Source organism: Agelaius phoeniceus, chromosome 1, assembly GCF_051311805.1.
Source record: "Agelaius phoeniceus isolate bAgePho1 chromosome 1, bAgePho1.hap1, whole genome shotgun sequence".
Classification (NCBI taxonomy): domain Eukaryota; kingdom Metazoa; phylum Chordata; class Aves; order Passeriformes; family Icteridae; genus Agelaius; species Agelaius phoeniceus.
In genome coordinates this window covers 79,116,925-79,335,018 of record NC_135265.1, presented here as the reverse complement: position 1 = coordinate 79,335,018, position 218,094 = coordinate 79,116,925, and the positions used below count along the sequence as shown (strand labels likewise).

The 218,094-nt window shown below is 41.1% G+C and overlaps 1 protein-coding gene across 1 annotated transcript; it reads right to left on the bottom strand.

The window, feature by feature from the left end:
- Nucleotides 1–13,255: 13,255 nt before the first annotated feature.
- Nucleotides 13,256–176,660, bottom strand: MYO10 (myosin X). The gene is made up of 41 exons (XM_054629809.2): nucleotides 176,324–176,660; nucleotides 141,021–141,119; nucleotides 103,123–103,281; nucleotides 86,474–86,661; nucleotides 79,005–79,139; nucleotides 77,877–78,001; nucleotides 76,980–76,993; nucleotides 76,772–76,856; nucleotides 76,002–76,105; nucleotides 73,803–73,932; nucleotides 72,759–72,877; nucleotides 71,894–72,040; nucleotides 71,605–71,705; nucleotides 71,310–71,376; nucleotides 70,103–70,195; nucleotides 69,305–69,373; nucleotides 69,043–69,125; nucleotides 67,366–67,474; nucleotides 64,494–64,574; nucleotides 43,178–43,302; nucleotides 42,930–43,044; nucleotides 39,704–39,810; nucleotides 38,538–38,747; nucleotides 38,197–38,236; nucleotides 36,862–37,764; nucleotides 35,505–35,628; nucleotides 33,977–34,220; nucleotides 31,629–31,724; nucleotides 28,174–28,267; nucleotides 27,347–27,402; nucleotides 25,681–25,823; nucleotides 25,044–25,238; nucleotides 23,799–23,956; nucleotides 22,344–22,467; nucleotides 21,016–21,313; nucleotides 20,106–20,313; nucleotides 19,354–19,490; nucleotides 18,434–18,554; nucleotides 15,539–15,991; nucleotides 14,982–15,173; nucleotides 13,256–14,706 (listed from the first exon to the last, which is right to left on the bottom strand). The coding sequence occupies exons 1-41, from the start codon at nucleotides 176,342–176,344 to the stop codon at nucleotides 14,596–14,598; spliced, it is 6,183 nt and encodes a 2,060-aa protein (XP_054485784.2). The 5' UTR covers nucleotides 176,345–176,660; the 3' UTR covers nucleotides 13,256–14,595.
- Nucleotides 176,661–218,094: the final 41,434 nt, after the last annotated feature.

The window sequence follows — 218,094 nt, the reverse complement described above, 5'->3', positions numbered from 1 at the left end:
AGATAGAAGAAGACAAAATAAAATTACATCATTAAGTTGTAACATTGGCTGTGGATTGCAAGTCTACTGTGTGTTTTCACCAAATAGCCTTTGAAAGGAGTTCCTTTAATTTTCTTATTCCACATGCTCTCTCTAGCATCTAAGAGGAAATGTACAGAATCTTATTCTAAATAGGCAATAAACATTTTTCTAAAGGGCATTTTCGTTTTATGCTAATTAGTTATACTTTTATGCTCTTATGTCTAAAAACCCAAAGCCAGACAGACCTACCTGAATAATAAGCCCAGCTAAAATGTGATTAAGTGTTGTCTCTGAAAGTCTGAAAGAGCAAAAGGAAAGAGACAGACTCCTCTAGTAACCTGAAACACACATGAAAAATAAAGGGAAGTAGTTGCAGCGAGGTTGGAGAAATACTTCGTTCTCTTGCTTCAGTTTTGTGCTGATGAATAAAAATTTGTCCTAAAAAGTCTTGGTCAAAACAGGGTGTTCTCTGTGTGCTGGAAAGCAGGCAGCTGCCTCCTATGTGTGCAAGCAGCTGCTCACAGTTACTGAGCACTCCTCCTGCTGTCACTTGGGCATCTCATGCTTTCCTAGGCTGAGCAGTAGTTGTTTGCTTCCCTGGCTTTGGGAGAGGGAGCAGAGGGAATCCTAACAGGAAATCTTAACAGTCCACAGGAGAAAAGACAGCCTTTTTGCAAGGAAAAGGAGGTAGAGAGATGGGCACAAATGAGAGAGTTTCTCCTATATTCACCCTTTTTTCAGGTCACTGCAGGATGCCAAACTGCTGCTCTAGTGAACACTGCCCATAACTTGCAAAAACCATCCCCAGCTTAGCCAGAGGCAATTTGCTTTCCCTTGCTAGCATTCAGTTATTTCAGTAATGTGGGCGGTTCTATCCAGCACCCAAATGTAGCTAACTCCAAACAGTTAATAGGTAAGCCTGGGAAGGAGTCAGATGTTCCTCATGCACTTTTAAAGTGACCATGGGATAATTAGACTCAGAAAGCACACTGGGGTTAAAATGTTAAAATTTGAGTTTAACCAGCTGTAGGATAATAGCAATGTAATACCACTGCCCTAAGGATTATAACCATAGCAGGTTTGAGGCAATCCTCCCTTACCAATATTCCACTTCTTTTTTTAAACATTTGAGGATGATTGTATGTTCCCCCTGCCCCAAATTTTTACTCTCTGTGATACTCCCTTCAGTCACTGGTGTTCAAAAATTCCCCCTCTCCTCAGAAAACGGGGGATGGAATCTGGGTGAGGGAGAATGCGGTGAGGTGGAAAGAGTATACTACAAATAAGGGAACTCTTCTGGATTTTGATTAAAGTTGCATCCATTCTAGATTACTGGCCTCTGCTTTCCTGACATATACCATGAAGGATATGAACAGAAATTAGTGAAAAGCTCTTCCAGAATAGGTTTTGTAATTTAGCTAATGGGAAAAAAGAATGCTTGATGGATGCCAGTTCTCCTTTTTTCACTGTTGATTTTTCTTGGGCTTGGTTTATATGAATGATTTTACTGAAAGCACTCTGGTATAAACATTAGTGTGAGAGAAGAAATGGTTGCTTCATTCTCAGCCATTGAAAGTTTAGATTTCTTTTTCAGGAAAAAAAAAAAAGTAAATAGGTTGTCCGTCTTTGATCTTCCTGTACTTTGATGTTTTGCCTGCCAGGGTTTAAAAGGTTTGTGTGCAGTTTGAGTTCACGATGGGAAAAACCAGGACTAGCAACCAGCGAGCAGTTGCATGGGTGAGCTGTAATGCACAGAATTAGGTTAGGGCCTGTGGGTCTGGTGCTAGGCAGTACAGTGTAAACAAGGGATGAAAACCAAGGAGAAAGCTTTGCAAGTGGTTGTTTCAAAGGAGTTCACAAATATAAAAGTGTTCTAATGCTTCTGAAATATGTTTGACAATGCTGATGTCATCATAGAGTAAGTATTGAATTCAGTTGAGGATTCAAACTCAAATGGAATGAATTTCCTTCCTTTTTTCTTTTTGTTTAAGCTTGTTTTCTATTAGCTTCATTTCCTGACAGGATCACAGACTAGGTTAGTTTGGAAGGAGTGCCTGTAAGACATTTGATCTGACCTTTCTCTCCCCACATACACACTCAGCACCCCTGTTACTTGGCTGTGACATGCCCAGATTAGCTCTGATCATCTCTGAGGGCTCGAGATTCTGCAATGCACTCTGGGCAACCTGTTTGAATATTTGGCCACATTCATTGTGAAGAATATTTTCTTATTATCTCTTCAAAATTTCTTATTTCACCCATTTCCTCTAATTTGGTTCTGCACCTTGCAAGGAAGGGCTCTATCCACATCCATTCTGTAACCACACATCAGGTACAGTAGATCCCTGTTAACCCCTGTCCTCCAGAGTGAGTGAATCCAGCTCTCCCAGCCTTTCCTTCTATGTCATCAGCTGTGTTCCACTGACATTCCAGGGACCCCCCGGACTTCTTCCAGTATGTCAGCATCTGTCTTGTCTTGGGTTGGCCCAAACTGGACAAAGTATTCCATATGTGGTCTCACAAATGGTAGAAGGAGGGGAAGAATGGCTTCCCTTGTCCTACTAGTGACCTATAAGTAGTACAGGATTATTGACTCTTTGCCCAGTCATACCCATGGCACTTTCTTACTTGTCTCTGCTTTGAGGCTGAGGAATTGTGTCTTAGTCACTCTTACTATTGCAGCACTCTTGTGTCTTAGTCACTCTTAACAAGGTATGACTTTGAATATCCATCTTCCCTTTTCCTGAATTTTTTTTCAGTTCCATAACTGAAGTAAGATTTCTCAACAAGAAATAACTTTCTTGTGTGGTTCTAGTCACGTCATCTCTGCATTTGTTAGAAGTAGGGACAGATCAAAGATTTTAATAGTTTCATAACTGTGTGCCATTGTTTGCTTTTGTAATAATTTCTAAGGAGCATTTTCTTTTTTTTTTTTTTTTTCTTTAACTAATGAAACATCACCATTTTCTCCCTAAGTGCTAATGTTCACTTCAGAGCCTGCTGTACAGCTCATTCTGGTATTGGGCTTCCCCCTCACCTCACCCGCCTCACTTTATCTACTTGGAATTTATTTGCCATTTCATTGGACAACTATTCAGTTTTGTAAAGTCATGCAGGTTTTTTCAGTCTGCCCTTATCCTGGCTTTCCTGAATAACTTGATGTCATCACTAAACTATAAGCTTGCTCTTCATCATTTTCCAGTTCACTGTTCAATAGGTTGAAGATCTTAGAGCCTCTCCTGAACCTCAGGAATGATCTCCTTCCTTTGTTTGGAATGGATTGTTTTCTCTTACTGTCTGTTCCCTATCTTCTAGCCAATTATTTACCTACATCAGGACTTCTCATTTGAACACATAGCTCCCTTTAAGCCTTAGGTGATGAATTTTGCCAAAACTGGTTTTGAAATCCAGGTAAACCAGACTGCCCTCATTCAGAGATCTGTCAGAGAACTTCAGCAGACTTCTAGAGCAGAGTTTTATTAACCAGAACCCATGCTTTCTCTTCTCAATAGATCATATTTCTTCAGGTGTCCACTCATTATATCCTTTATTATACTATTGAGTAGTTAACATTAAAAGTCTTTAGTTGCCTTGATTCCTCAAAACTCTTTAAAGTCTGGTGTCATAGGTGACATACATACCATGCACTTTTAGTTAATCCTATTTTGTCCTGAAGCTTCATGCATGCTTTTGTGGAATTTTTCCTGCATCTTTTCACTAAACTCTGATATCTTTCCCAGTTACCATTTAACTCTAGAATAACATATATAACAGTAGAATAATATTTAAGTGTAGAATAACTTTCCAAGTAATAATTGGCAAACAGTTTTCTCCTTTGATGTACACCCTCTTAGCCTTTGCAGCATCCCTAAGGTCTCTATTGAGGAATATGTTTGAAATTACATCTTCTTTGTTCTTTTATTTAACTGTAATATAATATTTAACTATGGAACAGGAGTGCATTAAATGTTGTCCTGCGATATGCAAAATGCAATTAGGACTGTGACATGTCTTTAAAGTATTTTATGTACAAGTCTGTGCATTTCAAAATAGTCTTGTTTTCACTGAAATATTTATCTGTTGGGCAGTTGGGATACATGGGACCTGACTGACCTTGTAAACTAAAACTATGTGGTAGCTTGACTGTGGCTTTGTGCCAGATGCCCACACAGCCACTCCATGACTCCCCTCCTCAACTGGGCATGGAGAGAAGATACTTTGAAAGGCTCAGCAGTCAAGGACAGGGAGAGATCACTCACCAGTTACTGTCATAGGCAAAACAGACTCAGTGCTGGGAAATTAGTTTATTTACCAATCAAATAATGAGAAATAAAACCAGATCTTAAAACCACTTTCCAAACACCTTCCCCTCCGTGCCTCCCTTCTTCCCAGGCTTAACTTTACTGCTGATTTCTCATCCTCCTCTTCCTCCCCACAGTGGTGCAGGGGAACAGGGTGTGGGGGGTGTAGTGAGTTCTTCACGTTGTCTCTGCTGTTCCTTCCTCGTCAGGGGGAGGAATCCTCACATTCTTCCCCTTTTCCAGCGTAGGGTCCCTTCCATGTGGTGCAGTCCTTCAGGAACAGGCTGCTCCAGTGAGGGTCCCCTGTGGGGTCACAAATCCTGCCACTAAAGCTGGTCCAGTATGGGTTTCCCACAAGGTCACAGCCTCATTTGGGCATCCACCTACCCAAATGTGGATGGTCCCCAAGAGTCCTCAGTTGGCTGCAGATGTATCTCTGCTCCACCATGGACCTTCATGGGCTGCAGAGGGACAGCTGCCCCACCCCGGGCTGCACCATGGGCTGCACGGGAATCTCTGCTCCAGTGACTGGAGCACCTCCTCCCTTCCTTCTTCACTGAGCTTGGTGTCAGCAGTGTTGTTTCCCCCACATGTTCTCATTCCTGTCTCCCACCTGTTGTTGCACAGCAGTTTTTTCTCCTTCTCACATATGTTATCCCAGAGGGACTATCACCATCACTGATGTGCTCAGCCTTGACCTGCTGGCATTGCCTCTGCAGACACAGGGAAACCTTCTGGCAGCTTTTCACAGAAGCTGCCCCTGTAGTTCCCCCTCCTTCTTCCCCTTGCCACTACCAGACCCTTGCCATGCAAACCCAATACAAGGTGCATAATAACAGGTGGAATAAGATGAAAAATTCAACACAAGTGACAAAAATATATGAGTGTTGATGCTGCTTCTTATTTAAAAATGCTAGTGTTTGGGATTTTTTCCCCTCACTTCTAGAGGTTATGCTCCTTAATGCCTATGAACTCAAAGCTTTAAGAGTAGAACTCAACAATGAATTAATGGAAGAATAATGCTTCAATTTTATATTTTCTGTAATAGAGATCATGATCAGGAAGCTCTAATATCTCCCACATCAGATATTCCTTTTTGATTGGTAAAAGTGTGCGAGGACAGTAGTAAATATTGCATGCTCAATTGCAGTGTTGTTCTTTTCTGAATCCAGGTTTTATAGAATTGAGCTAATGTAGCAATTATATATATTTATTTTAACCATTATAAATATTTATATGTCTTGAGTTATTAGAAAATTAATATTTCTGATGTAACTGTTTAGGAGTTGGGACAAGGGAGTTTACAGGAAAAAATGTATGGCCCAACATCTATGGTCAAAGCCAGTTAAGCCACTTAAAACAAGTGTTTTTACCCCAGACATAGTACTGTACAGCAATCCCATAAAATATTTATGCAACAATTTATACGTGTTTAATACCAAACTCTGCTGATGTTCCTGCCTGTGTAATCATGCCATGTAGAAGATCAGTAAGAATAATTGATTTTCATGGATCTAATTTTGGAGCTAATTACTGTAATCTCTTAGATGGCATTACCTGTTTGATGATGCATGGTGGAGAGTCGATAATGACTTTATAGGTTTATAAGTTGACTTTATAGGTCAACGTCGTGCGAGAGCAGGCCAAGCAGGCCAGCAACCTTTTTGAATCTAGCATTTGTTTGGAGTTTATGGAACAGGCAAGGTCATACTGGAGTTGTCATGGTCGAGGAAGAATCAAAATTACTGTGAATCAGCAAGTTTGGACATTTTGGCTTTATTTGTAGAAAGAGTGATCTAAGTAAAAACATTAGGTGCGACATTAGGTATAGTAAACTGAGAAGTTCCTAGTGAGAGAAATGCCTAAGTAGAGAAATTTCTAGGTAGAGAAAACTGGGTACTGGCACTGTACCTAGATATCTGAATGTGGTAACATGGATGGGGAAATACTCTCTCAGAAGGCAGGGTGTAAGAAAGAAGGGAAATGTCTTTCAGAATCCTTTATATGGAATTGTGCAGAGTGCATGCAAGAGCCTTCCTTATGATTGAGAAAACAGGACTTGAAGATGGAATTTCATCAGAACCTACTGGTGTTTAATTCTAATGCATTCAAATGAGAGGATGTTTCACAGAGTGACAGAATGGATCAGGATGGAAGAGACCACAGTGGGTCATCTGGTCCAACCTCCCTGCTCAAGCAGGGTCATCCCTGTTCCCTCGAGCATGTGGGACAGGATTGTGACCCGACAATTCTTGAATACCTACAGTAAGACTCCACAACCTCTTTGGGCAATCTGCCCCGATTCTCAGGCCCCTGTACCATAAAGTCCTTCCTCATGTTCAGGTGGAACTTCCTCTGCATTAGTTTCTGCCTCTTGTCCTACTTGGCACTTACAAGAGCCTGACTACATCCTCTTGACACTCTCCTTTGAGATGCTTATCAACATTGATAAGACTCCATCTCAGTTATCCTCTCAAGGCTGATCAGGCCCAGTTGCCTCAGCCTTTCCTCATAACAACGCTCCAGTCCTGTAATCATCTTTTTCACCCTCTGCTGGACCTGCTCCAGGAGTCCATGTCTTTCTTGTACTGAGGAGCCCAGAACTGGACACAGCACTCCAGATGTGGCCTCACCAGGACTGAGCAGAGGGGCAGGATCACCTCCCTCAACCTGCTTGCAGTGCTATTTTTAATGCACCCCATGGACAGTTTCTTATCCATGAGGACTCTCAGGTCCTTCTCCACAGAGCTGCTTTCCAGCAGTGGAGCTCCAGCCTGTCCTGGTGCATAAGGTTATTCTTCTCCAGAGGCAGGACCCTGCATTGTTGGGGGATAGAATATAGGAAAATAAAGATAGTGTAGAAAGTGATCTTACCCCTAAGGAGTTGCAGCTGGGCCAATTATCAATGATTAGGAACAGGCCTGACTTTAACAGGCCACAGCTGTAACCAATGAGAAGCAGAGTGCTATAAAAGAGTGGGGTTGCTGGTTGATTGAGAGGGGAACTGGAGTCAGTTTGTTGCTTTGTGAAGAAGGAAGAGTTAGTGCTCTGAGGAGATGCCCATGAGAAACACCAAGAAGGTATGAAACTTTTGTGATAAGGAGACAACAGTATGGAACCCCTGCAATAAGGTGACAACACTGCACTTGCCCTTGTTGAATTTCAGGCAGTTCTTTGTCCATCTCTGCAGCCTGTCAAGGTCCTTCTTAAAAGCTGCACAGTGTTCTGGGCTATTGGTCACTTCTCCCAGCTTTGTTTTGTTGCTTCAGAATTAGGCACGCCATCACTTTTCCAGGCTGACAGGCTGGTCATTCCCTGAGTCCTCCTTCTTACCCTTTTTTAAGACTGGGGTGACGTTTGCTTTCTTTCAGCCCTCAGGCACCTCTTCTGATCTCCATGACCTTTCAAAGGTGACTATTAGCAGCCTTGCTATGGTGTCTGCCTGCTCTCTCAGGATTCATGGATGCATCTTGTCAGGGCCTATGGACCTGTGGATGTCAAGTTTGCCTAGGTGTTCTCTGAACAAATCCTTCCTGACTAAGGGAAGGTCTTCCTCCTGATGTTCATTTGCCCTTGTCTCCAGGGTCAGAGGTCCCTGAGGGCAGATCTTGTCAGTGAAGATTGATGCAAAGAAGGTATTCAGCAAGGTATCCCCCTCAATTTAGTAACAGTCCCACATCATCCTTTGGTTTCCTTTTGTTATTGATGTATTTGAAAAAGCCCTTCCTTTCCTTGACATCCTTGGCCAGAATTCATTCCAGATGGGCATTGACTTTACTTGCCTCATTTCTGTTTACTCTGACATCCTCTCTGTACTCAAAGTGGCCTGACCTTGCTCCCATCTCGTGTATAGCTCCCATGTATGCATAAGTAATGACAGCAGTTCTTTTTTTCATCCAACAGGTGTGTTACTCCCTTTGCCTGATTTCTTGCTTCTCAGGACGCATTGCTCTTGAGCCTGGAGGCAGTGATCCTTGAATATTGACCAGCTCTCTTGGACCTCTCTTCCCTGCAAGGCCTGTTCCTATGGGATTCTTCCAAGAAGGTCCCTGAAGTGGCTAAAGTTAGCTCTTCTTCCATGGTCATAATCTTACTTGTTGCCCTGCTTCCTCCTCACCTGTTACTGAACCCCACGATCTCATGGCCACTACAGCCAAGGCTGCACCCACCTTCACATCTCCAGCAAGGCTTTCCCTGTTTGTTTATGAATCGAGCAGCACACTGTTCCTTGTGGGATCCTCCACTACTTGTTGTCATCAGTGCTTTCCAGTATGCCCCTGGCCTGTTTGTGCTTTGCTGTGTAGCTTTCCAGCAGGTGTCAGGGTGGTTGAAGTCCCCCACATGAACAATGGCCTGTGACTTTGAGGCTGCTGTAATTGCCTGTAGAAGGGTAACCTACTTTGTCCTTCCGGGGTCAGGCAGCCTGAAGCAAACACCCAGAGTGTCAGCCTTACTCATCTGCCCTTTTGTCCTGACCCATAAGCTCCTGACTGGCTCATTATCCACCCTGAGACAGAGCCCAATACATTCCAAGTGCTGCCTCACCAAGAGGGCAATTCTGCCACGAGAGTGCCTTCCTGGTCTGTCTCTCCTAAACAGTGTGTAGCCCTTTTTGGCAACATTCCACTGTGGGAACTACCCCACCACATCTCTGGGACTGCAGTGAGGTCAAAGCCTTGTGACTGTGCACAGAGCTCTCGCTCCTCCTGCTTGTTTCCCCCACTGTGTGCTGGGGTACAGGCATTAACAGAGGTATTTAATATCCCAGTGGGGGTGCAGAGGGATACCTCATAGTCCTGTCTAGTGGCTGTCCTTTCTTTCTGCTTGTGCTTAATTGAAGTATCCCCTCTTAAGCCTCCTTTTGATACTAGATTGGTTACTATAGTTCTCCTCTTTCCTAAACCTCTGGTAAGTCTGGGCCTGTCCCTGTTCCTGTCCCCTTATTGTTGGTCAGCTGGTAAATATCAGATTCCTGTCTGCCCAGGGAGATGTGTGTGGGTGTCAGGGACCAAAGGAAAAATGAACTTTTATGCAAGAAAAAGGAAGTAACACCTGGGCTAAGCTCTGTTACTTTTGTGTTGAGATTGACACAGGAACAGGCAAGAGGCAGGATTGTAGAGCAGACAAAGAAGGTTTTATTCAAAGGAATTGTGCGGTTTTTATAGAGTGATACGATAGGTTTTATTTGATTGGTTAACTAACAAAAACCATCTTTTTCACACTCTGAGAAGAACAGAAAGACAAAGTAGAAAAACACTACCTGCGAATTGTTTATACTTGAAAAGTTATCACATTTTTCTAACTCTTTAAAATTTCTCATAAGCCACTGTGAGAAACGCTTGCTGTTTCTCTCTCTCTGTTCCATAGCATCTACAAAACTCCTCTTGAGCTCATCAGAAACACTGTTCCTAGGAACTTAGGCTGTCTGATGAGCTCCTGTCTTTAACAAACACCCTTAGAAAATGATTTTTCTTGCCTGAATAACAACCCAAGGGGAACAGTGATTTTGTTATCAAATTTTCAAAGAAATGACTGACCTGAATTGCTTCCAGGATGGAAAATTACTATGACTTAAGCAAGCTCTCTTGCAATCCTATAAACCTCAGTCCTAATTGAGACCCTTTGAACTCTCCAGGACCACAGCAAGCTGCAATCAGCAGCCCCCTTCTGATTGGGGTCTCTCAGGGCCAGTGAACTCTCAAATTTGCTGTACTTGGAGCCACTGACAGACCTTGGGTGATACCCCCACTGCTCAAGGTTCAACCCTTTGCCCCTTGAAAATGTGCAATGGCATCCAACATGAGCTGAACTCAAGGAGAATTTTTCACAGGTCCATACTCCTTAGGTCTATGTGCATGCAAGTCTGAATATGCCATAGAAAATTTGAATAATGAATATTGGTCTCTTAGATTCTTAAATATATTAGACTAGCAAGTAAGTTAGGCCTGTGAGTTACTGTCATGCTTGTAGTAGAATTCTGTAGAATCTTTTGTTAAATTGTTTGAATTAGGCTATCAATTAAGTGCTGTTAAGTTTAAGTGTGGTTTAAACTTTTAGTCCTAAACCATTGGTCACTTCTGGGACTAAGTTTGGCAAAGGGGTCCACTCTAAACCTTGTGACTCAATAGGTGGGTCTCCCTCATTCCTTTTTATCCTTATCCTTTCCCATTCTTACCCTTTTTCCATCCCCAGCCTCCATGTAAACCACTTTTAGTAGATTTTAGACTTAGATTGATTTTAGATTTTATTTCAATTTTTCTCTGTGTGCTTTAACCATCTAGCAAGCAGTAGGGCAAACCTTTAAACAAATTTTGTCAGACTTTTCCTTTAGTATTAAACCTGCTTTTGCTGGTACCTTTTAGCTGGTGATTCTTTGAGCTGCCTGAGACAGTTGTTTGTGACAGGCGGAGAGCAAGAATAATGGGAAGACTCATTGTCCTCCCTGTTCCCTCTCGTACCCCAACTTCCTGATAAAGACCAGGTAAATTCGCACTACGGGCGGAACCATTCGGTGTACAGTTCCCTTCCTTGGATCGCTGCTGCCCTCTTCTGCCGGCTTCCCAAGGCTGTTGTGGCACCGGGAGTTTTTGTATTGCACCGAAGGCCTGTGTCCGTTGTGATCTTAGGGGAGGTTGTGGAATGAAATGCAGTGACTTTATAGGGCTGGGCTCCATAAAAAGGATTAGTTTTATTCAGGACAGTGCTGTCATATGTAGCTGGTACCCTTTTTTACTTACTTCACAGAGTTGTACATGATGTGGAGTGCTTGTGCTGTGAGAGTCTGTCAGCATTGAAAAAGCAGACACTGTTCCAGCCATGTTTCTACAACATGGACTTGGGCCAGCATGACTGGCAGTGCTGTAGCATGCCTGTGTTGAGCATTTGAGCTGGTGCAAACCTGTGAGTCCGTGTAATGCCTCAGAAATGTGGGGCTTGAAACTTGGCTTTCTGATGCAACTCTTCTGGGGTAAAGCAATTTCCACTGCTTAGTCTCTGTAATTAAGTTTATTGAGAATTCTGGCACCCTGACAAATGGTTGTATTGTATTTTGAGGCAAAGGGAAAGTGCTAGACAGAATCCTGAAGATGCAGGAGGAATTGAAGCATGTCCAGATAAGTCCAGAGGAGAGCCACAAACATGATTAGAGACATGGAACACCTCTTTTATGAAGACAGACTGGGAGAATTGGGATCATTCTACCTGGTAAGGGTTCCAGGGAGGCTGTAGAGCAGCCTTCCAGTACCTAAAGGGGACTACAGGAGAGCTGGAGCAGGAGTTTTTATAAAGGCATGTAGTGATAGAGCAAGGGGGGATAGCTTCAAACTGAGAGAAGGCAGGTTTAGATTAGATATTAGAAATTCTTTACTGTGAGGGTGGTGGGGCACTGGCACAGGCTGCCCAGAGAAGCTGTGGATGCCCCATATCTGGAAGTGTTCAAGGCCAGACTGGATGGAGCCCTGAGCAACCTGCTCTAGTGAAAGGTGTCCCTCCCACAGCAAGGGAATTAGAACTAAATGATCTTTAAGGTCCCTTCCTACCTAAACCATTCTGCAGTTTTATGATTTAAGGGCAAACTAAGATGAAGCTATACAATTTTATCTCCATTGCAGCTGACACTATTCCTAAACCAGGCCTGTCTGCATGGTTTCTGCCCAGGCCTGTGCTCTTGAGGGTGCCTGGCTGGTGGGCTCCTAGGCTCTCCTCGGTGTGGCTGTATTCCATCAGGCTGTGGGAACCCAGTGTGTGCTCCCAGAGGGTTTTTGATAGAGCTGGGGTAACCACCATCTTCCAGAGGGGGAATGAGTGGCAGTTCCACAGCTGGGGTCAGTTCCAAGCACATGGACGGGCATTCCACTTCCAAACTTAGGTGTGTCTATTATGCTGTATTTATTTTGATAATCTGTGCATTCGTTCTGTTGAGTATTGACAATTATGGATTTTTTTTCTCTTTGCCTCAGTAAGAGTTATTGGACTAAGATTTACATGGCAGGTTGATAGGCTTGGCATGAATGAAGAGAAACTCTCAATTACAGTGATGTAGTGACAGGCACTTCTGTGCACTGACCAATAGCAAACATCCCTCCCAATGGCTGAGAGCATCCAGAAGTCAGTCAGGAGGCAAATTAATCAGGTAATGGTGTCTGCTTCTCAAGACTGTGGTCCTGTACAAGACTGTCATCTTGTGTACTCCTGGGTTGTTAACTAATTACTGATTATGATGATGTGCAGGGACTTTTCTGAGAGTGTTTACACACAGGTAAAATTGAACTTTTTTGCTGTGCTGGCTGAAATGTATCAATTGTGCCATTCCAAGGATGCCTTTCTAGGACCAGCTAAATTCTTTCTAATCAACTTGCATATGGGAAAAATTAAAAAAAAAGTCAGTCTCAGATAATCTGTGTGTGTGTAACTATACGTATTGAAGTTATAGTTTCTTACATTCTTAAGTTCACCTTTTCTGGGAGGGTGGGGATATGAAATTAGCAGTGTGATTTAGCAAGCCTTTAGGGACTGAGGGGTGGTGTCAGATGAAGTGGCTAGAAGCATCTGGCAGTGGGAGGAGGGTGGAGGATTTCTCAGAGCAAGCCCTGTTGCCCACAAAGGCTATGTACACTATGAGGGCAGTGCATGCTGCCCTGCCATGATGTGCCTGGCAAATGAAACAAACCATCTTTCATCATGGCTACATAAATAGCAGAAGAATCACTTGCACATTCACTGTGGCATGGAATTGCTCAGCAGCACTTCCCTCTGTGTGTCCATTGCATGGACAAGGACACCTGCCCCAGAACAACACACAGCACATGCACCTTTCCAAGCAAAAGTGCACACACACACACACACAGCCTGTGCAGTAGGCTTGCCTCCTGAGAAGACAGGAAATTAAAGTTTTGTTGCAAGTCTGACTCAGTAGAAAATAGAAACAGAGCACATTACATATATTTTCTTTATTGCTGGACTTTTTTTTCCCAGTAAGTAGGCATGATTCCTTAAAGGCTGAGGTTTTTAACAACAGTAAGGTTTTTCAGGTCTCTTTTTTTCTTTTTTTTTTTTTTTTTTAATCTGTGGACAAAAAGATACCTTTGAACAAAGTTTTGCCTTATATTACAGTATTTCTGTACAAAAATAAAGGTCCAAAATCAAATTATTATTAGCTGATATTCCCCAATTTATTTACAGGGTACTGTCAAGAACCTTCATCAGGCAACCAGGTAAAATATTAAAATATTAAAGCAGTTGCATTGTATAACGTTGCCTTCTCTAGTCAACTCTGAAGGGCTCTGGCCTTTGGCAGTCAGTCTGGGTTAAGGAGTCCAGCCAGCAGTATAAAACATGATGTCTTTCAAAGAAAAAAATTATTATTAAAAACTTAAGCTGACATTATGGAGAATTGAACTGATAACTGTATTTCCATATTAGGGTATTCTATAAATATTCTCAGCTACATCTCTCTTTATCATACAGCAGATACAGAATGCAGACTTCTGCTACTTATATGGTAATACATATTTGCAAAAGTAAAATCAGTGTATGAAAATTTTGGAATTTACTTGTTAATAAAACTGCTTCAAAAGTAACCATACAATTGTAACAACTATAACTCTGAACTATTAAAATGTACAGAAAGACTGTTTACACCATTGCACATACTTATTCCCTTTGCTTCAAAAGACTTGTGAAACACAGAATAAAATTTGTCAAATTTTACTGACAGCTCTAATATGCATGCACAGTGTGCACATCCATGGAAGCAATGGGAAACAAAGTGTTGGCGTCCATCAGGAAAGCTGCCAGCAGCGCTCCAAAAAAATATACCTTGCTCTTCTTCCCTCCCCCTTCCCACCTGTATACAGGCCAGTAGATTAGTGCAGAATGGATGAATATAACTTTGTTTTCAGTGTTCTGAAAGGACAAAGGAAATCCTCTTGACTTTTATCAGCAATTTTAGGTCAATACAAATTAGGCTTAATAGTGTAAGGCACTTATTACTGCTTGCATTGCAGTGGATCGAGTCTTAAGGCATATGTTACATCAACTGAAGGTAATAATGCTTTGGAAAGTTTTGAATGAGCCAGCAGTTCTAGGTATGTGACTATTTCAGCTGATTTTCCCCTGCCCCCCTGTGGTCTTTCTAAAACCTTGTTTGAAGATATTTTCCGTTGAAACTCTGGTTCTCGGTTAGCTTGTCAACAACGGTGATCAATGACCCCAGGTCATTCTGAGGCCAAGGAGTGATGTTTTCTATTTAGGGTGCAGTAGAACTGGTTTTGTTTCACCTGGAGCTGCCCTGACTTCCATGACTACTCACAGATCGAGAGGTGCTGTAGCGTTTCTTCACGATCATACTGATGTAAGCTTTCATCAGCTTTGCAATGTCAACCACCTGCCAAGAGCACGAAGAGCACAGTTCTTAGTGAGGTAACAGTATATGAATGAATTTCTTTGGACACTAACAATATAAAACTGTCAAGCTTTCAACAAAACCCTTTTGCAGCTAAACAAAAACATTCAGCACTTCTCTTTGTGTCATTCTGTCTTCCCTTTAGCTTTACAGGGATCTTGAACAAATCTCTGACATTTGCAGCCATTACTTGAATTACTAAGTGGCCTGGCTGTCAGGACAGGAAGACCCCAATAACAAAACTGCCTTGCTCTTACCTCACTAGTTTCAAAAAGAAGTTCTCTTTCATCCACCACGATCTTGTAGGTGTTGGCAAGCGGAGCACCAAATGACAAGATATGTTCATACTGGAACACCTCCAGAGGCCTTCCTTCCCCACGCTTGTAGACAGAAACTGCATCAGCACTGACTCCAAGCCACAATTCCTGTGGGAATCCCCCTTCTTTACACTAGAGGAAAAAAAAGTAAATTAACAGCAAGGGGAACAGTGGGAGCACACACCACTTACTGTTGATGTTTTTGTCTGTAACCATTTGTTAAAAGTGCATATTGCTTCTTCCTCTTTAAATGTAGCCTTTTATACTTAGACTTGTTTGCAACCTGTCAGAATAGCATTTTGTCTCTCTATTTTACAGTTAACTGGTGGATTTAAATAGCTACAGTGCCTGCTAATGGGAGTAGGCTTTTAATAGCTCAAAGTTTATTACATCAGCTGTCTGAGCATTGTGATACTGTATTTATGGTTTCACTGCTTAGGAACGAAATCATCACCTATACAGTGTAAGCTGCAGTTTGAATGTTCATATGGTCTTACCTCTACGTCAAAGAGTGTTGAACCATAGCCAGGCCATTCCTTAATCAAAGCCATGTACTTTGCCATGGCCTGCTCCTGATTCATCCTCTGGAGTTTTTTCCATTTGTCAATAATACTAGTCCTGGAAGCTGAGATTTCCTCTTTGACCCACATGTCTAACATCTGATCCTCCTCAACTTTCTGTTTGCTGACAGAGCCACTTCGGAAACTCCTCCGCAGTGTTCCTTCAAGAAAGCTGGCCCGTTTCTTCTCGGCCTTCTCTGGTGCAGTAAATGTTTTGGTCGACTGTGTAATCCTAGACTTCAGCTTCTGCAAGGGATACACTTCCTCCAGCTCTGGTATGGTGGTGTGCACAGTGTAATCTCCCTGAAGGTACTGAAGACGCAAAGCTGCCAGGACCTGGAGGGTTTCCTCAGGAGCAGGGTAATGTCCTTTAATCACTGCTTCGTGAGCCTATCAAGGGGAAAAAAAGGTAGCTTTTTTATAGAGCAGCCTTTGAAAGAAATATGAGAAACAAGTGGAGCAGATTTACCCCCAGGGCAACCCAGGATGTGAAATAAATGATCCATTAAATAAATCAAATGGGGTAAATCTCTTGGCAAATTTAAGCTGAATAAGATTGGGTTTACCAGAAGAACTGCAAGGCAACTGAGGAACCTGCTAAATGGGAATTGCTTTTACTAGGACAGCTTTTAGTGAACTCCCATATCTAAGAGTTACTGAACTATGAAAAAGGAAAATAAAATGTAAAGGGGAGAAAACAGGATCTAAACATCTGATTGAGGAGAAGCCATCTATGTTCAAGGGCATTAGGAAGAAATGGGTCTCCAGGTTTGTTTACTGCTATCAATAATTTGGCTGTGAAAACTGATGTTTCCAGCCAAGGAAGCCAAGCTCTAGGACAGCTTCATAATTTTACTGAGGGGAAACAATACATCTTCAATGGATCCCAAATCAAGTTAGTACAACATCTACATACTACAGTGCTCTGTAGCATTGGGGATGAGATTCTGAACCAAGAGGATTCTTTCAAAATTCCAGTTCTCTGCACACTCATTCAAACTTGTGAAAATGTTCAGCAGGTAGGTATTTTCTTTCATATGACAGTAGTAGAGGAAACAAACACCCATCGTGTCTGGAGATCCAGGAATTGCAAGCTGAGTAAACACACAACTAATTCACAGTTAAGTAACAGCTAGTTTGTTTAGGTGCACAAAATGTGCCTTTAAACGTGCAAAATGGTTTACCTGAGATAGTACACATGCAGAAGAAAGAGCAGTCTTTTAGAAATGGAAGGACAGTATTTTAATGAGAAAGAACTAAAAGATTTTCTTCAGTGCCTCATGATCATTAAAGGATTCAGACTTTAAAATAATGGAGACTGCAGAGTTAAAACTGATGACAAAAGGGAATTTTCGTAATTGTCTGAAAAAAGTTGATGACTGACATCAAAAGCAGATAATTAGAAAAAATAGAACAGAATTGATGTTAGAATGTAATGTTACCTCTGCAAGGTATTGCTGTAATATTGCTGGTAGGGACTGAATGTCATGCTTTATAACAAATACTACTGGTTTTGGCACGACATAAAGTATTTGGCTAAACACTAGTCAGCACAGAATGCCACATGAAAACAATCTGCTTCAGCAAATGTGCTTGTTTTAGCTGTTCATGCTGAAAACTGCCTGAATCTGCCTCTTAAGCCAATAATGTAACATAGAAGATTGGATGCAGAGTTCTCAGAGATTTTCTTCTTGCTGTTTGAACTTCATCCCAAACAGAGGCACTGGATGACTCCTCTAGAGGTAACGACAGACAGACAGAATGGACGTGTTTCTAAGCCCAACCAGGGCAACCTATTGCCCAGATCCTTCAGCCAACAATAAACAGTTCTGGACTGAGCTACAGCAGCAGGCTGTGGAAGGAGACTTTTGGTAGACTTGTGGTGTCATATGGTGTCTTAAAACTTAAACTGAACAAAGAAGAAATACTCTATTACAGGGAAGATGTAGAAGGGGAGAACCCTTCATATGTATGAAAATTGAGGTACGTCAGTTCTTGATCACATCACTCTTGCTCACCAACAGAATGTCAGTGTCTTGGTGTTGCAAAGAGCCAGAAATCTTAACCCTATACAGAAATCTTTATCTGTGTCTAGTGTCCACTGAAAGAAGATGACTACTGGAAAAAATTTTAATCATTTGCAATATAGTAGAACAGGAGAAGATCAATCAACAATAATAAAAGCCATCAGTGAGTTTCTGAGTAACTACAGGAATTGATATAGTAGAAATCCAGCTGCTGATGCATTTAATTTTCATTAGAAATCAATTTAATTTATATTTTGCAGTGTAGCCTCATTCTGGGCTCAGCATGTTCACTGAGTGGGTTTCTGTTCATCATAGCTGTCTTACTGCTGAGACTGAACTATTATACTGTGGTACCTATGAAATGATCCATTTTTGACAAGATAAAAGGCTATTGCTCAATTAGTTCTGTACAGTTGCCAGCAGGAATCTCTTATTAATTAATTTGTTGCCAGTCACACTTTTTTTCACTTCATTTCTTAAAATTTCTTCAGAAAACAGTTTAAGAAGAGGAAAATTAAAAGCAAGTATTATTCTATTTTACGCAGCTTAGATCTGGTTATTCATTTTTCTACCACTATACAGAAAGCAATTGACAAGTAATGCAAAATTAAGGCACATAACCCTTCGCTTCACTTATGTCAGGATAGACCTATTTTGACTACTGAACTGCTTCCTTTGCTCTTGATGTTTGAGTTAGTAGTGCATTCAGTTGGAGAGAAGCAAAATAATAACACTCTCTTTGCTGCCTAGAACCCTTTATTCCCTCCTTTTTAAAGTGCCTCAAAACAGAATCTTTGTTCTTTACCTGCTCAAACATAAAGGCAAATTCCACGCTATCTTTTGGGACGTTTTCTGTGTCCAGGAAGCAGTAGAGCTTGAAGTAGAACTTCCAGTGCATCTCCCCAGCTTCAGCAGTGGCAGCAAGCCTGCATCATTGTGTTAAGAGGGAGAGAGATCAGATCTGTGACATCAAACTCTTCTAAATTGCCACCTGTGGAATCTAAGCAAGGCATCAGCTGAACTTTGCTTTACGTGTGTCTGTGTATTTAGAGCCTACAGCAAAATCAAGGACAAATGTTGGCTCAGTTCTCAAGTCAAAGGCTTCTAACCCATATTAATAAATGTTGATTTTTAGATAAGTCAGCTGTTAATAAAAGCAACATTATCAAGTCCTGTTATAGAACTGCATAACACTTAAAACACTCCTTTTCCCCCATTTTTATGTGGATAACAGGGGCTGATTGCCATGCATAAAAAGTTAGGATGACAAACAGGTATTTAGACTTGTATTACATTTTCTTACTACAGTTCTATAGGTGGTTTCAATTTTACTGGTAAGAGAAATGTTGAGAGCTGTACTGTGGTGACTTCCATGTGAAGTTAGCTAACAGTCAGAATGGCAGTGACTGCCTGGAGCTCAGTTCTCACAGTCACAGTGCCAGTAACAGTGGAAAATTTTGTAATAGTGGAGAAGAAAATGTGGAAATAGTGATGAGAAATATTACTCTACAGGTGTCAGGACAGAGGAAAACCAATACAAGTGGCTATTAAGTTTTTTAAGGAAACTAAAAAAAGAGATCCTTTTGTTCCAGAAATGGCCACATGTGTAATTCAGCTGTATCATCACAAACAAGCAAGTTAAAGAGAAAATTCAGCATTACTGACATTGGAAATTTATTTAATTGTAACTTATTAGAGTGAAGAGAGAAGGAGAGGTACACTCACTTTTCAAACTTGGCCAAGACATCAGCTACAATGGTTCTGCTTTCAATTGCTTTGTCAGTAGTTCCATTGTATTCAAACAAAGCAAACATATTTCTGCTATCCTCCATGGCCAAGCCACGAATTAACTTTTCAACCACCTAATGGAAAAACAGCACATGAAAAAACCATAGCATGGAAAAACAGTACCACAGAGTAAGACAGATACTTCGAAACCAATTAGAGCTAGGTTTTACATTATGCTAAAAATGTTATTCACTTGTCCTCATCAGCATTATTAATTGTTGTCAAATTCCACTGTCATTTTTACTCTTTCAGAATATGTATGGGCTATCTCCTGGCCAGATACAACCCCTGCTATTTCACCAACTCAGAAAGAGTCTTCCAGTTTTAGGAAGCAGCTTGGCTCTCATACACATCAATGTCTACTAAAGTTTCTCCAATAATTAGGCTTTCTCCCTAATTGCTTAGTGTTTCCTGCAATTCTTCCTGTAAGAAGGAACTACAGTTGGGTAAGCCTCTGCAGCACACTGCAGAAAAAAGACAGTTTTTATAGCAGGGATTTCTCCAGAACATACTGTGGGGAGGGACAGCTGTCCTGGAGGGACAGCACTGTAAGCCTTTCCTTCCCAGAACGGAGAGATTGGGAGAGAAATCCGCAGAGCTTCCAAAGTGCAGCATTACGGCTGCCTGGGAGTGGCATGGGAAGGGACACGCTGATTTTGTTACAAATACATTCTGTCACCAATCCTCACCTCTCCAGCTGTAGTGTGTGAGTTGATTGTAATCTTACAGGAGCCCCCACCATGGCAATAAACTGTGGATGTCATCTCCTGCCTGCCAATCAGTGCTTCTATTTCATCTCGTGATGGCACAAACTCTCTGCACTTGGTTTTCTTCAGAGATTCGTACGTGAAAAGTGCGTATTTCTCCATTTCGGTTCCTGGAAACTGGTCACGAACCCTGTGAGACAAAGCTTATTACTTTAAGCTGCCAGCTGCTAAGTTTGCTTATTTGAGAATTTTTCCCCCTGAGATTATTTCTGTATCCAGTACACTGTTTAATTGACATGTTCCAAGTACAGACAAAGCTTTTAAATTATTGAGTTTGTTGGTGGACTAACTTTCCTAACGGCACACTCTGCATTCTTCCATTGCATCACAGCAAGAGGAACTCCACATTCTGGTTAATGCTGAACTGACAACAATGGTTTATTATTATTTAATGTTTTCACTAATATTTAAAATCGTATTTGCAATCATGTACCTCAAGTACATCTTTAAATATGATACTGTTCTTTTATGTGCACGATGCATATCTCATAAAATTAAGGTAAGTGGGATGAAGAATTTTTAACAGGTTGGTTTGGACAGGTGAGAATGGGAACCTGGGGTGAAAGTCATTTAAGCTTATACCGTTACAGGAAGCGCCCCTTTTGCTAACATTAACAAAATGTGCATTTGACTTTGTGGCATCTTGCTTGATTCTTCAAATGTGTGTAATTCCATCCAGACCAACTCACACACACATTTCCTGTAACATTTTGTTTTTAGATTCACTGTTTGGCATAGCCAGTTTGCTAAGTGAATACATCTTCAAGTCTCACTTCTAGATATCTAGACAGTGTTAAAAGTTGTGGTGCTTTAGTAGACCAAAGGTTCTCACCTTTTGAGATGAAACTTGAGATATTTGAGGATGCTGCGACTGGGCAGAAATGTGCAACTCATGCAGGTGAGAATTTGCCAGCTATAGAGGTTCCCCACGCTCCCAGGGTTAGGCACTTTATTGGTTTGCTTGATGAGCTGACAGTAGAGCTCATCTCGGAGAGGTCGTAAATCATGTCCTGTTTGCAGGATACCTTGGATTATAGGGATGGGATCAGACATAGACTCCAGCTGCTGTAAAGAATTAAATATCTTGATGGCTTCATCCTGCAGAGTTGTGTAGCCTTTGTCTTTCAGCACTACAAAAGAAATATTGGGAGAAATGTGCTTAGATGAGATATGAAAGGAAAAGGACCCAGGCTTAACGTGGAAATCACTTAATGCTGCTCTGTGACCTTGTTATGCAGGATATTAGAATCTGTATTTTCCATTTCAAATGTATGATGCAAACTCATTTTATGAGCTTATTTGCTATTGAGATTTGTTCCAAATTTAATAGCTGAAAAGGTGTATCTTGATTGATTGGTTTTTTGTGATGGAGAGTTTTTCTTTCACAGCGAGTCACACTGCTGAAATACCATATCACACTCCATATTAACCTCCCAGCCTCCTCCCAAGGATGAAACTTCTGGGCTGAGTAATATCTTGTTTAATATGCAGTTGCAAACTAAGATAACCAAATCCAAGTCAGTAAAAGGAAGTGTGTTTCATCTTTCACTAGTGAAAGCCTCTTTGAAGTGCCAGTGACCCCAATGAGATAATACAGACAGCCAGTTCACAGTCATCAATAGCTCTGAACCCTTCATTCAAAAGAGACTTCTAAATTAGTATTTGAATTAAGAATATTAACAGATGATTACACTCATTTCAGTACTAAACTTTTTAAAACACTCCTAAATGTTATTTCCCATAAATAAGGCTTCCTATCCCATCTTATAAAATGTACACCTGTTAATTGGAAGCTGTGGCTGCTGCAACTTCCTGCAGGGAGTAGGAAGCAACAATAGTTTTAGGAGGATAATATGATTCAAGGGACTGAGTGAATCAGGTATAGTTGCTTATTTCAGTGCTAGACTTTTCAAATTTGGTCTTCTTAGCTGTATTGCTGTAAGCAATAGCAACCTTCCCTTCTGTAACACTCTTGGAGGAACACCACAAGCCCATGGCTCTATGCTAGCAAACTGCTATTCTCAAAAGAGAACAGGGAAACCTGTCTATTTGTATCATAAACATGTGTTTTGCCACCATTACTTCACTGTAGACTTAAAAATTCCACCCTCTGGTTTAGTCTTTCATAACAAAAAGTGGTTCTATTATTGGAAAACTTACAGTTGAGATTGATGTCCCCATATGGCAGTGGCAGTAATGGTGAGTGCAATGGATGATGAGTGTAACGGAGAATGGGATTCCTCTTATAAATCTGTTCAACCACATCAGCATTCAGGCAGTTTTCCTATTGGGGTAAGAAAAAAAAAAAGGTTTTGGGGTCCAGCTTTAAGAATAATGCAATGCTTTGTGCCCTTAGGTTGGTTATAATAAACTGAGCAATCAGTGTTACCAACACCATTTGATGCACAATCCAGTTGTGGGTGCTGTGGCTGCCATGGCATGCTGTGGGCTATGAATGCTCAGTCCCTGCCAACCTCAGGCCTTGGATAGGCTTGCTTTATCTCTGCAGTAAAAAAACCAACTACAGCAGAGCTGCAGGACACCAAAATGAAGTATCATAACTATTTTTGAAGTGTGTTTCCATTTTATATTAATTTTTATTCCAGTAATTCATAATGGGAAATATGATACCTGTATTAAAATTTTATTTAAAAGCATTTCTCCAGCATAACTAATTGGCCTTTCAGTTAGAAACTGCACAAGCTACCAAACAAAACAGTCCAAAGTAAATTGCTGTAAACCTGGTGCACCCACTCTACACATCCAAATACTACTCTTACTGTTCTTCTTAGGCAAGGTTTGACAGATATGTGTGTCTTCTATCTGTCAAACCTTCTGTCTTCTATCAGTACTGAATTCCATACATTTATCCTGCTCTGAAGAATAGCATTCATATTCTTGGAACTGAGAACTTAATACCTCTTTTTCATGAGAGAAGAGGTGGCACTCTCTAAGGGAAAAGGTCAGTAGCAGTTCTCCCCTCCTGCCTTTTTCTTTGGTCTCTTGTGAGAATCCTCATCCTCTCATAAATGCACATTAGCAAAAAGCTCCAGAAGGACATTCTCTGGCTGAGCATGCACTGTTTTACAATCAGTAAAACAATAAAATCACTGTTTTACTGATTGTAAAACAGTAAGCATTACATGAATGTTTTTCTCATCATACAGAGATATGAGATGCTTAGCCCATGCTATCATAACAAAAGAAAAGGACCATAATGTCAAAAAAAGTCAGAAGAGTTGTTTAGTTCACATCTTGGTGTGCTGCTCACTGTGGACAGAGTCAAACACATCTGCTAACTCATGAACCTGAACAATGTGCTCTACTGCCAGGTGTAGCCTGTTAAGTTACACAAACAAGTAAAACTTGTTATTATTTTAATGGAAAAAAGTTATCCCCCTTGCCCTCCAAGCTGCACTTCAAAGTTTGCTCTTCTCCTGTTTAGACAGAAATTCCTTTATCAGGTCAGAGAAGACATTCAGGTTTCACAATTTTAGTTCATGCCGCTGCGTAATTAAAACGTAATTTTCTGCTTTATTACCCAATATGGCAAAGCCAAAACAAAGATTTAAGGAACCATTCTTTCTCACCCCACGCCATCCTGCTTGTGCCTACCTTAATATCCTGAATGAGCTGCTGAGTTGGAGTATCAATGGGTGCCTTTGTGTCAATCACGTTCTGGATGGCACTTGACCAGCGGGTCGCCTCATTAAGCAATTTCGTATGGAGACGGTAACAGTGCTTGCGTCCGTACACGGTCACATTCCAGTAACCTGGCACAACAGCAAAATTGCTCATCATACAAGCTGCAGCCCAGCAGATACCCCGTGCTGCAGCCCAGATCATGCTGGAAGTCTTTCAGGAACTAAAAGTGTGTGAATTATTAAGTATCATAATACAAATACTGTGGTATTAAAGGAGATTTTCTCCTTCAAAGAAGACTAGGAGTAGCCTCAGACTACAACTATGCATCATGCAGCTCTGTCTTTTACCCAGTAATCTTAGTAAAAATCACTGTAAGAAAACACTGTTAATCCTGTGGAATACTCTTAGGTCCTTGTAGCTTGCAGGCCCTACTTCTCCAGTCCTGTCAGTAACAGGAAAATCCGAGACAGACTTGCTTTGTAGCGAGAGTCTTTCATAGTCTGTGGCACATGTACAAACAGCCATAAAGCACAAACTACCTCTTCTGCCTTTAATTTTACACCAGTGAAGTGGAAACTATGACAGGAAGAGCATTTCAGTTCAAATTCTCTCTCTGCATCCCTGTAAAGGCTTTTTATGAAACAGATTCAGTAAAAGGAAATGTGTTTCATCTTTCACTAGTGAAAGCTTCTTTGAAGTGCCAGTGACCCCAATGAGATAATACAGGACTGTCAACAGTCACTTCTCATTTGCAAACAGACGCTTCTGAGTTGAAAACCAGTTCTGAAAGTGCACAGTGGAGCTGACTCAGATGTAGTATGTAGGTTACCACAAACTGGGCTCTTACTCTGCATCTCCCTATACCTGCTGGCCCTATCCAATGCTGGCCCTCATGGTTCCTCAGCACATAAAATAATGTATGAGGAGAGTGCTACCCATGTCTTTCCCCAGGTGTTTGATGTGTAAGCATAGGTGTTCAGACTAACTCGGCTGCAGTGCCAGTCTGATAATTTGAATGTTGGTGAGAACAAATTTTACTCCTCTATGCATTACCTTTGTTCTTCACCCAGTAATTCCCTGTAGAATACCTCTGGGAACTGGATTTGCTCATGGAACTGCACCCATAATAATCCATTTAAAATATTCTGATGCATTGTTTCTTGCATTACTAGGTAGAAGGACAGAAAGCATACCTGAACAAGAGCAAATAATTACCTGTCTCTTTGAAGATTTTTTCATCAGGTGGGACCACTGAGCAGAGGCTGTTCAGGACCAGTGTACCCAATTTCAAAGCATTTTTCTCAGAACTCTTGTAGTAGTCCAAAGAATTGTGTGTCAAAACAAACCAACGCTTCTTTAGTTTTAACGAGGACATTTTTGGGTTGTTCTTTACTTCCTTGTGTAGCCACCCTGTTAAGGACACAATTTGAATCACACTTTGTTTTCTTGAACAGAGTTGGACAAAAGTAGGTTGCTAAAACTAAGTTGTATACTTTCAACAACAACAAAAAACATTGTCTGAACTGATAAGCTCACATATGAAACAACATTGAGTAAAATTCTCAAACAATGAAAAAATAAAGATAAAATTAATATGAAAACCTTTCCCTTTTGATGTTTCACTGGAAGAATTATCTTGTCAACTCACAAAAACACCTTTGTCATCATTACCGTGTTTTCTTACATGGCACAGCAAGAATATAATTTCAGCTGTATTAATTTGTGAGTAAAGTCCACCAGAGGAAGATGAGGCTGCAATGCTAATCATGTTGGCATATTGCCCACATTGTGTTGTGGGGACAATCTCTTCAAAGCATAACAGATGTTATTTACTGCCCCACTCAGTTCTTACCCCTCACAATGAATTCTTGTCCCTCCACTCTAGTGTCCCCCTTTGACCTCTGGAGCAGGGTTATCCAGTGATGCATCTCTTCAGGAGTGTCAGCATTACAGTGAAGAACACGATTAGCAGTGATGATCACAAATGAATTGGGTCTATGAAAATAAATGAGAATTGAAACAGCCTTTATAATCGGCATACATACTGTTTATCTCACCCCCCATAACCATAAAAACTGTTCATCTTTTGCATTTTCTATCCAGAAAAATACTGTCCACCTCTAATGAATCATCTAGTTATCAGCTAAAGAAAAATATTAAGTGTTTCAAAAGACTCAGTTATGTTACATTCACACCAAAATGCAAGGGCTATGAATGGTGGGAAAGCTTACATTAAATTGCAACTTGTCATATCTCAAATCAAATCTGTGGTGAAAAAAACTTCCAAACTTTAATCAGTTTGCACGAGAATCAGAACTGTTTCAGGGTCAGATCTATTTAGAGTGTTTGCTTCAGTAGCTACATTAGCTAAAACAAACTACAGTATACAAAGGTCTATAGTAAAGCAGCATGTGAACATCTATTCTTTTATTTTAATGCAGTGCAACCCAATTTACAGAGAATACAATCTATTTTTAATGAGAGTCTGGCTTTTACCCAATCCTACACCAGGATTCACTGAAGCATGAAGAACTAGTCCAAGAGAAGTGTGCTGATGGCTCTCTGGATCAGACAGGCAGGTTCTTTGGTCTACAATGCTTGCTTTAACCCTTTACCATTAATTTTTTCATCTGGAGCAAACCCTCAAAATGGACATAAACAACAAGACTAAAAAATCCATGTGAAAAATGCTTACAAGATAAATACTTAACTTACTGCATTAACATAATGCAGGAGAAATGGTAATTTAAAATTGTGAAAGCTCTGGACATTTGTGTTGTATAGTTTAGGAAACCTGAGCTTGTAAATTCACTGTTACTTCTGGTATCAGTGTTTTGGCAGGCCAAGGACAAAGCACTAACTTAAAACCAGCTGTTTTACACATGTACATAATGAGGAGAAACTGGAGTGAGCTCCTGCAGTTCAAATAACACCTCACATCCAGTAACCTTATAAACCAGTTTTAGTCTGAACCCAGATTATGTTTTATTTCCCTTAACATCATTAATAGCTCAAGAACTAAAAATAACCCAACATTTTTGTTGGTTTTTTATGCTGCATTAACTTCTTTGTTATAAGACATTTTTATTCTGGGGAAATAGTTTTCATCCCTGAAGAATACAACACTCATGAAGGAGAAGCTGAACAGAAAAAAAACCCATTAAAATTAAATTTGCTGCCTACTACATTACAAAGGAACTCAAAAATCAGCTGGTTTTTCTCAGGAGCATTACTTGTATAAATGAAAGAAATATGTGATCTTCCAGTTTTGGATCACTTTAGCACCTGAAGAGTTCAGGTATGGAGCAGTGTCTTGGAAATTATTGAAGCCCCCCCAAAATGCACCATCACTCCTACTCCACGTTTTAACATGTGGTGTTTAGTGCTATGAAAAGGGAGGCAATAATGAATCATTTTAATACATGGTTGGCCAGTACAATATAGACTAAAGCATAAAGTGTCTGATTTTAGCTAGAGACAGGAGAAAAAGAAAGTCACCAGGCATGGTTCTGACTTACCTATCTGGATTGTCAGCAGCACAGACAGAATCAATTAGTCCTACATCGAGTGTACCCTATAAACAAATATCCAACCAGAAAATGAGGAAGACATTCACTGTTATATTACTCACAGTACTCTTCTGAGAGACAGGAGAAAGAAGCAGCAGCTTTGAAGCAAAATGAACTGCAGGTTTGGGCAGCAGTTTCTCTTAACCATTGAAACTGCTGAGGGGAAAACTTAGAGACTTGGATGAATAGATCCAGTAAAAGACTATTTGTAGTTAGGATGGAGGCAGCTCAAAACCTGCTCTTTTTTGTGCTTCCAAACATGCTTGAATTTTTCACTGAAAACTGCCATCCCAATAGAAATGGCATCCTCTCAAAACAAACTTCTAAAGCCATTAAGCAGAAGTTTTTGTTTTCCTTTGCTTGATATTAGGTTCCAGATGTATTCTATTAATTACTAATATATATTGTACAGAATGATAAATGCAGGATCAGAGAAATCTCAAATTTTTAACTCTTAGGTTTTTAATTTACTCACTAAAAATATCTTTGCAAAATTTCAAAATCAAGCATACACTGTGATGTGATAAGGAAGTGGACCAGAAAAACCACTCCCAAAACCAACAGTCATTTTTCATCAAGGTGAATGATGGGAGAGGAATCAGAAGTCACATTCCCTCCTTGTACAGCTACAGGACCAAAGACATGGGAGCTCTAGCCAGTGTCACAGCTACCACATTTAAACTAAGTAGGTTGTGACTCTCAGAGGCTGTGGCCACCACAATGGCCCTGTGTTCTAAAAATATTTGGTTAGAAAAGTTCTTCAGATTTAGACTTACCACAGCATTCTGTGGATTTGCCTGCTCATCATGCATCTCCCGGATCTCCTGCTCTGTGGACGCATGGACTTGACTCAGTACACTGAACCACTGGCTGGGGAGAGAAAGGCAGCAGTGTAAGTAAAATTTTGGCTCTGCACAAGCCTTCTGTCACCTTTGTTCTGCAGAGATGTAGCAGGTTCTGCAGGTTTTTGAAATTGCTTAAGATTCCTTTTGTCAACAGGCATAAAAGCTTTATGTCAGTTCAAGCAACAATGGGTGCAAGCAAGCTGCTCCAGATCTCCCATCCAAGCTTGTGTCATACCCTTCTTCCTGACAAAAAGTACCTTGTACACTAAGTGGCATCTCTGAAAAACTGCTGTAAGCACACTGAAACACCTGAGGGCTTGGAGAGTCTTTGTTACACATTCCACGTTTCATCTGGAATAAAATACATTCCTAGCTACACACAAAGCTTTTAATTGGAATCCCAGCCTTCAGATTATTAACTGTGCTGCACTGATAGTGTAACTGGTAGTAATTCCTTACAGTGATACTTCTTCAAAGACCACCAAAATCCATTGAGCTCTCAGTAGAAGCGCAACTGAGAGGGAAAAAAGAATAAAACCCCCAAGCAAATATCTCTACAGTTTTTGTTCTCTATGGAGCACTGAAAAATCCAGCTGCTGGAAGGATGAGCAAATTTGTGCCACTCCAGTGGCACTGTACAGATCCACAACAGGAAAAGTGGCAGGAAGGTTTCCAGTGCTTCAACCCCTAGTCCTGAGCAGCAATTGCAGATGGATTTAATTCCAACCACACCTTCTGCTTCTGGGAAACCTCTATCCTTCTGGCATTTGTATATGATAAAGCTCAACTGCTCTAAGGAATCCCACTGAAATCTAAGGGCAGAGCTTGGCCTGTTCAACAGGTTCCTGAATGCCATTCTTTGAGATATGAATTTGCCATTCTAATGAAAACCACCTGGGGCCAAGTTTTCAAAGGGATCAAAAGCCCAGCCTTTAAAGCAGACTCCTCATTTTGCTGCAGAGGCTCCTCCACCACCACGGGGTTGAGGAAAAACTCAGCTTACTGCAAAACTACTGGACTTAAATACGAAGTTATCTTTGCAATTGCTTTTAGTCACAGAATTTTTGCCTAGGACACTGAAGAGCTGTCTCGCTAACTCCAGCATTCAGAAGCCAACTGTTCTCCCAAAATGTAGATTTCTGGAAACTGAACTGCTAAAATAGCTTGAGAAAAACTGTGTAGGCTGTCAAACAGTACCATCACTGCCATATCCTAAATTATTTTTATCAGTTCACGCTTTTATTAGAAACAGTGCAAGCAATGAAGAAAAATGAAGATTGAGAGTGCCAGACCATAAAGCAGATGAGAACATATTTAGTTCTGATTCTTTTTTTAAGACTCAGAGACGCCCACAGAGAGTTTGTACTTAACACTTTGCTGTATGTAAGGCAATGCCACAAAAAAAGGCGAGAAGCTGTCATCTAGAGAGGAGGAACCACCAGCTGAAGTAAAGCTGAAACTGAAGTAAAGAAACTGAAGGAAACTAAGCCTCACCAACCAAAAGATTCCCACAAATTAAATTCATCTTTCCTTTCTGGGCTCAGGAATTGCAAATGTATTTAAAGTGAACCTTCTATTTCAATAAAAAAAAAAAAAAAAAAAAAAGACTTCCTAGCACCATACTAGCACTGTATGCACATCTAGTGATAATTTATGGATGGATTTTAAAGAACAATACAGAGTTTTCCTGATTTCATTTAATCTTTGTGTAACCAATGAAAATGAAATGAATCATGGCACTTCGCAAAAAACAAAGGCAGACTTTATTTTTGCTTTTTTCCCCTCTCAGGACCTCCTTTGTTTTTCAGCTGAGTCCCAGAACACAGAAATACAGAAAAAGGCTAGGGATTTGAAAGGAACAAACCCTCAGCAATGGCTGCCCTTTGAAGCATTACTTCTTCAATAATAGTAACTCCTCTTTTGGGAGGAACAGGATGTTTTTCTTGGTTTTTCCCTTAATTTGAACAAAAATCAACCTCAGATCCTGATCTAGCCCAGGTACAAAATATTTTTTCAATAGCAGATGTGGACCAAACACAGACCAATGATTCATACTTTGCTTTTCACAATGCTTTGTTAACAAGGCTTTGACTTAAGCCTGTCTGCAAATCCTCACACATTTTCCTCATTAAGTCTTCTGGGATGAGCGAGAAAAAAGAAACCGGAAATACACTGGCAAAAGGTAATTTAATCTGGATGGTTTGTTACTCTTACTACACACAACAAGGGTGTATAGTGTCTCCTCCTCCATCTTTAAGAAATAAATGAAGCAGATGCGTGGCAACAGACAAGTCTGTGTGCTGATAATTGTTTATTGGTCCCTAGGGCACCTACACAAGTCTGGTAGAAGAGACTTTAGCTAAGCCTTCATTTTAAAATATGCTTACATCCCACAAGAATCTTAACAGTAACTGCTAGAAAGCTCCTAAGTTATATCAAGGATAACTTTAAGGATACCTAAAGAAATGAGGATGGATTTTGTGTTGCTACATCTACACTTGTACTCAGAGTCCTGTGATAGAGGAAGGCATTCCACCTTTGCAAAGAACAGAATACAAAAGAACTTTTGAGGCTTCTGAGCAAAGTAGCTCAAGAGATGTTGACAAAGGCACGCTGTATTCTGGCCTTGGGGCAGCAAGGCAATGGGTAATAAGCTCTGATTACTAAGTTAAATTTATTTAAATGCTTGATTTTTTTAGGCAAGCATATGATTATCTTGCATGAACTGTAGCATGGGGATTTTTTTTAAAGATGCTCTACAACTGATCGGACAAGTCAGACTTGCTCCTCACCCACCTGCCTCCCCCATGGTTAGATATGGATCCTTTAGCAACAAAAGCAAGACCCTTTTTAAATATGCAGAAAGGGAAGCACTCTCTTACACACTCCTCTTACATGAATATGCTTTTGCTCTAAAATACAGTGACTGCATTACAACTTCTATCTGAAAAAAATTTAGGTTCTGTTTAAACAAACAGACCTCACCCCTAAGAACAAAATGCTTCATTTCAGACAGACCACAGGGTCTCAAATATTGATTTGATCAATGCAGCTAAACACAGCAGGGTAATCCACAAGGAAAGCAACAGTGGCTAATGACTGCCTCTCTACAGACAAATTATATTTCAGAAAGTTGCTAGTAACTCATGGGTAACAGCCAAATTCTAGGCAAATTTTCATTGTCAGTCTGAGTCTTCCCAGTAATTGTCTGCCACAAGGTTTTCTCCTCAGCAAGCCTTTCAAAAAGTGTGTTAAATGCAACGTGTTTAACACAACCTGAATATTTTGTGACAGTGGTCAAATTAGTGACAAGCCAAAGTCAGAATAACATAGAGGTTAAAAAGGAAAAGAAAAGGAGAAGAAGATAGGCCTGATGATTTTCATACCTTGCATCCTCAGGAGATTCAGCAATTAAGTGGTAGGTCCTATCACTCATTATTAGATCAATACCATTTTCTTTGCCTGTATTATCAACAATCTCTCTGAAAAAAAGGAAAACACCAATATTGAGCATTACAGATTATCAAAATTTTGAAAATTATGCTCTGTTGAGAAGCTCACAAACTATTGACACTTAACAGCAGTCTTCATCAGGTTCATTTGCAAGATTCACAGTGTGATTTATCAGTATTAGTTTGCCAAACTACAGCTGTATTTTCTGCCCACACAGTACAAATATTCAAACTACTATGAATGTCACTACACCTATGTGACCATCCTGTTACCATTTTACCAAGAACTAAAGAAAACGCAAAGCAATATCAAACCCCAAGAGAGGCAAAGATAACTGAGGGAAGAAATGGATATATTTCTGAACTGAGTGCATAAGCAAGTGATTTTTGGAATTCTAAAAAAAAGCTGCTGAAGATTGAAAATTGAAAGCAAACAAAACCTGTATTAGTGATTCTGTGTGTTTGTGAGTCAGCACAAGGACAATTCCAAACATGACTTCCAGGAAAATCTGAGCACTCATCTGCTGAAAAATTACATATTTCTAATTTTTAGTTTGGACATCTAAGTATTGATATAAAAACAACTGTGAAGGTTTTAGCAATAATTAAAGTATGACATTAGATTTCCCTGTAGCTTAAGAAATAAACTTAATTTGCTTTTTGTTGTTTGGCTGTACTTGCCTGAAGCTTACTATTTCCTTCACTGGCTATATTTTCTTACCTGCTCATTTATTCTCATAAATCTCTGTCCTACAAACAATATATGCAAGGTCTGCATATCAGACTCATGAGGATGATCTATTTGCTATCAATACAAAAAGCTGTAATTTTGTACTGGTTGATTCCTTCCCTCTCAGTAACAGTGTCCAATAGAATATCTCCCTGTTCTGTGTTCTAAGTGAATCAGCCTGAGATTTTAAAAATTGAACAAGGTCCCTAATAGAGAGTGGTGGACTATAGGACTTGCACTATAGGTTAGGAATGCACTCAGTAAATATTAACACTATCTAGAAAAGCTATTGTTTATTTCTTATGAAACACAGTTCTTTAAATACCCTTTCTTTTATCTAATTTATAAACAAATAGTCATTGATTGAACCTACAGTTCAAACTAGGTTCAGTAACCTTTGTCTGATAATTTTAAATGTACGTGCAGCAAAGACTGTCTATAGGGCACAACCAGTGAAGCAATGAGGTAACAACAAAAAAAAAAGAATGATTGATTGACCATATTAGAAAAATATGCTAAATAAATGCTATGGTACATGAGACAGAGTCAAATTGAGTTTTAACAAAAAAAAAACAAAAGGTAGGATCTTCAGCTTCTATTCAGAGATTTACTTGACTGCCAACAGCTCACTGGATTCCAGTAGCAAGTCAGGATTCTCACTGAAACTCTTTTCTGTCCTCAGAAACTCTTTTCAATCAGGCTCAAGCCAGGATTGCCGAAGAAAAGATTAATCAAATATTTAAATTTAGTTTAAACTCTCTGTTAAAGTAACAGACAAATGGGATAGCTGCAGATTACAAATCACAGAGTGGAAGTGAGTGTTACTAACCATTTCTGTTTCTCTCCACTTTGGATGAAAGCTTAGGTACACTTTATAGAGAAAAGAGACAACTAATGTTAGCACACTCTAATTTTTTAAATTAGGTAGATAATCCTAAATTGTTTAGAAAGAAAAAAAACATCCAGTAGAAAATTCTTTTTTCTGTGTGCTTCAGGAAGCATAAAATTCTTAGGCTTAAGGAACTTCAGCTAACAAGGCATAAGTTATTAGGTTTAGTAATCTTGTTTTTTAATGAATATATGCATTTTAAAGACTTTTCTACACTACCACAATTATTTAAAGCATGAAAAAAAATCTAAATACATACAGAAGATTCAGCTTTGACCCATGCGAACTTCAATATACTCAGGGCCTTTTAATTCCACCCTCTTCATTCTGGGTTTGCCTGCAGCTACAGACTTGGCAACATGCCCCAAACTGCCTTGGGAATCATTACAGACTAAGTAGGGCCTCTAGTCTGGGAGAAAGCATAGATGGGTTCATTACAGCAGCATTTTTCTGAAGTATTTGGCACTGGCTTAGCTCTGGAGCACTCTCTAGACTTAAGAGAGAGCCAACTAAGGACAACACTTGCTTTCACTAACTTCACCACACACACTCTCCTGCTTGCATTCACACAATTTGTAGGCAGGGCACTCAGTGCCTTCCCAGACTGAGCCCCAAGTACTACTTAGAAAGAACCATGGCTAACATAAAACTGTGTAAACCTACTTGGCAGTTCGGACATCCATGGCACCCTTTAGCTTTTCTTCACTGTCATTTTCAAAGTACATCAACTTGGACTGTCTGAGAACAAACCATCTTTTCTTCCAGTTCCTTCTGGAAAGTGTAGATGATCCACCCCCCTTTTTGTGAAGCCAGCCTTGCTTAAGTGCTTCCTGCTTAGAACGAAACCACAGGAAGGTCTCATCTTTCAGGACACACCAGCGTCGCTTCCATGTGTTGATTAAGCCACCTGGCAAGAGACACAAATGTGGCTTTATATGCAGTGAAAACAAACAGCTGTATCATAAAACAGAGGCTGTGAACAGCACCAAAGCTGGAGGGTGCTGACCAACAACACTGCAGTTAAACTGAGTGTCTGCTGTAAGCCACAAAACCTCATTTCTGCATTTCCTCACGGCCACCAATATTGTTGTCAATCTAAACACCCTCAAATTATAAATTGTAGTAAGTCTCTGTATTACAAAAATATATGAAACATACATATAATTACATGTACATATACATATCTATAATAATAAATTACTGAAAAGTCTTGCTGCACATGAGACTCTCATCTTTAAGACTGTTTTCAATGTATTTCAGTGATAATCTAAAAACAATCTAGTGTTGAGCTCTTTCCTCTCTCCAGGTTATTAGGAGGTAACAATGTTTAACTCAAAACCACAAAACCTGACAAAGCTATGTTTAGAGCAGGAAATACACCAGTGTGAGCTCAGTCATACCAAAGTGTGGCCATACTGTAGGCAATGCACCTTTTGCACTGGAGTTACAGTGCAGTCATAAAAACCTTAACCCAACCAATATGCTCCTGTTACCCCACAAAAACTGACTGCTAGCTATGTCAGAAAGTAAGAGCTGTGCTGCTGCCAACTGCATTATTTTTCACACAAACACTGTGGTGTGTACACTCATCACTGCTCGAATACCTAAATAAGGTATTCTACAGTGATGAAATCATACAAGGATTCAGCTAGATTACAATTTGCTATCAAAAATCAGAAGATAAACCCAAGAATTTTAAGCAGAGAACTCCTGTGTATATTCTTTCACAGTCTCTCACACCGCTTTGCATGTAACCTTATCCATGTCTTCCAGATCCAAAATGGAATTTGACTAAGTTCAGTAAAATTGGTCTGCAATGTAGAATGCTGTCTGTGTTACAAGGTTTTGACAGCAGGAATCAGCTTTCCTGAAAATTTGATACAATTGGATTTGTGAGTTATTTTTCTCTATGTATACTGAATATTTCATTGTTTGTGAGACAGCAAAGATGTAAGATGAAACAGAGGCAGCCCAAAATATTGATCTTTTTTTGCAGAGGGGAAAAACATTGCTAGATATAAGCCACTGCAAGTAACTTAACTTGAGAACAGCTCAAATTAAATAAAGTCACTTTTCCATCACCCTTTGGAAAATGAAGAAATAGCTTAACTCTACAGGAATTGGGAGTGTAATACACAATAAATATTTCTGTTTACTTCGTCTATTTAGCAAATTCTGATTCATCCAGTACCTTTCATGTACAGAAAACTGTGAAAGTAGGGCAGGCTGACACAGCTGTAGACTGAATCCCTCCGGTAGGAAAGTTCATCATCTGTATCAAATCTGGAGTCAAAATCTTCTTCACTGTCTTCAAACTAGACAAGAAAGGAAAGAAAGATCATAATCTCTCAGGAAAGAATTTAGATCAAGTTAGTTTAGAAAACTCTAGCTAAAACATTTTATTATGTATTGGAAGGTTCCTCATTGGTTTTCACCCAGTTAACACAGGAAGGAGTACACTGTAGTAAGTTTCAGCTTGAACTGTTTGATTACACAACAAATCTGTGTAAAACCTTTGTAGAGGCTCAGGAAAGTTATCCCTTTGCAAGAATATGGTCAGGGTAAGCTATCCTGTGCTACTTGCCCCTGTCACTGGAGTGCTGTGGGGAACAGCTTAAAAATGTATTGAAAAGGAAACCTTGCACAAGCTGTGGTACTAGCTTTCCCTCACCCCAGAAAGTCAGAATTTCTGTTCTGTATCTGACACACATCCAGAGTCATGCAGCAGGAAGGCATCTTCAACAAAGACACTGAAAGTGTTTTCTCCTCAGGCAAGAACTGTCAACTTATCCCAACACCCACAATGGCTCTTGGACTGCTTATCGCTGCCTCAAATGTAGTAGATATTATATCATTAAAGTTTTACTTCTAAACAAGTCAGTGTTCCTGAAATACCTTTTCGCTTTCCCAATCAGACAGTCTCACAGAAACACTGGCTGAGTGGTAAAGGAAATCATATTCTTTCAAAAATATTTGTAGAAGGAAACCACACCGTATACTCAGTAAACAGCACTGAAAAATTTCTCTGCAGAATGTGTGTCTGCCTCAGTAATTTAAACATTTTCCATTGTGTGAACTATACTCTCCAAATAATCTCAAAATATACTTGGCACATCAGGGACTTCTGCAAGCATCTTACTCTTCAATACTCTTGCAACTTACACACATAACTAAATTTAGTTTTCCTGAAATTAATTTCCCAACATGCTCACTGGTACCCCAAATCCAAACACATGCACAGAGAAGAACTTCGTTGTGCACTGATCTGCTCACCAAGTAACACAGTGTTGCATTAAAGCAGTTAAAACCGTATCTGTGCAAAAGCCCAGGACTGCAAACTGCATCTGAGCAGCCTCTGACGCTAATGCACTCACCCCAGTGGCATCTAGATGGCAACAGACCACTATTTCCATAGGTGCTCCGAGCAAATCAAGCTACGCAATGTTTTCTAGGAACAGCTACAGTGAATCTACAGCTGCACAGCAGGGGAAAAGAAATAATCAGAAAGCACCTATCAATTATTAGATAACATAACCATTGCTACTTACAGAAGACTGAGCTCCCTCAGAGCTGAACCGGTATGCTCCAGAGCTATTGTACGTCCCCACGGAACACCGGTAGTCCGGTGACCACTGGCTACTGTGTGAGTTAGAGAAGGTCACACTGCTGCCAGAAGTGATAGCACCATCTTCGTAGTCATCCTGGTCATAATCATAGTCTCCATCAGGAGAAATAAGTTCCACAGAATTTGGGGGTCTGCAAGATACATTTTCTGGCATGCAGTACGTGGATTCGCCGCTGGAAGAGTTGTGGAGACTCACTGTGTCGTGGGCAGGAGGTATGACCATGGCGTCGCTGGCAGCAGGAATTGTTGGCACCACGGTATCATTCATGTAAGGATCCTCTTCTGAGGAATCATCGCTTGTTCTGATGCCACTGGTCCTTTGATCAGAATGGCCATGCTCACTCGGGTTGGGCGAATCCTTAAATGCATCATCATCGGCTTCAAAGCCCTCATCTACCTCCTCCTCAGGATATGGCTGGCTGAAGTTAAAATTGGGCTTTTCACTGCAGGCATTTCCAGTCTGTTCAGCCAGCTCAGCAGGATACCCACTGCCCACAGAGAGAGACCTCTCAATGTTTCGGACACATTCGTCAATCTCATCGAAGTTCAGAGATTCCAGGAACTCCTGGGCTGCTCGACATGCTTCATCCTCCAGCCGCCGGAGCTCCTCATCTCGACGCTGCTGCAGCCTCTGTAATGAAGCCTCTGTCAAGGACAGCTCCTGCTGCTTCTTCACGCGCTGCAGGTCTTCGATTTCTTTTTCCAGACGCAGGATTTCTTCCACCTGCCTGCTTTCTTTCTGCTTCTCCACCTCCTGCTTCAGTTCTGCCTCCTTCTGAGCTTTCTGAATGGCAGCCAGTTCCTGCTTCTTTCTCTCTTCTTCAGCCTGCATAAAAATAAAATGAAACAAAATAAAATCAAGTTAGGCCCCTAAATGCAAGTTTGTTTTTTAAAATTTATTTCTAAAGCTCTGTACTCCACCATGCTCATTCATTTAAAAGGAGCCCTGTCTTCACATCAGCAAGAAATGAAAAGGAAAGAAAAAGAAGCAAACTAAAGTGTGATTGCATTTTCTCAGAGATAGCTGAGCAGAGGAAGTCCAAGTATGTGCAGAAAATTCAATCTTTGCCGGAAATTAAATGAAGCCATCAGGTGAAAGAAATTTCCATGTAAAATATATTGAGTTTCCTTTGGTTTTATCTGCCAGCTCCTGTAATTAGTTTAGTTTTAATGCTACAGGTACCTTTTATTTTTTTAATTGCTGGGTTGAGATACTCAAATAAACAGGGTGGCTGAAAGCATTAAGAATGTAATTTACCTGCTGGGCAAGACGCTCTGCTTCTTGCCTTTGTCTTTCCCTAAAAGCGAGTGAAGAAAAAAAGTCAGTCAATCAAGCTCAACATAAGCTCATGGCATTCCTTTGCTATGGCAATAGCTCAGCTTACAGAGATCATCTGCTACCTGGAAAAGACAGCCAAAAATAAGACCACAACGAATATGTTTGCAACTATGAAATCACCATGATAGCTATATATGTCTTTCAGCAAAAGCAGCAAAGGCTTCCAAAACCATTTGTTCAAGAATAGCCTGAAATAAAGGCTTTCAGACCAACACCTAACAAGGCACAGGCAGGAGAGTGATGTAAGCCAGAGACTGCACCTTTCTTCCTCCTCTCTTCTTCTTTCCTCCTCTTGTCTCCGCTTCTCCTCCAGTCGCTCCCGGTAAAGACGCCGAGCAAGCTGGCCTCGCCGCTGCTTCTGAAGGACTGTGGCTGCTTTCTTCAGGCACAGGAACTTCTTCCTGCCACTGAATGCTCTGTAGTTCTTCTGTATCACAACCACATAGTAGAGAACCTTTCTGTACCGCTTTCTGGGGGGGAAAAAAGAAGCAAATTTGTACTGAAACAGTTGTGAGGGACCTTGCCTTAGTGACCTGCAATAGTGAGCCTGTGATAGTTCTAGCTCTGTGATAGCTCCCCCACCGTTCACAGTCTTGTCCCTTTGAGAAGCAAGATTCTCTCATTTCTTGACAGCACCCTGTGTGTCTTCATTAAGGAAATGCACATGTCTTACATGTTCTTGTGCCCCTGCCAAGGAGCTGCTAAAAGACGGTTCTGTGTGTGTGCACACATGCAGAGAAGGAATATATATAGCCATCCCACATCTCTGAAAAGAAAGACCATGCCTAGCAAAACAGCTGGCATTAAAAAAGTATAATTGTTTTTAAGTAACATACTGGTCAGAATATAAGAACAGGACTAATAAGCACATGAAAAGAAATTACCTCATTATGCAAACAAGCTTCCTTAAACTATCCTCAACTGACTTATAGAAAAAGCAGAGAAATAAATAGATGGGATGAACAACTCTACCTAACACATAATGCATGAAGCCAGGTAATCAAGTCAAACATTAATCAAAACCACAGATTCTTCATCTCCAAGAACCTAATGGATTAGTTTTATTTTCCTTTGTTTTCTTCCATGAAGAAGCAAAGATAAATCAGGATCTCAGCTGGTGACTTGGGGCAGCCCCACCAGGTGCCATCCACCTAGAGTTCCTACCATGGCTCTAATGCCATAGTACAATCAGATAGATACTGGCTGACTTCCAAATTTCTGCATTGTCCTATTCATTATATTAAAACAATTCAAACTTTGCATTATTCATGAGTATTTTTAGCTGCTGTTTTCAAAAGCCACTTACAGGATTTGAATGGCTGGCCCCCATGAAAAGTTGAGAATTGTGTCAGAAGGATTTAACTTCTTGACAACTCATCTATTTATTTCCAATCCTTACTATTAATATTCTCATGTTGTCACTCACCGGGCTGCATAACCTAAGATGTGTGCTCGGATGATCATCGCTGCCTTGGTGACTTCTGCTTCCCGCTGCTTCTCCAACTTGTGCTCTAAGGACTCCCGCAGAAACACCTACAGAAGAAAAATTCTGACTTAACAAATTTTGGTCAGCATCATATTTAAGGGAGGGCCAGATCAGTCTAAGCAGCAAGCCTCAGCTTTGAATTCAGAGAAAAATGTACTATTTCCTCAGCAGAAAAAAGAAAAACAAAATGTAGTCCTCTTAAAAGAAAACACCTGCAGATGTTCCTTTAACTTTGGATTTCAATGGGAAGGGTCAGATAACTCTAATGTAACTTTTAATTAGGAGCAGGGTTTTTCCAAATGTAACGCAATTACTGGATTCGTTAAACAGCCTTTCCCACCAGAGTAACACAGGCCAAAAAAGCTGCAGGGCTTAGCATGAACTTTCTAATCGGAGGGGCAGAAATACCACCCTGATAATTTACATTTTTCACAGGGACATCAGGCTCCACAACCCTTTACCAGGCTTGCAGCTTCCAAAGACATTGCTACAGGACTGCAGAAGTAGGCAGAAGTGAGAGTGCCTTCATGCTCATGTGGGCTCAACTGTGTTTTCCTGATATTACATGGAGAGAGCAGATGGGGCCAGACCCCTCCACCAGAGCTGGCCACCCTCCCACAGAAAGAATGCTTCCCAGGCTCTCTTCCAAGCACTAACCTGGACCGTTCACCTGCACTGTCTAGTGCCTCTCAGAGGAGCTTTAGCACATGCATTGACATAAACTGAGCTAACACAGCCTATTTTGCCTTAAATGAGTAAAACTACTTCTCCAGTCAAGCAGGGGCATGGGGGAGGTGGCTTCCCTCTTCCACCTGCCTTGACATCTGCTCTTTACCACACACTCACATAGTGGTGAGCTATCTGCTGTCAGCGCTTTTTCCAGCTCTTCTCAACTCTTCTTTTTTAAAGGCCAAGTATGCTGGTGTCAGCTCTGGGTGACAACAGCCTGGCATGCTGCTGCCTCACACATGGGCAGCTGGAAATAGCCAGTTCCGTGACACTTTGATAATGTGGGATGAGAGCCAGGCTGCACACCACAGTGTGGGGATGAGGAAAGCTCATGGACAGAGTGGGCTCTGCTAAGGGAGGAGGGCTGCAAAGACACATAAAAGCAGGAACGCATCTTCGAAGTGCTGGCTGTTTTTTCTTGATGTGAAAAAAACCCCAAAACACAACCAAAAAATCTCACATTCTCCCCCCTGCCCACTTCCCCAAGAAAAACACCAAAACCAAACCCTTTTGGGGGTGTTCACATGCAAAAGAAGCTGGTTTTTCCTCTGTGTTTATGTGGAAAAAAAGCCCATTATCAAAGCCAAAGCAGCACTTTCGAGGACAGGCACAGTTGTGAGTTTTGAACAAAGTTAGAAAGGGACTTTCTAGTACAAGTTACCCAAGAAACAGGAACAGAAAAAGTCCCACACAAAGTCTCAAAGTCCCAATGTCAGAGCTGCACTGGCAGCTCTTTCTAGATCAAGTTTTCCCTCAGGGAAAAAGCCTTTTCTTTCACTCAGTGGGCAATCTTTCTTTGCTTTACACACAGGTTTTCAAAAACACAACAAATTCTTCAGAAAAGCATTTAGCTACTTCTGGAACAAAAAATGGTTGGTAAGCAGATGTTAAGCTCAGACTTATGCCTTTTCCTGACCAGGTGCATAGCAGCTTGAGATGTAAAAGACAAGGAAAAAAATCACATTGAAGCCAAATCATTGCAATGCCATTATTATCCCTCTAAAATAATATAGGGGCAGGATAGTGCCTCATCCCATGTTCAGTCTGAAAGCAGTGTCCTCTTGTGCTCTTCTCCTGTTTATGCAGTCTCACCAGTGTGCAAGGCAGCTCCTGGGGGAGGATGAGCCCAGGCCACAGTAAGGGAAGTTACAAAAGAGCTCTGACTCCTGCCGAGGTCCTGAGGAGCAGTTGATAAAAAACTATTTCTGATAAACATGTGTCCCTAAGATCCCAAAGCACTCTCCAGGGTCCATGCATAAACACTGTTCATATGCTACATCTGAAATAGACTGGGATGCACAGCCCAGTCTGCAGCCCAATGCTACCACTGTGCTGTTTGTGAGCCACTGGCTACAAAAATGGGATGGGAGATGACATCAATTGCCATCAGAATATTTCAGATTCCTTCTTCTTTCTTACAGCAACTGTAAGATGATTAAAACAACTTTCCCAATGCAAGTCTAAGAGTCCTTAAGCATACAGAGCAAGAGAAGAAACTCTTCCAAACCATCCAGTTGTGGGGAGAAGAGGAAGAGCATTTCCTACAGAAGTCAGATTTTACAAAATATATTTGCTACCTTATGGTACTAAAAAGTGTTTTAAAAAAGTTTTTAATATTTAGGAGAACTCAAATCCTGAAATGGGGAATCTTCTCCCAAGTCTGCAATGCTTTCGTATGATTTGCTGAAATCTAAGAGCACAAATCACAAGCTGTTGTCTACAATCAAACTTGCAAAATGAGCATGTAAAAACACCTGGATTGTTTTATTTCTCAAATTAAAATTTAATTCTTTAATTTACTCTAAAATAATTTGATTTTTTTTCTTTAAAGAAAAATAATGTGGGTGAAGGTCAAGTTCTCTGGTAGAACACACATCAAGGTCTAATGTACCTCTGGAAAAGACTCTTGGACTAGGATGGCAAACACACTTGGAGCTCAGACTAGGATGGCAAACACATTCAGAGCTCAATTCTGCCATGTGAACACTGGCTAAAATTCTTCCCCCTGATTTCTGCCACTGAAGACGTATTGGTTAAGCAGTTTACTAGTATGAGTGGAGCTCCCTGCAGAACAAAAGTGTTTCCCCACATGTTCCATACTTCTAAAAAATAAAAAAAAACTCCAAACACCACATTTTAAGTTCTGATCCTCACCAGTGCTACCACTTGTGAGCAGTGACAGAAAATTCAGGTGGACTCTTTCTCTGTGACTGAAATCACCAGTCAGTTTCTAAGTGCCTTAGACAGCAAATTCCTCAGCACAACCATTAATTGTTGCTTTAAGAGTTTCAAGAGCACCAACAGGCATGTGCAGCTTCTTTAAAGGCCAGAAGTAATTACCATTAGAACTACATCTCTGCAGCTGTGCAGTCTAAATCCTGCCCCTCATCTTTGTATATGCACCAGCACCACAGTATGCACAGTCAGGTCATTTTACCTTATTTTTTCCAAGCTGCCATTCAGTGCTTGTGTTGTCATACAGACGAAGTAAGACGGCACATTTCTCATTTAAATCTTCAGGGAGAGTTAAGTTTCTCATCAGGACTTTATACCTGGCAACCAAAAAGTATTTATTGCTTCATTTGAGAGATTAACTTCTATTTCTGCCATATGATTATTTTTACTTTTATTCCTCAACATGGGAATATTGACTTACACTTGAAGTCCACGAGTCAGCATGTTTACCTTTTATAAAAGTCTTGGAAGGGCCTCCGGACTGGGAAACCAGCCCTCCGGATCCTGACCGTCTCCAACATCCCAGAATAGCGCAGCTGGTTAAGCACCACTGTCTGATCAAACTGGTCTGGCATCTGCAATGAGCAGGTTCAAAACAACAATTTTAATAGCAATGCTTAGAGATGTCAGGGGAAATAAAGAAGGGCAAATTGTATGAATCTGAAATGCACAAAGCCTAATAACTGGCTACACAATGTCTTAAAGGATATTAGCAGTCCTGAGCATATAAAAATATCTACAGAATGGAAATCATGGGGTAATTACAAAATACAATTTCCACAGACAGGACATTTACAGCCATTTAACTCATCAACTCTTTCCATTTCATGTGTATTTGTAGGCTATTGCTGTGCAGGCAGAAACAACAGAAAGAAGCACAGGCAGTTAACAGGTCAACAGCTATAAGCTTGATTATTTTGCATCTTCAGCAATTGAATTTAAAGTCCCTGTACAGGATTCCAAATGTTGAAGATACACAAATAGAAGCCATATGGATGTAATAAAAAACAAAACCAGAAGGACAGAAAATATTCAATTTTTAGTGTATTGACAATTATCTACTATGGATAGGGAGGAAAGTTTGTCAGTGGTGCCTCAAATCTTAAATGAGCTCTATTTAAAAGAGTTTCTCTTTATTGCTATTCTGAACAGTAGAAATATTCTCTTGTGTAAATAGGTCCCCCCTGCTCATCTGAAGTAAGTTTCCCTTAGTTTGCCTGCAGTTCTTTCAGCATTGTTTTCCATTCAGAAAACAGATAACCCCACAGTTATGCAATCCTGTGAATACTGATCAACATGGTTCTGCCATTGGGAGCCTCAGGAATGCCCTCAGCCCATCTGAGAACCCCCAAGTCACCTGTATTTTCACCATGGTTTGAGGTAACCCAGACAGAGCAATGCAAAGCTGCTCAAGACAGCAGTAATTGCTGCCTGGCAAAACAGGGGCAACCCCCACACGGAAACACCACCACACATAAACACACCATTTAATTCATCAGCATGAATTATCATCATCCACTTTAACCCATCAGCTGACCCTCCTCTGCAGCCATTTGCAGAGCTGGAGCACAGTGTTCAGTATTTTGCAAGTTCAGGAGGTGGGATTTCACAGATACAGCCAACAGTTCACATAAAGATATGGAGTTCTTCAGCTGACAAAAGCGACAGCAAGATCAAGCCCTGGGAAACTGTCAGACGTACTCAAAAGCTCATTTTAACTATCCAGTATAACATTTTCCATCATCAGTGAAACAAAACACTGTGTGCTAGTGGTGGCACCAGTGGGAGAAAACTTCTCTGTGAAAGATGCGAACAAACCCATCTCCCTCAACAACGTGTTTCATGTGGATTTTTGCCACAGTGAGTGAAATCTCTGTATTTCAGTGAACACTCAGCATGAATGCTCTCAGTGAGGGTATCGACACTGTCGTGGCTGGTGCTGCCAGCAGGGATTCCTGGATGTGCCCACTGTATGGCATCCAAGTGGCAGGGAACCAGCCTGGTGAAGCTGCCCTTTGCATGCCCATGCCTGCCTCTTTCAGTGCAGGTGGCTGATGATGCCCAATGGGAAAGGCAGGGAATGGATACAGATGTACACACAGAAATCACAAGGAAAAGCTTTCACTTCTCACCTTGTGTAACTAACTCAAGGCTGATGCTTGCCACAAGCAGACACAGCTCTTTTTTTTTTTTTCTTTAACACTGAAACTACTTTTAGTCCTTTTACCCCACCCAAACTTGCTGGCACGAAAGGTGATGTTTTTCTCAAGACTTGCAAATACAACAGTATTTCGGTGTGCTGAGGTGGGGAGGAAGATACATGGGTGGGAGTGGGGATACACCACAGCCAGCAAAATGCTGGTGACATGACAGATGTCCCTCTCACTAGGCAGCCTCTCCCTCTGCAAGGGAGCAGCTCCTGCTTCGAGAGACAGATGGCTGACGTATCACCTAACCCTTTTATTGCCACCTCCAGGCACTTAAGAAGCCAAAAGTCAGCACCACACCTGGCTTGAAAGCTCATGTAACTGTTTAAAAAAAAAAGACTTGAGTCACAGAGGAAGAAGAAACATTTTGGTAACATTTTCCCTACAACTACAGAAATTTGAAACAGCTCTGCCCGGTCACCAGAAGGTGGAAATGTCACACAGATTTCTAACTTCAAACACCTGCAGTTTTTAAAAAAAGCATTAAACATTGCAAGAGATGTTAGCATGCTGTCAACACAAGGCAACATGGAGACCATTGCAACTTGAATCAACCACTTTAAATGCCTACTCCATCACTTTACATTACTCACTATTTTTAATTACTCACAGACACATGAGACATTAAATTGAAGGGTCAAATCCTCCTGGCATATCATTGGAATTACATCTGCAACAAGTATGGCTGCTTTGAGAAAACAGAGGCTTGGTAATAAGAGATGTGCTGGACTTATCTCTTATGCTTTTCAATATGAAATACTAAAAGATTCTCCCCCGCCCCCCCTCCAATAGCAGGGATAACCTCAAGCACAACTTCTAGCAGGACTCCTCACAATTAAAGCAATCAATTGCATGTGCCTTTATTGAACTAGAGTGCAAAACTGCACATATCCCACTACTGAACTGCAGACACTTCTCAGAGTGACAACCATCTCCACTTGAACACTGCTTGGTGCAGCAATGAGTTAAACCTGCAATAGTATCAAATCTCCATGCAAAAGGTTACCTGTGCAGCTGATGATCACCTTTCCCTCTTTCCTGGTGCTCCTTCAGACCTCCCGTGGTAAGCAAGCTAACTTTCCAATTGACACCAAAGTAATACAGGACAGGACCTAGCTCTGGGGTCTGCTGAATTTCTACCAGTACTGCTGTTAAAGCTTGACTTGGTTCACAAATGAACACTTGGGAAGCAATTGTATTCTCTAGGAAAACTTCAGATAGACAGCTTCCACAGTAAAAATTTGAAGTCATTCCTAAAACTAAGACTCCTGCAAAGTAAGATCAAATTTACAAAAGAGAAGGCAACAGAAAAGAAAGTCACCAGATAGCTTTCAAAATTTTCTCTGAGATACAATCAACTAAATTTTCAATAGAAAATTTATCCACTTTTATCATGGAATGGCAGTGCTGAACCACTCCAGCACACAAAATCACTGAATAACAGCTACAATCACATCAGTCAAGCCATGTTAAGCCACTGAGCAATATCAATGTGAAATTAATAACTACAAGCCACGTCTGTTCCACATGATAAGGGTGCTTTTTTATTGTGTTGCAGACACAACTTGTAATTCATTATTTCCTGGATCCAAAAGTCTCCACTGCATTTGCACCAGACAGCACCAAAGCCAAGACTTGAGCATGACCTGGAGTCTCAACTGGCGAGACTTTGGTTCCTTAAGCTGCTAAATGCTTGCTCTGATCTACAGTGAGTCTCCAAAAGGGCAGAGCTTCTGCCTGAAATCACAATTAGAAGCAGCCATTAGGACAGACATTTAACACCCATGCATAATTTTAATAATAAAATAGTTCTTCAGATTACAGCTTGACTGAGCTTTAAGAAATAACTTTTTCTTCCTCTTTCTTTGGATAGTACCTTTAGTGAAGAGCCCAAGGTCTGAATAACACAGAGAACACAACACTTTTTCATTCTGTGCATCATTTGCACAGAAATCAATCATCTGCTGAAACACAGAGCATACCTGACTTCACCCTGTGTAAATCCTTCTTCCTCCCTGAACTCCTGGCTGCCTCACCAGAGAACAGGCACAAAAATGACAAATTACAGCACCCTCACAGGCTTTAGGCAGGCAGGAGGGAGTTCACAGTGAGATTGGCAAGAGGGATAGGGGTGAGAGGAGAGAAGGAAAAAATCCCACCCCCTTGTTTCTGGATTTCCCTGTAAGAACTTGAGCAGAACTATGTCAGCTTTGCTACTTAAAATTAAAGTACTTTGCTACTTTGCCTTAAAATTATTGATTTCTCTGGCTTAGAAAAGTCTTTCATGGAAGATACATGCAGAGAAAGAAAAGATGGAACAGATGTAAAAAAGTAATTTTTAAAGTTTAAACACTAGTAACTTTTTTCAATGTCTTAGTTTCTTTAAATCTCCTCTTTCACTCCTAAAATGAAATCCTGGCAGTTTTACTCTGGAGAAAACCACCAGAAATTAAGAAGAGGCCAGTCTTTCTCTGCTTTAGAGGGGGTTTGGAGCTAGTTTTCACATACAAATGTGTATATTTTGTCAGAAATAGCAAGACTTACTAAGCAAGATGTTTCTGAAATGGTCCCCAGGGTCTTCTGATTTCAGTCAACAGCTCCATGAGTCAAAAGAAAAGCGCCAGGCTTTCCTCACAGACAAGTTTGAAAAACATGACTAATTTAATTTCTAATATTTATAATCTAGCTGAACTAATATGAAGAATTCTGCATGCCCATTGCTTGCCTTTTTTAACCAAATTATGCTCAGTGATTCTCATCCAAATGTACTGCTTGGCAGCCTTTCCTCGTGTCAAGGATTCTTGCCAGTAACCTGAAAGAAGTGAAAGGGAAATGCCCTTGCCTGCAATAGGGAAATGCTCCATGACACCAGAGCAGGCAGGGATAAGGCCTGTCAAACCTGGAGACTGCAGCTGCACAGCTGTGTGCAGGTCATCCCCCTACCTCCAACAAACCATTTCACCCCCTGCTCTTCGAGCCATCATTTCTTTAGTCATTTGCACCATCAGCTTTGGTGACAACAGTTCATTCAACAGATTTTCAACCTCAGAATTATGTGCTTCCATCACATAAAGCAAGGAGCATTAAAACCTGTGCATATGCTGCCCGAGGAGGATCAAGCCCCACTCACCTAAAAGCCTATTTCAAAGGAAGAAACCCTCTACATTTTTCTCTAGCATGTAGCCAGCATGGAAAAACTGGAGCAGGTTTGGGTTGAAACACACACAACTTTGATGCCTGCTTTGTTTTGGAAGGCATTCCCTTCCTGTCCCAGAGTACTGGTGTCCAGATAAACACCATAAAAATACAGGACAATAAAAACAAAGAACTTGCCACAGCTATTATTTATTTGAGATTTCTATTGTATGGCACTGGCAAGTCAAGGAATATTTCAATAAACCTGAAACAACAGTAAGTGTTTCACATGTCTCCTGGCCTTTTTCTGTACACCCACCCCAAAAATCCATGAATAGCCTTTAAAAATTATTAACACTGCTGGTGGTAACTTGCTAGAAAAAGAACATGGGTATATTGCAACAATCCTGGTGCCTCAAAAAAGTTCCGCTGGAAACTCCATGCCAGATTTCACTGCAAGCTCAGTAATGACATGCTGGCTCTTTTTACAGTCTCTGCAGGTCTGAACCTGAAAGCACTGCATTTACCAGCAGCAATCATTTACACCATTAGCTGATCACTTCAACTCCTACTACTGCATCTGACCTGCATCACTCATCTTGCAGCCCTGAGTATTTCAGATAAGAGACAGACTGCAAAATTAGCCACTCTCATGCCACAGGTTAGAGTTTCCTGTGCTAAAAATAGTACTGCATAGAAGGAACACCGTAATTTTAGAGGTCTTCTACTCTACCAAAACAGTCAAAGCAGCAGCCTCAATAAATGAATGTGAAAATGCTTTTGTATTTATATTCAGCCTGTCACCCAGCTTACTTTACAATCAAGGGCATCCCAAGGACATTTTTAAGACTGCAGTCCATTTAAGAGCTGCGAGGCAGTACATTACTACACTGACTACTTGCACTAGTGTTTAAAAATCTCAGCTTGTCAAGACACTGTTGAATTAGATCCATCCACAAAGATGCTGTGGTCATTTTTCAGGTCCTGCTTAACCATATTCAGCAAAGAGAAGAGCTGGAAGTAGCTTCTTTGTTGGGGAAAACATGGTCAAATGATTCTGACTGGCTTGCTGAGATTTCAATGCTTTCATCAACAACAATAAAATCACAATTGCAGGGCTATTTAATATACCTTTTATTAGTTATTGTCCCTGTACTCTTGCATTTCAATCTTCCTGTTTGGTTTGTATGGACTAAAAGCTGTCCCTGAGTAAATATACTCAGCCTCTTTGTGAACCTTCCTTTTTAAAGGTATCCATAAATTCTTCTGAAGGAAGTCAGGATTTGTTACCTCTCTCATATGGGCCCAGAGGAATGCTAGCTACTCAGAATGACTTATTTCTTACACACTGGTTACAATTTCATGGAATAGAAATGGATTGTTAAAGGCACAGGCTTAAATGCTGGAGATACCAAAGTTTTCTAAGGGCATATTTAGAGCTCTGTAAGTGATTGCCTAAACTTTCAGCTGAAGTGAACCCTTGTTGTTTGAATACATTATTCAGGGCCTCCATTGAAATTCACAGCAAGTCCCATGGGCTGTTTGTCCCAGAACTACAGGACCATCCATGTGAGACAGGCAATTAAAAGCATTTGGGAAACAGGGATTTAAGGTTTGAAGCCTTGCTGGCAGGGTCTCAGCACACTGACAGAAGGTGTGACTCACAGCACAGACCCCAGCTGGAACTTTTCAAGGACCCTCCTTTCCACCTGTGTGTAATCTGCTGCCATTTCATCTGAGGTCGTCCTTACTAAAGCCTCCAGTCCCTGCAGACTAAACCCCAATCTGGCCTCATTCTCCCCACATTGTGAGTAAGCAGCAGGCTTCTGAAGAAAATCAATCAGGCTGCCTGAGCCACAGACCTACCATGAAGAAACATGCTGTGAGGGACTAATTGCAGGGACAGCTATCCTTCCTTACCACCCCCATGTCAAGACAACCAACACCAACATCTCCATTGTTCTTTATGGGTTAAGAAGATTTGTGCACACACCACTCCACATCTGCTGAGGCTGCACACAGAGCAGCTGCAGGGAGAAACCCTGACCCTCCATGTCATCTAATAACTTACATAGACTGAGACCTCGCCCTTCTTTTTCTTTTGGGTGTTTTTTTTTGGTTTTAATTTTTCCACTGTAATGTCACTCCTCCATGACAGACCTTTTATCAATAGCTTACAAGATTTTTTTTTGTTATTTGACAATTTACTGGCAGGCTAGGCATATAAATGCATTACTAAATGCTTAAAAACATGTTTTACCATGGTCCCTCTAACATGATTTCTTCAGACAGTGGTGCTTGGTATCAAGCATTTATTCCCAAAAGATCCAAAGTTTCATCAGGGACTAGGAAATGAAGATGGAAATACCTGAGAGAACATGTTTAATTTCCTCTTGCACAGCCAAAGCCTGACACGGCTGTAAAATCTTGTAGCAATCTGTGTAAGAACCTAATCCTGTGTGTTTCTAGTACCTGGTGCACTGTTACTACAAGTAATCTTACCCTTGAAAGCCTCCAAGAAGCCAGATCTCACTGATATGCTAACACAGGATCCCTTCAGCAGTACATCCTCAAATGGTATTGCAGATAACTTTGATCCATGTTATCACAATTTTCTTTGCTCTCCCTGGTGACACAAAACTGAGCAACCTCTTCTCAGACTACAGCTGCACACAAGGGAAGAGAGGATAGAGGGTTTTTGCCTCCTCTTCTTTAGTGCAGGTTAAGTGAAAAGGACAAGGTAGAAGAACCTCACTTCCAGCTCATGAGTGGGGGGCACTAACATTGCATTCCACAGAGGGACAAGGGACATCAACTTGTAGAGCACAAGGAGAGCAGAAGAGGATTCTGAATCCAAATCTGAATTTATTCCCAGCTTCAGATTTGGGCACCCATCTGCTGCTTCTCTAGATCTCATCACATACTGTCTCTTTAGGATCCCATGTCCAAATGCCATTTACATCTTGATATTCTTCTATTTTGAGGCATTGCTTTAAAGAGAATACTTAAAATTCCCTGCTATCTCAGAAGTCAGTTCAGTGATTTGTGAGCAAAACTGTGCTGCTCAGCTGTGTGACACAACAATCATGAATCACACCTCTGCAAACTACAAGATTTAGAATAATAAAAATATTGGTTGGCTTTAGTTGATTTAAATACGGAGTGCTCCTGCTTGTTGTAAAGCCCCAAGGGCCTGCAACTTCATAGCTAAAGAAACTAAAATAAAATTCAAGAAACATTAAAAAGTCAGCACTTGATCACGCCCCCTTTGCAATACTGAGGCCACCAGCAGTTTCTCCCAATGCATTTTGCCCCTGCATGCACTTCATTCTCTCCATATAAGATGCCTACAAAGCACAAGGCTGACGTAATGCTCACACTTGCTGCTCCGTGCCTTCTCAAGCAAGGAAATGTTTCAGAGCCATTCCTCTGCCGAAGAAAAGCTGTGTGGTTTTATAAAATTTTCTCCTGAGTAGCCCTTTCTCCTCTCCTTCCTGTACTGAGCCCGTTGTTCGAAAGCCATAATGGGAAATCAGCCAGGCTTAAATCACAGCCAATATCTGATATGTGCAAATGAGGAACGACGTGAAATATTCAGCCGAGCAGCTTTGTGTTGCTAGGACACCCGAGGTCGGGCAGCACTGAAAGGGCAGATTATTCCCAGCCCAGCACAGGGCTCCATTCACAGCTGCCTCTGGGCTCTGCTAGCCAGCCCTCCTGGAGCATCCCTGCCTCCCAACTCCCGGAGCTGGCCCTTGCCACAGTGCCCAGCACACAAGCCCCTCTGCACCTAAAATGCCCCAGTGGGCTGCACATGGCTCTGGCTGAATGGGGCCATTTCCAAAGGCTCACTTCAGCCTGAGGGAGCCCAGGGTACCGGGGGGCTGCTCCAGAGCTGGGACCCAGCAGACTTGCAGTGTGTGGTCTGGAGATCTCCTTTAAGTATCAGGAACCCTGTAAGACTGCATTTAAGACCATTCTTAAGTCTAGAGAGGGGAAATTAAAGTTTACAGAGGTGATGGAGATTCCTGTGACCAGCACAGATGTCTACCTGTCTGACAGCAAGAATTGTGTCATGGTCCACATGAACGGCCCAGCTCAATCCCATGTAACTGGTGTGTTAATTACTACTGCATCTTATATCTCAGTACATCTCACAAAGTGTTAGTCTAATTTTGGCATTTTTCTTCCAATTTCATCCTCTGAGCTGCTGTTCTTGTATTCCTATAAATTTTTACATTATATACTCAGGACTTGCTTTGCAGATCTGCAGCTGACTAGACAAGAGACAAGACTAGTGAAATGTGTGTATCTGTGTGTTTGCAGGGCAGGGCCAGAAAAAGAAGGCAGCTGTTCATTCTTGTGCACGTTAATTTCACAGAAAAAGGCAATAAATATGCTCTCCTTGGACAGCTTTGTTATAACACAACAGTCTTATCCCATCCTCCCACTGAGAGCTGGAGAGTCTCCTCCTTCAATTCTTTGATGTTTCTGAGAACTATGTCAAAATAAAAATAGGTATTTCTGATAATTCTGAAATTTCCAGTGTAAGTCAAACAAAAGGCCCCTTGACTGATTTCTTTGTATTTTATATAAACATGAGATGGAAGAGCTATGTGGATCACAGCTCTCCGTGCTGCCAGAGGGGCCACACACAGGTGAGTCAACATCACCTTGGGCCAGAACAGCAGGAAGCTCCTGTGTCTTCTGCATTGATACTAATTGCATTCAGTAGAAAGAAAAAACCCCACCACTGTCACATCATTGCAACAGTTTTGCACTGACAACCATTAATATGACTTTTTTGTTCCAATCCCTATGCAACTGTGAAGTAAGAGTTAACTACAGAGTAAATTCACTTTGTTTTATTAGCATGGTGTAGGGTTATCCAAAATGAATGGCAATAAACCTCCTTAATATCAATATGGTCATCAATATGGTAACTATAAACTGATTTAGCTACACATACATATCTAAGGAGCAAGAGAAAGAATTAATTATAATAAATGGTAACACTACATCAGGATCTAACTAATTTAACATTTAACTGCCTTCTGAGTGACTTAATTGTGATGTTACTGTTCATCTCCTCCAAGCCTGCAGAATTCCAGCCATGGATGCTGGTGAACAGCCCTTTGTTTCAGTAAGGTTTAGTTCCATCTTCACTTAGTTATGTGAACCACACTTCTGGTTGACTCTATCCATTTTTAAGATGATTTTGTGGAGAAAACTCCTGCTCTTACTTATGGCCTTACAATCTGTTGTGTCATATTCAAATAAGATATTGCCTCTTCTTGTCCTAGAAGTAGATTTTTCTCTATCCCTCTTCCATACTTTCTGATCATGGTGAAAACAGACCCTTGAGACTCCATGAGTGGTTAAGAGCATTTTCACTGCTGCCTTATCAGCATTCTTTCTCTGGGACCTGGCCAGCTGCATGGAACACGACTGGAAGCAATGGATGTAACAAGTCTTGTCTTCTCTGTGCAGATGATTTGTGACTTTAGGCTGGGCATGCACTGCAAGGAAGCCGCACAAATGTCTCTCCCCTTCACAGCTGTGTGACAAGAGCTATTGTGGCCCTGTTACATGCTGGCCAAAGCAGCATCAAACCAGTAATAACTTAAGCAAAGCATTCACATGTGTGCTTAGAGCTCATTAAGGCCAATGAGATGTGCATGTCCTGGAAGAACCAGGCTGATTTGAGATGTGCTGTGTTGTGCATGCCAGGGGTCATAGGGAAATGCAATTTTAGATGGCTGAACAGCCACTTCTTCCCTGAGAAATTCCAAGGCTGGCTAGTACATAACCCAACATAACCCTTAATGTTTGACTCAGAAGGGAGCACTTAAGATAAAATCAGCTTTCCTAATAGCAATTTTGTTTGACATGTGAATTGTGTGCCTACATTAAAAACTTCCTTGATGCTAATTTAAGCGCTGCACCACTTCTAATAAAAATCATCATTTCTCCCTTTGAAATACTACTTTTAACTGATGAGGCTGGTCACTGTTTCTTTTTGGCTAAGTATGAAGTATGCACAAATGGTATGCTTGGCAAGCTGCAGATGGATACTCATCTTCATCATGCTGAATTTGGGCCAGCCATTCCTTTGAGAAAGCCAGTATCACAGATGATCTGGCATTTACCTGGCTTTCTGAAAGTGGATGTCCTCTCTCAACCCATCTACATTATCTGCTTCACTAAAAAAGGTTTGGAGACCCCTCCAAAGCATCTACTCACCACGTACTTAGGAGATTCCTAGAGTGAATTTCAAAAATGCCATGATTGATTACATCATGTGAACAGTGGAGACAGAACATAGCACTATGAGTTTGGTGACAAACTTGCCTTCTCTACACTATGGGTGTATGCCACAATCCAAAGTGGCTGCCAAAACAAAAAACTTGCCGTGTCCCAGATAATTTACATGGTGCAATGGGCTTCTTGGCAACCAGCAACTTCACAGACCTGAACTATGTGCACTTGCCTGGTGCTTGAGACCAAGCAACAAAACAAATACTGCCCACAAAGCCTGAGGAACTGTGCTGCTATCACCTCCCCAGCAAAGCTCCTGCAAGCAGCACCAGCTGCCCAGCTCCCTGTTGCCTGAATAGGGAATACACATCAGGAATGTGGAGAGAAGACAAACCAATAAGAGCAACCTCAAAAACCTCATAATGTGTCAGCCAAAAACTTCCTGTAGGTTAGACTGACCACCCTTCCAGCTCTGATGATGTCCTCAAACACAGACTTTCCAGCTACTACATTCCACTTCATACAACTGAAACCACCATCTGACTGCTGTGGACTGTGATGGACCAGGTCCAGGAAATGGACCTGCCTTGCTATTGAGGTTTATAAACTGCCTAAACCCACCAGAAACGGTAAATTCCGAGTGTAAGACAACAAAGATAAAACACTTTGATGTTCTTTGAGTAAGCATCTTGTGATTAATGTTTCATCTGATGAGGTGGCACCAGATGTTCTGAAGTGTACTTAGTCCTTACAAATGGATCATAGTGAGATTCCCCCCACGAAGCCTTTTCTGCATCCTGTTAAGAATAAATTAAGAAAACTCACATATATGTATGTATGTAAACAGACAGATACAGTCAAAGAAAAAAAGGTTTAGTAACTGATGCAAGTTCAACTCTTAAACAACATTAACTTCTGCTCTTCACACATATTTTGTGTTCTGAGGGTAGCTTTGACAAAGACCTATGAATAGCTGGGACAGCTCTCTAACTTTCAGTAATCTGTTTTTTATGTTATAACCACTGTTGTTAAGCTTTCATTTATGCTACAGGTTGTAAATATATTTTTTTGAAAAAGCCAACAAATGAGAAACAAAATAAATCTTATCTTTTCTGAAACTAAGAAGATTTAGCAGAAGAAATACTGAATACATATCATGAATGTGCATACAACAAAACCAGCTACATTTTGACCTATCACCACTGCTACCACTTGGAGTTTAAAAGGACATATTTTAACATCAGTGAGAGAAGAACAACTACAAGTTATGGCAACACTGTTTCCTGGTCCCATAGGCACTTTATCAGATCATGTACCCTCCATCTAGATTTGCAAGGCAAATCTAGGGCTGCACTTCTTGAGACCAGAATAAAACTCCCATAGACTTCAATGATGCAGGATCAAACCCATTCCCTTCATAACAGGTTCTCTCAAGCAATTTTATCCTAATTTTCTACCCTGTGGCTGAATTCTAGTGTTTGCAGAGACAAGCACTTTAAGTGGGAAAGCAAGGCACAAGTGCAGATCCCAGAAGCAAAGGCAACCAGCACTATTTTAGCTGCTGTATTAGAGGGCTATTTCACTGGGGGCAGAAAGGAGAGTTGACACAGCAAAGAAGATCAATATATACCAACTGCTATGCTGTCCTTTCCATTACTACTGCAGTAAGTTTTTTTCCCCAGGCATACTCCATTTCCTGTATTTCTATGGCAAAAAATTACTGTTTCAAGTGTGCCCCATGAAAGCTTTGCCAGTAAAATTACATAATTAACTGAGACTTCTGGGTTCTGAAGATACCTTGCTTGACTCCCCCCCCCCCACCCCAAATACACTTGTCCCCAGTATTACTTTCTTATCATGCAATCAATGCAAAAAAATACATGCCTTATGCCTTAATAAATGGCAGGAATACTGTAATCCTTAACTTCACATAGCTGGTTTTACTGAATATACACTAAGGACTGATCAACAGAAAAGATCTTCCTCCAGAAAGCAGCCCATCACTACAACAGAGGTCTTCCCCCATCTGCACGCACAGCTCTACTTCTGTCGACTTTTTCCCAGCTCTGCAAACAATCATCCCTTTAACTTTCAAACAAAGTGTGATTTATTAAAGCAGACTGCTTGGCAGCAAAGCTCTCCTGGAGTTTGAAAATATGATTAGACCAGTAAATTCAGTGTTTTTCTCATAAACTTGATTCTGCATGCATTTACCCTCTTTAAAAGAAAATACAAGCTCAGAAACATTTCCAGTACAGCTTGCTCAGGAAAACTCCAGGTACTTTCTATACTTTTTCTACAAGTCCACTGCAGCTTCAAGTATGCAAGATTAAAATAAATTTAAAAACCTGCATGAATTAAACCCCTTACCTTTTAAGACGTTTTCCCCCTTCAGCGTTCGTCCATTGTGGAAAAACTGAACCTTTAGCAGGTTTTTTTTGCAGCTATGCACATACACACACACACACACACACACACACAGACACACACAGAACAGAGCTTTCTTCAGCTCTGGTATTTCAAGTCTTTCATGTGATATCTTTGGCTGTACTTGCTTAATTCATTCCTGCTGCTACTCAAAGGAAGTCAAGCCTAGCGAGGGCTGGCTCTACAGCAATCACTGAAGATATTCCTGACTAACAGGACATGAGGGCTAATCTCACCTTATAGGCAGCAAGAATGTAAATATATTTCACAGCCAACAAATTCCTAAACCTTAAGAGATAAAATGCACAATATGCCCTATGACACAGCTTAGCAAGGAAGAGACTTGCGAACTTTAAAGTTTTTCCTAAAGAACAATGCTCTGTACCCCAGCGATGCTTTTGGAGCTCTAGAGATGTCTATTTATCATGGACTGTGCATGTTCCCTCGGAGTAGTTACCATGAGAACACAGCAAACAGGATTTGAATGTAAATTGCCATTTAGAGATGGGGGGACTTTTTTTTTTTTGTGGTAGTTAAAGAAGAAAACTTCCAGAGCTTGATGAAGTACACAGTTTTTCAACGCACACATTTGCATGACAATGTTTGCAATTCAAATGCTTGGTAGAGCGCACAAGAAGGAAGAAAAGCCAAGTTCTTTGCTGGTATTTATAAAAAGCAAATACTTCAGACTTGGGATCAGTAGCTGCAGTTCCACGATTACCCATCTATGCCACATAGCCACATTATGAAGGAATTCATAAGCCACAAAAAAAAATCCATCAGGTGGCACAACATGCAAGAATTATTGTAGTGCCTGAAGTCAGCTGTAGGCAGTAAGATCCTCTGGTGCTGGCAGATCATTTGCTGAAGCAGTCAAAATCTTTCTCACTTCTAGATATTACACTGAACTACACAGCAAACGTTGCACATTACAAATATCCCATCCCTGGGCATTTGATTTTTCCACAGAATTGATACTTATGCCATCTGGGCCAACCCCCCCCCCCTCCCCCCCCCCCCCAAGTCCCTCCCGAAGCAGCAATTGCTCCCCATGTGTCCCTCCACCCTGCTTACATACTGCCACAGTTACTATCCAAGATCCAGAAATTGCTCCTACCACTTGTGGACAGTCCTACCAAATGGTACATGCTGCAAAACAAGTAAAACTCTTGTCTGCCTGCTCTGCCTGGAGCTGGGTGCAACCTTTACAGCAGTGTCTGCTGCCTCGCCTGCAGCATCCCATATCAGCTCTCTGTCCCTAGCCTTAAACAGCTCAATTTTAAACCCCTTAACCACGGTCACTGAAAGACAAATCCTAATACACTTAGCAAAGGAATGCCTTGTCAGCCCTGCTTAGCAAACAACAAACCTTGATGAAGAAGAAGAACATGCCTTGCCTGGGTGACTGTCCAGAGAGTGGAATGACCTACTTCAGCCCAGCAAGCCGGGATACTCGGGGATGGGGACAAAGGGACAACCCAGTGGCTCTCAGACAGCATTAACAAGAGGCTGCACCACAGCAGTGATGGGAGTGATCTTTCAGAGAGGACACTGAAGTGAGGCATGGCTTACACATAGCACGAAACACCTTGCTCTTTCAGACAGGGATTCAGACTCACATGTTACATTACTGCCAGCACTCCGCAGGCAGGAGCGATTGCTTTCCTCACACCCACTCTCCTTACCACTTTTACCTAAGGAATGAGTCCTCTAGCGCCTGACCTAATTACTCAAGTGATGTGTCACAAAATGATGCAGCTGGGACATACTCCACAAGCCTTGATTTGAAGCTATGTAATTCTGCAAAACCCAAGGCAACAAGATCCAGGTAGCTGAATTAAGTGGCGTTGGCCAGGCACGACACCACACCTTCCGACTGCGCCTTCCTGGTTATGAATAATAAAGCCTTATGAGCTAGTTAAAGGGTAAGGAGGATAAATAGTTAGCAATTGTTGACCTGTGAGATCAGGCCAACATGTTATGTTTTTGGGAAACAGTTGCTCTTCTCCCAAATTATGAGCCTGAGCAGCAGCCTGACCCAAGCTGCCTAACCAAGAGCAATCTGTGCTCACAGCCTGTGGCTCTGCTGCCTCCAGAAGCAATGACAGCAGTAATTGGCAGCCAGAAAGCTTTCTTAAACCAAGTATTTATTGAGAACAACTGAGATTAAAGACAGATTTTTTAAAAGGGCAATAAGGATCTCTAATATATGAGCTGCTTATACAGCTGTAAATGAATACTGCTAGACCTTAACTTTCTACAGACAGCCCACACACACCCAGCAGCTCCACCTGGGCTACATTATCTATTTCCTCTACTTTCAAAGTATGACAGAGTAACTATTAATGTGACCAGGCTATCTATTACCTTTTCCTTAAGGACAGCAAATCAAATTTACTCCATGATCTGCTAGCTCCCAGTACCAGACACCACTGCAGCTATGCTGCAGCAGAGCTACCTCAGGGCTGAGCAACTGACTAAGCCATAGAGACACCTCCATTTAGGGCCTAACACATTTTAGCTTTTAACTGCTGGGCTCAGCATCTTTAAAAACCCACAAAGGCATCTGCTCCCCTGTAAGGAGACCCAGAGTCTGCTGATTGTTACTGTATAAAGCAAATGCTTAGTGTACAACTCCATGGGCATAGAAGTCTGCAACTAGAACACCTTATTAAGGATAATTTTTTAAAATAAAGACTTCTGAAAGTAAAGTTACCCAGATGCTTAGCAATCTTCTGTTTCAGGTACAGTAGAATACCCCTGAAGGTCAGACTTTCTCTGCCTGAATCTTTCAAGGTTATATGTCAGTACCCTTCCCAAAGCAGTACCATTAGACTTGTACTCTTATCCATATTTCTGCAAAAAAAAAAAAAAACAAAAAAAACTCCCTAGAAGGCAAACTCAGTAATTCATACAGTCATGTCTCAATACAACAATACTGCAATTCCAGCTTGACAACCAGCTCACCGACTGCTTGTACCTGCTCCACACCCTGCACACAATCACCCTTGCAGATGGGGTCAAGCTCTGCTATCACTGCTCCTTTGCACTGCATTCCTGAGCTGTACTTCTACCTGGTGTTTAGGCTGGTATCATGCTAAACTTACATTTGTAATGATTCAGAGCTATTTTAAGAACACAGCTTTAATTCAGGCGCCAAGCAAAATAGGTTTGTATCTTATTTCATATTAGAGAACAAACTGCTTGCTATTCCAGGGTGTCTCATGGTCATTATTAATGACCTATGCCTCAAAGTACACTGCGGGTGCCAATAGCCATACCTTGATCCCCTCCAATGGCTCTGCCCCCAGAAGCAATGTTAACAATCTTATTGCCTTGATACTAATTTTCCCAGAATGAATATGGAGTATGATAGGACTCTAAGAATTTATTACAGACTTTTTTTCTACCAGTCTTCCTTTGAACTACTAAGGTATTACCAGTTTCATTTTTCCTGTTGCTCCCTGTAGCCCCTACCCTGCAGTAGCTTTACAATACAGGTTTAATTTTGTCTCACTTATTTACCTAACCTAACTAAATTTTAAGATTAAACAGAAGTTAATGTAAAAACCTGAAGAGAAACAGAATTGTCCCTTTAGAGATCACAAGGTCTAAAAAAGGGCAGCTTTTATCTTGACAGTGACAAGACCATCACTTCAACAGAGGAATGACACAGACAATAAATGAGCAGACAGACATGAGTAGGCACCCTGCAATCCTCTTGCCTTGTGGCACACATCAACACAAGTTTCCTATAAAAACAATTTAAAAAGTGAATTTTTTGCCTACATTAAATACTTCATGTGAACTATAACTAAGCCAGGATTTTGTCTATCAGGACTGAACTGGTCTTAGATCTGCAACCAAAGAAAAGTGCATGTACCTATTTATGGGCAGGAAAGAACAGCCACATCTGAACCTGTTGAAGTCTCAAGAAGAGGGGATTATAAAAACAAGCTATAATAACTGAGGTTTTGAGAGACCAGCACAGCTGAGGCCCTACAGATGCTGGAGGTGGGGGTCACTCGCTATGATTATACCAGTATCGTGCCACTGGAGATTATGCCAATGTAATTTCAAGAAATAGCCTAAATGGAAACCTGAGAAGGCACTTGAGCCAACCTGCACAAGGCTGGCTGCTTCTGGGCAACAGGAAAACTGCTTCTGAAACAGCTTGAATAGGAAGTTTGGATCTTAAATTTACTCTGATCTGTCTCTTGAAGAGCACCAAGGCTTAGCAACTTTATTAATAGCAGCAAGCTGGAAGAACATTCAGCTGATGATTTTAGCAATGGCTGCATCTTCTTTTAAATACAGTCTTTTTTTTTTTTTTTTTTGTTGGTTTGGTTTTGTTGTTGGGATTTTTTTTGTGGTGGTGGTTTTTTTTTTAATTTAAGGTACACAACGAAAAGGAGACAGAAATCAGAAAAGGCAAGATTGGAGGGGGGAATCATTATCAAATAAAACAGGAGACAGAAAAAGAAACATGAAACCAAGAAAGAGAGAAAGATGTGCTAAAGTTTAAAGGGATGAAATGATACATAGTTCTGCCAGCTGCATGAAGATAAGGGGAGCTGAGGAGAAAGACACTTCATTAGCAGAAAACACTCATTAAGCATACCAAGTGGAAAAGTTTCCATGTTATGGATAGTTCAGAACAGATTGGAAATTGTGAAAACAGATACCCTGATTGTTCTGGGGTCTCCCAAAGATTAATGGGTCCTCTGTCCTTCTGTCTGAGGCCTGCCTGCCGAATGTCTTGTGACAAAAGGTCACGTACTCCATGCGCTCCCTTTAGGAAATTGCACTAATGACTGTAGAACCTGCTTTCATATGTAAATGTTCAGTGGTTTACTGCTTAAGCTGAATTGTTTTTGCTTGCCACTGCAACATATTTAAAAATTGAACTTTAGAAAAATTAAAACAATGAAATAATTACTGTAAATTATCACATCTGCTACCAACATGAATACGCTTCAGTATCTAGAACAACAGAGAAAGTGGCTTGCTATACATTCTGCTTTTCAAAGGCTTGAATTTGACTTCTATTTAACTTCATTCACTTACAGAATTCAAATACACTTCTTGAGTTCCCCCAGCTCCTCCCCTCCAGTTACAAAGGATGTTCACCAATAGGTGTATCCCCTATTTGTATCCAATCCAGAGAGGAACAAGTAGATGGAGAGGCTTTGCTCCCAGTAACACAATTTCAGCTCTCTCCTTGACAAATCTCTCCAGTCCAGCTCTCCTTTAATGCTGTGTATTTCAAAAAAGCAGTAAAACACTCCTTTCCTCCACATACTTAGGTATTTGGCAAGCACTGCTTAAGTACCTTCTGAGTGACATTTATCATTCCATATCACCACGACTGCAGATGGAAAGCACAGAGGAAAATGCTCAGTGAAGACCTTTTACTTTCTTTTGATCCAAGTTTACGCCACTTCAGTAGCTCATTCGAATATTTCAAGCAGGTTTTTTTCCTAACCAGCCCTGCACAGTGAGTCAGGTGATCCCTGGTAGTCCATGCACGGCTCCTGTGTCTCTGAGCCATGCTGGTTCACACCAAACTGAGTCACCTTATTTTCCTTTGTCTAGCTGAAAAGAAGTGACATGTTGTATAAGAGAATAAACTGCAAACTGCTCAATGGGATGTGCACCTACAAATCCAGCAAAGGTACACAGCAGCCAAATGCTGGTTTTGTGCCTGCTCCCGTACCTGCACTGCTGCAGAAGGAGGGACACCACCAATGTCACAAGGTCAGCACTAAAGATTACTGTGTCTGTTCAATGTGGAGTGGGGGACAGAGGGCAGCATTCAGCAGGCAAAACTTCCAACAGTGAATCCCAAAGGTGCATTTTGGTAACACTTCCCTGAATGAAGAACGCCACTGACAAGCATTATATACGGCTTTCCTTCTCATTTTCAGTCAAGTCTTCTACTGAATCAGCTACAAAAGAGAAGCTCTGTGACACTTGACTCTTGTTCTTCAAACAATATTTCTTATTTAGAAAAGCCATTATTTCAAGTTAAATCTTCAATCAAAGGCAAATGGAAAACAAGTACATCCATTTTTGCATAAGATTTCAGTGAGATTTTACATGTACATTGAAATGGATTGTCTACGGAAATTTCCCAAACTGTTCCTGCATGCACTCCTGCAATAGAGGTGGTCCCCAGAGACTGTCTCAAACTTCTTCTCCTTGCACAGCTGCTAATTCTGTGAGAACTGTGTTTTAGTGGTAGTAAAATATATGCACAGATACAGCAACATGCCAAATTTGTCAGGGATGAAGCATTTTAGTGGGAAAAGACTGGAAGAATAAGGAACATAGGAGTAGGAACTCGGTGTTTTCCTTGCTATGGAAATGCAACAAATGCCTGGTTCTTGCATCAATCACAGCAAATCCTTGTACCTTTGCTATTGTGCAGATGAGCCTTATTTATCAGGTATTAAAAGACAGGTAAGGAAAACCTGAGAGTTTGTTACCAAAATCCTTCTATTTAAGGGTCATGGGGGTTCCAGACAGAACCAGGAGCAGGGAAGCAGACAAGCTTTTCTAAACTGCCTTCCTTCTGTGATCAGGGACTTCGCTAAACATGCAAGCTCACGAATCCCAGCCAGGGCTCTGTCATCCACGTGGGTTCAGCTGCCTTGGGTGACTTCACACCTCAGAGCACCAAACACCTCAAGACACAGAAAGTTTTTATTTGCTTCCAGGCTGCTTCTTCTTGCTAAGGTGCCCAAAATCTGTATGCTATTTGGCACATCACAAATAGCAGAACAGTCAGCAAATGAAAACATGTAAAGTCAAGGATGTCCACTGTCCAGGTGGCACTAAAATCTACAAAGAAACCCACACATTTGTTTTGTTGGCATCCTGATTAACTAGGCAGCCCAGAAAAATAGAACATCTAAATATGGATTTATAGTAAAGTCACCAATCTCTGAGTTGCCATGTGAAAACCATAAATCAGATTTACTAGCACCTCTCGCTGTTGTATTTTTGACAAAAGCAGACCATATAATGAATAACAGTCTATTATGTCCAAAACAGATGTGAAAAATCCCAGGATACTAGAATCAGGCTAGCAATATTAATTTCAATGACTACCAAACCATTACCACTTCATTTCTAGAGAGCCCTCCAACATATTTAGGCAAATCTTGACACTGCCTTTCATCATTTGTAACACAAAAGAAAAATTGATATTGTAAGCCTTAGTCTCCAAGCCTGTTTTAAAAACAAAAATCTGAAATTGAACAAAACATCCAGCATGTACAATTCTAGGTATTTTCATAAATTTAAAGACCAAGAGTCTGACAAGAGAGTAATTCACACCAGTTTTTCTATACACTGAATTCATTCTATATCTGAATCACTGCCTATAGTGTCTCTTAAAATAAACTTTGTGATTTTGATATTTTCTCCCTAAAAAGGTTCTCACAGAGTTGTCACACAAGAAGTGCAGCCTTCTACCTTCTGTTTATAACCTTCCTTAGAGCCAGTCATTTATCAGAGTTGTGGGCAATGACTATTAAAGAGGTGCATAATCCATGTGCAAAACAAAAAATAAAAAAAAATCAAAAGCCCTTCCTAGTGCCTTCTGCTTGAAAGCCTTCTACAAAATCAGTGAAGAATGCTACCCTCTGCTTCACACAGTGGTAAATGGACCAAACAGGCAGCAAAAGATTAGGCCTGAGATGTACAGAAAAGATGGACATCATTTAAAATCTTACCTTCTGCACATTCGGTTTGATGCACCGAACAAAGAAAGGGTTTGAAGAACTCAGCGTCGCCATTAAAGAATGAAGTGATTCCTGAAACACAGGTAGAGAGAAGACAGTGGCTCACAAGCTGGATTTTTTGTACAAGCAACATAACCCCAGACAAGAGCTCCTGCAGCTCAGCACTGCAGACAGCATCTAACTGCAACACCTAGTGGTGCACACCAGAAGTTACTGCACCCTGGGAGCTCCTGCTTCCAAAGGCATGGGGTCAATTCCTGTGCGTTCCCTTCTTCCACTGGCTCTTTTGATCAAAACTGGCATCAGTGTTTAACAATGAACAAGACTCACAGATTGATATGAAAACAAGACTCACAGATTGATAGGAAGAAAACTGTTCATAAGGACAACACAAAATTGTTGTTTCAAGGCTCGTTCAAATGACTGCTTATGACTTTGGATCCACATTCCCAAACAGATAACTTGAGCAAGTCAAAAGTCTATGGCAAATCTATGGCAAAATCCACCAACTCAGATTTCCTCTTTTCATTTCAATCACCCCAAACCCACTCATTTTCCATCTTCCCTGAAGACAACAGGTTTTTTCCTAGCTTTAGAACTCTGAATGATCCAATGCACATTAGACTATCAGTCTAACCTCAGCCTGGAGATAAAAATCACAAAATCCCTCAGTCCTTTTATGATTATTACTTTAATTACATCCGCCCCTTTCCCGCCTGAGCCATCATTCTGTATCTTATTCCAACTTGCCTCATTCTGTATCATTAAGTATGATGAACCTTTTTAAACTGATGTCTTGCATTTACTTTGCAGAGATACAAATGATTGTACAGGAGAGGAGCTCAGGCTCTGAAGAGCCCACAAAGTTAGCAGTGGTAAAGTTACACCCCTCAAAGGTGGCACTTTGTGCCAGGCAGCAGAGAGAATACAGAGAAGGCTGCCAAGGAGGCAGAAAGTGCACATTTTAAAGGAGCAGCAGTGTGTGTCCTGCCATATGTCTTGGAGCAAAACTGTCAATGTCAGTCTGTTATAACAAATTCTTGCTTTAATCTGCAGACCAAGCACTTACTTGGTGATTGAACATGCAGTGAAAAAGGCAGCAAGCAGAGTTATGGCTGTGCACACACTGGTGCAGAGCAAAGTGAGGAAACAGCAAAATAACTGGGAACATAAATGGCAGCTCTTGGTTTGCTTGCTTTGCCAGCCTATGGACCAGGGAGTTGGGCAGCAAATATTAAACAGAACATACAAAGACAAAAATCTTTGTGTAAAGACAAATATTTACAGCTCTGAAAAGTACAGGCATCATTCTTATTAAACCCGTGTGAACATTACACATCTGTGCACAATTCTCTCATCCCAGGCTCCCACTTGGAGCCCGGATTGGAAAAGTTGATCAGTCTAAACAAAAATGATTTAAACTATTTTCACTTTCACCTTGGTACAGCCAGCCAGATTCTGCACAGTGCTGCAAGCCTCTAAGTCACTGTCAGGTGATGAGCTAATCTGGAGCTTGCCCTGGTAATCAACAGGCTGCAACAGATGGTATCTAAATTCTGCTCTTCTGTGTGCACCCCCAGCCCTGCATTAGGCAGGTCATCAAATGAAAAGAAGAGTCAACCAATTTATCATAAGAATAAAACTGTGAAGGCAAAGTTCTTATCTTCAGTTGAAATAAAATGGACTAATCTCTGTAAGGCTTTAAAACATGTACAAAACACCCAACCTAATTCTCTGGGGAAAGCATGATGTGAAGGTCAACATCTTGTAAAGCAGCCCAGCTGGTTAATGGTCAGTTACTGCAGCATTAGATAAGAGGCAATAATGTTTTGATTTCATGTTTTATCACCCTTATGTTTTCCAGGACCTCTGACAGAGAACAGAAGGACTACTACACTTTGTTCTACCTTGCCAAATGAGTGAAAAAATATGGTCTGTTTTTGTAAGGTTAACATTTTAAAGGTCTACTTTGCGCATATAGAAATAACCAAGTGGAAACAGTACCTTCAGCTACCCCAGAAAACCAGCAAAAAACACCATCTCATGACAAGAAATGGATACTTCTGAGATGAGTTATGGTAGCACAAGCAAGCTGTCCCAAAAATACATCAGTGTTTTTTAATAAAAGACATTGTGTGTGCCCCAGCATACACTCCTTGCTGTTCTGCCCAACACTTAGCAATAGTCTATTAGGATAAAATCTGCCCTTAAGGGGTTTGAGTCTGCTCTTCTTTAAAAAAGTGAATGAACTCTGCAAACGTATATTAATTCAAACAAAATGAAAGGCAACTAATCCAGACTTGTACTCATGCAATTTAGGAGATGTTCCATGCCAATCTTTCCCTTTTAAATAATTTGCAGATAGACTTTATGCTAGATTTCAATTTGGTGCCATTTTTTGATGAGAGGCTATAAAGCCTCATAAAAAGGTGTTTAACAAAAACGCCTTCCAAACTTTAAGCTAAAGCAAGGCAACACCTTAATGAGGTATTTATTCAGCACTTATTTTTCTCAGCATTCAGGCACTGCTGTAAGGCTTTGAGGGATTTTGTGGCTGGATTTAGATTATAAAGACAAATCAGGACAAGAGAGACCAACTTCACAGATGAGCTTTAAAATAAGAACAAATAGGCAAGTGGGGAATGCAACAGGAGTTTTCTGGGGATGGTGTGATGGAAAGGTTAGTGCATACTTGAAGCAAGCCAGGACAGTCAATCAGTTAATCAGCAAGGGCAGTGTCATAGAAGACAGAGCAATGTTTTCATGCTCAGGTTTTGCCTTTCTCAATCTGCACCTGTTCCTTACTGACCAGGGTCTGTCTGTCACTGATTAGCTACAGAGCAGAGCTGACACATTAACTGACCTTGAACTGGAGACTGACAGTAGGCTTTCGGTGCTTGCTTCCACATTTAAGAGTGTCCTGATTGTTGCGACTTGAAACGTGTTCAAACAGATCATAGATGAAATCAAGACTGAAATGGAAAAGAAAAATAGTATTCTAAAGTGTATCTTAACAGACTGTGACGTTCACCACTGTAGAATGCAAAGAAAGCACTGTCTCTTAGCAAGAAGCTCCACCATCAAAAACATGCTTATTGATTATTTTCTCTCTTATTTGCTTATTTTCTCCACCATCTTTAATAAACAATAGATTTTGCCTTTGCAGAATTTATCCAGGGAAGAAAAACCAAAAAAAAACAAAACAAAAAAAAAAGAAAACAAGCAAACAAAAAAAAACCCAAAAGAAAACAAACAAAAACCCAAACCAAACAAACAAACAAAAACAAAACCAAAACAAGGAGGTTCCTTCTTCTCAATTCCAAACACATCATCAGGGAAATGAAGTGTGAAGTCCTGGAGGCTTTACTGCATTTCACTCAACCAAAACTGCAGCTGACTGCAACCAGAATTGTACCTGAACAAAGACTAAAAAACAAGACTTCCAGCTTGGTTAGGGACATAACACAAAACAGGCACCCATGCAAGTCTCACTTTCAGATAACAGCTGTGCATGCTGTTTTCTACCCTATCAGTTGGGTATGCTCCTCTTAGCATTTCTACAGAAACACAGACATTTTAATTCAAGTTCCACACAGATGTTGGTGTAAAAGCAAAACCAGGCCCAGCCCAGTTTAACTCATTTAATATTTTTACCTAGATACTTCAGTTGACAGATGTTATATCAGAAATGTCATAAATCCAGAACAAATAACAGAGAGGGAATTGCTTATTAACAGTTTCCCTGGCACAGAAGGACTTAAGGGATTTACAAAGAAGCAACTTGCACAGCAAGGCAGGATGACTGGATGGGACAGGGGAGGGCACCAGATGAGACAGCAACATCTAGGCTCAGCTCCCTCTTCTTCTGCCATTCCTCTGTGTATCCTGGAGTCTCAACCAAACACCTACAAAAAGGGATGTGGTACCACCACAGCTCACAGGGTACCACCATAAGGACCCTAAGACCATACACATCAGAATGACATGAGACAAGTACCAAAGGCATCCAAGCTCAGACTTTCAGTCAGATAAATCTTAATAGAAGTTGTCCCCTCAAAGCAATCGCTATATGGCAGTTTGCACCCTGGCAGTCTCCGAGAGCAAGTGTTCAACCAATGAGGGAATGCCAGAAACACAAACATGAAGTAAAAACCCACACATGCACACTGCCTCTGAGGCACTCTGAAACAGTTTAAAACTATGACCACCCTCCAGCATCCTTACTTAGTACAGAGCAGCAAGTTAGTTCTCTAGGAAGCCCCTGGACTGAACAGCAACAATAGTACAATGTAGGTAAACCCAACTTTGTAAGAACAGATTACAGTCAGACCTGCTTACAGGCAACTCTGACATGCTCATTTCTGTGATACGATATGCTCATCTCTGTGTCATTCTGTGCTCCTTTCAGGTCTGTCAAGGACTGCTGCTATGCAATATCTAACATTCAAACCCCAGCAGAATTAAGTGTTCAATCCTGGCAGAATTAGTTGATACAACACCCCTTAGCATCATGTCCTTAACAAAAATCGCAGAAACTTACCTGCTTTCACGTAACAAGTTCAGGAGATCATCTCTAAAAGTATCCCTGTTCTTCTCCAAGATCCCCCTGACATCATACTGGACCTAGAAGGAAACAGAGCTGGTTCGAACAACAAGCCAAACAGTCAGGCACCTCTCACAAGAGCGGTGCTGTTAAAAGTGCTGAGGGAACAGAGTGCTTTAGTTAATTTTGAGCAGCCTTGGGGGAAAATTAAGCTAATGAAAGTTCTGCTTGGAATAATTTCAGCAAATAAAGAAATTACCTCCCCAGCGTAGTGCTTCACTCCAAAGTTGTGAACAGCAACCCTTGGTTTTACATAAAAAGGATTGTTCTAATTGGAAAGGGAAAAAAAAGAGAGAAATATCTGGAGGGGGTTGTCACATAATCCTCTCAACCCATACCTAAACAGACCATTGTTCTTCCCGTAAACTCTCTGGAAGATTAGTGCTCCAAAAGCAAACAAGCAACTCATGATAATAGGATTTGTTAGTCTGGGCTGCTTCAAATGCAGTAATAACAGATTTATAGCACATAAAAAGGCATTATACTAAACCTGAACCCCATCTGGCAGAATCATCTATAAAAGGCACTTTGAAACAGAAGGCTCTGTCTTAAACTGGCAGTTATGAAGATTGGTGGATATGCTTGCATCCCAGAAATTGTGAAAAATAATTCCAGTATCACAAATAAAGGTAACACTAACCTGAACAGAGGAAACAGCAAAATTTCAGTAAATGACATCAAGGCAAATGCTTTATTACATCAAGGGAAACTGAAGATCTAAATAATCTGAGCTACTGCAGGTTGACAGAGCTCTTATTTAGAGTAGAATTTGACTTATTCACCACAATAGAAACCTTTAAGTGAATAGCAACAAGAATATGTTCTTCCAGTAACCAACTCAGCCTTGTCAACAAAGTATATGTATTGCCAGGGAAGTAGGATCACATCCAAAAAAGCCTCTAGAACAATGCACCCATATATTTGAACCATGAATTTCTACCAAAGCAAAGAGTTCCTACATAATTTGCACAGCAAATATCAGCAAAATATCACATACAGCATGCTGGGCATTCAACTTCTCCAGTAAGGTGGAGTCAGTGGCTTGAGGAAAATGGCTCTCCTCATTGATGAGTGCTAGCAGTCCCAGTTTCTAGAACAGAAAGAAGAGGCAGAAGATGAATTAGTGCATGGAGGGACACAGCTGTTGTCCCGTTTGGAAAAATCACAGTCCTTGAAGTTGCTTTGTGCAGAGAGGCACAAAACCACTCATGCACAACTAAAACCCCACTATTGAAGGTGACTGTAATCCTGTTTTTCTGGAAACGCTCCTTTTGAAATATAGAGCATACGATCTGTGGACAAAATAAAGAAAAACAAGCTACTGGAAGAATCAGTTCTCCTGACATAGGCAGTTTTTAGATGCATCCAGTGATATTGCCCCAGAATCTATCCCTAGCCTCCAAGACATCCAATGATCAGAAGTCTGATGAGTTTGTGTAAAACAGCCTTTCAAAAAAGTTTCTTCCATATAATTATCCACCCAGTTGTTGAACCACTGCAAACTTTTAGCACGCACAGTGCCCAGAGGCAGAGCAAAAGATACACAGTTTAACTTCACCCTGGGTGAAGCACAACCTCCCTTTGTTTTACATATGCCTCTGTGTAATTTCCTTTGATGCTCCCCACTTCTCATGCTAGAAAAGGTGGTAAACAAAGCAAGCCACCCCACAGTTAATTAATGTGTCCAGCAAGCTCCAGGTTGATAACAGCCTCTCAGGAAAACACGGCTGTCCAGGTGCACATTTTACTAAGCCACTTCCCAAGGGCTCAGAGCAGCTCCTGAAAAGCCACCCTGCCCTGACTGCAGTCACGTCCTGCCCGTTGGATCCCCTGCCCGCTGCCGCTCGCGTCTGTGCCCGTCTGAACTCTTGGAGTCACACAGCCTGCCATGGAGATAACACACACAGCCTGCCTTGCACTGATGGCAGGAGAGAGCATGGATCAAGTGGTTCTTTTTAATCATCTCCAAGTATTGCTTTTTTATACCATCACACATGGAGAAAAGTTGCTGCAAGGAAAAGAGCTCACAATAGAATCCTTAACACAACCATACATGAAAATGATCTGATTAAAAGTTTGCTATTTAAACATGCAAGATCCACCATTTTCTTCACTTGTTCTTTGCACTGACAAATGTTTTAAAGACATATTACCTCAGAACAAAAAAAAAAAAAAATAGGTAAGAGTATCAAATTCTTTCTTACCTTTTCAATAAGATCCAAGCACTCTCCATTGTCTGTCCAGTCAATATCTTCCCAAATTAGTCCTTCCCTAAGGAAAATTAAGTGGGCCTTTTTATTGAAATTATTTTAGCTGTAGAAATAGGAGAAGCTGGTGTGTTTATCTTGAAAATTACAGCAAAATCAGCTTGCTGTATACACTGCCCCATATAAATACACTGCTCCAGAGACTGTCAAAGGAAGCTAAGGTAGCTGCAAACTAAGACTTCAACTGAACAATATTGTCAAACTTCTTTCAGATTTCTCCTCTCTCTCTTACCTGCTGTATTCCAGCTGCTCCAAGGAAAAGATGTGCTTGTTGAAATACTCCTGAAGTTTCTCATTTGCATAGTTAATATTGAACTGCTCAAAACGGTTTACCTAAAGAGAGAAGAAATTTTCAAAAATGCATATACACTTTAAGTATTTTACTCTGCTAGCAAGGGAATGGGTTAGGTAATAACATGCTTAAAAATCAAGTTCCAAAGAAGATGACAAAAATATGTAAAGCGTAAATAAATAAAGCATAAATACCAGACAATCCATTTGAATAAACTTTTGAAACCCACCTCAAAGTTTTCAAATCCAAATATGTCCAAAATTCCAATAGTCTTGAAGTCTTCCTTGCTCCTGATTCTGCTATTGATTTTCTTAATGACCCATGCAAAACACTGAGAATAAAGTGCCATAGCCATAGAATCTCTGCTGTCTATTGCCTGTGTTAAAGAGGGAATAGACAACGCATCAACCACCCCATGACTGAGAATTGACAAGATTCTGCTGGTCAGTGCCCTTAGCACAGCACAAAACAACGCACAATGCAAGCAGCTCCCTATTCCTATGTAGCTTGGCAGCAATTGTATTTACACTTACAAAGCATCATGATTTGGCCTTTAACAGTTTAACTTAAAACAGCTGCACTTTAAAATGTGGCTTTAAAATTACACTTCAGGCAGCATTCAAAACACTAGGAAATTATAAACTTCAGGTGTGGAGGAAGGAAAGAGAAGTGTAGGAGACAATACCTTAATTCACCCTTTTCCAGAGGGAAACATCATGTTATGCATACCTATTTCTAATTCACTCTCTAATGATAAAAAATATTTCTCCTGAAAATTTTGAGAAAACATCCCCCTGACACAAGTGTCAATAGTGAAAAAAATATCAGGCTACATGTTTAGAATTTGAAAAAAATGGGAAGTAATCAGTGTTCATAAAAATAACAAGGGACAAGCTATAAGCCCGGGCCAAAATTATTGGATGGGATCTTAAGAGATTATACCCTTCCCAGAAGTATCTATGTAATATTTTTGATTACAACTCTGATGCATGAGCTAAGGTTCTGTTCTTGAGTGATCACTGATTTCTCTAGACTTGAAGACTAAGACATCTTTCAAAGACCCTAAAAACATGTCAAAATTGAGATGCCTTTACCTGTTGTATACTAAGAGGTGTTAGGATTTCTTCTCCCCTGAGAATCATTGACCTCTGAGTCAATGCTTCTGTTAGCTGTGTGGAGTCCAACCCCAGTAACTCAGCAGATCGACCCAAGGCTGGCAAAAGAGAAAGACAAATATAAATATGTCCTTAAATATATAAAGCTATGAAACCAATTTGTTTTTGACTATTATTATTATTATTACTACTACAACTACCACTACCATTTAAGATGCTCCTAAAATGACAGGAATTAAAGATGAAAACACAACAAGAAATTCTAGGATACTGTTTTGCTGCTCATGAAAAGGCATAAATATGAGCAACTGAAGGAAATTAGTTGTAGAAGTACATCACAAGTAAGTCACAAATATTTATTTTCCTCTTAATGCTACACCAAGAACTTAATCTACTAACACATTTTTCCAGACACAAACATTAATAGACTCTTTGTCCACATGAATGTGTTTCCATTTTTCTTGGGATGATGAGGATTAACCAGTGACATTTTTCTTCCATGCATACTTTAATCTTCAGTTTTGCTATAATGTGGTATATAAAAAAGTACATAATTCTACTCTCTAATGCCATACTTAAACAAACATTTTAAATGCCCACCAGCTCAATCTTTAGACATACCAGCACATTCTTTCAGATATGTAATTGAAATACTGCAAGCTCTAAAAAAAGATACTTTCAGTGGAGATCCTGGTTAGGGAATGTATTTGAGCACTGCTATTTTATCAGCTTGAGAATATTTCAAAGAAGGAATTAGATTCAAATAGAATTTCATTACTGTTAATGGAATAAGTATGTGCTCAAGGTCTTCCCAAATTAAGACTTAGCATCCAGCAGCAGACTACTTTGCCTTATCTGTCAAACCCCATCCTCTCAAAGTAACATTTTAATCAACATTTACAGATGTTAAAAAGCAGTAAAACCCTTTCACTCCTTGTCCTTGCTATGTTTAGATATACTAACAACAAATAAGGCTTTCAGAACCCCAAGAAACATTTAGATTGGGATGCACAGCCTTCTCACCTGTTTTAAAGGACACTTGTGCCCCCCCAGCAGTGATGAACTCAACATTTCCGAGATGCAAAATGCCAGCCAACAGCCTCAGAACTTCTCGTACTTCCTCCCTGCTGAACTCCATCACTTCCATTGCAGTCTGGAATGACATGTGAGCTTCTTCAATAACATGCACAGACTCAAAAATGGGAGGCCTTAGGAAAGCAAGTCAGGACTAAAAGAGAGCTGGCTCGAGTTCATTCCTTTGGTTTCAACCCAAACTGAATACACTCTAAGGCATCACTGGGACATCTTGGAACATGTAAGCATCACTCTGCTTTTAAGAAATTTCATTTTGATGTGGTAATGATGTTGTAATTTGCTTTCAAATTCATCATTAAAATCATATAAATATTGGAACGACCTGCTGAGTTGTACATCAGTTGCAATTACTGTAATTTGAATTATTAATTGATTACCTCCTGCATGTTTTTACCAAAATTTGCCTACTAGCCTTGTAGGTAACAAGGCATGAGGGAGAAAACACAGCAACATGTAAGATTTGATAATTTTTGTGCCCAAACATGCACCTTACCAATGTGGTCTGACAACTTCCAGTCAAACTGAAGAAGAAAAGTAACTATATAAAAAGTGTTGAATTTATGAATAAACAGTATGGCAACAATCAAGGCTCAATTACATAAATGAGGAGAAGAGCAAATAGTAAAATATTAAAAGAAACACTAAAACAAGAGGAACACATGCTTTCCTTTGACACAGAAGGGGTAACTGTGTGCCTCTTGAAATGACCAAACTTTCCAAATTTTGGTGTAATATGAGCCTCTCTGAGACCAGATCACTGTTTTGTGCCCCTATAGTCAGACTCATCGTGTTATAGTCACTGCAGCTGTTTGACAGATGACACATTTTGTCTTTCATAAATCATCCATTACAAATGGAAAAGCCTCAGACTCATCCCACAACTCAAAGCAGGGTAGAGATAATGGTTGAAGGTTTATTTTGTAAAGAAGACCTCTCACAACTAAAGGGAAGCAGCACTACAAGTTCATCTCCCTGCGCACTGTGCTGTTCCTTTCTGTCTCCTATAAAAAAGTTTCCCTTCAGTAACACTTCCAAGACTTACACTGCAATAAAAGCAGGCAAAGGACATGACTATAACAGGAAAAGGCAGGTGAGGGTGAGCTGGGGGGTTTCTGCCCACCTCCTGCTCTGGGAATGCAGCCTGGCAGTCCCACTCCCAGCCTGCCCATGCTGCAGGCAGCAGGCAAACATCACCTGGCCAGCTGATTTCATGGTCTGCCTAGCTGGGCATGATTAGCACAAATTAAATGCCATGACAATCAACTTCAGCATGTGACTACAATATAGGTAAGTTACCAATGTTTCCAACACTTCCTTCTGCCATAGAGGATGAGGGATTTTTACACTGAAAAAATCTGCTGCATCCACTAGACATTAGTTCATCAGTTTGGCAAAAAGATTAACATAGCTAAGCAAAAACAGTTTGGTGAAGGGCATAAAACCAAATGTTTTATCTGATTTTTAAAATCTAACACACATCACCTCAGTGCTACAATACCCAATTAGTGTGGTCAGTATGGACTAATTGCTGTGGAGGTGAGAACATAAAGCCATTCAGAGAAATTCCATCAGGACCTGGGTTTTTAATCTGTGTTTATGCTTTCATAACTCTATTGTGTAAGTTACTCCATACAACTGCATTTTCCAGCTGCAACTTAAAGAGTCACAGGTGCTTTGCTCCCTGTGTGCTGTACTGCAGACTCCACCCAGTAGATACCACATGAATTGGGCAAAGCTTTCAGACTGAAAACCAGGGATATATATATATATATGTATACACACACACACATGTATATGTATATGTCTATAGATGTATATATACACATATATGCATATGCATACATATCTGTAATATAAATATTCTTTTCATTTCAAAACATTTTGCTAAATTACAGCATACTTTGAAACAATGAGTAAAAATGAAATACTGGAGGAAAGATAAAGGCATGCTCAAAATGACAGTGAAGCATTCTGAGAAAGTATAAATCCCTGTAAGATTAATCCCTCAGTGAGAGAGCTGCACATGGAGGAAAGCACAGGAAGGCTTTGTACCCTGCTCTGTCAATGGGCCCCACACACCTGAACTTCCAGCACTTTTAAAGCAAAGGAATGAGGGAAGCAACTCACAATGACTTCCTTGAAAGAATCTTTGTCACTGATTGTCTTATCCGCTGTACATCCAGACTGGTTCAGGTAGTGGTAGTTCTCAGGTACAGATAAGTAAAAAGCATCTAATGAGAGAAAACAGGGTAAGTGAAAAGGAATACCAAAACAGAAGTACTCCACAAGTCACTATGTCAGACTTAAACAGTTCACAATTCATTTCCTCAGAAATTATGACAATGCACAAGACAAGGCTTTATATTAAAATCAGATGGGGGGTTATTTTGCTGGGTTTTGTTTTATTTAGCTGCATAATAGAGTTAACTCTACTTTTTAGCATGCAAAGACAGCAGGCCCACAGGGAGATGCTGAAACAGCTTTAGGCAATTTTGCACGTATACAAATGTCATTTCTTTTGTTCAATGGATTTATTCTTTATGAGAAAGGATTAGAGCAACCAGAATTATTTATCTTTGTTGCTGTGGAGTTATTTAGTACCAGCAAAAATATTCAGTTTGAACACAATGAGGCATGTTTGTCCCCAAGTAATTTTCCCAAGGCCACAGCAGAACCTGGGAGGAAAACTACCATCAGCTCAGTGACATTCTTCAGCTAAGTAGGTTCCTTTATCAAGTTGAGCTCAAATTCACACTCACTGAATCCCAGCTGAATAAATAACCTATTTCTCAGCTTGGGTTAGTGGGTTTCTGCAGTTAAATTCTCCACTGCTGTCACCACTGCTGACTGCTAGCAGAAAACCACTACAGTTGTATGACTTGTGCTTTGCCACTCACCTTTCTCTCTCTCTTCTATCCCTGCCAGCAGAGCATAGAATATATGATAATTTCTTTCCCCAGGGTTTTGTCTTACTACACGATTCTGTCAAAGTAAAAAATAGTTTCCACTTAAGTGATCATTTTTGAAGACAATTTTTTTATCCACAGTTTCAGACAAAAATTTAATCAAACACAATTAAATAAGCAAAAGCAAACATCAACTTACTTTTTCCAATAAATCTGGAGCCAGCAAGAGAAGCTTCAGTCAAGGAATAAAGTAAAAATCAATTAATGCAGAAGCTTTTTATAATCTTCCTTTTTTTGTTTGAGACAATAGGAAGACTATCATGGTCTTAAAACATGCTACGCTTGTTTCATACACCTACAACAAGATAAATAAAGTAGCAACAATGATAATATTGTAGCAGTTCTAATATCAGTGTATCAGCACCTTCTCTTCCATCCCATCAAAACCGGACTTGGGAGATTCTGAATTTTAAATGACATCTGCTTTTTTTTTCCCCTAAAGCTTGGAAAAAACTCAATAATTAAATTTTCCCCACTGAAAACACAGTTTAAAACAGCAGGTAGGATCTCCTTGGAATATTCCTCATCCCCACACCTCTGCTGCTCTGGTGGAGGTGGCTCATAGACTGATTTTGGCAAATGCAGGACAAATCCGAGGATTTAACCTACCCAGACTCACACTGCAGAAATTGAGCAGCTCTGCTCTTTCAAGTTCTTTTCCAGAGAAGTAAGCAGCTTATCTTTGGGTACAGTAATGAGGGAAATGGCTGACAACTCAAGTTATTCACAAGGATTCAGGCTGTTTTAGCTCATTACATGGGAAATGCACACGAGCCATGTCACGCTAGGGGCAGCAATACAAAGTGCTGCTCCTCCAAGAGTACAAACACCCCACACCACCACAAAAGCATGAGTGCATGTGTGAATTTGGTGTTGCTGCTTCTCCTTCCCACCTACACTGGCTCAATTTAACTGTGTATATTTCAGGATGAGGTGAAAGGAGAGACAAAGGCAAGCCAGCTCTCCTTCAGCCCTCCATCAAGGAGGTACACGGGTGCTTCCCACAAACAGGGGTCAAATCACCAAACGAGGATACAATCCATAATTCTTCCTCCCTGAATGTTCCCTTTCTGACAGATGTTCAGCTGAATAAACTTCCCAAAGCGACTTGAGTTGTTGTTGTAAACAGTCTTCGCGTTGCCAAAAGCTTCCATAATTGGACTGTGAAGACAGAGAATGACAGGAGTGTTAACATGTGACCAGCATGCCAACAACTTCACATGGAGCTGGTGAAAGGAACAGCACTCTGACAAGCTCCCCTCTGACACTCCACTCAGCAGCAGCCTACATCCCAGCATTACCCTCCATTTAGCAATGGGCATCTCATTTTTCTAGCAGAAGATGCAAGTATTCATGCAACAGGGAAGATAAATCACACTGAACTACTCTGCAGCTTCAGAGTAGTAACTGCTACTTCCTACTTCTTTTGTAATTGCTCAAAAGATGCACACAATTCTCACTGCAGTACGCAGATGATAGAAATAAATCTCAGTGCATGCAGATTGCTAGATAGAGGCAAGGAGTCCTTGTCCTAGGGAAATTAAAAAAAAAAAACCCTACATCAAGATACAGCATGTACAGCAGAGATGAAGCAAGATAAACAAAAGTAATAGCATCTCAAATTGCCTTTGTTTTTAAATAGTTTAGAACCATGTAATTTCACGTCAACACCAAGATTTCTTTTTTGCTTGCACAGATTGTGTACAATTTATCTGATGCATTTACTCATCTGTCTTATCAGCTCTCCTTATCCTCCCTTTCCTCAGCATGCTTTTACCACTTGAGCACTTTATCCTCACCATGCTGTATCTTGTTCTACCGTATCCTCAGGCTACACAAACTGAACCAAAGGTATCTTCCTCCCATCACCCATTTCCATTACTCTGATTATCTGAATTCAGCCCCAAACACAAATGAAAGCTACCATTAAAGCTTCATGCAATTCAAAACTCTGTGTATTTTTGCTTCACTAAGAGATACTACATGCTCACAATTCTCTAAAGCAGCCAGGTAATTTTGTTAAATGGAGTACTTCCCTTTCTCCAGTACACATTTTACTGTTCAGTAAACACACACACATATTTGATTACATTGCAAGATCTTATTTCAATGTCAAAGTTTATATCTTCTGAAAAAAATACCTGTGTATTGAAAGATCCCATACCTGCTCTCAAGAATAGCTTGCTCCACACAGGAGGTCTTCTCTCTGGAGGACAGCTCCAGTGAATGTTGGCTCATTGCAGACAAGAACTTGAGAATCAGCTTAGTGCTCTCCGTCTTACCAGCACCACTTTCGCCACTGAAAGAAGAGGAGGAGATGGTTTGCACAGTCCCAGTGGCCAGTGAAGAAGCCCTCTGGCTAGCCACCTAAACTCTACATTACTGGAGGTCAGGAAGACTGGGGTGATTAGAAGTGATGGACAAATGAAGCCAGAACACCCCATTAAACTTCCTGAATATGACATCCAGGGAAAAACACAAGCTGTCCTTAAGCTTTTTAACTGCCCAGACAGCATTTCAAGGCACTGACTGCATGTGTACACACACCTAGGAGACAACAAAGAGCTCTCTGAATGCAAACAATTATCCAACACTTCCCACCATCATGTTAAAATAAACTCACAACAAAGACATGGTAAAGGGATAAAGACCAAACTAAGAATTATATGGGAAGGTTTGGTATACATTGCAGCAATCTAGCTAATGAAGGAGCCCTGCTGGGAGGAGGAGGAAGTTAGAGACACAAATACACATTCCAACACATAAAGGCTACTCATATAATTAATACTGAAATTCTTAGTGAGCTACATACTCTTTAAACACACTTTTTATATATCTTTTGAAACAAACCAGCTTCATGTGAGTTCAAAATATCCAATTTCCACCTCTCATTACCATCAGAGATATAAAACCTCTCATCACCACCCACAGGAGAACAAAGCCATTTGATAATGCTAAATTGACGTTTTAAAAGCAAATTATTAATAAGCAACCCTGCTGATGCAAACAGAAGGCAATATACTCAGTTTCCCTTCAAAATCAACACTCTAAAAAGGGAAAGTTTAGATTTGGCTCATTTCCCCAGTACCCTAAATTATGTAGCCTAAACAGACACTCTGAGCTATTAAGAAATATAACTTGTAGGGAAAGTTTGTCTAGCTTGCTCATTCTTCATCTACAGCAATAGCATTGTATCCTAAGCTGTAGGCTTAGGCCTAGCTCCTCATTAAGCTGTACTTAATTCCAGTTTACTCCCAAAGAAAGAGGGTACATTTTGGTCTTACTTCACCTTTTCCATTATAGCAAGTGGGAATTTTGACTTTGATGGAGCACAACTGGGCATGTGGAGCAAGCCTAGATAATCTGACAGTCTTTTGTTGTGCCATTGCTGAGTAATGGCCCCACTGATTTTAGGTTACAACAAAGTATAATGATGCTTTCTAGTAAAATGCAAGGAAGAAAGGCACTGCCCATAAATACAGCATGACATTTTCCTGCAAATGAATGTCAACAATAAAATTAGGGAAGAGACATTCAGGAAATATAATGAGACATCTTCATAAATGCCAATATGTTCCAGCAAGTGTGATTCATCCATTATATTTATACCACATCAAACAAATTCTGTAGTGTTTTATATGTAATTTTACCATTGACGTTTTTTATGTAATTTTACTGTTGATGTCTGGCCTTTTCAGTATTCCTTCCCTTTCTCTTTTCACTTATCTCTTCTGCCCAAGAAGAAACACTTAACATTCATTCCTGCATTCAATACTCACCATAAAAAACCATTTTTACTAGTAGTTGTGAGAGAGCTTCACAAACCCTTGCATTATTCTCGTCTAGTAAAATAAATCATCAAGTGATACACACCTCTTCTGCCTAATTCTCTCCCTCTGAGCCATGCATATAGCTCAAAAGCAGGCACAGGGTGACACTGAGGACATCACCTCTTCCATTGATACCATCCTTCCTCTGCCCCACCCACTGTCCCTTGATCTGCAGAATCTGTAGTTCTGTGGAAGCTGAAAGTTACCCCACTGTAACTGAGAGCCATTCTACAAGTGAGATATTCAAAGCTGATGGAAAAATACCTCCTGCACCTCTCTCTGGTACAGCTGGCATAATGCACAATTACATGCTCTTGTTTTTTTCTCAAAACAGGAGAGACTCAGAACTGGTTTGATTCTGAACCTCCCCAATGTCCTATTTTGACAGTTGCCAACTGGAGATGCCCATGGAAGACATAGATTATTTCCCTTGTGTTCTTCCAGCTTCCAGTTATTTGCTGTTCAGAGGCTTCCTGACCTAAATCTGGTTTTTACATGTCTTGTAATCCTCAATATACTTATCTTCCATGAGTTTCTAGCCATACTCCCTTAAAAAGCAGATGGTCTTGTTTTTTAGATCCACCTCCATTAGTTTCATTTGATACCTCTCAGTTCTCATGGCAGAAGGAGAAACCAACAATTCATCCTGGCACTCTTTCTGCTGTGCAGGACTTGATGGTTAGTGCCCCAAATTCAAGGTGCCTGTCTCCATTAGCCATTTCCCATGTTATACTTCTTATTACTTTTTAAAATTTTCCTCTGAACCACCTTCAGTTCCACAAGGTCCAAAGGATGGATTTACACAATGTTCTCTGCTCATTTAGTAGAAACCACTCCATTCTCTTCACTTTTACAGTTACATGGGATCAATCTTTCAGAGTGCTTAGAAAGCTTTTGCCTACAAGGTCAGTAAAGGGTGAATATTTTAGTGCAACCTTTCCAGTAACCTTTCCAGCCCATGAATTTAAGTGCCCAGCTTGTTCCACATCACTACGTTCAGGACTGTGAACATATTAAGTCTGACAGCAGGCCAGAAGGCCCCCACTTAGAAGACCTTTAGACTTTCTCCATGACTTGTTCTATACAGGGCTAAGGGCACAGCAGCCTGCACTCACAACTGCCACAACGTAAAAAGGGGTCACTGAGAGAGAGACTCCTCATTCTGAAGGATGTAACACTAAATCATTCCCCTGTTCTGTCTGGGTAAGAAACAGCAGAACAGTCTGTAGTGGCTGCTAATCGCTGACACACCAAAGGCACTGCTCCATGAGCGCCTCTGGAAGCCCTAACTCAGCTCCTGAGGGCAAAATGACCAGAAACCCCACAGGGGGGAAGGGCCCGGGAAGGCCAAAGGGTACTTGAAGTGAGACAGGAGGCCAACACATGTCATGACCCTACCTCCTCTTGGAATTTCTATCAGCTGAACACCACTGGAACCAGGAGTGATAGCTGTACTTGTTCTTTTCTGCATCTTCTCTGCCTTTCTCTCTTTCTTCCTCTAATTCCCTCTTCTTGGAGCTCTGTGTAACTTAAAATTGGATGAGCATAGAAGGGCTAAGTTAATGCTTTGAGAAGTGTTTTGTTGATGGAATGCTGCTCTAAACCTTTGCAAAAGTTCTCTGATTTTCTAAAGTTGCCAGTGAAGTTTTTTGTTGTTTTGACCCCCCTTGAGAACATCTTCTCAGTACTTCTCCCATGTGTCTGAGTACCCAAACAACCATAAATCCTTTCAGGAGTCTCAACAAGTGGGGTTTTTGGGGCCTTACAGTCTGCTGCCTTTAAAACCCCAAGACAGATACACATAGACAAAACAGGGCCCTTCAGCAAATATACTTCATCAAATGCACATCTGAACTTTGTTGCATCAGTCTCACAAGGACACCACACCCATCACAGGTCTGGGTCCCATAGAAAAGATTTGTTTCATATTGATTTTCAAGCTGAACAACAATAACAAAAAGTTTCAGGCCATGAGATAATAATAACAGAGAACAAATTGGTATCAGACAGTGATTTCCCACTCATGGCACTGACTTGAATGTCATACAGATCAATGGTTGTGGCTCCCTTTACACTTTGGGAGTGCTATGACGTGGATCAATTGCAATTTTATCTGAGAGAAGAGCGTTTGTTTGCTTCTGCACAGACTAGGTCACTTTAAACAGAGCAGCAAAAAAACCTCAAACCAAACCTAAAAATATTTTCCTATTCTTGTAATAAAGGTTTGGAGGTTTGAACTTGGTCTCAACTTGTGAACTTCAGCTAATCATGGGGCAGCTCAGCCCCTTTCCAACACCAGGATAAGCCACTTGGCTATTGGTCAAATTAGATGGACTTTCTTCCTGTTCCTGAGGCACCCAGCTGAAAAATCAGAAGATGTTTTTAACATGGTGGGCTTTCCCCCCCCCCCCCCCCCCCCCCCGTTTTAAATGAAACTGGACCCTGCAGTAATGATTCAGACCAACATGAAACTGAGAATTCATTGATGCAGATGTTTTTGTCTACAGAAAAAATGCTAGTTTTTTAGCCTGTGACAGTTAAAACACCATTTCACACCTAGGTACATATTCTAATACACCAGTTGTGTACAGCTTCTTCAGTGTGTTGTTTTGTTAACATCTTAGGCTGCTCAGTCCTTTTTATGCAGCATTATCATTAATTAATGCCTGTTACACACACCAATAAATAAGCATCTCTGGGTGATTCAATTTATCATCTCTTCTGTATTTCCTTCCTTTTCACCTCTGACCTGAACAGTTATACAGGAAAAATGGTCTCACATTTAAATGATATTCTGAGTTTTTCTAATTTGTGTTCTGCAATTCACCCTCTCACCCTACCCCAGCCAGAAAAATATCCCAATATTAATATTTTTCACAGGTTTTTGAACCCAAAGCCAGAAGAATGCAGCTGCAAACCAAAGCTGAGCTAATTCTGGGGGCCAGCAGGGGGCACTTCAAGTCCAGAGGATCATCAGAAAGCATTCCAAGCGCCTTCCTTTGTGTGGCTGTTACAATTTGCTACCGAATGCTGAGATCCCAAGGTCAGGAGCAGCTCAAACTGCCTATCAGAATGTGAATAATTCCCTCATTTTAACCACCGTGTTTTCGAGATGCAACAGAATTTTCCTCTTCATCATCTCTTACATTATTACATTACAATGCAAGACCAGAATATTTGTCCAAGTTAAAACACTAAAGAGCTCTACTTGGCTACGTTCTTTTTCAAATGCCAGTAGTAACCAAGAAAGTTACAGTGACAGTACAGTGATTTGTTGCAATGTCTAATTCTAAACCAGTAAAAGATGCAGGAATGATCAGGATGCTGAGTTTGCCAAGCACACTGTCATACCTCCACTTCCAATGCCCTAAACGAGATATGTGAGAACAGGGATTTTCCTAAGCTGTAGAAAGGCCATGGAAACCTTCAGTAATTTTAAAAAATCCTATTCTGAGTCCTTCACAGATAGAGCAGCTAACGCTCTTTAAGGAAAGCAGATTTGGCATCCAATTTTTTAAATTTAAATTACACATTTCCTCAATTTCTGCAGTAACAAGATACCCTTAAATAGTTGTATTGTGCCACTTATCTGAAACACAGAACTTAAACAAATCACTGTTTCAATCCATGACCACAGTATACAATTTTAAAAGGGATTCCTAATGCAAAACTTCTCCATATTATAGCTTATCTGTACCAAAGCACATGGTTTACAGAGCAGAAAGCGCTGAAGACTCCCCTGGAACATCACACACTTCTGCTTATGTCCATTTTAGGACATAACCTCCTTTCCTCTTGGCAGCTTGTGAGGAACTGGAATGAAAGGTAAAATACTGAGACTAGTGCCAAATGGCAAAAATACCAATGGCCACCAGAAATTGTTTTGGTCACTAAATTTGTATACACAGGCTGCTCACAAGTACCTGCCTGGCAATAAAACACACAATCGTGACTCCAGGCTAGCTATTGTCACATGACAAAGATCTCTTTGAATTTTATTTTTGCTTGGATTCTTACCTGAGCTCATCTTTATATGCACGGAACTATGTATCAAGTAATAAGAAGGAGAAATACAGTTAAAGAAAGCTGAAAAAACACACTCTTCAGCTTTGTGTCACTGCAAAGCAGAACCTCCCTAGAGGCGAGGGCAGGTGGGCACTGTGACCTGCAGAAAGTTGCAAGGCAGGCCTGGCTGTGTTGAAGCTAATCCACATTTCTAACAAGAGCCTGGATGCTGAACTACATACACCAAATCCCCCTCGTATCCATGAAGCCTTGCAACCTGGCCCACAATCTGAAATGTCAGTAGAAACTGCCTATTGCCAAAGGTGCTGCTCTCACTGTGCCTCACCCCTCTCTGTCCCACTGTCCACCCTGGGCTGCAGTCAGTCCTACAGCCACCACAGGGACTCCTGGGGAGGTTGGGAGACAGCCAAAATCATGTCAGCTCGTGCCTGAAGAGCTCTACACGTGTAACCTTCTGGTGCAGAAGATGACAGCGAGTAGGCCTAATCACAAAAATGTTTTGAAGGCAAGAGAGGAGAGGAAGGGGAGACATAAGGTCTCCTACCCCACTGAGCATCACCCCCTGTCCAGAGCCTGGTGGCCGGGGCCATGCTGCAGTGACCTGCTCCTCCTTATCTGGAGGGCCAGACTTTGGTCTCCCTGCCTGTGTGTGAGCCAACACAGCTGAGCTGGCAGGCTAGGGAATGGGAAAAGAGCTGGCTGCATTTTCAGCTCTTCTGGAGCCAGAAGGAAGGAGCTGAAAGCAGTGAAAAGCTATTGAAATGCCAACTGCTCCCTAACGCACCCCCGGCCCCAGCCAGAACCTGAATACCAGTGACACAGTGGTTCAAACGGGAAGCTATTAAATCACCATCAAATTAAAACACAACAAGATTAGGCAAGGAAGATTAATCAGGCAGAATTAAGTGGCTGAAATGTGGAGGGGTTTCTCTTTTGCTATTCTTATTTACTGCATATCTCAAGAACTGGTAGGTTAAGTTTTTTTTTTCCTCTCCATACAGGAATTAGAGTACAGTGGTGACAAACTACTGAGCTGCACAGAGATGTTTAAACTGGTGGGAAAACACTTAGGGTAACATTTCATGTGTGAAGACCAAAAATGCCCAAAAAAATTCAACTGAGTTTTTTCACTAAATATAATTGTAAGACACATTAAAAAAATTTAACGTTTTGTTAGAGGTACACAGAATGACACAAAACAAGTTCAGAACTCTCTTGAAACCATGCTGTTTTAAAAGTCTACTTTCTTTTGGAGTTCTCCCCACGTGGCCCACAGCCATGCTCCCAAACCACCTTGAAAGGCTCACTATTGTATTTACGGGGTGCCCCGACGATGGAAGGAATGATGAATCTGACTCCATGTTCTCAGAAGGCTAATTTATTTTTTTATGATACTATATTTTGTAAAAGAATACTAAGCTAAACTATACTAAAGAATACAGAAAGGATACTTACAGAAGGCTAAAAAGATGATAATGAAAACTCATGACTCTTTTCAGAATCCCGACACAGCTTGGCACTAATTGGCCAAAGAATGAAAACAACCCACAGCAGAAACCAATGAAACAACCACCTGTTGCATAAACAATCTCCAAACACATTCCACATGTGAGCACAACACAGGAGAAGCAAATGAGATAAGAATTTGTTTTCCCTTTTCTCTGAGCCTTCTCAGCTTCCCAGGAGAAAAATCCTGGGTGAAGGGATTTTCAGAAAACGTGAATGCCACAGCTCACCATCAGGGGCACCCAGAGCAGCAGCAGCAGGCAGCACTCACCTGATGAGGATGCACTGGTTGTCGTGGCGCTTCCAGAGGCAGCGGTAGCACTCGTTGGCCACGGCGAAGATGTGGGGCGGGATCTCTCCCATGTGGTGCCGGCTGTAGCGCTCCACGGCGGCGCGGTCGTACAGCCCCGGGATGCTCTTGTAGGGGTTCACCGAGGCCACTATCGAACCAATGTAGGTCTGCAAGCACACAACACCCCCAGAGCTGTTAGCACATGTGTGGGGAACAGATTGACACTCTTCTCTAATGACAGACAAGAAATACACACTTGCAAAACCATAACAATCCTTTGGATAAAGGTGGCCAGCAATTTTCCCTGATTTCTTCCTTTCAAGAAAAGCAACAAAAGGGTGAAAGTTGTTCCCATCTCTGTCATGTTCTCAGGCTTACCCCACCTATAACACTGAGCTTATTGACTGTACCAATCCCTGCCTTAATGCTGCTTACAGCTGCATGGTAATGCCTATCAGCACTGGCCTACAGCTGCTTCTCATGTGTCCTTAGGGACTTGCTGAACTTACTAAAAACCTGACTGAGCCCAAAGTAACAGTGGAAAAGTCTGTATTTCCATGTAGAGCATCCAAGTCCTTCTCTGCTACTCACTTTTAAAACAGAAGTATCAGGCATTATGGTAGACACTAGGACCATAATATTTAGAATAGAAGGCTCTAAGAAAAGCATGTGAAGCAGCAGATGCTCCAGAATCACTGGGTTTCCACAACATTTTTAATATTAGTTGGATGCAGAACAGCAACTGGCAAGTCATTAATTTCTATCCCACTGCAATTAGATAGCACATCAGTCAAAACCACCCAGGTAGCAGCTTATGCCCATTCCCATTGCCTTAACTCATTAGGCTGTAGTAACCTGATCATTTTCAACAGTCTGTTCGCAATTTCTCCCTCACCCTCTATCCACTTCAATATATTTTTCTAATAAAATTCCATTAAGTGAGGTAGGAGATGACATTAAGCATGCTATCTCCAGAGTTTCTGGGGCATGTGAAATTAATTGATATACTGTACAGCATGTGCAGCGTTACTTCTGCAGTCCCAATTCCAATTCGTTAAATGCCCTTTCTGCAGTTACAGGCAGGGAGCTGACACCTGGCTACAACAGCCCTGCTCTGGACTGGTGAAGAGCCAGGCTGGGCAGCCTCCAGCCCTGTAACACAGCCCCCATGTACAGACAGATGCCTCATCAATCCTCTCATCACTGACAGGAACCAGCTGTGAAGCTGACAGCTGGACTGGGGCTCTCTTCACCTCCACAGACCCCTAACCAGAGATGGATGGATAAGGGGAGCAACGTCTTGCAAACCCCTGAAAGGCAGCCCCATGTTCTCCCCCTGCCCCTCCTTCTCTAAGCCACCACAGGGCATTCACTAAGACAAAGGGACCATCAGTTCCCCCATACTTTCCTTTCCCCTCCATCAGTCTCTTTTGCAGCATTAAAAGCCCACATCTACCTGCCTCCCTCTTTTTCTCCTTAATTAACATGCAATTATCGCTGTGTGTCAGCTCTCCTTTCTCACTGTTACCCTGCTGTTACAGCCCCCATTATCCACCTGTTCACCCTCCATCAGGCCCAACACAAATTGCAGCTTTGAGCATTTGCTAGGGGAACTGCAGTGGTGCCCTTGAAATCATGACAATTTTATTAGCAGTAAGAGGAATATCCCTCCTCACTGTAACTCTAGCACTTTTAACAGAGTGGTGAATTTTCAATCTGTGTTTTATAACACCACCCCTCCACCCTCCCATGCTGTGCGACAGCTCAGAAGATTTCATCTAGAAGAGAGATACCATTTCAACATGAGATCGTATCACAGGCAATTACAGCACTGAGACAACAGCTTAATTTCCTGGGATCATCCCCTCTTGGACTCTTAAATAAGTAATAAGTAACAAGGAAGGCTCTGAAAAAAACTTCCTCTGTTTGATACATATTTCAGCACAGATTGCACAGGGAAAAATTTTAAGAGGCTTCTTTTTTTAATTACATGACTGCAGTCCAAGTATGACCAATAAAAGAGACTGCTACGGATCTTCCTCTTTCCCTTATTAAAGTCTGGCTGAAGTCTTTGGAAAAGAGTAACTTGAGGCACATCATCCCAACAGATGCCATGGCAAAGATGTAAATAAAAAAATCCCCATGAAACATGATACCATCTAGCTTCATAACTAAATAATCACTCTATAGCTTCTGCAAGAGGAAGTACCTGACAGAACAGTACCTCCACGAAAAAGCACTGGCAAAACTGCATCACCATGGGCTACACATTGGGACTTTTCTTGCTTCTCTTCAAAATAGTAAATATCAGAAGAGGTGACAGCAGTCCATTTCTGCATACACTCATTTAAAATGGGGCAGTCTTTCACATGACTTAAGCACATTTTTTTAAGTGACAAAAAGACTTCCAGAATATTAGTCATTACTGTGAATTATTAAAGTTTATTAAATAAAGTGAGCTGGCTTCATTGCCTTGTAATGAAATGAGGTATAATAGAGAAAGGGGCAGTGTATTACAGCAATAAAAGAAACCTAGTGAACAGCAGAAATCATACTGGTAAAAAATCACCTCATTGAGTAATGCTTAGGACATGTCACTATTAAAAAAATTCCTCTCTCTATCTTTTCCTTTCAGCAAAAATGTGAAGAACCACAGTCTCTACTGACAAAGATGCAGATTTGTGGTTCCAGTCTTCTGGTGCTTTAAGTGTGTACTACCTCTTTGCAGGAAAAGTTAAATGCATGCACAAACTGCCACCAAATTATAATGGCACATGACAGAACAAACTCAGGACTTCAAAAACAACTTCCTCATCCCAAGGCAAGATGATGAAAAAAGCATATTCTTCACAGACACAGTGGATCACATTTATCACCTACCAGGTGTCACAGTCTGACCCAGGAGTAGCCACAACCAGCTTAGTCTGCATGGACTAAGGAGTTAGCTGGCCCAAGCAAAGGCTCTGCCTTCACCCAGGGTAGTTCAGCAAAGTATCAATGGGCTGAAGCAGCACTGTTATTAAAAATTATTCCAATTATTTTAAAAGGTCACGTTAAAAGACAAATTTTCCAGAAGTCTTTGTAAATTGCCTCTAGGATAATCCACTGCAGCAAGATCTGCTGCTGTAAGAATAATTTCCTACATCACTTCCAGGCTTACTACTTATCTCATCCAGTACCTACCACAAGGTCTTACTAGAAGCAATATTTTATAAGCAGTAGATCCCAGAGTGGCAGCTCTAAGAGTCCCAAAGTTAGGAACCTCAGGGAGGGGGGAAGGATACATGTACTCCCATGAAGAACGCTACCAACTCTCAACTTTATAGAATCACAGAATGGCCTGGGCTGCAATGAGAGCAAAGATCATGTAGTTCCAACACCCCTGTCATGGCCAGGGACACCTTCCACTAGAACAGATTGCTCAATGCCCCATTCAATGCGGCCTTTAACACTCCCAGAGATGGGGCATCCACAACTTCTCTAGGCAAACAGTTCCAGTGCCCTCACCCTCACAGTGAAGGATTTCTTCCTAATATCTAACCTAAACATACTCTCTTTCAGTTTGAAGTCATTCCCCCTTGTCCTGTCAGCACATGTCCCCAGAAAAAGTGCCTCTCAATCTTTCTTGTAGGCTCCTCCACTTGCCCTCCCCTGGAGACCTTGAGCAGTCACACAACACAGCCTCTTTTTTGCAGGGCAGACCTTCTGGTCTGGCAAATGCAAGAATCTTAGCAGCAGGTTAAACCGGTGTAAAAGTACACAAAAAAAATGCAGGAGTGCTCGTGGATGTGTGTTGTCTCCTGAGCACCATTTCTGCACCAGACATCAGCATATGGCAAATTAAATGGGTTAGCAATCAGAAGCAGGATCTCTAAATTATACATGATGCCAACACCACAAAGCACGTGAAATTTTAGAAAAGGTATGATCACGTAAGAATGACACTTCCACTTTGCTTGTAAGACAGTAATCCAAATTTTTTTTTTGTTCTTTGCAGTTTCTAATCTGATTCTGGAAGTCAGTAATTTCTTATTTTAATGAAAGCATTCCAAAACAATTATGAATGGGAGAAATGCTACCAGAGCACTAGAAAGCAGACAGGGGAGTTCTGGAGATTTCCAGTTGAAATAGTTTGAGAGTTTTTTTCAGTGATATACTGTGAGAACTCCTGTTAGAAGCCTGACCCCTTAAATCCATGGCAATGAACAGGGCAGTTTACTATTCCCTGATATATGACTGTCTCAAGGCTTCACACAGAACCATACACAAACTCTTGAACTACTTTGGTACAGACTAAACCAGCAACAACTTGTTATCAGATCATGGCTAATGTATTTATTTAAACCAAAGAATAAATGGAAGTTGAGTTACTCAGCCTGAATCCCAATGCAGCACTTTGATTACTGTATTAAAAGCTGGGTTCCTTTTGCACTTTCAAATTTTTACTGGAATTTTACATTGTTAATTAATCTCCTAAAACACTTTTAATCACAAACCACAGACACTCCTGCTCCCCCTTTCAGCAAAAAGGGTAAACAAGATTGTTTGCTGATTGTCTACAAGGACTTACAAAATTAGAAGTTCCAATCCTATCTTCTCAGCTAGACATGAAGTAAGGCAAGACAAAATTAAAGATGTACTTCAGAAAGGAAGAGATTTTTCCTCAGTTCTTTGAATGCTTTTTGTTTTGCTTGTTGCCTTCTGATAGCAATTAGCTTTGAGCCTCCGTCTTGAAATTATCCCACAGTTCTTCAAACACTGAAAAACAATTTATTCTTAAACAAGAGCTGACAAAGACTGCTGTTATCCACAGAAGTACTCTAGCAAAACTTAATATAGTCAGAGTAGTCCTGTCTAACATGAGAGGGTGGGGGTTTTTTAATAAAAACACAATCAATTTATTTTAGTTTGATGCCAAACAAATCTAAATTACATACAAGCTATTATTGATCCAAATCCACTTTTGTGTATTTTACACTTAGTATTACAAGAAAAAAGTTTTCAAAGTAGGAACAAAATACAGTTTCAAATGTCTTACTTTCCCATGTAGAAAAGGCTTTCAGATTAAAAGAGAAAAAAGTAGAGTAAGAAATTTCCCCCTCAATTTTCTTTTTTTAGATTCTCTATAATGAAAAAGCAATGAATAAGAAAACTGCCCTAATGGAAGACCACTTCATTAGTCCTATAAACCAAACATACTGAATACACCAGAGTCACCCTGCTTTTCATCTTTTCCCCTTCACAGATGCTTTTTAGAATTTTGGGGTATATCCTTTCAGGTTTATTCCACATCCAGCAACCATACACCTTGCACTTCTTCCCTTTTATGTCAAAACTTCTCCACAATAACTTTTCTGTTTCTGTGGATCCTTTATGATAGCTGTGTTCTACCCAAGCTCGCTTTTCCCGTGTAAGGTCATTCATTTTTTTCTACACTACCCTTCTCATGACCTTACACTCTCTACATCAAGGTGCCCCTCTGTACTTCACAGACTTCTAGCCTCTGAGACATCCCAGTCTTCCTGCTTCCACAAATAAATAAATAAAGAGGGGGAAGCAAGGAAGGACACACACTTAGGCTCTCCATATCTCATGCTACAGGGAGAGTGCGAGAGAGAAGGCAGAAGAAGACTGGAGGACTCTGTTGAAGCACATTATGTGCTGCTCCTGAACTAAATCTTTGATCAACAATCTCAACAGAAACTGCTTGCATTATTAAAACAGGTGTAAGAAGACTGCATTACTCTACTTCTTTCTATCATTGTGTTTCCTTACTACCACCAAAACTCAAAATATTCTTCACAGCTTGGAACTAGAGATTCTGGAATAGATCAAATACAGAAATTAAGATGTTTTGTTACAGATATATACATTAACATCGAGAAACAGGACTTAGTTCAACTTCCTTAAGAGCACTTTCAAGCCTTTCTTCTTTAAAGTGTGAAAAATCTATGTTATTAGAGAAAGAAAAGCATGCTTACTGATGCCTCAAAAAATATGTTTCTGGACTGTTTTTGAACAACTCCTCAATTTCCTGGAGTTTCTTAAGGAACCGATTCTGTGTCTGAAAAGTAAAAGTATTTTTTTTAAAAAATGGGGTATTGCTATTAACCTTCCAATTTATTCCACAAGTATTACTTTGTGGGCTTACCCTTAATATATGGGAAACTTCAAATCAAACTGTAGTACAACTGGCTCACCTCAAATAAACTACTCAAATGGCTACTTCTATGTTACTTTTACAAAAGGCATGGGAAAAGATTTTTATCACCATTCCACACAACCTCTGCATCTCACGTACCTTTAAATCATCACAGCTACAGGAATCTTACCAAATAAAACCAGTGTTTTCACAGAACATGCAGTGGCAGGTAACTTTTAAAAGACCACAAAATAGCCATCAGACTTCATTATGTTTTCAACATCAAATTTTAAGGTGTCAGGATGAAAAACCTGGGAACAGAAGAGTTTGCTCCACACTGCAGCTATGGTCTTTGTGGTCCAGAGCTCTCTCAGGTGAAAGGATTGATGGTAATCAGGGTTGAGTTTATGCTGTGGCAAAGAAAACCAAATGTCTACCACATACACATCAGCAGAAAAAGGAGAAAGATGGCTGGGCCACATTTTGGTGTGCTTTTTAGGGGAGGCAAAAGAAGGAGCAATGGTATGCCATAAAGAGGATGGTAATTAATGCCCTCATTCATGGTAGGATCTCGATTTATCCTCACTGTGGTAAGTATACCCTGTCTTTCAGCTAGTCCCATGCTAATTTCTGTGGGACAGAATCCAGCTGTCTCATGTCTGAAGGAAAGCTTCTTTCTTAAAAACCATAATCAAAGTGAAGTACTAAACTACAATTTAATATTTTTTAAAACTGCATGTTTTAAATGTTTTCAACCAATCAAGTCATTCCTAAGATGGAAATGCCATACTCTATAATCATCCTTACACGCTTGGGCTCCTGCAGTCCTCACCATGTCTGGTGACTCATGGTGAACTTCCAACCACCCAAATTTACATCAGCTTTGCTTTTTCTCTATATCTGTGTTCCTTGTAAATGCATTCAACATTATGACCCCTAAACTGTTGTTTTTTTTCTTTTTAAGTTCAGCTGTAGGATTGATTGCAAAATGAGCTGCTTGTACATACACAGGCCATACTACAAATTCAAGAGCACCCACAGGAGAGGATCTTTTCAAGGGAACCAGGACATGACATAGAATGTCAGTAGAAAGATCAGACACCTACAGCCAAGACCCACCTTCTACATGTTCTCCTTGTCACTGGTTTTGTTAAGTGTCTTCTCACACTGCTCAGCTGTACTTTCAAACCATGTCCTTCAGTCCATGATGGAAACTGCAGCAGCCTCTCCTACCAACCACTTCCCAGCTGGCCTTTTCTCCTTCTGTGCTGAGCACAGAATGGATCCAAGGCATAACAGACCAAGGCCTTTTCAAAGCCAGGCTTTATGCTTGATTCCACCAGCACAGTTCACAAGAAGATTTTGGAATAGTTTTGGACTATTTTAAAACATGATTTCAGATGATCACAGGCAACTGTTGGGCAACAGGACACCCTCTTATATGCAGCCTTGTCTGTGATGTTGACCCTTCAATCCAGCTAATGTGACCTTAAGCTTCCCCTTGGTGCAACAGTGTTAAGCAACACAGTCCTGTTCCCAAGCCCTTCCAAGGGCAAAGGCTGTGCTATCTCTTCAAGAAAAAAATTGTACTTTGTAACCCAGCTACCTTAACTTCTACACTAAGAGATTCCTTCAGCTCCCTACAGCTTCAATCTTGCACATTCATTGAGTCCTTGTTCTAGGAAGTCAAATGAAACTGTCTAGGTCTGTTTCTTAAGGGTTAAAAACTGGGTTTTGGTCATGTTAGGTACCAATGTAAATACCCCAAACTGCACGGAGGCAGACACCTTTCTGCATCCACAGAAGGCTCAGAGATGGTGAATACCTCTCCACCTGGTGAAGAGATACACTCACAGATTAATCTCATCTTCTTTTTCTCTTAATTTTCTCCTATTGGACAGTTTGTTCCATGTGGATGGGGACTACTCAAGGAAACACTACAAGTGTTATCCTGAATCCACACCAAAAGCAATCCAGTTAGGAAGTATGAAATCAGTTTAAAAAAGGTTGATAAAAGAGCACTGTTACAGCCCAAGGTAAAAACCAAACCAGCAGATAATAATACAGAAATATCTGATCTAAAATCAGATAGACATTTTTCCTTCTATAAGATATTCACAGGTCTCTGGCAGTTTTTCTCCTGTATAAAAAGCCCCAAGTCTCCTTGTTTTTACTGTACTTTTTTTTGCTGACTAATACAATGCAATCTCTACCATGCAGCAGTCCTATCTACTGGGTCAGAATAATGATCTTTTGTACAGTTTTCATATAAACAATTACTGAAGAATTTCTCTCTTTGCCATTGCCACGCAGATAGAGCCAGTGACCTCCTGAACACAAACACGATTGATCAGAACAAGACATTGATTTTTGTTATTTTCATGGGCTGCAATACAGCACGTGAAAATAAGTTTGCACATGAGACTGTAGCAATCTGTGAGCACAGTTTTAACCAGGCGAGCTCCAGCTCAAATCAAAAAAGGCCTCACAAAAAGCAGAGACCCCATGGCTTATCACTTCATTTCAAATGGCCTGTGGCACAAACTAGTTCTTCCTCCTCCTCTGTTATTGCACAATGCTCAAATGAGCCTTTCAAAACTGTCTGAAGGTCTAATTTACCCTCCAGCAAGGAAAAGAAAAAAATGGTCTTCTTCCTTCCTATACATTCATACTGGAGAGATGAAGGGGCTTTTCAGAGAAAATACACACAAAGGAAAACCAAAATGCTGGTAAAACACTGAACCAAAGAGCATTGTCTCTACAACACTGGTGAAATATTTTTATATAAAGCTTCACAGATCTGTTTAATTCTTCCTGAAAGTATTTTACATACTGATATCCAGATTTCCATAACTTCTGTGGCTCTTTAATATTTGAAAACATCTTCTATAGAAAGGGCTTTTTTAAGAGGAAAGCAGGAAGAGCAGGAATTACTCTTTAACAGAGCATGAAAAGAGAAATCAAAAGCCAGCATAACTGAAATCTATCTCTGTGCCAGGTAGTTAGCTGGATGGTACTGAACTGCTGCCAAATAGCTGTCAGTCGAGAAATCAGGACTGAGATGGCAAATGGAATTAACTGTCAAAAATCTGCTAAATGGAACTTTTGGATTCCGTTTGGTTTTAAAAGGATAGACAGACAAACATCAAAGGGAAAAAGCTGAAACTGCCTGTGAGAGAGGGACCACCTCTTTTCAAATAAAAAATAACAGGCTGGCCATGAACCAATAATCCATTTACACAGATAAACAATAGCTATAAAAGTTAATTCACTCCCAACTTAAATGGGTTTATTTGCAGCGTTTCTAGTATTAAACTGCTGGAATATGTGTATAAGACAGTTGGACAGTACAGCACAGGCAGGAAACTTTGTGCAGCTTGCTTTAAATCTCGCTTTACAGTAAAAGCCTAACCTATATAAAGAAAACGTGCTGGCGACAGGTAAGCACCCTAAGGTTTGGCGTCCGAATTCCTGCCCTCCTTTTAAAGACTTTGCTGGACTGGGAACAACAGATCTCACAGAAAGGAGCCAAAGCTTACCTCCAAGTGAGGCAATGGCACATGCAGAAACATTCAGCACGGTTTGCAAAAACTCTAACTGAACAGCACTAAGCTGCTGTTGGCATTTGTGCAAATGACTTATAATTTTTCTTTTGATTCTTGATGTTGGTCTGCTTTCTGTTCTTGGCTCATAGAATTAGCAGTGATATGCAATAAATGAATACTAGACTTCAAATCTGGGAAGACATTAGCAATATATACCATCACCAATGACAAAATCTGCACATGATGACAGATTTCTACTTTGCAGTTTTCTATATGAAGTTGCCATCAAAGATAGTTTAGAGCTTTTGTATTACAAATAGAAAACTCATGGAAGTCAACAGAAACTGATCCTGTTGCCAGTCCATCTATTATTTATTTCCCAACCAACCAACTAATCAACTGAGAAAAAAAACCCAAAAACTGGTACAGAGCAGAATAGAAAGAGCAACCTTTCATGTTTTAATAAAACTTTGACCTCTTCACCCTCTCCCCCTCACTAAAGCAGCCCACTGATGCTAGCAGGTGAGATCCTTACTATTATGTGTACACCCAGCAGGTTACCAACACCACCTAATGTGCTGCAAACCATAATATAAATTTATGTGTTGGTGCAGGCGTGGGCACATGTGGCCACTGCACGCACTGCAAAGTGTTTGTGTAGCTGTGGCATACATGGCAGGGTACTCAGCAACACACACCTTTCATTTCTTTTAATGGTATCACATTGAACACAACACCTCAGGCTGAAATACTTCCTTGGATCTGAAAATAAGCACCTTTAAAATTCCCGGTATTTTCAGTTGAGGACTTTGTGAGGACAAGAGCTCAGACAAACACTCTTTATTGTTGCTGTTATTATAACTATTAGCAGTTCCACAAGTCATGCAGAATGGAGGAAGTCAGAAGCAAGGTTGGTTAACCAACTGATGGCATTTGTTTACTTCTCATATCATTACAGCTATGTTTCTCCATTCACACATATTAAAAAGAAAAAAAGGTAATTTGCCTGTGGTAGCCAATTTTTGATCTATATAACTGACCAGCCTTTAGAAATAACAATCACCAGTAATAAATTTCACTAGATTTCCAATTAAAACCCTGCTGGGTTTTTATAGATCTTTGTCTGCTGCTCTCTAGTAACAGATGTGAAATGGAAGCTGTAATTAATGCTTGGAGACAGGAACTCGCTTTGAACCACATTTTGAAAACATTATCTGATGTGTGCAAGCATAACATTCTAATTATGGAGGTAAGCAGCTATGTATAGACATTTGTCATGCATTCTTAGCAACAGCATTCTCTGCTTCCACACTTCTGTGGAAAGAGCTGGTGGCAAGAATTTTCCCCATCTTCTCAGCAGCATAGGAAGGCGTAAAAAACACTGTGATTCATCAGCAAAAATCTTTGAAGATTTCTTTACTGTAAAAGCAGAGCAATTAAATAAACAGCAGCTTGCCCCGTGACCCCAGAGCAGATCCTGCAAACTGGTTACCTGGGACTGCTCTACAGCAGTGGATGCCTCTGGAGAGGGACCATGCAACCACAGCTGGATTGCAGACAAGACCAGGATAAATGTACTTCTAGGGGCTAGTGTAATTGTTCTAGGGACATGTACTGTTTTTATATACATGTTTTATGGTATTAATTAATGACACAGTTTCTGGGTACCATTGTCTGGGGTTTTTTAAGTCCATGGCACACAATTATTTATAACAAGGCACATGACAGGCCAAAGACAAAGGCTGTTGAGCTGTCCAGGACATAGTAAGGGTCCATGACATATATACTTTTTAGGTTCAGTTTCTGCATGGAGTGTGTCCAACTTTTTCCATTTAAGAAACCAGTCAGGAGGTTTTGTCTTTATTACAAAACTTTAGGGCTATGGTTTAGTGGTATTTATGGTGGCATTCAGTCAAAGGTTTGCCTTGAAGACATTGGAGGACCTTTCCAACCTAGTGATTCTATCATCCTGTTGGCTTCTACTCATCTTCCTTTGTTTCTCTGCCTTCACCTACAACTTGTGTCCCTGTTAGAGGACATCTGAGCAGGAGTGCTATTGAAGTGTATGAATTATGTCTGGCTGCATTACATCAACCATGACTTTAGTGTGTCCCACTATTTTCTCACTGTAACATGCAGCAATATCCATTTCCTGCTGACCATCATAGCACTGTACAGAGCAACTGCACTGGATCCAAAAGGAGTTTTACTGTACTCAGAGAAAAACCAAATATGCAAAAACCCAGAAAAACAAGTCACAGAGAGCAACTGACCTAGATACTAAAGTGTCTGTGTCTGCAAACAGAATTTGAAAAAACCCCTCTGGTGATTATTGATTAATACAGCACAAACATCAACTAGTTGCCTCTGGGAGCCCTCATGACTTCGAGGGAGATAAATTATCTAATTACTGCAAGCTTAACAAACTCCAACTGAATGTGCTGCTTAAGTAAATAAACACTAATAGATTTAAAAATCAATGCATAAATAACTGAAAATCCCTTTTAAGAACAGACAGAACTGAGCATTCTGTACCATGAAGTGGCTAGGAGCTCTGCAACAACCTTGTCATGGAAGAGACAACTTTTCCAGTTTAATACCTTTTTCAAAAAATCAGATAAATGTTGCTTTTTCATCCAAGTTATTCAATGTTTGTTGCTTCAGCCGAAGAGAGAAGGGAAGCTAGCCATGAAAACTGAGCTCCTAATTACCATCACATCCCTCTGATGTGGATGTGGCTGGTACAGCACTACATGTCGACGTGGCTGGTACAGAACTTTTCATACATATGCACGCATAACAGATGGTTATAATTATCGGCCAGCAAGCTGCACTCCTAATTTGAGAGTGAGCAAAAATAGGTTGTGTTGTCCCTCACCCTTCCTGGAGACCACACCCAACTGGTGGACAACCCAGAAGTCACTCTCCCCATCAGGGGAGGGTGACCAAGGGACCACCACACTGCAGCCCAAGCAGAACGCTGCTCTGGGCATGGTGCACATCCTCCACCTAAACAAGGCAGGCACGTGTCAAATCATCAACATCACCACTTCAAAGGTGGATGTGCCTACCTAGCATTTCTTAACCTAATTCAAGAGGAAAAAGCTAATCAAAAGGGGTTTGAAACTTGTTTATTGCTTGAATTCATGCAAATGAATGTGCATATGACACTGAAAGCCTCTGCACTGACCTGTACAATATATACTGCAGTTATTTCCAACCTGCCTCTCACCTCAGCAAAAGCTGCTCTCTCATCCTCCACTCTGCTCTTCTGAAATTTGCTCACCTGCATCAATAACAAACCACTGGCAGAGACAAGACAACTGCAACTCATCCCAGAGCCAGTCCAAACACCATAATTTGTGTGACTCACAGCACAATCCACGCCATGTGGTTTATGGAATTCTCTCCAAGGCTGAGCCAGTCTGCTCCGCAGTGTGTACTTAACTAAAAGTAAACCAGAATCAACAGCTTGGGAACAATTTGCCTTTGAATGTCGACAAGAGTGGCTGCCACAGCACTTGCCCTCTCCACATTATGTGCCCTGTGATGGCCTCCCTTCAGAGGTGACCAAATCCCCCAAGTGCTTCACAAAAGGCTCTGTTTTCAAATGTGGCCATCCTCCATTTTTAGCATTAGTGTTTATCTTTCCATATTTTGCCACATGCCAGTCTAGCATGCAAGTTAATCTGAGCATTCAAAGAGGAGCGATAAACTTTGTACACCGATGTCCACAGCTGGATAACCCACTGTTGTTTCCAATAGGAACAAAATGGGAGATGAAGCAGCAATGAAAGCCCATGCACCATATGATCACTGCCATTTTAAATTTTGTCCTTTCCTGGACAACAAATGTGGCGATAGCACAGAACCAAACTTTCAAATAAATGCAGTATTAGTCACAAAGCCTGAAAAAAATACCAGACAGTACCAGCCTGCCTGAAAGAATCAAGAAAGGACTTGTATATCCTATGCTTCTTACAGACCAGAAAGGGAAAGCACACACTCTTTGATGGAAATTCACACAAAACGTATCACATATGTTAACAGACCTGACTGATACAAAAAGATGGTTGCACATAGGCAAGAACAACGTTTTGTCATTCACCTTCTTGCAAACAGCAAAGGCTCAGCTGAGAGCCTCAATTATGTTCTGAGCCAGGCATCATTCTCACTATGAACATAATCTGTAATCTAAGCCAATATTCATCCCTCCCCAAGAGATATCAGGAAATATAGAAAATCATCTGCTGATCCTTTAAAGCTGCAGTTGTTGGCAGCAGCAAATAAAGTCGCTGACGTGTTTGACACAACTTGGAATCAACAGCAAATAACTTTGTAGTATGAATTAGGAAGTACTGAAAAGTTTAGGAACACGGGTATGAGTATGTGAGACAAAAATGTTAATAAGTAACGGAAGATTAAACTAAGCCCAAACATCTGAAGATATTTATTTAAATGCTGGAGAAACAGCTCTTCAAATCCAGAACGACACACAAGTTAACAGAGGAAGATCTGCATAAACATTAGTCTTTCTGAGAAGTAACTGTTTAAATTTCCCTTTAATTGTTTGTTCTGTACCTTTGAAATTATATACACTTTACACTACAATTAAGTAGATTGCACTTGATATAATGTTAATGTGTGTGTGAACAAGCAAGCCCCAAAACTCAAATCCCAACTTAGTGTATTCTTTGTTAAGGTAAAAAAGGTGCTTCCTGGTCTCAATGCCACTGAGAAAAGGAACAAAAAGCTGCCCTGCTCAAGAACCACACTAATATATTTGTAATACTACAAACATAGAACTCAAAAATGACAGCATAAACCTTTGCATATCTCTTCCCCCTACTCAGAACAAGAAGGTGCACAGAACTGAGACAAAAGGGATCTGTAAGCTAAAAGCCAGAACACAGCAATTATAGGGTGGTTTGTATCTGAGGATGGCAAGAAGTCTTTCAATGGATGATCAGCCCCTAAGGCCACAGTGGAGAGTGGTACACACCTTCCCAATTTATCCCCAGCGCACCAGGGGCAGATACAGACAAGATGATGAGGCAGATACAAGAGACAATATGTGAACTACAGTGATGAAGCCATTCCTGGTCAAGGGAGAAGGCAAATGTATAATCTGTAAAGTTTTGCTTGCTCCTGGCATAAATTCCAATGGCTTTTCTGTCCTGTAATAGGACTAGTTTGGTCCCAAAGCAGAATGACTGAGCAAGTTTGAATGATCAGCTGCAAAGTAACCTTCAACAAAGGTAAGCTTAATGCATCTTCAGTCTTTTTTTTTTAACATTAAAATATGATTGAATTGCTCAATATAGTGAAGCAATTTTGGCTCAAAATGACAGATCTCCTTTTGCAATAACAACACCCTCTTCTGAAATACATGCTCCTATATTTATAAACTTTCATAAAATTACTCAAGGCATTCAATCAGTTTTTTGGGAAGTTGGAGAAAAGAAGATGCTTCTATAGTCTGGTCCTGGTTACATATACAGGGCAAGAGAAAGGCTTTTATAAGAATTTTGAAACACATTTTTTTTTTCCAACCACTTTTTCAGTAATTTTTCAGGTGGATTCAAAAGAGTAAGCAGTTAAATTAGCAAAACTGAAGGAACAATGTACAGTCAGTATCAACTGCAGATCTGTCATCATTAACAGCACACAAACCTGTTTGTCTAGAAAAGTGCACCGCGCTAAGCACCAAGGATCAGAACACCCTAAACTTGCCTTGACAAGCTAAGAAAGAAGCTAGGACATGTCTCTTCAGAACAAGGCTGTTCTATGCCTCATCAAAAAAATCACACTCATACCCTCATGGTTTTTTAGAAGGGGGTGTGTCTTCTATGTGAGTGCACATCATAAAACAATTTTTTAAAATTTGACTCACACTGAATACCATATGCTAATCTAACAACACTGATCGAAAACTAAACTTCTATCAAGTATATGTTTTTTACTCACACACATAGGGTTGTTCACTTATGCTATTCAACTTTTGTTTGCTGATTTTTCTGAAAGGTAAAACAGTTCATTTATTTTGAGGGAAAAAATATACATAAAGATTTATGTAAAGAGAATTGCCTCAGTATTGAGGATTCCCCATGCTATCCATTTTTAGGGTAATATGCAAAGGAATATTATTTCATTGTGCCCTTTTTTGCTTTTCATCAAATCTTAAATACAGGGAAAATTTGTTTTTTTCACTTAGATATGCTAATATTTAAAAATAAGAAGCCAAACTCAGTAGAAGATGGTTGAAATAAAGCATGTATATGGTCAAATCAAGGGCCCAGGCACGTGATGAAACAAAAACCATGCTCTGCAATTATTAGTAAAAAAACCCAAACCACTGAACCACTGAAAAGTGCAATTTTGCAACCTGTAGTAGCTGCTAATATTCCTTGTATTTTTCTAATGTTTAGTGCAGTTCCAGACTCAGGAAATATTTGCAGATAGTTCAAGATTAATGAAAATATTGAAGGAGCAGGTAAATCTAATCATAAAAATCTTCATTACGGAGTTAAGAAAGGGAATTCTGTATGGACTAAATCCTAGTTTTGGAAACTGATAAACAGCTGTCTGTTCTCATAGACCCCAAACTCCAACTATCTTTATTTAACAGCATTTATTTAACAGCACAAATGCTCAGCTTGACAATTGTATGCTTCTTTCATAATACCCTTTCTACTACAACGCAGGAGGGGAAGCTGATCAGAATTGGATCTTAGCCTAACAGGATCTCAAATGGCAGTGACAGACTAAGTTCCAGCACATCCTCTCTGGTGACATACACAGCACATGTTGTTAGGGCAGAGTTTAAAGAAGAGGAAAATGGGAGTCCTTTACACAACCCCATCACTGAAAGTGTAGAAGTGTATGTAGCATTCAAAAAACATTCCCAGTGGATATTTTTCTTAATTTTAGAAAAAACTTACATAGATTTTATCTTGCTGATATCGCTGGAATAAGTTGTGCATAATGGAGCCTTCATGGAGATCTATGAGTGCTGCCATGTCTTCCACACCCTCTGTGCTTGTTGGATGCATAGGTGTTACTTTTTGGTGTGTGATCGTGCTCTGTTTATAAGTGAATACCTGAAAGAGGGGAAACAAAAACAATATTAATCAGAGCACACATTCAAAATCTCCTGTCTGAGAATGGAGCTTTCACATCCATTCATATCCCCTATCCATCTTATCAGTGTGCAGACTTGCAAAATATAATAGCCTGGCAGGGATACCCTCCTCTAAAGCTTCTCTGACACTGATTGAAGCCCCAAATACCTACATGGGTCATCAGAAACTAGAACACACTGAGAGTGCACTGAGGATTGTAAGGGCTTTTCCTGTTAGAGGGCAAATGCAACCTTGCTTCACACTGGATTCGTGCTAGACTTTATCAAGAGAAAAATAAACCAAGCAATAACCATTCCTAAAAATACAAAACCAACCAAACAATAAACCACCTCTTACAGTAAAACCCACTTACAGTCAAATTGCTCTGGGAGGAAATGCTTGACTGTGCAAAACAGCAAATTAAAATTAATGCTCTAATAGGCTGCAAGTGTTCATATGTTTGATCTGAAATCCACTTAAATGTTTCCATTCAACTCTCCAGTCAGGAAACAGTCATTACACCTTATGCGAGGAGCATTTTAAGTTCTGTGTGCAGCAGGTATTTAGAAATTAATAAGCCAACAGATTTCTTAATTGACTTTTGGGACTAGTTTCTGAAGCCAGCTCTTAACAGACAGTAAAAGCCCTAAAAAAGAATGTAAATACTTGGTTGGAAAACACTTCCAAATATCTTCTGTAAAACTATCACAAATATGCAAGAAGATGTACACATCCTCAATATAGTTAAACTTTTATGAATGCTAATAACATCAATAAAGACTACATCCCATTTCCTGCAAATTTACATCTTGGCACTTCATCCTTATAGACGTATGCCCACATTCGCACAGCCAACGCTCCTCAGGCAATTCTTGTCCCTGCTAATGGCACCATTTCAGTGTTAAAAAGTCAAAGCATGGAACTAATGCAACTACTTTGGGGAAATACTAATGTGGAACATTAGAAAAAACCCAAACCCCTCTGAAATCCTTTAAAATAATATTTATGAAGCCAACAGAATCAGAGCCATAACTGTCAGCCAAGCACCAGCAAGCACTGTGGGAATGCTGCTGCGGGCTGGGGGTCACGCTGTGCCTGAGGGGCCACCTCTGCGCAGGAGGAGGAAACCCCTCAGAGGTTTATCACCATAAAACCTTATGTATGTTCCTGGCAAAGAAAGACTGAAGGAGTGACATTGCAGGAGGCCATCCAGACAAACAGTGATGTTGTCTGTCCTGCTGAGACAAGTGAGAAAAGAGAGGCTGAAGAAGCAAGAGGCTGAAGGCAGATCAGATGAAACACCAAAGCTCTGTACTTGGATATCCTAACAGCTGGCAGAGGAGTACAGCCTGAAGACATTTCCTCATTAAAATAGTATCCTAAACATAGCAAATGCTGGCACAGGCCATCACACTGTTACAGGTGTCACTTGCGCCAGCACAAAGCATACTGAAGGAAAGCTGGGGAAGAAAGGAGATCCGGGAAAGAAATTTCTGACAGGAGCTGGGAGGCATCACAGACATCAACAAGGTATGTGAGCAAACTGTCAAAAAGTTCCAATAGGTTCAGAACATCCCAATCCTTGGTTGAGGGGAAAAAGACAGACATGGTGAGATCACGGCCTTATTTTGTGGTGAAGAATCATAAAAATGACAGGACAATGATTTGTACAGGGCAGAGGGACCCTGCCAAGATGGAGAAAGCAGCCACTTGTAGGAGCATGTGGTCCAGACAGAAGATCTAATAGACAGAACTAACGTGAAGAACATCAACTGATAGCAAAACTTTTGTGGCTGAAAAATGTGTTAGCAGTCCCAAGACTAACCACACAAACTTTAAGTGGAATTAGAGATTATTACATCTCAAAAGTTTTAAACTGCAGTTCTAGTCAGAAGAACCATACAGGAAAACAAGGTCATAATGTAGAACAAAAATACCACAAGCTGAAAGATTCGGAAATAAAAGGGAAATAAGGAGAGCAAATCCTAGAAAAGTAAGCAACTTAACACAGGCTATGTATCATCCTGGATACAGAAAAACAGATTCAGTGGGAGAATTAGGAAACCAAAAGAGGATGACACATATCCTGTGAGTGCATCTCATGTGAACATGGAAGGAAAGCAAAATATCACTTCTAGGAGGATAACCTCCATATTTGCGATGCCTATCCTTTGATGAGTGATGCACAGGTTAGTAAGGTAGGCAAAGCACCCTGTACATCACTCAGTACGTTTATTAATGTAAAGAACTCACAGACAAACACCAAGAAAAACAACACAACAAATGAGTTGCATGTGGCAGCACTACAAGATGGCCTCTGCAGATTCATCCTTACCACTCAAACTCACTATTTTCTCTTCTTCAGTCTAGTTGTTCTAATACTTCCATCTTTGCCACACACTACCTTCTCGTTTGGGTGAAGAAATTATTCTGTGAGCTGATTCAGAGATAGGACTGTGCATCACATAGCTAGAAAACATACCAACTTCTAATAATAGCTGCCACCCAAATAAGAAAGGAGGAGGAGCTCTTCTTGAAAACTGAGTAGCCACTTCTCCTTTATTTTTAATTCTTCCAGAACCATGCATCCCTCAGATTTCTTAAACCCACTGTAACACTTGATCAAAGTCATCTAACAAGATCGAAGTCATGAGAGAGGGCTGCAGGATCACATGTACAAACCCCATCTCCTTAAAATGGGCTTTCTGCAGTCCTCTGCTGAAAGGCCTGCTTTGTTTTATTTCATCTTGAATCACGCCTTTATTGGGATAAGGACATGGAAAAACTACCTTGAACTTTATCATTACTGACTAGAAGATCATGTTATGAAATATTAAAGCACTTGAAATCCTCAGGAAATAGGAACCCAGAGCCACTCTGCAGGGTCAGCACAAAGAACAGGAAGATGACCCAGTTGGCTCCTGAACTTCAAGAGGACCCTGTTGGCAGAGTGCAGGAACATCCATCCTCAAGGACCCTCCCAGCATTTCTGGAAGGTCAAGTGCAATGCACAGGAAACTAGAATAAGATTTAAGACAAGCCTAAATGAGAATTCAGCAAAAATGTCTTTCCTTTCTAGATATAAATGGTTCAAGATAACAAACACGCTGAATACATGGAAAACTCTAAATTAACCTTAAAGAGACAGCATGCAAAATAAAAACTCTTGACGTTATTCTGGAAATGAAAATTAGAGGTTGAGATAGGATGGACCAATGCAAGGAGCAACAACAAAAAGAACAAGCTTAAGAAATATAAAACAAAACAGCAAACTCAGCCTAGCAACAGTCAAGTGCATTTCACTGAGAAAGGAGAATCCTTCAAAACTGCCCTGTTGTCCCTACCACAGCGTACCAGTGCTCTGATGAACATGCCAAAAAGGGACTCAAATGAAGAAGTGGCCTAAAAAGCCAGAGGACAAATGCTATCCTGCACAATTAATCTGGCATGTGGGAGGAAAAAAAAGTTGTCTTTCAAGCCTTCCATTTAAGGGAAATACCACAAAACAATGTAAAATTAATTTTCTCCATTGAAAAAATACCCCTAAGTTCAAGACTTAATGGAAATTATGTTTTTACAAAAGATGTAATTTGTAATACAATTTATTAACAAGAGCAAAGTACGTCAAAATAGACTCTCAATTACAGGAGCACAAATGTTTTCTTTCTTATGGTACCATTTCCTGACATGATGCCAAATTTAAAAAATCCCTGCTTGAATCAGATTATTAAATGGCATCAAGAGATTTCACAACAGGTGAGTCAAGTGAGTTTAAGAGAATGCTGAATTAAGTGCTTATGTACATCAAAAAACCCTCACAATCCCCACTTCTTGCAAAAGCTACAAGTCACACCTGGGATTTCCTGCCTGCATGAATCCCATACTCAACTGAATCATTCAGGGTGTTTTTCACAAGGAAGTGAGGTTTGGGTTTGGTGCTGATGACCCATATTAGACAGGAGGAAGGCAGAAGGTACTCCAAAAGCTTCCTGATCAACAAGTTGGTATTTGAATTACAACCTTCATTGTTTTAGTGAGATTTCTGTGAGATTTTTATTTAAAGGCAGAAGTAGGCTCATATGCACCATGTAAACCCTGACACGAGCTGGATCATTATTAAAACTGTTCTCTGAAAATGTGCAAAGTCACCTACTGAAGAGTTCACATATTGCAAGCATTTTAGACAACCCCTTCTACACACTGATCCATTACCCACCTCATGGGCTGAAACTGCATCAGAGAAACTGCATCAGCTGGTCACCTGTCATAGTCTTGCCATTAATAACACATGCTGAACATGGTACTGCCTGACTGATGCCAAATACTGTCTGCTTGGGCATGGTTATGCAGTTTAACATGTTCCTGCTGTCAGTCTTGTTCCAATAAATCGAGAGGGTTTATTGGTAGAGGTAACAGACATGGAGCAACCAACTTCCCTCAGCTGCTCTTTGCTGCTCAAGAATTTTTTTTTATCAACCCTAGGTGTACTCTATAAACTGCAGGGCCTTACAGAAGATAATCCTGATATCCAAACACATAAACCAGAAATATTAAAGTTTTGTCACACACTCAATTTAAATTAAGTTGCTCAAATCTATACAATCAGAGAGATAATGTAAAATATGGCAAACATAAAATTTAGTAGAACAGGAAAAGTGAAAACAAAGAGCTACTGGACAGAAGTCACCTGAGACAGGTTTACAAAGTAAAAATATACAAGCAAACTACCACAATTTCTTCAGTAATTCCTGTGATACTAGACAACAGCATCTGGGCACCACAAGCACCAGAAAGCAAAACTAATTGACCCTAAAGGAAAAGCCCACAGCTTTCCTGTTGCTGTCCCATGAACTACCCTAATCTTCACAGGATTAATCCCAATGGCTACTGTGTGTCCATGAAAATCACAGCTCCAGAGGACTTGCCAGCTCCAAGAGGACTTGGCTCATATGTTCATGACATCAGTGCCCTCTGTTATCTGAGGCATCTTTTTGCCTATTGTCACTGACCCCACAGCAGAGATGGGCACGGCCCAGCAAAACACAGGACTGTACAGAGAAACATCCACTTAAAAATATTAATTCTTTTTTCATTCTCTGCTGTTGGTCTGAACTGAGGATCATCATTTGTGTTTCCCTCATGTTTAAAAGTTAAAAGAATGTAATAAATCTTACAAAATGTCTTTATAGATGTGTCCAAGCAGAAAAAAGAGGCCATTACAAGCTGTGGAATGCAGTGTTCCAGGGAGAAAAATAAATCATGACAAGCCCAAGGACCCAGAGATTAAAAACAAAAATAAAAATGTAGTATTTTACCCTTTTTTCCTGGAGAGATCTACTGTCTAATTAGATACTTAAAGTACAGGACAGGGATGCTCTCTTACAAATCTAAGTAATTTAAGATCAAATGTAAAGTAGAACTATTGACATTGTAAAATTCTACAGTTAATCGTGACAAGAGTGAAACCCAAGTAATGTTTTTGCCCAGTAATTTACTATTTTTCTGTATGAGTTGACCTTAGACACCCACTGTGTTGTTCCAAAATAATCTTTCAGATAGCAAGATGTACCAGGGCCCAAGGTTTGCTTTGATGAAATGTAATTTAATCTCTATCAAAGTAACCAGAAAACTCCACAATGAAGTTTCTTAACTATAATCCTATGGAGGAAAATGAAATAATTTTATGTAAAACATTTATTGATGTCAGGAAAAAATCACCACCAATCTCCTATCTGTGACCTCCTGGCCTTTTCTTCAAGCAACTATCCCATACACACATCAACTGAGAATCAGCCTATTTTCCATCTGTTTTGTAAAATTCTCCCCCTTTTGTGCTGGGAACCACTGCAGTCTCTGGCCTTCCTTACCTGTTAGATGTTAATCTTGATCTCTAATGGAAAATGTCTAAATGACCACTATGCACATCACTGTACCAACCCAACCAGTGAGTAACACACAGCCTGTAAATTGTGGTTATCCTACACTTTATCCTTACCCTCTGCTCACTTTGGTTCCTGCCATTTCCAATCTTTGCTCTTTGTCTTATTAATCAACCCCCTTCCAAACCCTTCCTCTCAGTCCCCATTCCGTATCTTTCCTCAGACTCATTGGGACACCTGTGGGACACCTGTGTCACTAGCTGCTCCCAGGTTCAGGTGCTGGGAGCCTGCCCTGAAGCCCTCCTCACCCTCTCCCCAGCCTCCAGCAGCGACAGCACCAGGGATCACTTGCAGCACTCCCCAAATGGCTTTCGTACTACAGCTTTCAGGTTCTCACACCCACACACAATTTCCCTTTCTGCTCCCAAGCTCCACAGTGACAGGAAGCACGCCGCCAGGATGACAGCCCTGCTCAGTGCCACAGCAGAGCTCATCAACCCACTAAATTGTGCCTCTTTGTTGTTCCTCTACATGCTGACCACTGTCAACAATCTTGTCTGATCAACACCTCCCACCTAACTCCCATTCCACAAGAGGTATTTGAAGTTTACTTCACTCTCTGAACCGTTTCCATTCATAGACAAGCTCTGCCATCAAGTAAGAACAAGCTTCTAATTACAGGTTCAGAACTTATGACCCTTCAATTGGGTTTCCCTACATAGACAATTAAGAAATTTAATTGGAAATAAACACATCCATTTTACCTAGATTACACTACTGTAAGCTAAGCCTCTAGGCAGTCCATATAATTCTTACAATGAAAAACAAAGAATGCATCTTCAACTTTCTTTCCAAGTGATCTTGTATAACTTACAGCACCTGCAGACACCACAAAGCTCAATGTTTAAGAAGCCCACCTATAAATACTGCGACTGCAGTGCTATAGAAAATGTGCAACACCCTTCACATGTCACCAGCATCTTCTTCACCATGCAAAAGTGCTGCTTTCTGTTTGTGAACAAAGAAGTGAGAGAATTGCAGCTGCCCAAGCTTTCCCACGATGCTGGAACAAGTGGAGCAGTCCAAGAGCAGGACACAGGAGATGTACCCCAGCACATGTCCCCAGCTCCCTGACAGGCAGCCAGTCTGCAGCAAGGCCTGACCAGCTCTGGCCACAGAAACCCAGGGAGGAGGCTCTGATCCATACATCACTGCAAGATGAGACAGAGCAGACCCCTTCTTGTAGCAGAGAAACAGAAGGTCTGGGCCCATGCTCTCCATGGGTGCAATCTCCATCTGTCTTGGGACACCCCACCAAAGGAACTCCCAAATCAGTGTTACTGTAAGGAGCAATCAGCAAACAGATGTAATGGCAATCACTCCTTTTGCTTTCAGTGCACATCACCTTAACTAGCTTAAAGGACAAGGGGGTGAAAACTGATGGTCTCTGCAAGAGGAAGACCAGAACACTAAAAACTCTCACCCTTTTTCCATCATTTTCCACACAATGGAAAAGCACATCTATGGACAATGCCAGGCACTGAGAGCATTAGCTTTCCTCTCAGCATCACTTATTGCTCAAGTGAAAGTTTCAGTGTCAAATTTGTATTTATCTGTGATTCATAGAAATAAACAATGACTATTTGCAATGGAATGAACAAAGCTTGATTTGAATAATATGCCCCACTATCAAGAAGTGGAACAACTATGGCCTACAAATTATACCAGCTTTTTTGAGACACAAAGCAATTAATCTCAATAGGTCTTTTTTCTAAGAACAAAATAAAAAAGGAAAAAGCCCTGCAGATAGCTGACTGGACTGTCTCCAAGACTAGAACAGGAGCTGCCTGTGTGCAACTCACAGCAGTGAAATCAGAGGCAATGTTTCTATGGGAGCTGGAGCTCTAAAGGAGCATCCCTGTAGAGCAAGCCTTTTCCCAAATGAAGGATTGCCAGAGAAGGTGATACTGCAGTGATACTCTCCAGGATTCCAAACAAAACCCAAGCAATGCCATTGTGAGCCTTTTGCCCTCATCCCTCTAAACTCTTCTCAACCCAACACTTTACATGAACTGACCCTGCCTGGGCTGCCTGTGTAGCCCCCATGGCCTGTGGGTGCTGATTGTGCCGAAACCCTGTAGGAATTGTCCCACCTGCATGAAGTCAGGCACAGGGGGACCAGGAGCTACCTGGGGAGCTGCTGCCAGGCACAGCTGCCTGGTAGGAATTTCCCATCAGGAAAGTTTCTGGCACTTATCACCACTGTTATTCCCAAAATCAAGGAGGCTCTGCCGCAACACCAGCTGTAATGGATCAAAGTTCCTTGCATCAACCCAGTGCAAGCTGGTCCCTCCACACAGGGGGACCACAGCCACTGGGCTGGGGTGCTCCTTCCTCTACAAGGCTGCTGCTGCAGAGGCCTGGGAGGGAATAAAAAGAAAACAGACCCAGAAGAAAGGGTTTTGCATAGAAATGGATGGTCTTCACAGCAAATTTCCATGTGCTGAGACAATTTAGGGCTTAGGTTTCCTTCACCCCTCCTACCAGGCACCAACCAACCCCTCAGCCCTGGTCAGATGCAGCCAGACACAGAAGGTTTTGCTCCAGCTCATGGTTCACTCACCCAGTACTGGCTGGGTGCCAGGAGCTGGCAGACCTGCAGGAGCACCCCAGCAGGCTCCAGGGCCACCCTCACACCAGCCGTGAGACAACCAACATGGCCAGGAGCCAGGCTGGAGAAGGGCCAGCACAGACTGCACTTGGCTGCTGGCAGCATGATCCAGTGCGCTCCCACAGCAATGCACCAGCCAGCGAGGACTGCACGGTCTTACAGCCCCCAGCCACCTCCATCCTGGAAGACACCACCCACAGAGGCTCAAGCAGTAACCTCCCAGACCCAATTCGCTCACACCTTCTTCTCCTGAAGGTCTTACACCACTGGGAACAGAACAAAGAATGCTTCTCCTCCAGGGCTTTCCACCACCAACTCCACCTCTGTGTTCCTCTTGCAAAACCTCCCCTATTTCCAGTCATTTCTCCTACCCTCCACACACCTCTGCCCCTTGCCATTATGGTCCCAGTTTCCCTCCTGGTACCCTCTCCTGCCCATCACCTCCCCATAGGGAGATCTGTCCCTTTGGAACCACCCTGTCCCAGCTGACAAGGCAAGAACTTGCTTTCCAACCCACACATGCATTTCATTTTGAATTCAAAGTGTCCAGTCCCTGAAATCTGGCAGAGGTGCACCTCAGACAAGCTGTCAGTCAACTGGTTCTCTGTCTGTTTTGCCCACAACCAAGGGAGGACCTAAATGTCACAGGAAAGACAAAAGAGTTGTCAGACAACTAATTAATGCTCTACTCGAAACAGAAGTGTCAATGTTATGTGAGACTCCCTAAATACATTGGGGCAATAAAATAATATAGAGCAAGAATAGGATACTGGCAAGCATTAGTCATGAATCCAGTGCTGAGGGCAAAAAACCCTCTGCACTGGCTATTTTTAAAGCTGTTTGTGAATTAAAGACATGACAACTTGCATATGATAGAGGAAGTCCATAAACACATAATCTCAGTTTTCAGATCTCCTGACAACTTTTAACTATAAAACTCTCAATTTATGTTTCCCTCAGTTATTTTTTTTTAATTTCTCCAAATCTTGGCTTGATTTTACCAGTGTAAGTACTGTATGACTCACAGCAACAATATTTGATTGTACTCAGCTTTTTAATCAAACAACTTTTTGTTCACAAGAGCAAAGTGCCTGCTCCTATAGGACCTTCCTGCCTTAATTTAAAGAAACATCTTTTAGATCTTTACGTATTGACGTGTTTCCAGAGAAGCACAATAAGCAAGAGACTGACATGAGAGTGAACTGGTGGAGCTTGACATTTATCTTTTGAGGGATTGGGTTAATTTTCAAGTTCTTTTGAACCCACTCCAGTGAAATTTAGATAAGGGTCTATTCTCATATTTGCTTGTTAAAAAAATACTTTTAGGGCTTTTTTGCCTCTATGTTACAAGAATAAAAAAGTCTAAATCACAGATGGTACAAAGCTCTATATGAGTTTGCAGAGATCACAGATCATAGACTATCTCAAGTTGAGAGGGAGCCTTAAGGATCATGGAGTCCAGCTCCCTGTTCCTTGCAGAACTACCTACCACTAAACCATGTGACTAACAGCATTGTCCAGATGCTCCTTGAACTCTGTCAGGCTCAGTGTCATGACCATTTCCCTGGGAAGCCTGTTCAAGTGCCCAACCACCCTCTGGGCGAAGATTCTGCCCCTAATATCTGACCTAACCTCACATGCACACTTCATGTAATTTCCACTTGCGAAAACTTAAGTCCAAATTGAAGCATGAATTGTTTTAGAAGAAAATGCCCTTTTATGTTTCTTTTTAAAGTTAACTTTTAATCTTTTTTTTCGTACAATATTACAAAATGGCACTTCTACAGTATCCCTAATTGCCTTGTAAAGACAAACCAACATCTCCCCTTTATCAGCACACCACACGCCCACCCACACCCCTGGCACTACTCACTGTTATTCAAGCCCAGAAAATAGGAACTGGGTACAACCCTGGTGTGAACATCGGCCCCTCACTCACTCTTTTCTCATATTTAAAGGATCAGAGGGGCTTTTCATTAAGCCAGCATTTACTACCTGCTGTTCCTGCAGGTTGCCTGGGGTGAGAGGGTTTGACACAGCTATACTGCTAGGAAGACAGCCAAGGGCATATTTTATCTACAGCTCAAAGTGCTCCTTTAAACAAGGTAACTGTGTACTCAACTTCCCTTCCCCCAAAACTTGCAGGTATACAATGGTAACTTACACCGTGGGGAGGAGAAAGAGGGCAAGAGGTGGAAAGGGGCGGAACTGAAGCCCTGAATACAGTAAGCACCTAAGAGCGTCTATCCATGAAAATATGGACATGATGAGCCATACTACACAATGGAGAATGCCCAAAGCAGAATCATGGGCAGGTGAACATGAAACACTGAGCATTTTCCCCAGACCTAAGCACACAGTACAGTTTCTACAGCAGACTAGTCAACAGGCTATGCCGTTTCAAAGTTGACTTTTACCATGTGTGCTGATCTGAAAACAATTCATCAGGCTTTCAGGAAAATGCTGTCTGAGGAGGAACAGAAGGCCAATCCCTCTGTCACTACAGCCATTCATTCAGCTGAACAGCAACTGGGATTTTTTCCAGTTCTGACCTAAGATAATGGAAGGTGCCCTTAAACAACTGCAGGAGGAGGTGACCTCCTCTTACTTATGTGCCTGGCTCTGACATGCAGAGGTAATTGTAATTATACTGTAGGCAGTGACAGACCAGTGCTCAGCAGGTGTCCAAAGCTGCCTTTTAATCTACCCAAGTTAGCGCTGCGTCTCACAACAGAACAGTTTCTCTTGCCTGAGAAGGCACACTAAATATCAACAAATTCTTTTTTGCTAGCATGGAAGCACTGTCAAAAAAAAAAAAGTGCAGATGGTTTATCTACACTCAGAATTAGCCATTGCCATTCATAGCCATTGCCAGTGGCAGCACTGACCTGGGACAGAAGAGGCTTTAGCCCTATCTCACAGACTAGGATGGAACTGAATCTCAGCTGGCTGCACACAGCATGAGCACAGCTTCCTCCTACCATGTGTGTTAACCAGGATCCCAGCACATGTGGTCCAGAGGCACATGACAGTCCATGATATAGAAGTAGCCTGGGTCTAGAAAAGGACTGATCATTCACTCAGCCTTCCTGCTGATCTTCCTGGGCCCCGCAGTGAGCTCACCACAACCCGGGGCAGCACCAAAAGGGGTAAAAGGCCATGGCAGAAAGCTTCATGCAGCAGGCATGGATTTACTGGCTTTGCCAGAAATAAAGAGAAGATCAGCTTCAGCTCTGCACCCCAGTGAACCCCTCTTCTCAGAGGCTCAGACACTGAACCTCAGAAGACAGGTCCACAGTGCTGTTTCTGTAGCTAGCAACCTGCCAGTGTCTGATTACTGCAGGGTTGGCTGCCCAAGTGTGCAATAATAATATCCAATAATCCCTCCTGAGAGGCACTGCTCTCACATGCCCTGCTAGCAGGACTGTGACAAAAGAGTCTGTGTCTGCAGAGGGAAGGAGCAAGGGACCCTGCCTCCCTACCAGCAGACAACCACGGGTCACTGCAGAGGGCATGGGGTCCCTCTGCTCCTACCGCTGCTCAGGCGACTTGGCAAAAACAGTAACTGACACGTGACAGGTGGGAGACAGGAGGAAACAGCTGGAATAATTATGAATTTCCATACAGTAAGCAAAAACTTGGGCTCTTCTTAATAATATATTCTGATAGGTTAACTACTCAAGGAGATTTCAGCAACAAAAATTATCATAAACATTATTTTCAAAAAGCCATCTTTATTTACGTTCTACGGACTGTATTCTGCCCTTGGAATCTTAGTTTCCTCCAGGACCAGCGTGCTTAGACAACAGCAGCAGTCTCCAGCAGATGACCACTGACAGCTCCTGGAGAAGCACAGTGGGTCAGTGAGCATTGCTACTGGTCAGCCAGCATGTTGCAGCAGGGCTTTGTTTCGCTCTCCTCAACCAGGAACTCCTCCTAAAAAGGTACCCAGGCCCTTTGCTAGCTGTGGCACACAGCAAAGCTGAAAGCTTAAAGCTTCAAGACTCTCAGAGCTCTCCTGTTATTCTCACAACAAGGTGCCCATCAACACGTGAGGCTGAACTGTCAACAGCGTTCAGTAAGGAAATCTGAAACTTCTCAAGCTCGTACTGGGGACTGGCTCTCCATCCCCCCTGCCCTTCCCAGCACTGTTAGCTGAAGCAAGGGGAGAGTCTGCTGCCAGGAAGAACAAAACAGGTTTGGACAAGCATGAAACCAAGCTGCACGTATCTCAAGACAGCAGCCAAGGCGGTTAAGCCTTTTTCATTACAGACATGAAACCCAGATCCACACCCCGAGAGCCCAACTGGGCCCTGGCAACTGAGGTCCTTCAGAGCCACGTACAGCTGGAGTTGGAGGGTTCCTGCAGCCACATGCCAGCCCTGGCTGAGCCAGAGGGGTCACAATGCCCCTGGCAGGTCATTTATGGTATTTTAATTTACATTTAGGGGGCAACGCTGCCCGACTGAAGTTTTCCAGGCCTCCCCTGCCCAAAAACTGCTCTGATTAAAGATCAACAAAACCAGCTGAATATTGCACAATGGTTCAACCATGATACCACAGTGAAGAGAGATGGAAGCAGTGGAGTAAAAAAATGAAAAAGGGAAAAAAAAAAGGCAACACATTCTATAAATAAATAAATAAACCCCTACTGTATCTTGTTTTGAAAACATGCAAAAATAAGGGAAAGGGCATAAATTTGTACTTATCCTCTAGTTCAAAATCTTTCAAAAAGGGATGTGAAAAAGAGAAGTGCTTATTTACAAGCAGCACAGTCACCTTCTAACTTGCACTGAAGTTGCACAGTGCACTCCTGGGCTGCTGCAAGAGCAATACTCAGACTGATTGCACAGTCAGGTACCAATTACTTAAGCTTTCTCAAATGTATACTGGTAAATTTGATTATTACTCAAATAAAGCGTACATTGTTAGAAATGCCAGAGTGGGCTGTTTCTTTGACTGAAACCTTTTTAGAAAAAACCCTACCTCTTTGCTATAAAGTTTTACAGTGTCTAGTACAGAGACCTCTTGGAGATTTTTTAAGTACAAATATGAAAACACTTCTAAATTTTAATATGTCTAGTTTGGGGAAAAACAATATTACATTCTTTTGCTTGGTAATATTACAAGGAGTGTGAACAAATATACCAGGCCCAGGAGCCCAAGAATTCACAGAACAACTTAAAAGACCTTTTCTTCTTTCTGTCTTGAGTCTTTTCAAGTTCCCCTTTCTTAAATCCTTAGAGATAATATTGCATATAATACTGTTCATTTTCTGTTATCATGCAGGTAAGAATCTCCTCCCATTGCACTTGGGAAAAGCTTGTGGATGTTAAATACAAAATCTTAATTTTTTTTTAAAAAAAGGAATGACAGAAGGTTTGACTATAGGTTGTCTTGGTCATATTCCTGTGGAGGGCTTCCTTGAAGAAAAGGACAAGTGGCACTGCTAGAACTTGGTGAGGAGAGAGGAGCACCAATTGCTCATTGCAGGGCATGAATCCACAGATACAGGCAGATGGAGTGGTTGAGAGATGCAACACTTTTCAAAGCCATGCCATAAGTCTTATAGCACAGCACAGATATTGCTTTATGTGTGAGAATGTGCGCTACATACAGATAAGGGAAAGACGTTGCTTTGGCTGTAAAAGTTTGAGAGACTGTTCTATATGTTACTCCCATAAAATCTGCATATAAACTGGATGGTTTGCATTTGAACTATAAAACTCCTGCCCTGCAAGAAGCAAAAGGGCAAACTGAACACACATGAAGGTGGCTCTCCTTATTAAAAGGTGTGTGTGCGATTTTATTTTCCACAGTTTGCCTGTGCTTACATTTGAAAACCAGAGTGGAATCACATACCAGATAGCATGTATGTGTATGCTGGAGAAGCCCAATTACAACTGTTCCCATGATACCAGCAAAGAGTAATTCACAGCGCTATTTTTTCCACCCCAAATAAGGACAGTACTACTTCAGTAGTTGTGTCAGAATAATGGAGACAGACAACAAAGACGTCTTATATTCAGAGAATTACTTGGTAGCTTTACACATAACCATAATGTTTATAGCTCTGGAAAGAAAAACCCAAACTACTGCTGCAAAGAAAAATACACCAGTACTTTTCTGTCTTTGTAAGGATACTGCTGTTTGTTTTTGAATTTACTTTAACAAACCTCAAGCACGTGAAGCTGTAAAAGCTCCAGTTTATATTCTTTAAAATGAGGGTTAGCCAGAAGTCTGACATTAAATACTGTGAGATTACTTAAACATGTTACTAAAAACCCATTAGAACAGACAGATTAAAACTGGACCTTTTCTGATTTCTTGCTTTGGAGGAAAGGTTGTGAGAGAGATACATGGACATGGCAATCTCATAGACTAGTGAATAGTGTTGCCCTCTATTTACCTTCCCAGCCTACTCTCAGTACTCAAAAGAAGTTTATTTTACTGTGTTTTCTGATAAATACACATCTTAGGATTCAGCTTTAGAGATCCCTGCTAGCGAAGAAAGGCTGCCTTTTCAATGTTCTCTTCCCCTAAAGATGTGACTCCTCTCCCAAGACAGATTCAGCTTATAAATACACAACCTCATTGAGGGTGCCATCTCCCTGTTAGGACACCAACCAATTGTTCTTTTTGTAACAGACATTTTCAGTGCATAAGCCTGAACATGAAACAGGCTTGGAGAACAGGGAATGAAGCTGCATGTCTACCCAGGACAGAGCTGACCTGATGGCAGATAAGCCCAGGGAGGTGTGAATCCTAATGCCCTGCAGTGAAGGACAATGAGGACTGTATGGCAGTTGTCTGGCTTTTTACATCCCAGTCCCTACCCCTCTAAATGCTTGAATTATACACCATAAATTTCCAATAGTCTACAAGAATCCTTATGTTGTTCATTATGATTTTGTGGAATGCAAGACGAGCAAGGACTTTAATTTTTCTCATTTTCTCTTTCTCATTTGAAAGAGGCAAGTTCTGCTGCAAGGGATGTAGAAGAAAAAAAATGCAGAGTTGGTCTGAGTGTATTTTTCCATGTAACTTAGAGGCTGGTGGGTATACTTGCCTGAACCTACTGCAGTACAGCATACAAGCTATAACACCGAAAAATCCTCCTGCAGAACAAACAGCATCAGATTAGAAGACAAGGGATGCATTAAAGAACCATTTAATTTAGCTACCCAAAGCCTGAGCTAAATGCCACTTCTCCCTGGGAGTACTGACCTCATGTGATTCAAGCAATGGCAGTGCTGGGTTAACAGTTGCACTCCATGATCTTTGTGATCTTTTCTAACCAAAATTATTTTATTATTTTTCTCGCCTGTTCCATCTTACCTGTGTATGCTTCAGAACTGAGTCCTAGGCTTATGTTCTCTGGTTAAATCCAGTGACAGTTCCACACATAAGCTCTCTCCTGCTCTGACAGTGCAATGACTTTTTTGCAAATAGCTTCAGCCTGGCAGATTAAATCAGAAGTTTCTAGAAACAAGAGCATATTTCATTCCTACAGCCAAAGATTAAGAAGCTAAAGACACCATGATGATCTTTTGATGGGAGCAGCTGTGTAACATAGGAAAACCCAGAAATACCTAAATTCAGTTTCTATTTAGCAAAGTCTGAGCCCTGAAATACTGCAAATCTCTTTCCTTCCTCCTAAAGTATCTTGCATTAACTACCATCCATTTGGATATTGACTCTTGCTATTCATAGTATTAACTTAAACTAGTAGAGGAAACTTCTCTACGGGCACTTCTTGTGCAAGATTAATGGCTCCCAACTCTTGCCATCTGACTTTTAAAGCCTGAGTTTAGTGATGTTCAGTGTGACACCCAACCTCACTTGTCCTCATCCAAGAGCCGTGAAGCCCATGGCTCCAATCATGTACCATCACATTTTACATCATGCAGGCAAATCCACTCGCATTGGTGTGGAAAGTAAAGATCATAGGAAGGACACATCGGGACAGTTCCACAAAGGTGGGACAGAGGTACTACCTACCAAGTTCAAGTGTGGTTGTAGTTCTGCTTAATATCAAGGCAACCATGGAAACACAGCCTCAGCAATAAAGAAAGATCTTTCATGAAGCAACGAATGTGGACACAGCAGGGCAGGACTGGTTCCCACTGCACCACCATGTGCAGCACAGCTGGACTCTAAAAAAGACACTATGTCTTGTCAAAAGTCAAGTGCTCTGCACTGAAGGCCAGACTTGGGCCTTTGAGTAACTGTTTACACTTGCCACAGTTAGAACACAGAGGGAGGGGAAAAAAGTCCATACCATTAGTATGACTTGAAGTAGAAATCTTTATACCAGTATCTTCATAACCTTTTTTGTTAGCATATGCTCTAAGAAACAAGACACAACTAACAAGGCAAAGCCCACAAAGACCTCCAACAATGAGTTATATCCAGAGGCACCAGTAAGGAATTACCCATTGCTTCATTTAGTTCAAGACAGGTAGGTAAAAGAAAAAAAAATAAATTCCTAGTATAGTTTAAAAATTAATCTTAAATTAAGGTTTTAAAATTAAGTTATTCTTATGAGATCCCTCTGTTGTAAAGAATATAAAACTACTGCTATATTGGATGTTCTCAATTCTGGGCTTCACTCATCTGAAAAAGTTCAGTCAAACCAACAAGTTTGCTGATACTACCCTTTCAAGACTTTACATGCTTTGCAGATTCAACAGAAAATACACAATCTTGTGCATCTCTGCAAAAATACTACCATGCTATGGGAAGAAAAAAACACGCCACAGGAGCATACCTAGAGAATGAGCACTTGCAAAAGCATGGGCATCAATGTGAGTTTCCAAAGCACCAAATTCAGCTTCTTTGTAGCTGAAATTTTCAGAGAAGGAAATGGCTTGAAAAGGCTGCAACTCAGGTGATGGATGTTAAGCACAAAATCTTAATATCTAATATTCAACAGCTGCTGGGAAGAAATTTAGCATCCCTAAAAGCAAGCTATACAGGTTCCTGCCACTATCTAAATTAGAGCACCTGATTTCAATTATCATTTTTATAGGGTTTGATTTAACTGATCTGACCCAAGACCAAAATAGGTCCCCTTATCAGATGTTGCACAAAAAGACAGAACCTCCACCCTACCACGAGACTGTCCATAAACACTGCTCCATGTTCCCAGGCCGGGAAGCAGTACTTGCAGCCTAGCTACTGGCAGAGGAAGCCTGTTGGTGAGGGGAAGGTTTAACCTGGACTATCAGGATGCACTTCTAGAGAGGTTGAGCCAAAGGGAGCACATGCCAGGCACAGAACTCCTCAAAGGGATTAAGTCAGTAACAAAGTTCAAGCAGGACTCATTTTGATCCCCTCTGTCTGCTCCTGCAAGGTAACTCAAGCCCCCAAATACGCAGAGCTGCCAACAGAGAGCAAGCAACTGCTGGTCTCCACACAAATTCACTTCTCATCACCAGAGGCCTCTCCAGTTAAGACAGGTCTACACCAGAGCCTCCTGATGCATCCTGTGAATCACAGATACGAGGTTTTCCCAGCAGAGGCCCTTGACCTCACCATGATTACACTGATGGTGCTTTTTCAGTGAATTTTCTTTTGCTCATGGCGCTACTGCGGTTACTTGTTCCAGGGTTAGCAGGCTGTCCACACAGTCAGAGAAGTGCTAGCACATCTGCCAAAATGTTTTTCCAGGCCCCTTGGGGCACAGCTCAATCCAATTAAAACACGCACAAAAGCAATAAAACTCCAAAATTATTCCCTTGGTGCTGTGGGCTCCAGCAGTGCAAAGGTCCCTCCCTCTACTATAGTGCGAGCAACTTGAAGTCAAATCCCTTCCAATAAGGGCTGTATCAGCTATTTCTGAAATCACTTGACCCTTTTCCATGTGCATTTGAGACAAAAAACCATGCTGACTGGCCTGGGATCCTCGGACATAAAGGAAATTCTTTTGCCCAGCTGAGAAGAAACTGACAACAGCTTTGACCCCAGAAAATCAGCGCCTAATTGCAAGCATTCCTCCTTCCTCTCATACAACTGCACCACTACAGTGAAACCACTCTGCTACATCAGCTGAAATTTCAGTGGTAGCAGTGCCCACACAGAGATTTTTATTTTGACTTTGCACAATCCACTTCCTAGAAAGAAAAAGTGCTGTGAAGAAAAGGAGGAGTGAAAGACAACTTGTTTCTAAACAGTGGTGAAAAATGTGAGTTAGCCTGGAAAGCCTTGTCAACTCAGTGATCTCTGAAAGATGTTTTGAACAAGTGGAGAGACATCCCCTTAGTGTACAACACTACAGGCAGATGCTTTGAATGGGATACTGACCACAGGAAACACAGATTCCACAATTCAAGCTATCAAGGCACAAAATATGCCATGTAGGAAAGGCACAGGATAGGCTCCTGAAACACAAAGGAGTTTTAAATGTTAGTAAGACACTACCATCTTGTCTAAAGATCCCAGAAGATAACACTGCTGAGACAAGTTCAGGCGAGCACTCGTGCTAGATCGCTGGGCAAAGAAATGCATCCAGATCAGCAAGCAGTAAATGTTTATTTCCAGTGGTCAGAGGCTGCCAGCAGTGCACATTCTGGTTACTACATCAACCACACACTGTGCTCACATCAGATAGACAGCTTTCACCCTGCTGGATGCTCACCTTGCCAACCTCAGGCTACATCCACCCTGCAGGGATGGCAACAGGATCTCTGGCTAAACCCAACAGGCACACGTGAAAATCAGTGCAGGTACTGCCCAGAGAACTGCTGCACATATGGCTGCTAAACTCACTGGAGCTGAAAAGTGTAATGGGGTGTATTTGTTAGTATCTTCTGTTAAGAAAAATGCTTAAGTTCCCATGGATACAGACCTGTTTCAGACTCTTTGCAATAAAAAAGTTGCAATTCTTCTCAAACGAAATAGAAAAACAAAGAATGCCATTGGAGGGTGGTTTGGGTTTTTCTTTTTGACCCACAGACCTATTTTCAAACACAAACCAAGAAGTAAGTAACAGGCCTTTTAGTACTAAATTTATGCACCTAGAAACTAAGTTTTCCATGAGCTCAGAGACCAAAACTCAGACACTTACCACTACCATGTAGTTCAATACACTTGTAACAGATTCAAGATCTTTTAAAAGAAAGTTCAAACTCCATTTGTACTCCAGCAGCAAGAGCTAGCTTTTCTTCCAAGCCTCTTCACAAACCTCTTGTTCAATAATGAGCTTTCAAAACTATAGTAAAATTCATTGCACCCTTTATACTCATCTCATTATCCTGGCCTCTTGCTGTGTTTGCTCCTTTTAATGGATGGAGCAAGTATTAGCTTGATTTCCTACCACACATCAAGTTTTCAGCTGAGGTTAGTAATATGCATCTGTAACAAATGATAAGATCTCTATTAATTTACTATTAAATGCATAAAGCTGGAGATTTTATTTTTGCCTTGCATCTGACAGATAGTGAGAGCACATCTTACTCTTCTGACATGCTCTAACTTTAGCATGCAGGCACAAATGATAAGAGGGATTCAAATCAAGGCCAGAACTCAGTTATCATAAAAGAATGGAATTGAATATATCTATTTGCATCCATATGTAGAAGACAAAAAATAAAAGCACAAAGAAGTGCCTCAGGAATACTGCAGTCAATACACAACAAAAGAAAGTTTTAAGACCTGACGTTGGCAACAGCACATTTTTGATGAGAAAATTAAATTAAACCACATGCCTGTTCAAAATACAGCTTACTGAGAAAGTAAAGAAAATAATCTAAACCAAAACAGTTAAAAAAAAAATCATTGCTACATTTTCCAGACTTAATTCTCGAGGTCTTGTACATTCAGACATGGATAGCCAAGCGTGAATTCAGATGAAGCAGCATAAAGGAAGGGAAGTTGGAATTATTGCTGACAAATCATGGAAGTCCCACCACTCTGGGTGACTACAAACTCACCAGACATGTCAGGACAATGTAGCAAGATGCTCTGCTTCTGGCAAACCTGTGCTGACACAGACGCTAATTGTTTTTCCAGTGGTAGGCTCGTAATTTTTTTGTCTAACAGAAATGCAGATCACTTCTTAAGTTTCATAACTGGAAATTAGCAAACAGCATTCACAAACTCACCTCAGTCACCAAGCATCCTGTGATTCCCTTGCCCAAAAGCAACAGCCAGAACCTGGCATCTATAGAAATGCTGGAAAAAGTTAAAATCACAAGCACAAAAAACCTGGAGAGAGCTCTAAACCTAAGGAACCTCTTTATTGCAAGTCCAGGGCAGCAAGAGCTGGTCCCTCTGATGACATGAATGGCCATACTGCTTGTTCCTATAAAGGAAAATGCCAAGGAGGCACCTGCTCCTTCCAAGTACAGCTGCTGCCAGGGCTGGCTGCAGGAGCCCCAGCCATCCTCACTGCTGCAGCTCACCCTACCTGACTGCAACACAGTGAGATGCCAACCTAAACCTTCCATGAGTTTTCCAATGGTTTTGGCACTACAAGTTTGTCACTTCTGCTTTTATGCCCTACTTGGTACAGAGGTGTAACAAATGGGTGAGGATCTTCATGTGTTACTGCTCTGCAACAAAGATAAAACAGCAGTAGCTGATGCACACATATACTTGTATTTAATTTGTGGGTTTAAGCACTCAAACCTTTTCAAAGAGTGGAAAAGAAGCACCACAATAATTTCCAGAATTCCCCACTACTGCAAGGACAGGTCTGAGCTTCTCAGTACCAATCAAGCTCATTTTAATAGCCCCCACAAAATTTGTTTATTGAAATATACTGTGGGGTTGAGGATAAGTTTGGTTTATTTTCTGCAATAATTTGCAAAGCCAGAGCTGTGTGCTGGAACTTTTAAACAAAGTGCTGGAGTCAGCAGGACCTGAGGTTCTACCCAACCACTGATTCACTGTCTGACCTTGAAGAAGTCCCTCACCTTATCATAAATCTGCCAGGCAAGCTGTGAAACTGGATGAAAGCAGGACTACCCCACAAAATGCATGCTGCAACTCGTTTGGCCTTCTGTTAAATAAACATAACGCCCCCTCAAAACAAACTCGACCAACTAAACAATGTGTTTTTTGCTGTATACAAAGCACTTTGTACTGTACAAAAATGGAGTGCTTTACCAAGTGGGAGGGAAATGGATGTAAATATTTACACATGTACTGCAAAGAGCTGTTACTCACTCTAGGGATGTGCATGCTGGCAGCTGTATGATTCAAGAGCTACATCAGCCTAGTGGGGGTGCCTTCACTAGACAGAAATAACACACTGGTCTCTGGAAAGCATGCACTGTGCCAAGGAGGGTAAGGAAAAAACTGACATTAAGGAGACAGTTCCTGCCAGATTGGAAACCAAATTAGCTTCAAATAAAACAGAGATTTAACAAAGCTACAAGTGCTCAGAGCTTAATTACAGGAGTAGATGAAACTACTATCTTAGCATCCAGATTTTTGTTCTGCTTGTCCGTCATCTCACAAATTCTTCCAAAAGGCAAGAATATTTTGGACTGGTAAGTAGGTCTGGAAATGCAGAGGACAGCTATTTCTCCTTATGTAACTTGTGCTTGATTGCCTCTGGGAGTCCTCTGCTTTTAACCCTCTGTGTTCTCAGAGGGATGTCCACGTCTTCAGTGCTTACAACAGGTGTCACTATTCAAATCTGACCACTAATTGTTTTGACTATAACTTCTCGAAAAAACTCACTTCCTTGTCAACCCACGACATTGCCCCTTATGCCTGCCAAGAAAAGTTAATGCTCAGATTGGGAGGGGGTCACCTCAGCCAGTAACTCACCTGCTTCTGTTGTGTCCTGCTGCAAATGCAGGACCTGCTACTTTACATCCCTCCACACTTGAGCTACTATGGAGGTGACAGGACAGAGTAACACTTCTACTAGTGTATTTTGATCACTGACACATAATCACAAATGCAAACTAAAAACAGAAGTAAAACCTGTGCTGTGTAAGGGAAAGAGGCTGACTGGATTCCCTTTCACATGGCAAAGTCTGGCACCATTAATTCACAGGTCCTAACGGCTCAAGATACCACTTACCAGTGTTGAAAAAACCTGGAGCCAGGTTCCAACAGCTTCCTTATCAGTTAATTTCATCTTCCATTATAAAAATTAGTCTGTCCCTTTAGAAATTTTTCAACAAAAGAGAATTGGCTACTGTTTCCCATTGCTATCACTTCAAAGGTGAGTTTGCTTTACAAATGTCAGTGTGGTAATGCTTGTCCCTGGCTTGCTATTCAATTGCACACTTCTAATAAGACATTTCTTTCCATTTTCATACATAAATAGAGGAAGCACTGCTTGTAACTGCAACCTTGAACCACATGTGATAAGGTGCTTAATATTTACATAACATCAACACCGAAACTGATAAGAGCATCATGGTTGCACACAAGTTAGAAGTTATGCAAAAAATGCATGACTCGAGAGCAGCTTCCACAGCTCTGAATCTCTGTGGTGTCTGAATCTTTGTCGACTTCGAGCTGCCTAATCTGCTCTAAGGACATAATGTACAGTACGCTGTTTGTTCAGCTTGCAGAGAGTCAGATTTAAGGATTTCATATTCAAACAGCACTGACTCAAGTAGCAATGTTCAAGGACTTTTCAAAGTGCATCTGTGGAGCTTATCAATACCACAAGCTGAATACTACTCTACCTGACTGTGTTTTCTTTAGCCAAGGTCTCGGGTTTTGCTTTAATCTAGCATCAGCATGAAGCTATAACTGAAAAATCAAGCCTTCACTTCGAAAACTTCTGTAGGCTACTGTTGTCCAGCATTTTTCTACAGATATGGACCTGCATGTGATGCAGAGTAAACACATTCTAAGTCCATTGATTTTAAGAAACAATTCAGATATATATATCTGTGAGCACCTACACACACATTTCCCCATTTCATCATTTATACAACAGATGTACACATGACAATACTTTCCAGAAGAGCTGTATCAGCATATTAGGGGCATTAAGACACTGCACTGCATTGCAATAGCTATGCTCATTTCTGAAATATGAACAAATGCATTTGATACGTACACTGTCAGCATGCTTGGGATTAACAGAGATCAGCAACCAATTTGGAGTAATTGAATATTCACAGCAGCATCTGGTCTGATCTGTTAACACAGTCACACGCAGGGAATGTAGGGCAAGCATTTTAAAAAATGTCCAGAAAAACAATTTTTTAAAATGCCCAGAAGAAAACCAAGGGTACTGCTTAAGAAAAAATGGACCCCCAGCAGCCTTATGCTTCTTGGCCTCCTGTTCACCTTCTGCACAGTCTTTGCTGGCTGCAGCCCGTAGCCACATCAAGGGTTTTGTTCATGTACAAACCCAGTGCAGTGCTCACATTATTCCTAGAACTACATGCTCATGTGCTGGACTTACTGAGCCTTTGTCACGCTCCCTTTGCTCTCCTGGTCACTCCCTTTGCTCTCCTGGTCACACAGCAATACTGCCCTCTCTTCCCCCCCCACTGAGCACATGTGAAAAACATTAACATATTTCAAATGCCTAGCAGACCTTGAAGTATCCTTGTCAGAACTTTACATTTTCTGGGGAAATCTTGTGGTGACAGAAGCCCTCTGTAACTCCATTTAAACCATTAATGATGCACTGATAACGCCAATGAAGTCTGACCATCAGATTTCAATGTATATTAGATGCCTGCCTGAAAGCAGCATTAATAATGGAATGGATTTATTATTTTCTTCTAATTAGAACTCCTTGCTGATGCTAGTGAAAAAACATTCTTTCAAGAGAGAAATAATCAGCAGTAAAATACATGTAATTATTTTCATTATAGGCTTGTGTCAGTTCTACCTGTTAAGATTGGTCCCTTCCCAAATCTGTTTCCCAATTCTGCTACATGTGGAAAGCTTAGGACAAGTATTCAGTGGCAGGAACACATCTCACTAGAAATGCATGGTTTTTCAAAGTAGCTTATTTTATCATCATAGGCAAAACAGTACTTCTGTGTCATTGAGGCCTACAATAACTCTGGTGATTTGATACATGAACATTCTCCGAGGCCATTTTTTGGAGAGGCACGTTTAACTTAATAATGGAACAATTGTTTCCAAGAGGCAAGATTTTATCTTTCCTGTAAAAGTCATCAGCTCTACAAAGTTACAAATCACTGGAGAAAAATCCTACAGTAAGCCTTCAGTAGAGGCTCAGACATTTAGCAGCCAAACACCTTGGGAAAGGCCTCCTGCCCTTGGCATGCTCTGGATGCTGCTGAGCAAGAGCTCCTGGAGCTTCCCTTGGCAGCTCCAACATGCTGTTCATGCTGTCCCTGACCAGAGCCTGGAATGGAGGATGAACAGGGCATCTGATCCTTGTGTTCCTCGTGAGCTGAAGGAGGCTCTGTGGGGCTGCTGCTGTGTTGAGGTTTCTGCCTTTACAGTGAGGTCCCCCCACTGCCCTGCTGCTGGCTGGGGAGGGCAGTGGATCCATCACCCACCCAGACAGATCCCATGCTCCCAGCTGGGGAGGGCAGTGAATCCATCCCCCACCCAGATAGATCCCGTGCTCCCAGCTGGGGAGGGCAGTGGATCAGTGGATCCATCACCCACCCAGACAGATCCCGTGCTCCCAGCTGGGGAGCGCAGTGGATCAGTGGATCCATCACCCACCCAGACAGATCCCATGCTCCCAGCTGGGGAGGGCAGTGAGTCCATCACCCACCCAGACAGATCCCGTGCTCCCAGCTGGGGAGGGCAGTGGATCCATCACCCACCCAGACAGATCCCGTGCTCCCAGCTGGGGAGGGCAGTGGATCCATCACCCACCCAGACAGATCCCGTGCTCCCAGCTGGGGAGGGCAGTGGGTCCATCACCCACCCAGACAGATCCCATGCTCCCAGCCCAGGAACTGCCAGCCTGCCCCATGCCCCGACGTGTGCACACGTGTACTTGGGTGTCAAGAGAGAAAAGCAGGGAGCGAGGCTGCAGGGATGAAGGAGCAGGATGAATGATGAATGGGAGCTGAATCTGAAGCAGAAGCTTGGGGAGACCAAATAAATAAAAGCACAGGAGCCCATGCATGGAAGACAGAACAAAGGGCAGGTAGGAGGCACAAAAAAAATCCCCTCAAACAAACAAAAGAAATGAACAAGGAGGACTACTAGGGCGCTTTGAGGAAACACTCTTTATTTCTACCCCCATTTGTACACATCCTTATAACTCCAGAACATCCAGAAGCTGCTTAGAGATGACTGATACTGCTCCCCCTGGTACAGGTCCCTCTCCTCTCCAGTGTGTGCCACAACCACCTAGCTGCAAAGGGGCAGCACGCTGCTTTTTCTACAGTGCAAAAAGAGGCCCTGCAGCATTTCTGAACTCTCCAGGGTATGACTTTGCAACACAGAGGGGTTTTCCCCATGTACATTTTGTGACTGTTCTTGGTAAAGTCAGCTTGGGTAGATAAATCTCCTTAAATCGTCTCACCATGTGTACGCTAAACAGGACCTGGCTTGTTTTACAAAATAAAGAGTGCTGGATGAGGAGGAGGCACATGACCTACACTAACATTTTCTTCCCCTGGTTTAGCATAAATAAAAGCACCACTATGAAAGAGCACTTAAAGTTCCTTTTGCAGCTAACATTGAAAGAGTTTATTATCACACTGCAGAAATGCTTCAGGGGAAATCTTGCTCTGATAGTGTTCTCATGAGAACACTTGACGTTTTCAAACAAGTCACTTTGAAATGTTCAAGAATACAAATGTCATGAGGCTCCCAAAGGTGCAATGACACATCTTATCACAAAGGGAAGCTCCTATGTTGCCTGCTTAAAGAACCTGAAGCTCTGCAAGAAGTACCTCATCTTTCAAACAGCATTTCAAACACCAAGATTTGAAAGTGATCTGGCATTGAAATACCAGTCTGGCTGTTCAGATTTAGTTTGCTTAAAGTCAGCTCGTATAGTGAAGAGTACCTGGAGCTGCAGAAGATTCCCCTTTGTTTCTGTATTCTCTTGTACACAGAGGTAACATGGATTTCAGGAACTGCTTGAGTGACCACAGGATAGGGCAAAGATCAGATGAGCTTTCCATCTACAGAACCAGCACCATGCAGCCAGAGGCACTGCAGCCTTCCCCAGAGGAGCTGCCAGTAGACACAGTCTCCTTTCCTACAGATTCATCATTTCACCTCATCATACCTGCTGTCCAGCCCATGGGCTGGGATCACCTAATGCAGTACCCCACACACCTCCCCAATGGCTACACTTTTTAAAATTATTCTAATGACTTGAAATAGCAACGTAAAAAAAAGATTTTTCACTGCTCAAACCCATAAGTGCAGTCTTCAGTCCCTGATGGAGAAGTGGGGTGGGACTGGACATGGCTCTTCCAAACAGTGGCTCCCAGGGGGCTGACTGTAAAGGAGAGAGAGACAATGGACTCTGGACACCACTATCAACTTTTTTAAATGGTGCTTGCAGATGCACTAGCATTTTCTCAGAAGCCATCATTGTGTAAAATCCTGTCCAGAATTATTCAGTCATTTTTTAATTTAAAAAAATACTATGAAATTTAAAAATCCATTTAATAAAAAATAGGGTGGTCTAGGCCACTTGTGTTTTGCTCAATTAATCTCTCCAAGTAAAAATCTTAGGGGAGACCCACCATTTATCCGCACTGTAAGGTACAAAGCCTCACCAGAGCAAAACTGAGCAATGCCCTGTTGCAGAGCGAAGTATCCCCGCATGTAATTGTGCTTAACCTAAACCATATGTTCCTAAAAACACCAACAATGCTGAACAATGAGACCAGCCTCACATCCAAGGGAATTTAGGAACAGGGGAACAACCGAAGTGACAAGCTTGTTCATCATGGAGCTACAGATTCATTGTTGTCATCGTTTTTTGGCACGATGCTGCCTGAATTCCTTCCCATGTTTTGTGAACAGCTGAACTGTGTTCCCTTACAAAAGAAATTAATATGGCAGCCTGTGTACATCTGCTTTAATCTTAAAACAAAGAGTTTTGCTATCTTTAGTACAAGCATAATAAAGGCACCAAAAAAAGACAGATGGTTTGGATTTTCATTGCAGAAAGCAAGAGAGAAGACTGACATCTCAACTGTTTACGTAGCCACAACCATTACATGGCCACAGCAAACCAGAGGGGATGCAGAAAGTACCTCTTTGTCAGTGTCTCAGATGCCAACTGCTTTCAGTCAGGCCTTGTAAAAAGCATAAAACAACTCTGCTCACAGATAAATGCTTTTGTTCGTAAAGATTAAATTTATATGGGTAGGAAAACACTTAACAATGGCCACACTAATGCCAAACAAATTAATTTCAGTAAAGCTAGTGCAAAGACTACTGTTCTGTTTAGGCAGCACAGAACAAAACCCTTGAAAATCCAACATTAAGGTAGTTATTTATGGTCATTGCTTAGCCCTCCTGCCCCCATCATTTGTGCATTAGAAATCTCCTGATTGCTTACTTGCAAATTCCCTGACTTCTGACCAAAACTGGCCACACACTGATAGCCCGAAAGTTCATTCTGCAGGGATAATAACATCACCCTGGTCAGGCAGTTGGGATGGGTTTGGGGATTTGGTTTTTAAGTTTTTGTTTTGTTTTGCATTGGTGGATTTTTTACAATTCAGCCTTTCTTTTAAAATATCTCACTTCAGGATTAAAACTTTCCCCTTCCTGAAATCAATCAAACTGATAGTGGTTTTGGCAGAAAGGGAAGTAACAGGAAAAAAGTAAGGACAGAACATGTGCAACATATCCAAGAAGTAATTCATAACTTGCTCTGTATTTTTTATGTAATAGATACATAGTTCAGGGAAAACTACACACAAAAGAGGCTTTCCCTATTACCCTTTAACAAACATTCAGAGAATGGCAGACATGTAAAAATATCACCCTTGATATAAAGGGATAAAAAGACAAGCTGAATTAGCTTGAGAATTAGGGGCAGAAAAATATTCTCTGATACAGATATTGCTCCTTTCAGCATAATTAAATGCCTTTTTAATATTTCCATGTTGGAGAATTTAAGAGACCCAAATTAATGATTTTTCCAATTAGCAAGTATTTATAAAGTAAAAGAAGATGGCACACATGGAAAAAATCCAAAACACTTGTTCAATTTGTGAGTGCTTCCACTTGAACCAGTGCTCAAACACGGTACTGACAAGTAACACTTGGGGTTTAGAAGCAGTATTTCCATTAAGGAAAACGTTTGCTGCAGTTGCATGAAATCCTTACCAGGCACGGGGAGCCTTTTGTGCATTGCAGTTACACTCCATTAAATGCTTCCCAGGAGGGCTGGGGTGGCACAGCTCAGTGGCCCTGTGGGACACGTGGGCTTGCAGGGCACGTGCAGCCTCTGCTGCGTCGCTCACTTTGCTGGCCCCTTTCTGCAAAGAGCAGGGGATGGAGCAAGCATGGGCAAGCAGGGCACGGCCACCCCTCCTCGCAGCTCCTTCCAGGAGATGCCCCACAGGCTGGGCCACCAAAGGGCCCCGGGGACAGCCAAGTGCAGTTGTGCAAGGCACGGGGGCCAGGCTCCCTGCGGATGCTCCTGGAGGAAGCTGCCGGCTCACATCTGTCACGAGCTCTGTTTACAGGCGCGCCAACAGATGCTTGCAGCGAGAGTCGCTGAACTTTGACATCCAACATAAAGATGTAAACACTTCTCCACAGAAGATAAATCCTGAGTACTAAAAGGTGCTCTGGCTGACTTCTGGCCCTCCCCAACCCCACACCATCTGCCAAACCCAAAACTCCCACACATATCCCTTAAAAACAACAACAGTAAGAAAGGCACAGAAAAACCCCCAAGAAATTAACATACTAATAGCCACAGCACCAAGATTTTTTAAGTATGCTAACCAGTAGAGTTATTAAAAGTAAGCCAAATATAACTGATTGGAGAATAAAATGAACTTTACAATGTTTAGACAGATGGAATCTGATTTCCTGCTGTAAAGCTGCTGAATTTGGTATTGACCCTGAGCCCCAAAGGCAGGGGATCTGCTGCCCAAAACACACACGAGCTACCCAGTGTCCGGAATCAGCAGTCACTACTCTTCATGTGCACCATTAAATTAAAAAGCATGAAAGTCTTCATAAATAAGGTTTGCAAAAAGAGATGGATTCATTTAATGCTAAGAGCAGCCAAGACCAAAGCCCACTGCATGTATTTGTGTATTTTCGTAAGAGGCTGTATATACAAGGGAGCTCACAAAGGGCTTCTTTAAAATGCTCCCTTGTAAATGTGCATTTGAAGGGTAATAGATATTGAATTCAGGGAAATGTCCAAAAAATCACTGTTTGGAAATATTTTTAGGCCTTCATGTGGAAGAGCTAGAAGTAATCATGATGCTTTTCAATGCTAGCTAAGAAAATCCTTGTCCAGAAGGATTTACTTCTCCGATGCCTGATCCTATGAGCTATGGACGCAGCCAAACACAGCATTTACTGATAAACAGTCCTACTGACTTCAGTAACTTAAGCCAAGTAACTTCAGTGGTGTTATTCATGCCCTGTGAATATGAACGGAAGACTCTTGTTTAAAAAGGCTCCTCACAACAGCAAAGGCCAGCACAAGAGAGTCCCAAGTGAGGGTGAGAAAGGACACAAGGCAAAGAAAAGAGTCCTTATGAGAAATGCTTAGCCATTACCTGCATTTGGGGCTTTCTTTTTAATTTTAAACCAAAAGGGAGGAAAACATGAGCTCTCCTGGTATAACCACACAGTAACGTCAACACAATCTTATTGCTAACTCAAAAGTCAAACAAAAGGGACCCCCCCACCCCCCGACAGAACAAACCCCAAACCTCAAACCAAGCCCAGGTCTACAATTTCTGAATGAGGTCACGATGAGAAACTCTCCCAGCCTTCAAACCAGAAAGAAAAAAAAAAAAAGTGAAAACCTCCATGGAAAACATACTTGAGCTGTGTTTAACAAGGAACATCTGTAGCCTTCCAATTCCTGAGATGCAGAAATGCCGCAGAAGAGCTGCAATAACTTAAACACACAGGAAAAAATACTTTTGTTGCTGCCCAAACCATTTACAGGTGCCTCTGATTTGAAACTAAGGATACCAAGCTCTACTCTGTTTGCTGACATAACACTATGCTGTGAAGGACTTCTCTGTGAAGAAAATTCACTGAAAGCTGGTTTAACTGATAAAGTCTTTAGTGGTGAAATATGACATGTGTTTTTAAAGAGCCTACATTTTTTGCATATTATCAGTCAGCTGTTTCTATTTATAACATTCGATGTAAAAGTTTCTCTTAGTCAGCTAAGTAGGTATGCAATTAAGTATCCTGAAATTTTAGTGTCAGACTGAGGACAGTTTGCAGCAATTGATTCAACTTTTATTTCTCCCTGGATGAGTTTGTACAGATAAGATTTCCTCCACACACACATACATTAATTATGTCTTACACATATACAATTCTTCCCTTGCAAGGGAATAGATGTTATTAAAAATGTGTGTTCTTAGGTGCTGTTCTGGAAGTCCTCAATTCTCAAAGGCTTAAACATAGTGCTACTTATACCAACAGCAATAACTGCACTTTAAAAAAAAAAGAGTCCTTAGCTCACAGACTATATATTTACAGTGCTGACTATATATTTATTGGCATTACTTTTATATATACTTGGATGTATAAATGGAAGAAAGAGTAGAGAGTCCTATTTATGTGACTAGAAAAATGTTCTTGAAATCAATGCCATGCAAAACAACACAGCTCTTCTGAAAGATCTCACTCCTCCCCCCAAGCTTTTTGTATTTGCTATCTATGCTTTCACTGCAGACAGCTTCACGTGTGTCTGTACAAGTCAGGAGCACAATGCAGTCCTCTTTGATCTGAAATAAGTAAAGTTCACAGTAGTCAGAAAAAAAAGAAAAAGGACAGAAACTAGAAAGAGGTTTTTCTCAATGGAACCATTGATTACTGAATATACACAATAAGTAATTTCAAACAAAGCATAGAATGACAGCAGGGCTTTTAGGACTTTATTTAAACATTCATTTGAGCACTTTATAAGCTCACACAACTTCATTAAAAATACAGTAAGACAATGAGGAAATGTCTGCTTTACTGTAAATAAAGCCTTTAAGGAAGAAATCAGTTTAACCCCAAAACTAAATGCAGCAAAAATATCCTCAAACATGAAAAAAAATGCAGTAACTGTAATGTCATTTTATATACTAATGTGTATCTAAACACACAAGGAAAGATTAGGACCTACTTTTTTAATTCTAAACGTTCATAGACTTCATTGACATACTTAATATATTCGTATTAAGTATGAATATACTGTATTAATACAGTAGAGTCATAGACATGGTATTTCCAAAACATCCAGGACAGAGCCCTTTACCAGCTCTCTACAGTAATGGAACAGAAAAACAAACAACACAACCGACCCACCCACTAGCTAACAAATGAGTACAGCATCTTCTCTCCTGGAAAGCATGAAGTTTGTACTTATAAAGGGAAACATATTTACCATATGAATTGTCTGCACATGGTAGCTTTTCCAGTCACTGCAGACTCCCTGTTTTGAAGGCCAGCCTGCAGGAAGCTTTGGAGAGCTACTCCAGAGCCAGCTGCAGCCCAGCATCGTGAGCATGTGCTAAGAGGGAGGTCACACCTTTCATCTCCCACTCCTTTATCTTGGGCCAGGGTGCTGAAACACAGGCCTGATGTACTCTTCCCCTCCTTGTATTTAATGAGGCTTTCATCTACCCCCATTCAGTGCCACGTTTTTCTTCTTTTCATAAAGAGCTATGAATTTTTCATAGCTATTTGCTCAGGGAAATCCAAACTTACAATGTGATATTCCCATTTTAGTACACCTATCTCATGTATTGGATATTTCCCACAGACCATCAAATCAGCTAGTTTTACAACCATCTCACACAGAGGATGACACCAGCAGGAAACAGTATCACAGTTGTCTAAAATGATTATTAGCAAATGAACTGTTTAACTGAAACACTCAGGTAATATATACAAGAACACTTGAGGAGGAATTATATCACTGTGTGATAATCAAGAAATTGCTACGCAGCTTGTTAGAATACCATTATATAATCCTACCTTCACACTGGGTAGGATTCCCTACAACCACCCCTTCAGCATACAACTGCATGGTGCTACAGATTTTTGTGGCAAATTAATTTCTGCAACTCACAAGAGAACAGAAAGAAAAAATTAAGAAGTAATGTAGTGCGATATGAAAATTTAATAATTCTGCAAACTGACATTGGCAAAGACTTGAAGTCCAGACTCATAAAAGTAAAATCTGAAACCAACTCCAGCAACAGATGTTCCCAGTCTCACTGCCCTGCCAATCATGGCATAGGAAGACATGCAGAATGCTCAGTGGAAAGGTGAGAAGTGCAAAGTCTAGTAGAAGCTACTGAATCAGAGAAGATGAATAACAATGCTGTGCTTTGATAAGGTCCCAGCGTTTTCATCAGTTTGTCATTAGACTTGAACATGAGCTCCAGCTGTCAAAATGATGTGGGAATCAATACACCAACCATGCTTCAAAAAGCATCATCACCCCATATTTCTGCAACCTCACCCCTTGTTTCCCCTCTCTGGTTCTTCAAAGTTATATTGGGCATTGCAGGGATTGCCAAACAGTCAGAGGTAATAGTAAAGCATTATCTCAGTTCCCTTTCACCTGCTTGCAACCTTCCGCAGCCCATAGGTAACCAAACAGACCAAGAGCAGAATGGTCTGAAAGCACATCAGGAAAAGCAATGGGAGAAAAGATAAGAAATTACCAATGTCAGCTGGCATAGTCCTTTTACACAGTAAGTCCACTCCTGAAACCATAAACCCTGAAAATGACTGAAGTTATCAAATGCAGTGAATTTCTACTATGCCTTTGGCTGTGCAGCGGCCAGCTCAGACCTGCTGAGGAGGTGGAATGCCACATCACAGGTTTGAAGGCCAATCCCTATGTCCTTCCCATTTTGCACCACCTGATTTTAACACATGCACACTCAAATAAAGGAGGCAATTTTTTGCCTTTTTTGCCTAGTGGTGTTTGTAACACCAGGGTTTTCTGAGCAATCAATTGGATGGCATCATGGTAAAGACTTGAGACTTTTTCCATATTATCTGAAGTTTCAGCTCGCATTATGGACATCGTGAAAAGGCAGTAACATCACACAAAACATGCACACAGAACACCATAAACAAGCAACTTATCTGCTGGTGGATGTCAGCCATTCTTTTCTAGGGCACCAAAGCAAGCTGTCCCTTTTACAGGTGCATCTGTGGTTCCCTTAAGTATAAGGATTTTGCAGCTCAAAACACTTCTAAAAGTCAGGCTTTTTATGGCTACACATCCAATTACAAAATCCTGTGAAAATTACAGGTAGTCTCCCATGTAAGCATGTAGGTGACTCATACAAGGAGCTGGAGAAGGCTTGTGTTTAAGATGAAAGATGTGTTTAAAATGACATTTCCCGGAGGATGTTAGTGTAACAACAAACACATCCACACACAGCCTTTCTACACTGCAACTCAAATGTAATGGTGATGCTTTGAATGTGATGGAGCCTTCTTATTTTAGCTTGAAAAAGCCAACAGAGGGGACAGTTTCAGCCTTTCCACATAACTGGACTTCAAATTTCAGTTGAGAAAGTCAAAACATGAAACATCCTAAATCTGAGAACCAACAACCTGGCCACCAATAACTTGGTGCAAGAGAAAAGAATGACAGAATCATAAAATGCCTTGGACTGGAAGAGACCTGTAAAGGTCATCTAGTCCAATCCCCCTGCTGCAAGGGGGAATACCTTCCAATAGACTATGTTGCTCAAAACCTCATTTAACCTGACCTGAAAGACTTTCAGGTATCCACAGCTTCTCTGGGCAGTATGTTCCAGTGCCTCGTAGCCCTTTAAAAAAAGAATTTCTTCTTTAATCTCATCTATTTAAAAAATTACCCCTTGTCCTACTTCAACAGGCCCTGCTGAAAGGTTTGTCCCCAGCTTTCCTGTAGGCCCCCTATTGCTACTGGAAGATGCTGTAAGGTCCCCCTGGAGCCTTCTCTTCTCCATGCTTAACAACCCCAAGTTTCTCAGCCTGACCTCATAAGAGAAGCATTCCATGCCTTTGATAACTTCCATGGCCTCCCTCCATGGCTCCACAGGCTGATGATCTTTAAGTGCTGGGGGTCTCAGAGCTGGATACAGCACTTCAGGTGAGGTCTCATGAGGGTGCAGTAGAGGGGCAGAATTCCTTCCCCTGACCCACTGGCAATGCTGTTTTTGATACAACCCAAGACAGAGTTTGTTTCCTGGGATGTCAACACACTGCCAGCTCATGTCCAGCTTTTCATCCACCAGCACCCTGAAATCCCTCTTGGCAGGGCTGTTCTCAATCAATCTGTAGGGATACCAGGGGATGCCTCAACACAAATGCATGGACCTTCTACTTGACTTCATAGAACTTCATGAAGCATATGCATGTGCCCATTTAAGCTTGTGCTGTGCCCTCTGGATGGCATTCCATCCTTCAGGCTTGCCAGTTGCAGCACTCAGCTTGGTGCCATCTGCAAACTTGCTGAGGCTGTGCTCTATCCCACTGCCAATGCTGTTGATGAGGGCATTAAACAGCTCTGGTCCCAGTCCAGAACTCCAAGGGACATCCTTGTCACCAATTTACCACTGTCTGGATGCAATCATCCAACCAATTCCTCATCCACCAAAGAGTTCATCCATCCAATTCCTATCTCTCCAATTTAGAGGGAAGGATGTTGTAGGGTTCTGTGTCAAAGGCTTTAGAGAAGTCCAGACAGATGACACACACAGCTCTTCCCTTCTTCACTGATGTGGTTTCTCCATCATTTTCATCCCACAGTGCCAGCACAGCAGCAATTTAATCATGAGTACATTACATTTTGCCCATCAAAAGCCACTCTGCAATTCTGTCTGGTTCCTTTCCTGCCTGGAGAAAGGCATGTAAAGAAAGCAAGGGTTCCCTGTCTCTGAAAGACATGCTTTTATTTTTTTGGCCATGTGCCAGCCCCAACTTTCTGTTACTGTTAGGGATTATAACCTTTGAGAGGCCACCTTCCTCCAGTAAACTACATAATGACCAACCTATGTGGAACAAGGCTCTCACACCCAGCAGCATTACTTCAGCTTTGTCAGACACAATCATAGCAACTGACTGGAGAGGCAACAGAAATAACTATTAAAACCAAGTCACACATACAGGTCATACAAAATTAATATTTTATTCACAAACCTTTTAGCTTCCCACTCTGCCCTCCACACAAGAAGAAAATGCACAGCCAGTGTCACCACCATAATTCTGGGGGTTTTGACAATAGAATGGCCTGTGCAGTGCCAGGCATGCTGACATAGATGTGACTCACCTTTGTAAGTGAGACTTCAATCTTACTGTGATTCTGGAGATGTGGTGGGGTAGTTCCCACAGTGGAATGTTGCCAAAAAGGACTACACACTGTTTAGGAGAGACAGACCAGGAAGGCACAGTGCTGGAGCTGCCCTCTCGGTGAGGCAGCACTTGGAATGTATTGAGCTCTGTCTCAGGGTGGATAATGAGCCAGTCAGGAGCTTATGGGTCAGGACAAAAGGGCAGACAGGTAAGGCTGACACTCTGCATGTTTGCTTCAGGCTGCCTGACTGGGAGGAGGAGGTGGGTGAGTCCTTCTAGGCAATTACAGCAGCCCCAAAATCACATGGGGGGGGCTTTAACTAACCTGACATCTGCTGGAAAGCTACACAGCAAACAAGCCAGGAGGGTCCTGGAAATCACCCCAGTCTTCAAAAGGAGCAAGAAGAAGGACACAAGAGACTATCAGCCAGGCAGCCTCACCTCAATCCCTGGAAAGGTGATGGAGTGCCTCACTCTGTAGGCCATCTCAACCCACAAAAGAGACAAGAAGGTGATCAGAAGTAGTCAGCATGGGTTAACTCATGCTTGACCAGACTGATTGCCTTCTGTGCTGAAACAACTACCTGGATGGATGCAGGGAGCACAGTGGATATTTTCTACCTTGACATCAGCAAGACTTTTGACACTGTCTCTCACAAAATCCTCATGGCAAACTCAATAAGTGTTATGTTGGATGAGTGGACAGTAGAATGGATTTGGAACTGGCTGAGTGGCAGATCCCAGAAGGTTGTGATCAGTGGTACACTGTCTGGTTGGAGGTCTGTCACTCGTGGTGTCCCCCAGGGTTCTATACTGGGCCCAGTGTATTTAATTTGTTCATCAGTGGCTTGGATGAGGGAATAGAGTCCCTTCTCATCAAGTTCACTACTGACACAAAGCTGAGAGGAGAGGTCAATACTTCAGGTTGTGCAGCCTTTCAGAGGGACCTGGACACATTGGAGAGCTGGGCAGAGAAGAACCTTCTGAAATTCAACAAAAGCAAGTGCAGGGTCCTACACAGAAGAACCTGTGGATCCTGGTGGACAACAAACTGACCATGAGCCAACACTGTGTCCTTATGGTCAAGAAGGCTGATGGTATCCTGGGATACATTAGGAAGAGCATTGCCAGCAGGTAAAGGGAGGTGATCCTGCCCCTCTGCTCAGCCCTGGTGAGGCCACGTCTGGAGTATTGTGTGCAGTTCTGGAATCCACAGTACAAGAGACATGGAGCTTCTGGAGCAGGTCCAGCTGAGACCTCTTGGTAAAGAGTCTGCAGAATCTCTTTTATTCACAGCCTTAGAAAGGCTGAGGAAGCTGGGCCTATTCAACCTCAAGAGGAGGCAACTATGAAATGACCTCATTAATCTGTATAAATATCTGAAAGGAGGATGTCAGGAGGATGGAGCTAGGTTCTGCTCAGTAGTTCAAAACCACAGGAAAATAAGCCACCAGCAGAAACTGATGCACAGGAAGTTCCACCTAAACACAAGTAAAAACTTCTTTACTTCAGGTAAAGGGTGACCAAGCACTGGAACAGATTGCCCAGAGAGGTTGTGGAGTCTCCTTGACTGGAGATATTCAAGAACCACCTGGACACAATCCTGTGCCACGTGCTCTAGGATGACCCTGCTTGAGCAGGGAGGTTGGACCAGATGACCACTGTGGTCCCTTCCAACCTGACCCATTCTGTGATTCTGTGAAAGCTTATTTTTTACAGAGTTGTGAGAAAGACAAAACATAGAGGAGCAATGCCCATACCTGACCATAGTCTGTCCTGAATACAACAACTCCTTCTGCACAGGAATGAACAGTGCTGGGATAATGCTGATTATTTTCTCGCAGCCAGACCCGAGACCCCTGCAATAAAAAAAAGCCAGAATTATAGACGACATAAGAGAAAAACTGAGGAAATAATTCTACTCACTATTTTTCTCTGGAAATACTTCTCAAGGGATAGGAGAGAAAGAGAAATCCAAATAAGCAAGTGAAAGAAAATAAAATAATCTCTTAGCAAGTATTTGTTGGTTTCTGCTTGATCAGTAAACACAGGAAAACTACACTGAAGTGCCTGTTTTTTTTCACAAGTTCCTAAATGCTGGGAAGAGCAGCTGGAGCCAATCCTCTGATTCACTGAGTCATGTGCCTCATGCTAGCACATGTAAAATTACAGAACCCTGTTTGAATTTACACACAGTTTAGAAGATCCGCCCCAAAGCCAGCTGGCTCCCTACCTGTTTATTTTCAACCTCAGTCAGACACTCCCAACACTTCTATCTTTCACCTTTTTTCTAAACTACTTCCCTTTATATGGGTCTCCTCTCTTCACTGCACAACAATGCAGAGGATTAAAAAAAAGACCAACTAGTAGCAAGCAAGGTTACAAAGAACTGATATTTGCTATGGAGGCATAGGAGACACTGTCAGTGAGACAAGCCAGCCTAGAAGAGCAGGTAGAGCTTAATGTTCCCTCTACCACCTGGGTGGTGATGCAGATGCAGCATTACGAAAAGAGAAATATCTAGCACTGAGAACAAGGGAGGAGGACCACAGCTGATGCTGCAGCTGCAGTAAAAGCCATCCCACAAGCAACAGCCATGCAAGTTGCTCCTGCGTAGGAGAAGACTTTAGCTGGAATGAAAACACTTAGCAGCAGTGACCCATGGCCTGACTTCCAACCAAAACTACACTCCATTCTCTTCAAACATCTGGCTCTATATCAGGGCAACAGTATTTTAGTGGCTTTCAGAGAAGAGAGATTTTTTTCACCAGAACAGTCAAATATGCTCCTAAAGCAAAAGTAAAGGAGTGGTAGGAAAGTGCTGGGATATACCCTGACAATCATAAGGTTTGGGTGTACAGTCATAGAAAAAAAAACCAATTAAAATAATTTTGCAAGCTAGCATCCAAAGGCTGTCCTTGCCTGAATTTTCACACAGAGAAACCAGACATAAAGTCTTTTTAAGGTGGATGGAGTGCAGTCCTGATTTATAATCAAGACAAATACAGATTTTTATTCTGCTGCCTATTTAGGATGAGTGGCTCATGAGCTTACCATGGACTTCAGCCACATTACAAGTTACATATGCTTTTAGACAATGTTGAATAAATGTTATTCTTCTTTCTATGATGGGACAATAGCAGCACTTAGACAAAACAGTACTCACGGAGGATTTAAAAACTCTTGCTGTTTGGTTTCCCTAAATGGGAAGAGCTCACCTGGACACAGATGAGGCAAGAGCATCCCTCTTTAGTTTTTGCCCCTGCATCTTTTCACAAACTGCTTTCCAATTTCAATGCTGCAAACGCCTGTGGGGCATTTGCCCTTTTACTTCCAAAACCTCGAGTCAGGTGGTTTCTGGATATACAGCAATTCTGAAGCAGTTCAAATGCAATGTTCATAAACTCCAAAGTGCAGGGCTAAGGCAGATGGAAGGGGAAAGGAGAGTGCCAGCTCCTGAGGTGGGTGAGTGGCAGCAGGGGACTGGGAAACAGTGGGGAGATCCTCCCCAGAAGTGGTAAAAGCAATAGATAAGACTGTAACATTAAATTCAAAATCCAGAACCAGCAGTTGGAACACTTCCACCCACTCTCCTGGGTCTACATCAGACTCTGGTCTTCAAAAAACCAAGGGCACTGCTCTGTTTTTATTCTCATGAACACCACAAACATCCCCATGCTGACTGGTTCAAGGGTACCTCTCACCCTGCACTTCCCAGAGGAAGGAAGGCTGATGTGAGGGCTTTGCTCATGGACTTCCTCTGCTACCTCTGCACCAGAGCCAGCAAACAGAAATGTCCTGTGTCCCTTGGGTACAGACACAGGAGCAATGATAACTTGAAGGCTACATATTTGGTACTAAGGAGTTTCTACCACAACCACCATGTAGAGACAAAGGGGTTTTTCACATTAATGCAGGTGCTGCCATCAGCTCACTGTCCCCAAGAGTGCCTGAGAGTGAAAACCTGAGGCTTGCAGCTGCCCTGTGGGGCTGGGTGATGCAGAGCCCACTTAATTCACCATGGAATGGACCTAAAACCCATAAGCATGTGTGGAAACCCAGGGCACCTGGAATATTTCTCTCTCTGCTGTGGGGTGCCCTGACCCCCAGGGGAGCACTGACTTTGACCCTCATTCATGGAGAAAGTTTCCTAGACTTCAAGGTAGACTAGAATCCACAAAAGTGTGAAATAAATTATAGAGAGTAGTGTAGGTGTATCACTTAGTGAGAAATTAGCTTTTGAGATTTTTAGTATGTTCTGGATGGAAACAAGATGGAGGGCACAGGGTGTCATCCTGGGTTTCTTCTTCATGCTTCTTCTCCCTTCTTCTTCATGGGTTTGGGTGGCATTTTGTAATTGGGCAGAGAAGTCCATACTGTGGGCTCTTTGGGACCAGTTATTGGGTTAAAAGGGAAAATAATCTAGGTGTCAGTTCTTAATTGGATAGTTTAGTCTTAAAAGACCTTGTAACAAGAGATTGTTGGCCATTTTGTGCCTTCCAATGAAAAGCTGCCAAACTCACAGTAGTGAGACTGTTTTACTAATAAGACATAATAAACACCTGAGTCTGAACATGAACTACTGTCTCAAGTGCTTTCAATCCAGATCCAGAGAAACCCACAAGCATGAGTGCACAGCAAGACAGATGATGTGATGATGCACCCATGCGCCACCTTGCCATACAGTGAAAGCAAGGTGAGCTGAGCTTTGCCTGGGATTCCTGCATGTCCTCAGCCACTTCACTTCATTCGTGTATCGTGGAAGGCTGAAATTGACAGGGACCTCTCGTGAGCCTCTAGCTCAGGGGCTCAAGCAGGATCTCATAAAACTGGCTGTGAAAGCACTCAGTCACACCCACAGTAGAAAGTGCTTCCTGAAGTTCAGTGTGAGCCTCCTGTGTTTCAGCCTGTGCCCAATGTCTCTGAGCCTGTCACTGAGCATCACCAAGAAGAGCCCCCTCCTCTTTTATCTTCCTTCCAGGTATTTACATACACTGGTGAGATTCCCCCTGAGCCTTATCCAGGCTTAAGAATTCTAGCTCTCTCAGCTTGTAGGCCTAGGAGAGAGACCTTCATGATATTTCTGGTCTTCTCTTAGACCCTATCCAGTATATCCATGTCCCTCCTGCACTGGGGAGCAAACAACCAGACACAGCACTCCAGCTCACAGCTCACCAGGGCTGGGAAGAGGGGTAGGATCACCTCCATCAACTTGCGGCAACACTTTACTAACATGTCCAACAGTAGTGTCTATAGAAACCTTGTGAGATGAGAGATACTCCTGACTTAACACAGGACACCAGAAGAAAGAATCTTCAGCTCATTAAACCATCCCACTCAGTCAGACAACCACTGTTTCACATTTGAATGGTTTTTTGTTATTAGTGGGACTATTAAGGCATAAAACGAAAGGACTACAAGGTTGTCCAGCTCTCAGAAAATTTTTATTTCACTGGTCTTTTTTGCCTTGACCTAACAACCCCACAGAAGCAAGGCACAGCAAAGCTTTCCCAGCAAGGCACAACAAAGCTTTCCACAGCAAACACAAATTGCAAGGGATTTAATGATGATGGCTACTGTCACCATCAGGCTCTGGAGACCAGACAGCTTGAAGAGCAGATGCATGTACTACTGTCATCCTAAGCAGCAAAGAGAAGTTGGTCCCAGCCTGCACACACCATCCCCTCCTCCCTCCCCAGAAATACTTTTGCCAGCCTGCTGCTGGGCACTAGAGGTCTGTCCTGGTCACTCTCCACCATCTCCTTCTACATGAGCTCAATGCACCTAAATGCATACATAAAGAGCAAAAAAGCCTATCAGCCAAAATGCAGTCAAGTTCCTCAAGTGTTTCAGGACAACCAAACCTCTGTTATTCCACTGGTTTATTATTTGCCAGCATCTCAGAAGCTCAAGTAACGTGAAGTTTATGCTTTCAAGAGCAATGAAAAGCTTGTAAACATTAAGCCGCAACAAAATTTGCCAAAACCTCAGCATTCAAAATTAGCCTCTCAGAAGGAGGAGAATGTTTTCCATCTTGAAATTAAATAATTAATGCTGCAAAATATCTTTTCTGGCTGTGAAGGGGAAAAGAAGGGGCCTTCACTTGTTGGGCTAGTGCTATAATAAGCTTTTTAAAGCAGGGAAAGGGGTTGATTTAAACAAATGTACATTGTTAGGGGTCAATAGCTGCTATTCAAAGGAGGCCAGAACAATGCAGCTCACAAAGCTGGAGGCATCTGGAATGCAAATACAACATGTTCCCTGGCAAGGTAGCTCTACAATGGAGTGTCTGTCCATGGGCCTTTTCCTATGGGTGGGGCAAAAAAAAAAAGGTCTTGGCAAGAGATACCTTGCCAACTATGCAAGCTACAGACATTGATCCAGCTGCCATCTCTCTGCAGTGCATTAGCCATGCACTGGTGACAAAATCTTCACCAGTGCCTAATTTATGGACAAGACTTGGCATACAGGACCCACCTGAGGAAGGAATCCCCTCCATGCACATGGTGGCTTACACTGACCTCAACCTCTTTTGCAGGGAGAAGCCTGGTGTCTTGGGTTAGTCCAGAGCTCCCTGACAGCCAGCCTTCTGTGGTAATAGGGCAAAGAAAGCCATGGAACACTAACTACAGCCCAGTGGTTTTTATTTCCATGAAGTAAGGTTGTAAAAATACTTGGAATAGTGCTTGTAGAAGAACAGCTGTATGCCATCATTTCCGTAGCAAATAAATTTCTCCTGACTGCAAAACTGAAAGGAAATAGCTTTGCAGATCTCACAGCTGCAAGACCACCTGGAGAAGTCCTGGTCCTTCTACCTCACAGATTTTAATGCTGAAAATGCAAACACTACTTCTTGTCTTCCTTGGACATGACAAAAATCCATTCTTTTTTTACTTTCTGTTGGATATATATGCTGAAAATCACAAACTTAATAAAGAACTTTATCTCAATTAAGTAAAATGGTGGAGCATTCATTGCAAAATTCTAATTAACAAGTTAGATTTTATATGCACCCATGCTTTATGCTGTATAAAATAACTGCACATTAATTACATTTTATAAACATATATATTGTATATATGTCTACATGTGAAAAAGCAGATACTGTATAACAACTGTGTTCTCATCTCAGTGCAAAAGCTACTCATTCACACCTTATAATGTGAAATCCAGTCAATACATCAGTGCAGTTGATTCAAAACAGTTAAAATTGCTTTAAATGAAGAGCTATGAATGCAGGTTATGCTGTATCTGCATTCAAAAAGCTGCCACTATTGATGCTTGCCAAAGTGAAAGGAACAATAGTCAATATGTATTTAGAGAACTTTTTGTTTATGCACCTCAGTAGCTTGGCTCCAAACACAAAGTCTGAGAGACAGGAAGAGATGTTATTAACTGGGTCAAGCAGGACGTAGCTTTTCAATGCAAAAGATAACCAAAACCACATTTATCTTCATCCCTTCTCTTTCCTAAGTCACAAACTGACGACAGTTAAGGAAGGGCCACAAAAAGAAAGAAGTCATCAAGAAAAAGACCACAACTTTGTTAATTTCAAATTAATAGTCAGTTATTGTGCTGAAAACTCACCCTTCCCTGTTGGCTTTGGCTACTGAAAACAGTTAAATTTAGGTACCCAAAACCATATTAAGTGCCTGGCCAGACTATTCAATGGAAAGTTCACTGGAAGATGAATATCCCTCACTGACTTCAATTCACATATGAACCATTCAGCCTCTTGAGCAGAAAACCAGACCTGTTCTTCCACATCTAAGTCCAGGGAAACAAGCAGTAATGGCCATTTGTCTGATGTATTGCTCTTTAATTCAGAATGTTGGTCTAGATGCCCTCCTTTGCACTGCCTGGCTTCTCTGGTGCTGCTTTCCATCAACAAAAGGCTTCCAGAAGATCTGGTCATCAGTGGTGGCTGAATGTGGGACCTACTAGAAAAGTCTGTGGCTACTACTGTCACACACAATGTACAAACGGGAAATCAATGAACACTCCAGAAATTGCACCAAGACAGTGCCACCAATAGGCTCCATTTCTCGACAGCCAGGCTACCCCTCTCTGCCAACAGTCAGGAATCAGCAGTGTTTATTCAGGGATGTTAGTGTAGAAAGGGATGGACAGAGCTACAGAGAAGGACTAGTTGAACCCTGTACATAGTGAAAGAAAGTGCAGCTTTGTAAGTTTATTTCAAAATGCAATCTAAATTTCAGTTCCTTAACTTCATGAACTGATTATTTACATAAATCAAGGCATATACTTAATCCAGCTTAATGGGGTAAAATTACTTTTCAAATCCTAACAGTAATATTCGCAACTTCCTCAGAAAACACTCAGGAGTAAAATACTAACACCTTCCTCTCAATAAACTGAGTTCTGTCTCTTACATAACACTATTTTCTTTCCTGTTTTAAAGCAGAACAAAGCCATGAAGATGTTTCCATGGGATATAAGGCCAGTTCAGGGGGGTTAGTTTCCTGCAGAGCAAAATGCCCTTGAAAATGAGATATTTCTGTTGTCTGTCAATCCCCCACATCAGATCAAAGCACCAGCTCTCCTGCTCCTGAGGTCTGCACAACAGCTGCTGATTAACCTTCAACAGGCTCCATCTCCTCCTGTTTCAGTAACCGGAGATAGCACAGAGCTAGTCATGGTATACTACTTTAAAAATAAGAAACTGGATTAAAACATATATTATTACTGACTTGAAAGGGAACCAGAATAAATCTGTACCCTCCTCAGCCCTGTGAAGGCACCAGCACTTCTTACAAGACCACTGCTTCATATAAGATAGTATTTTCTACACAATTTTTAAAAACCCCAACAAATAACTGCACAAAAAAATTTTATCTTTCAGTGATGCCCAACACAAACAGCACACAGACATTACTCTCAACATATGCAGGTGGACAATCATGTTCCTCCTCATCTTCTGCTGTTGAGTGTGAAGACATCCATCACTAATAGACCTCACTCAAAAGCCAAGGACAACTCCATCAAAAAGCAATTGCACTTCTCTGCTACAGCTTCTGAAGATGTGGTTGTGAGCTCTTGAGGACAACAGATTTCTGCATGGCTAGGAAGCAGCAACTTTATCATGCACTCAAAAGCAAATCCAGCAAGAAGACACCATCAAGTCTTTTTGGAAGAGTTACTGGTATTGGCACAGTCTGTTATGACTTTCATGAGAGATTCAGCAAACTTGTTTTGACAAGTTTTGCAAAATGCTTTTTTTCACTTTGAAGACTGCCTAACCCATACCCCAGCATCATGGCTGCAAAAACATGACAGTGCAGGAGCTTGGAAAGCCTACTGCCATTATTGATTGTAGTCAAGTTAGGCTGCTAGCAGACAACAGCTTGTTCTCATGCCTGTAAATGTAAGGTAAAGAAATAACAGTTTCTGTGCAGTCAAGACAATGGCATTACTGGTTAATTCTGAAATTAAAAGGCATTGCTCCAAGTACTACTTGGCAACTGACCACGAACAGAACTGCAAAAACGAAGCAGGGAAACACATACAGCAACTTTTCTCTATCTACTGGATCTACAGTTCCAAGTCCCACTTTACATCATCATCACTGGGTATCACAGACTTGCCTGGCTTATGGCACTGCCTCCACCACTCTCACCCCTCTACCTTTGCTTGGAATGAGGAGGCAGGATTTTGATCTGTTAAAACTCAGTAAGGAAGATAAGTAATCCAAAAAGAAAATACGTGGGTGAGGAAAAGGAAGAGGAGACAGCTACTGAGGACAGCAGCGAGATGTAGGGCACACATGGGCAAAGGAGCTGCACATCTTTCTCTCCAGGTCTGTGTTGGGGCAGGGGGTAGCAATCACCAGGCAAGCGACAGACATCCTGGTGTACTCATGGTCATCTTAGAAGTAGCATGTAATTCTCTCCCCTTATTTGAGTCCTTGAAGAGGAATATACAGTACACTCAAAAATCCCCTTAAAATTTGTCCTGAGAACCAAACAAGCCCCAACTCTGCATCCACAGAATTCAATGAGTTGCAGTTCTGTCTTTGATGACGGCATGGTTTTGTCAAGCACTCATATTTTTCTCAGAAACTCACTTTTTAATTAATAGCAGTCATGACCACAAATGCGAAAACACATGAACAAAACAACAGCAACAAAAAACCCCTAACAACAAAGCCAAACACAAAAAATTCCAACAGGTATTTTAAGGAATGCAGAACTGAGGAAGGACAGTGCACAAGAAAGCACCAGGGGAAGAGAGACTCCACTAAGAATTGATCACCAAAGTTTACAGCAATGCAGCCAGCAGCAGCAGTTGTCCCAGCACAAGTGCCCAATTTCAGTCACCACTAGCTTCTGCTTACATCTCTTTGCCACATCATTAGCCAGCTCTCACACTGCTCTGCAGCTCTACCAGTGACTCAGGGAAAAGGAGAACAGCCTGCCAAAATGCCTGTAGCTCATCCACCATGCCTGGTTGGGCCTGGCAGTCTCCAGTCCAAAAGCTGCCAGCTTGGTAATGCTTTGCTTATGCTACATGACATGCTTATAAACACACATCAAGGGGGAGGAATTTTAAATCCACACATGTGAGAAATCATGCTAGCACTCTCTTCTCATTCCTTGCTTAAGTGGCTCTCTTGGGACTCGGGTTTCAAAGACCAATGAGGCAAAGCAATGGTAGAAATTTCTTCACTACCTTCTTTGTTGGGGCTCAATCACACAGCTTTGCTCTTCTTCAGAAACTTTGCCCTTAAAAACTCAAAAGTCATCTGCACAGGTGGCTAATGGTCTCAAAACCACTTTTCACAAGTTTTGCAAAACACCCAATCAATTTTTTCACCTTCCTCTTGCCTCTCCCGTCTGGACACAGAGCAAAGCCAGGCAAGCCAACTCACGAGCACCAGCCACAGGGCATGGGGGAGACCAACCATTCTGAATCAAGGTTTAGTTTGACACTGAACTTGAGAGATGTTTCTCACTGACTGTCTGTAAAGCTCAAGGAGACTTTTGTTTCCAAAATGTGAACTCCTGCTTGCAAATGTACATCTTCAGTCTCATTTCAAAACATTTTGTTGAGGAGCAACATCTTAATTGAGTACTTCAAAGATAATTAAGTGGAAAAAGAAAAAACATTCATTTGGGCACATTTGTTCTGAAGAGAAGCAGTTACTATTTATTTTCATGAGACACTAGACTTTTCATTAGGTTCATTAGTCAAGCACTGTTCAGTTCTTAACACTGATCTCTATGTAGCTGGATATGGAAATTTTTGAAGATAATCCACTATGAAACAACTACATCATAGTACTAGTTTTTCTATAGATGCTAGTTGTGCTACACAAGCATGGATATGCCTTGTCTAGAGGGACAGTATAACGATTCAGCCTAATTTGGATTTGCAAAGCAGATGAAATTTCTGATCAATATACATCTTCTACCTTTGAACAGTCTTTGTCAGCTATCTGTTTTTATTCTGGTAGTATTAGTCAAAGCCTTCTTCCATCAAGAAGCATCACTGATACAACGCCAGTGTTGCACCTAAAAGCAAGCAGGAGAAATTGCATTTAGCAAGGTAAGGACTATTCCTGGCTTCTAGGAAGCTCAGCATTGCCTTTTTCTTTTTTTCCCTTCTCACGCCAAAGAAGCAGGCAATTCCAGGAAAGCGTATCTTTATCAGGGTATCAAGTGGGATTCTGGTGTGAAAAAACTAATCCATATTAAACAGCAGACTGTGCAAGGTAACAAGCATACTTAGAAATTATTCCCAAGAACAATACTACCACTTTCACTTTAAAATTTACTGGCATCAAAGCACAAAAGGTTCCACTTTAGTTTTATATTCCATATTGTCAGTTTTCATGATCCTTTTACAGGTCTGAAAACATTAGAGGGATTTTTTTGTATTTTGTTTATGTCTCTCTGTAACTCAAAAATATCAGTTTACACATGAACAACTTTCATGCATTGAAGTAGGGATGGGTGAGCAAGGAAAGTATTTACAGACTCAATTGTTGCAAAAAACAGTTATAAGATCAGAATCATAAGACAAAAACAAACTGACCCACCCAGCCTACATTCTTTGTAAGTATTTTGGGTTATTTTCCCCCCTCTCTTCTTCCAAGCTCTATATTTGCTTGAAATTAGAACTCAGGACTTTGTAGAGACACGGGTCACACTTTGGTACCATAAGACTTAGCAAGACTTCATTCCAAGGCTTGTGAAAATGAGTGAGAAAAGAGAATAATGGACCACAGTTCTTTCATTCTTTTAATAATAGAAACACTGATAATTGAAAATAGGAGAATTATAAATGTCAGGTCATAAGTTCTTTTGTTAAGTTGCATTGATCCCCTCACATTGAATTTACAATTGATGATTTAGTATGCTTCATTTCACTTGGCAGCTTTGCTCTCACAAAATGATCGCTACAGATCTCTCTCCTGCCACAGGGACACAAGTATTAGAGGGATGTATTTTACACTGAATTATTTTTTTACTTGGCTAGCTCATGCTTCAGTTTGGGTGGTTTTGGGTTTTTTTTTTTTGGGGGGGGGTTGTTTGTTTTTGTTTGTTTGGGGGGTTTTGGTTGGTTTTCTGGAGGTTTTTTGTGCTTTTTTGTTTGTTTGGTTGGTTTGGATTTTTCTTTGTTTTCTGTTTTTTAAACCAAATTTTGGCAAGCTATATGGGGTTTGCCCTACAAACACCAGAACTCTTTGCTAACCTTGCCCACCTATGATGTCTTTCAGATGTCCATAGGACCCTGTATGTAGGTAAAACATCTATAGAATAAGAAGAAACAGATGAAAAACAGTCGGTAAATTAGGATGTGCTGTTGCACCTGTGCATTTCAGCCTTGTCTTTCTGAAGCCCATCTGAGTGGTCTGACCCCTCACCGAGGAACAAATCCCAGCTACACTTTGACCACAAGCACTTGAGAGGTTTGGGCTGCTCAGACCTGAGCAGTTGGAGCTCAGGTCCTCCATTCCCAGAAGCCACAGTGACTCCCAGAGAGCTTCCACCAGCAGCCCCTTCTCCATCCTGCTTGTATGCTTTGCTAAAACTCAGGGCCAACATCCAGGATTTGGGACAAGCACCCCTTCACAACACCAGCTCCGAGAGATGAGACACTTGAGCAGCCCAGCAGCCTGCCCCACACACCTGTGGGCACAAGGCAGCACACCACAGCTCAAAGGCAGGAATGGGAGCCCGGGGAAGCCTGATGAAGATTAGACACATCATGTCTACACCCAGCCAGAAAAAAGTGGATTTCTGGCCTGCAGCAAGTGGGGGAGCAGCAGCACTGAGGTGCATTTGGGAAGCGTGAGCAGATGTTATCAGGCTTTCAGCATCATACAGAATGGGTCAACATGGGTTCTTGAGGTGGTGGGGACCAGTACTACATTCCCAGGACCTAATCATCCCTTAAAATTAAATAAATAACAATACTAAAAATCTAGGTGGTAACAAGGAGGGGAATCATACTCCTCTACATCTGAAGCCCACCTGTGCTGCCTGGCTTCTAGAAGCAGGTTTGGAAAATGGGATGACAACTTTGCCACAGTGTAGGTGTCCCAGCGAATGGCAGGCAATACGGTGTCCTTCCATGCTCTCCCTCCTTGCCTTTTGCAATTTGGATGAACACTCAAAGAGCCGACACTGCCACTAAAGTCCTAAGTTGGAAGGCTAATGTTAGCAACTTCCCACACTAATTTGTACACTGCAAACCACAATAATCACTGAGCAACTCCAAATTGCCTGTCTGGAGATCACCTGATGAAAACACAACCAATTAAGCAGAACGTAATGGCACACTTTATCATTAGAGGGCAGAGCACTGGCTCATTCCCATGCACCTGAGGCAGAAAGGCTGGCAAGCACACCGGGTGCTTACAGGGAGCTGGGGGATGCAGGGGTGCATTGCTGGGCTGGCTGAGCACGGCCTGAGCTCAGCCTGGCTCCTCACACACAACATCAAGACCAGCCTCACTGTGGGAAAGGTTCTGTAACTCAAAAGGACACATGCACTTCTTATGGTGCATAATATCTGATGCCTTTTGCCCTCTGACTTTCTGAAGCTCACTGCCTTGCATGCAGCAATGAATGCACATCTTAAAAAACAAAAGCAAGCAGGCAACAGTGCTTTAATTAAATCCCAGCAGTGTATGAAACCATTAATAACACACTAACTAATGGATATTGTACTTCTACACAGGAAAGGAAAAGATTTTTTACTGATGAGTTATGGGAGCTTTAGTCAACAGAACAGAACTAAGTACCTAAGTAAAAGAGTAATCTGGGTAACACTGTTTAAATATATTTTCCTCTATTTTTAGAAGAGAGGGAGTGGTGGAAAAGAGTTGAAGGGTGCCCTCAGTTAGACTCCCAGCACGCCTGTGAAGAGACACACAAGTCTACACGCAGAGGGAAAAAGAAAAAGTTTATTCCACCTGCCATTTATTTTAGAATTAATTCACATTTCCAGCATCTGAAAAAAGGGATACTAAAAGGACTCTCCGAAATCTCTCTGCACCTGTCTACAGTCATGCAGAGTGTCCTTTCTTCCACTTTCCTATATCATCTTTTCTGATGATACATACTCTGATCAATATTTTGGGTTGCCTGGGAGGAAACAGTCCCTGAGACTTTGGTGGGCAATTCTCTTGCACCTGGAGCAGACAGGAGAACTGCTAGCTCTTCCCATTCCCTCCTTCTCCAATGATTACCTTCTTCTCCTCCTTCTCAGGTGAGCAACTCAGAAAAGACTCCCAACAAATCTTAGAACTCAGCCATGAACAAAGATGTAAAACACATAAGATTTGATCACTGTTGTCTTTCAATGTTTTTCAATTTTCTCTTGAAATATGAAGACAATGTGTCAAACTGCAAAGGATAGAAGCCTATAACCAAAATAACTTGTTATTCAATTCAAAATTCGTGGCTTTTCATAAACAGTATCTAACCTACCAACCATAAAACAAACACAAAGATGTCAGTAAATAAGAAATTTTTTGATTATGAGTTACTTCTCAAACCTGTGATCATAAGTTTTTAAACAAAAATAAATTGCAACAGGCAGTTGAAAACACCTAATTCACTTTGCCGACACACAGGACAAGGGAAATTAGGTGGCAGTAGCGGAAGAAAAATTTAATGCCAGCCCAGTCTCCTTCTCAGCTGTTGCACAGTATGACCAGGGCTAATCTCCGCTTTCCCAAAGGACACATGACACCAAAGCAGGCTGCATGGTGGCCTTTCACACCACACTAATGCAGGCAGAAGGTGCCACTCGGTATAAAAGAGTTTGGGATCCATGTTGAAGGGAGATTTAGCAGTAAAGTTTGCATACTGGGTAAAGTTAGAAATCCATGAAGTTCAGTTAAAAGACAGCGTTTCCTGCATGCACTTTGAACACTTTTGCATTTTATCAACTTTAAACTTCTCGGAAACAAGGTGATGCTTTGCAATGCTCCCCACTGCAGAGCCTGGTCACTGCTGATGAATACCAATGGTATGCAGCAGAGGCAAGGTAAAAAGGCAGCCTGAAACACTGCATTCATTATATTCAGCCTCCCAAGGTCACAACCCTCTGAAAACCAATCTCCTGCTTTTTTGCTTACTCCACTTCTCCCTGACCAGATACATTTCCTTGCAGTAATGCTACACTCATCAGGGTACCTGTTTAGATTCTTCTGCACTTGTGCAACTAGAAAATGAAATGTCTACAGGGGAAGTCAGCAGAGTCATTATGAAAAGTCATTATTGCTTTTACTCGCATTTTTCCTACATATTACATTAAAAAAAAATACTCCTTTGAAGTTCATTCACTACTGAACTATCAGAAGGGAACACCTTTAGTAGAAAACACAGAAACAGAGTATTTTATGTATTTTATATGAGCAAATCTTCTCTCCTCCTGTCACAGACACTTGCACATCATACACTGGACAGAACACTGTAATTGCATATTGTTCCATCTCACATCTATGGACAAGCCCCTAAGGCAGCTCACAGGTTCCTTGGATGTGCAGTGATACACCCTTCCCCACGGCTTGCAGCACCTTTTCCAAAGAAGCTTAAAATCTGCACTCCACCTTTCAACAGAAAGGTGCGTCACGTTTCCTCGTTTGCAGGCACACCTAGAGACTTGACACGTTCCCATTCTGCATCCTTGTTTCCGTGACAAGGACAGACACCTACTGTATGACTCTGGTATTTGATTTTTTTCTTTTTCTTTCTTCAATGCATGTTTACAAGAGCTGGTAATTATCAAAAGGAAAAATGACTACCTCAACCTAGTACTTATAGCAGGAGTAGGAGAAGCAGAAACACAAAGAAGTTGCTTCTGTAATTTTTTTTTTGCACACATGCGTGTTTTACTGTACAGCAGATTGTAAAAAACCTAAACTAAACCACAAAGCAATTAGAAGAGCTTAACCAAGCAGAAGTAATTTAAAGCATTACCCCCTGACAAAATAGGCATATATCTCAGAGATAACCAGGAGTAAGGAAATACATCTGAGTTCAGACTATCTTCTACTTTACTACGTCCAGTGTGCAAAAGTATTATTAAACCACGGCTGAACAGCTACAAGCCTGTCAGCAGGCAAAGGACCTCCTCAGACAAATAATTTTCACTATACACTGTAATCTCCCAGAGATGCACCATTCATCTATCAAGGTGGGAACCTCTTGCACCTAAGCCCTTCCCATTAGCCAAGGGGATTAGCTCAAGCAAGCAGTGAAGCACTGCTGAAGCAGACAGGCAGAATTTCCCCCCCCCCCCCCCCCCCATTTCTCCAGGATCAGGTCTGAAATAAGATCACACTCTTTACTAACTGATGTGACCCACTTGGGTCAAGATGCCAAACTCAACCAGAGAGGAGATCCCATTTCCTTCACACACACACCTGCCAGCTGTGACTGACAGTCACGTTTTCCCCAGCCTGGAAGAGCCTGCAAGTGCCAGCTGTGGAAAGCTGTGCTTCACCATATTAGAAAAACTGATGCAAGACCAGAGGAAGGACTGGCAAGAACGCAGCTGCTTTGAGACAGAGATATACCAGACAAAGAAAGGCCACGAGAATGCCTGGGGGTATGGAGCAACTCTCCTACAAAGACAGAGAATTGGGGTTGTTTAGGCTGAAGAGAAGGCTCTAGGGAGACCTTATTATGGTCTTCCACTACCTAAAGTAGGCCTACAAGAAAGCTGGAGGAAGACTTTTTGAAAGAGCATGTAGTGTAAGCACAAGGAAGAACGGCTCTAAACTGAGAGGGCATGTTTACATTAAATATAAGGGAGAAACTCTTTACTGAGAGGTTGCCCAGAGAACCTGTAGATGCCCCTGCTTCGAAGCGTTCAAAGTGCAGTCTGGATGGGACTTGGAGCAACCTGGTCTAGGGGAAGGGGTCCCTGCCCATGCAAAGGAGGGTTGAAACTAAATGGTTTTTAAGGTCCATTCCAACCCAGACAATTCTATGACTCTCCGATATTCAAAACTGAAATTGAGCAGGTTTTTAGGCTGGTGAAAGTAATGAAATGACAGCAGAGATGTAGGGGGTGTGACACATTATTTGCATATGAAACAGAAGTATCTTTGAGGTGAGCTCAGCATGTACAGGCAGGGGGATCCAGCTGCTAGCCAGAGCTAGCAAGACCATAGCTAAGAGCAAGCTCCTCTTCCCACTCTACACATCTTGTCTTCAAGAAGTAGTCATATTTCAGTACACACCGCCCAATACCTCAGACTACCCACAAACTAACATAAAATCATAGATTCATTTAGGTTGAGAAAGACATCTCAGATCATTGATCATTTAAGCACATCCCTAAGTGTCATGTCTGCACATATTTCAAATACCTGCAGGTATGGTGATTCCATCACCTCCCTTGGCATCCTGATCCAAAGCTTAACAACACTCTTGGTGAAAACATTTTTGCTCATATCCAGTCTAGACCTTCCCTGGTGCAACTGGAGGCTGTTTCCTCTGGTCCCATCATTCATTACTTGTGAGAAGAGACCAACCCCACCTGGCTTCCACCTTCTTACAAGTATTTGTAGAGAGACTGCTATCAGGCAACAGACAGACAACACTCGCAGATCATAGAGCAACTTTTAAGTCTGACAAAAACATAATTTTCTCCTACAAGCTAACTGCTCCAGTAGATTTACATATCCCTGCTCTGCATCTCCCAGCTTCCTCCCTCACCCTGCCACCCAAAAGGTATGCTGGAAGCTATGAGTCAGCACACTGCACAGAAGTTCCTCACAAGCAACCCTCACTGGCCCTAAAGCCCAAGGAACCATGACTTTTCCCTTCAGTTGCCTCTGAAATTGTGTCTCCTCAGCAGCAAGAACCTTAACATGGAAATTAATTTTAATTTGCAATGAATTATATCAACCAACTCCTCTGTACACTTTTGAATTAAATCAACCAACTACTCTGTAAATGTCAGCCCAGACAATTCCATAAACACCTGCTTCCCACTGTGTGGTGCAGTTCCCTAGTCTGTGAGACCTGGGAGGGCTCTGCAAGCTTTCCATCACAAGGATGATGCTTTAAATTATCTATAGAGAAGCTGACTGCACAATAATTTCAAGTCAAATTGTCAGTGTGACTAAATTAAAAAGCAAGTGCAGCGCTCAAAATGCAGTATTACTGATTCTTTCCTGCCTGTAGAGGTGCTTATTCTTAAATTAAAAACAAAACAAAACAAAACCCCCCCCAAACAAACAAATGGAAGCCCTAAAAGCAGAAGTAATAACCCAAGCAAAACTCAAAGCAAATGGGCTTCAGAGCAGGTCTACAGAAGCTCAAACTGGGAATTTTCCATGACTGCTTCACACACTGCTATTAAAACAGATTTAATTATACATGCTCATAATCAGATTTTTATGGCACAAAAGAATGCAAGTATAAAACAAATATAAATACCTTCCTCTGCCTATACCCAGCCAGTATTTTTACTACCTTTCATGCTAATAATAAAGTCACTCCTCATATTACTATGCTGTCAATAAAAAAAAAAAACAAACTAACCAGCTATCTGTTCTGTTTGGGTGGTGGCTTTTGACTTGTTTTGTTGGGATTTTAAAGAACTCTTAAGTAAAATAAAATGACCTAAACACTACTGAAAAAAAACTTTCCCACAAATGCTGAAGCATGGAATTGTGCAAAAAGAAGCTTTTTTGGCTAATTAGTGGATTAAGAAGAGGATTTGGGAAAGCCTCATTAGTCAGAGCACGTGCTTGATTTCAGCTGATATGAATGTGACACAAACACAAGAATGAATGATTGCTTCTTCAGCCCAGACCTCCTCTGGGAAAAATGATCCAACATGGTCACCTGGAGGGGTACTCATCCCTACTGAATTACTCTCAGAAATGTAATTTCAAAAAAGTGAATATTTTCAAGCATATTACTAATTATTTGTACTGCTTTAGCCAAAATTGTATTTTTAGTCTTCAAAAAACAAATACAACAGTCTGTTATCGCTAATCTCAGTGGCAAAATAACTGAGAAGCATCTTGCTCATGAGTATCAAAAAGCCCAGCCTTACAAGACAGTTTTGCTGAAGCTGGTGGCTCTTCAACACTCCTGAACTCTAGGAAGTATGAAACACGAAAAGCTGCTTAGGCTTTACTCCAAATACATGTTGCAGTAGCAATGTGTTCCTACACTGCCAGCTCTGTATTAGCTCCCTCCAAGCTTTTACTTGGCTGGTGAAAAAGACTTGGCCTTAAAAATAACCAATTTTCTCTTCAAAGAAATCATAAATCATCATCTCAAAGTGGAGCAATAACTTTCTGCTTACCGCACATACTACCTCTAACCCACGATGCAGCATATGAAATACTTCATTCTGCAGGCAGGAACAGAGATTTCCTCACCTCTAAGGAAATTAATTTTGAGTCCTCAGAGCTCCATACCATTTTCATGTGTGCAGTGGAAAATATTGCAAGCTGCAAGGACTATGTGCCTGCTGCTCCTCCTCCAAGCAAGTTACCAAGCAGAACTTGGCCCCCTGCTTAGCACAGGCAGTAGGTCTGGTTTTATTTGCATGGGTGCAAACTCCAAGGGAGGGCAAGAGCCTTATTTATACACTGCAACTCTCCACCCAGGGAAAGGGAAAAACATATTGGAAAGGGAAACACTGTAGTAACTGGACAATCATGACAAAAGCAGAGTGAAGCTTTTGTTGAGGGCTGCACCACTCTGGCACATGCAGCAATGCAGTTTAAATCATTCAAATCCCACGACAGCATTCACATCACGTCACCTTCCTCCCATTGCTCGTGAGCCACTGTTCCTACAATTTCACTGTTGTTTCAAGTACCAACTTGTCTTTATTTTGAAGAAATTATTATAATTTCATCATAATTCTAGCTGCTTACTCATAAGATGAGTACTGCTCAATTCTGGCAGCATGTTTATCACTGAACATAGATCTTTTTAAGAGAGTGCTGACACAACATTGTTTTGGTCACGTTTTCAGCTCCCTTTCATCTCCAGAGAGACACGAGCATATTTGTTTATGCACAAATGTGACCTTCAGAACTTTTGTGTATATTTTCATATAAACACATGGTTTCATGACATTCTCTTCTTGTAGGAGTTAAATCCACACCTCAGGTTCACATAAGCAAGATCCCATTTGTACAGGAGAACTACAGAATATAGGTCCATAGCTAGTATGAAGAGACACTTGCTCCATTTTTATTTCTCCAGATCACAATAAGACCCACCTCAAACATATCCAACTTCCAGAGATAACACACAACTTCAGCCAACCTGCAATAAGCTTGTTTGGGGTTTTTTAGCCTAATATGCTGTACAAGGCTTTTCCTCAGATAAAACTGTATCCATTTATTTTTCGTCTAAAAATTATTTATGGACATGCTTACAGAAATAAAGGATATGAATCATTCAGTGGTTCTTCTCTTGTGAAAAAAAAAAAAAGCTTCCAGCAGAAATTTTCCCTAGCAAGTTGATTCTTGAATACTGAAGACTGAGCATGGGCTGGTGATGGATCACCCTGAGTGCACACACATCCACACCCGCTGCTCCCAGGTAGCTGCATGAGTAACACGGACCGTGCTGCGCCACAGGTGTGGAGCACTGCTCTTCCTGTAAAATACAGTTACTGCTTTACACAATGATGTATACTGTCACATGCAACTTCTTCCTGCTCATTTAGGGGAAAGTGCAATGTCCAATTCTTCTTTAAGTCTACTTTCTTCACCATGTTTCCAGCTTGGGACTTTTTGCTCCTAACAGCAGCTCACATGATACCATCTGGTGCCTGAAAGACAAAGGCTGAGGTGTAATTACCCCTATCCAGCCCTGAGGCAATTCTGCTGCACTGGCAGAGGTAGGAACTACATGGCACCTGCTCCTTTACTCTTCAACTTCACTGCTTTGCTTCTTTTCTGATAATTTCAAGGAAACATCGTTGAACTTGATCTTCTGTGTGCCAATATGGCAACAGTATTTGTAGTCTTTCAAAGACTGTAGTAACTTAAGGACAATTTCCTAAAAAACCAAAAAAATCTCCTGTGGATCTTGTGGGTCATATTTTAACATCTTCCCTACAAAAGGCACCAGGGGTAAATGCTTTTCCCTCAATACATACCATGCCCTGTATATGTAAGGAGACAGCTGAGTGGCTTCATTAAAAGAAATTAAGTAGAATTAAAAACTGATTTCTGTCTTTCCAAGGACATGTCTGCAATAAAAGCAGCTCTAGGGTCAATGTACAAATCAATGTAACAATGATCCTGAGAAAGCAGTGGTGAGTTAGACAAGTCATCTGCTAACAAAGGCACGTCTGTGTGAAGAGCACAGAGACATGACTGTGGCAGAGGCTTCCTGCCCTCATCCCTGACAGGATGGACATGGCTGTGGAGGTCATGCCGGGCTGTGCCACCCACTGCTGCCCACCTGGGAGCTACAGCAGCAATGCAGAGGGGCCCTGCAGTGTGCATTGCAGTGAGGGTGACTGCAGATCTGCAGAAGCTGTGCTTGGACCATGGATGCTACCATATTGAAGTAGCATCACTGCTACTTCAATATAACTTGTACCAAGACCTGCAGTATTTACCTCCTGGATTTCAATCATCTTTTCCTGGTTACTGTTAAGTGGATTTTTGGGAGTTTCCCGAGTTCCAGTAGATGCAGTGTTCACAGTCATAGACTGGTTTATGTTGGAAAGGAGCTTTAAAGATCATCTAGTTCAATCTTCCCTGTCACAGTTAGGGACATCTTTCCCTAAATGTTCATCAATTCTCCCACAGCAAGCTTGGATTGTGACATGTAAGAAGCCAAGTTACTTGCACTCAGCTAGAAATGAGAAATTGAAGGTATTTCAGAAAATGCTTAAACACATTATGACTCTGGTCTTACTCAGATGGAAATTTGTCCCATATTCAGCCTGGGATTACCATGTCTTTACTTATTTTAAGTAGAGCAACATCAGGAGCTAAATTTCCACGGAAAGAATTACGCAGCCCGGGTACTATGTCAAGACACCAAATTTTAGAAGCTCAAGCGTCAACACTAACTCCCACTGCTTGTTTTGGGTTCATTATCTTTAGACATGATCACATAGCTTAGCTATAGATCACCAAAACCCTAAAACTCTCCTGTGCCTTTAAACCTACCCCCCCCCCCCCCCCACAAGCCTTTGCTTACCCAGCAACTTCCCACTCCTGCCCAGTCAGAAACCACTATTGCAACCACTTGTTTGGGAACTGCCAACATCTGCTGGTAAGAGAAGCAAAACTCACAGGCTGGGAACAGTCTGCTCACCTGCATCCCCCATGGATCAGGAGAGACCTTTATAACAGCCCCCTCAGCCTTGGAAGAGCTGCTGGGCAAAATGCACACAGGGAGCTGGGAGCCACAATGAGCAGAACACTCAGTGTCCTAATAAAGCACTCAGCAAAAGCCCAAGAGCATTGCACTTTTATTTTTACTTTCCAGAGAAGCCCGACAAATGTAACATGCCAACAAATACCCTTGGCTTTAAAGGGGAAAGAGGACATGACACGTGTCACTGCTCAGTCACCCAACAACACCAAGGCAGAAGAAATCTAGCTTGAAGACAAACGTTCTAGTTCTGCACCACCAAGTAAAAGGGAGGTTAATTATTACTCACCTATTCAGGCAAGCCCCCAAATCCTTCACTTAATTGGGCAAAAACACAGCTAAGCATGGAAGGGAGTTGCTTGTTAAACAAAGACTTTTGAACTAGAAGTGTAATTTGTGGGTTTAGCACTGTACACAGTGCAATAAAGACACAGAAGGACCCAGACTGCACTCGGTGCCCTTCTGAATAAGGTTAATCCCAACACTTGGAGCCTAGGAAAACCAGCCATCTGTCTGAAGTGGCTCCCAAACTCAGCAGGGAGCCCCTGGAGTCTTCACGACTCTGCCAGGGTCCCCAGGGCAGTCTCAGCGCATTGCTACTTCAGGCTGGTTTGTTGCATCCTCCTCACTTCCATGGCTGCTGTCCCCAAGGAAGAAAATCAGTCTGCTCCTTCATGAGGTTGCAAACCATGTTTTATTTTACAAAAGAGGAGGGCATTTGACTATGGGTGCACATTAGCTACTCCCTACACCATTTCCATACTGCTCACATGATCACAGATACAGGTTTAAAATTCAGAGTTTTATCAGAACTGTAAATGTACTGACAGAATAGACACTGCCCTGCAGGGAACACAACTTACTAGAAGTGAAATGATTCATAAACTCATGTATTTATTTCAGACTGGGGCCAAGCAGCTTTCGTCACTTATCCAAGTATGCTTGAAAACCTTGCTTTGAGCAGAAAACAGCACAAGTGGAGCTATTTTTAAAGCCATCTAAAAAACAGCAGGGCATGACATACCTTACTTTTTACCACATGGTAAAGATGAAAAACTGGAACAACCTCTCTCTTTTATCCATCTGAGGGCCTAAATGAGTAACTTTATTTATAGCCACTAATGGCTACTACTTCTGACCTTGTTTTTTCTCCTCAACAAACCACCTTTCCATCAGGGAATTAAAGCTTTCAGCAATTCAGACATTTATGTTATTCTTGCTCAGTATGGTTTTTCAACTGGGAACAAGCTTCCCAGGTCACTGGGAAAATTAAACAAACAAACAAACACTTTTTTTTTTTTCTTTTTTTGCTGCTTCAGTTATTTCTAACTACAAAGGTAAAAAAGAGGGAGAAGATACACAAACTAATCAATTTTTTTTTTGCTTCTAAAGAACCTTGAAGTAATTCCTTGCCATATTTTTCCTCCTGTACAGACACAGCAGCTGTGCCAAATAATGTACTTATTAAAGAAATTTAAGAAATGGAAAAAATACAAGCAATATACAAGAATCGTAGCTAACATCAATATTAGCAAGAAACAACAGGTTAACAGAAGGCACAAATATCCTGTTTAGATCTACACCAGCAAACAATACAAGGTATTCTCTTCCCCCACGCCTTTCCTCTTCATTGGTACATAGGCAAAGGAAGGAACAGCACAGCATTGCAGCTGGAGTACAATAAAATATCATCAGGCTAAATAAACACACACACAGAGTCGTACCTCTGAGCTTACTGACACAACCTCTTTTTTGCAAAGCACAAAGCAGCATCCTAACTTCCCAGTGGTTTCAGACCCTTCCAGAAGTGAAGATGTAAAGAGCAAACATCCCAATGGTTGCAGGTACAGACTACCTCCAGCAGCCTCAGCAGCAAAACATTTGTCAAGTGACAGAACTCTTGAAATTTTTCCCTTTTCTAACAGTTACAAAGATCTCATAAAAATCCAGCTCTTTCCTGAAAAACAAGTGGTAATACCACCACTAGACTTCTGGAGAGAAAGAGCCACTTGCTGACTATTTGTTCCTCTGGTAGAGTGTCGGGAACAAAATGAGTGGAAAAGATGATCACACAGCAACAAAAAGTAGGGAAACCACAAAAGGCAAGATTTTATTACAGTAATTTTTGCCACCCATGAAGCACTACTAACAAATGCCAAAGTCCCATTTTTTTTGCAACATATATTACAGCAGCTTTCTTGAGAAATACCACAGATTTCTCCAATATGCCTACACCAAACTATCTAGAAGCACATCATTGCTCAATACCACTAAAAAAAGATACTTAAAAATACTACTATAAAATGCAAGAATTTCCAAAATGTTGGCATTTATAATGGAGGGAGCTGTTGACTCCCTCACAGGAAGAGAGGCCCTGCAGAGAGACCTAGACAAATCAGAGGGCTGGGCAATCACCAACCATATGAAGTTCAAAAAGGGAAAAGTGCCGGATTCTGCACCTGGGATGGGGCAGCCCTGAATGTATGCGCTGGCTAGGGATGGAGAGATGGGCTGGGTGACCTGGTTGATGGAAAGCTGGATATGAGCCTGCAGTGCCCTGGCAGCCAGGAGGGCCAGCCATGTCCTGAGGGGGATCAGGGACAGCATCACCAGCCAGGCAAGGAACGGATTTTCCTGCTCTGCTCTGCACTAGGGCGGCCTCAGTCTTGAGTCCTGTGTGCAGTTTTGAGTGCCACGCTGTAAGAAAGGTATAAAGCCATCAAGGAGCATCTAAAGGAGGCCACAAAGATGGTGAAGAATCTGGAGGGGAAGCCGTACAAGAAACAGCTGAGGTAACTTGGTCTGTTCAGTCTGGAGAAAGAAGAGTAAGAGGAGACTTCATCACTGTCTACAACTTCCTTCTGAGGGAAAGCAGAGGGGCAGACTCTTCTCTCTGGTGCCCAGTGACGGGACCCAAGGGAATGACGTGGAACTGCGTCAGGGGAGTCTAGGTTGGATATCAGGAAGAGGTTCTTCACCCACAGAGTGTTTTGGGCACTGGAACAGGCTCCCCAGGGAAGTGGTCACAGATCAAGAAGCATTGGACAATGCTTTCAGGCACATGGTGGGATTCTTGGGGTGTCTTGTGCATGGCTAGGAGTTGTACTTCAATGATTCTTGTGGATCTCTTCCAATTTAGGATATCCTATAATACCAAAGACCCAACCAGCAAATAGTCACTCAAAACCTACAGCTAGGAAAACTCCAGCTGTTTAGAGGACAGCAACAGAAGATTATTCTAAAAAGTTGAAAGGAACTACAAAGCAAAAAAAAAAAAGTTTAATTCAAGCATTTTAAAGCAGTAGCTATCAGACACTGTATCCAACAAGGAGCCCCCTTTGAGGAGCTATCCTGCTAAACCATCTGCTCCTGCTCAGAGCCTGATGCTAGCTCCTCTCTTTCACCTCCCCAGGAGTGCCTGGGGCCATCCCAGCAGCAGTGTGACCCATGATCTGTTGCTGCAGGTGTCTGGGCCTTTGCTGCCTTAAGCCTTTCTTGTCCCTTCAATTCAGCCACTGATTTATGTGCAGCCACTCTTCTTGCCTAACACCTACATGCAGAGTGGGAGGCACATCCCTGTGCTCTTGGACAGTCACAGCTCATACTGCCTACCAAAACCTCTGATGCCTTCCAGCAGGAAAAGAAAAAATAAAAATCCCCAGGAAAACAGCAAAGCTTTTGCAGCCTCTCTGACTGCATAAAGCGACTGTTCACTTTTCAAATCAAATGTTTCCAAGCAATATAAAGAAGTGTTTCTGTAAGTGGCACACAATTTCAAGAAATCAAAATTCAGAATTACAGCCTTTATTTGACTGAGTCCAGAAGCACCTGGAACACAATAACTACTGATTCCCTGTCTGAAGGAAAAGGATTCCATGACTCAGTGTTTTCATTTTCACTCAGTAAGAACTGGTGAGAACAAGCCACCAGCAAAGGATCACTGGATGCTCATAAGAAAATGCACAGATTTCTGTACCACTTTCTGTCCTCCACCAGCTACTGATGGCATCTCCACCGTAACTGCATGGTACAAAGACATGCTACTGACAAAGGTGGAACTACACAGTTTAATAAAAGTTTAATACAACTATTTCATCACATTGCAAATAAGTTTTTTCTTGGGCTTCTGTACAAAAGAAATCTGGGGTATTAACTACTGCACCAGAGTCCTAGTCACTTAAGGTACTGGATCACCAAGGCAAAATGATGGTAGAAATGGTGTGATAGAAACAGAAATTGGGAGTAGAGACTCTTAAAACTAACACAAAACAGAGAGTCAGCCTTTTGCCTTAAGTGTTGTGAAAATGCCAAAATCCCATTTATAATTTGTTAAAACTTCTCAAATTTGGTGTGCAAATTATTAGAAATGTTATTGTAAGGAGGGAAAAAGGGTCTGCTGCACAAATTACATTTTCTAGCATAGATTTGCTGCGTATCTTTATTCCTTGAGATAGCTTATCAAGTATCACACGGCAGAATCTGACTGGAGTTTCAAGAACAAAGAGCTCACTTCATGGGACACTCCTCCTGGTACACGGTCTGAAAGGCAGCAGGAAATGCCACCCTTCAAAGCCCTGCTGTAAACGCTGCTCTTATTCTCTTCTGGGGAATATACTAATTGATTGGACACACCAAACAAACCTATTCATCGTACCCATCACCAGAAAGCTGTAATGAGGGGATAAGCCCTAATCACAAACCCAGTCTATATTTAATAAGGGGAAGGGATCCAAGAAGACAACCAGCAAAGCAAGAAGTCTGACCTACAGAATGAGCATCTGCTCCTTGTCCTGATGTGAACTCCAGTGTGACTCCTGACGTGACTCGTGTCCCGCCAACTTGGCTCCTTTCTGAAGCAAATAAAAATATAACCTAACCAAGACACAAAGTGGTTTGATCCACTAAAATGGTCAAACAGAAATGATGTCCACTGGCTCTGTAATCAGATGCGTACATTAAACAAAAGGATTTGACTTCTCAAGATAAACAACTTCATAAGAAAAACAATCCCATTCTCTTAACAAATATATTTAACTTAATCTGAGAAAACCTTTCAATGTCACTCTAAACAACAGCAACTAAAATAAGAACAAATAATCCATTTCCGATAATGCTATAAACATCAATACTTTTTTAAAACAACAAATGAACTTCTCTTATCTGCTGTCCCCAAACCCAGGGCCAGTTTGGCTGAATGCAAAAGAGAAGGCCTGAGAACCTTTCAGAGAGATCCTGCACTTCTCTCAGTGAGATCAACAGGCACATGCAGTGCACAACACCAAAACCACACAAGGCTTTGCCAGTAGCACGCCTTTCACAGTTTACATTTCAAGAATCATTTCAAGAACTACAGAAATGTTTTCTCCAGATGCTAGTAAGTTCATCAAAAGTAGTTTTCTAAAGCCTTCTGAAAGTCTGTAAGAGAAAGAGGGCCAGGGGATTTGGGGTGTTAACTGTGATGACAACTTTCAGTAATACTCTGCTTTGTAATTCCAGCTGTGATACTCAGCAACCCTTGAGCCTCAGCCTCTACCTGAGGTTGTGCTACAGGCACAACAATCGATCCTGACTTTGAAACCATGATAGCACACTTGGGCAGCAGGGTGCCACTCTGCCAGCATTACCATGCAAAGAAGTTAAGAACAGAGAACACAACCCAGAAGACCCTCAATAGTTATAATGACAACCCCAGTACAGAGCCAGATGTGCCATGATAAAATGCCCCCAGGTAAACCTGCTCAGAGTGGGAACATAGTTTTGCCCCCCAGGGGAAAAAAGCAACAACCAAACATTTTCCTCTGCTAAGGTGTCCTTACAGCAAGGCCCTTAAGGGCATTCTCCAAAACAAAAGAGACTTGTATTAACACACTCTTGTATCACTGACCTTTAATAAAGGATTATGAATAGTTTCCCAAGAATATATAGGAAAAGGCAATACTAATACATCAAAGGGCAGTTAATCTTTTACTTCCTGAGTCCTCCAACACAGTCCTTCACCCTGTGCATGCCACCACCAGGATCCCGAGTGAAGGCACAGCTTGGTCCCTGAATTCTGCTGCTGAGCTACACTCTCTTTCTTCCTCCTTCGTTCATTTGGAACAAACCAGAACCAAACCCACCAAAAATGCCATAGAAACATTTAATCCATCTAAGAGATGGATTAAAAAGAACATTCATTTCTTAAATATTCACCTTAGCTTAACATTAAGTGAAAAGCCCAGCAAGGGCTGCTGCATGATGAAGACAACATACCCTCAAAGAAAAGAGCGTCTGATACCACAAAGCAGGCAACGTGCCCCACTGAAACAATGTATGTATCTGCTACAAGGTATTAACATACAAATACAGGAAACCTATTCAACACTAAAATCTGGCAGGACACTGGACTGTACAGGAGTAAAGTCTATCCTCTAGAAAGTTTTCTTGCAGCATGCCATTAATCCTGGAAGGAGTAAAAGGTGACTGACTCCCATATTCAGGCCCTGCTCCAATATGCTTACATTTACCTACTGGGGACAGGGTCATTTTAACACACAAGAAATCCAGCTCAAGGTTTATTTAATTTGAATTTTCAATGCAATTTTAGCAAATCATACAAGTTACCAGTACCTTTCACTTTTGAAGACTTCCTTCCATATACCAGGGTAAACTGCAGAGTTTTCCTCAAAGCCGTAAAAGGGCTGAAGTGTGCCTTGTTTTTTTCAGTTACTGACTGTGGCTACCCTTTGGTGAAAAAGTACCTAAGCACAACTGCACACTAGGAAAAATTAGAAGACCTCATATAGAAATTTTATGTTAAAACTGTCTACAGAAGAGCCTACAGAAAACAGAAATGTTAACTTTGGCCAGCAAAACCGAACACACCCCAGTTTCTGCCATGCTTTCAGTGTGAACCAAAATTGTGTCTGTTCTAGTAACCTATTCAACAGAAAACCCCATATATTATTAAGTTACTCCAGCATCACTCAGGCTTGCAATTTCAATGAAACAGAAAAAAAAAACAACCCAACTCCTTAAACTTTATACTAAATAAGAAGGCTTTCACAGGCTGGACTGAAAAAAGGTCACTGGGCCCAAAGGAAAACAGCAGCTAAATAGAGAGCAAGTATTTACATTAATGAGTAAAACCAGCACAGGTATGACGCATTTACAGCTGAATCAACTCAGCAGCCTTGCCCAGTCAGTCACTGGTCTGCAATGGGAAAGTGTCCATCCAGTCACAATGCCTACAGAACAAGACCTTGCAGAAAAGCTGCCAGACATCCCTACACTGGCTGTCCTGGCTCAGGGTATCAGGAACAAGCATAAATGATATTTGAACCTGCCTGAGATTACAGTATTAATTACTGGCTTTGCAGAAATGAGCCTAGAAGTGGACAGTATATTCTCCCCCAACATCCCCCTTCTTCTTACAGGAACGCTTAGAAATACAAGCAATCTTTACTCATTCCTTCTCTCCTAATGAATCTTTCCCAGTATATTTTCCTAATATAATGCTCATATTTTCCACATAGCAAAGGTGTAGTTTCTTCTTCAGCATAGATATAGTTTACTTCACAAGGCAGATCTGGAGCAGAGTCAATATCAGTTCCCATTCTGAATCCAAACTTGAAAAGTTCTGCATTTATAAGAATGGGGTGTTTGAGCTACTTAAGAGACTTCTTAAGAAAAGGATAATCCACTTAACCTTTCTTAATCAGGGGGCTGTCCAGAAGAAAGTTACATTACAGTAAATATGGCCAGTGGATAATGCTCATATTTCAGACATAGGACATCTCAGAAAATCCTAAAATAATTGGAGAAAAAAAAAGCCACTATGCAAAATTTGAACCAATAGTACCTAAACCCGGTAATTTACCATTAGCTATGGTCCCAACACCAAATCATCCTCATTTATGCCTCACTAATGGTTTAAAATGTCACATAATGATAAATATCAGGAAAAACCAAGAGAAACAAGAATGCCTAAGCCATGACCCTCTGATACAAGCCTGAAGTCATAATTAATCAAACAAGTTTTGAGGTCACATCCCAAAACTTGTAAAGTTGTCACAATTAGTGACTTAAGGCTGATAATTCTTTTTTTTTTGCCCCCTCAGCAAAAGTCTTAATTCAGAGTGACTTTTACCTCCTGCCCTTCTACCCGTACTCCACCCAAAACTATGTTCCTGGCTCTGACCACATCTGGAGACAGTGATTCACTAAGGAAAAATACTGGCCCTGCAGCCAAAAAGGTTGGTGAGATCAAACTACCCAGAGGACACGCTTCCCTTCAGCGCTGCCACTGCACTGCACTCAACCCGCCGGATGCTCCAGGGGTGGAGCTGCTGCTCCTGCTCTTGGCTGGAAGCTGCTGCACCTTCCACTGGGTCTGCACCCATCCAAGAGACACAAAAAGGCATTTGTCTTGCTAGAATTTTTTTTAGAAGTACCACCAATATTAACAATCCATATTGAAAGGAAAGAAAAGAAGGAGGCACATTATTCACTCGCTAGGGGTTGACTGGCACAGTGACACTGTATATAGATATTCACACATATGCTCCAGCACACAGAGCCACAGACCTACCAGTTTTCCTTCAGCGATTTTCTAAAGTCAAAAACCAGATTCATGAGACTATAATGGTCTTACCACACTGAAAATGAAGATCCTGCTGAAATCACCAGAACAGAAGCCTATTGTGTACAACCATGCATAATTATTGATAAGGGGGCCCAAACTTTTGCTTCCATCTTTTGAGGGGAAACAAGAGCACTGAAAGGTTGCAAGGTATCTCAGGTTACTCATTGGACCAGTGCTCTAAACTCCCCACATGACACTGAAAGCTCAAGCTACCCTTCCTTTTTGCTTCCTCTCTCCCCCAAAGTGGTCCTCTCCTGCCGTCACAGAATCATGGAAAAAAATACGGAACATTTTTAATAAAAGCCTGTCCCACTCAAAAATAAGTTGGGACTAGCCATGATTTCAAGCACTATTCCCTTTTACCAGCCAGCAAGCTGTGTGACATCTCTGAAACAAACAAAACAAAACAAAACAAAACAAACAAACAAAAAAACCTAAAAAACCAAAAAAACTACTGAAGAGGTTCACAATGGTCAGTATCATCCATACACAGTACTCATCAAATGAAAACATGTATAAGGAACATCTTCTTAGAGCAAACAGCTTACAGACAAAGTGCTAATACAAGCATACAATTAGGGAAAAGACCAAAAAAAAAAGTTAACATTTCAGTGAGGTGTCACCAGAATGTAAAAAAAAGTCCAGACTCAGAAGCAGCCAAGTCTTCTGTAACAGTGGGTTTCACAGCTTTTCTTTAGTTGGAGACTGACTGAACATACCAAAAAACCACAAGCAGACCCTGCAGAATGTAGAGCCTCCATTGCCAACTTGAAAACTTACGTATTTTACAGCTTTAAGAGAATTCTTGTGTCATTTTACAATATGTGCAGTGCCAACAGGGTTGCTAGGCTCCAGCCCAGCCACGATAATGTTTCAGTTGCACAAATTTGTCTTATGAAAGGCACATGTGAATATCAGTGGTGGGCAGTAACCATTACATGATACTGATGAGCTGAATGTAATTTCCAACTTGGAGCAATAAACCTGAAAAAAACTTCATCTTTCTGACCTGATAAGGTAAGCCCCCTTGAAACATCTTCTATTCAAAACACGGTGCTCTCTAATTAACCTAAAAATAACTCTAGACAAAACAACCATCAGCTTTCAAGAAAACCTATATATGAGAAGTCAGAGCTCAGAAAATTCAGAGAACATAGCCAATGTCAACAACCAAAAGAGACACTCTTTCTGCTTGGCATGCTTTGGCACTCAGAAGGTCTCCAGAAACACCTTCATGCCATCACTCACGGGTTTTGCCCCACCAGAATAAAGGATGACTTTGCTGGTGTAAGCTACACAGTTTATACCAATACTAAAAGCTGGAACATCAGACCCATTCTTGTGTTACTATCAAAACACTTGTAAATGAAAACTGGGGAGACTTCAAAGGTCATCCCAAACATATACACTGCAGCCAGAATCCATGTATTGCAATGCAGGTATTTATTTGCATCACCAGGTTTTCTCATTAGGTGAATAACCTTGGTGGTGCCAAGGCCACCTGTCTGCAGGAGATGATGAACCCCTCAAAAGACTCAGTGCTGTGAGACTGTGATCTGCCAAATGTTGCAACAGGAGAGCATCAAGAAAAAGCTTGCTGCAAGCTGCTGAATTAAGAGCTTCCAGGTTCAAGCAGATACCTTCTCTGACAGCTTCCTGAAGCTAAATTTTTGTCCTATATCCTTCCCACAGAGGGAGGTTCAACACTTGATCCTTCAGAATAGATGCTGGAAGCCCTCTCCTTAAAACAAAGTACACAGGCAAGTATGTGCAACTGTGGAGAGAAGAAATTAAGGAAATCATTCTGAACTCCAGGTACCAGTGGTAATACTAAAAATAAAAGCATGGTAGGCACAGAGTATCTGCTGTGCCTCAAAGGACACTGGGAGGGTCCCCACAGTTCCAAATAAACTTCTGTGCAGTGTTGGATAAACATCAGCAGGACCTCTATGACAGTGATCCTTTATAGTGGTCTCCTTCAACATCATCTACCCAGACATGCCACACAGAAGGCAGGACGCACAGTTGTTCTCCTCCCTTCTCCTCAGTTTCCATTGAGTTGCAAGGTTAGGAGGAATTCTTTTAAGGTTGGCAGCAGATAAACCCAAACAATCCCTGCAGCCACCACTATACACACTGTGCTGCAAGTTAGCTCCCCAGAAACTGAGCACCAGCTTGGAGGACAGGTTTGCACAAGATGACCTAGAGAAGTTTTTCCCAACCTCAAGCCCTTTCTGACCCCCACTGGGTCAGCAAATGCCACACTTCTTCTGTGACAAGGACAGCAACCACAGTTCAGTGCAACATCCCATGCGTATTGGTCAAAGTGACTGCCATGGAAGAGGAAGAAGATAAACCTGACTTCTGCATCCTCTTCCCCTGCTGCTCTGATAAGCTCTGCTTGGGAACTTGAGATGCTGAAGGGGCAGTTTGAGCTCCCCTCTCCTTGTCTGCCTCATCTGGAAATTACTTTCTTCCTTCCCTCATGGCATACATCCCCTCTTAGCAGGGATGCATTCTCACTGGAAAAAAGTCTGACCTCAGCTACCACAGGAGCCTGTTCCCTTGAGAACACTCAGGCTGTTGGTAAAACATATGGGAACAATTTTTTCAGGCTGTTTTAAGCAATGCAGCCAAATGGCTCTATTGCACATACCCATAAAGGATTTCTACAGGTTTTAATACTTTAGATAAGAAAATATGACTACAAAAACAAAAAAAAAATTAAAATTCTACCTCCAACCTTCTTTTAAAGACTGTAAGGTAGCACAGACCAATCAACAGCCTTTAAAAAAGCATCACAAAACACTTTTCGTCTGTACTTAGAATGCAACTTTGTTATTATGTTTATAATATACCTTGCAGCAATTAGAACATGTTGGTGAGTTAGTTACAGGATAAACTTTTCCAGCCTAATTCTTTACTTAGAGCCATGGCTTGTTTTTAAATTGGTCGAGCTAGAAAATTGGGACAGGGATGGAAATCAAGGCTTCCCAGGAGACAAGTGCAACCACTTGTTGTCCTTTAACAATAAAAGCTAGGAATACTAAGAAAGAGTAAAGAAAGGAAACTGAGCAGCAAGAGGGAGAAATCAAGGAGCTGCTAAGTCACAAATGATGGCAGTGTCAGATGATTGGCACGAGCCTGGCATTATCCCACACCTCACTTGAGGCAGCAAGTCCCAACAGGACTACATCCCTTGTGATGCACCTCCTGCTCTCCAGAGGTGTCTCACTCAGTTGCCTCATTTTGTTCCAGTAAGCATCACCCTCTACTGAGGCATGTTATATTTAGCATCTGGCAATGGAAAAATAAGGGAGAAATAATAATGCAGGGTTTTTGGTTTTTTCCTATTAACACCTTTAAGCTGTACAATATTTCCTGCAACACCCTGACTGAAGACAATTCTGCCTCCAGTGTAGTCAACAGGAGCTTCTTGGTAATGCTGAGGAACGACCCCTCTGAAGTGCCAGTATTTACTCTTCCCACGATCAGCTTTTCTCCCAAAATATAATCATATCAGTAGGCTTATATCACTGACAAAGACGAGCAGAGCACACTGGGCTTTTCACCTGTGCCTTTCATCCAGCTTCCTCCTTCTTCCTCACACTGTAACTTATTTTAACGAGAACAGTAATTCCCTTAGATAAGTCAGCAAATATTTTTGTGAAGAGCAGCTGCAGGATGTCTGCCTCACACAAATTAAATTACCTAGTGGCTCAATCCAGTGCCTTCAACAGACATTCTTCTGTGGTAGCTGGGTCAGACTCAGTGCATTTCTGCTATTGTGCCTCATGCTCTCTATTTTCCATTTACATATGCTCCACTCCAGAGCAAGGGAAGGAAAATGTTTATACTTGTGGGTGGGACTTTGGATGCAGATTAAAGTCAAGGTGCTATATTTACTGATCTTTTAAAGTAATATCTGCATGTTGAAAGGGAGTCAAAGTTCTTAAGAAGGATCAAAGTCCACATGAAGCAACCACAGATTAACATAAATATATGCTGAAATGCTAACACAGACTGGCAAAATTTACTTGTGTTTTCCCTGGAGCAAGTAATTTTGCCTAATAGGGGAGTCAAAACCATGAAAACTCTTCTTCACCTTTATGTAGGGCACACTGCAGTACTTTGTGTTGGGGCGAATGACTCTTCAGACTAATTTTGCAAGGCTAAGTTAATGCTACCATATTGCTCATGGCTTACAAGCTTTTGAAAGGTGAGGGCTACATCCTCTAAAGAAAAAAAAGGCAGTATTACTACTTAACTCAGACTTCATCAAAGCTAATCCTGCATTTCTTCCTTCTTATTGCAGTTGACAGAACTTTTGTTGTCTGACAAATGAAAAGCCAACAAGCAATAAAGTGTATGACCTTCTTTTATTTGACTAATTACTATTTCAGTAAACAGATCACCTATTTTTCTTGTGGAAGCATCAACGGCAGCACCAAGAACACGAGGGATGTTGTTTCATGAGGGCAAAGGACAGTTTTGCAGATTAATCACAACCCTGTAAAACAGATGCCTGGCCTGTATTTACAACCCCGACAGTGCAACTGCTTTGGCAAGAGGTGCAATTAAAGCAAGTGTGCAGGCAGTCACCAGAAGTCACAACCCAGTCACGGGCTTTGCCAGCAAACTACAGGCACAACAGAGAAGACATTGATCCTGCACACTTTATGTTCATAAGGTGGGATAAACGGATCCAGTAGAATATTGTTGTACAAAATTCAGCTAGCTTGAACCAGAAGAGGACCCAGGTTCTGAGTTTTATCAAATATCCTAAGACAGTAGCAAAGCACCCTTGATTTGGTTTCCTCACCCGACATACTGAAGTTGTCAAGATCCACAAGACCACGGTAAAGCTCAAACGACTTTCAGGAATGCAGCCTCCCTCCTTTTCATTTTGTATAAAAGATTTCTTCTGTACTTAATAACACAAACTCAACGAACAAACCTTTAAAAAAAAGTGCCCAGCGGCAGCCCTGCCTCTGAAACCTTCAGCGTTTGAAGCCTCTGGTGCCCGTGAGGGCGGACAAGGCGGTCTCCCCGGCTTTCACACAGGGAACCCCCGAGGAGGGACTCCCCGCTCCCAGCCAGGCACGGCTTCAGGGGCAGCAGGAAGCGGGGCAGGCTCCGCACCGGCGCCCCGGCTGCCCGCGTCCCGCGGGGGAGCTGCCGCCGGTGGGCGCGGGGCTGGGGGGCAGCGCGGCGGCACCGGAGCCTCCTTCCATCCCCCGCCGCTCTAATGAGCCCCAGTGAGCGCCGAGAGCCCGCCCGGCTTGCGGGCAGCCCGAGAAGCACCGCTGCAGCTCGGCGGCTCCGAGTTCCTCCCCGGCCACAGCCACAGAGGCCGGGAATTTGTGGGAATTTGGGGGGCGCAGCTCCCTCCCTCCCTCTCCGCCAGCCTCCCGCTCCCCGGGCTCTGCTCCCGTGAGCACCCTGCAAACCGAACTACTCGAGGGAACAAACACTTTCCGTGAGCCTCCCGCCGCTCTGCTGCCGGTATCCTGCCCGACAAAAGCGACCCCACGCTGCAGAAGGAGTAGGAGGAGGATCCATCCCACCGGCCCGCGCTCACCTCCGCCAAGAAGTTGTCCATGGTGGCCCCTCGGCCCGCCCGCGGGTGCGCAGCGTCGGGCACCAGCCGCGCACCATGTGCCGCTGTCGTCCGGCCCGGCCCGGCTCGGCTCGGCTCGCCCCACCGAGCCGCCTCAGCCGCCGCGCCGCTCCATCGCGCCCCAGCGCCGGCAGCAGCCCGCAGCCTTTGTCCGCCCGCCCCCTCAGCGCCGCTCGGCCGGGCGGTCCCGGCAGCGCATAGCCGCCGCGGGGAGCCGGCAGCGGGGCTGACGCCGAGCAGGAGGAGGAGGAGGACAAGGAAAGCTCCCGCCGCCGCACGCTCCTGCCCGGGGCCGCCCCCGTCCCGTCCAGGCGGGGCAGGAGCAGAGGCGGAGCCGGGGCCGCGCTGCTCCCTGCGCCGCGCTCGGCCGCGCCCCGCCCCGCCCCGGCCCGGCCGGAGTGCGGGCAGCGCGCCCCGGGCTCCGCGGTCGGCCCGGCCCGGCCCGGCCAAGGTGGCTGCTGCCCCCGGTCCTGGGGACGCGTGCCCAGCTGCTCGGGGCGCGGAAAGCCGCGTTGGAATGCGGAGTGAAAGGAGAGCGGGGACTGGAAGGGGAGCGGAGGCTCGCCCCCATCTGGGGGTTGCTCCGCTCCCGTGCCCGACAGCGCACGGCAGTGCAAAGCTCCGCCATACGGACAGAGGTGCTGCCGGAGGTGGTTAAAGAATACGTACCTGCAGGGTTCTGCTGCGGACAGGCAGCCCTTCGGTAAACGTGTAGCAAACTTGTGTAGGAGCTCTCCTCAGCCTCATCCGTGTTCCTTTGCTAAACACATCTTGCAGCAGCCGCTCACTGAGACATCACTACAAATGAAAATAGCCCTCCTTTATATAGTTTTCCAGTCCTTTACATTTCTGCAAAGCACATTTAAAGTGCTCAGGTTTTGGAGACATGTCTTGTTAATAATTTTGTGCTGACCCTGTAGTAGCTAACAGCCCAAGAAACACAGCAAAGGAGTATCAAATCTTGCGAATACTGGTCTATTTCTTTCACACTGCAGAAAGAAATGTACCAAAAGATAAGTCACAGCCATAAAGAAAAAAGCAAATACTCTATTCTGCTTTTATGTCACAGGCAGAACCCTAATAATGGTTTGGGAGCTTAAGTTTGTGAGCAGACATAAAGGAGACCAGCCCTTGATAGTAGAAATAATCATGAATCTTCAACTCTCATTTTTTAAGGTGTCATGGCCAACACATAGAGCACAAGCACCATGAAAAAAACCAAGTTTAATATTAGATACACAACACAAGGAAAAACTTTCTAGTTTCACCTTTATGTCAAAAAAAACACTTTTATCTGAATAAGGAGGAGAGCAGGTAAAAGATGTTTGGCTTTGAGATAGGTTGTGTTCAAAATGGGGTTGTGCTGGTCTTGGAGATTCATCCATGAAAACTGATGTGCTGTCAAGGTTAGCACTGGGACAGACCAACAGAAGAGGGACTTTCTGCCAAACAAGAACCTACATGGGGGCTGTGGCTGCCTGTCCTATCACACAGAAACAAGGTGGGGGGAAGTTTTCAGGCAGAGAGCAACTGCCTTGGACATGGCCAGCTCCTAGAGACCAGCAGCTCTCCCCAGCTCACCCTTCCCATGGCCAGTGATAGTGGCTTGTGGCAGAAAAAGCAGAAACACTTAGCAGCTTGCTTGTAGCACAGCACAGAGCCCCTTGGGCAGCATCCCTGCTGCAGCTTGCCAAGCCCAGCTGGGAGATATCCTGCTGGACACCCTGCAGCACCCTGGGGGCTGCTGGGGGATCACTCCTCTTGTCACCCCCCTACCATCTACTCCAAGGTAAACAGGTTGTACCTTCCTACAGTTGCTCTGAAACTCAAGATTTGCAAAGGATTTAACCTGAATTCACCTGTCTACACAGTATCAGCTCACAAAGAAGTTAGCCTAAATCATTATTTTGCTGTAGTTTTTAAGATATAAACTCCAGTGTGGGAGCTCTGTAACTCTATTCCAAGCTACTGCACTTCCAAAGTTACTCCAGGGAAACAGGGGTATTTTTTTTTCCACAATCACTGTGCCAGAAAGCTTCCCCTCTCATACAAGCCCTAGTTTGGCAAGGGCTGAGTCAGATTGGAGGCATTTGTTAAATTATTTTGACTTCTGATTGAATACTTTGTTTGACACCATGTTATCGGAATGTAGCGCGCATGTCTGGCTACTGCATTGTACTCAGGTCTGTGAAACTCAACTAGCATAGGAATTCATGAAAACCTTGAACCAGTCATCCAATAAAAGCAGCCTGTGGTTTTGGTTTTTTTTTTTTATGAGAATTTCAGTAAATTACAAGAAAGCATTATCAATAGAACAGTTTTATGCAGCCTAAAAATACATTGCAGAAAGAATGAGTATTCTCTTGTGGTGGGGAGGCATTGCAAAAGAGTTGTTAAACTCTTAAGACTTTGTTAAGATTTAGAATGACTGAAAAGTTGCAGGAAGGATTGCAGAAGTAGAGTAGAACAGGATTGCAGGAGTCACTCCAACAAGCTTCTTCCTTTTCTCCTTCTATGTCTTTTTGTGTCAGTTCTGCTCACAGTTTGTAAACACTAGCATCTCTGTTTCATAGGAAAGGGGGTTTGAAACATGGCGTTTCCTTTTCCCGCTCTGAAAATGACCCCAAACTAGTCTCTTACTCATTTTATGCAATTGTTCTGGAATTTGGAAAACGCCACAGACACAGTGTACAAAGCTCCATGAACATCTGGAGACTTGGCCAGTTCTGCACAGCTCCGATTTTCTTTTAATCGGTAGAAATTCCTTCACTGATTGTGTGCCTAAGGTAAATTACTTCCTTTTGAAGCTGCTCACATGCATGCTGGCTCAGCTTTCAGCTCGGGTGAGGACCAGGAATGGACCAAAAGCTCGCTTCCACCTCCCTGATGAGACACTTCCCAGACTGTGAAGATCTTACGGGTGGTTGGTGGTGAGGTGTCTGGTCCTTTGGCCCCTTTCCTTGCTCCAGCCTCTCTCTTGCTCCATGCAGCAGAGCTTTGGCATTTGCTGGGTTGGCTTTGCTCTCAGCTGGTCTGTTAGGCTATTTTAGTATCCCTCAGTTAAATTTGCTGCATTACATGGGCCAGGACTCATCTTCACCCAGTCTTTCTGATCTTTTTCCCCTCCTCCAGTAGTTGCTACAGTCCATATCTGACCAAAGCGTCTGACAAAAACAGACATCTCTTCCTTCCTTAGATCCCAAAGTATTCTTAGCAGCTGGAGCTTTTGTAAGACCCCAGACTTTTAGAACAGATTTAAATTGCTCCTGTCTCTATCAACAAGTATATCTCATTGTATGCAGATTTCTATTTCTGCTCCAGAGATAAAACCAACTTACTGACTAAAGCCCAGTTATCTATAAATCATATGTTTCACCTGAGCTGTGTTTCTTCACAGGGAATTTCCACACACCAGATTTGTAGGACCTTTTTAAAAGATTTATTGCATATATTACAAAGTTTGTAGATGTGATTACATCCTGACAAACCATTAACTCATTCAGTACTTTGAGCACACTTGGTCAAATTCTAGATGCCCCTTTTTAAAAGAAACTTCCCCCCCAATTTTTACCTATGAAAACCAGTAGGGCCATATGAGGTTTGGTGGGTCCCAAGGCTGGGAGAGTTGGGGGCACCCTGGGTGGGTGATGGCAGAGCCTGGCATTCAGGGCCCATCCCACCACCCCAGCCAAGGGCACTGGGCCATGGGGAAGAAGGGGGAGCCCTTGGGAGTGGACAGGGATGGGCAGGACTGGCAGTGCCCTCAGGGTTGTAAAAGTGAATGTGTTTGAAGCCAAACAGATTGAGCTGTAGCAAGTCCTTGTCTTCACTGTATCTGCTTGTCCATGGTGATGGTTTCTATACATTTCACAAATCCTGCTCTCTTTTCAATAAACAAAGACTTGTTCTGTTGCCCAGACCTTAACACAAGATCTGTGGGGGGTATCTTTATGCTAGAAGCTTTATGTTCAATGATATTTAGAAAGGCTGATGAATTTTCATTGCATGCATATGATGCTTTGCTCTTTCTTAGCTTATCTTATTTTTAGTTGTCATTTTCCCCCAGTGGTATATTTGAACTGAGCGATTTAAGCTTTTGCATGCCTGACAGGTTTATTGCACAAAAGCTTTTTTTCACCCTCTGGAGGAGTTTTCTTTTCCCTGCTGATGGCACTGAAGTAGGCTATCTGCCTTAGCCACAGCACTACTGTCCCTTCTGCAAGGCACATGGATTGATTTCAGTCAAAGAATTAAATGATATATTCAGTTAATTCAATCTTATTGATTAAAAGGAGCTTAAATTAACATTCTCTACTCACCAAAATGAGGCAGTGTGTTTCTTTGTTCATGGCTCAAGGGCTCATTTCATCCAGTATTATCTGTAAAATCTGTTCTCAGATTGTTCCCCTTGGTGTCTTTGTTCACAGCACACATAATTTTTGAGCAGGCTTGCTTATGGTCTGTATTTCTGATGGGAATTTCTGTTTCTTTAAACTTACTCCAAAAGAGGAGTTTTACCCCCACTCTGGGGCTCTATTGCACTTGTCAGGTCCTGTCAGGTTTTAGCTAACCAACTTTTTGTAGACAAGATGTTGGGCATTGACAAATATTTCTGCAGTGGGTGACAGTGTACAGGCAGACTGCTGGCACAGACCACAGTTTTCTACCACACCAGTTTTGAGGAATGCCCATTTCTTATTTGGGATGTACAGATCCAAAGCTGTTACCATGGAGCTGGATTGCCATATGACAGCACATTTAGCACTACCAGGTTAGTGTGGTGAAGGCCATTAAGTATGTGTGGTTATACTCAGTTTCTGAGCAGAACCTCTACCTGGAAGATTCTAAGTTTTAATTTCCACATAAGAAGATGTTCTCTATTATAAGATTTCAGTATATGATTTCTCAGACTCCAGACTTTTTTCCCAATGTCAGAGCCACCTCCTCATTCAACATCTGGCAGCACATATGAAGACAGACAGCTGTCTGACTCTGTATGATTTTACCCATTTCCTGAATTCTACTCAGCCCCTTTGCACAACCTTTCTCTTCAGTGCTTACAACCCTTTTTCTGTCTTTTCCCTCCATCCTTTGTATCATGAAGTGACCTGCTTCCTTCTGGGCCCCTCAGGCAGCACCACTGCTCGTGGTAGCAGCCTGTTCCCTGTGCGCAGCTTAGTCCTGGTGTTCTGAGCTTCATTGACCTTCATCCCATTTAGGATTGATGTTGAACTTATTTGTCACCAGCATCTTTTAATCCAGTTGGTCTTCTCTTACAATCTTACTTGCAACCTATTAATTTAAATTCTTTATCAACTTGGAATATAGTTTTTACAGAAGATGCCAGCAAAGAGAAAGTTGTATTGTACAAGAGCATTGGTTTTCACATGAAGATACCCACTGGAAAAAAACAGTGAAGTGACAGACAAAAACTATCAAAAAGCTTAGAATCAGTTAAGGGATAAAGACAGTAGTAAATCATGAGAAAGACATTAAAAGGAATAAAAGCTTTTCTCATCTTCTGAATCAGACTCTGAATACATTTTCCTTGCCTTCACCCAGGAAGCCTGTATGAAGACAAGTGTGTGAAGGCAACTTGTAGTTGCAAACCCTGAAGTCACAGTTTATGGCATGTTCATTTATCAGGTAGTCAGACATGTGCAAAACATCTCATCACCTCTCTGAAGGTCACCACCCACAGAGCAGGGCCAGAGGGGAGCCCACGAGCGCACCTTTTGCTGCCTCAGTGCCGTGTAAGCCAGGTTACTTCAAAACACTTCCCCTAGCAGATTAAACTAGGTCATCCTTGTTCTGTTGAGGCAAACAAGCAACACCCACACTGTTCTTGCCATTGGCAGTGCTATGGAAGGAAAAATCTCCAGTAAAAGGGCATCAAAGCCCAGCAAGGGCCAGTCATACCTTCAGCAATTGGCACTGTTCAGCCAGCAAATATAAATCAAAGGCTGCCTTCTCCCTTGTGGTGTCAGGCCAGTTTAAACCATGCCCATGCTCTCTCCCCACCATTTATTACTTCCTCAGCTGTGATGTGTGAAGGGTAAGCCTACCTGAATCCTGTAGATTGGCACCTTGCAAATCATTTTCCAGATATCTCCCACTTCTTGTGCTTGGATTCCTGTTGGGAAACAGTTTCAAAATATGCAAACTCTGTGCCTCTGTGGAAAATTAAGCTAAAAGATATGCTCCATAAACAGTCTTGGTAAATAAGGATCAGGATATAGGACCAGGTTAGTACTTGTCTGAAATGCAGCCGCTGAAGTGCACGTAGGATGGGCAATGGGCCCCCAGTGCTATATTTCACTCCACAGATGTGCTCTTATTTTCCTGCACTCCTTACTTGTGTAGCATAGCTGTTTTATCTCTGTGGATTGATGCAGCAAATGGGGGATGGAACAACTGATCCAAACTTTTCTTTTGGTTTGGGTTCTGGTTTTGTGTTCGTTTTCTTGAAACAAAAACTCGTAAGAAAAGGTTTTGATTCTGATCAATTACCTGAGCAGGTTCATATAAATACCTCACAAACAAATATTGTTGCAACATGGAAAAGAATAGGAACAAGGGTACCCTGCATTGCTGCTAGCATTTGTTCCTTGGACCAGGTCACAGCTTTAAAGAGCCAGGAGGAACAACTTTCACAGTCTCTCGTGCTTTGGAGAAAGTTTATCTGTTTCGCATATTCAAGGCTTTATCAGTCTGAGGGATAATTGATACTTTCCGTCAGTGCTTTTCTATTAAAAGGCTCTTTCCATGCATCTACTGTGGTAAGAAATATTCTTCCCCTTTGCCCCTAGATTCCTTCCTGTGTTTGAAATCAAGAAATCCCATCATAGCACAGGAGAGCTAAATATTCATTTCAAAGGAGACAGCGCTTCCCACAAAGTCTGTGAGGGCTTAAATGACAACCACACAGTCTTGGTGAGACACTCAGAATACTGAGAACCTACACATTTTAGAGGAGAATGTTATTCAGAAGTTTTTGAAAACAGTATTTAGTAATATGAAAATGAAATGGAATGATTGTATATTTCATAATCACATTTGCAACTTAGTGAATCTTGTCTGAAATTATCTCAAAACCTTCTCTGGTCTTGCACTAATGTGGTAGGTTCAATTTTGGTAGCTAAATTGTTGCCCAAATACACTTGTTTTGCTTTAGTATATTATTGTGCATAATTTTAGGATTTGTTTAGGTCTCAGTCAAACTATAACTATGCAAGTTTGCCTATTTCTTGAACACAATCAAGTGAATAAACATGCCATTTCTTTGTTATAAACAAAAGCAAAGTTCCTGGCTTACATCAGTCTGTTGTCCCAGAATAGAATCAAAGGCTGCTGAGGTAGCTGAGGTCCCTGTTTAGAAATAGGAAAACCTTTGTTTTGTGTACACAGACACTGAGCACTCCAGTGTGAGATGTCAGAGGAAGTTGGGGGTTAGCAAGCCCAGTGCTAGCTACATTCTTGGCATGCAGTCTGCCTGTAGCAGTATTTGGTGTTTCTGTTTACTTGCCACATATGAGAATTAGTAGACTGGAAAGACATGGTAGTCATGTTTAGTACAAGGCTGGTTAAAGGATATGTGAGACTTCATATTCTATTTCCCTTGATTCTTACCCCAACTGTTTTACCATTTACCAGTCCCCTAACACCCATAAAAACGTAGTAATGCAATTCTTTTCTTAGTCAATGAATTGCAGGATTTGCACAGGATGCAGCAGCAAGCTGTAAACAAAAAATGAAGTAGAAAACAATTCCATAAAAACAGTTAACATTTGAGTAACAAACATGGTAGCAAACATGGTATTTTTCACCTGACAGTATCAAGCTTTCTAATTCCAATGGGCTTTCAACCAGAAACTGGGAAATAACTTGCCTTTGGATCTTTGTAAATTCTTTCTTGAAGCAGCAAAAACCTGTGTGTTTGCACTACCAGAACTTTGTTTTTTTTCTGCCCAGTTGCTACAAATGGGATACAGTGGAATATATTAACCAGTGAACCCTTTTCTCCCCTTCCCCCCCACAACTGGTTCAGAATTCCACAATTGGAAAGACTTCTTTTCTTTGTATTTGTGGGCAGAAGTTTGAGTGCAATGGTGTGGTGTATGTGGGATTTGCCCTTCAGTTATGCTGGTAATTTTTTCTATTGGAAAGCTACTGAATATTTGCTAGAGTTTGTTTTTTTTTTTTTTGCTCAAAAGCATTCTAAACACTTTGGAAGCCCTGTAACACAGCTAACCCCTTCTGCATCTAGCACCAATTCTCCTTCAAGTGTAAAGACTTCAAAACCAAGTGTAAATCTCTTCAGAGAGGAAGCCAAGAGCGATGCATTTGTATTTGGGGCAATCCAAGCAGAATCAACTCAGATGGAGGGAAATCACCTGGAGGATGAGCAGAATAGTGCCATTCCTCCCAGTCACAGTTATCAGTGTAAAAGCTGCAGAAGATCAAGCCCTTGCTCTGTGCACAGGTAAAACTCTGCTGCCAATGTTCATCTACTGAAGACTAATCTGGCAGAAGGACTCTGCTGAGGCTGGAGAGAGAATCTTTCAATTCCAATCTAGAATAAATTTCTTGGTGGCAACAAATCTGAAGGGCATTTTGTCTTGACTAAAAATAAGAATGCCTGGCTGAATTCAGGGCAGCCTTTGCTACTGGCTGACCTGAATAAGCTTTACTAGTTGAAAGGGACAAGTAGATCAACTTTGTAGGTACATTTAGTGAATCAACTTTTGCCTAGAAGCAATGGGAGAAGGTTTCCTCTTATCCTCAGAAAAATAGGTGAATCTCTTCTCAGGGAAAAAGTCAACATTAAAAAACAAACATCAAAAGACTGAGCTGAGTTTTGTTAAGAACCAAATGTCTGCTAAATTAGGGTTGTATGTTTTGCTATTTATTAATGGCATCCTCAGAGGATACTGACTCACTGGATGACGGAAGTGTTTGTGGCTTGGGACCCATCCTGAGTCACTCATCCTAGAACTAGGGAAGGTCTTCTCTTAATATAAGGAAACTTCCAGATTCATTTGTCATGTGCTTCAATACTAAGAAATAGGGGCAGCAAAGCACTCAAGTAGGGCTCTCTAAAATGGAACAAGTTATCTTGTGAGGTTATTCAGCTACTGATGAGGTTTTCTAACAGGGAACAATCAGGATTTCATCAGCCTTTGAGTACTGTTCTTTTTCCACTCAGTCAGACCAGTGATTGGTTTTTCAAGTCACCCATTCACCCTGTCCCAATAAGGAGGGCTTTGCCAGCCATGGAAACAGACAGACCACAACTGTGGTCTGAAGAAGAGAGTTAAAGGAGACAGCCAGGTTGATTTATTCTCATCCATTTTGGCTGCCTTCAGACCTCTCTCTGATGAGAATTTCTGTGTCTTCTCTTTTCACCACTCTAACACACTTTCAGTTGTTTTTCTGCTGTTCCTAGGAAGTGATAGATTAAAGGACTGCACATGTCTGACTCAGCACTGTGTTTATACTTAGGTGTTTTAGCCTGATTAGAAATTCAACTCTTCCTGCTACTCAGGTGTCAGGATTAGTGCTGTGGAAAACATCTGCTTTTAGGGAAAAGAGATAAATAATTCAAACATCATACTGGAAGCCACCTTCTTTTACCACTGTACTAGATGTTTACCAGGACCCCAGGACCTTCTAGCAGTCATAATCATTGTGATGTCTCTACTCCGTGAAGCTGGCACTGTTGAAGGGAGTAGCAATTGTAAGGCCTGTTTTGCCTTCACGCTGCACTAAACACATGGCATGTAAGAAATGGACCTTCCCAGTGGTAAGATGATAAAGGATTATCATTGTCAGTATATTTCAGTCAGAATTGCAGAATTTTCATTGCATGTTTTCCTAACGCTTGGCCTGACTGCAGCAAGGTAGAAATCCATAACTATTCCTACAGAAAAAGTATGTATTTTTAATTTTACAGTTAATTATTTTTAGTAGTCTATGTGTTTCATAGAAGCACCCAAGCTGAGGAACTTTTAAAACCATCTTTACTTAGATGTAAAGAGTTAATGCAGTTTGAAAAGTCTGGGCAGGGTTCTGTTGAGCAAGTTAGTTATGCATGAACTGAAAAGATGCCCTCAGGATGCTCACAAAGCTAGGAACCTGCTGAAGCACTCCTAGAGTTTTCTTCTCATTCTCCTCTTATTCACCTCTGCGTGTTTGTTTCTGTTTCTACCAGGTACCTTTTGTTTCCAAATTATTGCCACATGAGTGGGCTTTTGGAACTGCCTGGAGCTCTGGCTAAGGCACGGAGTCCTGTGCATGAGTGGCAGCTGTCAGTGGTTCACAGACTTCCTTCACAGCACATGTCAGGGTTGCTGTGATGGCTCAGCTGCCTGAAGATGGGCTTGTGCTTCAGCTGTCACTGAACTGCACTGAGGGACATCACTCTTTCTAAAGTGGTCCTTAAAACATGCAGCTACTGCTCAGCAATAAAACCTGAGAACATTAAGGGATACGTGAGCTATTTTAAATGTTAATTTTCAAATCCTTCCTGTTTTAAACATTTAAACTTGATAACAATGTTTGAAATATACCCAACGTTATTTTTATCTAATTGCAAGTTACTCCCATGGTCTATTGGAAATGTGCTGGGATTTACTGACAAATAACATTTGAGTAGTTGGACTGCACTCTGAACAGTGATGCAGTGGGAAAGCAGCTCCAGTTTCGGTGCAGTGAATGCTGCTCAGGCCTCAATCTGCAGCTGCCCATTACCACATGCTGCTGCACGAACAGGGCAAATATGTAAGTCTTGGGCCTGTGGCTAAGCCGTGCCAGAACTCTGTGCTGCAAACTGTAACCCCTGAAGAGGAAGGCTTTGTGCTACACCCTGGGGTCCTGTGGGTATTCTGGTATCACTGGTCTGGGCTCTGAGAGCTTTGCCTCACCTGTGCAATTTGGCAGTGCAGTGCTGCTGCAAGGCAGGATGCAGTGCTGGCACAGCAAGGGATTGATTGGCTCAGTCTGTAAGAGCACAAATTTGATGTGAGACTTCCCAGTTCATACACATCAAGATGGTTTCTAATTAAATGTCTCTACTGCTTTAAAACTGTCAGTCAAAATGGGTTTCTTTTTGGCTTTGGGGGAGTAGGAGATTTTTTTTCTGAGTGACCTTAACTTACCCAGACTATACAATGCGTGGCATGATCAGGACAGCCACAGTGACCACTTCTTGCTCTGTAGTCCTCCCCCAACATCTTTTGTCCAAAATACATCAGATCCATTCATGAGGTTTTCTTCTTCCAGTCTTACACTATTCCTAAAAAATTCACAAAGACAGAATTGAGATTCCAAAAAATAATGCCAGCAGGAAACAGAATGGAGACTGAAGCATTCCCATCTAGAGAAACAGGCCAACAAAGAGAATATTGTCTTCATTTTGTAGAAGTTTATTGTCAAATTGCTTTGACCTCAGCTTTAGACTTATCTATATGTTTCTCAGTAGCAAAATTTGAAATGCTGACAGAACAGCATCAGTGCTCCTGGTACAGTAATCTCATGACATCTTTTGTGGTCAATTTTTATGCTCACCATGATAAAACAGCAGCCAAAAAGGGCACATTATGTCTAATTACCCTCACTCAAACTTGGATGCTATGCAATGGACAAATAAAAATCAGCAAACGTTTTCTTGACTCAACTGCTGGCAGTTTCCAGCTTTTTAAATATTTCAAAATAAAAGTATTTTTGAGGCTTTTTCAGTTAACCAGATGCAATCCAGCTTCTAAATATAATCCTGTTTTTTCCTGGAAGCCTGCCACGAAGAGTAAGCACCAGTACTGAGTATTCCTGATAGCTCACATAAGCACATAGGTAGCTTGTGAAACAGCTGGTGTCTCTTTAGCTGTGCTAAAGCTCTGCTTGGTCAGGAACATCACAGTCCACAGGGATGGCAGTGAGAGTCAGGTCTGCAGACATGAATAGGTCATCCAATTAGTGACAGTCGAAACACATCAGATCTTTAAAGTCTGCAAGTAAAGACTTCATATAAAACCAGCAAACATCTCTGTTTCTGCAGAAGTAGAGTGAAATGAAGAAAATACTGGCAATATGGAAATTCTGAAACATCCCTTAAACATTCACATCTCTAAACTGGTACCACCATACTCTTACCTAATGGTTTGGAGTCCAAATAATTCTGAAGGTAAACTATGTTTTGAAAGATCTTTGAAAATCACTAGTTTTAGGAACCTCGGTTATACAGTGATGGAAAATCTGCACTTCAGAGCTGCTTCCTGGGCTGAAAATTATGCAATGAGAATGGGGAATTCCATCTCTGAATACATATAATAATTTTTTTTAAACAGAATGGTGATGAGGTGCATTATGGGTCTAGTTTTCTTTCACTTACTCTCCTTCTCCCTGATGAAAAATCTCTTCAGTTAAAGTCTTAATAATAAAAGACAGAAAGAACAGGATTCAATTTATTGAAGACATTCAACTTATTGAGACTGGGAGAAATATCCCTGTATAGAGAAGTTTCAAAATGAACCTCATATAAAATTCCGTGGTAGTTCATAATCTTGTGATGTATCTAATGGCAATTTCCTGGGGGATGGGGCAGAATGTCATAGCTCTTTGCATAGGACAGCTTGACAGATAAGCTATCAGATTTTCATTACAGAGAAGAGGTTTTTTTCATTTCTCCTGGATGTATTATAGTAGTTATTAAGGTCAATAAAGCACACCATGGAGTCCAGGGAAGATGACAAGACATACAGCAAACAAGCTATTATTGATCTGTCTCGAGGACAATGAAATACCCACTGACCCATTCCCAGATCAGATATTTACTGCTTTTCCTTATTGCTAGATGACAGCTAGCTTTATGTTTGTTGTATATAAATATTCTAGTTTGCTGGAATACATATGTTATGGTTTAGAATTTTATGGGGCACAGATGAAGTGCAACAATATATGCAATGGGATGAACAGACACAGATCTGAAAAACAAGTTGGAGATTGTCTTTTCTAGCACAAATGGTCTTTGTAAAACATACTCAATGTCAAAAGAATACACTGGGCATGGATTTTTACATGTGCATCTAACATTTAAATACAAGTTTTCATCTTCCTCATACATTAGTAAAATTAATGGATGCCAGTACCTTGTCCAATTATAAGCAATATAAAGATTTTTACTTTAAATTTTAAATTTATGCTATCATTGTTTATGGGATCATTGAAAGCCCTTGACAGATTTATATAATGCATGAATTACAACCAGTCGTGAATTACCAGATTGCAGTTCTATCAAAAGTGCCAGGTAATGTCATAAACCACAGGAGAGGAGCCTGATTCACTAAAATCCCAGTGGAAATACAGATCTGTAACTTCATCTTATTTGCAATTTTACATACAAACTCTGTGTGAGGAAATACTGATGCATATACACCTCCTCACCTAGATTCACTTTCCTCAATTCCTCCTGATTCATCATTCCCTTGTTTTTGTGACTCCTCACATCCATGTTGCTTTGGGTGGCAGATACAGTCACTGTCTCAGCTGCAATTTTAAGGCTCATGAGTCCGAATGTCTGTCTATTCTACTGTGCATTAACACTGGACTGGCCTCTGCAGAAAAGTCAGCAAAAGCAAATATGGGACAATTCATGATGCACACAAGTCTACAGGCCAGTGAATGGGCTTAACCCATCAGTAAAAGTGTCTGTGCTAATCTCCTGGTGGAAGAATGGTGTATCTGGAGTGTGGTATATCCCTTATCCTGATGCAGATTCTTGGGGTGCACTGTCAGTCTGTGCCACCTTGGTCACCACAACCCAGGGAGAAAGGATTTCCACCTTCTTTAAAGGAGCAGGCAAGCCAAGGTATTCATAATTGTAGCTTTTTTGATGATCCACTGTGCATTTTCCTACCCTGTTTGTACTGCCTGGCACAGTACAGAAGGGAATTTTACCTCTCCTGTGAGGATATATCAGTCTATATATGGCTGTGACATTCATATCCAGTCCGTCCAGGACTCAGTCGCTTATGTTTGACAAATGCAGACCTGTGGTTCATTCCAGTTCTAACACTGAATGAAAAGATATTTAATAGTAAAGTCAGGGGACCTTGAAACCAGAGGAAGAACCTCTTCCATGTCCCCAGCCAGTGCACTGGTAGGTGCAGCCAAGTGCCAGTGAGTCACCAGGGCTCCAGGACCCACACTGAGAGACACCCAAATAGTTTCAAAGTGCAATGCACCAAACCCTTGTCACTGGGACTCAGTCATGTCACCTAATGCCTGCCAACACTTTACTGAAATGTTAAAAATTAAAAATGTATGGCTTACATAATTTACACCTCACCTTATCTTCCCCAGTGCTCACAGTTTAAGGTATTGTAGCTTTCTGAAAATGTTGCAGATCAGGTGATATTGGAAAGGTAAAGTAAATGTAATGGCTAGCAAGGGTTAAATAAACCTAGCAGCTAGCAAATAAAACCCAGAATTCAGAGCTGCAAAAAGCCAGGACTTGCAGAATTTGGCACTAGAAAGCAGATTGTACAGGTGCAGAAATATGACAGCTGTGTGTGATCGTAACCATCGACCGAATTAAAATTGTTCTTGAAACTCCCTTGTAATTAGTGCAGGGACACTGCACATCATCAAAGTCTGTGCTTGTGAGTCCAGGATTTCACAGAGTGAAATAATGCTCATGATGCTGGCTATGATTTGGCATCATTAGCAGTAATTAGGCAGTGGGGAAAGTCCCTGCAGACAGAAGGACCCCATTTTGAAGTCTGATGTGGCAAAAAACCTGCAGACTTCCATTTTACAATGGAAGCTACATCTACCTGATTTTCACCTTTCATAGTAAGCACTTATGGAGACTAGAAATATCCATAAAACAAGGCTTGTTGGATGTATCACCTTGGTCAAAGTGGATTAACAAAGCTTAGATCATTTCCCCATACTGATAGTGCACCTTCTTCACCACCAGCTTATCTGCAGATGATTTTTTAGAGGAAAGAACATAAACTGGCAGGAGGTTACAACCTAATTTCAGTCTATTAGTTCATTTGAAGTGTAATTGGTCAGGGAAAAATAAATCAATACAAAAAAGCCATATTAATTTTTAATCTTTGATTTTTTGGAGTAAACATAGATTCAGTGTTAAACACATGAACAATCCCATTTATGTCAATAGAAAAATTAAAAAATTAATCATGGTCCAATTTTTGTTGAGCATTTGCAACATTTTTTTTTTTTTTAAGATTCAAGGCTTTCAATAAATTCAAGAATTTATTTTTTTTTAAGATTCAAGGCTTTTGAAGATTCAAATTTTTTGAAAGGATGTTGTTGGTGTCTGATATACAAAACCAAGACTTATTGTTAAAGTAACCATCTAAAATCAAATCAGAAAATGCAATAAAAAAGCTTCCAGTGAAATCATTGTTACAGGTACTTTATTTTGTTTTTAATACAATGCTAATCCTATTACTTCAAGAGAAAAATATTGGGAAAAAATGTGGAAACTGCATTTGTCAAAAAGGATCATGCACAGGCGCAGACAAGGAAAAACCCCCTTGAGAATGACCAGTGTGCCGGGACACTGTTCTAAATGCAAATTACAATAACTTTTTAAGATGTGCATGTTGGGAAAATAATCTGTAAGCCTTCCTCTAATTTACTGACTTCAAGAACTGCAAAGACATCTAAAATAAGCATGAATAGCAAAAATTATCTTCAGGTCATTATAAAAATCTGTATTGAAAGCAATTTAAGTTGTTCATTGTGTGTAGCTATAATCTTCAATTTGCTATGACACTGCAGGGATTTATGCCCATGTTGAATGTTACACATTGTTCTAATAGAATTTAGATAATGTCTAATTGAGTATAATAGATGCATTTTTATCAACATCGGAGACCTACTGTGCTGTTTGAACTGCCTAACCCTAACAGTGTATCCACATCACTAAAATGAAACATGCCTGTGTGATGTGGGATATGTACAGCTGAATTCTTCATGTGAGTTTGTCAGTGATTTTCCTCTTGGCCTTGGGCAACTCACGAAGAAAGGTCTACTGGCCCACTGCCAGGCAAACTACACTCCTGTGGGACTCAGTAACCTTGTGAAAGGATTAGGCCCTCAGTGCTGCCTCCCTGCATTCATTTCCATATTTCGATCCTCAAAGGAAAGATTACCTTGTATGCAAAGGTGTCTTTGACAAATCTGTAAGACTTCAAATTTTAGCAGATACTCTTTTCCTTCAACTCATCCTAAGCAATGAAAGGCAGAGAAAAACAACTTCCTTCACCAACAGGCCCTAATCGTTTATTGAATCATCTTGACAGGCCAAGTTTCCCCAGGCAGCTGCTTTCTGCAGTACTGGCCCCTCATCCGTGCTGAGAACAGCTGTGGAACTCTTGCATGGAAAAAGAGCAGAAGAATTATCTCTGGGACCTTTCACTTTAGGACATAGTTCTGTTTGCAATTTTCAAGTCCTGGAGCTTACGTACATACAGATGCCATGTCAAAATGAACAAACCACCATCCTGCAGGGCAAAGCACAGAGCACACAGGAAATGCCTTAAGGTAACCTCGGCAACCTTAATTTTCTCCATTTGTGCAGGCTTTAATTTTGTCATCACACAGTAATGATTCTCCTTCAGCAGACTTCTCTGCCAGATGTTTAGAGCAGCACCAGTAACCACCAAGTTTATGGTATCTAGGTGGTCTGTGCCAGAAAAATAACAAAAAACCAATGGTAAAACCCACATGGAAATTTGCAGATCTTTCAGCTCAAACAAAACCCTGCAATTCCTCCATATTCAGTTTTCTCTTGTACAAAAAGTGGGGAAAACTGAGGGAAAGGAAGCACAAAAAACTGCATGTAAAGTCCATCTTATGTAGAAATTATTCTTCAGGGATGCTGATAAGAGTTTATCCAATTCTTTAATATGTCTAAAAACAGATATGTTGCTAGAAGTTCCATTTGGATCACTACAAAGCTCTGTTTTTCAAGGTTTCCCCGCCACCAAATTTTTTTTTCAAACAAACTTTTCTTTACATAAATGGGGAAAAAAATTCTATTAAAAATATTTTCAATACACCATAAAATATTTTTCAATATAAAACATTTTCAAAGATGAAATTTCTTACAAAGTCTCCTTTGGAAGAAGCTTTCCCTGGAACTCTCACAAATGTGAGGGCAAAAGAGGAGCAGTAACAGTTACACTGCTTATATAGTGGCTGTTTATAGCAAACACAGTTGCTGATTTTGTAATTTTATGGAGAGACCCCATCTGGAAATGCAGTAAGATTGTTATTTCCACCCCCACTGGATTAGCTATGCTAGGATTTTGTGTTGAGGAGACTGGCAACTGGGGTTTCTCCCTGTACTAAAACCATAAATAATAATCCTCTCCTCTCTAGCTAGTAATCAGACTAAGAAGAGCTTCTAGGACAATTGAGGAATATCTGCATTACCATTTATGAAATATTTGATAGGAAAGATGCACGATCCAAAATCCATTGGCTATTAATTTATCCACTATAAATACTTCCACATTATATTACAACAGTGAAGATGGTACAGAGTTAAAAAACAGGTTATCCATACTGCTTGAACTGCAGCATTTACTGCATGCTGACTGAGTAATCAAATGCCCTATTATTTATTTGTGAATACAAGGGCTCTGCATGTGTCAGCTTCACTATTTTTCAGTTGTAGGTGGACTAACGTTCTAAAGCAGAAATCAGTGTTTTTTTCCAAAAGGCAGGTGGAGGCTGTGATCTATTCCTATTAAAACAAGCAAAAGATTGCATTTAAAAAATTAGTCTAGGGTATACTCTGTAGAAAAAAAGTATAAAAGTACACAAGAAACAATAATAAGCAAAAATGAAAGGATGAAGTAATAATAAATCAGCATGAAATTAATTTAAGGACCTTGCAAACTGATGTGCAGCTACTGCAACATCTGGAAAATTCCTCTGAAAAACAAGGCAAGTAGATCATGGGCATCCATTAATAGTCTCTCATGTTTCTTCAGATGTCACTCGTCTCCTGCAACAGATCTCCTTAAAATTTAGCATGTTAGCCTCAAAACAAAAATCAGGTTATTAATCAGAGTTTGAAAAGTATTAATGACAATCCCTTTTTCTTATTTTTTCTTCCATTTCAACAGGATTCAAAGACTTTTGTATCCAAGGGCACATATAATCTTGCTGCTTTGAAATAAGAATTTTAGTGTGGAGTTTAAAATCAGCTGAAAACATCAGTCCAGTCCAAAGATATTCCATCTGTGTAATAAAAGCAATAGAACAGGGGCTGCAGGTTAGCGGTGTTGGTTTCTAAGTTTTCCAGTAACACAGGGAGAACAAAGGTCTTTCTCAACTCTCTGCTTCTACTTTTTCTCCTTTCATATTATGCTATGGGCTGACAGGAGAGGCTGATATGAGGGGCTCACAGATGGGAAGGGAGAGGAAAAATCCTCTTTTCTTGTCCAGTTTCCCTAGGGTGGGTCTGGCAGTACTCACAGTGTTTCCCCTGCCCTAGACTCAGGAGTGGGGCTGTTACAGGTGCCCACAGACCACCTTTCCTCCTCACACTTGGCTCTCCTGCCAGTACTTTGGTACTTCTTGTAAAGAGGAAAGATGTCACTATAGAGCGCGACATGGTGCAAGCATCAAGACTCAGATCAATAGGCTGTACAGGGCTATTTATTAAAGCAACATGTTGCCTTTACAGTTTTACAGGATATTTACATTTGCTTAAGAAACACATACACTGCCCACTGGTCATGAAAAAGAAACAAAACTCTCAATAGGTGAAAAGGAGCCACATCACTCTGTGAGCCAACTAAAGTCCATATCTTTTGACTTTCTCTCTTCATGTTGTCATGGGGATAGCCTTGGTACCTTCCTTGAGAGAGATATGGGGCTTTCCTTATGTTCAGGAAGCCTTCGCTGGCTCACAAGAACAGCACAAAAATGTCTTTCCTACAGAAAGAAGTGCTAGAGGAGTGGCATTAAACACAAAAAATCAAGCAGCCATCAGATTGTCCCCAAAGTCATCTGAAAGCTCAGCTAACCTACTTCTGAGGTCTACTCAGGAATATGCAGAGTGTTGGATCCAGCTGAGTTAATCCATGTCCAGGAGCAGGATGAGACTGGGGGAAGTTGAGCATCTTCTACTCCCCCCCCTCACCAGCTCTTCTCCCAGGCACAGGTGAGCAGCAGAGGACCTCCTATGGCAGTGTGAAAAACACAGTGCATTTGGGACAAAGGCACAACCAAGGCATGTTGTAACCAAAAGGTTTAAAACAGAGATTCATTTCAATAGTTGTGTTCAGCAGATTAGAGACTTGCAAGAAGCTTTAAAATTTTTATTTGGACAAATTGTTTTTTCTAAAATATTCACGAAAGAAAAAAGTGTAAGGCATTTAGTTATGTTTTCAGTCCAGAATAAAGTAATGTTGGATAGGAGGAAGGCATGCCAGAAGAACAAACAGTTTGGTGGTTAAGGCAGCTCATCTGCTGTGTGGGATGATAAAGTCCAGATCCCACTTGAAATTAGGGAATGTGATTTTCTTGCTATTAATTTAATTGTTTTCTTATTCACGCCAGGAGCAAATTTAAATTCACTCTTGGGAGGTCAAAACATTCACTTCATGTTCTTGCAAATGCTCTGAATTATTTATAGTGCATAGTTTTAGTAAAAAATACAAGGGAAAAAAGCTGGTTTGGGGGCGATAATCTGCATTTATATTAGCTAACCAACTCTGAACTTGACCTTGACCTGCTTGGAAATAGATCAATTCAAAATCATGAGAGATTATTTCCTAAAAATTACTGATTCTGCCTACATTTTTCTAGAGCTGTAAGGGTTTGAATAATATTCACCAGATACCAAATGGCAAAGAAGAACATGGGAAAATGAGTTACACTCACCATCAAATTTACATCCACATGCATAACCAGCATTTGTGTTTCTGCATTCTTCTCATTTCCCCATGAGAATGCAGTAAACCTACTATTCCCATTCAGGTAAATACATTTTTTCTTTCTTTATTGTGAAAACAGCAACTGGATTTGGCCCATGGGGAAATAAAACTAGCAATAATTTAGATATGTCGTGCATTATATCATTAATGTATTTTGATAAATGGTTTTGATAGAGCTTCCATCTCTCCTGCTCTTTCAGCTTCTTGATCTGAGCTTGTACTCTAGGTCAGCAGTTGAAGTCATCAACATTTTGCAGTCTCCAGTATCCTTGGTGTTACAGTTTCTTGTTGTTGTTTTCATACCTCTTACATTTCTTAAAGGCTTGTCCAAACTTAAAGCTTAATGGTAATATAAGGCACTTTTATTGGTTTACAACATACTGGAGTACTGCTTGTAAAAATAAGGTGATTTGCAGGGGTATGATATACCTATCTCAGCATTTTTCAGAACAGCTTTGCTACAAATCTTCCCTAAAATCAGCTAGAATTTTAACTTAAATGTAACACAATGGCTTGAAGGTAGGAATTGAAAGAGCCAGCACTCACCCCCATTTCCACAAGCCCCACTGGCAACACCAGGAATTAAATGCCAGTGGTGACCCAGCAAGATCATCTCTGTGAGCAGATCACTAAATACCTGCCTGTGCACACTGCAAAAATGCACTCTGAGCTGTGGGAAACTCTGTGAGCTCGTCCCTGGGGCTCTTTGTCTGGGCTAATTTACATGGGCTTCCCGGTGCCTAACATCAGTTCATTTATCTCACCATCTCTTGCCTTGTATCTGGAAAAAAAAAATCCCTTTAATACAAAAGAATTTTAATTCAAAACCCTTTTAATTTGAAACCAAGTTTGGCATAAGTTTGGCTAGACCTGATGTATTCAAGGATATTTAGAATTTTTTTTCAGTTTGCAGAACATACCAAAGCCCATTCATACACACAGTTAACTGGAACTTTACAGCAATTTTGGAAATAAAATCCTCATGGATAAGAACCTATGGAGTCTAATGTTTATAATTTTCTATGGTATCTTTTATGCAAGGATCTCAAGGCCCTTTCTAATATTAAATGTGCTTTAACACTCCACATGCTATTTCCACATGCTAATTCCACTTTAAGGAAACAGTGACACACAAAGAGGTTTAGTAATTTGGCAAAAAGGGACATGTAACCCAGACATCCTGGACTCATGCCTTAGTCAGAGAACAATTCTATTGGGATTAGTTATTCAGCCTGCACTGTTAAAAGTATCTAACTAACAGGATTATAAAATGAGAGACTTAGTATACCAGTATGACCTGTAAAATGGCTATAGTTTCTAATACTTGGAACAGTGTATGGATTGTGATACCATATGAAGGAGAGTACATTCATCACCCACCAATTCTTTGCCATTCACCAAAAAAAGATTAGTCTTTTGCAAAGAGTGAACAGATGAACAATAACTAAAAAGAAAAATCACAAATGCTAATTAACAGGGAACCAGAAGAGTTCGGTGAACCCACCTCCCAAAATTTAAGCTGTCATAACAATGTAAGTTTTAAAAAATAAGTTGAATTTTCAAACATGCACATGCCAGATAAATAAATTGTAATACAAAATTATGTATCATGAGAGATTTATAATAATAGAGATTTGGAGCAATGATGCAGATGTAAGTTTATTAATTAGGTGAACAGAAAGTTCACTCAAAAACTGGAATATTATTTCAGAAAACAACAAGTAGGAAACCCATTCTATAAAATAGGAAAGGTTTTCTTATGTAAATTCAGAGTCTGATTTGCAAAGATTTGAAGGCAGCAGCAGGTCAAGATATATGTTTGGAGGTTATTTCACAAATAGGAGAGGACTGCTGGGAGATGTTGCTTGAGCTTTTATTGCAGCATCAGCCTCATTACATGGTTGAGACAACAGAAATATGGCAAAAGCTCTTGTACTGCCAGCAAGAGCCAAAGATTTCTTTGTTACTGACCATTTAAAAAACTTTCTGGCCAATAGCATATTGCTAAAGCTTACAGACAATTGTTTTAGCCAATCACTAAAAGTACATGTACACCTGCTTCACACAATGCTTGCTTGAATGCCTTCTATTAACAATACACAATACACTATTATTAAGCTTAAAACCTTCTACTCTCTTGCTAAGCATATTTTTCTGCATTTAAGCCAAGCCTAAAACTCAAGCTATTGTTTCATGTCCTTGCTTGCTATACTATTGCAACTTTTTCTACTTTCAGACTTTGCAGCTGCAGCTAGTTCTCTGGTATTTTTTCTGTTTCTAAGCCCTGCTTTTCCTAGCTTTCTAAAAATCTTCTTAATTTTACTATTTCCCACAAAGATATAGCTTAGCAATGTATAGGAAGATCTCTCTTCTTTTACTGTGTCATTGATAATGTAAAACTATCCTGAGCTACACAAAATATTATTATTTTGATAAGGTAATTAAACATCACTGATAATATTGACTATTCTGTCTTGCATAAAGTAATTTATGAATAGATTAACAATTAAACTATCTCTGATTTCCCCCTCTGGAAAACCTCTCTATTTCTCAGTTTTCTTTGGCAGTGACTTTCTGGACAGTTTGTTATCTTTTGGCATAAGTGAAATTATTCTGAACATAGCCTTCCTACAATTACTTTTCACATATAACAAGTTGTTATCATATTATCATTTCCTGATCTCCATACCACTGAATCCTTCTCTTAAGGTTATATTGTGCTATTTCCTGAATTTTCTTGTGCTGGGTAAATCTTACAGGAAAGCAATACAGTAAAAGATGGAAAGCTGGCAGTGTTATCCTCTGTTAGTTCTCCCTGTCAGCAGGTCTAGGACTAGCACATCTCTTTTTCTTAAGCTCTTATTCTCAGCTGGTCCTGTGAGTCCTATTTTCATAACACATCATTGTTAACACCCAGTATAGATGATGGGGAATTCTCCAATCAAACTGACAGAAGATACCAATGATTAAGAAAAGATTGTGGGAATGTGTTAATACTGATGGAAATTTCATTTGGGGAGAGTTTTGATGCAGATTATATGCATTGGAATAGCTGATAAGCCAGGCTAAGGTTTAAATTACTCCTTGGTCTGACTCAGCTCCACAACACAGACACCAGACTACAGGTGAATGCTGAGCAGATTTCCCAGTCTCTGCTGATGGAATGGTCCACTTCTCATGGTTTTTGTCATGTTCTGTGCAGTGAGGACCTGAACCTTAGTTTCCACTGCCCCAAGTTACAGATCTCACGGCTGGGTTTTCCAAAATATTCAATGATTAACACAGAAAATCTTCAAAGGGAGAAATAGAAGTATCCTGCCCAATGCACTCTTTCCAAGAACAGTCACTCTGTGGGGGTAACATATCCTGGTCTAAATGAAGACACCAGAATAAGGAGTTACTCTAAGTGGCCTAGAGGATCACCCAGACTCATTAGCTATTCTGAGACAACTTCCTTCATCATCTTGGTGGATTTCAAACAGTTTTTAACACACAAATTAGTGTGGTATAGGTAAAACATTCCCACCCAGTTCTAGCCCTGTGGCTATATGGAGTCTCACCAAAAGCTCATCTGGCTTCCAGGCCTCTGAACATGGGCAAACACAAAGCTAGCTTAAAATCCTTTCCTGCACTGAGATTACTATAAATTTGTTCTGACCTTTATAAATTCTCTTCTGCATCTGCAGAAGAAACTGTTCAGGTAATACTTAAAGTATACCTTTAACTTGATACTGTTTATCTTCACCCACCTCTGCGTTTGTATAGGAGTAATTCCCAGGAGTTCTGATCTCAGGTAAAATCTTGCTGTCCTAGCCAATGATGCCATGAAAAGAAGGAGCCAGACTGAAGAACTTCCTCCCTCACATACGTCTTCCAATACTTATGATATCATTTAAGTTTTGGGGTTTGATTTTGGCTTGTTTGTTTGGTGTTGTTTTAAGTGAATAAGCTGGGATACAGTGGAAAATCAGCTACGGGTCAAAAGCGCACCCTCTCTGGAGGTTTGGAAGACTTCTATGTGGAAATCTGGGCAGGAAGTAACTTATTTGAGAACTGTAATAGCTCTGCAGGTTTCCTATTCAGCTGTTGCACAGGTGGGGCTTGAAGGAAATTCCTTTTAGAAATTAAATAAAACCATATGGTAGTATCTACATGCACTAAAAAACTTTAATATAAACACAGCATCCTGACTTACTTTTTATTTAGAACAGATGGTATTTATAAAGGGAATGCAAAGGAAACACTTAAGATGGGAGATACACGGTACCAAACAGGTGAGTCAGAAGAAAGGTTCCAGTCTTGTTTTGCAAATTAACTCTCTTACTGGATAAACAAGGCTACTCTCATTCTCAACAGAACTGTCTAGAAAGTATTAAAAATAATATTAGGGAACTTGTTTCCAGCCCTTTGTAAACGTGTCAAACAATGACTGTTTTTATTCAGGAAACATGAAAGACAGGTCTTGCAGTGATGATGCAAATCATAATTGAAGTGTACTGTCAAAGAGCTGCAGAGGTTGAAGGAAATATGCATCATGTCACTTGAGTCTGGATCTGCTCCATACTGTTAGCCACCCAATTCTGCATGAACTGCTGCTGTAAACCATCAAAGGATGAGGGATGTTAACCTCCTGCAACACTAGCTGGGCATGGGAGGATGGTTAAGTCTATCTTTCTCATTAACTGACACATTAAAAATTCAATGCTTCACAGAACTGTGGCAATAAATCCCTGATAGCTTTTTTAAGATCATCAGCTCTTCTAATATTAGCTTTCTAAATGTCAAAGCACTCCTATTTTTTTAAAGCAACCCAGAAGTGATTACTGTATTTATGATACAGAGCTAGGGGTCCAGTGGTGTATCTTCTATTCCCTGTAACACTGTTGAATTAATGTCTGACCTTGCCTTGGGACACAGTGCCATGAAACAGTTATTTTGTATTTAAAAGGAACTAAATCTTCCATGCATCTCACAATAATTGTCAGTTCCAATAATTGTCATTTTGAGGAAAGAAATTATGCTTTTTGTTGCAGTACATGCAGATACTTTATACTTCATTATGTTGAAGTCATAACCACAAACACTATATGTTGCCCAATACCAAAAGGGAATCATAAAACATTTCAACAGAACAGTTCTTAATGGTGCCTCAGCAAAGGTACTTTTACTTTGTAATTTTCCTTTTGCAGCAGATGTTGCAATAACTAATGAGAGCTTGTCCATTGATATAATCCAGCTTTGTATCAGGCAACTCAAACTATTAATCAAAAATATTCATTTGATCCTCAAAATCCAGGTGATGAGCTTATCTTTCAAGAACTGAGTAATAATTTGGACTCTTTTTTCTTTAAGCCTTCTACTCGTCACATTTTTTAAAGTTTTCAAGCTTTTTTTCTGTAGCAACAAAGACATGCAATACTTAATTTGAAAATATTTTATATTCTTTCATTTCTAGTGTTGTCTTTAAAAAACACCTATTACTTTGCCTATCTTTGATAATAAAACAAGATTAACCAAATATTAGTACTATAAGCTATGTGACCTTAAGAATTTAAGTTTCAGTCAGGAAAGAGTCATGTGCTACAAACATGTGTGCCACATGCCAGCAAGTGAACATAGAGTTATCCTGTCCTAAAAGACTTCTTAATCTATGTATATTATTGAGATTTAAGGGGTTAAGATTTGTTTTTATAATTCAGAATGTAACAGCAATTTGTTTTTTATAATTCAGAATGTAACAGCAATTTTCCATCTTTGCAGCCATGAAATCAAGAGCCCTGTTTAGTAGTGAGGCCACATCTTTTTTGGCCCTTTTTTTTGCTCATGCAGAGGCTGAAGCTCTTTGAGCAAGGAGCCTCTTGATGACTCAAGGCAAGGGTCTTGCCCTTGATGGCCTTGCCAGTTCAAGCTGACCTTTGGCTTTCTTAATACCACCTCTGCATGTCTGGGCAATATTTCTAAGCCCTCTTTTGTAGCCCAGCCCCATTTCTGATCCCTGTATGTGGCCGTTTTGCAGTAGAGCTCTGTCATGAATCATAATTTAGCTTGGGAAGAACCTTTAAGATCAGCCACTGCAACTGCTAACCCAGCACTGCCAATCCCATCACTAGACCAAGCCCCCAGGTGCCACATCTTCACATCTTTTAAATGCCTTCAGGGATGGTGACTCCAAAATTTCCCCAGGCAGACTGCTCCAGTGCTTAGTATCACTGTGTAAGCAGAGAGGACAGCACAAGGAAAGGGTAGCAGCATTTTTCAAGTAATGTGAAAGTCATGAAAAGAGATGTGAGAAAATTTGTGATGTCATCAGTAAGTGAATGGACAACAAGCTCAGAAATGAATTTTAGCACTGACTGGCAGGCAACGTTTACATTACTCACACCAGCCTCATGGGTTCTGCAAGGGCGAGATACATAAGAATAATCATTCCAGCACTTCATAGGGCATGCTTTGCTCTCTGAGGCTACCACAGCTCCACTTCCTCCAGAAACCACCTCCTGAGCTAGTTTTGGGAAACAAGAGCTTTCCCCCCTCTAATGTTCAAGCTGAAACCCAGCTATCTCTGTCCTGCAGGGCAGGAGACTGCCCTGGTCCCTATCCCATGCAGCTTCCACAGCCAGACTCCTGCCTGCAGCTTTGTAAATCATGGCAGGAAGGGCAGCTGGCTGCCATTTGTGCTTCAGGGACACTGTGATGACAGTCTGTGATGACAGACCAGCTGTGCAAAGCTATTGGCAGAGCAGTCAGATGGACAAGGGACAGGGCAAATAGAGCCAGAGAGACACAACTCTCCTTGAAGTGGGCGTGTAACCTCACCTGGTCATCCTCTCCCAAAAAGAATGCTGCACAACTGGAAGGCTTAAAAATATTTCAAAAAGTGAATGTTAGGACTATTTAAGACTGTTGGGACAACATGACAAAAAAAGTATTTGTAATGAAGTTTTTAAGAAGGTAGGTAAGAGGTTCATATGTGACAGTGTTCACAGGGGTTCTTGGATGAGGCAAGAGACGAGAATGTTGACTCCATGTTCAGAAGGCTTGATTTATTATTTTATGATATATATATTACATTATAACTATACTAAAAAGAAATAGAAGGAAAGGTTTTGTCTCTCAGAAGGCTAGCTAAGAATAGAATAGAAAAGAATGATAACAAAGGCATCTGGCTCGGACAGAGAGTCCAAGCTATCTGGTCTGTGATTGGCCATTAATTGTAAACATTCAAAATGGCCCAATCACAGACACACCTGATGCATTCCACAGCAGCAGATAAGCATTGTTTACATTTTGTTTCTGAGGCCTCAGCTTCTCAGAAGAGAGAAAATCCTAAGAAAAGATTTTCAAAAAAAGATGTCTGCGACATTCATATTGTATCCAATTTCCTTTACTATGGGAAGTGGGGAATGTCTGATGAGATGTTCTTCTACTATACTTGACAAGGATCTGCAGGAAATTTATATTTGTGATTTTTATGCCTTTAAGCTAATGCAAGCAAGGCGTGGACTGAGGGGACTGGAATTTTGTACAAAAGCTCTCCTAGGGCATGGAGGTGCGTGATGGAGTTGGGCATGCTTATCCTAGAAGCAGTCTCCAGAAAAGGAAGCAATGCTTAGGGGTCAGAGCATTTCTGTGCCTGAGGTCCAAGAGGCTTCACGTTCAAGAGACAGGCTTGCTTTGCTTCCTGTAGTGCCACTCCAGAGAAGCTTCATTGCTCACACAGCTGTCTCAGTGAACTGTGTGGATACATCAGTCTGTCCACACTTTTTTATGGCTCCTTACACCATTCTTCAGTGCCTGATGATGGCACTGGCCCTGTGTTCAGTACCAGTAGACTTGACTTCACAACAGTTTTAGACTTGGAATCACTCAACTCAAAAATCAAAGACGACATCTTCACTGGGAATACTGCTGGAGCCTCCTATGCTAGCCTGGTCAAGAGACCTGTGTTGAAACACACCCTTGAAAAGCTGTCCAAGTAATGGAACAACTAATGCATTTTCTGCCTAGTGCAGTCCTACACTGCTGTGCTGCTTACATGCCATACTAACCAGTTTATAGGTAGTTCAGTCAGATCTACATTATACTGTCTCCACAGAAGTGGCTTCAAATAGGCAGTTTGTCACAAAGGAGCCCTGAGAAGGCAAAAATGATTTGTGCTTTTCCTTCTATCATTCAAATGTGGAATAAAAACCTTACACAAACAGGATTGGAGGAACAAAACTCTCGTAAACCTTTTCCAGACCTAGAGGTAGGCACATGCTCAGCATCTGGAGTTAGTGGCTTATGGTCTTCCCAATAATTCTCTGATATAAATGACATTTGAGTAAACTTTCCTATCAAAAAGACAACTCACCTATGCTATCAACAGTTCGTAAATGATTTATAGGATCTGTATCCAATAACTAGGTGAGAAAAAACACTGGAGTATATTCTGCTGTTAACATTGTCAGAAGTAATGCCATATCTAAAATACTTCTTGTCATTTTTAGTAAAACAAGTGCTCTAGTGAGTAATTTTAATCTTAACTACCTAATGCAAGCACAAATTACAGTTTGTAGGAACTTCACAGAATGTTACCATTTTACAAAATACATGGTTAAGAACACACTTCCTTCACTCTCAGGTGATGATGTACTTTGACCTCTAAAAGCTTCACTGGAAAAACTAAAAAAATTGCCATCATTAGTAGTTCCAATATGAAAGTTGAGCAAATATGATTTCTCAGTGTTGAAAAGGACCAAGTCATACAGAGACATAACTATAGGGAAGCAATGGTTCCTCTTTTACTTCCTGGGTATTATGTAAATAAATATCTTCCTCAAACTCACTGACTTCAGGTTTGGAGGTAAAGTTCATATGTATATTTAATTTAGCATTACAGAAGTCCTTAGAAAAAAACCTGTGTTTCAGGACTAAAAATCAGATAAGACTACTGCTCAAAAAAAAAAAAAAAAAGGCTAAACTGTTGGAAAAACCACTCCAAATATTTATTTAGGCTAATAACAGAACACTGGTACTAGAATTATTGTTGGGTTATGCAACACAATTTATTCTAATAGTGAAAATTTGACTTTAGACGGAAGTGATAATGCATGGCAATGGGTAAAAAAAGTTCCTGGTCAGAATTTATGAGCTAAATTAAAACTGATGACACAAAAATCATAAGCACTGGAAGAAGCTGCTAAGGGTGAAAAAAGATGAGTCAAACAAACAACTAGAGGCCAGAGGGATAAAAAAAGATGAGCTCTGTGTTTGCCTATTTGCAGCAAGGTCAAGAGTTACAAATGCTGTGATGAAGATTTGCTGGAGAGCTCACGAAAGAAAGGGCTTCCAAGATTCAGTGGCTAGAGATGAAGTTCACAGAGGTGAAGTTCACACCACAAATTAGGTACAAGCTTTAAAGTAAGTTTGGCTGCTTATACTGTTTACACAGAGAGATTGTTTTCCTTTCAGAATGCAGTGTTGTACAGTATGTTACAGTTTGCATAAATTACCATGCTGGATGGAAATTTCTTGGTGAGAAAGTTGCATGGCCTCTGCTAAACAGATAATACAGAAAACAGTAAATCCTGACTAGTCAAAGTCCAGTCTTGGTTACCAGGTTTAATCCATACAAGCCTGTTTGAGTCTCTTCCCATTCCTTACATCTACCTCTTTAAAACTACATATGGAAAAGGAGAAATTTTCAAATACCAAGTCAGGAGGCTACACAGTTGTTTGTGGGAGAGAGAACTTCCCTCATTTCATTTTGCACCGATCAGATGGGCAGCAGTTCTGAAAAGGGACTCCATTCAAAACCTCTGATACAGTGGCACCCCACTATAAACTGTGTAAATAGCACCATTCCTATGATGTAGAAATCAAACATTCTCTATAGGAAGAAAATTAAAATCTTTAATTTCTTCTAGAATTAAATACGAAATATGTCCTAAGACTTATTCACTCTCACATGGCAAAAGAGAACCAAAATGCTTTTTTTTAAGTAAGCAATATTACTTTTATGTATGTGAGTTTAAAGAGGAAAAACTTACCACTTTTAAAAATAAAGTTTTAAAACAGTATATGTGGACAGACTTCCATTAATGTTTTGTTTCCCCAGATTTTGTGAATGGAGAGAAGCTGAGGCTGACCCTCCTGCCAGCTGGACAGCTGCAAGCAGGGGAGCACCCTTGTAGCTCCAGGCTGCCACAGCTCACCCTGCCTGGTGCTCTGCAGGGATCTCTGGCCACACAACCAGGATACTGTTATCAGTGAGATATAAGGAGAATGGGACTCCTTTAGAAATGACAGCTTTTCATGGAAAGCCTGTCTTAGATAGGTCAGTGAAACACAATTTGCCTCAGGTATGTTTTGTTCATCAGCAAGTACAGTCCAGTATTTAACAAATGAGTTCAGCATAGGAACCCCCTCCTGTGGGTCAAAGCATGGTGGGCAGTCGTGAGGGAGTGCTGCTAAAAACCCAAACTGGGAGGCTGGGGCAGTGTTGCTTGGGGAATGGAGAGCATGAGGACAAGGAACAAGACATATTTTTCAAAGCAAGATCTGAAGTAGACTAACATAAAGGAGATGAAAATGGAGAAACAAGTGAAAAGAATGAGGGTAAAAAACCAGCTGAGACTGAGATTATCCAGGCTGGATGGGACTTTGAGCAATTTGATACAGCAGAATATGTGCTGGTCCATGGCAGTGGGGTTGTATCTAAATTATCTTTAGGGCCCTGTCCAACACAAATATTTTAAGTTTCTATCATTTTCCCACTACCACAAATAACTTCTCTATAAAATGAGCCATTCATCCTATGTGATACTAAATCATTGGCAGAAGCAGAAGATAAATAGAAATTCCAATTCCCTCACTGATTATGAAACTATACTTTCTTTAGTTTTAATTCTTGATGTCAAGCCTATAATTATTTTTTTAACAGGGATTGCATTTATCTTCCATGGATTTGAAAATTTTGTCCATTGACAAAAGAAGCCAGTCTTTACTATGCTTGCTTCAGAATTTCTGCACAAATTTTATTCCTGGGTTACTTAATTGCTCATGACACAACAGTTAAACAGTCATCTTTAATGAAAATCTTCTGTTTTACAGTTCCACAGTGCCTGTGATCTCAGGACTTAAGGCCAGGCAGAGGGTACAGGAAAGCAAAGTACTGTAGCCCTAGAAAAAAAGGCTAAACAGTGTGACCATTAAATGAATCATGTGAATTAATTTTTGCCTATGCTTTTTGCAGTTATTTTTGACAAATTCAAAAAGTTCAGCACAGGAGGAATGAAACAAACAGATGGCATTGTGTTCCAGCTCTTGCTACAGTTAAACTAACCATGGTAGACCTGTCCTTTTATTTCTTAGGCATCATCACTGGTCTAAAAATGCAGTTTCACAAGTGAAATTTCTCTCCCATTAATTGCAAGTGATACCTTTGCAATGTATAACCAACAAAATGGGACTGCTAGTCCCCGGTAATTACTGTTCTCTAAAATTAATATTATATGTTTCTTACAAAAAGTGAGTAGCAAAAAGGAAAATATATCAAGGCTAATGAAGTTCTTTAACTTTTAGAAGTGGAAGAGTACATTATTTGCCCCTTGTTTATACACAAATTTGAAGAATTGCTTTGCCATAAAAATGAATTTAGTAGACTAAGTGCTGTTATCTATCCACAAAATAAGAAATTACCTCCTGCTGATTTTAAATTAATGTCACAAGGAAGTAAAGTGCCAAATCTGGAATCATGCAGTATATATTAAGAATATGTTGAGAAAATAAGGCATATGTATATACATATATATATATTCTAAAGAGAGAACTCACAGAATGCTATGGGTGCCCCCTTTTGCTCCAGACACTTGTTCTCAGTCCCCTTCCTGCACAAACTTATGCTGGTTTGGTCTGGCAGTAAGGAAGTCTGTTGTAAAAATAGAGTAAATTTTGAACTTTTTTACAGGGTTGGTATTTGACAGGTTTCACACCCTAGACCCCTTCTACCAAGAATTCACCTTATCAGTATTGTCCACGGGGAGGATTTTAGGGGATTGTAGCTCATTTCAATACATTTGGGTTGCCTTGTGGCTGTGGCTAATATGCCAACCATATGGGACAGTATTTTAATTATATACTGGTCTCCATTTGATTCTGTGCTGGGTTTTGCTTTGCATCAGCATTTATTTTCCTCTGATGGGGTCAAATACCATTTATTGTGGAAGAGGTTTTACAGTGACTTCTGTGAGCCAGAGAGAAGTTTGATAACAGCATCCATGTTTACCCCGTAAAGAATTTTCTACCAGGGTCATTGACAAAGAAACCAAGAAAGAAAGAAAGAAAGATAAATAAGAGAAACCTGCAACTGCCTATTCCAATAAGCACCTAACTCATTGGTCACGAAAGACAAACAAATGATAAACTTATGAGTTTTGTAAGAATGTTTAAAAAAGCATGCATGCTGTAATAAAAATTGTTTGAAGCCTTTTGAAAATGGAGTATGTTGCTTTGTATTGTGAGGAACTCAGCTACAACAATTTGTCATAAAATTTTATGGAGGAGAGTAACAAACATGTTAAATGCTGTTTTCTTCTCATAGTTCACTACAATGGCATGTTATGCAGTGAGAAACACAGTGTCGAGCAGCACCCAGTTCATTTGGATTGTATTGTGATCCTGAAGGGGTTTGGCTAACAATGCTCTTATAAAATGTACTTAACTTTCGTAGAAAATGCCTCAGGCTTCCATTGAAAGTTTTCCTTCCTTCATACAGCAGTCACAATCTTAATAACTCTGAGTAACATAGCCCTTGAGTTCCCACAAAGAAACTATTTCAGAGCATTTGCTGATCTGCTGTAGAAAAGCATAGCATGAAACCAATGAGAAATGGAATTGTTTTACATTACGTGTATACTTATTGTTTCCTAGCATATTGTCCGGAGAGGAAATACCTCTGACAGAGTCCACTATGAAAGCATGGGATTAACAGCAGAGTCAGGGCTAAATTAAATAAAGCAGGACTCTAAACATGTATTCTCTTTGGAGGTATCTTTCATTGCAGGTCACTATGAAGGGACACACAAAGGGTAAGACAAGAAAATTGCATTATAAGCCAATTTGTTGAGGATAATGAAGAGAAATATCTAGCTGAAAGATGTTATAAGGTTTACTAGGTCATAAAATAGCAGATGAAATTCAGATATATTTAGAGCAACCCTAAATTTATACACCCATTACTATAGGATTTGAAATCAATGTTTTCATGCAGTAACAAGATCTAGGAGTTGTACTTCCCCAAAATCTTAGACTCTGTGTCCAATAGCAAACACAATATTAGGAAATTCTAATAAAAAACCCAATCACATATTAGGAAATTGTAAGTAAGGAATGGAGAACAAGGCAGAAGATATTATGCCACTATATAAAATCCTATGTTTAAGTACTCCTGCTAAATGTACCCTTACATGTAAAATACTTCATACAGAACCATTATCATTCAAAATATATGCAGGAGAACTGGAAGAGATGCAGAGAAAGGAAAACACATGGGGCAGTTTCCATGTAGGAAGTTGCCTAAGAGCAGATCTAGGTATTTAAGGAAGATATCCATTATGCCTTATTATCTTCTTTCTCTGTTGACTTCTGTCATAGGCAAGATATTAGATGGACTTCTAGTATGAATCAGGGTTGTTTCTCCTTATGTTCTTAATAAAATCCTGAATCAAATAAAGCTGTCACCAGACAGCAGTTGATCCAATTTCACCCGTGATTGGAGAATTAGGGTGATTTTGGCAGCAATAAACATTTTGCAAGGGTTAAATTACAAGTACCATTTCTATTTTGGACTACTAAGCACATCTAACTCTTTCAAACTCTAGGCACAATGACCACAATATAGCATATTGCCTGAAGGGTTCTCTAGGTTTAAGACTATCCTTCATAAACCATAAATTAAATTTGTTTCAGCGCAGATCATTCATTCAAGTCTCCCAACAAGTGAGGTTTATCACAATGATATATTTTATCCTCCTAGAATAATCCCAGTGGAAAGCCTATAGTGAGGTATGCTCATTGAGAATCCAATACAGACCAGTTCCCTTTTTCATAACCTCTCTTCAACAATGTCAATAAACAGATGCTGATGAAGGGTAAGTATAGGGCACAAGGCTTATCTCAAATACTCTCCTAACCACCACATATTTTAGATTGACATAGTCTAGGCCTAACATGATTTTTCCATTTAAAAACGCCAAATAGATCTTTTCTCCAAGTTACCCTTTCCAACTCACACAAAATTTAAGTATCCACAACATTCTTTGGAAAGGAGTTCTTCAAAACTCCTCCAACTGTGCCAAAACCTCCCTTCTTCCATTTGCTTTGGATTCAGTTCCTACTAAAAGCCTGTCATACACTGCAAAATACAGCACATGCACAATCTTTACCATTATATCTACACAGTGAATGATTCTGAAGACCTCTATCACATTGCCTTATAAACCCTTTATTTTTCAAATTGGGAAACCCTACACTGGCTGTGGTTCTGGCATGTACTCAATCATCCTTGTTTATCTTTGAAAAGATTTTCCAGTTTTAGTTAATTTAATTTTTAAACTTAATTTTTTTTGCAGCCTACCTTGACTAGAGTATGAGGTTTTGAGCACCACAATATAAAAAATTACATTAAACTCGTAAGAGAGTTTCCAGAGGAGGGAAATGAAGGTGGTGAAAGACCTTAAGGGGAAGCCATAGGAGAAATGCCTGAGGTCACTTGGTCTGCTCAACCTGGAGGAGTCTGAGGGGGCATCTCATTTCTTCTGCCTCTTTCTCATGTGGGGAAAAGAAGGGGCAGGCACCAATTTCTTCACTCGCGTGACCAGTGACAGACTTGAGGAAAAAGCTTGATGCTGAGTCAAGGGAGGATTAGGTTAGGTTAGATATTAGGAAGGGGTTTTTCACCCACAGTGTGGCTGGGCACTGGAACAGGCTCCTCAGGGAAGTGTTCACAGCATCAAGCCTGATGGAGTTCAAGAAGTGTTTAGACAACACTCTCAGGCACATGGTGTGACTCTTGGAGTGTCCTTCTCAGAGTCAGGAGTTAGACTTGGTTATCCTGATGAGTCCCTTGCAACTCAGCATATTCTATGATTTTATGTGGGTTTTTGGAGTTTTAGTGGTTTTTTTGTTTGTTTGTTTAAAAGGGAGGCAGAACTGCATGGAGCATGAATGCTGAGGGTGAACAATGCATTTATGCATGCAAAATAATGCTAAATCATGCCTAACTTTTATTTTGCCTTTTTTTGAACTCTATTCAATAGACTTTGAATTGTACATTTTCCATTGAATTTCAGTTCATAATCCAAAGGCTTCACTCCTGAATGTTGCTGGTCAGTGGGTCAGAGCAGAATCCAGTATTTATGCAAAAAGGAATTCTTCCACCTTACCTTTACCTGCATTGAATTTCATCTAACATTCTATTGTCCAGTCACTAGTTTCAGAAAGTTCTGCTATTCTTCTTCATTGTTGTCTTCATCCTTAATATCAGGAAGAACACAAATCCTCTGTAAATCCTTTCACTTCCTTTCACTTCCTACTCAATATCTTCCTTGTCTTTTCCTTCCCCTGTCATTTAGGTAGTGTCGAATTCACACGCCCTCTGAATGGAGAGAAGCAGAGAAAAGAAAGATCAAAACAATTCTAATCTCGTTTGCTGCTCCTGGGTTTTTGAACATGTGGAATGTGTTGGAAGATGGTTTACCTGAAGGTGATCTCTTGATTGGATTCTGGTGGACACTGTTTATGTCCAAGCTGTGTCGACTGTCTGGTCAGCAGACAGTCATGAGTTTCTTCTGTTTAGTATAGTTCTTGTTAGTGTAATACAGTGTCAAATAGTTATAGTATAATATAATAAAGTAATTAATTAGACTTCTGATATCATGGAGTTCTGCACATCATTCTTCCCTGCGTGGGAGAATCTTCATAAATACTATCAGGTAGCACAGATTTGAGCATGGACACCCAGAGACTTCGGTGAGTTTTCTGAAAGGCTGTGATTAACATTTTCCTTCATCCCTCACATCCCATCCCATAGCTGATCCATGTCTTACCACATGGCCCTTTGGATTCTCAAAAGCTTTTGAAGGAAACAGATGACTAATTCTGAACCAGGAATCTTCCCACACAAATCACATATATTCACATGTCTATTAATTAAATTATTTCTCAGAGTTTTACTGACTTGTTTGATTTAAATTTTGTGCTACAGATGTGTGATTTCCTTCTGTCTCCCTGGAACGTGTTTTAAAGATTTCTATAATATCTGCCATCATTCAAGTCATCATGTACCAAAATTGTTTTAAATGAAATGGCTACACATTTCCATTGTCAATTCAACAATTTCATCCTTGACTTCTCCTAAGGCCCAGGTATAAACACTGTCCATCATTAATTAGTATTTCCATTGTCAATGTTTCCTGGACCTTTCTAGCCACTTAAGTCAGATGTACTCTCTGAGGAACATCTTCTCCCTCCAAAGGGATCTAACATGCATCTTCAATTTATTTCACAAAGAAAGCTTAAGTAAAGAATGTGTTTGGCTCCTCAGCAGTACTTGTGCCCTCTCAGTGCTCCTTCAATGTTATGGCCACCATTTGGCTCTGCATCCTCTCTAGTATGCTTCCCGCTCTTCATATGTCTGCAAGAAAATTTAATATTCATTTGATCCTTTTAGCTCATTGTTCCTTGAGCTCTGTTTTGACATGCACTATTGCATCTATACAATTAATCTGCCAGAGTTCAAAATCCTTTGTCTTTTCCTCGTTTGGATACAATTCCATCTATTTGAAAGATGCCTTTTTATTCTAATAATCTGCTTATTGTTTTGATTAGACATGCTTCCTTCCTTTTCACCCTTATTCAAGCCTTCTTAACAGGTGGTGCACTGCTGGCTTTCCAGTATGCAGTTCTACACTAACCTTCTTTTCCTGCAAAGGTTTACTCCCTTTAGCTTCAATTTAACAAATTCCTAATTTTCACACAGTTACCCTTTTGGAAGTTGTATACCTCTGGGGTATTGATAGTGGGGGTGAGATTGATGGTGGGGGTTGAAACCATTCTCTGTAGGGACACTGAATTTGAATTTAGAACTTGCATGTGCACCCATTAAACATCACTCACACACTGTCTGAGGAGGGATAGGTTAAGAACTACAGGTCAGGACTTACTGGGTTTAAAAGGAGTAATTTCTCTTGGTGTCTCAAAGCTGCTTAAAAATCGGCAATGTGATTAAGAACCACTCAAAGATTTTGTACTAATGAAAGTCAGAGGTACTAAAAACTTTGTAGCAGGCTACATTCAACAATGGGCTATATTAGCAACATTAGCAGCCTTCAAGTTAAAGAATAATTTATATAACTAAGAGCAGAGTCCTTTTGTCATTTATAAATTATAGATCAGCAATTCCCCTTTTATTAACTATAATATGTTACACATGTTATTTGGTGTATGTCAACCATACACAGCTTTAATACATTGTTTTAATTAGTTAAAAGACAGGGAGCCCCTAAAAATACACATTAATCAGTGAGAAAGCTGAGACATTAAGCATTCTTTAGCTCATTTTTAAGCTGGTACTTTACTAAATCCCTACAAGCTCTCTAGATCTTTAGACATGCCTGCAGAACATGGTAGTTGAAAACATCAAATTAACTTTTGAAAGAGGCATTTCATGAGATACATTTACTATTTTTTATGAATGACTTTCTGTTTTTAAAGCTGAATCCTCTCAGGAAAACACAGCAATTCCAGTTTATTTCAAACAGATAATGTCTTCTTGTGGTTCAATTCAAGATGTCATTCAGTAAAGAAATTTGGCTCAGATTTGTGTTACAGTATAAGAAATCAGTAGTCCTCTAAAAATACTTGCAGTGCTTGCAACATGTGTTATTAATGCTTCTCAATATTGAACAAATGCCTGAGTATCATGAAAGGTGACATAATGTAAGCCAAAATCATGAAGACAGTGTGGGGTGGAAAAGTCATAGCATGCTCTATATAGTAAGTATGATAATGCAAGTTACAGACAATCAGCTTAAACAGTACAGGTAACTATTTCTGACATTATTGGCAAGAGTTTGATTTCAAAGTCTTAATATTTTCACAGGCAGTAATTTTCAGGCTCTGTTCCAGATCTTATAAAAGACAATTCTAGCAATGCCTATCAACAGAGCTGGATTTTTAGCATCATGGCACAGACCTCTATCATTTGAGGCAACAGTAATCACAGTATGCTGCTCCTTTCTGCTCAGGCAGATTACTGGAAGAGACACAGGTGACTTTTCCTGAGCCTTTTCAGATAGTTGAATCAAATCCCTTCTAGTTCCTCACAGTCTCTACTGCTTAATTTCTTTTATCCTTCTTCCTTGGACCTTTTCTGCTACTGTCTGTCCACATCCTCACCACTCCTTGTCCTTTTTTTTACTATCCTCTCTCCCCTCTCTGATCCCTGTTGATACCCCATACAATCCTCTTTATTCTTGTCCCCCTAATCTTCTCCAATTTACTGAATTTCTATCAACAGAACTATGTCTTTTTCTGTGGTATTGGTCATAGAAACAACTTCAATATTGACGCTGATGCTCAACACCCACTTCTCCTTAGGCAAATATCCCAAGGAAGTTCAGTCTTAATTGCATTTGAAAAATAGAAGCATTTGGTAAAAAAAGGAGCTTATATAAAACCCTAGCTACCAAGCTGTCTGTAGCAGTTAACTGTTTCTTTGACAGTGTCAGAAGAGCCTGTAGTAAACAAGGCCCTCTAAATTTAGCTTGGAATCCAATCATTAAAAATGAAATCTAGGAGCTAACCCTCCCCTTCATTTCCATATCTGCAGCCTGGCTCTTCCTTCACCCACTGACGTCTGTGCAATGCATCAGCTTCTGTGGAGAAAGTGATAACTTCATACTTTTTTCTGAAAAATTCAAAAGGCAAGGACAAACTGAGGCACCCTGCGGGCACACATTCATTGTATATGCTTCTATTTTCATATAAACCCATTCTTAAACCCCAAGCTAATGAATGGTAATTGGATACATGGATAAGAAACCCCAGAATTCATGATTATTACTCTTCATTGAGTGCTGCATGATATTGAACATTGGGTAGTCAAAATTATCATGGACACCCTCTACTCTGTGCAGCATGAATGACCTAGACTAATGCTTCCTTGGGAAAAAATACTTTGAGAACAAACATGTGACCAATCACATTATCACCCCTTGTTAATTTCTTTCACAACCTCTGTCAACCTGAACATTTTAAATTCTTGCCTAGTGACATCTGTATTCATGCATCTAACTCAGATTAAAACCCACAGCAACAACACTACCCTTGTGTAGGGAAGCATCACTGTCAGCCCTGTTCCTGCACTCACCAAAATCCTTTGCCCTTTGGAGCCCCGCTATCAGCTCTTTCCTATTGATCCAATTTGCATGACCAGTTAACAAAGGATATCCCACAGCCACCTGTAAACCCTGCAGCTTCTAGTTTCCAGCTGAAAACTGTCCCTCTCACTCATTATTTCCCTACTCTTTACATACAAACTCCTAATGGCTGTCAAACATCCCATTTCTGTCATTTGGGAGTTGGCTTACAACTGCAGGGCAAAAAACCCCACAGATGGAAGAGGTTTCCTTGGAGTTATGCATACTCTGTCTATACTCTGCTTTGGCTGAACAGCACAGCCTGCTTAAAGCATCTTACACTACATGGCAAGGAAAATTTACATATTACACTGACCAACATGCTTAATTTAAAAGTTTTAATTGGGTCAGGATTTTAAACTGTCAGGGTTTTTTTTAAGTTGAAGCATATTTTTTGGAGTCACTCCAATTAGTATTTAAGTAAAGTGTTTTCTTCAGCACTTAACATGAATATCAACTGTAAACTAAGACAACTTATTGGAAAAAAAATGCAGAGGGTGCAAATCCACAAATTTCACCAATATTTGCAAGATCAAAAAAACCATACCAAGGACATGGGAACTGTTCAAAGAAAAAGGGATAATTTATACTGGTTTAAATTCACACTTAACTTCAGATATTGAACTTCTCTGGGTAGCCTTTGCATTTTGAAAGTACTGCAGATAAGAACATCAAAGCTAGCAAACCTGAACAGGAAAAGAAGTTTCATAGACTTGTCTGAGGTACTTGAGAGCAAACTTAATTTAGCATAATATTCAACTGTGCCCCAGATAGAAGCACGTGAAGTATGTTACTGCTCCATTCCTCAACTCTTACAGACATGCCTACATGCCTACTTCATCAGCTATACACCAGAAACTATAGCTCTTTTGTCTTCTATAGGGCTGATTTCTGAAGCTGCTGGGGTCCTAAAAGCAACAAGGATAGGCAAACAAAGGGAAAAGATGTTTTTCCTTTAGGAAAAGGCAGATTCAGTGCTCTAGTTCTGAGCTGAGAGTCTGCTGGGAAAAGGGAAAAGACATGTGGGAGCAACACTTATTACAATACAGTAGCTTTGATTAAGAAGATTTAGTGACATTTCCTATTCTCTGTAAAGGCATGGCACATGCAATCCTAAGTAAACACTCCAAATTGTAAGTGCTATGAATTATGGCTTTTTGGTATGAGTTAAAAGCTCTCCGTGACAGATCTACAGCCTGACTCATTATATTTGGAATAATGATTATCCTGTATAAAATACAGCAGCTTTCCTCTTGTGGTATACAATGGAAGACTTTCTCCTGTGATTTACTACCACACTTGTCACTTAAGGATTTACAAAACTGGTTAATGCAACTTTTTGAAAGTACCGCAATTCTTAACCATGCCTGGAATAAAAGTTCCCTTCAATATAGACGCAGGATGCTCTTTAAACACTTAAATACCAACATTTAGCAATTTTTCCATTGCTCTGTTCAAGCAAGGAGAGTATTCAAGCAACCTGCCAAGCCACACACTGAAAACACAAAGGGTATTCTTCCTCAGTGACTGACTACCTTTTGCTACTAATTCTGATCCCAGCTCCTGTCAGTGTCCTTCCATAAAGCCCATTTCCATATAGATTTATCATTCTTCAGGCCTAGTCACCATTATTCTGTTACGTTTCACTGTCTTCGGGCTATGTTAGCATTGGAAAGGCCAGAGGTTCTTTCATAGTAATGAGGTACAGATGTGCCTCTGCTTTTCAGTCTGTCCTGTGTTCCTTCTCTGTCCTGAGCTAGTAAGACAGAAATTTATGCTCTTTACATGACCCAGTATGAAATACACTTTAGGACAACAGTCCTAATTCCCCGTCAGATCTGGAATTACAACAGTTTTCTACTGATGGGAAGATCTGAAGAATACAATCATCTTCCAGCAAACTTTAAATAATTTTTCCTATAAAGATGGTTATATTTCACTTTTTGGATGTAGATTACTTTCATAAATGTCATAATCTAAACAAGATAAACTGTATCTGCAGAAGCAGAACACATACTGCTGAAGTGCTTTATCTCAGTGAAACAGGGGCAGCTTTGTATTCATGAAAGTGACCATCAGAAAGGGTCCCTTATTATTTAGTCTAACAACTGAAGGAAGCGAACAACCAAGCTATTTTGATTTTTATTTTTAAAGCACCTCTTACACAGATTATGACGGGAGCATTTTGTGAAAGACACTCTCACATCTTTGTTGAAATCAGGTCCAGTCAGGGAAGGAAGCTTTTGCTTCCTTTTGCAGCTGATTAAGAGTCTAGGGCTTAAAGGGCAAT

Excerpts from the sequence above, each read along its gene's own strand:
- MYO10 (XM_054629809.2), bottom strand. The coding sequence starts at position 176,344 with ATGGACAACTTCTTGGCGGAG. Across the intron at positions 71,377-71,604 it reads GAGCAGCTGGAATACAGCAG|GGAAGGACTAATTTGGGAAG; the intron begins GTAAGAGAGAGA and ends AATTTTCCTTAG. Across the intron at positions 19,491-20,105 it reads CACACACTACAGCTGGAGAG|GTGGTTGAAAAGTTAATTCG; the intron begins GTGAGGATTGGT and ends TTTTTCCATTAG.